Genomic DNA, 288,358 nt, shown 5'->3' on the forward strand with positions numbered 1-288,358 from the left:
ATTTTATATTAATATGAAACTGCGAACTTTCTCAGAGAATGTTCTTTTGCTCTGAAAATATTCTCTGGAGAATGTTCTCTTTTTTATTCATACTTCCTCAGGCGATGTGCAGTACCAGTAACTGAAAATTATTTCCTTTTTCAATATTTATATGCAAAAAATAAGAATTATTTGTAAGAGTTCTTGCTTTACTGCCAGATATGGCAATCGTCGATCCACTTGATAAAGTTGCCTTGTTGTTGTCTAGACTATTTACGTTTTAGTTTCTTTCGATCCTTTTAAGATCCGTTATATCACGACTCCTTTCAATATCTGTTGCTGTGTTAGCTGTAATGGAGGTGAATTGGGCATTAATGTTCCTAAGCTTTTTTGGTTCAGAACTGGCTTGTATTGAAATATTTGACGATTAACTAAGTCGCTAACACTTGTATATTTTATATTGTATGTTTTGCACATAAATTAAGCAAAATACTGTTCCTTTTTCTCATAGAAATCAACCAGTTCGTACAGCTCACAGCTGTTTCCTCAGAGCAGGAGAAGAGACCATCTCATAAAGGTATGTAGGAAAGCTTGTAAAGGTCCACTTTCTTCTATTCCTGTAATGCTTCTACGACGTTGTCAGTGATTCCACTGTGATTTTCATGTAAGATTGCAATTATGTTTTGCAAATAAATATGCGCTTCTTCTTACAAATTTTTAAAATGACCTTCTTTTCACAAAATTTTTTTCACCTACTAAGTAATATCATACAGGCTGTACATAAAGTCTGGGAACACTTTCAATTAGTTATTGCACAAGAACTAAATATTGTACAGATGTCACACATATTGCATTTTGAAGAGTAACTGTGAAAGATTTTTTTTTTACATACATCTGATATATGAACCATGAGTGACCCGGCAAACGTCAATACGGTAATCGAATTCTTGCCATAAATGTTCCAGCATGACATTGTCGACTGTGGGAGTTGCCTCGTATACTCTCTTCCGGAGCTCTGCTACATCACAAAGTAGAGGTGGTACATAGACCAGATCTTTAATGTGTCCCCACAGAAAAAAGTGAAACGGAGTGAGATCAAGTGATCGGGGAGGCCATTTCATGAAACAGCTGTCCCCTTCTGTAGGACGGATGATCCATCAATGCAGCAGCTTCGTGTTCAGGTACCCACGAACTTCACAATGAATATGGGGTGAGGCGCCATCCAGCTGAAAGATGAATGGAGAGAACGATTGCATTTGAGGCATCAGCCATTGCTGCAACATGTCCAAGTAGGAATATCTGGTGACAGTGCTCTGGGCAAAGAAAAATGACCCATACAGTTTTCGACGTGACAAGCCACAAAAAACATTTACCTTTGGGGAATCACGCCAAATTCAATGCATTCGTGTGGATGCTTTGTACCCCAGATTCGACAGTTATGCTTGTTCACTTTCCCATAAGTGTGAAAAGTGGCTTCATCGCCAAAAATTAAGCGATCAGCAATGCCATCCCCATCCTCACTCAGTTGTTGCAACTGTGAACAAAACTTGTCTTTGTCATCGTCATTGAGCTTCTGCACTAGCTCCAATTTGAATGGTTTCGTAGACAGCTTCTGTCGCAGGACATTCCACACTGTCATTGGAGCCATTTCAAGTTCACAGGATGCACGTTGCACCGATTTCTTTGGACTCCTTACGAACGTCTCTCGTACGTGCATCCACACTCACTTCACTCACACTGGGACATGCGCTTCTCTTTTCCCAACACAAGCAATCCTTCGAAACGAATTTGTTGTGCCAGTGGTAAATGGCATTCCTTGTTGGTGGCTTTTTACCGTACTTGGTTCTAAACATCCATTGAACAGGCGTAGCACACTTGTTTTTGTCCAACTCCAACACACAGAAAGTTCGCTCTGCACCTGATCTCGCCATGTTTGCGACTAGCGCTGACTATCAGCAAATTACCAAACTAGGCTATGGCGGTATACACGAAAAAAACTTTCAGAGTTTCTCTTCAAAATTACATATGTATGATATCTGTACAATGTTTGGTTCTTGTGCAATAAATAATTGAAAGCGTAGCGTTCCCAGACTTTATGTACACTCTGTATATTAAAAACGCACAATGTGTACCCACAGGATATATGGCTTTTATGTGAAAAAGTGTCACAATGATTTTTCCATTGGCAGAAGGAATGTCAGTAGTCTGGATGTCTTTGGGAAGCTAGAAAATCTGAAAAGCAAAATGCAAAGGCTAAAATTAGATATAGTGTGGATCAGTGAAGTGAAATGGAAAGAAAATAGAGATTTATATTTAGATGAATATAGGGTAACATCTACCACATCAGAAATTGGTATAATCGAATTAGGATTCATCACGAATGGGAATGTAGTGCAGAGAGCATATTCTTTTTGACAATTTAGTGACTGGATTATTCTCATAAAAATTGGTAGCAAACATACGCCATCAACATTTGTTCAAGAATACTTGCTCAAGTCACAGGCTGAAGATGAAGAGAGAGAGAAAGTATCTGAGGATATTGCAGCTGTAATTCAGGTCTTAATGGAGACAAACATCTAATAATCATGTATGAATGGAAATTGGAGGTGGGGGAAGGAACAGAGCCAAGGTTAAGGAGATCATGGTAGTAGGAATGAGAGAGGGGAAACACTACTAAAGTTCTGCAGTTAACTTCAGGTGGTAACAGCGAATACACTGTTCAAAATTCAGAAGTGGAGAAGGTCAGATAGAGAATCTGAAATCAGATATTAGACTGTAAGGTGTACCCAGGAGCAGATACAGTTTCAGACAGTGATTTAATAATGATGAAGAGTAGGATTAGGAGAATCATCAGGAAGAGTCAGCATAGTAGGAAATGGGATACTGAAGTCCTGAGGAATGATTATGTAAGTTTGAAGTTCTCTGCAGCAATAGTGAAAACCACAGTACGCAATAAAATTGAAGAGGGATGGATATACCAAAAATATCAATCACAAAAGTTGGAGAGACAACGTACAAGATACAAGGAAGGTGACAGCAAAGAAACTTGAGCAAAAATACTTTAGTTGATCAACAAAAGAAGTAAGTGCAAAATGCTCAGCAGTACTTTCAGGCTAGTGTCCAAATTATCGTGCCCGTACTGTAGCTAATCTACTGGGGGCCACTAATTTATGTGGGTTACCTACTGATAATATGATAGATACACATTTGTTCTGAGTTGCCACCACACAATATTAGTATTTAATCTTGAGCAAAAACGTTTGACAACCAGCATTCTAGACCATCCTTTCATTGCCTACAGAAATACGACATGGAACAACTGAAAAGTCTAGACTGAATCACACAACAGTAGGACTTATGGAGCTATACTATAAAGTGAGTTCACACAGCAGAAATGCACTAAAATTTACATAAACATTCACAATAGGCTAATCAATACAGTTAAATAAGCAGATACTATAGATTTCTTCGCAGAAGTGCCTGATAACAAAGACTGAACTAAACGTTGTGTATAAACAGAAACTGCTGCTGCCTCTGACACATCAGCTCAGTTCTGTGGTTGCAGTGCTAATGATAGTGATATAAGAGTTGTCATTTTAATAACATGCAAATAAATGGCACAAATATACTGACAAACAGATGCTTTTATGAGGATAGTACACGTAGTTGGCTGTGGCCTTGATGATAAAACATCCCACCATTTACTTGAACTGGTTTGGGAAAACTACAGAAAACCTAAATTAGGAGATCTGGCCAAAGCAAACTCCATCCTCTCTGGCATGGGATAAGCGTCTTAACAACTGCTGTGACTCATTCTGCTGGTCCCTACTGAACAATGTTCTTTTGTTCATTCATTAGCAAAAGATAATTTATAACATAAAATATAGTTTTGTACTCTTTCTGTGTTCCTTTGCATCTCTCTACGCTATTAATGTACACACTACAGTCACTGATGACTCCAGGACCACAGAAATACCACTATGCCTCTTGCACTCCTTGCAGTATGTTCAGAAAACTGACTCCAGGGCCAAAGACAGGATACTATGTCCCATGCACATTTCCATGTTTTTCTTTCAGAACACCTGATAAACTGAGTGAACATATTGAGCTCAGAACAATGACAAGACAATATTGTGCACTATAGATGTCAGGCTCATGATTTTCTCGCAAAAAACATTATGTAGTGTCCATGTATTTTGATGTGACAGCTTTCTCTAAGTTATCCTCAGTTGTTTAGTATGTAAAACTTTTGAAGTAAGTTTTAACATATGTATTTTAGTAATCTTTTCAATTTCCTTGGGCAGTTATTTGTGTAATTTTATACCCTGATAGAACACATTGTTTTGGGGTTCTTTGTTTTTTGTTTTTCCGTCAGAAAAAGTAAGTTAAGACTGGCTTTTTCTCCTTAATTATGTATACAACTATTAGCAAAATACTAATATTTACCCTAATATGTACAACAGTTTTGTAGATGTACTTACATAGTGCAGTAAGGATACCAAGTATTTAAATAATTATGTACAGTTGGCCTGAATATTAATTTTAGTTGTTATTTATAGAGCTCTTTACTGTAATTTGAAGTTTTGTGCTTTTGATCCACAGAAAAGATTACCATAGCCAATAATTGAGTCTACATAGCTTCTACCATAGATACTGGTTCATATGAATAATAATAATAATTTCATTGACATTAGGCCATTACAATATTAGACAACATCATACTCATAGTATAACATAATAATTAATAATTTAAAAGAATCAACAGGGTAACTGTAGGCAACTTCACACTGACCATCATATCACATCACATCCCATCCCATCAAAACGTTCTGCAATGCATTTCAAATAGCGGCATCCACATTGACTATCCCATCCCGTCACCTCACATCACAGCACCATCAAGGTTTCCTGGGAAGAAAGTTTTGATGGTTGACATCATCTGTCTGTTGTTTATCATGGGACCCACAAACTCATTTCCTACCAATAAAGGGCTATGCACAGATCTCCATATTTCATTTCATCGTTGTTTTCATGTTAGATATCAATTGTTTGTTGTTCTTATTTGTTATAAATAGTTTCATTCCGTTACTTATTTTTCTTAAAATTTATAATAAATCACAAAAGATTAATTGAAGCAGTGAGGCTGAAGTATGAACTGTACAGCATGAGTGCATTTAATTAATTTGCCTCTACTACATTTAAAAAGTAGATTTTTATACATACTGTTACTGTATTTAATGTATAAAAACCCACTTTTTAAACGTAGTAGAGGCAAATAATTAAATGCGCTCATGCTGTACAGTTACTGTTACTGTATTTAATCCCCCCCCCCCCCATGAACCATGGACCTTGCCGTTGGTGGGGAGCGGGCGCGGCTCGTGGTTTCTATACGGGGGAAGGCTGTGGCATTTATTGATCAGAGCCAACATAGACCTCGGGTTACGCTACAGATTAGTCTGACGTAAACAACTAAGAATTCAGGGGGAGGGGGTGGGCAGATCACGCTCTACCCATAATTTTACGTACTGTATCTTCTATAATCAGGTATTAAATATCATTAGAAGCTAACTTCGTGTTAAAATCTTTGGTTAGTGTTTTTATACGTCATTATTGCATTTTCTGACACTTTGCAGCAAATCATATGAAAAGACGCGTTTCGGAGAGATCTTTAATGCGGGTCTGGAAGCACCAAGTTCTTTCACTTTCATCCTATGGCCGTGTTCCAAGTTTTTACCTATTAATTTGCACACTGAATTCATATTGCGCTTGTTTCACACTCGCGGTATGTTGCAGGTATTCACCAGCAAGTAAAACTCACTAAAATCCTGCAAAATATACTCCGAAAAAGAAACTTGCTAATATCACACGGTATCAACAAAAGCAGTCAGCATCAGCAAGCAAGGAAGGTAAAGTAACGGGACAAATTTCGCGCGTTTTGTCCTCTAACCACTTATGAAACTCTCGCTAGATGGCAGTACTGGTACGTTACTGTAGTGTAGTGCACTCTGGCGGGATATTTGCAAACTTATTCTAAATGTGGATAAAATAGCCAATAGCAGAAACAAAACAACTATGTAAAACATTATCAAAACAATAATACTAAATGTCGATTAATGACGCATCGAAGCGTAGTAGAGATATGCAGAGACAGAGATTGGATAGCGAAGTTTCGGCCACTCTACATTCCTTTATTACATAGATAGTGGAACCTGAAAAATATGTGGTGGTTAGTACGACACCCTTAGGCTGCAAGCTCTGAGCCTTCGGGTCGCCCATAAAGAGCAGTACTTTGTAGAAGCCACGCCCCCAAACCGCTACTACATGCAGCTTACGGACGTTTCAAGGCGCAGCCTAAACACTACTAACCATTCGGAAAACATCTATCGATACAAACAGTTCCAAAAATGTTGACCGTCGTTATTTTAATCGGAACGGGAAATATGCGAAATTCGTCCTGATAATTTAAATTATGTAATACGTTCTTGCGAAATTTACTTTAACATATATTTTGGGGCGGCTCCGCCTCAGAGCCTTTAATTACGAGCCGCGCATGGTGGGGAGGCTTGCGTGGCTCAATGTCAAAGATAGCCGTACCGTAGCTGCAACCACAACGGAGGGGTATATGTTGAGAGGCCAGACAAACGTGTGGTTCCTGCTGAGGGGCAGCAGCCTTTTCAGTAGTTGCAGGGGCAACAGTCTGGATGATTGACTGATCTGGCGCTGTAACACTAACCAAAAGGGCCTTGCTGTTGTGGTACTGCGAATAGCTGAAAGCAAGGGGAAACTACAGCTGTAATTTTTCCCGAGGGCATGCAGCTTTACTGTATGATTAAATGATGATGGCGTCCTCTTAGGTAAAATATTCTGGAGGTAAAATTGTCCCCCGTTTGGATCTCTGGGCGGGGACTACTCAAGATGATATCGTTATCAGGAGAAAGAAAACTGGCGTTCTACGGATCAGACCGTGGAATGTCAGATCCCTTAATCGGGCAGGTAGGTTAGAAAATTTAAAAAGGGAAATGGATAGGTTAAAGTTAGATATAGTGGGAATTAGTGAAGTTCGGTGGCGGGAGGAGCAAGACTTTTGGTCAGGTGAATACAGGGTTATAAATACAAAAGCAAATAGGGGTAATGCAGGAGTAGGTTTAATAATGAAAAAAATAGGAGTGCAGGTGAGCTACTACAAACAGCATAGTGAATGCATTATTGTGGCCAAGATAGACCCGAAGCCCACGCCTACTACAGTAGTACCAGTTTATATGCCAACTAGCTCTATAGATGATGATGAAATTGATGAAATGTATGATTAGATAAAAGAAATTATTCAGGTAGTGAAGGGAGACGAAAATTTAATAGTCATGGGTGACTGGAATTCGACAGTAGGAAAAGGAAGACAAGGAAACATAGTAGGTGAATATGGATTGGGGCTAAGAAATGAAAGAGGAAGCCGCCTGGTAGAATTTTGCACAGAGCATAACTTAATCATAGCTAACACTTGGTTCAAGAATCATGAAAGAAGGTTGTATACATGGAAGAACCCTGGAGATACTAGAAGGTTTCAGATAGATCATATAATGGTAAGACAGAGATTTAGGAACCAGGTTTTAAATTGTAAGACATTTCCAGAGGCAGATGTTGACTCTGACCACAATCTATTGGTTATGAACTGTAGATTAAAACTGAAGAAACTGCAAAAAGGTGGGAATTTAAGGAGATGGGACCTGGATAAACTGAAAGAACCAGAGGTTGCACAGAGTTTCAGGGAGAGCATAAGGGAACAATTGACAGGAATAGGGGAAAGAAATACAATAGAAGAGGAATGGGTACCTTTGAGGAATGAAATAGTGAAGGCAGCAGAGGATCAAGTAGGTAAAAAGGCGAGGGCTAGTAGAAATCTTTGGGTAACAGAGGAGATACTGAATTTAATTGATGAAAGGAGAAAATACAAAAATGCAGTAAGTGAAGCAGGCAAAAAGGGATACAAACGTCTCAAAAATGAGATCGACAGGAAGTGCAAAATGGCTAAGCAGGGATGACTAGAGGACAAATGTAAGGATGTAGAGGCTTATTTTACGAGAGGTACAGGAAAATTAAAGAGACCTTTGGAGAAAAGAGAACCACTTGCATGAATATCAAGAGCTCCGATGGAAACACAGTTCTAAGCAAAGAAGGGAAGCAGAAAGGTGGAAGGAGTATATAGAGGGTCTATACAGGGGCGATATTCTTGAGGACAATATTATGGAAATGGAAGAGGATGTAGATGAAGATGAAATGGGAGATATGATACTGCGTGAAGAGTTTGACAGAGCACTGAGAGACCTGAGTCGAAACAAGGCCCCAGGAGTAGACAACATTCCATTAGAACTACTGCCAGCCTTGGGAGAGCCAGTTCTGACATAACTCTACCATCTGGTGAGCAAGACGTATGAGACAGGCGAAGTACCCTCAGACTTCAAGAAGAATATAATAATTCCAATCCCAAAGAAAGCAGGTGTTGACAAATGTGAAAATTACCGAACTATCAGTTTAATAAGTCACAGCTGCAAAATACTAACACGAATTCTTTACAGACGAATGGAGAAACTAGTAGAAGCCGACCTCGGGAAAGATCAGTTTGGATTCCGTAGAAATGTTGGAACACGTGAGGCAATACTGACCTTACGACTTATCTTAGAAGAAAGATTATGGAAAAGCAAACCTACGTTTGTAGCATTTGTAGACTTAGAGAAACCTTTTGTCAATGTTGACTGGAATACTCTCTTTCAAATTCTGAAGGTGGCAGGGGTAAAATACAGGGAGCAAAAGGCTATTTACAATTTGTACAGAAACCAGATGGCAGTTATAAGAGTCGAGGGGCATGAAAGGGAAGCAGTGGTTGGGAAGGGAGTGAGACAAGGTTGTAGCCTCTCCCCGATGTTATTCAATCTGTATATTGGGCAAGCAGTAAAGGAAACAAAAGAAAAATTTGGAGAAGGTATTAAAATCCAGGGAGAAGATAGAAAAACTTTGAGGTTCGCCGATGACATTGTAATTCTGTCAGAGACAGCAAAAGACATGGAAGAGCAGCTGAACGGAATGGACAGTGTCTTGAAAGGAGGGTATAAGATGAACATCAACAAAAGCAAAACGAGGATAATGGAATGTAGTCGAATTAAGTCAGGTGATGGTTAGGGAATTAGATTAGGAAATGAGACACTTACAGTAGTAAAGGGGTTTTGCTATTTGGGGAGCAAAATAACTGATGATCGTCGAAGTAGAGAGGATATAAAATGTAGACTGGCAATGGCAAGGAAAACGTTTCTGAAGAAGAGAAATTTGTTAACATCGAGTATAGAGAATAGAAGCTTTCGAAGTGTGGTGCTACAGAAGAATGCTGAAGGTTAGATGGGCAGATCACATAACTAATGAGGAGGTATTGAATAGAATAGGGGATAAGAGAAATTTGTGGCACAACTTGACTAGAGGAAGGGATCGGTTGGTAGGGCATATTCTGAGGCATCAAGGGATCACCAATTTAGTACTGGAGGGCAGCGTGGAGGTAAAAATCGTAGAGGGAGACCAAGAGATGAATTCACTAAGTAGATTCAGAAGGTTGTAGGCTGCAGTAGAGACTGGGAGATGAAGAAGCTTGCACAGGATAGAGTAGCATGGAGAGCTGCGTCAAACCAGTCTCAGGACTGAAGACCACAACAACAACAACTGTATTTAATATTTTAGAATGAAATGGATTGCAATATAACTGCAACTTGTGAAGTGAAAAAAGTATGCAGGTAGAATTAGACTGATTGACAGGAGGAATTTATAATGTTGTCAAGCATCTGTAGAGTCTTATGTGGAAATGTACTGAAATCTTCAGATACTACAGATTGTTTGTCTAAACATGTGTTTGTGGCAGGCTTATTTATTGTTTAGTAGCATTCTGGAATGTGTGTGAAACAGTTTTGCAAGTGTCAGTGACAACATTTATCTAACCCCAATACAAATGAGGCGTTTGATCTACAAAATGCCAAACACAAGATGTAAAGAAAACCTACAAACCTTGAAGGGAAAGGTTTTTAGGGATATACGGCTATTGCACAAAAAATTGCACTGGACTAGCAGCTAAATTTAAACTTAAGCCAATTTTCCACAGAATGTGATGGCAGCTTGTAACAGTGTTCCGTTTCATAATTTTTGGTGTAATTTGATGTAACAAATGGAAAAGCTGATGCTTCGACTTTCTAAAATATAGAATACAGATTTCTTTTCCTCCAGCTCCTGTGTAAAATTCCCCTTCTGTCCCATGTAATGAGATTTTTCGTACGCACACTCTTTTTTGTGTTGTTTTGCATTTCTGTGTTCCTATTCTAATTTACAAGCTATCCCTGAAAGATGCAAATCATTTGGGGCCAATAAATATAATTTCATACAAATGTGCACTCTAGCTTTCACATATATAAGATACAAAGTTGTGTTACTGCACTTTGTGGCTTAAGTCATATCTAGATGACAGAAGGCAAAAGGTAGTATTGAACAATTCTGAAATGGCACCTGCCTGCTCTGACTGGGGCATAGTAAAATGTGGAGTACCACAGGGCTCTGTGCTTGGTGCCTTACTTTTCCTCATCGTTATAAATGATCTGCCATGCCATACGACAAAAAGCTGATATCATAATGATAATAATTAACAAAACACTCAGCTGCAATCTAGAGAACACTGAACTACTGTATTCAAAGAATACAGAGACTGGTTCACCTCAAATGGTCTGTCACTCAATGTTAACAAGACTCAATTCATTCAGTTTCTAACAGAAAATGAAAGTAGGAAAATATTGAAATAAAATATATTCACAAAGAAATATTGAGAGTTGAGTTATCCAAATTCCTGGGATTACACATAAACAACAATCTAAACTGGTCAGTTCACATCAATGACTTATGTAAAAGACTGAATTCAGCAGTATTTGCCATTCGCTCAATTTCATCTCTTTGTGACTTGGAAACAATTAAAGCTGCATACCTAAGATATTGTCATTCACTTATGACATATAGCATCATATTTTGTCACATAAAAACTGTATTGTACAGAAAAGAGTCATCAGAATTATGGCTGGAGTGCACCACAGATGCTCTTGCAGAAACTTATTCAAACAGTTTGGGATCCTCACCTGTGATCTCAGTTAATTTTTTCACTAATGTACTTTGTGAGCAATAATCATACCATTACAAAACAAACAGTGAATATTGTGATCATGATACAAGAAGTAAACATAATATTCGCAAAGATATAAAAAAATCTCCGCATTGTACAGAAAGGAGTACGTTATTCAACCATAAAGGTATAAAGAGGGGACCAAAATCCACTTTTTAAAAGTCCATAACTGGCAAACTAACTGACGGAGTTGTCACATCTTTGGTAGTGTAATAGTTTGTAGTTCTGGCAGTCGCCACACAAGCATTGTATTGAGTTATTTTGTTTTGTCAGATGACAGTCGCCAGATAGTCCATGTTTTGTTCTTAGTTGCAGCTAGTAACTCTAGTAATAATGGCTGGCGCAAAGCTTACATTCTATGAAAGGAAGTCAGTTTTGAAGTGGTATTTCAAGTATGAAAACATTAATGAGGTTCAACGGCAATGGCGAAATGTGTATCAAACAGAGCCACCGACACGTTTAACGAGTCGTTGCATTCGTGACAAATTTGAAGCCAAAGGCTGTGTTAAAGATGTACACAACCAACGATCTGGACGACCTGTAACAGTAACAAGTCCAGCTAACTCTCATCGTGTGTTACAACAATTCACTCACTCACCACAGATGTCTGTGAGACAGTGTGCCCATGAAACTGGAGTGAGTCACTCAAGTGTTCAGCGAATTTTGAAGACAGCAAAGTGGAAGTGCTACATCCCACGATTGCTACACGCTATGAACGAGGACGAGCCAGATCATAGAATGAAGCACTGTGAGTGGTTTACTAACATGGTATGCAACGATGAAGAGTTTGCAGAGATGATTGTGTGGTCTGATGAGGCACAGTTCAAACTCAATGGTACAGTAAATCGCCACAATCGCATCTACTGGGCCGCCGAAAATCCGAACGTCCATATAGACAAAGCCGTAAATTTGCCAGGAGTAAATGTGTGGTGTGGGTTGTCTGACTGGGACTTGATTGGGCCATTCTTCTTTGACGGCACAGTTATCAGTGAGATGAACCTTCAGAAGCTTCAGACATCCATTTTACCTGCCATCCAAGACTTCTATGGAGACGAGAAAGTTTACTTTCAACAAGATGGTGCCCCAGCCTACTACCAAAATCGTGTTAGTGCGCATCTTGACGAAAATCTACCAGAAAGATGGATAGGCCGTAGAGGTGCTATGGAGTATCCACCACGTTCCCCAGGCCTAACTCCTCTGGACTTTTACCTGTGGGGAACACTAAAGGACGTCGTTTATCGACAAAAGCCACACACATTGGATGAACTTCGATAATCCATCGTACATTCATGTGCAAATATCCAACTGAACACGTTGCAGTCAGTAGTTCATGCCGCAGTTTGGTGACATCATTTGTGTGTGGATGTTAATGGTGACCATTTCGAACACCTACAGTGATATCTTTAGGTTGGGCTTTAAGCTACACTTTCAACAAAAATGAGACAACTCCGTCAATTAGTTTGCAAGTTATGGACTTTTAAACAGTGAATACTTTTTTTTTGAACCCCTCTGTACAATCAATTTCCGTTTCATGTTAAATAAGCCACAGGGGATAGGACTAAATTCAAAAAACAGCTGAAACTTTTTCTTTTGAACAGCTCTTTCTATTCTTTACACGAATTTTTTGTCAATGTGTGACAGTTAATACAATGTGTTTCATTTTAAGCCTATAGGAACTGATTATGTACCTCTGGCATATCAATTGATGACAGAATGCGATTTATATGTATTAGAATATAAGGCTTATAATATGTTTGTGTAATCATTATTACTACTATAATCTGTACTGCTGTTTAAACACTTGAAACTCATGTATCTGTTTATGATTTAGTTTGCAAGCCTCATCGCCATTTAGATATGGTTATTACTGTAATAATCTGATATGTTCTACATCCTAGCGATACACTCGTATCAAGGATCCATGAAACACGAAAATGAATAAATAAACGTGACGTGACGGGCAATGTCAATGCACCTTGACATTATAATGCCATGACATGACAGTGCCATGACGGCCAGTGTGAATTGTCCTCAATGTTACAGGAGTATATTACAGTTGATAAATTCGTTTATGTAGTAGAACGAGTGGGTAGCTAACCACAAAGATTTACAGTGTGCCTTATATGGAGAATCAGTAATTCCCCTAACAGCTTTATTCTGCAGCATTAAGGCATCATTCACACAACTATAGTTTTCTCATAAAATTATACCATATGATATTAAACTTGGGAAAAGTTAAAAATAGGACTTTCTAACATTTTTGGTACACAGTGAATAAGTCGACTTAACAAATAAATTACTCTTCATAATTTACTACTAATATGAGGGTGGTTTGAAAAGTTCTCAGAATGGAATAGAAAAAAAGTACTTACATCACTGAAACTTTTTTATTTATCAACGTTGTCTCCTTGTAGATTAATGCACTTGATCGAACAATGTTACAGTGCCTCGATCCCATATCGAAAATGAGTTTCCTCCAGGCCTGCAAAATAGTTGTCAACTCCGGCTATCAATTCTTCGTTTGAAGTGAATCTTCGTCCACCAAGAAAAATTTTCAGTTTTGGGAAGAGATGGAAGTCTGACAGGGCCATATCAGGTGATTAAGATGGGTGTGGCAACAACTCATACCTTAGTTCATGTATTTTTGCCATGGCGATGGTACATGTTTTTGATCCAGTGTCAAGAGTCGGGGCACCCATCTTGCAGATAATTTTTTCATTTCTAATTCTTCAGTTAAAATGTGATAATCCCGTTCAGATGACATCTGGCAAGCGTGAGAAATTTCACGCACTTTCAATCGGCGATCCTCCATGACCATTTTTTGCACTTTTGCAATGATTTCTGGAGTAGTGACACATCTTGGCCGACCACTGCGTGGATCATGATCTATGCTCTCCCGACCAAATTTAAATTCATTTGTCCATTAGGTAACAGTTGAATATGAAGGAGCAGAGTCCCCCAGTGTATTCTGGAACTAGACATGAATGTCCTTTGCTTGCATACCTTTCTTTATGAAGTACTTCATCATTGTTCGAATCTCGATTTTTACCATCTTCACTAATCACTACGCGGGAACAACAACAGAGCCACGTCACCGTCCCAGTTCTCTTCCAAGAGCACTGACGTGTCACGTGTTTACAGGTAACAGTCCAATGAATATCACATGAACAACTAGTTGCGCCAGCGCTGACCTCTCGTGGTGATTCCGAGAACTTTTCAAACCACCCTCGTATATTGTACACGTTTTGACCTCAAGACAATTGAATAGAATAACTTGGATCATCTGACAGTCTTTTATACTTAAGACCATGCGATATATTTTCATGCAGCAAGAATACATTTGCTTTAAACCAGTAGGATGCTCGAGCAATTGTCTTTGCAACACAAGGCAGTTTTATAGTTTATGATATCATTGAAGTTGTTTCGTCTGCATGTAGCAAAGGCTGGATTTTAGGAACAATAAAAAGATCAGTACAGATCTCTGCGTAACACCTATCATAAATTGTAACTTGTGGCATGCTGGATTATTTCTTGGTCAACACAGAAAACTTGCATACTGTTCTGTAGATACGATTGTAATAGTTCAGGGCGTATCTCTAAAACCGGGTTCACACGTACAACTAAATGTGACGCCACAGCTACCGTTCCCACAGGACGGCACAAATTTTACGTAGTCGCGCAGCTTTCAACATGGAGTCAACTGAAAACATGGATGGGTATTAACACAGTCTAATATGTGTTTAACTGTAGTATTGATGCTAGAATTCAGGTTATGGCATTATAGCTGTGGCAAGAGTTAAATGCAAAGAAAACGAAGCGCAAATGTTATACCCAAAAATATATTTCGCGCAGGGATAAATCAGGGGCCACAAAGACAATCACAAAAGAAATAATACTCAGAGGCGAAAATGCCGTCTACTGTTGCCATGGAGGTAAGAATACCTCCATGACTGTTGCTAACTAACCAACAGCTGGCATGTACATATCATCTGGAGACACGTCACTCTTCCAAGAAGCTTATTGTATTCGTTAATGTAGGCATTTCTGGTAAGTAGTTTTCAGTTTAACAGCTGACACATCACACTGCTCAGCTATTTCCCACACATAATCCACAATTTATACTGCACCTGATCTCACAAATCTTGAAGCTCATACGACTCGCTTTTTTTTAAAGATTGGGGAATAGGCACACACACACACACACACACACACACACAGCTACAGAAAACTAAATGTAGGCTGTTGCTCTTGTAGTTCCAAAAGCTGGGAAAGCAGTTAAATGAAAACACACCGGAATCGATTGGAGCACTCCACGATAACAGCGACAGAATGTGAGTGTTTCGAAATACAGCCACCCGGGAGCAAGTGGAAAGAACATTAGTACAACTAAGTTGAGCTTTTAGTGGCAGAGCAAAAGTTACGTCTGTTGCGCTAGAGCAAACGCAGGCGACAAGTTTGTTGCGTGTGTGAAGTCGGCTGTCAAAAAGTAACTTGAGAAGAACCTATGTCTCTAGTAAACATCGACTGTTACGCACTGATTTTTGAATGCAAACGCAACACCCTAATGACATTCGTTTGTGCTAGTGCCATTTAAAAGGCAAGTCAAGTGGATTTTACAGACGAATTTTACTAACTGTCGGGTCGGAACGCAGAGATATGTAAATATTATGTATAATATCTCAGATACACAGTACTAAGAGTTTGAAACCATATCGCGCGAAGTATTGAATTTGACGCCGTAAATTTGTATATGACAGAGCGTCGTTGACGTGAATTATGATCTGTGTATTAGTATGTTTTGTATTGATGTACTTGTCAATGTCATGAGATAAAGCGATGGAAGACGGTAACGATTCCGACGCGACTGTGTATGGTATGTTTTGCTATTGCTCAGTTTTGTGTAAAGTTTTCTACTTGTTGATTACTCATAAATGTTGTCTTATTCTGATTAACAGATGGAGATATGGAAACGGAAGAAGAGGATTCCGAGGTAGCTGTCGTGCATGAATCTGTTGCTTCAGGAACTGAGGTAAAATCATTTTGTCTTGTAAATTTACTTAAATGAATACCCTCGAAGAAACGTGAACATAGGAAGTGGAATATTTCTGCCAGTAGTTGAAGTACAGCAGGTGCCTACGTGGAATGTTTCCAAAATTGTATAAGTGTAACGTCTCTATACAGTTTGTTTTTTTTGTGTGGAGTGCTAAGCTCCATGTACTAAAAATGTACCCATTAAGAATGCTAGTGCTTATCAACTAAGGTGAAGATACAACAAAAGAGAAGTGGTAAACGACATGAAACATGTCAAAAATATTGTCAGTAAAGAAAAGAAATAGTCCCACAGAGCAGTTGCTTATCAACAACAACAACAACAACAATTGGTATGTGGAAGAAGAATTGTCATATTATAGAAATGATGCTCATGTTATTCAAAATTGCACGTAGTGTGAAAGCAGTGTGCAAAATTTTGGATCATTTGATTTATCAGATGTCATTGTACAGATCTTATGATTCAGGAGAATGTTTAAATTACGTAGACATGCCCATGTAAAATAAATGTCCAGTGGTATCTATAAAAACTGCTTCCCTTGAGGAACCACAGTGAATGTGTCATATCTCTCTTGCAGGTTGTTTCCCATGAAGGACCCCAATCAAGTGATACAGGCTCTCTTAAAGCTGATTGTCAGTCAAATGAAAATCAAGCATATGAACATAAAAGTAAGTATCTGTTATTACACATAGCTGGTACTTCTTTCTTGAGATGAATGTTTCATTTTTACGATTAATGAAGTATTTTCTTCTTTAGACCTAATTTTACATAATCATAATTGTAATGCCTTTCTAAACAATAAAATTGTGTAGCTGTCATTTGTATTGCCAGTACCTGCAAGGTGGACATTTTGTAAATTTAATTTACCAATTTAGTTAGTTGACAGAAAATTTTTAGTCTCCTTCTGCCTGAGTTCATAACATGCTAGCCAGTAGTGTCGAATTTTTCTTCACAAATATCTCACGCCAGGTAAAAGTTTACATACAGTAACATTTTTCTGTTTCATAATCATCTGCTAAATAACACCAAAAGCAAAAAACATGATAAGATTTATAGGTAGCATATTTATCTGCAGTCATCACATTTTCTGGCACTTTATCCCAACCAGTTGTACTAAAAGATGCATTCTGGATTGCTTCGTTGCATGCTTAAGTTTTTGTTTTCAAATCTAAACTTGAGACTCTGAATGTTTTGTGTGTGTTCAACCATGATGTTTGAGTGTGCAGGACGAAGCAGTGATTTTGTGAAGTTTCGGGTCTTGTGGCACAACTGGCTAATAGAATCGAACTGAGCTGCTTTCATGTTGATTTGTTTTTGAAGCTAGCATACCACATTTGTTGCTTTTCATATTTATATTTGTTTATTATGAAAATTTTGTAGTTGAAATGATAAACAACCTTAAAGACCTCTCCGAAACAAGTAATTTTTAATACAGTTTGTTGTGCCAGTGTCAGAAAATGTGCTGGTGTATGAATGTGTCACTACGAATTATATGAACATGTCACTACTAATTATTAAGTACTTCCTTTAGTAGACAAAACAAGTAGTTACAACAAATTAATTCCTTCTCATTTATTAATGTAAATTTTGCTTACCTTAATTCATTTGTTTATAGATGAAATCAGTCCATCTGCCCTACAAAATGGCCCAAGTCCATTTCATTTAAATTTGGAGGATTCAGTAGTTATTTTTCAAGCCCATTCTCCATATTTTTGCCTAATAATTTGCACACTGAATTCATGTTGTGCTGCTAACAGACTTGCGGTATGCTGCAGCTATTAGTAAGAAAATAAAAACTTACTAGAACATGGGCACGACACATACAAAAAGATACTTGGTAATAATGGTAACACGACATTTTTCACGTGTTTTTGTGCTGTTCATTTGTGAAACTGCCGCTAGGTAGTGAAACTTTGTAATCGTATTCTAATGTTCTCTGTGAAGAAACTCACAAAGTTATTCTTTCAGTGGATTGAATTTCCAATGATATGATCAAAGAACTATCTAAAACATCATCAAAACATTAATACTAAATGTCAATTAATGATGCACCAAAGCATAAAAGTGATATTTGGAGCCTGATTCCATAGAAGCTTCAGCCACTTCCTTCATTTATGTAAGCAGCAGAATGTGAAAATTGTGTGGAAATCTGTAGGTTACCATAAGGCTCTGCTAGTTGGGCATTTAAGGGGTACATAAGTTATATTCTGTAGAAGCAACACCTGTAAGGCTGTATTACATAGAGGTAATAGTCATTGCAGGGCACAGCCATAAGACTAGCTACTATGTGTTTGAGAAATATCAGTCGATATAAAGTGCCAAAAAGATTGACTTTCAGTATTCCCATGGGAAATATTCAAAATGTCGGATTATTTAAGTTATGTAATCATTTATTGAATAATTATTTTAATATATATTTTAGGGCAGCTCCACCTCAGGGCCTTTAGCTATGAGCTGCGCCTGATTATATGTTCTGCAGGGGAAACCACAATATCACCACCTGGAGATGTGATTTTGATAAGGAGCAACATATCTCAATATACATTGGTGAGAATGAAGCTGTCCTGAGAGACAGAAAACAATCTGCTCAAGAAAAATATCTGAGGCAGCTGATGGTGGAATAGTCATTTCTGAAAGAAAAGGTGGAAGAGATGGTACATGTGACAACTGAAATCTGTTTCTTATAAAATAAGTCATTATCAGTCGTAGAGTTTATACGCAACTGTACACTGTCGCTCTGATTTTGTCCAAAATTGGTAATCACATTCTTAAGAAAACAGGTGAAAATGCTGTCAGGAGGAGTCACAAAAACCTATCCCAAATGGTAAGAGTAATGAAAAAATGCTAAGTTTTTTCCCAGGCATTAATGCTTCATTCTGATAAGACAAAGTTGTGCAGATACTTTTGGGCTGTTTACTGAAAACAACCTGTGAAGGAGAAGGTGGAATGATATTTTATGCTATAAAAGCCCCATCCCTGTGGGAACATTAGAAACTACTACTCTAAAGATTGGAAGATAAAGAAAAATGTTGCCATGTTCTATCTAACTACAAGTATGTTTCTTTTCCAAAATTGCTATGCCTATTTTAAACTGTCTTTGCAAAATATAAAGGCGAATTTGGAAAACACAGTAGCAAGGTAACACAAAGATACAAAAAATTTTAGCAGGGGATAAATTTGAGGCTCTTTCGGTGCAAATATGGATGTTGCTAGTTGACTTACTAACTAAAACTACAAAATATTGTTACCTTCTTTCTTATACAAAAGTAATGACATTTTAAAACACTTATAATGAAAAGTGTGTATCCCAGTTAACACTATGAACTACAGATATATTCAACACTCGTAGAATTGTGTTAGATAACAATGTACAGATCCTCTTGTCCATTTTACGTAAAATAAGGAAAAGAAAACCACTTATCTATAGTGGATCAATGCGCGGAGCATAGAAACAGGCAACAGAAAACTGCACTTATGTTAGCTTTCAAGCACTAGCTTCTTCTTCTTTTTTTCCCTCAGCGCATGGCTCTCCCTCCCCCTACACGCACGCACGCGCGCGCGTGCACACACACACACACACACACCACACACACACCACACACACACACACACACACACACACACACACACACACACCTGTGTGTGTGCCACTTTAAGACAAATCAATGATAGACTATTGAAAGCAGTTGCTTGAGCTGATGGAGGCGAAGAACGGGTGGGAAAGGACACAAGGACAAAGTTGGGAAAGAGGCAGGTCTCTCTCTCTCTCTCTCTCTCTCTCTCTCTCTCTCTCTCTCTCTCTCTCTGTGTGTGTGTGTGTGTGTGTGTGTGTGTGTGTGTGTGTGTGTGTGTGTGGGCGCGCGCGCAAAGACCGTGGCTAGAAGGTCAGCATGTAATAGTCTTTTTCGTTGTACCTGTCTGCAACTGAATGTCGTATTTACAGTGAGTATCAAATTGTCCTTTTCATGATAAAGTTAATTTACAGAATTGGCAGTGGCATTAAAAAAGGGGCCTAATTAGCCTTCAGCCAAAAATCGCTGCCCATACACTCATACCAGGAGAGTTGCTCTCCATTGCCACATGTGGGAATTTGTAGAATCCTAGTAGACACAGTTGTCCTTTTCCTCTGCCATTCACCTTAACAGTCTCTTTGTCTCGCCAAAGGATGCTTTTGTAAAACTTGGGATCGGTTTCATGTCACATTATGTGTACCACGCTGAATTCCATATGCAATCTTTGTCCTTGAAGTAGGCCTGTACAGTCTTTATTGCAGCTTTTCCTGAACCTTTTGTAGGCTTGTTCTGCTGTTTGATACTCTTTGGATCCTTTTCTTTGAGATTTAGTCACTGACTGCATGAAACATTGTTCGATAACATTGAGATTCTCTTCTGTAGTAACTGATTTTGGCCTATCTGAACAAGGTAGCTCCGCTACTGATCCAGTCTCTACAGATCTTAAATTTAATTTGTGAATACCTTGTCGAGATAGTGGCTGGATATTTGGGAAAAACTCCACAAACACCACGTAAAATATGGTCATGTTTCACCATATTTGCAAATCAAATACTTGCTGTTCTGTAGTTAACTTCCTATTCACTGTTTCTCAGATAACTACAAACCTCAAACTGCTTGTGTCAACTGACTGATAGGTATGATTCACCAGTAGATATCACTGTTGACTACCACTATGCTGGGCAAGACAGTCTAAGGACTGCTAGTGACAACTGACTTATAGCCCATCCTGTATATCATTTAATAGTCAAAAAGCATAGATCTGATTCTTTATTTAACTGATTCCCATATAGAGTATTGTGTTAAACATATGTTGATTTCAAGCATGTTAAAATGTTTCTCGTTAATCTTTTTGCTTCATGTGATTAAATCGGCTGTCTTGGTTTCCACTAAGTTCATGAAACTCACCATCATGCTCCATCATGCTCCATAGTCTGAGTTTTCTTAAGAGCATAATTCTAACGTTGTCAATGCTTCTCATTCACGTTTACAATTGACATTTCTGTAGATGATGACTTGATAGACTAACTGTTGTATTTTCTGTGCAAAAATACTCAGTTTTGATTTGTGTTGCCACTGTAAGTGAATGGAAATAATACTCCAGGTATAACTATCTGGGGAATAGAATGGCATCATAAAAAGAATACCCTTAGTTGTATCTGGGGTGGCTGATTCTGTGAGTATATCAGTGAAAATAAACTTTTTTTAAAACTTCCTTCAACTACTGATAAAACTTATTGAAAAGTATATGGAATCCAGTTCTACCATTACGTTCATTATCAGCAGTTTCTAAACTTGTACATGCCATACATAAACATTGTGAAATATGCATACACATAATGGAAAGTCCAGGCTGGAGTAATAGTAATACGGTAAGGATAGATTGCTGCTCTCCACCTAAGGTGTTGAGCCGCAAACAGGCATAATGAAATATTTAAGCTTCTGGTCAAGGTTCTCCATCAAAAGTAGAACTCCCACACAACTCACACACGCAGGGGATACTTCATCTGGGCACTAAGGCTGATATTCTAGTATTCTTTTCCATTGTGCGACTTTCTCACCCTTTTTTCTCATGACAGTCTTATCTGTCTAGTATTGTGCAGTTTAAGTTATTAGATGTTCCTGCTTTTCCTAAAGGTGTTGCTTGTGTCTAACTTTCGTGTACATCCTGTCTCTAATTTGAACATGTTTTACATCTTTTGTTTATCTGTGTTCACTGTCATAGCAAGTCAGGCCATCTAGCTGTCCCCCTCCTGTGTCACTGGTGGCTCAGGTTTGCTATAAGCCTTCTTTCAGACTGCTGCAATATTTTGTGGAATCGGTCCCATATCATAGGAGTACTGGTTTCCTGGTGGCGCTCCTGGGTTGGGAAACCTATGGAGATGTGTGGAAAAGTCTTAATGCTCTACTCCGGAACCCATGAAGTTGATGAATATAGTGGTCAGCTATGTTTCTCCACACTATAGTCACATATTCTAGTTCTGCTCGGACCAGTGTGGAGGAAATGTAGACTCAGTATTTAGCGAGGGTGGAGATGCTTTCAGATGACCACATGCTTTACCCCAATCTTCACAGATGTATGATCCCCAGATGAGGTGCCTTTCAAGGGTTATCCTGAGGTATTTCAGTGTGTGATACCATGGGATGGGGCCTCCCATGATCCGCACAGGTTCAAAATCCAATGGCACTGTGCGCTGTAATTACAACAGCATAGTTCATTGTGACATTAAATTTCAAACACTACTTCGGCCCAGGCCCCTAAGATTCTGTCTGCAGGGGGGCCAAGGATGGACCCCTGTGGCACACCTGCTTGTATCAGTCTTTCTTTCAAAATGCTGTCTCTGAATGCGAACATTGGAATGCTGTCTTCCATTTGTGAATGGTATGTAGGAAAAATGATTCAGTAAAGCTCCACAAGGCTTAATTTCTGTAATCTTCTCATATGTGTGGAAAGAAGTACTACATGGCCTTAATTTTCTTTGGAAATTTCATCGGTAAATATCTGTGATGCACACCCCTTCTCTTGTAGTGCCTGCGACATACTCTCTTTGAGTAAATGCACTAGGCTTTGTGGGATTTCTCTCCCTCTCTCCTATTAATCACACTTCGTAAGAGTCTGACTGATAAACAATCAATTGAACAGGTGTTTTGTAATCATCTTTGTGGATGAATTAAATTGCCTTAAGAATCTTCCAGTGAACCTGTCCGGTATCTGCTCTTCCTACTACACAGGTGTCCAAAATTAAAGCAACAAAAGGAAATTTTGCAATTTTGTGTTATTGATTTTGCCACAAAATGGTATAAACTGGTGATAGTAAAGTAGAAACAATGTAAAGAATACAGAACATAAACAACTGCAACATGCATAATGCTAAACAAAAAGTTTTGTTTTTTCCAACTTAACAGGTTTGCCCACACGACAGCTGGTTAATGTGCTCCGTGTGGGATGTGACCACCTCTGGCAGCAATAAAGGCCTGATGATGTCAGTGCTTGCTGTGGATGATGTCATCAGTTTCATGTTGAGGCAGTAACATTCATTCTTCCTGCAGAGCTGCTCACAAGTTATGGATAGTGGTTGGTGAACGCTGACGTGATGGCATCTATCTCCCTAGTTCATCCCAGATATGCAGATATGCTCTGCGGGATTCAAATCAGGAGAGGGAGTAGGCTAGACCATGTGTGCAGTATCCTTAGTTTCCAAGAAAACCTCAACCACCCGTGCTCTGTGAGGTCAAGCGGTGTCATCCGTCGGTACAAAGTCCAGGCCCACAGCACCTCCCAACAACCACACATGATGTCCTAAGATCTCATCACGATACCTGACAGCAGTTAAACCTTGACGATTCACCCCACAGTTCCATAAATTGTTAGTGGTCAAAATAATCCCTGCCCACATCGTAGGGGATCTTTCTTGGTAATGGTCTCTTTCCACAAAGGTTGGGTCCTAAGATCATGTCCACATTTCCTCTAGATGCAAATCTGATGAGAGTAACTCTCTAAACTCTCTAAATCACATTAGGACTCGTCTGTAAAATGAACGCTTGCCCACTCTTCAGCTTTCCAGGTGGCACGTTGACGACTCCACTATACATGTTCCCTTCTGTGAAGACAAGTCAGAGGTACGCATACAGCTGGTCTCTGACAATAAAGGTCACTCTACTGAAGCCTTGTGCACACAGGTAGCCTCAATATAACACATTCGGTTGATGCTGAGAGGACAGAGGCCAGTTGCAGTGCAGTACTAAGGCAATACCGTCGTGCCCTTATAGCCAAATAATAGTGCTCTCTTTCTGTTTCACACTTGGTCATCCTGCTCTGATCTTCAGGATATGCTTTCGGTCTCTATAAACTGTCGTCACATCCAAGAAGCAACAGAATGATTCGCATTAAGTCATCGGGCCACATCAGTTAGCAACTGTCCTGCTTCCATTCTTCCTATGGTCCTCCACTCAGATTCTTCCTATGGCCCTCCACTCAGATTGACTGGTAGGTGTCTTCTCAGTGCTTTATGCGGTTATTCCACTTTTGATCATTCTGGATGGTTATTCATAATTATTTTGTGATAGTTACCGTTTCCGTTGACCTGCCAGGGTAGCTGAGAGCGCTAACGCGCTGCTTCCTGGACTTGGGTAGGCGCGCCGGCCCTGGATCGAATCCGCCTGGCGGATTAACGACAAGGGCCGGTGTGCCAGCCAGCCTGGATGTGGTTTTTCGGTGGTTTCCCTCATCCCGCTATGTGAATACTGGCCTGGTCCCCATGTTCCGCCTCAGTTACATGCGTCGCAGACATTTGAAACACGTTCGCACTATTTCACGATTGACACTAGATGCAGACAGCTGGGGTACACTGATTTCATCCCTGGAGGTACGGGGTGGCGGCAGGAAGGGCATCTGGCCACCCCTAAAACTAACCTTGCCAAATTCGTTCTAACCACGCCGACCCCGCAATCGCTGCAGGACTATGGCGTAAACGAAAGAAAGAAAGTAAGTTAACTGTTTCCGTTGATTCGTCACTTATAGCATAAATGAACAGAAGTGGCTCTCTTCATCTATTTATTTGTAATACTTTGCAGTTTTCTTGTGTTCATGGTCAACAGCTAGTACCTGCACCGGTTGTCGATTCTCTGTAGGTCTTCTTACTTTTCATTACAATGTTCTGACATTGCAGTCTTTCTACACACAACAATACAATCCAGAGTAGCCCCACAGTCTCTCCAGTTGATCATCATTAATGTAAATAGTAATGGCCCTGGAAGAGCCCCTTGGATAATTCCTGAAATTTCCTTCAAAGTCATCAGTTTTGTTCAGTTAAGGAAGTCCTTTGTACAGTCACAAATTTATCAATGATATTCACCAAAAGCCTTGTAACTTAAGATGTTATTTTATTTTGAAGGCTATAAGTTTCAGCATTTTGATATGCCATCTTTAGGACCCATATGCATCTCTCCAAGTAAATGAAAATGTCATATAGAGCCGTAAATTTCTGGATGTCATGAGCTCAGTTGTTACACTAGTGCCTTATTCAAAGACTTGCTATCAAGTCTTCGAATGAAGCACTAGTGTAACGATTGAATTCATGACACCCAGAGGTTTATGGCTCTGTATGACATTTTTGTTTACTTGGAGAGATGCATATGGGGACTGAAAATAGCATATTGAAATGCTGAAACTGGTAGCCTTCAAAATAGAATAATAAGTTACACAGCTGTTGGTGAATTTCATTGACAATTACTTAACCAGCCGATGTCCCCTGTCAATGATAGACCAACAGAGACAATCACAAATTTGGTTGAATTCTCTCTCTCTCTCTCTCTCTCTCTCTCTCTCTCTCTCTCTCTCTCTCTCTCTCACACACACACACACACACACACACACACACACACACACACACACTCACACACTCACACTCTGTAAGCTCTTATTTTGCTCACTAAACGACAGTGCAGAGCTGTATTGAATGCATTGCAGAATCAAGGAATATGGTGTCAACTGGAACACCTTAGTCTGTGGTGCTCTGGGTCTTGTCAATAAACAGAGCAAGCTGGTCTCCATTTTTGGTATCTGCTGATTTTTTATGGAGGAGATTTTCGTTTCCGATGAGATTTTCATTCTCAAAGAATGTCATAGTGCATGAGCGTAAAACATGTTCCTTAACTCTAAAACATACCGATGTCAGCAATAGAGGCCTATAATACACATTTGTGTGTCAGCATTTCTTAAAAATGGAAATTACCTGCACTTTTCTCCAATCGCTAGGTACTGTTTGTCGCTTTAGTGAATTGTGATTATAATAGTTAATCACTGTAGGTGATCTGCAGTTTGCGGATTTTCTGTTCTGCAATTTTTTATTTCAATACATTTTGGCATCTGTACAATGACTGAAAGGAGGTATCATTTTATGGTCTTCCAAGGTGAAACAACTATGGAAAACTAAATTCAGTATTTTGATCTTCTCTCTGTGATCTTCTTTGTCAGTGAAGGTATGATTGCTGAGTGGCTGAATAAATTATTTTAATCCACTTATTGTTCTTACTTAGGATTTTTAATCAAATTGTTTGGCAAAATATTTCTATGAAAGTCACTGGAAGCTTCGTGCAGCACTCAGCTTGTGCTTATTTTGGCTTCATTCACCTTCTGTTTGTCTACCAGGCTTTAACTCTGCTTAAATCTGAAATGCTTGCTTTGCTTTGACAACAACTTTCTAACACAGCTATTGAACCACAGTGAGTCTTCTCCATCCTTCACAGCTTTGCACAGCACATCCTTGTCTAAGATATATTGTAAAGAATGTTTTTGAATGTTACCCATTTGTATTCCACATCTTCGTCCTCAGAGCTGGATATTTTATGTTGACTGCTTGGATACTCCGCTGTTCGTCTCCTGTCACTCTTGATAACCAAAAATATTTTCTTATCTTTTGTAACATTTCTTGTGACACCTGTAGTCATTGATGTTGTCAGTGCCTTATGATCTTAGATTATCTCCCCGATGTCAACTGATTTGAAGAGTTCACATTTGTTAGTTACTGAGAGATCTAAGACATTGCCCTTACATGTGGACACTCTTAACTATCTGCTGGAAGACATTTGGAACAATCTCTCTCAAATCCTTTTATGTGCCATCACTTTAAATTGAATGAGTCTCCATAACTCCTTCAGAGTAGGGAACTGGGTTGAATGGTGGAGTAGGTAGCTGATCATGACTCTTTTGAGTAGGCTCTTTCCCTCACCTAATCATCTCGGGTCCTCATCGTTGGAGAGATAGCTTCAACGTTCTTCTATCTCACCATTTCTTGAAAGCTTGCAATCTTTTTACTACCTTCCTCAGAGGCAAAGTTTTTGCCCCATGCAAGCTTATGTTCACAGTGTAACGGTTCAAGAATTGCTTCCTACCCAAAACTGTCATTGCTGTGAGCAGGAATGTGATTAGCTACTACTCAGATACTGTTTGACTTCAGTGGCTTTTCCTTATTTTCACTTGGATAAGTAATTCTTTTGCCTGGGCTATTCTATGTTAACATCTGTCATACTTCTACATTTACAAGACAGCAGCTTAATTTTCAAATTTTTAAAAATCCTCATGCTTGGAGAATTCTATTTATCATGGTGAACAGTTTTCTGATTTTTTTTCTTTGTTCGGAATGTTACTATGACACGTGTGAGTTTCGTAGCCTAGAAATTTTCTGCCCCACAGTGAAGTACAGCCTAGGAGGCAACAGATGTATACTACCCTAGCTTCACATCATCCTTAAAGTCAGTGTCACTTAAAAAGGAAGAAAAATGGTGTAAACATCCTTTATACCTCCCCCTATAGTGATAAAGATTAGAAAAAAACTAGAAAAAGAAAAGCGAAATTTTTGTAGGGGAGTTTCGTCAGCTAACTTTTTTAGAACATCATGTTGGGTTGTCACCTTTTTAGCTTTTCTGTTGTGTTCATAGTTTAACTCTTAAATTCTTTGTGTATTTCCACAGTTTAATTCATAAATTAATTATGTTGTATCATATTTTATTGTGTACATTTGCACAGTCTGTAGTGGAGTAGTCGTTTGTTTGTTAGGGACTGTCAGGATCCATTGATAATAGAAGTCAGCTGTCAGCCTTCGTTGAAGCACAAGGAGACTACAGAGTCACATATTTAGCTTTTTCTGTTTGTTTCTAGTTTAATTTTTAAGCTAGTAGGATGGAAAGAGTGCGTGCATCCTGTGTCCAGCCACAGGAGCCGCTGGCTGCAGTTTGCAAGCTGCTGAAGGTGCTTACAGCCACAGTCAGCCATCTACAGGCTTCTGTCTCAGGGTGTAGCAGTGACGGAGCTTCTGGTGCGTTGTGTGGGACACGACCGGTGTTGCTCATTTCGCCCATGGGCTCTGCTGTTGGGGCATCTTGCAGTGTACCCGTCGCAGGGGATCCATTCTCACTGCAGGCTGAGTTGTGGGTTGTAATGTGTTCACGTTGCTTGAGGAAGCAGGAAGTGCATGTAGAGGCTGGCCGTCTGGTCTTGCCAATTCGTAGTAGATTAGTGGCTACACCTTCAGCAGGGTCCAAACAAGCACGGGCGGGAGGGGGGACTAGTTATCAGGATCTCTATTAGGTGCATTATGAAGCCCCTTAGGGAAATAGTGTCCAAGGCTGGAAAGAAAGCCAATGTGCACTCAGTGTCTGCTGGAGGCCTCATCAGAGATTTGGAGGAGCCGTGCCTGCAGCTATCAAGTGTGCAAGGTGCAGTCATTTGCAAGTTGTGGCTCACAATGACACAAGTGACGTTGCTTGCCTGGAATAAGCACTTCTGTGGATATTAAGCTACTAACGACGTAGTTGTAAAAGTTGTGCTTATCTGAAGAAAAAGAACAGAATTCTGAGAGAAAAGTTTTTCAGAAAGGCTGCATTTAAAGTTTTCAAATCCTGAACCATAAACTTGTACGTAACTTACTCACTAGCACTTTGGAGACGAGGACCTAGGTTGCCCTTTCTCAGCTTTCTAAATGTATTCCAATGTTTCTTACATCTCCTTGTATGAAGATACTCTATGATGGGTGTAATAACACAAAAGACGTAGATGGCAGCACCTGTCACTCATATTGGTGGGAAACAAATACAGACAACACAGGGTGTTACGTGCTTTGCAGCATTCATGTTCATCTTGTTGCCATGCATTGCATCTCACGAGGTCACACGCAGTACAAGGGCAGAAATTGTTGTGTGACAGACACATTGTATTCCTTTCCAAGATGACCTTACTGTACGATTACGAAAAGATCTAGTTGCCAAGTAGTGGGGAAAAATACTACTACTTTCATTTTGCAGATGAGACCACTTTCTGTTCGTGAAATGGAAAGACATGAGGAATGTGTTTCTTTTGATGACAAAACACAAAATGAGGCTATCCACTATCAGTGTCAGAACAAAATTAGGAGTGATAGATAAGATGAAACCTGACTGGTCCTAATACAAATTAGAATAAAAACAAGGCTACTGTGAGCGGATGCCCTTTAGACACGGAGCAAAATAATTTAGGGCAAGAAAGTTTTTTCCACGTTTTAGTGGGTATTTATTATTTATTTATCGTTTGATGATACAGAGCTTGGATCAAATACATAATTTTAAGAGTACACAGTGTAAGAAATGGCAAGCAAAATACAGGTGATGATTGTCTGTTAATATGTTTTGTATGAAAGTCGAGGCCTGCTAGCATCTTCTTGAATTTTTTACTGAATTTGGAGATACTTTGGTGAACGAAGGAGGCCTGTTGGAATCAACATTCACTCAAAATAGTTTACCGGACAACAGAATTCAGTTTAAGAAATTTTCCTAAATTGCTTCCAAATAGAGAAGTGCCAAAATGGTTTTAAAGGAGATGTGCCGGCTGGAGTGGCCGAGCGGTTCTAGGCGCTTCAGTCTGGAACCGTGGGACCGCTACGGTCGCAGGTTCGAATCCTGCCTCGGACATGGACGTGTGTGATGTCCTTAGGTTAGTTAGGTTTAAGTAGTTCTAAGTCCTAGGGGACTGATGACCTCAGATGTTAAGTCCCATAGTGCTCAGAGCCAATTGAACTTTTTTTTTTTTCAAAGGAGGTGTAATGTTTGCCCAAAACGAAGCAAGTTAATGGCTGGGAAAGTGGCAAGAAAAGATACCAGGTATCACTGTAGATAATGTGATGTAGTACTTAGTTTTCCAAAATGCTTCAAAAATTTTTCACACTAAGGCAAATGTAAATAAGCAATATCAGTTAAAATAATAAAATTTCTAACGGTTGTATTTTTAGTACCAACCACTTCCTCCAGTAGGAAATTAATTAGGAAAAATAATTTTTTTGGTTGTGAACAAACACTTCATTTTAATATTAAAAAATAGGGACTGCTGTAAATCTACACTATTTCAAAGAAAAACTGACCGCTCTTTCAAATGCAGTAAACTGACTTAAGTTCTGTACAGTAAAACCTGCTGCACAAAATTCAGAAAAACTCAAAAACACGGAATGAGCCAGTTGGATGACACTGTAGTTGCCAAATCCTCAGTGTTAAAGTCTATTTGTATTGCCAGTGCTTTAAGCTATCATTTCATTCCAAATTCTAAATTGCTTCATGCCTGTATAGCTATAGTGGATTTTGCTGCTTTCAGTGAGTGTGTGTATAAATGCTCAAATTGAAAAATGTGCAAAGTAGGTAACCTATTTTGTATGAATTGCAGCTTCTGTTTTGTGTCTATCATTATCCAAATAAATTCTATATATCTTCATTGGGGGATTAATCGAGCAATCCTTACAGTATGACATGTTTTATTACTGATGTAAAATACTTTAATTACTGCAATAATCACACATTCTTTCCAGATACAAAAGATGACCTGAATGCATCTGATGATGGGGATGATGGAAGTTTGTGCCCAATCTGCATGGATTTCTGGACCAATGCAGGAAGTCATCGACTGATTTCCCTAAGGTGTGGACATCTGTTTGGATATTCGTGTATTACACGCTGGCTTCAAGTTTCTTGCTCAGCTGGACAGAGGAGATGCCCTCAGTGCAATAAAAAAGCATCACCAAAAGACATAAGATTTTTATATGCTCGTAGAGTTCAAGCACTTGACACTGTAGAAAAAGAAAAATTGAAGTTGCAGGTAGAAAGCTTACAGCAAGAGAAAAATAGACTTGTTCTTGAATTAGCCCAATCTAAGTTGAACCAGGAACTCCACTTAAAGGAAATTTGGGAACTAAAGCGTAAGTGCGAACAATTGCTTTCATCTCAGTCACAGAATGCAGTGCACGGAAGAGAAATGTCAGCATCTCAGAGTAGCTCCCAGAGAAATATACGTATCCTACACGATCGCACCATAGAAGTTTGTAAAAGCGGAGGCTGCCGTGTTGCAGCATTCAGCCCGTGGCACAAGCTTCTAGTTGTTTCGCAAAGCTCTACAAATAATCTGTTTTCAGGTTTTGGTATCAAAAAGATAGATGCTGTAGATTTGCATCCAACACAATTTCTCTTCCTCCATCCAAAGCCAATCAGGGACATGGCATTTCATCATGAAAGAAATGAATTGCTTCTTACCGTTTCTCTGGATAAATGTGCTAAATTAGTGGATATCACAAGTAATTCTGTTGTACATACATATACAACAGACAGTTCTCTGTGGAGCTGTTGCTGGGATGTTAATGATCCAAATGTACTTTTTGTCGGAAGCCAGAATGGTGTAGTGTCCCAGTTTGATATGAGGCAAACGAGTAATGCAGTTGCACGTCATTCTGTACCTGGAGATACATCACCTGTTACGTCATTAGCTGCCTTTCCTGCCAAGGCAAATAGAACCTTGTCACGGGGAGGATTTTTAGCATGTAGGCTTAATTCGTGTTGTTCATACGAAAGAAATGCAGATAATTTTTCAGTGCAACATTTACCTCTTTCTGGACCTTTTACTTCTTTGTGCTATGATGAACACACAGATCATATTTTAGTCTCTACTAGGCCTAATGCAAGGGTTCCAAATTCTTGTCATATTTTGTGTCAGTTTGGGGCAGATGGCACAAGTGCAGTTTGTTGCCCTGTGCACACATTTATGGGAAGTACCACTCAGAGACTTTTGTCAAGACCCTGCACTGTCTCCGTGCAGGGAGATACACTGGTGGCAGCCCACATTGAGAGCTCAAAAATTGTTGCCGTGTGGAGTGTATCTTCAGGTCAGCGTCTTCTCAGTCTTCCGGCTTCAGAACCTATTATCGATATTTGCCCATTGAACGTGGATGGAATACTTTATTTGTCAGCGCTCTCAGAAAAGTCGTTGCGGTTATATAGTGTAAAGCATACGTGAAAAAATTTGTGCAAATTCTTACGGTAACTCATAATCTTGTAAATATAACAGTGTGTAAAAGCAGTAATTTTTGATACTTTTGTCAGTATGGTACTTTTTAAAGTATTCTGTGAGTGCTATAAATGTATATATGAATTTTGAAATAAATGTAAAAGTTCAGTTTTAATAATAAATTGTTTCCTAATAGTTAAATGAAATTGTTAAAATGGCACTATTGGATCAATGCCCTTTATGAAACAGTTTATTCATAAAGTTTGAAGTTTAAATGTGAAAAAAAACTGAAAAGTACATTATGAAAGAAGCTCGTATTTTTGCAGATTAATTAATTCCAAAACACAGTCTACAAATGTTGATGTACACATCAAAATATAATCTAGGACTATTTCATAAATTAAGGAGAAAAGTTCTATTTTTGTTGTCCAGGTAAGTTGACGATTTCATATTTGTGCAAAAAATTGAATACTTCATGCAAGTGATGCAGACACATGTAAACTGTTGTCAACTATACCTGGAGAACATCACAACTTGCAGACTAAAGTCAGCGTTCGGGGGTGGGGTGTAAGATTTTCTCAAAAGCTAAAATTTGTATGTTATTTCTTGGTAGTTCTGGCCTTAAAGTAGATTTTTGTGTGATGCCCATCATATCATTAACTGAAAGTAATTAAGGCAAGTGAGACAGACATAAGGCTTCTGTAGGAAACATGGATAGGTGGGATGTATAAATAAATTGTAATTTTTGGCAAAAGCTGACATCCCCAGTGGTTGTATGATTATAACTTTTAATAATCTGATGTACATTCAGAGTAACTGGCAATGTAAAAGATCTGTTTTAGATGTAATAAAACTGATATTGATAAGGAGTGGCCGTGTAGGTGGTGATGAATAGCTAAGGTTTCAGACAGTTGCTGGCAATTAGATGGCAAACTTGAGTTTTGTATCATTGCCGTGGGTGGTGGGCAGATGAATTGTCATTAACATCCTCTGACTTTTGAGGATAGTTAAGGTGGCTGAGAACTTATGAATGAGAGAATACTCAGTGGAAATGGCCAGTAAAGGTAGTAGACTATGTAAAAAGAGAGTAAGAGCTATTTGCAGAAAGCTGAGCTCTTCATGTATACTGACAGCAGCAAGGCAGAGTATAGTGTGCACTTCTGGTTGGTATTAGAATGACACTACTGCAGCTAGTAGTCATGTTTGCATTATATTTGGTTACTGTAGTCCTTGTGTGCTGGGAAATAGCCCCAGGTTATTTGAGAACAGCATAAAATGCAATTTGTTACTCGGATACAGAGTGCAATTATAAGAATGTTTTCAGACGAAGCAAGAAGTAGCCATTGCAGTAGATGCTGCCATTACTATGGATAGTAAGTAGTTAACACTGCAGGTTTGTCTTTGTGGGATGTAAGTGGAGCAACTGTACTTAATTCCTAGGTATCGCAAGCCGTCTGTCGCTATGTAAATATGTATTTCTTATCTCATGTTTGCCTTCCTCTTGTGCAAACAACAGACTGATTGACTGTCAATTAAAACATGGAGATTTTAATGTGTTTGTTTGCTGCTCTCCTCCTGTAAGTGGGTACAATGAAGTCTGATCTGATTTTGGACAGTAAGCCATGTCGCACAGAACTGATTTTTGCATTGGGACACTGCACCGAGGCAATTAAACATCCTGCAATTCCAATTGCTTTATTATGGTACCTCCCCGTAGCTCAGTACAAGAAGTGCCAACTTGACAGTTATCATTCATCGGACTTCTGCATGTTGTCGCCCCAGAGTGCTGACGGAGCGCAGCATCAGCTGGGCAGTGGCCCGTGATGCATCTGCTCCCGTCAGCAGTGACTTAAGTTCGAGGTGGCCTCAATTAGCTGCAACTGCGTGCATTGCGGGACAGCTTGCACAGCACACACTGTCCAGAGGTGCCAGGCTGGTGAAGTAATGGCAGTGACCCACAGCCCCTGAGTCATTGCCAGCAAGCTGCTTCCCAGGACTGGTGGCAGCAGCTGCTCTGACACAGTCGAACTGTGGCCATCAATGGTATTCCAATAGTGGCCAAGCAGCACAGCTCTCTGGTGACTGAGCTGCAATATAAAAGTGAGTTCAGTATAATAAGGCTAAATATTTACGTGCTTCTGAGCTGTGCTCATTTGGATTTTGCTATGCCTTGTGGCACATCTATTAAACATTTAGGCGACTGCCAGTGTGGAAAGGCCTTTGTGCCATCTACTGCTCTGGGCACTGCTGTGTCAACTATTTCCACAGCCTGCAAGGCTGGTTTGCGACACAACATAGCGTTAAGCATAACACACACACTTGCATGTGTCTGGCACTGCAGCAGTTCACTTCCAACTTCAGGCATTTACGACGAAACAAGCTCAGTACACTACATTGCCCTCTCCTTTAACAAGACCCAGTCCCTTGGGTCACCTTAAACTATATTGTTGTTGTGGTCTTCAGTCCAGAGACTGGTTTGATGCACCTCTCTAAACTATATTATACTTAATGCAAACTAGAATGACAAGTTCCTTGGCGACTGGCCAAGGTGGCTTAAGTTTGCTCTTTCACTCAAAATTCCTCTTACCACCACATTTTCTTATGCACTGCTTATCCTAAACTCTGACAGTCCCTTTCTAGCTGAACTAAACTTAACTTATAGTTCCCTCTGTTGCCTCTTTAAGTCCTGGGAATCCAGTGAACTGGGATTTTGAACAGTGGCTGGGATCAAACTTCGTCTCGTGTTCTGCTTCTTGTACATTTTTTTTACTGAGTATCCCTCACCTACCATGAGGATTTGCCCATCCTGTCTGTTAATAAGTTTGTCTGTGGACTGAATGAACTCCAGGGTTAAGTTGAGTTGAAAGATGTCAAATTCATTCCTGGTAACACTTTCAAAGTGTCTCTGGTCTTTACAACACAGGCTGTGAAATGCTAAGTCCTGAAATTGTGGCAGGTAGATAGAAAGTAGGTCCCACTATTTGCATGATATCCTGTTTATTAGTATTCCACTTCCATCCAGTTACACCCTTTTTGACGATGTGAGCTTACCCTGTTTGTAGTAACTGCCTGCTACAATCACTTTATTGAAGGTAGAGTACAGCCAGCACACTGGAACCTGCTTGAAGTGCAACTCAGCCTGTAATCCAATTAAAATTACTGCATGATTGACTGACTGCAGTGGCGAGGGGCAGTGTTGCCAGTGTGCAATCAGCCACGCTGCACAAGGTGCTCAGAACAGGCAACACAGCAAGCACATGATGCTCGAGAAAGAACTAAGATTGGCTAGAGGTTGGCTCTATCGCCTGACTCGCTGAAACGTCAGTCACAAAGTAATTTTAATCGAAGTGCAATCCTTTCCCAGTCTTTGACCCAGCAGTGACTTCACTGCACAAGAGTTCTCACTCTCTCACTACACTCTTTGAACAGTCAATCACATTATATCCCTGTAACACTTCTGTAACACCACTTCTATGTGCTTGCTCTTGTCATCTGCAATTAGCAACAACCACTATAACCTTACCCAGACAAACTTCAACACCCTCTGCTTGATGGGCGTAATGCCCCTCCCTTAATATAATAATTAGAAAACTGTTCTTTCTCGTTGCGACATTGCAAATTAATATCATTTTTACAACAGTGTACTTCCCATTTTAAAAAAGGTAACATCATACAGTTAACACTTGGTTTAAGAATCATGAAAGAAGGTTGTATACATGGAAGAACCCTGGAGATACTAGAAGGTTTCAGATAGATTATATAATGGTAAGACAGAGATTTAGGAACCAGGTTTTAAATTGTAAGACATTTGCAGGGGCAGATGTGGACTCTGACCACAATCTATTGGTTATGACCTGTAGATTAAAACTGAAGAAACTGCAAAAAGGTGGGAATTTAAGGAGATGGGACCAGAATAAACTGAAAGAACTAGAGGTTGTACAGAGTTTCAATGACAGGACTGGGGGAAAGAAATACAGTAGAAGAAGAATGGGTAGCTTTGAGGGATGAAGTAGTGAAGGCAGCAGAGGATCAAGTAGGTAAAAAGATGAGGGCTAGTAGAAATCCTTGGGTAACAGAAGAAATATTGAATTTAATTGATGAAAAGAGAAAATACAAAAACGCAGTAAGTGAAGCAGGCAAAAAGGAATACAAACGTCTCAAAAATGAGATCGACAGGAAGTGCAAAATGGCTAAGCAGGGATGGCTAGAGGACAAATGTAAGTATGTAGAGGCTTATCTCACGAGGGGTAAGATAGATACTGCCTACAGGAAAATTAAAGAGACCTTTGGAGATAAGAGAACGACTTGTATGAATATCAAGAGCTCAGATGGAAACCCAGTTCTAAGCAAAGAAGGGAAAGCAGAAAGGTGGAGGGAGTATATAGAGGGGTCTATACAAGGGCGATGTACTTGAGGACAATATTATGGAAATGGAAGAGGATGAAGATGAAGATGAAATGGGAGATACGATACCGTGTGAAGAGTTTGACAGAGCACTGAAAGACCTGAGTCGAAACAAGGCCCCCGGAGTAGACAACATTCCATTGGAACTACTTACAGCCTTGGGAGAGCCAGTCCTGACAAAACTCTACCATCTGGTGAGCAAGATGTATGAAACAGGCGAAATACCCTCAGACTTCAAGAAGAATATAATAATTCCAATCCCAAAGAAAGCAGGTGTTGACAGATGTGAAAATTACCGAACTATCAGTTTAATAAGCCACAGCTGCAAAATACTAACACGAATTCTTTACAGACGAATGGAAAAACTAGTAGAAAACGACCTCAGGGAAGATCAGTTCGGATTCCGTAGAAACACTGGAACACGTGAGGCAATACTGACCTTAAGACTTATCTTAGAAGAAAGATTAAGGAAAGGCAAACCTACGTTTCTAGCATTTGTAGACTTAGAGAAAGCTTTTGACAATGTTGACTGGAATACTCTCTTTCAAATTCTAAAGGTGGCAGGGGTAAAATACAGGGAGCGAAAGGCTATTTACAATTTGTACAGAAACCAGATGGCAGTTACGAGTCGAGGGGCATGAAAGGGAAGCAGTGGTTGGGAAGGGAGTGAGACAGGGTTGTAGCCTGTCCCCGATGTTATTCAATCTGTATATTGAGAAGCAGTGAAGGAAACAAAAGAAAAATTTGGAGTAGGTATTAAAATCCATGGAGAAGAAATAAAAACTGTGAGGTTTGCCGATGACATTGTAATTCTGTCAGAGACAGCAAAGGACTTGGAAGAGCAGTTGAACGGAATGGATAGCGTCTTGAAAGGAGGATATAAGATGAATATCAACAAAAGCAAAACAAGGATAATGGAATGTAGTCGAATTAAGTCGGGTGATGCTGAGGGAATTAGATTAGGAAATGAGACACTTAAAGTAGTAAAGGAGTTTTGCTATTTGGGGAGCAAAATAACTGATGATGGTCGAAGTAGAGAGGATATAAAATGTAGACTGGGAATGGCAAGGAAAGCGTTTCTGAAGAAGAGAAATTTGTTAACATGGAGTATAGATTTAAATGTCAGGAAGTTGTTTCTGAAAGTATTTGTATGGAGTGTAGCCATGTATGGAAGTGAAACATGGACAGTAAATAGTTTGGACAAGAAGAGTATAGAAGCTTTCAAAATGTGGTGCTACAGAAGAATGCTGAAGATTAGATGGGTAGATCACATAACTAATGAGGAGGTACTGAATAGGATTTGGGAGAAGTGAAGTTTGTGGCACAACTTGACTAGAAGAAGGGATCAGTTGGTTGGACATGTTCTGAGGCATCAAGGGATCACCAATTTAGTATTGGAGGGCAGCATGGAGGGTAAAACTCGTAGAGGGAGACCAAGAGATGAATACACTAAGCAGATTCATAAGGATGTAGGTTGCAGTAGGTACTGGGAGATGAAGAGGCTTGCACAGGATAGAGTACCATGGAGAGCTGCATCAAACCAGTCTCAGGACTGAAGACCACAACAACAACAACAACATCATACAGTATGTCAAAAGTTTTACTTAAGCTCAACATGGTGTCTGCATCCAGAGGCTTTTCTATAGTGTGTTGTTTCAGTATCCATTGTTAGAGCCAGAGTGTTTAGAGACTGGGCATGAAGCAAATACTTTCCTTTGCGCAGAAAATATGGCTTCATTAACAATTGAATAGACTTGATCCTTACTCGCTTTCTCAGATTCAAGACTCGAGATTAATACACACAACTTAAGACCATTTACATTCTTTCACATCGAAATGAGCTACATGCATCTTTAAGCCACCAGCTCTAAGATCGATCTGATGCAATTAGCTAAGGGAACAATAATATAAGAAATACTATTTTTTTTCTTGAACACTCCTTGACATTGAGTCAGTGTAATGCTGGTGTGACTTCAGATTTTATATTTTACATCAGATTTAATTTATTAAATATTTCTTGTGAATACATATTTCTTTAAAGATTTTTAAGAATGACTGCTGTTGATAATATTTATAAAATGTTGACAATAATCAACCAGTAACCTTCTTGTCATACATGGATTTCAGTTATATATCAGTATTATAAAAATAAAGATATAAATGGTAACATGTTTCGTTTGCATTTAAAATTGTATGGTAAAACAATAATAAAAAATGTAGGTTTGTTTTTTAGAGCATTTGCTGTTATTTGCAAATTAATCTTCATAGTGTATCCTCGCAATATGTGAACATATCCACACACAAAAAAAAAGAATATTTAAGGCAAAATTGCATCCAACGACTGGAAAACTCTGTGAACACCCACAGCTACGGATAATGTAATTTACCTATGGAAATGAATCCACACCTGATCAGAATTTAGATGGTATCACATTTTTTGTTACATGACCAAAAGCTCTGTCAGATCCTGATTTATTACAACATCCCTCTCACACAGAATTTGTATAGCACTGTGTGACTTCAGGTATCACACATGAAAATAAATTGTCCTAAGGAAGATTTTTATCTATAGTTGAATATTCTGGAAGTTGTTTATTGTGGAAACTCTTGTAGCAACAGTGTTACAAAATTTGAGAATATACCAAATGAAGTTATGAAGATATTTGCATAAAGTCATAAGAAAATTTACATCTGCAACATTTTTTTGTGAAAAATGTTAATATTAAAGAAAATAGTCAAATTTCTTGTATGTTTCATTAATAAGAAGTGTGAGGATACTTGACTTCCATGCTTTTTACTTAAATATTTCATGTACGATGAAAAAGTAATTTTTTGAGTACGAAGGAAAAATTATGTTTTAGAATATCATTTCATATTTTGGCGTACTTTTGTAATACACTTAAAAGAATTGAAATATTTGATTTTCTCTCTTTGTTTAAACATAGAATAACTTTTTGAAATACCTATAATTTATGTTCAAGATTGTTGGTGGTATTCGTTATACAGGGCGAGTCACTAAGTACTGCCTCCGAAAGTATGATAGGAGCTGAAAAGTTTGTAGGACAAAAGTTGAATGGGACAGCGGGGGCCATGATATGACGTTGGTTTTTTTTGTTGCTAGGTGGGGTCGCTTCAGAGATGGTCAACTTTGTTTTTTTAAATAGGATGCTATAGTTTGGTACTTATTTTCTGATAGCAGCTATCGAGACGAATCCAGTGATGTGTAACATTAAGGTCTTTGAAGGTAAACGGAGGTCAAAAAGGTGGCATTAATGCCCATTTACAGAAGGTGTTCGAAGTGATGACCACTGGCAGCAATGCAGTGCTCCAATCTTATCATGGATTGAGTGGTATTCCTTCTCACATTGGCATTTATTGAAGCACATGCTCTGATAATTCTCTCTCGCATATCTTCAGGTGTAGTTGGAGCGTCTTTATAAACAATGTCTTTTGCAAACCCCACAAGAAAAAATCCAGAGGCGTCAAGTCTGGCGAACGATTCAGCCACGACACATCTCCCCCGCATCCAATTCAACGATCTGGGAATTCTCTCTCCAGTTCATTTCTAGCCATCAGCGAAAAATGTGCCGGACACCAATCGTGTTGATACCACATTCTGTTCCTTGTTCCTAAAGGTATTTCTTGCAATAACAGACCTATGTTTCTTGCAGGAATGTGGTGTACTTCCTACCACTGAGATTTCCTTCAATGAAATAGGGGCCTATAATTCTGTCCTCCAGAATCCCACACCATACATTCACCGACCAGTTTTTGGTGTGCAACTTGCCACAGCCAACGTGGATTTTCAGTTGCCCAATAGTACATGTTATGCAAATTGACATTTCCATGGTTTGTGAATGTAGCCTCGTCAGTAAATAGAATCAAATTAATAAATGTGTCGCCCCTCTGAATCTGAAGTTGAGCACGTCGGCAGTATTCAATGCAACACATACAAACTGTACCAGTTAATTCTTGGTGTAGACTGATATGGTAAGGATGATACTTAAGGCGATGCAGAACACGAACAACATTACTCTGGCTCATGCCAGATTCCCTTGAGATTTGATGTGAAAGAACACAAAGACCTCAAACCATGGTGGCAAGAGTACAAATTTCCATTTCCTTGGAAGAAACTATCCTTTGCCGGATTTTTTTCTGATGCGTTAAAGATCCAGTTGTTCTCAATTTATCATACACATATTTAAATGTAAGACATGTAAGGTCAGCATGTTGAGGATATCTTTCAGCTCTCGCTGAATGTCGCTGTCATTCTCCGTAAACGAGAAGCTATCGACTTGTTCTTGATTCAACGATACTAGTCCTACCGTTCCTATAAGTGTTGTACTGTGAAACCATCAAATGGCGTTTGCATGTCAATGGCACGTTGGATGGATACGCCGTATTCGGCGAGTATTTAATCGTGATAAGATTGCAGCACTGCATTGATACCAATGGTCGTCACTTCGAACATCTTGTGTAAATGGACGTTCATTCCACCTTTTCGACCTTCAAAGGCCTTACAGTTATACATCATTGGATTCGTCTCAATAGCCGCTATCGGAAAATACACTACTGGCCATTAAAATTGCTACACCATGAAGATGACGTGCTACAGATGCGAAATTTAACTGACGGGAAGAAGATGCAAATTCTTAGCTTTTCAGAGCATTCACACAAGGTTGGCGCTGGTGGCGACACCTAGAACATGCTGACATGAGGAAAGTTTCCAACTGATTTCTCACACACAAACAGTAGTTGTCCGACGTTGCGTGGTGAAACGTTGTTGTGATGCCTCGTGTAAGGAGGAGAAATGCGTACCATCACGTTTCTGACTTTGATAAAGGTCAGATTGTAGCCTGTCGCGATTGCCGTTTATCGTATCGTGACATTGCTGCTCGCATTAGTCGAGATCCAACGACTATTAGCAGAATATGGAATCGGTGGGTTCAGCAGGGTAATATGGAACGCTGTGCTGGATCCCAACGGCCTCATATCCTTAGCAGTAGAGATGACAGGCATCTTATCCGCATGGATGTAACGGGTCGTGCAGCCACGTCTCTATCCCTGAGTCAACAGATGGGGACGTTTGCAAGACAACAACCATCTGCACAAACAGTTCGACGACGTTTGCAGCAGCATGGACTATCAGCTCGGAGACCGTGGCTGCGGTTACCCTTGACGCTGCATCACAGACAGGAGCACCTGCGATGGTGTACTCAATGACGAACCTGGGTGCACGAATGACGAAACGTCATTTTTTTTTTATGAATCCAGGTTCTGTTTACAGCATTGTGATGGTCGCATCGGTGTTTGGCGACATCGCGGTGACAGCACATTGGAAGCGTGTAGTCGTCATCGCCATACTGGCGTTTCACCCGGCGTGATGGTACGGGGTGCCATTGGTTACATGCCTCGGTCACCTCTTGTTCGGATTAACGACACTTTGAACAGTGGACGTTACATTTAAGATGTGTTACAACCCTTAGCTCTACCCTTCATTCGATACCTGCGAAACCCTACATTTCAGCAGGATAATGCACGATCGCATGTTGCAGGTCCTGTACGGGCCTTTCTGGATACAGAAAATGTTCGACTGCTGCCCTGGCCAGCACATTCTCCAGATATCTCACCAATTGAGAACGTCTGGTCAATGGTGGCCGAGCAACTGGCTCGTCACAATACGCCAGTCACTTCTCTTGATGAACTGTGGTATCGTGTTGAGGCTGCATGGGCAGCTGTACCTGTACACGCCACCCAAGCTCTGTTTGACTCAATGCCCAGGCGTATCAAGGCCGTTATTACGGCCAGAGGTAGTTGTTCTGGGTACTCATTTCTCAGGATCTATGCCCCCTAAATTGTGTGAACATGTAATTACATGTCTGTTCTAGTACAATATATGTGTCCAATGAATACCCGTTTATCACTGCATTTCTTCTTGGTGTAACAATTCTAATGGCCAGTAGTGTAAGTACCAAACCATAGCATCCCATTTTAAAAGAAATTTACCTTCATATCTGACGCGACCCACCTAGCAACAAAAAACCAACGTCATATTATGGCCCCCTTTGTCCCACACAACATTTGTCCCACAAACTTTCCAGCTACTATTGTAATTCCAGAGTTATTCTAGGTGGCAATAGTTAGTGACCTGGTATAACAGCATAGGTTTAATATGTCACACAAAAAATAAATTAGGCACTCATCTCTATCATTATTATATACTTTTTATGGCCTTCATTGGACCACTCTAGCCCACTTTATACAAAGAATTTTTCAGTTTCCTGTCAGCCCAGTACTTCTTCATTCTGTCGGATCTCATCCTTCTTTCTTCATCGGAAATCACCCTTGCTATTGTCTGTTTGTTGATTCTCATTTGCAGTCTGGTTTGTTTGTCTATGAGTTTCCTGATTTTTGTCAGTTTTGTTTCTTAGGTCTTCCAGTGTAATATGTAGCTCATCCATATCTTCCTTGATATTTGTAGTCCACTTAATGTTGCACTTAACTATTCCACAACTGTTCTATTATTCTCCTGATGATTCTGTTCTCTGATGTTCTGATTAGATGTCCAAAAAATGAAATGCATTTCTTCCTGATTGTACTCATTACCGGTTCTATTTCCTTGTAGACTGTTTCATTTGTAGCTGCTTTCCCATGTCCATCCTTCTGGTATGATTTGTTGATGCACATTCTGATGATTCTTCTCTCTATTTTGAGTATTTTGTCTATTTGTGCAGTGTTAGTTGTTTTGAAGATGGTTTCACTTGCGTATGTTATTTCTGGTTGAGTGGCTGTTTTGTAGTGTTTTAATTTTGTGGCTGTTGACACGCTCTTTTTTGTTGTAGGTGTTCTTGGTGATATATTGTGCTGTAGCCAATTCGTTTATTCTGTTATGCAATATTGGCTTTTCATTGAGGTTATATGTTATGATTTCTCCCAGATATTTAAAATTTCGATTTCTTGGTTTCCTATGGCAATTTTATTCATGAGTGATGGGTCAGTTAACATGATGTCTGTTTTTTTCAAAGGATATTCCAAGACCAATTTTCTGTGCTATTTCCTGTAGTGAGATAACTTGTTTGGTTTCCTGAATGCTGTTGGACAAGACAACAAGGTCATCAGCAAATCCTAGACAATTTAAACTTATGTTGTCTTTGGGTCTTCCAATTTGGATGTTCTGTGGGTTAGTCTCGTACCTTTCCCTCATTATGTATTCTAAAGCACAGTTGAACAGCAAGGGTACCAAGCAGTCTCCTTGTCTTAAACCTGTTTTTATGATGACTGGCTCAGAGAGTTCCCCCCCCCCCCCCCCCCCCCCCCCCGAACTTTACTTTTGATACAGTGTTGGTTGAGGTGAGTTCTATCAATTTAATTAATTTTGTATGGAGCCCGAAATTTCTTAAGATTTTTAACATTGTGGGTCTATGGATACAGTCATATGCTTTTTTAAAGTCCACAAAGGTTATTACAAGAGGTTTATTTCATTTCTTGTAATATGCTATGGCTAATTTTAAAGTGATGATCTGTTCTGCACAGCTTCTTCAAGGTCTGAAGCCTCCTTGGTATTCACCTAATTTTCCTCTAGTTGTTCTTTGATCCTTTTGTATAGGATTCTGGAGAAAATCTTGTATGTGCAGTTTAAGAGAGAGAGAGACCTCCATAATTATCTGGGATCTTTTGTCTCCTTTTTTGTGGAGTGGGTGGATTATTGCTGTGGTCCAATGTTCGAGGAACTTTTCTGTTATGCAGATTTTTGTTAGGGCTATGTGTAAGGATGTTCGAACTGTGGTATCACTGGCATATATCCACATTCCTGCAAATACTTTGTCTTCTCCACATGCTTTATAATTTTTCATTTCTCCAAGTGTCGTTTCCACCTCTTGGGTTGTTTGAGGATTTAAGGTCGGGACATACATGTCCTGACCGTGTCCGTGCCGAGACACGTCCGAGTATCGGCCGTCACCCGGACAACGAAATACAACATTAAAACAAATGTAGCGGGCGTCACTTGACCGGGCCGTGCACGGCGAACGTCAACGGGCCGGGCGGGATTCGCAGTGTTTAATTTTCCACGTGACGGTCACGGCCTGACGGTAGAATTGTCTTGTGAGCTGCGCAAGACTGTTCTGTGTACAAAACAAGGATGTGGAACGACTAATAGAAGAAGTTCGTAAGTTTCCTGTTCTTTACGATCAGGGAAGTGAAAACTACAGGAATATCGAGTACAATGATAGAGTTTGGAAGACAATTGCAACAGATCTAAAAGCCAAAGGTAAGATAAAAACTATACAAGGTTTAATACCCGAAAGACATTTATTTACTTTTTATTTTACAAACAGATGTTTGGTTTATGTCATCGTTATATCGCCTCGACGCGCAGGTCGCCGAAGTGGCGTCAAATTGAAAGACCTGCACCAGGCGAACGGTCTACCCGACGGGAGGCCCTAGCCACACGACATTTCCATTTTATCGTTATATCGCCAAGGCGACATGTTCTTGCCATTCCACAGTCCCTTGTGGTGAATTCAGTAATTTTTTGAGTTGTTCTCGCACAGCAAATGCAACATCTGTTGATCTCCCACGAATTCTAGGTAGGTTTCGAAGATTTGATGATCTTCCGGATCCTTCAGCAGTTTCCTTTTCATCCATTCTCTGTTGGGGCACCCTATAACATTCCATTTTTCGAATAAAGTTGTACAGTACACACGCAGCCGTCATTGTAAGGTTATTAGGTTCTCCCAGAAGGATTCTTCTAAATATTCGAAATTTCTGTTGCAATATACCGAATGCATTTTCGGATATTCTTCTTGCCCGACTCAAACGATAATTAAATATAGCCTTGTCATTTGTTAAGTTCCTGCCAGGATATGGTCGCATGAGGTATGTTTTGAGAGGAAAAGCTTCATCGCCTACAATTACCATTGGAAGTTCAACATCAGTTCCGGGACGCTAAGCGTATTGTTTTCCAATGACTTTCCAAGGTTTGAATTTACTAGAATGCCTCCATCAGAGTTTGTTTTCCGTACGCTCCCACGTCTATTGCAACAAAATTATAACATGAGTCAACCAGAGCAAGAAGCACAATGGAATATGTTTTTTTGTAATTCCAATAGAGACTTCCTGAGTTGTTTGGAGCCTGTATTGTTACGTGCTTTCCATCTAAAGATCCAATGCAGTTTAGAAACACCCATTTTGTCCAAAACTCCTCGGCTATAGCATTCCATTTTCTTCATTCGGCACAGGCATCACCTCTTCTAACAATAAATCGATAACAGCTCTAGAGGTGTCGTGGACGATGGCCCCAACTGTGGATTTTCCCAACCTGTAGCTGAAGAAAATAGTTTAAAAGGAATCTCCTGTAGCAAGGAACCTGAAAAAAATTGAACTGTATAAGATGAGAAATACTGTATAATCTATAAACTATAAACTATTTGCAGCACTTTAAACCTTGTAATATAAATACGCGGTTTAAAATATTTTTGCTACAGGTGGAACAGATGAATGCAAAAAAAAAAAAAAAAAAAAAAAAAAAATGGGCATCTGTTCGTGACCAACTAAGGAAGACCCTGCAGAAAAGGAAAACTGTTCCAGGACAAGCTGCTGTTCATCAACATAAATATAAGTATGAACATCTCTTAAAGTTCCAGCTACCTTACATGGTAGAACGAGAAACAGTTTCCAATGTCCCTTACACGCAAGACAATAATGAGCATAAACAAGAATCAAATACAGATTCCCAAGAGGAGCAGTCTGTTGTTGAAAACGAAAAAGAGTCTATACAAGACGACATTGCAGATGAAGAATCGATCATTAAAACCCAGGGTAGTGAAACAGAGAATTTGAGAGCGCACTCGGCGTTCCCAGACGTCCTCAGCTCATTCGTCCATCACTTCAGATAAGAACACGTTTATGAAACCACCACTGAAACGAAAATTTCAGCGTGAGGTTAAACCACAAGAATCTGCGTCAATCCAGCTCATGGCTTACATTTTGGCAGAAAAAAAGCTGAAAAACGGAGAGAAATACATAAACCAGTTGGTGGTTCTTTTGGCTGGTATAGCACCAGCCCTAAAATCGTTGCATCCACTACTTTTTCATCAAGATAAAAGTAGGATTTTTTTCAATTGTACAAGACTTTGAACTGAAGCAACTCATGAATGACGTATCAGTCCATCAGCTCACTCCATCATCCTCCAATTCCTCAGCAAAATCTGTTTCAACACCATATCCTTCACCTGTGGAAAGCAAATCAACAGAACGTACACTGCAGCGTTTGGATCTGCGAAGGGACTCCCAAAATTCGTATATAAATAACCAAAGCCATCATCCTCAAAGTTCCCCTGTATCCTCATCAGCTTCAGAAACTAATTCACTGAATAGTCCTCATTTGTTTTTCTTAGGTAGTAGAAATTTAACTGTATTATTTACTAACTTATGTATTTATCTTTCAATTTCTAAAGAAATAAAATAAAAATGCTGTCCTTAAAACTTCTTATTTATTTGTGTTCTGTGTACTTCTCTTTAACCTACCTTAAAAAAACAGCTAGTCGTTCTTTGGGTGAAACTGATACTCTCCATAAAGCGTCGTTTCTTTCTCAGTCTTGGTTCTAGTTTCTTTAAAAGATCACAGAAGGTGTACTGCGTCATCCTAAAATATTCATAAAACTTAGTCTCATAATCTATGAGATGAGAAAATAGTGTTCGAAACTCTCCCTGTACTGGTCTTGTTTTCCACGCACTGTAGATCCATAATTTTCTTCTTCTTGTTTGCCTTCGTTCTTTTTCCTCTTCGTCTAAAGCAAGTGCTGTAAGTCCTAATTCACTACTACGAAAATTAGTGAACATGTTTTACAGCTTTCACAAACAGAAAAACAGATCACCGCGACCGAGTCACTACGAGGAACAACAAAGACATGGACGTGCCGCGGTCATGTGTGGCTCCTGCAGGAACGGACCGGACCACGGCCATCACTCGTCGGATGCTCGGCCCTGACGCGGCCCGGACGTGTGTGTCCCGACCTTTATGAGATCAGGTGGAGTCCTGACGGGTGTGTCTGTATTAATTGCTAGAAGTTCCTGGGGTTTTTCACAGTTCAAAAGTTTACTAAATGCTTTTGCCATGATTTCGGCATTTTCCTTGTCATTATGTGACATTTTTTCCATCTTCCCTTTTCAGCATTAATGTGGGAGGGGCAAATTTTTGTAATGGTCTTCCAAACATTTTGTAAAAGTCTCTGGAATTGGTTTTGTGGTAATTTTCTTCTATTGAGCCGATTAGGTCTTTCTGTGACTGTCTCTTGGTTTGCCTGATAATTTGAGTGAACTTTTTCCTGATATTTCTGAGGTTGGTTACATTTTCTTCTGTTTCGTGTGTTTGAAATTTTAAACATGCATGATGTATTTCGTCATTAATTTTGTCACAATCTGAGTTCCACCAGACATGTCTTTTATGTGGGTTCAATGGGGCTAAATTTTCTGCTTGTTGCCTGAGAATTTGAACCAGTTCTTCTAAATTTTCTGTTCGTTTTATGTTTTGTGTAAATTCACTATATTTATCATTTCTAATTAATTGGTGAGGATCGAAGTTCCTCTTTCCTTTATTGCACTTTGGTTTCTTTTTTAGTGGTGTGAATTTAATTTTGATTTTGACAATGTATGATGTGAACTTGTACCTACCCCTCTTAATTTTTACCTTTTTCTCTTTTCCTGTTGAATGTATCTTACTTAATTTCTGACTCTTCATATGGTTTTACGCAAGGTGTATTCGACCCAGGAATTTTTAGAATTCCGGGAATTTTTCATTGTTTTAGTTTTTAGTTAATTTTGTCTGCTAAGAACTGATGTCTAACAAAGGATATACTGTATCCCGCTACTACAGAATAATACTGCAGCAATGAAACAAAAACAAAAGAAAAAACGAAAATAAAACTTAAGTTGCAAAGGGAATGGGCCATTTACAACAAAATACAGTGCTAATACGAGCTTCTGCGAAGAGCAAAAATGTCAAAGTGTCAAAGTGTAAGAAGACTATGCAATGCTTGATAACAAGTTTTCTACCGATGAGCGTGGCGTCACAACTGTTTACATTAATGGTGTGTTCCAACTTTGGTGATACAAGCTGCTTGAGTTTTGAGGTTGGGTGAGTTCATAGTGTAGCCAAACTTAAATATGAAGTGGGAAACGGAGAATAATGTTCGCTTTTTGGATATCTATGCTTTTCATAGGTGTTTGTGGGATTTCACTGATGCCGATTACAAAAATAAGCAACATACTGCTGCCACTGAGACTGTCTTGTGCGATCATAACATAGATGCTTTGACAATATCTGAGGTGCAGGGCAAAATGTATTGAGTTAGCAGCATATACACCACTGAATTAAGAAAAATACAACCAAGTGTAATTCTAGCTGTGGCAATGCTCTTGTCTACAAGACGGCCAAGTTGGTCAACTCCTTGTTAAGGAATATTGTTGACAGGAGGGAAGGCTGTACCAATTCAAGAAGCTGCATTCTTTATTCAGTATTCATCTACTTAAAATGTCACTGCAGTGCTCCCCATTCACATATCTTAGAATTTTGAAATATTGCCACTGTACAAATCTATCTTCAAGAGAGTAGTTTGCAAACCATTCTCTTCTTAATGCGGCTTGCTTCGAATAATGATTGTTGCTAATGTTGATAATTATCACTGTCAATGTTAATAACAATTGGTGTTAATGAAATAGCGTCATCACAGATTAAAACCGTATCTTACAGCATGCCTAGTGTTCTCGGTTGTAATGCATGTAATATGATATGTAATGTCAGTTGTGGCGCTAGTGCTTCATGGATCACAGTACCTTTATTCCTTATCGCATAATTAACTCTATTTAGAAGAAACATGAACAGCTCTGGTTAGGTTACATTCTAAGATAATTAAAAGAACTTCCTGGATCTTCCGTTATAAATTATTTCAGCAAGGGTGCTGAGCAACCGAGCTGACGTCTTTCCTTCATCCAGTCATGAATCGAAACAGGTTTCTTATTTTGTTTCTTATGCAGTGATTCCACGCAACAAGCTTTAACTCCATCACAACTTGTGCGAGGTGCAGATGCCAGAACTTTCATTTCAGACACGACTCTGGGACCCACAAAACGACGAATCTGAAGTGTGTACTGGTGTCGCCGTACCTACAGTCATATATGAAACCACTTGCGAGCAACACATTCCACGCAACGAGTGACGCAACCCAATGTCGTCGTGTGAACTAGGCTTTAAGCTAGTTTACACGACGACATTAGGTTGCGCTATTCGTTAGGTGGAATGAGTTGCACGCAAATGGCTTGATGTTTGACTGTAGAGACGGCGCCACCAGTATACGCTAAAGTTTAAGCTTAGTTTACATGACGACACTAGGTTGCAGGCAACTATGCTACCGGCTACTGCACATGCGTGCCGCACGTTTGCGCATCTCGTTGGTGAAACTAAACACTTTCGGCGTTTTCCTGCTTTGGCGACACTAGTTGCATGAGTTTTGAGGTTGTGTGTTCGTAGAATGTAGACGAACTGAAATGAAGTTGGGGAACAGAGACTAATGTTCGCTTTTTGGGTATTTATGCTTTGCATAGGTGTTCGTGAGATTTCAGTGATGCAGATTACAAAAATAAGTAACATATTGCTGCCGCTGAGACCGTCATGTGCGATTATAACGTAGATAGTTTGACAAAATCTGAGCTGCAGGGCAAAATTTTGAGTTAGGAACACATAGACAATTGAATTAAGAAAAATACAAGCAAGTGTATTTCTAGCTGTGGCAATGCCCTCGTCTACAATACTAAAATCCCATCGTTCGAGTTGGCCAACTCTGTTAAGGAATATTGTTGACAGGAGGGAAGGCGTGGCAGGCAGCGAAAGACGTCCCCTCAGGCTGATCAGAAAGCCTCCCCGGTGCGTCTGACAAACAGGTTTCAGGCACTGTCTCTGTCTGATCCAGATGCAGCTCCCTGCCCTGTTTCAGAGGATGATTCTCAGCCTTCAACGTCCGGGCAATCACAGAGGGTGGGTTTATTGGTAGTTGGGAGCTCCAATGTTAGACGCGTAATGGGGCCCCTTAGGGATATGGCGGCTAAGGAGGGGAATAAATCCAGTGTGCACTCCGTGTGCATTCCGGGTGGAGTCATTCCTGATGTGGAAAGGGTCCTTCCGGATGCCATGAAGAGCACAGGGTGCAGCCAGCTGCAGGTGGTGGCACATGTCGGCACTAATGACGTGTGTCGCTTTGGATCTGAGGAAATTCTCTCTGGATTCCAGCGGCTATCTGATTTGGTGAAGGCTGCCGGTCTTGCTTACGAGATGAAGGCAGAGCTCACCATCTGCAGCATCGTTGACAGAACTGACTGCGGACCTTTGGTGCAGAGCCGGGTGGAGGGTCTGAATCAGAGGCTCAGACGGTTTTGCGACCGTGTTGGCTGCCGATTCCTTGACTTGCGCCATAGGGTGGTGGGGTTTCGGGTCCTGCTGAATAGGTCAGGAGTTCACTACACTCAGCTGGCGGCTACACGGGTAGTGTGGACTGGGCGGTTTTTTAGGTTAGAAGGCCTCGGGAAAGTACGGGGTGGGCTGCAATCTCAAAGGGTTCATGGCAAATACAGGATGTGCTTGGATCATGGAACAGTCGGAATTGTAGTTGTAAATTGTTGTAGTTGTGCTGGGAAAGTCCCTGAGCTTCTAGCGCTAATAGAAAGCACAGAAGCTGAAATCGTTATAGGTACAGAAAGCTGGCTAAAGCCTGAAATAAGTTCTGCAGAAATTTTTACGAAGTCTCAGACGGTGTTCAGGAAAGATAGATTAGGCAGAATTGGTGGTGGAGTGTTTGTGTCTGTCAGTAGTGGTCTATCTTGTAGTGGAGTCGAAGTAGATACTCCGTGTGAATTGGTATGGGTGGAGGTTATACTTAACAGCCGAACTAAGTTAATAATTGGCTCCTTCTACCGACCCCCAGACTCCGATTATATAGTTGCTGAACAGTTCAGAGAAAATTTGAGCCTTGTAACAAATAAATACCCCACTCATACGGTTATAGTTGGTGGGGACTTCAAACTTCCCTCGATACGTTGGCAAAAATACTTGTTCAAAACTGGTGGTAGGCAGAAAACATCTTCCGAGATTGTCCTAAATGCTTTCTCCGAAAATTATTTAGAGAAGTTAGTCCACGAACCCACGCGAATTGTAAATGGTTGCGAAAACACACTTGACCTCTTAGCCACAAACAATCCAGAGCTGATAGAGGGCATCATGACTGATACAGGGATTAGTGATCACAAGGTCGTTGTAGCTAGGCTCAATACCTTTTCTTCCAAATCCACCAGAAACAAACGCAAAATAATTTTATTAAAAAAAGTGGATAAAGTGTCACTAGAAGCCTTCCTAAGAGACAATCTCCATTCCTTCCGAAATGACTATGCAAATGTAGACGAGATGTGGCTCAAATTCAAAGATATAGTAGCAACAGCAATTGAGAGATTCATACCTCATAAATTGGTGAGAGATGGAACTGTTCCCCCGTGGTACACAAAACAGGTCCGAAAGCTGTTGCAGAGGCAACGGAGAAAGAATGCGAAGTTCAGAAGAACGCGAAATCCCGAAGATTGGCTAAAATTTACAAACGCGCGAAATTTGGCACGGACTTCAATGCGAGATGCCTTTAATAGGTTCCACAACGAAACATTGTCTCGAAATTTGGTAGAAAATTTTATTTTTATTCGCACGAAGTAATGTCCGCTGTCGACAGGGGATCTCAAGCTGATTCCGTATTTCTAGATTTCTGGAAAGCTTTTGACACCGTTCCTCACAAGTGACTTCTAATCAAGCTGCGGGCCTATGGGGTATCGTCTCAGTTCTGCGACTGGATTCGTGATTTCCTGTCAGGAAGGTCGCAGTTCGTAGTAATAGACGGCAAATCATCAAGTAAAACTGAAGTGATATCAGGTGTTCCCCAGGGAAGCGTCCTGGGACCTCTGCTGTTCCTGATCTATATAAATGACCTGGGTGACAATCTGAGCAGTTCTCTTAGGTTGTTCGCAGATGATGCTGCAATTTACCGTCTAGTAAGGTCATCCGAAGACCAGTATCAGTTGCAAAGCGATTTAGAAAAGATTGCTGTATGGTGTGGCAGGTGGCAGTTGACGCTAAATAACGAAAAGTGTGAGGTGATCCACATGAGTTCCAAAAGAAATCCGTTGGAATTCGATTACTTGATAAATAGTACAATTCTCAAGGATGTCAATTCAACTAAGTACCTGGGTGTAAAAATTACGAACAACTTCAGTTGGAAAGACCACATAGATAATATTGTGGGGAAGGCGAGCCAAAGGTTGCGTTTCATTGGCAGGACACTTAGAAGATGCAACAAGTCCACTAAAGAGACCGCTTGCACTACACTAGTTCGTCCTCTGTTAGAATACTGCTGCGCGGCGTGGGATCCTTACCAGGTGGGATTGACGGAGGACATCGAAAGGGTGCAAAAAAGGGCAGCTCGTTTTGTATTATCACGTAATATGGGAGAGAGTGTGGCAGATATGATACGCGAATTGGGATGGAAGTCATTAAAGCAAAGACGTTTTTCGTCGCGGCGAGATCTATTTACGAAATTTCAGTCACCAACTTTCTCTTCCGAATGCGAAAATATTTTGTTGAGCCCAACCTACATAGGTAGGAATGATCATCAAAATAAAATAAGAGAAATCAGAGCTCGAACAGAAAGGTTTAGGTGTTCGCTTTTCCCGCGCGCTGTTCGGGAGTGGAATGGTAGAGATATAGTATGACTGTGGTTCGATGAACCCTCTGCCAAGCACTTTGCGAATTATCAGCGTTGTTATAATTACTAGCGAAATCCATAGATTCAGACTACCAGAGTGAAAATAAACAACGAATGGGAATAACAGGTAAGAAAGATAACGTATTATCTTCTCCATGAATCCAAAAAAATGAAATTGTAACAGAAAAGATTTGGCCAGATCGCTACACTAGTAAGCGCCAGTTGTACAGTCTCTGGCTAGCAACCGCTAAGTTCTATTCTGGGTCTGGTGCAAAAAACACATTGTACGAACACTTAATATCGCCTAACCGGAAAATAAACGCGGGATAGCTAAACCGGTAACTGTGGCAGGGTTAGTGAACTTAACCAGAGAAAAAGTTTTGACACTGGCATTAGTAGTTACAGAATTAGTGATGAGAAGGTTGGTTGTTAGAACGAGGCTGGAGAAAAACTGGGGACACACAAATTGTGGAAGAATATGACGATTCCAAATTTACATAAAAATTTCGTACTACTACTTTTCGATTTCACGCTTGAGAAACTGGAGCGTACGAATGAAATGTGAAACTGTTTCCTAACACAAAGCTTTTTGCTTGTAGTAGACCTAATAGGTATTCGATATTGGTACTTTGTGAATTATATTCTGTCGTGTTATCAAAATGACCATTTGTGCCGAAACATTCTCGTTTATTTGGCGTGCGTTACAATTTCTGCAATATTAGAAAGGCCTGTTTTGTTTTATCTGGCAGGCAGTGACAAAACAGAAATAATCAGATCGAGAAACAACACCAGTCTTGGGTACTATCTTTATTAACAGCTTTTTCAGTATTAGACGGCATTTCGATTTTTTATGTAGCACATCGTTTGACGACCTTTTGACGAGATAATTGATTCTTTTGGAGAAAGGAAAGCACGCCATGTAAAGCTGTAGTCAGAGAGAGAAAAATGCTAGGACATAAGGATTGAAGAAATGTGTACTGTGTTGCTTGTCTCTTGTCTTTACTGGTTTTATGTTTCCTATATTTAATTTTATGTCACACAAAAGAGAAAGTTATTAGCAAATAGGCTATAAAGAGTGCAGATCTTCTGAAGAGTTTTTGTTCTCCTGGTTACAAATACTCTCTTCCAGTATAGAGTGAGAATTTTATTTTATTGTCAAGAGCGATAGAATGTCAAACCGGCCGACTGGAAGCAGGGGAGGCACCACAGGACATCATAATTTCCACTGTCTTGGATATAATTTGATGGCATCAATTACAAAATATACTCGTTTGAATTCCACAGAGCGAAATACAGTGACGTACGATAGAAGAATGCTGTGTGAAGAGGCACTTTGGCACACTGAAGACCAAATAACATGCCTTACATTTCCTTGAACAAGTATCTCTTATTTATCAGACTCTACAGAAAGATATGCGCTACAAAATGATAATATTTTTGAAAAGTCGATTTTGTTTTTTAATTTTTGACGTCCTACCTGAAACGCTCGAGGAAGGATTGGAGGAGGGGGCGCCACTATCTTGTATTGCCCCGGTTAGGAAATGTGGATCTGGTGCTGGGGCGCGTGTTCACGTTTAGTGATTTTGCTGTTTCCTCTTCGTTTACTACTCTCACGTCAAATAAAAACAAAACGGATTTATGTGTCCGGTAGCTGTCAAGTTAATTAAAATACCTTTACATAATTATGGAAGGCAAAAATATGTTAATAGTTTCAGGTTTTATTTTATTTCCACCTTTCTGACAGTCAAGCATTAATCGCCTACAGAACAATGAAGTTATTCTTGTCGGTTTGCTGAATAAATTTGGCTTTTATTAATATTTTCCGCGGAGGCAGTCAATTTTATCTGAAACGACGTGTTTAATTCTACGCCATTGGTTCGTTTCAACTGTTCGCTGCATTTCAGGTGCACGACTTCATTTTCTAGCACATATGGCATTATGCCATGACAAAGACCCAAACATGAGATAATACAGCACTGGTACTCCAAGAAACTTTACATCCCTAAAACCACACTGAAAAGCTTAATATCAGGTTGAGGCCAACTTTCCTGGTAATCTGGACATGTTCACTTTAAGCCGAATTGTGCATTTTAGTATGGTTCACGAAATTCTAATGCTTCTGGGGTACCCTCTGACGTCTCTTTTTCTTTTATGACATAATGTAACATCTTTTAATGTTCTAAACGCACGAACATACGGACTTCCCACGTCATCGTAGGTGCACAAGCACGGTGACGCCTGTTATCTGGAACTCTCTGGCAACTGCTGGAACGAATCTATTTCTAACAGGTCAGAGGAAAATATTGCTTATGGTGATTTGAAAAGCGTTACTTTCAAAGTAAATTTCCCTTTATGCAGGATGAACTGTTTGCGAGAATGTACGATAAACTCTTAAATCACAGAGCGCTTGACTTTCATTTAAAGCTCAACTCTTTGAGGACGACCGTTTAGAAGAATTTCTAGCCCAGAAGATTAGACATTTATTTCGTTATTAATAATTATACTGGCACATTTGTGTGATTTATCTGAAAATGTAATGCGTGCAGAAAGGATTAACATTATATGTGAAAGCTTTTCTTTTCTTGGAGCAACACTATGTATGTTAATTTAAACCATTAACTTTTCGTATTTGTGTGTTCGCACTTCTTAACAGTGATGTTGCTATTGGCTGACTACATCACGTGTCCTATACTCTAAATATCGGCTGTCATCCACTGGCGAGATCACGTGACATGAACTATGCCTGGCTTACAAAAGCGCATCGCAATCTTGATTTCAGTGCTTCGGGAAGTAACATGCGGTGTTTGGTGGTATTCGAATTTATTCTTTCGTAATACAAAAATATGCAGCGTACTTGTTGCTACTACCAAAGATCTATCCAAAACGTGTTTTTTTTCCCCTTGGTTTCGTTTTCTAAAGATCTGGGAAATAATATGCATGTGTATAAAACCATAACTATTCAAAGGATTTATAAGTTATACAGTTCCTAGGGAAAGTATACTGTCACTTAACACGGGGAAAGTGTATTTTTAACCGGAAAAAAATCCGGATTTTTTTTCCCTTGTACACCTGTACACCCTGTAGCTGTTTCCATACATTGTGGTCTTCGCACAATTTGACTTACTAAGGAGGAATACAGTCATTCTTCCTTCACATACAAATGTTTTTATATCCTACCTCTCATTTGGTGTGGATGCTCAATTAAAAAGTAGACTAAGTCACATACAAAAGGATGACATAGTAAAGTTCTCATCAAATAGATGCATGGAAAGTGTACTAAAAGAAAATATTTTCGTAACTTACAGAGAAAGAAATCTCTTGTCTCACTTGTTCCCTAACAAACAGCATAAGTGAGGCGTCAAAAAACATGCAAATAAAAATTTCAATCCAGTGCTAAGATAATTGAATAAGATTTATTTATTCTCCCATTTTGCACAAGATGCAAACGCTGCACAAAGGGCAATACAAGGAAAGTTAGTTTCATACTTGGGAAATTATTATAAGAACTTTTATGTTTTGCTTTTCTTTTTACTGTTTACTTATTTATATATTTATTGTAAGTCTAGATGATGTGTCAGTTCTACGTTATCTGGAAAACAATATAATTGCTGCTGTAACCCTTTACAGAGTGTGCACATAATTAAACACCTTGTGCCTCCACAACCAGCTTACAGAGGCTGCGTCACAGACGGCTCAGCAAGTGTGCCTTAATGTACCCAGATTTCATGTGTTTGTACCTATTACTATGTTATTCAATATGTCTGTATTCTCCTTCACGTGGAAGTGAATTAAAAGTTGATTGGTGGGAATTCTAATGTAGTGTTTGTGCAACTTTAACATATTTTGGTGATGAGTGAGGTATTCTACTCAGAAAGTTTAGTTTCATGGTTCACTGTGGCCAGTGTCAGTGGAAGACATTCTTCAATCTCTTGTTGAACAACAGTGAGTTCTCACCAACCAGAAGCAGGCTCTCTCTGTGGCACTAAACAATTTGGCATCTTTGATGATGCACCACTGTTCACTGCCGTTGCCGCAACCACAGTTTCCTCTGTATGAAGATACTCTAGAAAATCGAGACGTGTACGAAAAACTCATTCAGCAACATTTCCAAGCTTTTGGTGTTTCCAATCCCAACGTGTGTAAAGCTTTCTTTCTGTCATAGATTTCTCCTAGTGTTTTATCACGTTGTGTGTCAGCTATCTCCTCTACAGAAACCTGGTAGTCTCTCTTTTGATGAGATGTGTCAGTTGCTCGCTAATTATTGTTGCAGATGTACTCATTATTGCTGCTTGCATTGAGTTCTATTATTGTCAAAAGCAGCCACAAGACTCCCCAGAGCTTGGGCAGTGGAACTTCATGAATGTAACCGTCGTTGCCATTTTGTTACCTACACTCACTGGGACTCGTATGCTGTTTGATCTGTGTCTACATACATACTACTGTACCGTGCATGGTTGAAGGTAGCTGTACCACCACTACTCATTTTTTTCTCTGCCTATATGCCTCTAAAAGAGCCCTAATTTTTCATGTCTTATCTTCGTGGTCCCTACGTGAAATGTATGTTGGTGACAGTAGGATCGTTCTGCAGTCAGCTTCAGATTCCGATTTTGTAAACTTCCTCTGCAGTGTTCTTCAAAATGGATACTGATCGAACCTACCAGTAACAAATCTAATAGCTCGCCTCTGAACTGCTTCAGTGTCTTCTTTCAATCGCTTTGCAACTTTACACCCAGGTATTTAAACAACTTGGCCATGTCAAGCAGGACACTACTAATGCAGTATCCAAACATGATGGGTTTGTTTTTCTTACTCATTTTCATTAACTTAAATTTTTCTACATTAAGAGCCAGCTGCCATTCATCATACCAACTAGAAATCTTGTTTAGGTCATTGTGTATCAACCTACAGTCCACGTATCTTTGACAACTTCCTCTACACCATGGCATTGTCAGCGAACAACCGCAAATTGCTGCCCACCCTGTCTGCTAGATCGTTTATGTATATAGAAAATAGCAATCGTTCTATCACGTTTCCCAGGGGACCCCTGATGTTACCCCTGTTTTTGATGGACACTTGCCGTTGAGGACAACATTTTGGGTTCTATTTAAGCAGTCATTGAGCCAGTCACATATCTGGAAGCCTATTCTGTATGCATGTATCTTCGTTAACATTCTGCAGTGGGGTACTATGTATAAAGCTTTTTGGAAACCTAGAAATATGGAATTGGACTGTTGCCCTTCATCCATAGTTCGCAGTATACCATGTGAGAGAAGGGAAATCTGGGTTTCGCATGAGCAATGCTTTCTAAAGCCGTGCTTGCTGTTTTGTGGACATGAGCTTTGCGTTCTCTAGGAAATTTATTATATTCGAACTCAGGATGTGCTCTAGAATTATGCAGCAAACTGAAGTTAAGAATAGTGGTGTGTAATTTTGGTGTGAGCTCGTTCTTTTACCCTTCTTGTATATAGGAGGTGCCTGTGCTTTTTTTCCAGTCGCTTGGCACTTTGCACTGGTTGAGAGATTCGTGATAAATGCAAACTAAGTAAGAATCAGTGACGTAGAGTAATCTTTGTAAAACCGAACTGGGATTCCGCATATACCTGGCGCGTATTTGTTTTCAGCTCCTTCTCTACGTCAGGGATGCATATTATTATGTCATCCACATGGGACTCTGTGCAATGGACAAGCGATGGTGCGTTTGTACGATTCTCCTATGTGAACGGTTTCTTAAACGCAGCCTTCCTTTTGCTACCTACTACTGCCAAACCAGACAGGTCAACGAGTGACAGGATGGAAGCCTTAGCCCCTCTTAGCGATTTTACACAGAACCAAAATTTTTTCGGGTTCTCAGCCAGATCTTTAGCAAAGGTAAGACAGTGGTAGCTGTATGTTTCGCGCATATATATTTTCACAGGCGCACGAATCTTTGCTAATCTTTGCGTGTCATCATTTGCGCGCCTCTTTTGAATCGAGAGTGCAATAGCCTTTGCTTCCTCAGCATTTTCTGAATTTTGTTATTAAACCAGGGTGGGTCTATTCCATCGTTATTCCACATACTAGGCACATACTTGTACAGAGCATGATTCTGGAACTAATCGATTGCAGTTCAGTATCTAAGTGAGATGCTAACAACTGCTTACCTGCTCTTTTTAGAAGAAAAACTCTCCTGGCCCTCTTGGCTGATCTATTAACTTTCGTAATCATAGTCACTATGATGACATCCTGATTAGTAATCGCTGTCTCTGTGTGGACACCATGGGTTTCCAAGCTAGCTGCTCAAGACATTTTCTTGAGAACGTCTACAAAAGTACTTCACAAGACTACCCTTCAATAAATCCAAACATGTCACAAAACGTAACTGCAACCTTTGGCTTTGTGATGATTTTAAAAAGTCTGTAAATTCACTGTCTATTATTGATACCTATTCCATATCCTGTCACGATGAACTGTTATCCCAGCTTTCTGGGGGGCCAACATTTTTCCGAAATAGACTTTTCTAAAGCCCACTTGCAACTGTGTCGTAGTGAATACGCCCTTTGGATTATACCAATACAAACACCTGCCATTTGGTGTAGCTAGCGCTCCTGTTATTTTCCATTGATTTTTGGTGCGACACACAGTCTTTGCACTGGGGTGCATTGACTATCTGGAGAATATTGTGGTCTCTGTTTCCTTCGGGCGCTGTACTCGGTGCTGCAGATGGCCGGGTTGAAATGTAACTTGGACAAATCACAGTTTTTTCAGCCATCTATCATTGATCTCGATTTAGAAGTATCGCTTGTTACCGTCAAGATGTTACACCAGCATTTGATGTCATTACGACTTTACCGCATCCTATAGATACCAAAAACTTGTTGGCCTTTCTTGGGAAGATCGCTTACTGCCATAAATTTCTTCCTAATACAGCTAAGCCCCTTCTTGCTCTCTTAAGTAAAAGCGTTTCTTTTCACTGTTTGCCCAGCTGTAATCATGCTTTTATGCTGTTGAAATCAAAATTACACTCGGCACCTTGCTTCGTTACCTTCCAACCGTGCCAATATCTTGTTTTGGCCACAGACGCCTTCCAGTATGGCCTTGTCGCTGTTCTTGTGCACAAGTATGCCGATGGTCCCCAGTGCCCCACTGCGTACACTTCCAAAACCTGGAATCAGGTTCAACATTTAATCCCAGATAGAAAAAGAAGCTCTTGTCATTGAGTACATGCTCAAAAAATGTTCGTGATTTCCTCTATACTTCTAAATTTCATTTGATTACTGATCAATATGCCTCTGTGTTCTCTTTTCTATAATTCAGTGTCTGACCCAGACAAAGTGGCCCATCTCCTGCAATGCAGGGCTTTGTTTTTGTTGCACTATAACTGTGAGTTTCACTTCCACCCCATAGCTCCTGCTACATGCAGTTGTTAGTTGTTGGTTGCCGATTGGCCCCAATCCAGCATTTGATTAGGATGAACTGTTGTTTGCATTTGTATGTCAACGTCCAAAACTATTTTTGTACATCTTGTAGGACATGGTCCACAGTACTGTGCAATGACTGCTACGTATCACTAACTATTATACTAGTATCATTAGCAAATAACATGATTCTAGCTTTTCTCTTTGACACCTGAATATCATCAACGTAAATGAGGAACAGCAAGGGGCCTAATACACTTCATTGGGGTACTCCTACTGAGACCTCCCTTGGATATGATCTTAGTTTAATTTTTTGGCTACTATTTGGTGCTGCAATTTCAACCACCTGCATCCTCTTTTCCAGATACGACTCAAACCACTTTTTTACCAGTCCTCTGATACCTATAGCTTCAAGCTTTTCCAAAAGTATGCTGTGGTCAACAGTGTCAAAGGCTTTTGACAGATCTAGATTTATCCCGACTACACTTTTTCCCTCTTCCAATTTACTGATTATTTCTTTTGTGTATTCCAGTACAGTTGTTTCGGTACTTCTCCCAGCTTGAAATCCATGCTGATTATTGTTTATCAGATTGTGGATATTAAGATAATGTGTGACTCTATATTTCATTAGTAAAACGTTAGAGAAAGTTGGGAGAAGTGAGACAGGTATGTAGTTTTCTATTTTAAGCTTATAATCCTTTTTCAACAGGGGAACGACTTTAGAAATTTTTAGTTTCTGTGCAAACACGCCCTCAGCCACTGACACGTTTGCTATGTGCGCCAATGGTTTCGCTATTTGATTATCTGTTTTCGTTACTAGTATTATTGGCACCTCATCTGCTCCAGCTGACGTCTTGGACTTCAGACTTTTAATCGCTTTTAAAACTTCCTATTCGTTTGTTGGGACTGCCATCATACTGCTGGCTGCCTTGGATGCTGCTCTCTTAATCTGCTCCCCAAAATTCCTGCTTAATGTCTGGGGCATATTTAAAAAGTAATTATTTATATAATTAGGCATGGCATATTTATCTACCATTTTATTCTCCTCATCTTTTAGAATAATTTCCTTATCTTTGATAGGTACTCCAGTTTCTTTTCTCACAATTTCCCATGCTATTTTAGTTTTATTTCTGGACTGTTTTATTTCCATGACATTACTTAGTAACTTTGCATTTGCAATTACTCTGCGATATATTTTCCTATACCTTTTTAAATATTCTATAAAATCAATATCTGCACACTCCCTCAACTCTGAATAGAGTTTTTTCATGTTTTCGCATGATTTCTTAATGCCAAGAGTCGTCCAAGAACTTGGTGTTATGTGTCCAGTAGACTTGATTCTGGTCAGTTTCTTTGGAAAACACATCTCAAAGTTCATCATATAATTCGATGTGAATACGCTATATGCCTCATCTGTACTTGTTTGTTTCATAACATCTAACCAATTTTCATTTTCTAAGATACTTATGAACTGATGACAGCTGTCCACAGAGAAGTTTATTTTGTAAATATTATTTACACCTTTATCTTCCTTTGACCGTAAAGGGATTTCAATGGTGAGAGCATTGTGGTCAGACAATCCTAAATCTATGTTTGTTATCTCTATGTCAGTTGTTGGGATATTTGAGAAAATGTTATCTATGAGGCTATTGGAGGTCCTTGTTATTCTAGTTGAATTGTTTATGTGTGGTGACATGTTGAAACTCTTTAATATGTCCAAAAATTGCCTTTTTTGTTGACTTTCAACTAGATGATTAATATTGAAATCACCGCAAAGAATAATCACAGTTTCTGTAAAAAATATTTAGCAACAATTCTAATTTATCAAAAAAGACTTCTATGTTCTCACATGGTGACCTATACACTGTTATGACTATGACTATTTTCATCAGGCTATATAGCTGGACAGTACCTGCTTCAAAGAACTTTTCAGTACTTAAGTTCTCTGCTTCACATCTCTTTTTAAATTCTAACTCTTGTCTAAGGTAAATACCGACTCCACCACCTTTTGCAATTTTCCTGTTATAATGATTTGCCAGTTTAAATGGATTAATATGAATAATACTAATCATGGTCCCTACATCAGTGTTCAGTAATACACAAGACATCAGGTTGGTTGGTTGGTTGTGCTTGGGAGGAGACCAGACAGCGAGGTCATCGGTCTCATCGGTTTAGGGAAGGATGGGGAAGGAAGTCGGCCGTGCCCTTTCAAAGGAACCATCCTGGCATTTGCCTGGAGTGATTTAGGGAAATCACGGAAAACCTAATCAGGATGGCCGGATGCGGGATTGAACCGTCATCCTCCCGAATGCGAGTCCTGTGTGCTAGCCACTGCGCTACCTCGCTCGGTCAAGACATCAGGTTATTTACTGCTATTTCGAGTTCACAATATTTGTTCTTGAGGCACTGCACTTTTAGAGTCATAATCTTTAAAACAGGGGAGTGAGCACCGATGGTATTTCTCCTTTCGTTTAACACTGTTAACTTGGAGTTTTCATTGAGGCCGGGTACCAAAAATCCTGTTGTACCACAGGTTTCTTGTTTCTGTTGCTTTTCCTACTTGAAATGGATGATGCTGATTGATTGTTTATACTAGCTGTGGCAGCTGATGACATTTTAATGTTAACTATAGCAGATGTTGATGTTTTTAGTGCTTCAGCAAACGTTGCTCTTGTCAAGGTTTTCATTTCTTCTGCTTCTGCCTTCATTTGGTGAGATTTTAGGAAACTTTTCTGTTGATATACGGCTTATTTCTTCCAGTATCTTTTCACCCATCATCTTTTTTCCATAATAGTTTCTGCACTGCCCATGCCTCGCGAAATGATTTCTGTCTGAGCTGTTTGCATCTACAAACGTTGCACACTTTAAAGCACAGCAAATATTCTTAAATTTATTATTTGTTGACTTTACTTCTTTGTTTACACATGATTCCTCGATTAGATCATGTCTATATGGCACACTTACAACAAGCCCCTTTAAATTTAGAACTGACAGTTTTTTTAGAGTTGTTTGAAGTGCCCTTGTCGCCAGTTGGCTTTCATTTTTGTATATGTCATTTGCTCCACGAATTAGCACACAGCATGTTCCAGTCTTAACTAAGTTTTCCCAATTATTTACTATTTCATTAAGGGATGCGCCAGGTTTGACAATGCCTGCTACTCTAAATTGGGACTGCCGATCATTTATTATTTGTGCCACACGCTTCACATGACTATCACCCAATACACAGACTTGATATTTGTTGTTCTCCAAGTGCCCTAGTTCCATTGGCTTTATAGTACACTTTCAAGAAACATTTCTCTCGTTAGAACACACAGATGATCTAGATTCACTTTCACTTGTCTTATTTTTTGAGTTCACATTTCGTCCTGGCGTGTCTTTATCGCCCGTTTTTCGTTGCACTCTATTTACTGACGATTTCATACCGTCAGAAATATTTCGTTCACTACGAGCAGAAATTTCGTTTGAAACGAAAATTGTCGGTATGTTTTCATTACATTCGTTTGTTAAATCGTTACTTTCTGTTGGTTTATCAGTTCCTCTAACTTATTTACGTAACGATTTATAAGCACAAGGTCTTGCTGAAGCGATGCAGTAACACTTTCTTCTATGCAGTTATCGCATCTTGACAAAGCTACCGTTAGTAGATCGCAGCATTCCATGCCAGTCACATTTCGCGTCCCATTCTTCCGTTCCCGTGAAACACTTTGAATGAATCCATTTTTGCGACCCTGCACATAACCTGATACCTTTGGTGATGTAGTTATTGCACTTTCTACAATTTATACTCGATATGTAGCCGTTTTCCGTGGAACTGTTTATACACACTTCTATACGCGACGCCATCCTTCTCTTCCTATTCGAATGAACCTAGTCACTCCCCTCAGCCATTACACCAAGTAGAGCTTGGTAGCAGCGGGAGATAAGGCATGAATTGTTCCAACTTTTATATGTTTACTGGTTCAAATCCACTACCCTGCTGTGAAGAAACTTAACCCCATAATATTTGTAAACACTACTGGATGGCCAACATCACGCCAGCATCATTTTTTTCTCCATGAACATTTTTTTCGTAATGCGGGAAAATCATAAATACGTTGGAACAAAATCGTGTGCAAATGAACATTATGGACATATGAAATTAGACAAGAACGATAAAAAATGTCGTAAACGGCGTGAAAATATTAATTCCAGGAACGTAAATGTAGGGTTATACTGACTTTTGGCCACTACATAACAACATGATTATTAGACTAGTAAAAAGAAGATGGATTGACAGTGAGAAATAGTTGCAAAAAGATATAAAATGAGAAGAAGAAGACATGCAACACAGAAATTTGAAATTTTTTAAGAAATACTTTAAGAGCATTGTGATCCTGGTTTAGTTAAGATTAGATTAGATTAAATTAGATTCAGTTTTCATTTCATGGACCCAAAATATGAGACTTAACTGCTACCATTCCTCAACATTATTCTCTTGGTCTCCATACAGTTCAGAAACTGTTTCTTCTTAGTCTCCATCCTGTTCAGAAAATGTTTCTTCTTGGTCTCCATCCAGTTCAGAAACTATTTCTATTTCAAAACCAAGCCCAATTTTACCACTACTCTGTTCAGTGCAAACACAACACACTGCTAATAAAAATATCTAAACTTTCTTTGCACTGTAACAAAATGTATCTGGTAGCACTAATTTTACGTAAATTTTTCCAGATTGCAGTTTGTAACTTTGTTGACCCATTGTTGAAGCTAACATTTGCACAAACTTCCTACTGATGAAGTTTTATTATTGTAATTCTCAGATAAAATGAAAGTACAGTAATTGTTTGTCATGCACGCTTTCAATGTATATTCTGCTCTGATTTCACATCTGCTCTTGAAAATTGTTTTCCTTACAGCTCTATACATGTATACAGCAATTTCTCTACTTTGTACAACAGGTAAGACAAAGTTCGGTGGGGTTGTGTTAAGACAAGCTTTTTGCACAAAAGCACTTCTCATTTCTGCAACTGCATGTTCTTTTTTACCAACTGGATTGGTTTCGCTGTCAGTTTGATTTACAATGCTATTCAATAAAATATTTGAGTCAGTAGTTTGCTTGCTTGTTTATTCATGGTTAGCTTTCATAGTAGATTCTAATTTCCTAACTTAGAACTTAAATGATCTCTATTTATTTTTACTATACATTGTAGTTAGGTTTATAAAAAGTCACTGTTGGTTTTCATATTGTCCCTATTAGCTTTCATTTCTGTTTGCCGCTCTCCCTGTTCCCCTAATATTACTCGTAGTATCAACAGTATTAGGAAAAGGGTAGGCTGCTGCTCACCGTAAAGGTGAGACGTTGAGTTGCAGACAGGCACAACGAAAAGCCTGTTACAGATATAGCTTTTGGTCAAAGACTGTCCATAAAGAAAATACAGATTCATACAAGTAAGCACACCTCACATACACATGGCCACCATCTGTAGCAGCTCAGAACAGAATGCAACCGTCACATGAACGGAAGTAGCAATCTGGAGTGGGGAAAGAAGATAGATAATAGATTACGAGTGGGGGGAGAGAAGAGCGCTGTCTGGCAGAGCATGTAGGGACTAGATGGAGGTATGACAAGACTGCTAGCCACAGTATTTGGAGGCTGTGAAGTAAAGAGGTGTGGGAGTGCAAAAGGAGAGGAGTAGGGGAGGGGAATGTGGGTGGTGTGTGCATTGACAGAGGGTGGCACACAATGAGGATGAGGGGACATGAATATGGAGGAGGTGATAGGGTGTAGAGGGGGCAGGAACTGCTGGATGTGTGGACAGTAGGTTACTTAAGATTGAGCCCAGGATAATATCAGGAGCAGAGAAAGTGTTGCAAGGACAACTCTCATCTGCATAGTTCAGAAAAGCTGGTGGTGGAGGGGAGGATTTGGATGGCCTGGGTTGTGACACAGCCATTGCAGTCAAGCATGTTTTGTTCAGGAGCTGCATATCGTGCCACAAGGTGGTCTGCCTTGCTCTTGGCCACAGTTTGGCAATGACTGTTCATCCTGGTGGACAGCTGGTTGATACTCATACCAAAATAGAAAGCTGTGCAATGATTGTAGTGGAGCTAATATATGATATTGCTGCTTTCGCAGGTGGCCCTGCATCTGATGGGGTAGGATAAGCCTTTGGCAGGACTAGAACAGGAAGTGCTGGGTGGATGAATTGGGCAGGCCTTGCAGCTTGGTCTTCCAGAGTGTTATGGTCCCTTTGGCAAGGGGTTGGGACTGGAGTGGCATAGGGATGGAATAGGATGTTGTCAAGGTTGGGTGGGTGATGAACTCCAATTTAGGAGATGTGGGAAGGAACTTGGCTAGGATGTCCCTCATGTCAGGGCATGATGATAGATAATCATGACCATGGCGAAGGATGTGGTTCAGTTCCAGTGCAGGATCGTACTGAGTGATGAAGAGGATATCCTTTGTAGCTGGTGCTTCAGCACGGTGGGAGCGTTGGGAATGTGTGAGCAAATGGTGAGGGAGATCTGTTTGTGAAGTAGGTCTGGGGCTAGTGCTGTCTGTGAAGGCCTTAGTGAGACCTTCAGCATACTGGGCAAAGAAGTTCTTGTCACTGCAGTTATGCCATCCCCAGGTGTCCAGGTTATATGGGAGGGATTTTTTGGTGTGGAAGCGATAGCAGCTGACGAAATGCAGGTACTGTTGATGGTTGGTGGGTTTGGACAGAGGTATGAACAGAGCCATCAGAAAGGAAGTGGACAACATCCAGGAAAGTGGCACACAGGCTTGAGGACGACCAGGTGAAATGGATGGGAGAGAATGTGTTGAGGCTGTGAAGGAATGAAGATAGGGCATATTCGCATTGAGCCCAGAACCTATGAAAGCAGCTATGTAATATACCAGCTCTGCTGTGATTATTGCACAGCTTATTATATTGGTGTGACTACCAACCAGCTGTCCTCCAGGATGAACAGCCACTGCCAAACATGAGTAATTTCAATGGATGCTTCACAAACTGGGCCATCTAGATCCTCCCCTCAATTACATGCTTTTCTGAACTGCATAAATGAGAGTATATTTACAACACATTCTCTGCTCCTAAAATTATCCCAGTCTCAACTTATGATAACCTGCTGCCCACAGACCCTCCACCCAACAGTTTATGCCCTCCCTCCCTCCTATCCTATAACCTCCTTCCTTTTCACATTCCCTCACCCTCTTTGTGCGACGCCTTCTGCCAACACACCCACCCCACTCATACCCTACAATCCCTCCCCCTCCCCTGCACCCCTCCAGCAACTTTTGCTCAATTGACAGGTGCATTCTGGTCCAAGCTGCTGGAGAAGGCGATCATGTGCATGTGAGGTGTGCCTGCTTGTATGAATGTGTCAGTACTACCTTTTCTGAAGAAGGCTTTGGCCAAAAGTCAAATACATAACAGTCCTTTCATTGTGCCTGTCTGCAACTCAGCTTGTCATCTTTATGGTGAGTAGTAATTTGTGCTGTTCCTAATATTATTGATATTCCAGTATTCTTAGTATGTCATTCTGATCAGTTTTTCTTTCAACACATCACATGAGTTGTCAAAAATATCCTGACTCACATCAAAATTCCTTCCTGGCCTTCACTTCTGGCTTCTTTATTTTCACTCATTTTAACATGATTATGAAATACTGTACTCCAAAGTACCACAAAGAGAGCTGAGTTCAGTAAATTTTGAGTGCTTATCTTGCTTTTTTCTTCCATAGTCTTGTGCACAAAGGTCCTCTGGTTTTTCTTGGTTTTCACTTACTCGTATTCCATCTACAAGTAAAATTCTTTTTTGATCTCCAATCAAAAATCCACGTCTTTTTAGAGCATTTTACTATGAGAATCATAGATGTATATGTTCTTGTGATGTTTATCTGTAATGTGTGCTTCAGTCATATATGATCATGGCAAGAGCACGGACCTGTAATGCCTCTCCCTTAATACAGCATTTAGAAAATTGTTCTTTTTTTCTTTTTCCTCCAGGACATTGCAAAATAATGCAGATCATTTTTATAGCAATGTATTTCCTGTTTTAAGGATGGCAATATTACACAGTATATTAAAAGCTTTCCTTTCAAATTTGTGGTGGCTTCAGCATCCAGAGTCTCTTCTGTAGTGCATACTTTTAATAGTAGTTATTATGTCCTGGATATGTAGTGGCAAGGTGTAAAGCAAATAGTTTCTGTTACACAAAAAATATGGCTTTATTCACAGTCACATAGAGCTGATCTCCATTCACTTCCACAGATCCAAGACACAAGAATAATACACACAACTTAAGATCATTTACATTGTTGCACACTGCAAAGAACTTCATGTACTTTCAAGCTACCAACTGCAAAATCAGTCCAGCACAGTTAGTGCTAGGGAACAATAACATGGCCTGATATTTTTTCTCGAAACTTCCAGAACATTTTAAGAGTCTACTCAATGCTAGTGGGATTTCAGATTTTATATTCTATCTCAGATTAAATTTATTAAATATTTGTTGTGAATACGTATTTCTTTAAATGTTTTTAGACTGACAGCTGTTGATAATATTTATGAAATGTTGCCAATAATCAGTTTATTATACAGGGATATCGGGTAGATTTCAGTATTATAAAAATATAAATAGCAGCATATGTTTTGCCTGCATTTAAATTTGTATGGTGAAAATAATAATAAATAATGAAGTTTTGTTGTTTAGTGCATTTGCTGTTAATTATTTGCAAACTAATCTTCATGGTTTGCAAACTAATCTTCATGGTGTATCCTCACTGTATCTGAACATGTTGATACATAAACAAAAAATATATATTTACGGCAAAAAGGCGACGAATGACTGGGACACTGTGAACATCCACAGTTAGGAATAATATAAATTATGAATGAAAATGTGTAGTATCACATATTTCGTAATCTGAGCAGAAGTTTTCAGATTCTGATTCATTTCAAGAGATACATATGGAACATGTAACATTGGCATCATACCTGCTTCTCTGCCACTGGAAAGGAGACTGAAATGTACACATTTGCTCCATCAGTCCTCACCTCCATCGTTGCTAGGTTGAAACAGAAAGGCAAGTTCTCATGGCTAAGTTCCACGACCAACATTAATTTGGGTAGTAATTCTTTTTGTGCTTTCTGTAACCCCTCCAGGTACTGATATAGTATCAATAAGTTCAGTCGGAGTCACCCTCACAAAGTCTGCTGCGTGGCGTTTCGCAATTACATTTCTTGCGTACTTTGTATACGCTGTTTTCCAAGGACTGGAACCACTTTGGTATTACTGATTACCAGTCCAATATCTCCACTTCGGCTTGCAACGTCTTTATACACTCCTGGAAATGGAAAAAAGAACACATTGACACCGGTGTGTCAGACCCCCCATACTTGCTCCGGACACTGCGAGAGGGCTGTACAAGCAATGATCACACGCACGGCACAGCGGACACACCAGGAACCGCGGTGTTGGCCGTCGAATGGCGCTAGCTGCGCAGCATTTGTGCACTGCCGCCGTCAGTGTCAGCCAGTTTGCCGTGGCATACGGAGCTCCATCGCAGTCTTTAACACTGGTAGCATGCCGCGACAGCGTGGACGTGAACCGTATGTGCAGTTGACGGACTTTGAGCGAGGGCGTATAGTGGGCATGCGGGAGGCCGGGTGGACGTACCGCCGAATTGCTCAACACGTGGGGCGTGAGGTCTCCACAGTACATCGATGTTGTCGCCAGTGGTCGGCGGAAGGTGCACGTGCCTGTCGACCTGGGACCGGACCGCAGCGATGCACGGATGCACGCCAAGACCGTAGGATCCTACGCAGTGCCGTAGGGGACCGCACCGCCACTTCCCAGCAAATTAGGGACACTGTTGCTCCTGGGGTATCGGCGAGGACCATTCGCAACCGTCTCCATGAAGCTGGGCTACGGTCCCGCACACCGTTAGGCCGTCTTCCGCTCACGCCCCAACATCGTGCAGCCCGCCTCCTGTGGTGTCGCGACAGGCGTGAATGGAGGGACGAATGGAGACGTGTCGTCTTCAGCGATGAGAGTCGCTTCTGCCTTGGTGCCAATGATGGTTGTATGCGTGTTTGGCGCCGTGCAGGTGAGCGCCACAATCAGGACTACATACGACCGAGGCACACAGGGCCAACACCCGGCATCATGGTGTGGGGAGCGATCTCCTACACTGGCCGTACACCACTGGTGATCGTCGAGGGGACACTGAATAGTGCATGGTACATCCAAACCGTCATCGAACCCATCGTTCTACCATTCCTAGACCGGCAAGGGAACTTGCTGTTCCAACAGGACAATGCACGTCCGCATGTATCCCGTGCCACCCAACGTGCTCTAGAAGGTGTAAGTCAACTACCCTGGCCAGCAAGATCTCTGGATCTGTCCCCCATTGAGCATGTTTGGGACTGGATGAAGCGTCGTCTCACGCGGTCTGCACGTCCAGCACGAACGCTGGTCCAACTGAGGCGCCAGGTGGAAATGGCATGGCAAGCCGTTCCACAGTACTACATCCAGCATCTCTACGATCGTCTCCATGGGAGAATAGCAGCCTGCATTGCTGCGAAAGGTGGATATACACTGTACTAGTGCTGACATTGTGCATGCTCTGTTGCCTGTGTCTATGTGCCTGTGGTTCTGTCAGTGTGATCATGTGATGTATCTGACCACAGGAATGTGTCAATAAAGTTTCCCCTTCCTGGGACAATGAATTCACGGTGTTCTTATTTCAATTTCCAGGAGTGTATTACAATTCACTGATTCTTCTACAGCTTTTGTGTAGCTTGTTACTTCCCCAGTATCTGAAATAATAACAGAGTAGTGTTTAAAACATATTCTCTAAATGTGCGACCTGTATTGTGTTCCACTCATTTGCTACCTTGTTTCCTGTTACCCTTTGTTTCGCCACTTCCACTGCGTCATTCATTCTACTGACGTGTTCCTCGTTAGCTCTCCTAAACACCATTTTCAGAAGTTGACTTACTGCATCAGTCCAACCTTCCCTCTTGTATACAGTGTAATCCCCAGACGCTATATCATATTGTCATTCAATTTCCATTAAGTCCCAGTGTAGTTGTCGACTGCTTCCTCTGGTCTTCTCAATTTGTTCTGCCTTCCCCACACATTAAGTATCAACTGTATTACCCAGCAGTGACTGGTTATTACCACACTTCTTGATTAACCCTTTCAGACCCTGTGGCTACAATTGTGTACATTAATTTTCACGACGTCTTAACTGCAATAGAAATATTTTTCCTCAATGGGGAGCTGATGTACACATTTGTTAATGTTCATTCTTTTCACCGTGCACAAGTGCTCCCATCTGTTGTGCAGCGCTATAAACATACCAACAGATTAATGCAGCAGTGCAGAGCAGTTTGCGACCTGGAAAGTACCTGGTAGTCTTTGGTAAGCTATAACCCACAGTATAGTTGTTTTGCATGAACATTGTAGAATGTTCGATTTATTTATTACAACAATCAATATTTCAAAATCAGTTCTTTTAGTCAACAAAAAGAAGCGATGTTTTTCTGTGTGCAGAATTGTAGCCATGAGGTCTCAAGAACAATGTTTTACATAATATTTAGTATCTTGTGTTTCCTTCACATGAAGTGCTTGTTGGAACAGTTTTTTTATCCTGATGATTGTATGAGTTTTGACTGGGATTTACTCAAAACATATTAAGCATGATATATTACTAGATATTGTTATGAGCAACAATTAGGAAAATAGACATAGCATTGAAGCTCCAGTTGATGACAATGTCGTTAGGTCTACTGTAAATTATTATTTTAGGGAAATACCTACCACTACTGGTATTATTATTTATGAATATTTCAGTCGAAGAAACAGTATTTCAACATTGAGCGAGATGCAGATGCCATTTTAGAGATGCTGCTGAATGGAGAGGTGTCAGATTTCGATTTATCATCAGATGAAGAATCAGTTCCTGATGTAGAATACTACTGTACTTCACGAGAGAAGGAAGTGAGAGTGGGGACTGACAAAATAAACAGGGGAGAAACCAATGATGAGTCAACTGCAAATAATGAGAGTGGTGTGTGCAGTGACAATGATAACAATGATAGTGATATTCAAGACAGTGATCCACTTACCAAAAATGAGCTCAGTGATGTAAAATACATTTTGTCAGAAAAAAAGGACATAAAGTGGCGTCATCGTCCTCTCTCTATACTGGATTCATATTACGAATGGGAACAATGTATTGAAGAACAGGAAATACTTTTTCCTTATTTCAGCAAGTACATTATCAATAATCTGTTCAGTACTACGGCAGATATGACAAACCTATATGCCTTGCAGAGTGGAACAATCAGCAATTTCAAACAAACTACACCAACGGAACTCTAAATCTTGTTTGGGCTTCATATAATTATGGGAACTCTAAAATGTCCTAGAGTCCGGATGTATTGGGACACAACATTGAAAACGCAATTATTATTGGACAGTATGCCCAGAAATAGATTCTTCCAACTCTGAACAAACGTACATCTTGTTAACAACATGGCTATACCAGCAGACAATAAAGACAAGTTCTATAAAGTTCGGCCTATCCATCCGTAACAGATGTCTGGAATTATCTGTGAAGGAAGAGCTTGCTGTTGATGAGGCAATGATCCAATTCACAGGGAAGCTGCCAGTAAAACAGTATGTGAAGGGAAAGCCTTCTCCGTGGGGTATCAAAATGCACATGTTATGTGGTAATATTGGACAAGCCTATGATTTTATTCTTTATCATGGAGCATCGACTGAATTTCATACATCTTTGTTGAAGGAATTTGGCCAAGGTCCAACAGTAGTTTTACAATTAGCCCAGAGAATAAAAAACCAAATAGAGCATAAGATATATTTTGACAATTTCCTTTCTTCATACAAGCTTTTCCAAGCATTCAAACAAGAAAAAATTTGTGCTGCTGGAACTGTCAGAGTTAATCGTTTTGCAAATCCTCCTCTAACACCAGATAAGGAGGCAATGAAGAAGGAAAGAGGATTTTCAGAAGAAATTTGTAGCGCAGATGACGTAACATTAGTAAAATGGGATGACAACAAAACAGTTGCTCTAGGCTCTAATTTTATTGGAAAAGGAGAAATTGACAAAGTTGAACGCTGGGACAAACAAGAAGTAAATATGTTACTATCGATCGACCAGAGATTGTAAAATGCTACAACCATGGCATGGGCGGAGTTGGTCTTTTTGATCAATTGATGCCAAACTACAGAATTTTTATAAAGTCAAAGAAATGGACACTCAGATCTATTTTCCATGCTGTAGATTTTGCTGTGGTACAGAGCTGGCTCGAATATAGGAAAAATGCCAATGCAGTTGGTCTACCAACAAAGAAAATAATGGATCTCCTACACTTCCATATGAAGCTGGCTGATGTCTAGTGTTAAGTGGGATGGATACCTTGAATAGAAAACGAGGCTGCCCATCTGCCACACCTCCAGATACACCTGTTTAAAGACAACGAGGAGAAACTAGGCCTCCTCAAGAGATTTAGTATGATGGAACACAACACTTGCCTCTTCATGAAAGTGGTGCACTGCCTACCAGGTACAAATTTCCGGGATGCAAGGGACGTTCACGAATAAAATGTGAAAAATGTAACGTACATATTTGTTTGTCAAATGAAAAAACTTTTTCCGTTCATTTCATGTCAATTAGAACCACATAATGAACATAACTCCTGACTCATTTCATTTTTAATTAAAACTATGGTGAATTTTGCCTTTTTTTGTATGTAAATGATTTCAAATAAATGTGTAATGTTTAAATAAATTAGTTATGTCTGCTATGTCTTCAGTGTTGATTGAGACCCAGTTTACACAAATGTGTACAAAATTTTTTTCGAAAATGGTAACATATTTCTTTTTATAAATGTTGCTTCTAAAATCATTAAAAAATCGTCCAAGTCCATTACAGTATTTAAAAAAATTTTTGGTCAGTTGTTCGAAGTAGCCACCTTTCAAGACCTTTTGTAATTGTTGGTGTTCTCAGATGAGCACTGGGAAGGACAAGGCTTTGTTAGAGTCAGGAACACCAGGAGTATCAGAGCCAGAGGCAGTCCATATACTGTTGGAAAGTGTAGCACAATTAATAGCAGTTAACAGGGGGCTGTCACTACAGTAAAATACGGATTTGTCAGCTGTGAGTTTAGTTGCTTCTTTCTCTGGTAAGTCAACTGAGGATGTTCAAGCATTTGTGAAGGATCTTAGGATTTTGGCAGAGGTGGATGAGTAGCTTGATGCGGAACTTTTGAGGTGAGCAAAATTACGAGGACTTGGAGGAGAAAAATTTATGCTAGTTATACAGAGGCTCTCAAGGGAGCTGAAACATTTGAAGAAGTTAGAAGGAGGTTAGTTCAAAGGTATAAGAAGCCAAACCATGCCAGACATTTTAGAGAACAACTAGGCTCAGTAACAGAGCAGCATGGGGAATCAGATGAACAATGTGCCAATTGCATGAGGAAGATCAATGGTTGTGTGTATGCATTTTTAAGTCATTTGTCTAGGAGATTGCAAATAGGGGTTCCGGTTGATCTGTGCATAGCTATTAGACTAGACCACCGAATGCGAGGAAATTAATGTGTCAGACAGGCAGTGCTTTCGGCCAATGTAAGGTGATATCGGTGTCGACAAACAGGGCATGTGTGGAAGCAATATCGCCAGCCACAAAACAGTGGGAATAGAGGCGGCGTCCAGCATGTTGGTAATAGTAGTTTTACATGTAGGGAACCAGAGAAGCACAGCAGGCATTAAGCACCAAAGGGAAGTAGCAGGTGTTAAACCTACGGGCATTCCCTGTAAAATTAAATTCTATGAAGTCGCGTGCAGAGGTGTATTGTGTGGTGGAAGTAATTGTGGGAAAGAAGAATTACAAGATGTTGTTGGGCACAGAGGCATATGAGTCACTTGCCAGTGGAGATCTGGTGGAACATAAGCAATGGGACACCCTACAATACAGATTGTATGGAGTGGGGAATGAATGTGTGACACTGTTGGAATTGATGGAGATAGGTATTTGTCTGGGTACACTTCAGTCCAGCCACTGTGTAGAAGTTGTGCCAGAGGTAAGTGAAGGCTATTTATTACTTGATTGTGGGATCAGATTTCTTGCATCAGCATTCTTCCAAAATCAACCTTCGGCAACACACAGAGAAGCTTGACAGAAAGAGATTTCAGTTGGACGAAACTGTTGCCATTGTAGCAATATTATGAGGGGAGTCTATTGAGTAAGACAAACCGCTTAAACAGCGAACAGTCACACTAAGGCACGTTTCAGACAACTGTGCATACATCTGACAGGTACTAGCCATTCACGTCCAGCATTATCTCTAAAATATGACTAATCCACCAGCTCCTTACTTTAAATATGAGGGTGGTGCCATAAGTACCCGGCCTGACTGAGAGAAGGCAGTCGTTGTTGAAATATATATATGGGTTAGAAAGTATACAATCTATGAAGCACATGTTTCAAGTCTGATGATACCACATTGTATAGCATTTGTTTGGCAGCTATCAATAGTGAACGTTGTGAGTGAACTTGTGAATATGGAGAAAATTGGTCATCATTATTATGTGATACAATTTTTTATTTTTTGAAAGGCCTCCGTGCAACCGACATTAAAACTGAGCTAGATTCTACTTTAGGAGAGTGTGCTCCCTCATTGACAACAGTAAAATAATGGGTAGCTGAGTTTAAATGAAGCCTTACGAGCTGGCTGCCAATATGATTATCGCAGTGGTCGACCAAATGAGGTGATGACTCCAGCAATGGTGAAGACAATCCACAAAGCTGTACTGGATGATCGTTGACTGAAAGTGCACAAGCTAGCAGACATAGTAGGCATTTCAAAAAGTGCGGTACATTGCATATTATCTGGAAATTTGGACATGAGAAACTGTGTGCAAGGTTTGTGCTGCGTTTGCTCACATTCGAGCAAAAACAGCATCGGGAAGATGTTTCAATTGAGGGTTTAGCAAAGTCTCGCAGCAACAAAGCTGATTTTTTGTACCGCTTCATAACCATGGATGAAACAAGGATCCACTACTTCACTCCCGAGACAAAAGAACGATCAGAACAATGGACACAAATTGGAGAACTGACTCCAAAAATGACGAAGACCGTTTCATCTGCAGACCAGTCATGGCTTCGGTTTTTGGATGCGCATGGAATAATTTCATTGACTACCTTGAAAAAGGAAAAACTATCAATGGCGAGTATTATGCAGACTTATTGCACCAGCTCTCAAGTCCGTTATTGCAATGGCCAAAATTAATGGATTAAAGTTTGAATTGCTACCTCACACACATTATTCGCCAAATTTAGCCCCCTTGGATTATTTTCTGTTCCCAAACGTGAAAAAAAGGCTCGGTGGTCGAAGATTTTCAACAAATGAAGACGTGATGTCGACAGTTAATAGCTATTTTGAGGAGTTAGACAGTTCGCATTACAAAAAGGGCATCGAACTTATTGAACCTCACTGGGAAAAGTGTATAGAGCTGGAAGGAGATTATGTTGAAAAATAAATACTTTTTTCCCATAATTTTTGTGTATTCTTTGTTGGGTTGGGGACTTATGGCACCACCCTCATACAGTGGTTAGCATACTGGACTTGCATTAGGGAGGATGACTGTTCAAACCCGCATCCAGCCATACAGATTTAGGTTTTCCGTGATTTACCTAAATCACTCCAGGCAAATGCTGAGATGATTCCATTGAAAGGGTACGGCCGATTTCCTTCCCGATCCTCGACACAATCTGAGCTTGGGCTCTGTCTCTAATGAACTCGATGTCAACGCGACATTAAACCTGATCTGCCTTCCTTCCCCAGGACGAACAATGACTGAAGAGAATCCTTAAGCGTGACAGTAGTGCAACCTTCCCACAAATTGCTGTAGATTTCAATTCTGCGCCATCAGCAAGTGACAGCGTGCGAACCATTCAACGAAACATCATCGACGTGGGCTTTCGGAGTTGAAGGCCCACTTGTGTATCCTTGATGACTGCATGACACAGAGCTTTACATCTCGCCCGGGCCCATCAACACCAACATTGGACTGTTGATGATTGGAAACATGTTGCCTGGTTGGATGAGTCTCGTTTCAAATTGTATTAAGTGGATGGACATGTACGTGGGTATGGAGACAACCTCATAAGTCCATCGACCATGCATGTCAGCAGAGGACTGTTCAAGCTAGTGGAGGCTCTGCAGTAGTGTGGGGCGTGTGTAGTTGGAGTGATATGGGACCCCTGATACGTTTACATACGGCTCTGAAAGGTGACATGTACATAAGCATCCTGCCTGATCACATGCATCCGTTCATGTCCATTGTGTATTCTGACAGACTTGGGCAATTACAGCACTATAATGCGACGCCCCACACGCCCCAAATTGCTACAGAGTGGCTCCAGGAACACCCTTCTGAGTTTAAACACTTCTGTTGGCCACCAAATTCCTCAGACATGAACATTATTGAGCATATCTGGGATGCCTTGCAACGTGCTGTTCACAAGAGACCTCCACTATCATACTCCTACGGATTTATGCGCAGCCCTGCAGAATTCATGGTGTCAGTTCCCTCCAGTACTACTTCAGACATTATTCGAATCCATACTACGTCGTGTTGCGGCACTTCTGCGTGCTTGAGGGGCCCTACACGATATTGGGCAGCTGTACCAGTATCTTTGGCTCGTCAGTGTAGTTTCGGGAGCCGGCTGGAGTGGCCTTGCGGTTCTAGGCGCTACAGTCTGGAACCGAGCGACCGCTACGGTGGCGGGTTCGAATCCTACCTCGGGCATGGATGTGTGTGATGTCCTTAGGTTAGTTAGGTTTAATTAGTTCTAAGTTCTAGGTGACTGATGACCTCAGAAGTTAAGTCGCATAGTGCTCAGAGCCATTTGAACCATTTTTTGTGGTTTTGGGTGGAATTATATTAACAGTCCTTTCGCCGTCCTAAAGACAGAGATGTCGTTATGTTTCTGCAAATGATAAGAACACTTCGACTACAAGGTTTTTTTTTGCAAGTGAACAGTCCTTTTTTTTAAATTTGTGGCCGTAATTTGTCTTGATGTTCCTGAAGACAGATATAAATCTGTGGAAACAGTAATCCACAGATACTTATTCCTGGAATTGTTGTATAAGACTGTGTCAAGGCATTCATTCACTGTACAAGCGACCCTGTCAACCAAGGATATGTGCCTGCCGTCTTGTGCATATGCTACATGCTACATCTACTGGAGGGGTATGCATTTCTCCACCAAACTGGTAAGCTATGAATCTGGCAAATTTCAACATTTATTTTTAAAATACTTGCAGTGTGTCTTAGCAACTACAATTCTGACACTGTGTTTTTTTTTCAGGGTATTTTTCCTGTATAAAAATTTCCAGGGCAAGTTTCAGCATGGATTGGGCAGTTCCCTTGTCAGAACCAACAAGTTGCAGTGATTTAGGTGTAAGACCAGTAATCATTGGACAGATGTTAGAAATGAAATATAGTGGCCATTTAGGTGCAGACCACAGAAGGAAGTTATTGTACAGCAGAATCATAAATAATGACTCGATCACACTCATTCGTTGCTCTGCATAAGCCAGAGATATTGTGACCTGGCCTAAGTTTGCAGATGCATTTAACAGAGCGATGGTTGTGGCCTGCTACATTGGCAGCCACAGCTGGCCCTCCAACTGTAACAACAGCAGCAAAGAAGGTTCCAACTGGACAAGAAAGGACAGAGGTGACAGACTAGTCCATCCAACACCAATGTGTCAGAGGGCACTACAAACTTCCAGCTTACTCCAGCATCTAGTGCCCCCATCAAGGAGGAGTTTGACAGCACTCATTGATGCAAGGAACTGACAGAATGGCAGACTGAGGAGTTTTTCTTCAGCAAACAATGTGAGAAAGAGTGCAGGATATTATTTGGTCTATAGTAGTACTAGAATGATTCGTTTAACATGTAGGGGGTGGATTGTAAATCTCCAAATTATTGGCTGTTAATATGTTCATCAGCTCAGATTTTGAATTGCTTCACTTATTAAATTCTACATTCAGGTGTCCACATGTAAGAACTGTTTTTCGATTTGTTACTAATTTATTTAGTAAAGTATCAAGCCGAGTGTTGAATTTTTTAGGTGGGTATCTGGAGATCTATATAAAGGTATTACAATTAACTTGAATGCTAGAATTTCTATGCCTGATATTTCAAAATCTTTCTCAGTGTTTGAGGATTCAACATTGTCTAAGTTATTGAACTTGATGTATATGCAGTTCCCTCCGTGTGTAAACTGATTTCTACAAGTTTGTTCTGCTAACACATAATCCGTTATTTTCACTGTCTTTAACTCATTTTCATCCAGCCAGTGATCAGTTAAGCAAAGTATATTAACATATCTGAGTTCACTTGATAGCAAGATTTCAGGCTCTCTTACTTTATTCCTAAGTGACTGTATATTCTGATGAAGAAGAGTGACCTGGTCAAATTGTAGGTTTTTTCTGATTGTACTTGGTTGACCACTTACCTTTATTCCTGAATTTACATTATGAGGGAAATCTTCATTCTCATCTAGAAGCGTGAGTTGTTTTTTTCCATTGGTCATAAGAAAATGTCCCGATGGTGAAAAGGGGGCAGTTCTCCATCTCTCTGATCATTTTACTTGTGTGGTTGATGTTGAGGTGGTTTCTGTTTTTCCTGCAGGAACTGCTAGTGGAGGTGGTGTTGATAGGTGCACTAGTTATCCTAATTTGGTCTTGAGGGTTTTTGGGAACAAAAAATATTGTAGATAACATGGTCGCCTTAAATTTCTTCTCACTGGAATTGCTGAACTTCCTCCTGTTGCTGGGGTGATGGTAGTTGATTGTTGGTGTTCACTGATACATGTAAAATTAGATGTCCTTGGTGATATTTTTGAGAGTGGATCTGCTGATGTTCTTAGTGGGTCTCCTGTGGGTACTGCTTCTGGTTTCCAGTGCCCAGTTCTTCTTGTTATATCTTGAATATCTTCAGGTGTGGAACTTGGTTCTGCTGCTTTTTTTGGGTTAGATGCTTTTGCCAGTATCACAGCCTGGTTTAGTCGATGATAGTTTTGCTTCACTGTGTCTTCTTTGAGTGATGAAGGTGTAGTACAGTTCTTTTGTGCAGCTCCTTGTTTATCTTTCATAACTATCGAGTTGGATAAGTCCGTTTTTGCTGCTGATTTTTCTAGTGTTTTCACTGTCATATTTGCTGAAAGGTCTTCACATTATATGTATGTTAGAGCTGGTATTTGCGGATTGGCACCTACTGCTAGCTGTAAATGTCTACATAATTTCTCTTTGCCTTCCATTCGCATGTGAAGTCCATGATTTGTATAATCACTTCTACTGACGAATATATTGATGTCAATTACCATTACATGCTCATAATTTTTTGCAGTCCTCATTGAGAATTCGTTTGCAGCATAGATTCTGTTGTTCAGTTTTGGTACATCGTATCTATACGGAATTGTGCACAAGATAACTTTTGTATGGATTGTCTTATGAAGAGAATCTGTTAAGGCTCATTTGAAATCCTGAAATTTATTTAGGATGTCGTTTGTCCCACCTAGAATGATGACACTGTCATTTTTCTTATATCCTTTCGTCTTCCCGTCTATGTTACAAACCACGCCCTTTAACTGTGCGTTAGGTTTTATTACAGAAGAGATGTAGTGTTTTTGATTTTTAGAACTGATCATAATGTTTGCACAGTGACGACCATGACTGTCAGAAAGAATTAATACGTTCTGTCTCTTGTTTTCAATGTGTATCATTTTTTGGGGCACCGGTCGATCGCTTTTTTTACAGTTTTCATTTGTATTAACGCTGTTCGTTTATCAGGGCACTTGATAAGACAAGCACTTGAGTCCTTCGCTGTAGTATTTTTGCTTCTGATCCACTCATTCTGTTTTTCTTTCTCACTGTTTACAGTTTTTGTAGGTTTTGTTTTGATTGGTGCACTCGATTTCAGATAACCTAACAGTTCAGTATTTTCATTTCGAAGTTTAGTTAGATCATTCTTTAAAGTGTTAATCGCTGCTTGCGTACTTATGATACACTCTTTTAAATGTTCAATATCTGTTACACATTTTTTACGTGGTATATTTTCACTTTCAACGCCTGTATTTCCGTGTGGTAGAACATTGCGCACATCACACTCGTGAGCCATTTCATTTGGGTTCATATACATACCAGTAGTTCACTATTTCTAGACCGAATTTCCGGACACTTGAGTTATAATATCACGCACAGTGCATTTACGATTGCAATATTCACTGATTTTTACGTATGTCGTACAGTTTTCGTTCAATTTACGTTTACATTTGTAGAGCTAACACACTCACAGTTTACACTTTGTGCCATCTTCAACTATCAACAGAAACTGAAAATTGTTTTACAAACTAATGATCACACTGTGCTGTTTTATCTGTTTACCAATGTGCCATCAACCAAGAATATGTGCCTGCCGTCTTGTGCATATGGTAGATGCTACACCTACTGGAGGGGTATGCATTTCTCCACCAAACTGGTAAGCTATGAATCTGGCAAATTACAACATGTATTTTTAAAATACTTGCAGTGTGTTTTAGCAGCTACAATTCTGACACTGTGTTTTTTCGGGGTATTTTTCCTGTATAAAAAATTCCAGGGCAGGTTTCAGCATGGATTGGACAGTTCCCTTGTCAGAACCAACAAGTTGCAGTGATTTAGGTGTCAAACCAGTAATCATTGGTCAGATGTTAGAAATGAAATATAGTGGCCATTTAGGTGCAGACCACAGAAGGAAGATATTGTACCGCAGAATCATAAATAATGACTCGATCGCGCTCATTCGTTGCTCTGCATAAGCCAGAGATATTGTGACTTGGCCTAAGTTTAGAGATGCATTTAATAGTGGCCTGCTACATTGGCAGCCATAGCTGGCCCTCCAACTGTGACAACAGCAGCAAAGAAGGTTCCAACTGTACAAGAAAGGACAGAGGTGACAGACTAGTCCATCTAACCCCAATGTGTCAGAGGGCACTACAAACTTCCAGCTTACTCCAGCATCTAGTGCTCCCATCAAGGTGGAGTTTGGCAGCACTCATTGATGCAAGGAACTGACAGAATGGCAGACTGAGGAGTTTTTCTTCAGCAAACAATGTGCGAAAGAGTGCAGGGTATGCCAGGAGTGTGCAGAGTCATCAGAAGGTGAGACTCTGCAAGAACACAGGGAGAAGCAGACCAAAGAGTTACGTCTCGACAATGGGCATCAATAACACCACAAATGACAGGCAAATGCACCACATGAAGACGGTGAACAGAAGAAATGTGCCAATAGGATTCTGTGTGTCAACAGTGAGTGTAAGACGGACGTTGTGATCGCTATCTACACCTGTAGCCAGCCAAGCAAGTCCAGATACACATTAAACACGAGGAGTCATGCCAAGTTGCAACGCAGCAGCTTTGATGGCATCTTCACAGTCCTAGATGAAAGTGACGATGCTGCCTTGCCAGCAGTCACTGCAGATGCAGATTTTGTCTACAACACTCTCAGCCCACAACATTCCAAGTGGGAGGATGTGAGATCATCACTACCATCATTCAAGGGACAGATGATTATCACCAATCTTGCAACTTGCCTCACAGTGAGTCAAGTCTGATTTCATTGTGAAATAAGAAGAAAAGAATATGGTGTCAGGTAATATCTGCAACTGCAAAGACTACCTCTGCAAGATAGGTGAAGCAACCCAGCGATCGTTTTACACACTTGCCACACTCCACACATCCAGGCAAATCATCAAGCCTGTTTTTCATAGCTTCCTGCAGATGATACAGCCTGATCACCTTAAAGAAGAACTGGAAAACCTAGGGTTCGTGGTATGCACAATTGTGCGTATAGAATTCCCGAATGCAGGCAAAGATGACCCTCCCCTGCTGGCCACTGCTGTGGACAATTCTGAAAATCTTAAGTTGTTGCAAGTCAAGCTGATGGTTAAGACAGTGGTCATTGTGGGAACCTTGAAATCAAGGTGAGTGTCGTGTCAATGCTTCAGAAGCCAGTACATTGGGCATGTGGCGTGCTACTGCTTCAAGCCTGACGTCTGTATGAAGTTTGCTGGTGGCCATCCGAGTCAGTGCTGCTCACTTCAAAGAGAAGTGAAGCCGAAGTGTGTGAACCATGGCAGGAAACATATGGCGAGTTATTGCAGCTGCGAAAAATTCAGTGCTGTGTGAACTATCCAATGTGGACTGCCTTACAGGATACCACAGAAGCAAAAGGCAGTCTACTCGTCACTGGCCACGCCCCAGCCAGTGGCGAGATGCCAGCAATACAGAGTGCTCCATCTACCATCTGTATCCACTTGCACCACAGAGTGTGAAGAGGGCAGACAACATCATCAGTGCAGAACTACCGCAGACACCGGCCACAGACACAGTAGCTGGGGCTACTGAATAACATCAAAGACAGTGTGCTTGTGCCAGAATGAAAAGGGCAAAACTGAAGGCAGTCAAAGGTGAATGTACAACCTGATTTACAGGGACAAGAAACGCAGGACCTACGTGTTGCAACATTCACCATAAGAAGCCTAAAGGGGATTTCTGCGAAGACTGACCCAGTAGATACACATTGTAGAGGAAAAGTACTGCTGTAGAATCATAAACAATTATTCGATCATATTGTTTAGAGAGAAATTGTGCGAATTGTACTGTGAAGAAATTTATAAAGCAGACATAGTAGATGGAAGTCTCAGCTATTTCTTATATGTTTCTACAGCACTTTGTCCAGTTTTTCCATAAAACCAACAAGTGCAAAAGTGAACAGAAGCAAAGATTTGGGATGGATAACTCCTAGGATTAAAGTATCTTGAAATTAAACATGCCCTATGTTCTTTTGCACAATTATGAAGCAATTTACAACTTTATGAAAACGACTTTGCAGAAATTAGCTTTGGTAGAAATGAAGACACACTGGAATCACTGGCACCAAATTCAATAATTACTTCTTCACAATAGCAATAAACATTGCACCCACTCACAAACAACCAGTTACAGATGCATTAGAATTACTATGGTAGACACTGTGTGGCAGGGCTCCTTCTGTTTCTCAAACACTTTCATCGAACGGTTCACCTACCTGTATATTTCTTCCTTCCGACGTCCCTTCACTCTGCAGTAGTAGATACACGCTAGGCAGTGCAAAGCAGGGTTGATGAAACCATTACCTAATACCTACTACACAGAGGCCGCGTAGCTCAAGTTGCAAATCAGTTCCTGTATGTTCATTTTCACAAATTTCGAGCAGTAGAAGAACGCAGTTTAATTGCAATAAGCATTTGAAAATTCTATGAACGTCTTTTCATCCACAAGGAAGCACATGAAATGGCTATCAAGTCCATATTTAATAAGGCAAATGCTCTATCATTCCAAGTTCACCGTCTATACAACATATTTCACACGAAAAAGCAGCCAGAATTTCTGCAAGCCCGACCCGATTAATTTTGCGATCTAACAGTCACTGACCCACCACTATTAGCGAGTTGAACATTCGGTCATTTCAGTCGTCTTGTATGTTAGAAGTACTCGCCAAAGCATTCCATAAAGAATACTGACTATGCCACGTGGAATTGACTCTACGACCAAAAGATCACACGCTTATGAAACTTCAACTAATTAGTTCCAAAACATCACACTTTCCTCAAAATGTTCCTAACATGAACTGCTTTAGTCATGACATATTCTATTTCTAATGATCTCACTAGCTCTTCATTTTACATACTATTATCGTGGAGACATCTATCACATTGTTACTTGGAAACAGGTTAGTAAGCGACTCTCTCGATGCTCCTCTACTCTCCACTCCTCTCTGCCTATCTAAGTATCTGTACACAGGAACCGCTTAATTCTGATTGGCTATTGACCAGAATCCATCCAGATCATTCTCGCCACAAAACTTTCTTAGCCAACCACTAATCAGATAGTCATTTATGTCATTACAATTTCAATTTCTTATATATTGTTTCATAAAATAGAACGAAATGCAAAATATTCTTTAAATTAATTTTGAAACTTATTCCGCTTCAGACTTCTATTCTGGCTGCTCTCTTACAAAAGCAAGCACACATCGACATATGTCGTAAGCATTGTGGTTGCAACACAATTTTCCCACAGTTCAATTTCACAAGGTTTTACATGAAATGACACTAAGTTTTAACGAATGTCCTGCATATACTCTCTCATTTATTCCCATGTATTCACACAACAAAATAATAAGCAAATAATATTTTTGAATGATTTGTATACTACACGATGTAGAGTAATTAAAGTTTTGAAAAGAAAATTCCAGTTAAGTGATTTTATATACTGTGAGCTTTGTTATGACTTCAGATGACACTAACAGACATTTGGTTATTGTTCCTAACTGAGTTTTGAAACATAAGTGTCCGTTCTAGGACATTTAAGTAATTTTCTCAGTCTTCAAAACTATAATAGATAAAACTCTGAAATTTTAAGGGGATCCCTTCCTTAATATGAAAAGATTGCGTACCAATTTTGAACAAAATTGGATTATAATTACTATGGTTTATTAAGATTCGTAGGGGGTATGAATTTCTGTACCAACTGAATGTTAGTTGAGACCGTTCTCACGGCTGGTAGCGTCAGCTGTGCTGTGAGTCAGAGAGAAGAAAAAATATAACCATCCTGAAGCCACCATGCTACACAGCCGTGTGCCTTACTGCATCGAATGTCATCTCGTAATAACTTGCTACGTTACAACTGCATGCAACAAAAGTTTAAAAATATGACCCATAAGAAGATTATATAATTCATCAGACTTTAAAAAAATAGTAAATATACTTCTAGTAGAAAACTAAAATCTCGTGTTGACTTCATAGGGCTACCCTGTAGTTACCTTTGTAATCATTCAATGACTTATAACATATTTCCAGACAAACTTAAATATGCTATAGTAATTCCTATCCATAAAACCAGGGTTAAGCTAACCAACTTCAATTTCTGACCCGTTTCACCCCTTCCAGTTATTCTATAAGTTTTTGAAAAAGTGGCACTTGACAGTTTATGAAATATTGAATTGAACATGACTTAATGCCTATCAGTTCAGTTTTTGTTAAGTATTACCCACAGAGGATCTCACAGAAGACGACTTGGTAGGGATACACAGGAGAAATTATCCTATTGATGTGTTTTATAATCTTGTCAAAGCCCTTGTGTGGATGACAAAATACTACCAACCAAACTGGCAGTTGCAGTGAGCTGGACTCGGTAGCTTCGTGCACCTTCTTCAACCAATCGTATAGCGCGATTTTGTAAACATAACACCGTTTCAGTGTTGTCATATCTATACAGATGACTGTTGTTCCGCAGCTGTTAGCATTACCCAGCTGAAAGCTGGCAACAGTTTAATTAATTGTCAGGGATCTTCTTATGCCAACTTAGCTGTAGTATTGTGGTATCTACATCTACATCCATATTCCGCAAGCCACCTGACGGTGTGTGGCGGAGTACCTCTATCGATTTTCCTTTCTATTCCAGTCTCGTATTGTTCGTGGAAAGAAAGATTGTCGGTATGCCTCTGTGTGGGCTCTAATTTCTCTGATTTTATCCTCATGGTCTCTTTGCGAGATATACGTAGGAGGGAGCAATATACTGCTTGACTCCTCCGTGAAGGTATGTTCTCGAAACTTCAACAAAAGCCCGTACCGAGCTACTGAGCGTCTCTGCTACAGAGTCTTCCACTGGAGTTTATCTATCATCTCCGTAACGCTTTCGCGATTACTAAATGATCCTGTAACGAAGCGCGCTGCTCTCCGTTGGATCTTCTCTCTCTCTTCTATCACCCCTATCTGGTACGGATCCCACACTGGTGAGCAATATCCAAGCAGGAGGCGAACAAATGTACTGTAACCTACTTCCTTTGTTTTCGGATTGCATTTCCTTAGGATTCTTCCAATGAATCTTAGTCTGGCATCCGCTTTACCGGCGATCAACTTTACATGATCATTCCATTTTAAATCCCTCCTAATGCCTACTCCCAGATAATTCACGGAATTAACTGCTTCCAGTTGCTGAACTGCTATATTGTAGCTAAATGATAAAGGATCTTTCTTTCTATGTATTTGTAGCACATTACACTTGTCTACATTGAGATTCAATTGCCATTCCCTGCACCATGCGTCAATTCGTTGCAGATCCTCCTGCATTTCAGTACACTTTTCCATCATTACAACCTCTCGATATACCACAGAATCATCAGTAAAAAGCCTCAGTGAATTTGTGATGACCTCAACCCACAGGAAAAATAATTATCAAAATCTGAACTGTGAAGTCATCCAAAATACTAGTTGGAAAACCACACTCTTTGTTATACTTCTCAATTGGTCACGATCCCACTTTTTTTATGAACTGAAAACTCTAATATTCACGAGAAACTGCTCTGAAATTAACCTGAACCGACAAAATTGCGTATATATTCTCTGAAACTTCAAAGACGTCTAAGACAATATCTGAAAGGAATTAGAAAAAGTGACAAAATTTCGTGAATCGCACACAATACTGTTAACAATCGCATGAACACTGGGGGGGGGGGTTTCACCATACATCTACCCACTTTTGAGTATAACCAGTGTCTCTTAATACTACGACTCATAGCAATACAATATCAAAAACTTTTATTATTGGGTAAAGAGTCACTACGTGATTTGACAGCTGACATTTATAATTCCCGCTCACGCCAGGAAAAGCACCAATACGGGAATAGCAGCTTTTACGTTATTGGTTAGAACGCAAGCAATTATGGCGGTCGCCGTGATTTTCGCGCGAAGCCATATTTCGCGACAAAATACTCTTATTAGTCACTGTCATATATCTAGTCTCATAACAATACATAAAATAACTACAATAATTTTGACATGCAATGTGAATTAGTCCTGATGAGAGGAAGAAGTTTATATTTATTGGTGTTTCAACAATGACTACCAGGCAACTTTTAATTCACTGATTGTAATTTTATTTTCGTTAGCAGAAAGCAAAGAATTTAATTAAATAGAGTCTGTAATTCTTATACTTTTAATAGAGAAAGAAAGTTTCTAGGTCAGGGAATAGCGTTCGGCGAAATCCCTTAACTTTTTGTTGCATACGAAGCGTTGCGTTAGGCAGCACGATGTCGGCGGGTTACGATGATGAGAGCAGGGTACAGACAGTTCCGATGGTTAATCTTCTCCGGCGAAACGCAAATAAAGTTCCGGCACAGCTGTATCATTAACCCCGTGGTGATTAACAAACCACTAGACGCCAGTATACTAACGTTGTTGACATGTCCTGTCTTTCAAAGTACATGACGTAAACATCGCTCGTTTTTATACTTTATACACTGTCCGTGACTCTATCGTCCATAAATACACGGTTCGTCACATTCATATAGTCTTAGCCACAAATACACAGTTCATAGAATTGTTCTTGTGTGTGAAGCACACCGTAAACAATGTCCACTCTGTTCTCGCATTTCAAACTTCGACAACGTCACTGAAAGCCATTTATATTGCACAGTTAATTAGTCTTCACTTTCACGGCTTGATAGAATGTGATGTACAACAGTTTCACCATCCAAAACCAATACCAGCAATGTTCATTCGCATAAAAGCACAGTTCGAGTCGGCCACAACAAAGTAATGTTAGCGGCACTTTCACAGTCCGGTTTATTTGCTCTAAAGTTTGCTGGCGATGGCATTACCTGCCGCATTGGTAAAGAGATTTAACAATCTGATAGTTCGGCGCCAAAAGTTGCGTCTTCAAAGATAATAATCGCAACGCTTACAACTGGGTGTGGTAACGTCTGTGAACTACGTCACTTCCCGCGTTTCGCTGTCGCTAGAGTCTAGTATCCACCATCCCCACTACTACGCAACAACCTTTCGACTCTCGACATCACTATGGCTGCCCTCTGTCTATAGACATTATATCTCTATCGTAAATTACATAAACCTTTATAAATGTTATTGACTGCATTTTTCACAATTAATAATATTCCAAAAGAGAACTTTACAGACTTTACCACAGGTACAAAGCAAGAAACATATTTATCCATTGGCAAACGAAATAATCACAATTACATCTTTACATTTAAAAACCACAGTAGAATGTTACATAACCACAATTATAAATGCCCATATGAACAAAAGAAAAAGAATAGAAATCTAAAGAAAATCACGAAAAAAAAATTATATGCGTCATTAGCAATGCCTTCATAAACTTACGATGTTATCCACAAGGTTATTTATGTATATTGTGAATAGCGACAGTCCTACGACACTCCCCTGTGGCACACCTGAAATCACTCTTCCTTCAGAAGACTTCTCTCCATGGAAAATGACATGCTGCGTTCTGTTATCTAGGAACTCTTCAATCCAATCTCACAATTTGTCTGATAGTCCATATGCTCTTACTTTGTTCATTAAACGACTGTGGGGAACTGTATCGAACGCCTTGTGGAAGTCAAGAAACACGGCATCTACCTGGGAACCCGTGTCTATGGCCCTCTGAGTCTCGTGGACGAATAGCGCGAGCTGGGTTTCACACGATCGTCTTTTTCGAAGCCCATGCTGATTCCTATAGAGTAGATTTATAGTCTATAGTTCTTCACATCTGTTCGACGTCCCTTCTTGAAAACGGGGATGACCTGTGCCCTTTTCCAGCCCTTTGGAACGCTACGCTCTTCTAGAGACCTACGGTACACCGCTGCAAGAAGGGGGACAAGTTCCTTCGCGTAAAATCGAACTGGTATCCCATCAGGTCCAGCGGCCTTTCCACTTTTGAGTTACTTTAATTGTTTCTCTATCCCTCTGTCGTCTATTTCGATATCTACCATTTTGTCATCTGTGCGACAATCTAGAGAAGGAACTACAGTGCAATCTTCCTCTGTGAAACACTCTTGGAAAAAGACATTTAGTATTTCGGCCTTTGGTCTGTCATCCTCTGTTTCATTACCATTTTGGTCACAGAGTGTCTGGACATTTTGTTTTGCTCCACCTACCGCTTTGACATAAGACCAAAATTTCTTAGGATTTTCTGCCAAGTCAGTACATAGAACTTTACTTTCGAATTCATTGAACGCCTCTCGCATAGCCCTCCTCACACTACATGTCGCTACCCATAATTTTTGTTTGTCTGCAAGTCTTTGGCTATGTTTATGTTTGCTGTGAAGTTCCATTTGCTTTCGCAGCAGTTTTCTAACTCGGTTGTTGTACCACGGTGGCTCTTTTCCATCTCTTATGATCTTGCTTGGCACATACTCATCTAATGCATATTGTGCAATGGTTTTGAACTTTGTCCACTGATCCTCAACACTATCTGTACTTGAGACAAAACTTTTGTGTTGAGCCGTCAAGTACTCTGAAATCTGCTTTTTGTCACTTTTGCTAAGCAGAAAAATCTTCCTACCTTTTTTTAATATTTCTATTTACGGCTGAAATCATAGATGCAGTAGCCGCTTTATGATCGCTGATTCCCTGTTCTGCGTTAACTGTTTCAAATAGTTCGGGTCTGTTTGTCACCAGAAGGTCTAATACGTTATCGCCACGAGTCGGTTCTCTGTTTAACTGCTCAAGGTAGTTTTCAGATAATGCACTTACAAAAATTTGACTGGATTCTTTGTCCCTGCCACCCGTTATAAACGTTTGAGTCTCCCAGTCTATATCCAGAAAATTAAAATCTCCACCCAGAACTATAACATGGTCGGGACATCTACTCGAAATATTTTCCAAATTTTTCTTCAGGTGCTCTGCCACAACAGCTGCTGAGCCAGGGGGCCTATAGAGACATCCAATTACCATGTTTGATCCTGCTTTAACCCTGACCTTCACCCAAATTATTCCACATTTCGGATCTCTGTCAATTTCCTTCGATACTATTGCACTTTTTACCACTATAAACACGCCTCCCCCATCACTGTCCAGCCGTCCCTGCGGTATACATTCCAATCTGAGTTTAGAATTTCATTACTGTTTACATCTGGTTTCAGCCAACTTCCCATCCCTCGTACTATGTGGACTTTGTGACCGTTTATTAATGAGAGCAGTTCTGAAACCTTTCTATAGACGCTCCTGCAGTTTACTATTACCACAATATTGTTATTCCCAGCATGGATGGAGTTTTTCACGTATAACAGAAAGCACAGGATATCATTCACCATCTGTCTCAAACTGGAAAACATACCACGTGGTGTCCTACAAGAATTGGTTCTTGGCCCACTCTTGTTCTTAAACTATGTAAAGGATGGTTCAATAACCATTTGCAGATGATGCAAGTATGTTAATAAAGGGCCAAAATCAATACTGAAAGACACAGTTAACTGAACTGGCCTAAAACTGATTTAGAGCAACCAGTTTTAAGTTTAATCCCACAAAGACCTCGATTATGCAACTTCAAAATGCAAGATAAGCTTGTTTGCATCTGAAGTACATATTAATGGTCATATATTAAATAAATCACTGCATCTAAAATTCCTTGAGGTCCCAGCATGGGCATCTGCAAAATTTTTCTATGAGAAGGTAAGATTCTAAAATTGCAATTTTTTTCTATATCCGATTTAGGTAGGTTGGAAAACGTGTCCTGCATCAAGAACTATTGCTTACATGACATACAAAAAACTTTTGTCCAACAATTTATTGTTATCCAATTAAGTAGATTACATTGATACCTAAACAGTAAGCATACTTCAATAGCACATGCAGAATAAATCTTTTATATTGTTAACATGAATATGGATTCCACCATTTTGATTCAGCAATCTTAAAGTTAAATTCTCATATGATTAAATTCAAGGTATCTAATGAGTTACAAATCTAGCTACAAAATATTCACAAAAAACTGTTTCTATTTCGATAGTGTTAGGTTGACAATGAAAATCTAAAATTTAAAGGAGTCAGAATAATGGAGAAAAATTATGCTGAATATCAACAAAATAGCCAACATCAAACGTCACATTAATACTCCTCAAGTGGAGAAAAAGGGAATAAACCTTAAAAATGTTTACTCAACTCTGACAACACTGCTTAAATACATAATTTCACAGCTCACCATGTTAATGGATTTATTGCATTACTTTCACGGTTTCTATTTTCCAATTCAAACTGATATATCTACAGCTGAAAAAATGTGTTTTGTAAGCTACATGCTTATGTTATTCAATCTGTATATTGAGCAAGCAGTAAAGGAAACAAAAGAAAAATTCGGAGTAGGTATTAAAATCTATGGAGAAGAAATAAAAACTTTGAGGTTCGCCGATGACATTGTAATACTGTCAGAGACAGCAAAGGACTTGGAAGAGCAGTTGAACGGAATGGATAGCGTCTTGAAAGGAGGATATAAGATGAACATCAACAAAAGCAAAACGAGGATAATGGAATGTAGTCGAATTAAGTTGGGTGATGCTGAGGGAATTAGATTAGGAAGTGAGACACTTAAAGTAGTAAAGGAGTTTTGCTATTTGGGGAGCAAAATAACTGATGATGGTCGAAGTAGAGAGGATATAAAATGTAGGCTGACAATGGGAAGGAAAGCGTTTCTGAAGATGAGAAATTTGTTAACATCAAGTATAGATTTAAGTGTCAGGAAGTCATTTCTGAAATTGTATGGAGTGTAGCCATGTATGGAAGTGAAACATGGACGATAAATAGTTTGGACGAGAAGAGAATAGAAGCTTTCGAAATGTGGTGCTACAGAAGAATGCTGAAGAATAGATGGGTAGATCACATAACTAATGAGGAAGTATTGAATAGGATTGGGGAGAAGAGAAGTTTGTGGCACAACTTGACCAGAAGAAGGGATCGGTTGGTAGGACATGTTCTGAGGCATCAAGGGATCACCAATTTAGTATTGGAGGGCAGCGTGGAGGGTAAAAATCGTAGAGGGAGACCAAGAGATGAATACACTAAGCAGATTCATAAGGATGTAGGTTGCAGTAGGTACTGGGAGATGAAGAAGCTTGCACAGGATAGAGTAGCATGGAGAGCTGCATCAAACCAGTCTCAGGACTGAAGACCACAACAACAACAACAACAAGCTACATGCTTTGGGTTGATTGGATAAAGTGTAGCATATTGCCAATACATGACTAAATTAACATGGGAAATCTCCCAACACCATCCTCAAATTAGCCTGTGTCGTTTCTTCAGTTTGCACATCACTGTGCAGCCATGCCATCTGAAATACAGAATTCGTAGTTCTGTCACTACATGTGCCACTGTGGTGCATATCATGGAGTTTGAGTAGGCCCTAATTCCAGGATGGTACATCCTGTCTAAGTTGAAATTTCAAACAGTTTTTGTCCCGATATAACATCAAGCTCTGGCACGTCGGCCTGGATCGTTACAGCTATGAGAGAACGATTAAGACGATCCCACGACAGGAGCAGCCCCGTCTAGCCGCGGCCACATTAGAAGACGAGCCATCATCCAAATGCTTTAGTCGTGACTTATGAACTGTTGTGTTTTATTTGCACTGAAATTGTCTATACCAAAGGACATTAATTATTCACATGTCACGAATTGCTTGCGACATGTCTTTGTGAAAATATGAAGTTAAGTATTGTCAATTTAACTTACTGTAATAAACGCTATTAATAAGTCGAGCTTTCTGAGAAAATAGATTCCTAGGCACCCTATATTAGACGAGTGGGCAGGATACGACATTTGGCGACGAGTGATAAGAAGAATCCAGTGCCTGGTGGCCACAGAATTTTCTTTTGTGTTTTGCTGGCACCTTAATTCTCTCTTATCTTTACTTTGCAGGGGTTTTTACTTGCTTTAACAAACTCTTATCGCGTTTTTGCTGCACAATGTTTTCAGGTGGGCTATGCAGAAATTTTCTTTGTTTTTGTACTTATTTTTCTTACTTGCCTTGTCTGTTTCTTGCATGTCTCTCTTCCAACATGCCACCCCACCTGTCCCTCCCCCTACTCCGGCGCCACAGCTGCCAGCGTTAGATGCAACACAGCCAATGCAGATGTTTCAGTTCCAGACTCCGCAAATATCTACACTGCTCCACCAACATGGTGCAGCAGCTACTGGCCAACACTGCGCCCCTGATGGAACAAGCAACATCTACAGCAGCTATACCGCCTTTTCGCCAGTTTCATGAGCAAGAAGAGGAATGGTTCGAGTGGTTGCAACAATGTCACGTAATTGCTCACAACGTTCCAGGCGCTGTGAAACTACCCTATTTCTTGTCCACATTAAGAAGTGCATTCTGACTTATCTGGAAGTTATATCCTTACACCACTTCCCAATTGAACTTTTGTATGATCAGGTTATAGATTCGCTAACTAACTATTATGACCAAGTGAATGTGGTAGCAGCTAGGTATCAATTATTCACTTGTAAAAATGGCCAGGACTAACTTATCCCAAGTGGGTATGACGAGGAAATGAAAATTCAAATGTGCTTGTGGTGCTTTATATTCGGAAGTTATGTTGCGTGATGCGATCGTGTACAGTGTACCTGATGTCAAACTCAGAGAACAGATTTTGAAACAGTCCGATCCATCATTTCAACAGGTAGTGCAAATACGAGGTCAGTACAATTCAGGTGCCCTGTCGGCCGATAAATTTGAGCAGCCAGCGATTTATCAGGTTGAGTCCCTTGTTTACGACCGGCCCATTTGGCAGCGGCAGCTTGCGCTCTCCATGACGAGTAGACAATGCTTCACACCGCGTAAACAACTCCCTAAATAAGGAGCTACGCTGGTGAACAGAATTAAGTCATGCCCTCTGTGTTATTCATGGCACAAACTCCAAGATTGCCCCTCCCGAGAAGCACAGTGTTATGCTTGTGGAAAGAAGGGTCACGTATAATCCGTATGTATGCAATAGAACAAAGATAAGAATTCAGCCCACTCACAAAAACCTAATCACAAGGCCCATGGCATTAATGCAGTATATTCAAAGTCTGCACAGGCATTCGCAAAACTGGCACACAAGCAGTTTCTTCAGTGAATCGCCAGTCCAACGAACTTTCTTTTTCAATTGCTTCTTTGTGGTAAATTTCAGTTGGACATGGGCGCCTCTGTTACATTGCTGAATCGTTCCACATATGAAATGTTAGGCTCCCCACGCCTGTCTAATAAAACTAGCACGCGACTGATGGCTTATAATGGACAAGATATTCCCGTTCTGGGAAAATATACTTTGGCTATCATGTATCGCTCACATACATGAACAGTGACTTTTACGGTGCTATAATCATGCAATTGTGAGAACATATTTGGTCTTGACTCATTTGATCTATTTGGCTTTAACATTCAGGACAATGTATTGTCTCTCCTGCATTCCATAAAAAAAAAAAAAAAAAAAAAAGTGTAGCTAGCTTGCTCAAATTTCCGAAACTCTTTTCTGAAGGTTTAGGCAACGCTAACAATTTTGCTGCACATATTACTCCGAAAGACAATGCTCAGCTAAAATTTTGATGGGCCAGAACTGTTCCCATTGCATTACGGGACAAGGTTGCTGCTGAACTTCAAAGAACTGCTATATAGTGGAGCTATTTCACTCGTATACAAGCTAGTCAATGGGCAAGTCCACTGGTTTTGCTCCCCAAAACTTCGGGTCACATTCGCCTCTGTGTTGACTTTAAGTCTACAGTCAACCCACAAACTGTATTTGACATTTATCTATTGTCACGCCCAGAGTATCTCATGGACAAATTATGTGCTGGACGCCACTTTTCAAAAATTGATTTGCGTGACGCATATCTTCAAATACCGCTTGATGATGAATCTCAAAAAGTGTGTGTCGTCAATACTCATTTGGGCTTGTTTAAATATTTGCGTTTGCCTTTTGGCAGTGCTTCGGCACATGCTATGTTCCAACGGTGTTTGGAATAGCAAGTGCCAAACTGTTCAAACTATTTGGACGACATTGTCGCAGCAGATCGTACACCTGAAGATCGTATTGCAAATTTGAGTGCTTTGTTTTGTGTGTTATCTGACGCGGGACTAACATGTAGACTGAACTAGTGTGATTTTTTTAAACCTGAGTTGCAGTATCTTGGTCATATCATAAACAGTCAAGGTGTAAATCCCCTTCAGACGCATTTGTTAGTCATACGAGATTTGCCAGTTCCTCACAGTGTCATAGAATTGCAGCCACTCTTAGGGAAAATGAACTATTATATACAATTCATACCCAATGCTGCACATTTTATAGCTCCATTGCATTTTCGTCACAAGAATGTCCCCTTTGTTTGGACAGATGAGTTCCAAGTAGCTTTTCAAAAACTTAAAGATGCATTGCTCAGTGATTGCTTATTTCACTTTGATCCTGACAAATCAGTTGTGTTTGAAGTTGACGCTTTCTCTTATGGAATCGGTGCAGTGCTTTCACACAGAATTGGTGATAAAGACAGACCTATTGCTTTCGCATCAAAAGTGTTGTCCAAAGCTCAGTGTAACTATTCACAAATTGAAAAAGAGACTTTGGCTATTGTGTATGGTGTCACCAGATTCCACCACTATTTGTATTGCAGAAAATTCTACTTAATAATGGATTACAAGCCTTTGCAATACTTGTTTCATCCGACAAAATTGGTTCCTGTACGAACTGCCCAAAAATTGCAAAGATGGGCTTTGTTGTTGTCTCAATGACAGTATGAGATTTTGTATCATCCGACAGCTAAACATGGTAATGTGGTTGCACTTTCACGTCTTCTGATTGGCCCTGATACAGACTTTGACGCTTCTGCTGTATCTTGCTGTTACATCAATGCTCAGGATTCTGAATTGCTTCAATCTTTTCTGCTGAACTATAGGAAAATTGCACAGGCCTTGGAAGCTGATTCAGATTTGAACACTTTGCTAACATACATTTGCACATCTTGGCCTCGTTCCTTGGATACCATAAAGAACTCTGCAGTGCACCGATACTTTGCACATCAGCATAGCCTTATTATACAGAAAGGAGTGATTCTTGTTCCACTGGGGGACTGTTTGTATGAAACAGCTAGCGCGTTGACAATGTACTTGGCACAGTATGGATGCACAAATAGAACAGCTGACATCACAGTGTCATGCTTGTGTGGAAAATCAATCTGCTCTGCCACAAAAATTCTCTGCTTGGCCTGAGTCACAATCACCATGGCAACGTGTGCACATAGACTTTGCGGGACCTTTTTGGAGCACTCATTAGTTGATTGTGGTTGACTTGTATCACAAGTTTCCTTTTGCTGTGCCAATGAACTCGACAACATCACATAGCACAATTCAGGTGTTGGCCTCGAAGGTTTACCTGAGGTTATAATGTCAGACAACAGCCCTCAGTTCATGTGAAATGAAATTGAAACATTCTGTGAATGCGTGGCATACAGCATCTAACTAGTGCACCATTCTGTCCACAGTCAAATGGCGGAGCGGAACATTTTGTCAGAACTTTCAAGCAGCAGACGGCCAAACTTCGTTTTGCATACACCAGGAATCAAGCATTGCAACTGTTTCTCGCCTCCTGTCTTTCGCACCCGCAATATGGATCATTGCCGGTGGAATTTATGGATCATTGCCGGTGGAATTGCTTCACAGCCACTGCCATCGGACACTGGCTCCACCGTCCTCAGCATCCGGTGCCAAAGAAAGGCCGCAAGTATCGCTTTGCACTGCATGATATTGTCTTTTACAGATGGTGGGCGAAAGGCGAGATCATCTGTCGACTTGGCACTTGCATGTATCTCCTTTCAGGTCCAAACAGGTTGCAGTGCCAACATCACAATCAACTTCGCCACTGTCATGTGCATGGTGATACTTCTGTGTCTCTTCCCCCAGATTCGCAGGTCCCGAGGACAGTGAGGCCACAGCAACCACCAGAGGGTGTCATCATGACACCACGGAGTGACCCCACGGAGGCAGAGCCTTCTCTACTCCACCTCCCCTCGTCCTACTGACAGAGCTGGACCCATCCACACCGCAACAGCCGACGCCTTCTTCATGTGGTTATTGGCCACCGGAGGGGGTCATGTATCCTTCTGGAGGTCGTTTCCCAGGGGACACTTCCAGCAGAACGAAGGCCGGATGGCGGGATCCAACCAGAAGCTTGACACCCCCTGCAGCTAAAGCTTCCGGTCCAGCACAGCATCCACCCTCTGGTCTCCCCACCATTGTCTCGCTCCCTACATGATGACAGTCTGTCACTTTGGGGGGGGGGGGGGGGAGGGGAGGAATGTTCCAGAACATCAAGCTCCAGCACGTTGGCCTGGAATGTTACAGAAGAGAGGGCTGTGAGACGACATCAGCCAACAACATGCTGACTAGGACGACATTACAACAGGAGTGGCCCCTATACGAAGAGAATATAAGTGCCGCTCCACCTAGCCAAGGCCACACTGGAAGACGAGCCGTCATCCAAACATTTTAGCCGTGACTTATGAACTTGTGTTTTGCTTGCATTGAAATTATGTATACCAAAGAACATTGATTATTTGCATGTCGCTTATTGCTTGTGACGCATCTTTGTGAAAACGCAAAGTTAACTTACTGTAATAAACTCCATTAATAAGATTTGCTTGAATTGTTGCTTAGCTATCCAAGGAAACAGCTTCCTAGGCACTCTATGTTAGACGAGTGGGCAGGATACAACAGTTTTCTCTCAGGAAGCAACAGACATAAGATTAAGGATTATTCATTAGGTTTAATTCTGCCACAAATGGGATTACGCAGTATGGTGATATTTCATCAATGTATACCTTGACTTATTCCATGTCCATGAAGATTGCTCTACACTACGCATTGTGATAAAATGGCTCAAAGAGTGTTGTATTCATCAAATAAGTTTGGTACCCAATTTAAAAGGTAGGAGGAAGCGAACCCCTCTGCGACGGTACCTAATGGTTACGGCTAATGTAGTTTCTCTTCCAAACAGCACCCAATACAAGCAAAGAAGTTGCGTCTTTCTCTTGATTACTCATACTTTAGGTACTTACACTATGTACGGCTCTGTTTAAACACAAATAGCTCTATGTAGTGACAGGGTTACCCACGCATGTCTGCTTTCACGTACCACAGCTAATTCACTGAAAATCATAACCAATAGCTTTGATCCTACAGTCAAATAGTCTATGCTTTGTCTAGAGTTGCGAGTTAATAAAATACACAAAAATACAAAATAAAAGTAAAATGAATAATTTAATAACAAGCGTTCTATTCTAACTTCTGTAATTGATATAGGTGACAGATAAGTACGTTGAATAATGTTTATTTAAGAAAGGACATCTCAAATAAACAGGAAGTGGTAATACGATATTCAGTTAAAATACAGAGAGGAAACACCCTTATTAAATGCAGTAAAGCTATGTTGAGAGCGTTTTGAGAATGGTAGCAAAAATCTCCAAACTAAATAGTCATCAAAGATATGTGAAAACAAAGTCCATTTTGTAATCAGAACACATGAAATATTCACCAGCTCAAAATAGTTCGGAGATCTACACGATGATTTACAAATTCACACTTGCGATACAAAGGATAGTTACTCATAGTCTGTCCTCAGTTCCTTAACCAAACAGTAAAAGTTAGTGTGTCCTACACTGGCGCACATTCAGACCTCTCCAAATATAAAGTCCCTTCAGTAGTGGTTGTTCACTACCCAGAATCAAACACATTCCTGATTGAATATTCCTTGTTACTACAGGCAGTTCTGCATCCTTCCAGCAGTTGACAAAGTGTCTGAATCGCTCCCCTAAGTTCTTTTGTCAAAAAGTCCCTGTCCCCACTTGACTCCTGAAGTGTTCCACTATTGTTTGCTTTTGCATTGGCTGAAGGCCATCCCCAACAAAATACATTGTTCTTACATCAGTTATTCTCAGATCATTTTCAATAAATAAAGGTAATAGCTAGTTAATAAATAAATAAGCCAGCATTCTTGCACAAGTGTGCACACAATAAATGACAAGTTTTTCATTAAATATTTTTTAAACAATTATTGATGCCTGCTTAGCAGATGTGGCTTTTTGGCACTCTTTACAATAGTGGTGTCAGCTACCACAAGCGAATGACCACTTTTAATTTACCATGGTTTTTTAACAGCACTTGCAATATACATTTACATAAAGTTACTAGCAAAATAGGAAATTATTAGGTAAATACACAACTATGACAAAATATGAGGTATTCAGGCTGAATTATTTTCATTGTGTTATTGTGGAGAATACAGTGTTCTGACAAACAATCATACAATGAGAAAGATATAAAAGATACATTAAACCAGTAAATAAATTAGATACAGATACATAGCTTTCAGGGATGATAGCTATAGTGCAATGCTATCATCTGAGATCATTTGTTGAAATCACAAAGCGATTAAAAGTTGTTAATTCACATGTCCATTGTGTAAATGTCTTTCACTGGGAAATATTCACTTCTGCAGTTTTAGAGATATTGAATTATTGTTGTGGCATTGGGACGCACCACATTATCTGAGATTGCCAATGTTTTCACATTTGTTTTAATACTTGAATGTGACTTATTATAGATTCCCAAAGAGCTGTACAAAGCCATCTTTCAGCTTGTCTGACACTCCACCATTGCTGAAGCATTATCTCCTGCACAAAGGCCATGCAAACGACAGCTGTCCAAAGTCCCAGCTTTGGGAGTTATGTATTTCCAGTGGCACTGTCCGTTTTTGTACCTGACTGGTCTGTACTGGTTGCTACGGCTTGCCCAGCTGTGGTGCTTTGGCTGAGGCTGCCATGTTGCGCCCAAGCCCCAGGCCCACACAAGCAAATTCACCTCACCTCCTTACCAACCCTAGGTGGCCAAATCGCCCACCTACATACGCGTAACATTACACCCCCACAACAGAAAAGTCGTTGCAGTACTTACGTTGTATGCTTGCAACTAGACTTGTCACAGGGCTATTAGCCAAAACATAAATTATGAATGGCAACATCATAAGTAACGATTATCAATCATTTATTAAAATAATGTACACACCTATTCATTTTTGGTTTGATGGTACAACACGATACTGCAATAATAATACGGAACACTGATATGTCCTAAAATAGTGAAGGTGGATAACTAATCTGATAGTTGTATATAAAAACAAAGATGAGGTGACTTACCGAACAAAAGCGCTGGCAGGTCGATAGACACACAAACAAACACAAACATACACACAAAATTCAAGCTTTCGCAACAAACTGTTGCCTCTTCAGGAAAGAGGGAAGGAGAGGGGAAGACGAAAGGAAGTGGGTTTTAAGGGAGAGGGTAAGGAGTCATTCCAATCCCGGGAGCGGAAAGACTTACCTTAGGGGGAAAAAAGGACAGGTATACACTCGCACACACGCACATATCCATCCACACATGCAGACACAAGCAGACAACAGTTTGTTGCGAAAGCTTGAATTTTGTGTGTATGTTTGTGTTTGTTTGTGTGTCTATCGACCTGCCAGCGCTTTTGTTCGGTAAGTCACCTCATCTTTGTTTTTATATATAATTTTTCCCACGTGGAATGTTTCCTTCCATTATATTGATATTATTAATCTGATAGTTGTTCAGTCTGGACTGTTAGTCTATTTGTTCAGGCTAGAATAATGATAAACACTTTGACACCCGGTGTTGGCCGTCCCGTTATCACTCACCAATAGCAACTGTAGATATGCAACAATTGGCGGAATGAAGCTCGGCAGCTACTGTTATCAAAAAATGGTTCAAATGGCTCTGAGCACTATGGGACTTAACAGCAGAGGTCATCGGTCCCCTAGAACTTAGAACTACTTAAATCTAACTAACCTAAGGACATCACACACATCCATGCCCGAGGCAGGATTCAAACCTGCGACCGTAGCGGTTGCGCGGTTCCAGACTGAAACACCTAGAACCACGCGGCCACTCAGCCGGCTACTTTCATCAGCTGCACCATTACATGTGGGCATTAATTATTATCATAATTGGCAAATAGGATAGGTATGTTGTTGATATCCTCATGGAGGTCATTAATGGACTCCAAGAAGAGCAGTGGTCCATGTACACTTCCCTATGCCAGAAAGAATTGCTTCTTCTCCCTGTCTAAGATGCAGTTATTGGTCCTTTCATCTGACGTTCCTGCTTTCTCTTACCTGTCTGTCAAGTAAGATACGTTTGTGTGCATTGCCTATAACCCCATAGAATTTTACGTGTTCTGTATCTCATGATTCACTAAATCAAAAACTTTGACAAATATCAAAATATCTCAATTGGTGACTCTTTACTGTTGAGTACCTCTAGTACATAATCAGCAAGTTCTTGTTTTGCTGAGATAGTGGATTTATTTATTTTTATCCCCAGTTGTTTGTGTACTGTGAGCTGGGGGAACTTTCAAGTTGATGACATTCTGTACTATCTGTTATTTGGTGTTACTTGCTTTTCTCATCATTATCTATATTAAAGTTCCTCTGTTTGGAAAACGAATTTAACAGAAGTTAATAAATAAGACTTTTATATCTCTAAAAGACAGTGTTTTGTAGTTTCAGAATCATAAATAGCTAGTATGATACAGACCTGACAAGCAGCTACAAAATGATACACTACTGGCCATTAAAATTGCTACACCATGAAGATGACATGCTACAGACGTGAAATTTAACCAACAGGAAGAAGATGCTGTGATATGCAAATGATTAGCTTTTCAGAGCATTCACACAAGGTTGGCGCCGGTGGCGACACCTACAATGTGCTGACATGAGGAAAGTTTCCAACCTATTTCTCATACACAAACAGCAGTTGACCGGCATTGCCTGGTGAAACGTTGTTGTGATGCCTCGTGTGAGGAGAAGAAATGTTTCCGACTTTGATAAAGGTCGGATTGTAGCGTATCGCGATTGCGGTTTATCATATCGCGACATTGCTGCTCGCGTTGGTTGAGATCCAATGACTGTTAGCAGAATATGGAATCGGTGGGTTCAGGAGGGTAATACGGAACGCCGTGGTGGATCCCAACAGCCTTGTATCAGTAGCAGTCGAGATGACAGGCATCTTATCTGTAACGGATCATGCAGCCAGGTCTCGATCCCTGAGTCAACAGATGGGGACGTTTGCAAGACAATGGCCATCTGCATGAACAGTTCGATGACGTTTGCAGCAGCACAGACTATCAGGTCGGAGACCGTGGCTGCGGTTACCCTTGACGCTGCATCACAGACGGGAACGCCTGTGATGGTGTACCCAACGACGAACCTGGTGCACGAATAGCAAAATGTCATTTTTTCGGATGAATCCAGGTTCTGTTTACAGCATCGTGATGGTCACATCCGTGTTTGGCGACATCGTGGTGAACGCACATTGGAAGCGTGTATTCGTCATCGCCATACTGGTGTATCACCTGGCGTGATGGTATGGGATGCCATTGGTTATACGTCTCAGTTATCTCTTGTTTGCATTGATGGCACTTTGAACATTGGACGTTACATTTCAGATGTGTTACGACCCGTGGCTCCACCATTAATTTGATCCCTGCGAAACCCTACGTTTCAGCAGGATAATGCACGACCCCATGTTGCAGGTCCTGTATGGGCCTTTCTGGATACAGAAAATGTTCGACTGCTGCCTTGGCCAGCACATTCTCCAGATCTCTCACCAATTGAAAACGTCTGGTCAATAGTGTCCGAGCAACTGGCTCGTCACAATACGCCAGTCACTACGCTGATGAACTGTGGTATCCTGTTGAAGCTGCATGGGCAGCTGTACCTGTACACGCCATCCAAGCTCTGTTTGACTCAATGCCCAGGTGTATCAAGGCCGTTATTACGGCCAGAGGTGGTTGTTCTGGGTACTGATTTCTCGGGATCTATGCACCCAAATTGCGTGAAAATGTAATCACATGTCAGTTCTAGTATAATATATTTGTCCAATGAATACCCGTTTATCGTCTGCATTTCTCCTTGGTGTAGCAATTTTAATGGCCAGTAGTTTATTATAGAAGACAGTAATACAAGGACTGGACGCAAAGTAGTGGTAACACTACTGTAACATCAAACCAGTGAGTCGACGAGCTGCCATCTCTGTTGAGACAACGAAGGCCTGTAAGATGAGTTCGTACAGTGAGCAGGGGCAGTACTCTGTCAATCTACTGCAATGTGTCAACTGTTGAATTTCATAGCAATAGTGCAACTGCCCTAACTTCATGTTTACAAAGACAGAGCGAAGTTGTTGGCCAGAGTATGCAAGGGACTGCACGAAACATGTGGCGCTGCAGCATTGCCATACAGCACAGTCACACGATGGGTTAAAGGGTTCAGATTAGACAGCGATGCATGAAGTATCAACCTCTGTATGGGGTGATTCCATGTGGAAGGCAATATAATCCAATTCCTAGATTCCTTGTTGGGCATTGATCACCATGGACTGCAAGTGAGTTAGCAGCAGAAGTCAGAGTATGCCACAAAATTGTGCTCCACATTCTGCATGACGTTGTAAGGTACCGGAAAATTGCAGCATGTTGGATACTCATAAAATGTCTGAGGTGCAACAATGGCACCGCTTTGCCACCAAACAGGATCTGTTGGGCTGGTACCAAAGGGAATGTAACGACTTTCTTCGACGCATTGCAACTATCGACGAAACCTGGATGTGCTGAACCAAACTTGAAATGCCAATCCAAAAAATGGAGGCATCCAGGTCCTGTACACAGCACATTCCAGCCCACCAACTTCAACCAGCGCTCAGGCTAAAGTGATGATATTTCATGGAGTAGCACCCAATCATTACACATGGCAATGCATGATGCCACGTGACTGCTGCTGTTCAGGACCTCTGGTGCCATTGGCAATGGGAGAGTATGGAACATCCACCATTCTTGTCTGTCATGAGTCCCTATGACTCCAGTCTCTTTGTCAAAGTGAAAGAACTACTGCGAGAGACCCAGTACGACACCAGAGATGACATTAAAATCCATGCCATAGTCTAGTCAGTACAGGATGTCAACAGAAACAGATGCCTACATGGTATGCAACGGCCTTCAGGACATTTGGCAATAGGTCATAAATAACAGGGGCAACTATATTGAAGGTGTGTAACTATAAGTACCTTTGCCAATAAAGTCATTTCAGAGAAATGTAATATTTCTCATTATTTTTTATCCAGCCTTGTAGTCTTTTATTCTTCTGATTACATAATTATTATTTGGAATCAAACCTGCTGTTAATATTAGATTTTTGAAGCAGTGGATTGTTGCAAAGTTTATCTATTGCCAAATATTAGTTAGCCATTGCACAACTAGGAGCAATTGCAATATTTTGGAACTTTAAATCAGGGGAAGAGTTGCCCATCAAATTGAGATTTGCCACATGGGGCAACCCTGCAACGCCTTTCATTGTACTTTGCTGACATTTCAGGTGGCAATAAAAGCCAACTTGTTTTAGCAATGTACTAGTTGCACCCGGCAGCTTATATGTGACATTCTGAGAAATTTAATATATAGTCAGACTGTTGTGTACTTGAATCAATTCTCTCTCATTTCCTGAGATTGCTTAAGGTCAGAGGACAGCACCAGCATGCAACACATTGGCTGAAGGATTCTTGTGTGACAGACAATGGCATTCCCTTAAGGAATAATACCCTGTGCAATATGCAGGTTGTGACTACTGATGAATAACAAAGGAAGGAACTATTTTAAGACAGTGAAAGTATAATAATTCAAGTACTTTACTGGTGATTTGGAATACTACAAATGTATGTTTTGTTTATTTGGTCTGTTTCGTGTTCACTGTGAGGATTGGAGAATGGACAAATCTTCATGTTGAGTGGCAGGTACCATCATCTGGTAACAGTGCTCCCAAGTCGTCAGTCACAGAAGATAGCCCGATGCAACAAACCAGCCTCTATGATGACAAAAATGAAACTATGATAAATGTGAAATCATATTCTGTATTAGGTTTTGATCTAGCCACGATTGCTTTTGCTTACATATGGATTCACTTGGTTTCATGATATGGCAACAGGTTGTATATAGTTCTGTGTAAGAAATGTTTCTGATATTCTGAAGAGTAGATAAAGGTGTTGGAGTCATGATTTCTTTTGAAATTACATGAAAGAAGATTTTGAAAAAATTACGTAACTAGAAGAGTTGTTAATATTGGTTTAGAACCGAAAACGGAATTATGGCAATAAAGTGAAAGTTTGTTATCTCTGGTTGTAAAAGCTTACAACTGCTGGAAATTAATACTGAATATTTTAATGTTTGTAAAAAAAATCAGAGGCAGAGATTGTCTGAAAGTGCGAAGTACTATAATTAACTATACAGAACATGAGGTGAGCACTAAAATGACTCTGAGCACTATGGGACTCAACTGCTGTGGTCATAAGTCCCCTAGAACTTAGAACTACTTAAACCTAACTAACCTAAGGACATCACACACATCCATGCCCGAGGCAGGAGTCGAACCTGCGACCGTAGCGGTCGTGCGGTTCCAGACTGTAGCGCCTTTAACCGCTCGGCCACTCCGGCCGGCTGAGCACTAAATTCAAATAACAATCTGCATCTGCTTGAAGGTAACAATTATGTCTGAGTCATTACCTAGTTAATTATGACATCATAGTTATTCATTACATCAGGATTACCAGAATGACAGATCAACAGCTAATTTAAAATTATTTGATATCTATTAAGCCATCAAAGATCCATCATTTAATAAAACAGGCACCCATTAAATAAATCACACTTCTTACAGTTGCAGCATTAAGTGTCTTGCATGCAATCTGATGTGTAACACACACACACACACACACACACACACACACACACACACACACACACGTCTCTGGCAACAAAGTTCGGTGTGGCAACAAAGTTCGGTGAATAGTCCTGTAACATTAATACAGATGAACTTCAGTTACCTTACTGTCCTTCACAATAACCCCCTCCCATAACTATACACTGCTGAGTTTTGTCATATATGTCCTGGAAACTTTGCACTAAGTCTTCCTCTGGGATGGTGTTCAAAAACCACATCATGTTTCGTTGGATGTCAGGAACATCGCCAAATCCCTTTCCCTTCAAAGCGAATCTGAGTCGAGGGGATAGAAAGAAATCTGGAGGATTGAGATCTGGCGAGTGTGGTGGATGTTCAAGTTGCACCACCCCCTTTGTTGCCAGGAACTATTTGACAATATTGGCTGTGTGTGGGTGAGCATTGTCGTGAACAAAAAACCAGGAACCTTGTTGTGTGTACTGGGGCCGAACCCTGCACAGACTTTGCATGAAATGGGTAAAAATTTCAACGTACCATGCAGCGTTCAACGTCGTTCCCAGAGGTAGAAATTCCTTGTGGATAATGCCTTGACTTTAAAAAAAGGTGATGAACATCGCATTGATGCACGATTTTTCGGCTCTGGCGTTTTCCCGATGAGGTGATGTCAGAGAATGCCATTCCATGCTTTGCCATTTCGTTTCGGGATAGTACCAGAGATACCAGGTTTCATCCTCCATGACAATATGGTTCAAGAAATTTGGTGCCACATCCACCATTCCGACAAAATCCTGCCCACCATTCCAAGAAACTCCTGCGATGCCTCTAAACATGTCTGCTTCTGATCATCAATCAAGTGATGTGGCACAAGACTACAACATATTTTCCTCTTCCCTAACTTCTTGGTAAGGATTTGTCACTCGGATTCACAGTTCATCTGCAGTTCATCCACTATCGTGCCCACAATTAATCAATGGTCGTTCATGATTAATGTCCTCACTTTCTGGATATTTTCGTCACTGATGCTGGTCGCCGTCGTCCGCTACAGGGATTATCAGAAACACTTTCGCGGCCTCCTTGAAAATGGGTTAACCACTCACTCACACACTTCACGGACAGTGCTTGATCCCCATAAACATGTACCAGCAATGCCTGGGTTTCTTTCCGTGTCCTGCCAAGCTTCAAACAAAACTTTAAATTGATCGTTTGCTCGTTCATTGTCCTGCTCTCACTTCAGAACCAATGCACTAAACAAGTACTTCATCCAACAGGTCTAACACTGAACATGCACGATGCTCAACTAAACTACCATGGGTGCACATTGTGAACACCAGCTGCTACGCAGGTGCAGTGTTGTGAGTCGCCAGTGTTGCTTGGTCGACTGTTCTGATTTCATTCACCGAACTTTATTGTCCGAGGTGTGTGTGTGTGTGTGTGTGTGTGTGTGTGTGTGTGTGTGTGTGTGTGTGTGTGCGCGCCCAGGATCTCCTCCCAAACCCCTCAACTGATGGTAACCAAATTTGGCACAACAGAAACAGCAGGTCTCATGAGCATCAGCGTGTGGGGTTTATAACCTCCTAGATCGATAAGGGAAAGAGAAGGAGATAAGGCAGAAAAAAAAGTGTTTTTTCCGCCCCTGGCATACAGACTGCCCTGAATGGCAGGCAAGTGTAGGAACAGTGTTGTCCTGCCATATCAACATGCTCTGCAGAGCAGCCCATGTCAGGGGCAAAAACCAGATTTCCGGGATCTGGCATGTAGGCTGCCCAGCTTGTTGTGTTGGAGTAGTATTGCCTGCTTTACTGACCTGCTTTGCATGGCGGTCTGTAGGTGAGGGGCAAATAAATGATTTAATGCGTAGCCTGCCCTGCATGACAGGTGTTCTGTAGTAGAAGTATTGACCTGCTTTATTGAACTGTATTGCAGGGGCTATATATGCCAATGAGTATGGCTAGAGACAAGTTTAGATAGACAGAGTGAAGAGGAGGAGGAGGAATGGGGGGGGGGGGGAGGGGGGGGGGAGGAGATGCATGTGCAGGTGGAGGGTGTAGAGGGGTAGTGAGCAGATGGAAAAAGAAGAGTGGCTGGAAAAAATGGACGAAGGGGGAGTGGGCGCAAAGGAGATGGGGGGGGGGGGGAGGGGAGGAGATACACAGATAGACATGGGAGGATGAGGGGTGGACACAGAGAGGGTAAAGTGGAGATGAGTTCAATATGTATGCTGAAAACATATGTGGGTGAAGCTAAGGGGAAAAGGGTAGTCAATAATCAATTAAAGGAAGTTGAAGTGCACATCTACCAGCCCAATGTAGTATACACACTACATCCTCAAGCCAGAATGTTAACTTTATAGTTCTGAAGTACTGTAGCCGATTCCACATGTCAAATAACACCAAATGCAGTGCTTGAAAAAATTGTTACCTGTGGCTGTAATCATATGTGTCACAGTGAACATAATAAGGGCAGTGACTAGAAACTAGCAGTGACTAGAAACTAGCTGTCATCCCAATACAGCCATCCAGATATAGGTTTCCCTCTGTTGCTCCTAAATTACTTCAGGCAAATAGTTAGAGTACATTTAACAATATGTTATATTTTGCCCATACTTCTATACTGCAAGCTTGTGGCTGTCTCTAATGACCTGATTATTCTGTTTTTTAACCATCCCTCAGATTACACGTTGATGTGGGCAAAGTACTATTATGCCCTAACCATTAACAGATAATTGAAGAATACCTGACCTAGCACCACGTGACTCATTTATTCTCCAAAGTCAAATCTGCATTAAAAGGAACAAGATTTCAATCCGCTGCAGCAGTGGAAGAAAAAAAGCGTCATGCGTCATCATAGAGCTCACAGAGGAAGACTTCCAGCACTGTTTCCATCAATGGAAAATTCACATGGAGCATTGTAGGGACAGAGGAGGGGAGTATATTGAGGGTGGCAATAATTAAATATATATGTTTTTGAAATAGACATTTTGCAGCATTTTGAACTGGAAATTTAATTATAATCACTTTGGATCTGGCTTAATCTTTAACCCTCAAGCAGGTGGGCTGATTTTTGTTATCACGAGCATATGCACAGTGTACGTTGTACACATGTAAACAATAACTGTATGTTACCAAGGTACCATGTATGAGAAAAATCACAGTTTAAAATTCTTTTACTTTAACAATGATAAAATAAACTTTATGAGCCAAATCTCTGTTTAATTAAACAATAAGAAAAGAAACTTTCATTATATCACTCTGTTACTGCATGCAACTGTTACCACATGATACTGAGTGATACTGAGCCACTTGAAGCGTTAAACCGCACAGCTGCATCAGATTCCAGCCAAAGGCTTATTCAATTACTAATTACCTCATAAACAACTGCCTCACTGTGGGATTGTGCTGTTAGCTCAGAATCTAGAGCATTTTGTTGCGTGGGCTGTAAATTTTTTCTCACCGAGCTCACTGTTTATTTTATATTACTGCAGCTTACTTATATGTATGACAACACAGCATATCACGTGTAAGCTGAAGCAATAATGAAGGAATAGGTATGGGCTCACAATTGTACAACAACAGTCGAGCTGAACAGTACAACTTTGTGTCTGGTTGGTGCACTGCTCAAGGTTTAAGTTAAATGATACCATGTCTCACTATAAGAGACAACACCGAATTTGAAAAGACTACAGACAACAGCAGGCATCATCAAAAACTAAGAACATTTTGTACACTGGAACAACGTTAACATTAGAAACCAAATTGAACCTTGTTAGTGATTCATAGATCATTGCAACAAGTTTTGTGGAGAAAAGGAAGAATAATGTAGAACAGTCTAGCTATGAAGGCCTATAAATGATGAAATTCTTGAATAAAAAGATATAATGATAGCCTACCAATAGTGCAAAAATTTTTTTTCCAGATGATTAACTGAAAGTTTTGGATTAAGTTTATAACAGAAGTGGCAGTGTAGTTTCAGCTCTGAGACTGCAGATGTGTGTGCAAGTTGCACTTGCATGAGTGTGTGTGTGCGCGCGTGTGTGACTACTGCTGGTGTTTGTGTGTCTACTGCTGACAAAGGCCTTAATGGCCGAAAGCTATGATTGTGTGAATCTTTTTACTGTGCTTATCGCGGCTCAGCATCTCCACTATATGGTGAGTAGCAACTTTCCTTCTCTTGTATTGTAGCAAAAGAATAATATCATATATAGAATCAAACTAACATATGTATTGTAATTAAAGTCAGAGGTATTGCCTCACAAAGCGCACTCAGATCCCAGCTATAGCAGGATTAACTTGATCCTGTGACAACTAGGTACTGCTACATTTTAGCTCACCTCTGCACAGCACGCATGGAAAATAGACGACAGACAATATTTCTTAGGCATGGTGGACAGTTGTTAATTTCACTGAATTTAGTGACAATAAGAAAGAGAAAAAGAGTAGAAAACACTTACAAAATGTTCAGTAAGTCAATGGTTTGCATCTAATGATCGGGAATTAACCCTTTTAGTGCCAAATACGATCTGATCGTGATCCAGATTTTTGGCGAAAAATGCCAGTAACGATCTGATCGTGATGCCTTTCTCATTCGCTAGGAAATACTGACAACTTTGCCTTCAAGCGCGGAAAAAATGAATGAGAAAGGCATCACGATCAGATCGTTACTGGCATTTTTCGCCGAAAATCTGGATCACGATCAGATCGTATTTGGCACTAAAAGGGTTAATACTGAGGGAAGTGGAATTCATGGATAAATGTGCTATTAGGCAGCACTTTCAGAATGCTACAAAGAAATATTAACTGTTGGGAAAACTACATGCCTTTTGTCAAGCAGGATTTGTGTTCCAGGTTAGCACAGAAGGACTAAGAAAGATTATTGCATCCAACAACTCTCGTTTTTAAAAAGTAACACATTAAATGAGCTACAACATGTGAATAACAAAACATAGTTGGAAAGAGAGCATATTCATGTGTGTTTTATGAGAAAGTGAAGCATCAAAACTCTAAAAGGATTTATTTAGAAAAGATACAAATTCATACACCGAAAACGAATGCTGGCACAGTGAAAGATCAATTGTTGAACACAAGTGCCAATCAGCATTAAACTGTTCTAAACATTTAGTGAGTGACAGTGCTCCACTTTTAATAAGACGAGTATATTCTCTCTCTCTCTCTCTAGGCATGTTTCAGATACCACTCTGGCTGTGATGCTAGTTTACCTTACTAGGTAAACTTTCCCCAACATCCTACTCAGTTTTGACACAATATCACTATTCAACAATACAATCAAGTTTTAATACAATTCTTATAGGTTGTTGAGTGCATCATATTGTAAAATTCTGAACTAACAACATTTCAGTCACTACTGTAAGTAGCCTTTATCAGGTTATGTAATACTAATGGAGTAATGCAAATTAAACCAATTTCTCTCCTTAACCAAAAAGGTGTAACAGTATGTAATAAAATTTTCCATATGACTGGATGTAAAGATAATGGTAGTTGATGCTTTTTATTGTTTTTCATTTGTGACAGGTTGTATTGGCTGACTGAGCATTTGCAAGTGAATTGCTTTTTGTGATGTGGTGGTGCTACTGCTACATCCAGTGGCTGTTATGATCGGTCACATAATTTTAAGCCTTCTGTGAGTTTACAGCCATAAATTCAGCGCAGCCTCACAAGCACTGTCTGTCCATACACTACCTACTTATAGCAGCCAAGAAGGCAGTGGAAGCTTGTTTGCTTTACCACGGTTTATGCTGGCAGGTTGCTCATCTATCTCAATCACCTCTTGTATCTTATTTAACTGACTGTCTAGCCAGCATGCAAGCCTCCTTGAACTATATATGTTTACCGCATTTGTTTTGCCACCACCAATTTTATTATGTAGCCAGAGACATTCGTGAAATTTGTGCTCTCCGCTGCACACCAACAGGCTGCACCGTCCCACTGATGTAGGCTAATTCACACACACAGCCGATATCACAAACTTTACATGTGTGCAGAAAAATCTATGGAAGAACAACCATGTCTCTATGTTCATTTCTACAATTAAAGAAAGTTTAATGCACTGTTGGCAAAAAAATGCTCCCCACACAATCGTTGACTTCCTGCATGTATAGAACAAGAATGAGGCACACCTGTTTAACTCATCTTTGTCGCTCATGTTCTTTATACACCACTAATACTTTCTTCACTGCCAACTATTAGATCTGAAACTGGTATGTAGTTTCTATCAGCCATCAAGTACATTAGTGAAAATGATAGACAGAGATGAGTGTGTGTTTGTCGGTGTGTCATCTTTGAAAGGCACTTAAAGCTTTATGTGCTATCAAATGCACAACTTCTTATGTCTGGGAATAACATAGTTAAGTGAACTGGACAAACAAACATTCTCAAAGATGGCAGTGTCTGTTCATAAGGAGCACATCGTATATGAAAGAACGTTGTCACACCTTAAGCTTACCAGGCACGAGAATAAAACAACTGTCATTGAGCTGTTTTTTACTTTTCATGTGTTTCAGAGCCTGTGCTCAATCTTCAGGGGATGGACAAATCGCATAATTTGTTCTTTCAGTTTAGTTTATTGCCACCATAGCCTATATGGTTTTTGATACGAGAGAAAAAATGAGTACTCATGTTTTTCTCCTGTATTATTAATTAAAAGTTAAGTAACAGGTACAACCTACAACCAATATACAAGCATGTGGAATGGGAAGCTCTCAGTCCACCCTTGGCTATAGTTCTACTTTTTATGAACACTAAAAAGTTACAAAATACTCTCAAAAAACAATAGATGCGTGTATCATAGTCAAGTTGGTTCATACTCTCAATTACAGGTAGCAGCACAATTGTGACGATGGCTTAAAGTTTCAAGCAACAATATTCCTTTTCAGAGTAAGATTTCCTCATTCTGTAGCTTACACGTTTCCTTACTATTTTCATTGTTACATTTTATTTTGATATTCATTAGACTTCTGTTTTCACACCTGATTAATTTCCGACAATGTGAGAACTCTCATTTGTTACTGTTTATGCAACCAGGTGGGCAACATTAGAAATACTGTTTAGTGTTATGTTAAGAAACTGGTTATCGGATATGGGAAAGCATTCAGGGCTGTGAGAAAAAAGGTAAATAAAATGTGCTGTATACAAAAAGACAGGAAACAGAGTTTTATATAATAAACAAGAACAGCAGCCAAGAACAGCAGACGTTATATGTTTAACTTAACAAATAAACTTAAACTGTGTAATCACTGGTATGGAATGTTCTTGTTACAATAAAATGAGGCAGAAATAGCAAATTAGAGTTGCGTGTGTGTATGTACAGTAAAACAATACAATCATTTTAATATTTGTGAATCTTATCATTTTCTGACTCTTTAAAAAAATGAGAATATTCATGGCTATTGCTTACAGCATAAACATCTTTACTTTTTTACGTGTAGCACTATCATCGGCAGTAACAACAGTTTCGTAACAAATTTCCACGAGATTTTTTCCTTATGGAAGAAAATTATAATAATTTCTGAGACTATGGTCTTCCAAGGTTTAATCTCTTACTCAACAACTACATGTGCTGCAACTGGAAATACCTATTTTATTCTTTACATTACAGCAAAATAAAAACTTCAGTGTGTGTGTGTGTGTGTGTGTGTGTGTGTGTGTGTGTGTGTGTGTGTGTGCGTGCGTGTGTGTGTGTGCGCGCACGCATGTGCACCACAACTGACATTAGCTAACAGATTGTTGTTATAGTGTTACTTAATTCAGTTTATTTAGTGTACAAATTCCAAAACAAAAAGAAAACTTAAAAATGACAACTTGCATACATGTAAGGTATTATATTCGTATTTACATTTCACATACCCTCCATCCATTTTCACAGTATACATACATTAGTAAACTACTTGACTGCCATGTGACAATGTTCCGTTTCATAACATGACTCGCATAACTGCACTTAAGGATGGATTCCAAAGAGGTGACAATATGAATATAACTATTTCACATCAGTTAATTCTCGTCATTTCACAGCTGACACTGTTAACTAACTGAAGAGCTGTTCTGTGGCTCTCTCCAGATCCCAGTTGTATGACGATAAGGCTACTCGTGCTTGATGATCTTCTATTCCCATATCCGTAAGCCGTCGTATTTTCAAGTCAAAATCTGAATTCCTGTGAGGACCTAGCAAAACAATAGATTAAAAATCAAAAGTTGTACAAAATGAAAATTTTCATAGACATATTTTGCACTGCATCTACCACCGCACCCAATTTTCAACTCTTCTTGAGTTTATGACTTCCTATTTAGCTATATGATCTTGCCAAACAGGATTAATTATTACATCAAACTTTAGAATTAAATTTTTAATAACTGTCCTAAATTATTCTCCTTGATCTTATCGAACAATATGTGCACTGGCTACACTTCACTTCAGATACTTAATTTGACTAATTTAACACAGTTTTTATAAAGCTCGGCACTTTGTGGAAACTGATATCATATTCAGAATATTTTTTATTCGTAGACACTGCACTTCCTGTACTACAATGACAATTAAGTTTGGATAATAAAACAAAAATACTGAATACCATAATCACGCATAGTAACTTGGCCATAATATTTAGTTAAACATGACATGAAGAAAAGTGAGACAAGATTTATGAAGCAGACAATATGAATATTAGATTTCCATAATTTTTGTGATATTGAAATATCTGCTGATATTCCACTAGTCCTTTCATTTTCTGTATTTATATCACTATTTCAATATTTGCATTTATAAGCCTAACAACATTTTGGTATAAATTATTAAATGCAACTTTTTCCAAAACCTTGGCCCTGTTCAAGCTGCAGTATTTTGCTTTGATACCATCTCTCTTTCAACCTGAACTACATTTCTTTTAGAGCTCTGGCTTTCAGCAGCATAGAGGTAGTGAAAATATGGGAAAATAATGGGATCTGCTGGATATTGCTTTAAGCAAATGAGTGTGTGTCGTAATATGCCACAAAAGCACCACTAATCATGTGCTGACCATGGTACACATGATGTAACCAGGTCAGTGGCAACACATCAGTCGCATCCCTTCCCAAATGATTACCCAAACATTACTTTAACACATTCCACAGCATGCTTCATCCAGGCAAGGGCTATTTGTATGGTTCAAAAACTAGCATCTTCACATCAGTGTTAGTAGCAGTCTCAAATGTTTACCTAATGTTCATGCCAATTTACTTTCCCAAATCACAAATGGCAAGGCTGAGCAAGGCACTTAGCCAAAAAACAACCTACCGAGCTTTGTATTAGTTCTGGTAATTCACTCCTATGACATAACTGTCAAAAAATATTTTGAAAATATAATTTAATTGGGCAAATAAAAGAAATCTACTCACCAAGTGATGGCAGGGAAAAAACACATAACTTTTAAGAAAATGTGCAAGCTTTTTGAGCCAGTCCTCCTCCTGGCAGAAGGGTTGAAGGCAAAGGAAGAGGAATGAAGTAAAAGGACTGGTGAGAATTGGGAAAATGGGGGAGAGCTACGGAAAAGTTATCCAGAACACCGGGTCATGGATACTTAACGGATGGAATGAGGAGGTAAGAACAATTGTTGGTGATTGCACTGGATGAGATTTAAAAACCTGAGAATTTAAAAGTTGAAAATAGGAGAATAAGCAAGACAGAGATCACTGACAAAACAGCATGCAAGAGCTGACACAAGCAGAAAGCTATGTGCATTATACATGGTAGAGGTGGGTGGGGGGGAATAGATCACAAAATAAAGATATGTAGAAAGCAAAAAGGGAGTGAAGAAAGTAATAGTTGCGGAGAAGAAATCCTGAGACCACAGAAATTAACGTAAATGAAGGCTAGTTGGGTGGCGAGAACCAAGCACATGTTGCAATGCCAGTTCCCACATGTGGAGTTCTGAGAGACTCTTGTCAGAGGGAAGAATCCAGATGGCAAGTATTATGAAACAGGCAGCATGGTCTCACCTGCCATTTTGTAGAGCAACAAGATAATGGGTGTTGGCAGTATACACCTTCTGTCTATGCCCATTCATCCTAACTGATAACTTGGTGATAGTCACAACATAGAACGCCAAACAGTGTTTATGTAACAGCTGGCACACAATGTGTCATTCCACAAGTGGCTCTCCCTTTGACAGTACATGTTTTTACCAGTTACAGTGCTGGTGCAGGTAGTGGTAGGAGGGTGCATAGTCAAGTCTTACAGTGGAGACAGACACACATGTAGGAGCCACAGGGTAGGGAAATGGATGCAGAAGGAACATAGGGTCTGACCAGGATATTGCAGATATTGGGGAGACAAAAACAGCTATTCTAGGCATTAAGTCCTTCTTCATACAGGATGGTTACGGGACCTTGGCTGTTCAGTATACAGTGTCAAATCAAAAACACCTTCAGCAGTCTATACTTCCAATTTTATTTTAGTTTTGCTACCAGTTTCCACACTATACAATCTTCAAGTCCCCTGAGTGACATGTAGGAAGAATCACACCTTTTGTACAATTATTTTTGAAAATGCCATTCCTTCGTTCATCAATTGCACAATCTGCAGTTGATGAACACAGGGACAGTGTTGTTAAAAAGAAATCTACAGATACCAGTGACTATATGCTGGCCCGTATTTTGATTGTAAAGAGGTGGGATTCTTCCCACACACCAATCAAGGGCCTCAAGATGGCATAGTGTAATGCTGAAACTGGCAACAAAAATAAAATAAAATTGGAAAAACAGACAGCTGAAAGTGTTTTTGATTTGACATTTTATTCTAGGTGTGGTGGGCAAAATGTCAGACAGAATGGACCTCATTTCAGGGCATGATTTTAGGAAGTCAAAGTAGCTGATAAATACGTTCCAGAATAGGATAGCACTGAACGACAAGAGGTATACTCCTCCTAAGTTGTTCTTTGGAAGGATCAGCAGTACCAGGATTGGATGTGATGGCCCGGGAAATCTGTTTTTAAACTAGACCGGTGGGTAAGTATGTCAATGAAGGCTGAAGTGGGAAGGTGATGTACCACTGTAGAGAGAATGCATCTAAACAAATACTTTTGTCTTGAATGCCAAGGCTGTATAAAAAGGAACGTCAGAGGTGTGTAGCTGACCCTGTATAGAGTCCATAAATTTTTCACATTTTAGCCTCACCATGAGTCCATATGGCAAGGATGTCATCAACGTGTGTAATCCAACATAGGGGCTGAACATTCTTCGATCCCAGACAAGCTATCTTCAAGCAATCTATGAAAAGGTTATTCAGAAGTATAAAATGGTTTAAGGTGAGCAGAAAAGATGTCATAGATTTGGAATCAGTCGGATGCTGCAGCAGACAGACAATGTACATGGGGGACGTTGGTATAGAGGGATATAGTGTCAATGGTGACAAGCAAGGTGAGAGGCAGGAGCAGGGGGCACACACAGAGTTCAGATGATTTAGGAAATGATCGGTATGTGTAATATAGGATGGGAGTCTCTGTACTATAGGATCCAGGTGTTGACCAAATAAGGCAGATATACATTCAGTGGGTGCTTTGAAGCCAGCAACAATGGGAAGACCAGGGCAATCGGGTTAAGATGTGAGTGTGTGGTATGCGTGGGGTAGGAAGTTCTATGGATTGAGGTGTTAGTCCTTATGAGGGAGCTGAGGTTTTAAAGATGGACCATAGGTCTTTTGTTTTCTGACCAGTCTATTGCCCCCACCCTCCCTCTCCTCAACACGTATAATGCACTTCTAATTTGGTTTCCACTCTTATGAAGTTGATTTTGTTCTTATGAATGATTCATTTTGTCATAGTGTTAACCCTTCCCTTTTGAAATGAAAGTGTCCCTTTTGAAATGAAAGAAAGAGTACCAGAATACTTGAAAACAATGCCACCTTAATTAAGCTTCTTTACAGGACTAAGGATGTATCTATTACTGAAATCATCTTCAGAACCATACAAACACTCATTCACACAGTCATCTGGATCTTAATTCTCATTAGGAACATCTGAATAATCATCATCAAAAACTTCTGAAAGTATTTCAGATTACATGTTGTTTTGTCAGTAATCTCTCCCTTAATTATTACGCTAACTTTCAGCTTTAAGTTCCCAGATTTTCAAATCTCACCTGGTGCAGTCCCCAGCAATTAGTCTTTCCTTTCCTTCTCGCCCCATCCATTGAGTCTCCCCTGACTCAGGGTCTTGGGTGACTTTCCCATAACTGTCCCCATTTCCTAACCTCACTAGTCCTTTTCCTTCTTCACATCTCTTCCTTCCCCTTCAATCCTTCTGCCTGGAGAAAGAGCCACTGGCTCCGAAAGCTCATACATTTTCTTAAAATTTGTGTGTTTTCTCCTGTTGCTGCTAGGTGAGTGGATTTTTTATCTACCCAGTTACATTACAATAAAATATTTTGGTCTTCTTAACAGTTTCCTTTCTAGCCTTAGATTGCACCTTAAGCCATCTCCAAAGCAATAGGACTATTTGGTATATCTAGACTCAAGTTGTAACACTTGCAAAATCTGAATATTTTTTTCCCCGCTGACTTTGAAAGCTTTCATGGAATCCAAGAAAGGATTTTGTGTCATGATCATTAGAGATGAAACACAAGCTCAGATTTGGGATAGGATGTGCATGGAAATCGCCCCAGTCCTTTTTGGAAGGAATCATCACAGCATTTGTCTTGACACATTCGAGATGGTGCTCAAGTCTCACTCGTGCACTTGCACAGTCAGTGTCTGAGGAAGACTCTGATGCTATTTCAAACGAATCATTCACAAGGAATCACCTTCATTGGTATTGCCAGAATCAGTTGAAAACACTGCCCCCTTATGCTTCTTTATAAGACTAATGATCATGGAATCATCTTCAGAACCATACAAGCATTCATTCACACAGTCATCTGGATCTTTATTCTCACTACAAACTTCTGAATAATCAAGTCAAAAACTTCTGAAAGTAATTCAGATTCATTCATTCAATCATATTTGATGCATTGACTATTGGTGTAAACACCTAAACAGACAAAGTAGTTAAAACACCTCACAGTAGAAAACATGAGTTACTTCAAGATCTGTCTGTAACGGATGGCCTGCAAAACATGAGTAAACTCAAGATCTATCTGCAGTGTGTTAAACAATTTAGGAAAACCACAGGAAACCTAAATCTGGATGGTTGGTCAGGGATTTGAACCACAGTCTTCCTGTATACAATTTCATTCTCTTACCATTACACCGCCTCACTCATTTATCATAATCCAGGCACCTGATCTAGCCCTAATACTGTTGCTCTTGTACCCATTCTCCTGTGCAATTGGCAAACTAGCTGGAAGTTTCAAAATTAAATTTCCAATATTGCTTAGTGATAGCTATCACTGCACTGTCAATTGACAAAACTGACCTGCATCAATTTTCATGTTAATTGTAGCACAACTGACCCCACCCCTGCCCCTCCCATACAAGAAGACACTGGAATCTCTGCTATGTTCAATTTTTGACAACTCCACACTTGACTATTTTAGCAGTATAAATTTTTAGTCAGATATCATGATAGACATATGTGGTCTGCCATAAGCACTATGGAACTTTATAGATACTTTAAGTGTTGATGGACAGAACAATTATACTGTTCCAAGGGCTGTTTCCAGTCATTCCTTAAATTAATAAGAACACACTTGCACTGATATTGACTGCAAACTGTATCTTTTAATCAAATAGAATGTGGGATCACACAATCCCTGACATGTAACATTTGCTTGTAATTTACAATAAAAAGCAGTACAGGTCACAATTTCAGCAACTGTTTTTGCTCTATACAACCATCATCAGACCACAGGCTCTGAGAAGTACATTTATGGTAACATTTTTCCTACCAGAAACCAACATAAATGTAACATAATTATGATATAAAACAGAACAACGTGTTTTCCACATTACATGAGGAACTAGTTAATGGAGCTGCTGTGTAGCATCTACTGTTGCCAGTCACACACTGTTAACTAGCTAGCAAAGGCGAGGTGTTATAAAGGAGAAGCCCTACCCACCATATCTCAAATGATATGTAGTACTAATGTTTAACATTAACAAATATTGTGTTTTTAAACAGAAAAAAGTCATAATGTACACAAAAACATGATGTAAAACTGCTTATAATCTACTATTACATTTAAAGACTTTAAAAGTTAAAAAGATTAAAAGATTAGATTAAAAACTGCCTTCTGGTGTGTACATGAATAAGCTACTCAAACAATGGAAACTCCACGTAACAATATCAACAATGTAGGAGAAAGACAGATTGCTACTTACCATAAAGAAGACATGTTAAGTTGCAGACAGGCACAATTAAAAGACACTTACATAAAGCTTCCACCCACAGCCTTCATCAGCAAAAGAGACACACACGTCATTCATATACACCAAGCACACCTCATGCACACAAGACCACCAACTCCAAGCACCTTGGGCTGGAATGAACTATTCAGAGATGGAGACACTGCCCATGTGTCTAGCACTGCAGCCAAGCACAGTGCAGTTCCTGATCTAAGTTCAAGGTTTGTAGAAAATAAACTAATACTAAATCACAGTAAGACTCGGTTTTCAGAGTTTCTAACACACAATGCAGCAAAACCTGATGTTTTAATTTAACATTAATGGGCCTATGATTAGTGAAACTGAACAGTTCAGATTTCTAGGTGTTCAGATAGATAGTAAACTGTCACGGAAAGCCAACATTCAGGATCTTGTTCAGAGACTTAATGCTGCCATTTTTACTATTCGAACGGTATCTGAAGTGAGTGCTCGTTCAACAAGAAAATTAGTCTACTTTGCTTATTTTCATTCGCTTATGTCGTATGGTATTATATTTTGGGGTACCTCTTTCCATTCTGAAAGGATATATTTGGTTCAGAAATGGGCGGTTCGGGCAATAAGTGGTGTAAGTTCATGAACCTCTTGTTGACCCCTGTTCACGAGCCTGGGTATTTTGACACTGGCCTTTCAAAATTATATATATACACACAAAATTCAAGCTTTCGCAACCAACGGTTGCTTCATCAGGAAAGAGGGACGGAGAGGGAAAGACGAAAGAATGTGGGTTTTAAGGGAGAGGGTAAGGAGTCATTCCAATCCCGGGAGCGGAAAGACTTACCTTAGGGGGAAAAAAGGACAGACACACACACACACACAAACACACACACACACACAATCACACACACACACACACACACACAATCACACACACACAATCACACACATCCATCCGCACATACACAGACACAAGCAGACATTTGTAAAGGCAAAGAGTTTGGGCAGAGATGTCAGTCGAAGCGGAAGTACAGAGGCAAAGATGTTGTTGAAAGACAGGTGAGGTATGAGCGGCGGCAACTTGAAATTAGCGGAGGTTGAGGCCTGGCGGGTAACGAGAAGAGAGGATATACTGAAGGGCAAGTTCCCATCTCCGGAGTTCTGACAGGTTGGTGTTAGTGGGAAGTATCCAGATAACCCGGATGGTGTAACACTGTGCCAAGATGTGCTGGCCGTGCACCAAGGCATGTTTAGCCACAGGGTGATCCTCATTACCAACAAACACTGTCTGCCTGTGTCCATTCATGCGAATGGACAGTTTGTTGCTGGTCATTCCCACATAGAAAGCTTCACAGTGTAGGCAGGTCAGCTGGTAAATCACGTGGGTGCTTTCACACGTGGCTCTGCCTTTGATCGTGTACACCTTCCGGGTTATAAGACAGGAGTAGGTGGTGGTGGGAGGGTGCATGGGACAGGTTTTACACCGGGGGCAGTTACAAGGGTAGGAGCCAGAAGGTAGGGAAGGTGGTTTGGGGATTTCATAGGGATGAACTAAGAGGTTACGAAGGTTAGGTGGACGGCGGAAAGACACTCTTGGTGGAGTGGGGAGGATTTCATGAAGGATGGATCTCATTTCACGGCAGGATTTGAGGAAGACGTATCCCTGCTGGAGAGCCACATTCAGAGAGTGAGCCAGTCCCGGAAAGTATCCTGTCACAAGTGGGGCACTTTTGGGGTTCTTCTGTGGGAGGTTCTGGGTTTGAGGGGATGATGAAGTGGCTCTGGTTATTTGCTTCTGTACCAGGTCGGGAGGGTAGTTGCGGGATCCGAAAGCTGTTTTCAGGTTGTTGGTGTAATGGTTCAGGGATTCCGGACTGGAGCAGATTCGTTTGCCACGAAGACCTAGGCTGTAGGGAACAGACCGTTTGATGTGGAATGGGTGGCAGCTGTCATAATGGAGGTACTGTTGCTTGTTGGTGGGTTTGATGTGGACGGTCGTGTGAAGCTGGCCATTGGACAGATGGAGGTCAACGTCAAGGAAAGTGGCATGGGATTTGGAGTAGGACCAGGTGAATCTGATGGAACCAAAGGAGTTGAGGTTGGAGAGGAAATTCTGGAGTTCTTCTTCACTGTGAGTCCAGATCATGAAGATGTCATCAATAGATCTGTACCAAACTTTGGGTTGGCAGGCCTGGGTAACCAAGAAAGCTTCCTCTAAGCGACCCATGAATAGGTTGGCGTACAAGAGGGCCATCCTGGTACCCATGGCTGTTCCCTTTAATTGTTGGTATGTCTGGCCTTCAAAAGTGAAGAGATTGTGGGTCAGGATGAAGCTGGCTAAGGTAATAAGGAAAGAGGTTTTAGGTAGGGTGGCAGGTGATCGGCGTGAAAGGAAGTGCTCTATCGCAGCGAGGCCCTGGACGTGCGGAATATTTGTGTGTAAGGAAGTGGCCTCAATGGTTACAAGGATGGTTTCCGGGGGTAACAGATTGGGTAAGGATTCCAGGCGTTTGAGAAAGTGGTTGGTGTCTTCGATGAAGGATGGGAGACTGCATGTAATGGGTCGAAGGTGTTGATCTATGTAGGCAGAGATACGTTCTGTGGGGGCTTGGTAACCAGCTACAATGGGGCGGCCGGGATGATTGGGTTTGTGAATTTTAGGAAGAAGGTAGAAGGTAGGGGTGCGGGGTGTCAGTGGGGTCAGGAGGTTGATGGAGTCAGGTGAAAGGTTTTGTAGGGGGCCTAAGGTTCTGAGGATTCCTTGAAGCTCTGCCTAGACATCAGGAATGGGGTTACCTTGGCAAACTTTGTATGTGGTGTTGTCTGAAAGCTGACGCAGTCCCTCAGCCACATACTCCCGACGATCAAGTACCAAGGTCGTGGAACCCTTGTCCGCCGGAAGAATGACGACGGATCGGTCAGCCTTCAGATCACGGATAGCCTGGGCTTCAGCAGTGGTGATGTTTGGAGTAGGATTAAGGTTTTTTAAGATGGATTGAGAAGCAAGGCTGGAAATCAGAAATTCCTGGAAGGTTTGGAGAGGGTGATTTTGAGGAAGAGGACGTGGGTCCCACTGTGACGGAGGACGGAACTGTTCCAGGTAGTGTTCAATTTGGATAGTGTCATGTGCAATGCAGTACGCGTCTCCCTTTAAATTCAGTATAATGAAGTTGACTAGACATATCCTGCATACTTGCATAGACAGACACTCTACTAATTAAAACATGTCAAACAATTTAATAACATCTTACAATAAAACCTGATAACAATTCAAACAAAATGTTGCCATCTGTCATGTATTTAAAAGAACTATTAGGTAGTGTTGCAATTGGTGTAGTACTAGCATGAAAAGCCCAGTTCTCTTGAGCAATAATTATGTTAAACAGGACCCACATGGTCAGACAAGATAGCCTTTATGAAGATACACATAAGCTCATGTTGTCACCACAGTAGTAGCTTCTCTTGCTGGCGAGCCAGTGTAACCATGTACAAAGCCCAGTACTTGGCATTGGAGAAGACTGCCACTGCATTGTCTAATCACAGCCTGTTTTACAGGAAGTACCTACCCACTGACATACCAACTTGAAGATAACATGTTTTGGTGTGTGAAGAAGTCTGTAACTGTCTGCCGTACATCATCAACTAACAGGAATCATTGCCCCTTCAAGGGGTTTTTTATTTTATTTTATTTTAATGTAAGAGAGAGAGAGAGAGAGAGAGAGAGAGAGAGAGAGAGAGAGAGAGAGATGAATGTCTACCGGTATTTGACTTTCGAAAGCCAAGAAAAGGACAACACATAGGTCTTGTTTAGACCCATTTGGTAATAACTTCATCATAGTTCACATTTTAGCACATATTGCATATATGTTTGACAGACAGAATGCCACACTAATCCCTTGCCTACATGCCAGTGCTTCTGTACCCACAACAGAGTCATGCTGTGTTGCATATACACTGCAGCAAATCCCTCAATGGAAACTTTTTGATCCCCCCCCCCCCCCTTATATGATAAAAGAAAAGTGATTATAATGAATCATACCATACAAATATAATAGTTTCATAACAATTCCAAAAGTTATACTATTTGCTCTAATCTATTCCTTATAAATTTAATAAAATAGCATCTCATTATAAAACCACATTATTATGTGCACACATTGACACAAAAAATTGGTTAAAACTATGTTGCTTTCAGTGTGTCATACTATTTACATTAAAAAATTTTCAAAACGTAAAATACACATGATATTTGTTAATTTTAATCATTTATATTACTGATCACATGAGGAACAGTGGGCAGATCTTCCCCTTTGTAACGTCTAGCCTTTGTTAGCTAGTTAGCAGTGTGCAACAGGCAGAAGTAGGTGCAACACACCAGCTCCATGAACTGGCTCCTCATGTCATTCGGGTAACACATCATTCTATTTTCTATCATAATTATGTTGTTTTTATGTTGATTTTTAGGTGGAAAAGTTTTGTTATACACGAGTCATTATACAAGGTGTCCCATTTATCTTGTCCATCCCAAAAATCTGTTTGACCAGATGCAAATTACAAAATGTTTCAAGCAAATGTTCTTTAGCTGTCAGGGGGACATCAATCAGCATGATTGCCTTCACTGTAGCTTTGTTTTTTTACAAAGATATGAACACTGGTAAGACTTTTTTAAATGGCACCCTGTATTTTTTATTTGGTAATTCATTTCCTCTTCTAAAGACCTATTCAAAAATGTATCACAGTGTACCATTCACTGAAACACAACATTATTAATTACATAACACAACACTGACTTTGAGCCCGGGATCACAAACTCGTCCACTTGCTGGAGTTGTCAGAAAACAAATGAAATCCAAGTAAAAACATAACAGAAAATTGACTTTGACTCTCCTGCACCATTGTCCAGGAGTAGAACATTCAACAGTGTTTAAAGTGGTGACCCTGGACACCAATACACTGGTGCACTCGTTGAATGAAAGAATTATTTACTGCTTCCAGTGCCGCCTGCTGATGAGAATTACAAGCAAGCATGATACATTCCTGCATGTCCTCTGGAGTTGTTGGAATATCATGATAGACCATGTCTTTAATGCATTCCCAAAGAAAGAAGTCCACAGGATTTAAATCCGGAGACCTAGCAGGCCAAGTAACTGTTCCTCCTCTAACAATCATCTGGTAGGATACCTTCGATTCAGAACATGACGTGCACGCAAGGCATTATATGCTGGACATCCACTGTGTTGAAACCACATAAGCAGTCTGGTTCTTCACAGCACTTCATTAAGAGGAGGAGGAAGAATTCATCCATGCCGTTTAGACTACCATTGACGAAATAAGGGCCAATAATTGTGGTACCAAGCATCCCACACCAGACGTTAACTCTCCATTGACACTGTTGTTTCACCTGTCTAAGCCATTGTGGGTTGTTGCTGGACTAATAATGCATGTTCCTTGTATTTACCTGTCCTTTATTTGAGAAGGAACATTCATCGGCAAATAGAACATTGGAGAAGTAGTTTGGGTTGGTGAGGATTTGCTGCTGTGTTCACTGACAGAACTGTACATGATTCTGGAAATCATTCCCATGGTATTATTGATGTACGTGTACATGGTAAGGATGGAACTGGTGATGTGTAACAATAAATGTACATTGGTCTTAGGAATGCCAATCTCGTGTTCAAGCTGTCATGTGTTCACATGTAGATTCATAGCAACGGAAGCGAGAACAGTAATTTTGGCAGCTTCATCTGTGCGAGTGCTATGACAATTGCGCTGTCGTGGGTTGAAACTTCCCGTTTCCTGAGACGTCGCAGCAAGACGAGAAAACAACCGTCGGGAAGGTGGCTTCTTGTCAGGATATAGCTGTCTGTACAATTCTGGTGCCTGCGTAGCATTTCGTCTACCTTCAACAACAACAATTAAAGAAACGTTATGTCAATGCAATTTGTAGGAAGGGCAGCCTTTACTGTATGCCTACTCTACACAACAGTATTTAAAAGGATTAAACTACTGTACTAAATGTACCCGTATGTAAGAAAACAGTACTGCAATTACTGTTCTGATAAATTACATTCCCCATAGATGAGTAGCATTTCTACCTTCTCTTCGTTGGTGTACATTCTACTCACACAACTCTTCAACTGACGATGGTTGACAGAATGACGGATGTGCATTCTACTTACGTTTACATTTGTCCTCTGTCAGCATCAGCATGTGGATGTGTTCCATTACCCCAAGTATCTGCACTTAGCGCTGGGAGCATTAATGTCAGTGTTGTGTTATGCAATTAATAACGTTGTGTTTCAGTGAATGGTACACTGTGATACATTTTCGAATAGGTCTTTAAGAGAGGAAATGAATTACCAACAAAAAAATACAGGGTGCCATTTAAAAAAGGCATACCATTGTTCATATCTCTGTAAAAAAACAAAGCTACAACGAAGGCAATCATGCTGATTGATGTCCCCCTGATGGTTAAAGAACATTTGCTTGAAACATTTTGTAATCTGCATGTGGACAAACAGTTATTTAGGGTGATGAAGATAAATGGGTCACCCTGTATATGTTGTACATTTCAGAGTCTCTGGAATGAAGGTCATACAGATCAAAGCCAGTTCTGAAATTAAAAATAATTAATTTATTGGGAACTGGACTGCTTTTTATTATACATATTAAGCATGATAGCGTGTTCCTAAATAAGAGAAAAAATATATTAACTTACTTATACGTACAAGAAATTCGCAGTAATGTACCAACGAAATGAAGCAGTATGTGTAAAATTCCCTCAAGTACAAGCTACAAGAGATTATTGTGTAAACAATATATTGCCAAGCTAATAAAGAAAGCCAGTTTCACTGCCTTTACACTCAGAAGGATCTGTCCTTTTGTTGAACTGCAGCTTAAAATGTTAGACTAATTTGTAAGCTTCCACATAGTAGTGCCTCAGCAATAATTCCTGGTATACTGTACGTAAAAATCAATTAGTATACATAATTTTAAATGTGAACATTGATAACACAGTGAAAGGTTCGTAGCCTACCTCTCAGTGGCCCCTCTCAGAACTCATAAAATCTTACTGTTGATTTCCAATATGTACACTTTTTAGTGGCACATAGGGCTAAAATTTAGGTCCATCTAGGCTGTACTATAGCACAACACTAAATATAAAAATCAGCAAGCCAAACTGGCCATGGTAGCAGCATAGTTTCATTTACACCCGAAAAGCAGGGGTTGGGGGGGGGGGGGGGGTAGCAATAAAGGATATAATCCAGTACTCTTACAAGTGGAGTCCTGGAACACACTACACACCTTTAAATGTCCCTGAATGAAGTGCTCATTAAGAACAAGAACAGAAACAGAAAGTATAAGGGGCATTCAAAAAGAAACGAGCCAGAGGCATAATTACAGAAACAAGTACCTGTATGTTAGATGTATTGACCCTGGCTGTTGAGACACTTGTCCCACTGTGACACAAGGCAGTGAATGGCTGTCTCATAAAATTCCTGGGGCTACAGTGTGAAGCAGTTCCGCATGTACAGCTGGACATCATTGTCCAGAGGAGATCAGGAAAGGTTATGCTGACATTGTTCTTTGACCAAGATAGCCTCCTTCTGATTCACTTCCTGCAGCTAGGGACAACAGCGAATGCCTAGCATTACTCACAAACCTTGACCACCCTTCACCAAGCGATCATGTCAAAACGACTAGGCAATCTCGCCGGTGGGGTCATTCTGTTCCACGACAATGCAAAGCCTCATATGGCCAACACAGTTGTGGCAGTCCTGCAAAAATTCAAATGGGAGGTTCTCTGCCACCCTCCATACAGTTCAGATCTCTCTCCCCATGATTATGCCATTTTTGGTCCCCTTAAAAAGGCTCTGAGGGGGCAAACAATTCACCTCAGACAATGACATCCAGCTGTAAGTGCGGAACTGGTTCACATCGCAGCCCCGGGACTTTTATGAGACAGCCATTCACCACTTTGTGTCACAGAGGGACAAGTGTCTCAAGAGCCAGGGTCAATACTTATAACATACAGGTACTGGTTTCTGTAACTATGACTCCGGCTCGTTTCTTTTTGAACACCCCTTATACAATATTTCCCACATTAGCTGCTAATGACATTTTGCTGACAGTATCCATCAAGCTATCTTCCCTGGTGATACTGTTATTTCCACAGCTGAGACTGTTGGTTCATTGTCTGCTGTTTCAGTAACGGATGATGAAGCAGACTCTTTGTTTGAATATGTGTAGACTGATTTTGTTGTATTTTGAGTTTCCTCAGTCATCTAAGTCACGGCCAGTAGTCATCACACATATTTTTGGCATAATGAACAGCCTTTCAAGTCTTTTACTGTCACAACATTAAATACTAATGTCATGGCAGTAAGTGTAAACTGAACATGTGGGTTAGTCATTAGTGTTGTTGGCTAGCAACACTGAGGTCCTGGTTTTAATCCACACTGACATCTACAATTTTTTCCAATGGAAAGGTCTGGATGGAGGTCCATTCAGTCTTATGAGGCCAAGTGAAAAGCTACCTGAATAAAAGCTGTGAAATGGGTGTGCAAGTCACCAAAGTAATGTTATATCAAAACACTTGCACCAGGTAATGTGACACAAAAAGTTTATTTATGAGCAGCACCATCAACAGCTGTTAATTTTTTGCATTAAGAGAGTGAGCAGCTGTCTGTTTACAACTACGGAATTCATTCTTTGAATGACTTCAGACTAATTCTATAGTATTTAGGATTTGATAGTGTGGTGGCATTAGGCAGGGAACAATTCTGTTGCAAGATTTTGCCGGTGGAATAAAGAAGAGGGTGGTACCCCTTACTTAATGCCAAAAGTTCCCCTTTCCTTCTCTCTATGCATTTTTAACTTTTTTCCTGTTGATTTCTACATGACAGTCACAGTAAAGAGCATGAAACGGAAGTCTGTGCTGCAAATAACGAAATGTTTCCTTGGCACTGACATTTGACAATAACTGTTGGACAATGTCACTTTTCAACATTTATTCACAGTATAGTGTATTTGAAAAATAAAAGACTCATTTATTCAGCAATCTTTCAAAATCAAACCCCACAGATGGAACACTTTTTTCTCATATTTTCTTTGCTAGCCTGTTAGCCCAGATCTACTCAACAAAAGGTGTGAAATTTTTGTAAAGACAGTTTTCTTTGTATTGTTCATAACATAACCGAAATTGCTGTCTAATAATTTACGTATCTATATCATCAATGGAATATTTATTGAGTACATTTTACTTGTTCTGATTTGGACCAGATACCTGAATCCTGCTACACTCAGCTGACACTTTCACTCTTAATAAACAAACATAGTTTGTTACCTTGCCTGGTATAAGCCTTTTGACATAATGCTACTTTGGTGACTTGCATGTCCATTTGGCTGCATTTATAGTCAAGTAGCTTTTCAGTTGGGCTCATAAAGCTGAGTGGATCTCCTTTCACACCTCTCCCCCAGGAAAAAACGGAAATAGTCAATGGGAATCGATTCTGGAACCTTGGCATTACTAGGCAAAAAAGTTAACCGCTAGATCACATAGTCAACTTGCCTTTACTCCTGTGATATTAGCTTTTACTGTTGTGGTATTAGAAGATATGAAAGACTATGTACCACGGCAAAAATGTGGGTGACTACAGGAAAAGACATACTTTGACAGTCATAGAAACAGAATATAAAAATATAAATCAGCATAGTCTCTCTCCTTCCATAATTTGCACACAAATGACTAACTTACCTTTTGTTTGCCAACATTTGCTTGCACTTTCTCTTGCCTAGCATGCCTCTCTCGTTTTCAACATTATTATGACGTTAACAGCAATTTGTTGCGGCTTCCCAGGAGGTATTTTCCGCAATCACTTTTCACACTTCCATTGCAAGCTAACAACGCACACTACTTTGAATTGGAACTTGACTGTACCTTGTCATGTGACCAAATTAGGTCCTCCTACAGCCGGGTAATAGTTTGAATCATGCTATAAAGTTCGTATTGTATTCTGTGTACCGGTGAACAAGTTCCTTACCTACACATGGCAGGAAACTGGAAATTATTAGTAATTAAAAATAGCACAATAATTTATCAGCTGTTCTAAAACCAACATGTTTTCTTGGAATGTAAATTTACCCTAGTATTGATGAGAATAGGGAACTAAGCCCCTATTCCTATATTCATGTGAAGTACAGAGTGGTAGACAAACAAAATTTACAAGTAGAATCAGAAAAACAATTATTACTGTTCCACCAGAGTGCCATTTTTGTTTACAGCACATCTGCTAACGTATTTCTTTGATGTATTGTAGAGCTCAATTCATCGAGAAAACCATGGAACAACAACATGTGAGAGAATCAACTATGGAACTAACCATCAACACTAAACAATGGCAACCTGAAACATATTCAGCTTGGCTCAGAAATGGTATTGATATTTTTTAGTGAAATTTTATTTTTTGTTAACTTGGTACATATTCAGCAATATCTTGAGTATCTGCAGAATAGTTTTATTTATATGGCTCATAAATGTGTGTTGTTAAAAATCAATAAATTGGAATACAATGTAATTGCAAAATTATTTGTTATCATCATTTATAAACTACATAAATTTGCCCATATTTTTAAAAGTTTACAGCCAAGACCGGAAAAAATAATTTTACTTTTTGGAAAATTTTTGTGTTTTTTTTTCCCCAATTTCAATGTTATTATCTGATGGCTTATTTTTCAATTATATTCTTTATGTTGGTTGTGTTCCATTACTTTTCGTTATTATAATTCGTAGAGTTAGAAATCTGGAGAAAATGCTGTCTATGTGTTTACATAAGGCTTAACATGATATCCTCAAAAACAGCTTTCAAATACAATAACTACTACATCCTCTTTCCTTATACACAGAATGTGGATGGCATCTGCTACCTACTTTATGTGGTTGCACTGAAATTGTGAATAATACACTGAAAAACGCAACACCAAAAAATTATTAATGTAGAGTAATGACATTTCAGGAAACATTTGTCTAGGTAACATACTTAAGTAATTAACATTGGAAAATCACAGGTTAATGTAAGCACGAGATAAATCATTACAAATGTGAAATGCTGGTGTAACTGCCACAATATTGAATGCAAGAATATAAATGTGCATAAACTGTGCTGTACAGGTACCAGATGTCAGATGTCAGTTGTCAGATCTTGGGATGGAGTTTCATGCCTGGTGCAGTTGGTTAGTCAGTGAAGGGATGATGAATGCTGTTTGAGAATGACGCTGTAGTTGTCATCTGTTGATGTCCCATATGTCCTCGATTGGTGACAAATCTACTGATCAAACAGGTTACGGCAACATGTCGGCACTCTCAGAACGTGTCGGATTACAATTGCGGTATGTGGGCAAGTATTATTCTGTTGGAAAACACACCCTGGAATGCTGTTCATGAATAGCAGCACAACAGGTCGAATTACCAGACTGTACAAATTTGCAGTCAGGGTGTGTGGGATAACCACAAAGTGCTCCAGCTGTTATAAGAAATTGGACCCCAGACCATAACCCCAGGTGTAGGTTGAGTGTGTTGTACAGGATGGCAGCCAGTCAAGAAATGTTTTAGGGAATTGGTTTAAGAAATTTATTTCAAAGTTTTCTCCCAGAGTAATTCACACCGTGTCTACGTGACACAAGTCGTTTGTCTTTCAAAACTGAGGCAGTTCTGTACAGTTAAAGCTGCCGAAAGGAGACACCCCGAGCCCTCTGCTGAAACTGCTAGCGAATTCACGCCAATAGCGTGCGCGGGATACCAATCACACGTGCGGACGCCGGAGCGTCCTGCGGTGCAGAACACACTCGCTTCTCTCTCTCGGAATCCAGACATCGAGGAGCACAGACGTCTTCTCGGAAGGCAGAGCCTCTGGCTCTGCTATTCGCAACTGGCCACCGACATAAGTCAAAATGAACCGTTTCCCATTTCATTTAATTGTTCAACCTCCTAGACTGGCCTAAACCTGCTAACTTCCGACCACAGGTGTGCCTTTTGTACTCCATATATTGAAATACATCCTCTCTATTGTACTTAATTCCCCGTTTCAACATTTAACGGCAGCCCCGGATGCCCACTCTCTAATCCTAACTGCTCGACCTACTGCATCCTGTCGTCACGAGGCGTACGTAACAACCGCCTCCCCCCCCCCCTTTCCCCAACCTCGCATACATTTACAATTGGTGTCAGAAGTGCCCGTACATTCTACAGTGCGTACCACGCAGACAGGTCGGTTGCAGGCCTCCAACTAGTCTCCTCCTAACGGCCATCAATGGCGCTGAGGCAGAACCGGCTTTCATCAGAAAACACAACAGTCCTCCAATAAGCTCTCACTTGACACAACTGAAGTCACAAGTAGCAGTGGTTTGGGGGTCAGTGGAATGCAAACTACAGGACATCTGGCTCGGAGCTGTCCTTGAAGTAACTGATTTGCAACAGTTTGCTGTGTCACTATTATACCAACGACTGCTCAGATTGGTGATGCAAATGCAGTACAATGTGCCAGAGCCACACGACAACCACGACGGTCTTCACTCTCTGTAGTGCTACACGGTCATCCCGAGCCCGGTCTTCTGATGTCTGTACATTCTCGTGACCACTGCTGCCAGCAATCACACGTGGTGGCTACATTCCTGCCACGTCTTTATACAATATCTCAGAAGGAACACCCGGCTTCTCGTAGCCGTATTGTGCAACCTCATTTGAACTCAGTGAGGTGTTGAAAGTGGCATCTTTGTTGCCCTAATAGCATTCTTGGCTGACATCAACTCACCACGTCCTATCTCAAAGGTGTCTAACACTCACAACAGTTGCAGTGTGAATTTGAAGTAAATCTGATTTGCATTCTCATAGTGGTGCTACTAGCACCATTCTCATCCAACTGGTATGAAATTTTAATGGACATCATCTTTCAAATGTAGAAATAAGCTTACCAACTTTCATTTATGTAGCATCCTTCTCAGTGACGGGATTTTTCCCCCCGTCAATGTTTGTGTATATTAGCAAGTAATACACTTCAGGCCAGACTGACATTTGTTCCGTGCTACCTTCGAGTTGGAGCAATTTTAACGGTCAGAAGTGTAATTTATTTTCATTATTGGAAAAGAGAACCTTAAACCTTATTAAATTTACTAAATTAAAGAACAAATAATGCACCAATCACACACTGTTTAAAGTCATATACAGTGGATGTTCCTGAGACATACTGGGTCTCACCTTTATTTATTCAAATGATGTAGGCTGAAGCAATGAATTAAAATTTGGACCAGCACCAAGATTTGAACCCAAGTCTCCTGCTTACTAGGCAGAGGCGATAACTGATGCACCACACTGGCACTTTGGCTACCACAGCTGCACAGATTATGCTAGTATATCTCCTTCCCCGAAACAAAGTCGAATTCGTGCCTCGGCCCATAGCTATTCCCCTTTTTAAACTTGCATCAGTATTGCAGAGGTTCTCCAATATTGAAATAGCACCTTAGCAATGAGAAAAATGGAGTTATCCTGTCTGTACCTCAGGCGTAGCTGGTATACACAGTGCTAGCGTGACTCAGCGGTTAGCACATCAGTCTAATAAACAGGAGATCTGGATTTGAATCCCGGCACCGGTGCTAATTTTAATTCTTTTCTTTGGCCTATATAACTGATGTTTAAAGTATTTCAAAAGAAAATATTGTCACAGATCCCAAGTTTCAGTCTAAAACATAATGCCGTCTAATTGTCAACACTGTGTTACCATATAAAAATGCTGCTCGGACTCTAAACTTTGCCTGTCATTAAATTTGGAACGGATTTGTATACCTTCAGAATATCTAGATTGCAGAGACCTGCCATACTAGAGATACCGCAAGTTCTTTGCCGTGTCATCATTAAAAGAGCTCATCATTATCATCATAAGGGTGAAATGACAACCTTGGTCTGTGAACACGGACTAGTATCAATCTGTGGTCATTAGAGTTGGCAACATTCTTTCACCTCTGCCTGAAGTCTTTGTCTTAAAGTTTCTGAAAAGTTTGCTAGTTTCTAGCTGGTGTGCCATATGTGAGCTTTTTCATATTCATACCTGCATGCTACAAAATTATCGAGTTTTACTGGTGCATCACATTAAAGATCTCTCCAAAAGATGCCATTTTTGCTATGATTTGTTGTACAAAAGCACTGGGAAATATGATGACAGACAAAACTGTTACCAACTGACACCATACTATGTACTAATTTTTTTTTAACTGGAAATGAACAGTCATTTTAAGGTTATAATTGGGTCTCAAGCCTTTAGGAAAAATTCAAGATCCGACTCCAACATTAATTAATCATCAGTTACTAAAATTAGTAAACTGCTGCCTTCACATTTACAAAATTTCTACACAGCAATGGGTAAAATGACAAACTTCATGACATTTTGTAAAAACTGCTGATTTCATGTTATTTGCCACATTACCATTTATTTAGAATTTTCCTGTCCCTATTTTTAAGACGTCTGCTCCTTCATTTTCAACAGTTACGAAGTGGCCAGCAAAATTCAAACATTATCATACTTCTCTTGAAGATGAACCACACAAAGAGAGTTCCAAAAACTGCAATCAGTCGTGAAAATATTGAGCAATTTCATTAAGTGGCATTAAATGGGCACCAAGTAATTTGCCCAAAATCACCAATACAACTGCCATATATAAAGAAAGTGTACCATAAACTTTGTAAGTATTATTAACAACAATTAAGCTTTGAGCAACATTGTGGGTACAACATTTGCTTAACGCTGACCACAAAAGCAAATACAAAAATAAATTTTGCAGCAATGTTTGGACTGTTTAAATAAAAGAACCTGCAGATTTAGTGTGCCAATTCATTACTATGGACAAGACATGATGTCAACAGAGAGAGGAACTGATGCAGTGGTGAAGTAAGAGACCCTCTACAATTAAGGGTGAAGTTTATTTCATCTGCCAGAAAGTTATGGCAAGCGTTTTCTGGAATGTAAAACAAATTCTTTTTACTGACTAACTTACAAAGGATGAAGCAATAACTAGCTAGTATTACACAAGTCTTTTGACACAACTATATTTTTAAAAAGTATGCAAGAAGAGACCTAGATTTAGAAAAGGGGGAAAAATAAGCATCCTTCAGGAGTATGCAACTGCCCACAAATGTGCTTCGGCAATTGGAAAATTTACAAGGATACGGCCCAAAAACAACTCAGGTCATAAGCGCCCATGTCATACAAGGTTAACATCATACGCTATAGACACAGCGGAGACCCAGAACCAAAGATTAAATGTCCTCCACCATACTGCTACTACGGATCAAAAATAAAATGGGGTCAACAACCTGCACATCATTCACTAAAACGGCCAATAACTCATAGAGTAAACATACATTAGAACGTAAGTTGTTAAAACAAGGGCATTCGGCCAGGAAATGGTGAACCGTCAAAGGCTGAGGACAATGAGCACAAAGTGGTGAGAGATCACCACTTAACAAATAATGATGGCTAAAAACACAATGCCCAATACACAACTTAGCTAAAATGATCTCACAGCGAGAGGACCGAGAGGAGGTCGGCCAAGCCGCTGGGAGAGGTTTAATTCCCTGGAGAGAAGACCAGTGGTGATGCTGAAGTGACACCACCTGCCAACAAGAAGGCAACATGGAGATGATCAGAAAGGATGGAAGAGCTAGCAGACTGAGGTAGGAGGACTGCAGCCTTCGCAGCAGCCTCATTTCCCATCAGACCCGTGTGACCAGGAACCCACGTGAACATCACAGCGGCTCCCTAAATGGAAGCTTTCTTGAGACCGTTTCACTAAGATATACACTATGTACAACACACAGCGGCTCTGACGGACACAGAGAGAGCTGGAGCATGTGACACTTAAAAAGCCTGTGTCACCACATACACTGAGTGACCTGATAGAGGGCAAAGTGCTCTGCTGTAAATATTAAGCAGTGTTCTGGAAGCTGATGCCAAAATTGGTCGATGTCAAAATTGGTCGATGCCAATAATGAAGGCATGCCTGACACCAGTCAGTCTTAGAGCCATCAGGGTATATGAAGGTGCTATCGTTAAGTTGGATGTGAAGTTTGAGAAACTTACTGCGATAGATCGAATCCGGAGCAGCTTCCATAGGAAGCAAATGAAGTTCAAGATGAACAATAGCTGCTTAGCTGCTGCATGAAGCCAAGGTGGTGGAGGGTTCACACCCATTGGGAACATGGCAGGTAGGGTGAAGTTAAGCTGCCGGAGTAGGAGCCGAAAATGAGCTCTGGGAGGTAACAGAGAACAGGTATGCACCCCATACTGGTGGTCAAGGGAGTCATCAAAACAGGAGGCATAGGATGGGTAACCAGGCATGGCGGAAAAATGGAATGCGTATCTGCTGAGAAGAACATGATACTGGTATGGCAGCAGTAGTTCAGTAATGTCTGTATAGAGGCTCTCAACCAGGCTAGTGTAAAAGGCGCCAGTGGCAAAACGGATTCCATGATGGTGGATTGTGTTTAGAGGCTGTTAAGACGGATGGACATGCACATGCACATGAATAAACAAAACATCCATAGTCCAGTTTCAAACGGACAAGGGATCAGTGTAAATGGAGGTGGGTGGTCCAATCCGCTCCCCGGGAAGTACCGCTAAGGGCACATAGGACACTGAGAGACCAGGTACAGCAAGTGGCCAGGCCAGACATGTGGGATGACCAAGAAAGTTTCCCATCAAGTGTGAGCCCCAAGAATTTTGTAGTTTCAGGAAATGGCAGAGCAACAGGCCCAAGATTTAAAGATGGTGGAAGAAACCCACTGTGCTGCCAGAAATTCAAACAAATGGTTTTGTCAGTGGAAAATCAAAAGCCACTGTTGACGCTCCACAAGTAAAGACAATCGAGACATCGCTGAAGACGCTGCTTAAATGGACATGTCCTTGGAAAACTGCAATAGGTCCCAAAGGTGTTGACAAAAAGAGAGCCGGAGATGCCTGGTGGGAGTCAGGCCGTAATAGGGTTAACGGCTATAGCTAAGAGGACACACCAAGGACAGAGCCTTGAGGCACCCTATTCTACTGGATAAAGGTGTCCAAACAAGGCCAAACCAACACATATCTTGAAAACTATGTCTTTTAAAAATTCCAGAAGGAAACAGGGCAGGCAGCACTAGAAGACCCACGTGTATAATGTATGGAGGATACCAGTCCTCCAGCAGGTACTGTAGGCTCTCTCCAAATCAAAAACATGGCCACAGTCTGGTATTTCTGCAGAGAACCATTCACAACACGGGCTAACAAAGTGACGAGATTGTCAACTGCAGAATGGCACACTCAAAATTCACATTGAACAGCGGTTAGTGGTTAGCGAGACGTGAGCCACTAGACCAGCCAGCCATGATTCATATATTCAATCAACTTGCAAACACAGCTGGTGAGATAAATTTGGTGCTAGCTAGAAGGATGGTGTTTGTCATTGCCAGGCTTAGGCATGGGTATGATAGTGGCTTCATGCCAGCGTCTGGGAAACAAGCTATCTGCTCAAATTAGACTGTACATATGAAGGAAAAAGTGCTTGCCTGCAAGAGAAAGTTGCTGCAACATCTGAATGTGAACACTGTCTGGCTCTAGGATTGGGACAAAGTGAGAGCATGATCTAGCTCCCTCATAGTAAAGGCTGCACTGCAGCATTCATGATTCTAAGAAGAACTGACTCCTTTCCAATGGAGGAAGGTGGGGTGATACGGATGGAACTTGAAATCTCCGCACAATAGAGGCCCAAGGGGTTTTAGATAGCAACAGAGTCCACAATGGAATCATCTGCTATCTACATCTATATCTAACTCGATACTCTGCAAGCCACCATACGGTACTTGGCAGGGGGTACCTTGTACCACTACTACTTGTCATTTCCTTTCCTGTTACATTCGCAAATAGAGCGAGGGAAAAAGTGACTATTTTTATGCCTCGATACGAGCTCTAATTTCTTGTATCCTATCTTCGTGGTCCTTACGCAATATTTGTTGGTGACAGTAGAATTGTTCGGCAGTCAGCTTCAAATGCTAGTTTTCTAAATTTTCTCAGTAGTGTTTCTTGAGAAGAATGTCACCTTCCTTCCAAGGACTCCCATTTGAGTTTCCAAAGCATCTTCCTAACACTTACGTGTTGTTTGAACCTACCGGTAACAAATCTAGCAGCCTGCCTCTGAATTGCTTCTATGTCTTCCTTCAATCGGACCTGGTACAGATCCCAAACACTTGAGCAGTACTCAAGAACAGGTTGCACCAGCATCCTACTATATGCAGTCTCCTCCACAAGTGAACCACTCTTTCCTATAAGTCTCCCAATAAACTGACGTCGAACACTCACCTTCCTTACCGCAGTTCTCACATGCTCGTTCCATTTCATATCGTTACATTTAAGTGACTTGACTGTGTCAAGCAGAACACTAGTAATACTGTATCCAAACATTACAGGTTTGATCTTTCTAGTCATTTGCATTGACTTCCTTTTTCCACATTTAAGGCTAGCCGCCATTCATCACACCAAATGGAAATTTTGTCTAAAGCTTTGACACCTTGCCATACACCATGGCATTCAGCAAACAACCGCAGATTGCTGCCCACACTGTCAGCCAAGTCATTTACAGATACAGACAGCACACCTCACATCACAGCATGCCTGTGGATACAAGGGTAGAAAAATGGTAGACGGTGTGCACCAGCAAAATGGAGTCGATCATGTGAGGGTATCATGAGACAACACGGTTGAAAAGGATCCTCGAGTCGAGGATGGAGAAGACCACTTACCTTCGTTTGATTTCTTTGAGCCTTTGTGTTGGTAGATGAAGACTCCGAGGTTTGTTGGCTGGAAGGATGTAAAAAGTTGTCACAGGAGTATTCCTTTTGTCCTTTCCGGCCTGCCAGTTGTGTAGCAGGTGATTTTGTTGCCTGAGACTAAGATTTGGTGGCTTGTTGCACTGCTGGAGGAAAAGAAGATGGGGCGCTACTGTGATACTGTATGATTTTACAATGCAGTACCGAATAGGAGGTTTCAGGTCTGTTTGGCTACGTACTTTGTGGAGCAAGGTGTAGCAAGAACCGTACTATAAGTACCGGATGGTAAAATGCAGTGGCAGTGTAAGATACTTTTTCCTTCACCTGGATCTCAAGGATGGCCCGCTCATTGATATAGATGGGACACTCACAGGATGAGGCAGCATAATCTCCATTACAACTGATACAGTGGGGAGAAGGAGGTGTGTAATCACCCTCATGAGCATCCCACAAGTAACACACATGAAAGTGTTTTCACAGGAAATGCGAGTGTGGTTGTAACGTTGACACTGGTAACAACGCATTGGATTTGGAACGTACGGTCGAATTGTGATGATTTTGTGGCATCGACAGGTCATATCGACCATGAACAACATAATGTTTGGGACTCAGATCGATCAGCAGAGCCGCCATGTTAATTCAGTCTGTTCTTGTACCTTGTACCGTGTGCACGTGTATGATCATTGTCAAAATATACACTACTGGCCATTAAAATTGCTACACCATGAAGATGACGTGCTACAGATGCGAAATTTAACCAACAGGAAGAAGATGCTATGATATGCAAATAATTAGCTTTCCACAGCATTCACACAAGGTTGGCGCTGGTGGCGACACCTGCAATGTGCTGACATGAGGGAAGTTTCCAACCGATTTCCCATACACAAACAGCAGTTGACCGGCGTTGTCTGGTGAAACGTTGTTGTGGTGCCTCGTGTAAGGAGGAGAAATGCGTACCATCACATTTCCGACTTTGATAAAGGTCAGATTGTAGCCTATCACGATTGCGGTTTACTGTATTGCGACATTGCTGCTCGCGTTGCTTGAGATCCAATGACTGTTAGCAGAATATGGAATTGGTGAGTTCAGGAGGGTAATACGGAACGCCGTGCTGGATCCCAATGGCCTCGTATCACTAGCAGTCAAGATGACGGGCATCTTATCCGCATGGCTGTAACGGGCACGAACAGTTCGACGACATTTGCAGCAGCATGGACTATCAGCTCGGTGACGGTGGCTGCGGTTACCCTTGACGCTGCATCACAGACAGGAGTGACTGCGATGGTGTACTCAACGGTGAACCTGGGTGCACGAATGGCAAAATGTCATTTTTTCAGATGAATCCAGGTTCTGTTTACAGCATCATGATGGTCGCATCCGTGTTTGGCAACATCGCGGTGAACGCACATTGGAAGCGAGTAACTGTCACCGCCATACTGGCGTATCACCCGGAGTGATGGTATGGGGTGCCATTGGTTACATGTCTCGGTCACCTCTTATTTGCATTGACAGCACTTTGAACAGTGGACGTTACATTTCAGATGTGCTACGACCCGTGGCTGTACCCTTCATTTGATCCGTACGAAACCCTACATTTCAGCAGGATAATGCACGACCGCATATTGCAGGTCCTGTACAGGCCTTTCTGGATACAGATTATGTTCAACTGCTGGCCTGGCCAGGACATTGTCCAGATCTCCCACCAATTGAAACGTCTCGTCAATGGTGGCCGAGCAACTGGCTCGTCACAATACACCAGTCACTACTCTTGATGAACTGTGCTATTGTGTTGAAGCTGCATGGGCAGCTGTACCTGTACACACCATCGAAGCTGTTTGACTCAATGCACAGGCATATCAAGGCCGTTATTACGGCCAGAGGTGGTTGTTCTGGGTACTGATTTCTCAGGATCTATGCACCCATACTGCGTGAAAATGTAATCACATGTCAATTCTAGTATAATATATTTGTCCAATGAATACCCGTATATCATCTGCATTTCTTCTTGGTGTAGCAATTTTAATGGCCAGTAGTGTATGTATGTATAGATGTAAATGGGGACTGTTTATTCTGTATACTGCGACTCGTATCCTGTTCCCTTACTGGTGACCCCGAAGTTTCTACGTCTTCTGCAACTGGTATTGTAAATCAACAGGTTATGCGCACGCCAGCATGGCCACCTCACCCAATGCTTTGTTCGAAGATTTGGAAGTACAACAACGATTTTTGAAATTTTTGAAAACATATTCAGTGATCTTAAAAATGGTTAAAATTAAAACACTGTTGATCACAATCTTGTTAAAATATTTTTTTTTTTTGGAGTGAGTGACCGGTTTCGACTCTATGAAAGAGTCATCTTCAGATTCCGGAGCGGTGGATAGACACTGCTAGATGAGTTCCGTCGACCCTCGATGCTCGTGTAACTACAGTCGACGGAACTCATCTAGCAGTATCCATCCACCGCTTCGGAGTCTGAAGATGACTCTTTCATAGAGTCGAAACCGGTCACTCACTCCAATAAAAAAATATTTTAACAAGATTGTGATCAAGACTGTTTTAAATTTTAACTTTAAGCACAACAATGATCGCCGGACCTCTTCAGTCCTTTGCCAACGACCAGTTCTACATTACTTCACTGTGTTTCACGATCTCCAGCCATGTTAACCTCAAACTTTGTCGCTCTACAATGGTCGAGTGCTACATCGCTAACACAAACAATGGACTCATCCAGAATGAGATTTTCACTCTGCAGCGGAGTGTGCGCTGATGTGAAACTTCCTGGCAGATTAAAACTGTGTGCCCGACCGAGACTCGAACTCGGGACCTTTGCCTTTCGCGGGCAAGTGCTCTACCATCTGAGCTACCGAAGCACGACTCACGCCCGGTACTCACAGCCTTACTTCTGCCAGTACCTCGTCTCCTACCTTCCAAACTTTACAGAAGCTCTCCTGCGAACCTTGCAGAACTAGCACTCCTGAAAGAAAGGATATTGCGGAGACATGGCTTAGCCACAGCCTGGGGGATGTTTCCAGAATGAGATTTTCACTCTGCAGCGGAGTGTGCGCTGATATGAAACTTCCTGGCAGATTAAAACTGTGTGCCCGACCGAGACTCGAACTCGGGACCTTTGCCTTTCGCGGGCAAGTGCTCTACCATCTGAGCTACCGAAGCACGACTCACGCCCGGTACTCACAGCCTTACTTCTGCCAGTACCTCGTCTCCTACCTTCCAAACTTTACAGAAGCTCTCCTGTGAACCTTGCAGAACTAGCACTCCTGAAAGAGTGCAAACCCCATCACAACTCTGGCGCTGCCTTCAGCTACTTGTGAATGAGCATACCACGCCAGACATCACATTGTGTGAGGTATGGTCTGCCAAGCTGCCTACTGACTTACAGATCCACCTGCTACCACACTCCTTCGAGTCAATTGGCTCTCGTCTCCACATCGCAGACCAACTGTATTCCATGCTATGACAATGCCAGCTGGCACAACTGCTCCCATTTACCGGCCGTCTGCTAGCAAAGGCAGGGCTCGCTCCATCTCCACGCCTTCTACACCGCCTGACAGCATCCGCTCGCTCTCTCCACCATCCGAGCACTCCAGGATCGCCCAAGCACCATATGTGCTGGTATGCATGCCAGAACAAATCAACGAGGACAAGCCTCCTCTGCTGCCGCTGTCACGACCACCAGCACATGCGGCTCATCTGTACTGCTGGTACCACAACGTTTACGGCGATAATGCTAAGAAGGGCCGGTACCTTGCCAGAAGCCAAAACGCTGACCTCAGCACCTAAAAGAGGCCGAGTCCTGGGACAAACATCACGGGCGTCCTCATACATTGCACTCCGTCCACTTGTCTGCCTGGCCGAGAGGTTGTTTGTACGTGACTGACATTTTGTCACGGCTCATTTTCGTAGTTGACAAGGGCACTGATGTGTCTATCATACCTACATCGATGACTCCCCCCATCTTTTCACCAATGAGGTCACTTCTACGAGATGTCAACGCATCAACATTACAAATCTCAGGCTCTGCCAAAGTTATGGTGCACCTATCTCCTCCTCTGGGTTTTCCGTGGACATTCTACATTGCTGACATCGATGAACCAATTCTCGATATGGATTTTTTGTCCCATTACTAACTCTCTCCGAACGTAGTTCAGGGCTCAGTGCTACACCATCCCACTAACACTGTGATCCCGCACTTACGTTCCATGCTCTGTTTCCCTCGCGACATGTGAGTTAGTACGCGAGTGCTCCGCCCTCGCAGGCGACATTATGACGTGTGTCACTAACCTACTGTCAGAATATGACTCGGCGGCACAACTCTGCCGGGAAAACGAAGAGCTGAAACAACGCATAGCACACGCTTACAACAAGCTCATCACAACTAGTACCTCGCTGCGAAACTGCAGTCCACAGTTCCGCCACCTAATCGAGCTTCTCCAGCAGACACAAGCTTGGACATTCATAAGGTTAGTCCAAAAACATTAATTGCATGTAACAATTCATGTTTGGTAGACTCTGCACCCCCGACGCACTTGCCATATTAAGACAATGCGCCTAATGACAGTCGTGTGCGCGATACAACCACGCCCACTGCGCAGGCAGCCGCCCCGTGTGTTGACAAACATTTCCCCCTCTCTCGCGCGACAGCCAAGTGACTCTGCGGTCATCAATGTTCCACGTGCGACGTCATTGCCACTCTCGCCAGCGCTGGTTACCAAGTACAAGATTGACAAGAGACAGTCGCCGAGCATTCTGACCCGCTCCGCACTGCGAGCACAGCCGCCCTCTCCAAACAAGCGCACGCCGCGCTCACATACTAGGCATGTGACTTTCAGGCAGCCCTTTCCCAATTGCACTAACAGCTACGCCCCTCATCCAAAAACTTCGCATCAGGACAATGACCAGTTTGGTGTGCAGTTCTTGGTTTCTTCCGTCACTAACGGAATGACACACACAATAGTTACCACTGCCAGCTCTCCTATTAGGCAGAAGGTTAGACACCTCAACCCTATTAAGTTGTGCGTGGCCCAGCAGCAAATTAACGAACTTTTGGAGGCAGGTGTTCTGCAACCGTCAGACAGCAACTGGTCTTCACCAATTCACCTCGTCCCCAAACATGACGGTTCTTACTGAATGTGCAGCGATTACAGACGTTTAAACACTTGTACCGTCATGGACAACTATCCCATGCCTAACATAAATGATTTCACTCATATGTTATCAGGCGCTACAATCTTCAGTGTTACTGACTGTAAACGTGCCCACCACCAGATTCCAATAGCGCCAGAAGACATCCCTAAAACAGCTATTATCACGCCGCTTGGTTTGTTCCAATACAACTTCATGCCATTCGGCCTAAAAATCGCGGCGCAAACGTGGCAGCATTTCACTGACTCCACCTTACGACAGTTCGAGTTTTGCTTCACATATCTGGACGACATACTCATTTTCAGCAAGTCAGCTGAGGAACATGAAAATCACTTAACCATGGCCCTCCTGATCTTGAACTCCATTGGTGTCGAGGTCAAAAAAGACAAATTCCAGTAGTGTCAGCCTTTTGTCACTTTCTTGGTTTAAATCATCTCCACTGACGGAATACAGCCTCCCAAATCTCGCATGCAGGCCATCACTTCACTGCCGCCCCCAGCTAGTTACAAAGAACTCTGACTTCTCTGGGCACAATAAATTACCACTGTCATCACCTGCCCTCTGCTGCCGCCCTGCAGGCCCCGCTGACAGACTTGCTGTCGGGTAAACAGACTTCAGGACTCAAACCCATTCACTGGACTGCACCTATGCTGGAGGCTTTCAATGCATTAAAGACTTCTTTAGCTCACACTGTGACACTCGCCCACCCCCACTCCACGGCTGAGTTGTTCATCACTATGGATGCCAGTGACATCGCACTGGGAGCGGTACTACAGCAATGCAAGGCAGACATGGTTACCCCTCTTCATTTCTTCTCTAAAAAACTATCAATAGCTCAGAAGAAACACTAAACTTTCAACAGAGAACTCCTTGTCGTCTATGAGGCCATCAAACACTTCTGCCCTGACGTGGAGGGTCACTCATTCTTCATCCTTACAGATCACAAACCCCTCACAGATGCTTTCTGCAACCACCCCCCCCCTCTCCCTCCCCTACCCCCCCCCCCCCCCCCCCCCGGCATTTCCGCCACTTTGATTATTTGTGGTATTGTACACAATTTTGCTAGCACATAATGTCAGACAAACTAGCCAACGTCTAGTGTATGTTAATTGGAATGGAAAAGTTTAGTATCAAATGAAACAGAAACATCATAATTGTAAATATCTGAAACTAGCACACATAGCTGAAAAATAAACAATCTTATAAACATAACACATTTAAAGATATTTCAAATAACGAGTTATGTATGTGAGGCTACTAAAAAAAGATTGGAGGAATACTATCTTAGAATATGGTTTGTTGCTGTTTCTGAATAATTCATGTTTGTTACCTCCAGCATAAATGAATGTCCAATGTCGAGCTGTTTGTCTAAACATGTCCTGATTTTCTTTGAACTGCTTTGCTACAACAGCATCTTGAGGATCATCTGGCTCAGCTGCAGCCAGAAGTGCCTGAAGGGACAGCAGAACTGTTCTCAGTGTCATTGCAGCAGCCCTGAAACACAAATGTAGGATACCACAAAGAAAAATAAATGTGTGAAGTACAGTGAACTAGCAAATACCATGGACTTGCAATGACTACTGTAGATATGGTGTCACCTATAATTACGTTGGTGCATAAGTTCACAGCATTTTTGTTTTGCACATTGGTATTTTGGTTGCTCTGGGTTTATTTATTGATTTACATTTTTTATTTGTAGTTCACTGTTGCATGGGTTTACATATTGTCATTCTGTCATTAGGAAATAGTGAGTGGAGTTGTGGCTGCCAGAAAATGGAGTGCCAACTGGAGAAATTGGAACATTTTGGACACACTCTTCTATTTAAGTTCCAAAGAGATGAGACAGCAGCTGAGGTAGCCAGAAACATTTGCACTGTGTATGGAGGTAATGCAATTGGACAGAGCACGGCAAGAAAATGGTTTTCATGTTTTAAGGAGGTTCGTTTTGACATTAATGACTCTTCAGTTCATGAAGATCTTGATTATTATTATTATTATTATTTGGGTTGAGGAGGGCACTCAACATCATGGTCATCAGCACCCTGACAAAACAAGTCAGCGTGCAAATCTCATGGGTGGGTTCAAAGCATGCTGTGGAGATGGTTCAAAAAGCAAGTGTATGGGTACTGCATGCTCTAAGCTAAAATCACAAAAATCAGCAGGTGGCCAATGTGCTTGCTCGTCATTAATTGTCTCATGAACAACACTGAACATTCCTTTCGTGTATCATTTCTGGTGATGAGAAATGCTGTCTTTACACTAATATAAGGAAAATAAAGGAATGGTTGAGCCCAAACAAAGAAGCAACTCCCCATAAAAAGACCTACATGCACCCGCACAAAAGGTAACATCATGCATCTGCTGCAGAAGCGATGGTGTGGTGTACAAACTGCTTCCCTGAGATGTAACCATCTGCTGAAATTTATTGCTAAATACAGACGCCTCACAGGTGCAACCCAGAAACAATAACCAGGAAGACAGCATGAGGTGATGCTACTCCACAATAATGGTTGCCACATTCCACTAGACTGACAAAAAACACTACACAGGAGTTGGGCTGGGAAGTCATTCCCCACCCACCTTATTCACCTGATCTTGTGACCTCAGATTTTCATGTTTTCTATTGAAAAACCTTCAAGGAACTTCATTTCCGGATGAAAATGTGCTCCAAACTTGGCTCGACGAGTTCTTTGCCTCAAAACCTTGTGACTTCTTGAGTCGCATAATCTAAAAGTTAGCCCAGCATTGGCAGATTGTTGTAAACGGTGGAAAAGAGTATATCAAACAATGGAAAACCCATTATATTGATGACCAATGTTTCTTATGTTTATCTGTTGTGCTTATTAAACTTATGCAAAAATGCTACAACCTTATGCATCTACCCAATAGTATGTTTTTATGCCATTATATGCTTCAGAGACCACTGCAAGTTCTATACAATTTGTCTTCTTTCTTTTTTGCCCATGAAGCTGTTGGCAACACTGCATTCATCACAAGCTACTGAGTAACCTCACTGTTTGAAATTGTTGATATTAATTTCCAAGCTGTTATTACTTGAGTGAAAGATGGGACAAGTGTTCAAAGCAGTTTTGTGTAAAAGTAGGGAAAACTTGTCTAGAATTATTTGAAGTTCTGACGCAGGCTCACACAGATGATGCTCTAGGTTAATTGCAATGTTACCAATTTTTTTCCAGTTTGAAAGTAGCTGTCACAAAACTGAAGGTGACTTAACCAGGAATACATTCAACTCCCAACTAGTGATGCTTAATAGTGTGCTTCCGGGTATTCTGCAGAGTTGCTATTTCTAGTTTCTGTACAATATTTAAACGACGGGCCCAGTCGCCTTTGTCACAAACTGTGAGTTTTGCTGTTATGTGTACCCACTGCCTGGACTCCAACCATACTGTGAACTGATGATTTGCTCTTTGTTTTTCAGAGGTCACAGCAGTATTCCACGAAACACAAATTCTTCCAGCATTTTCCTACTCTGGTGGGCATGGTGGCCAATGAGATTTCAATAAATTGAGTGCCAGACCCCAAACGTTATTTGAACTGAAACCCTTTATCCCTGCTAATTAGGTTTTCCAATGTCTATATTTTGATACTCCCCTTAATTATGCTGTCCCACAAACTTTGTGTTTGTACCGTAATACTAGTCAATTCATTCCACAATTATATTTGAGGTAGTGCTTGGTGGCAGTTGATTTGCATCATTGTCTTAGTCGCTAATGTCCCTAGCATCTTTGTTTGATTATTCGGATAGTCTGCCACACTTAAGACATGCCACATTCGTTGGGAAGTGGTACACATCCAGCTTTCAGAGGCCTAGATTGTTTTTAACATTACAAACAATGCTTTTTATTTTAGCTGAAGAAAGCAAAATACACCGTATGTCACGTTTCACTCGATGCTGGGCTGGGTCGGTCATCAAAATACTGTGCAAAAAAGGGAAACAACAAGTCGGCAAAACATCCGGACACACACTATTAATCAGTCATGCCAAGAAAACCTGAGAGGTCATAGCAGTGCTTAGTGTGCCAAGAATCTGGAGCACACTAACACTTGTCTGTCAGGTTGCATGCAGAAATTGTTGAAATCTCAACTGGTTCTTGTCATAAGTTTTAACTGAAAAAATGAACATGCATCAAGTTCTAGCAAAGTTGTTCTTTGTTTGATGACGTAAGAGCAGAAGGAATTTTGAGTTAATGCTTGCAAGGCTCATTCTCCTTCTCCTTTCTATTCTTTTGTGACTCTACAGCTCAATGTGTGATCATTGCCCTCTTCAACAATTTTCCAGTCATTTGCTAGAGCTCCCCCCCCCCCCCCCCCCCAATTCCATTTTTCAGAGATTCTGACTGCATTCTCCCATCTAATTCTCAGCTGACTGTACTCTGAATTTCCTTGTAATACCTTTCAGGATACTTCTGCATCACTCATCAAAGGTATAGTTTCCCACTGTTGTTGAAGCCAGCACGTTCTCCTTCCATGTCTTCCTGGCAGGCACATTTTTTGTTTTCTGTTAGTTGATGTTTAATCTTATATTTATGCTAGCCTGTTAAAGGGTGACTCTTGCACTGCCTTTCGGGTTCTTGCCACTATACCCATGTCATCTGCATAAGCAAGCATCTGCACTTATTTATGGAAGATCGTCCCCGTTAAAAATGTTTGCATCTCTCCCCACCTTTTCCAGAGCAGCATTAAAAAGGAGACAGGCCAATGCGTCTCCGTGCCATATTCCATTTTCAATGTTTAGTGTATCAAACATCATTCTTCTCATTCTTATGCTCCTTTGTTTCTCACTCATTGTCATTCACACTTGCCGTACCAATTTTCTATGGATTCCCAATTCAGGCAGGGCATGATATAACTACTCTATTATCTATACTATCATATGCTGCTTTAAAGTCTGACCCCAGCAGCATGAGATGGTGGTTGTGTGTGTGTGTGTGTGTGTGTGTGTGTGTGTGTGTGTGTGTGTTTACTTCAGAAGATCTTTTGGCCGAGTGCTTACTTGTTTAGCAGTGTTTTTGTTGTGTGTGTCTGCAACTCAAGATCTCCACTATATGATGAGTAGCAATGTATTCTTTTCATAATACTGTCATTATTCCATGTTGGATTTTCCATTATTTGACATGCTGCTTTAAAGTCAGTAAAGAGGTGTCTCCTCTAGAATTTGCCTTAGGGTACACATATGCTCTACAGCTGACTTTCTTGGAGAAATCCATACTGATATGGCACCGTCTCTCTCTGAATTACTGGGAGGACATGGTTGAATAGCATGCTGAAAAAATACTTTATACTCCAAGTTAAGTAAAGAGATCCCCCTACAGTTATCACATTGTAACTTATCTCCCTTCTTATATATGGGGCTTATTATTCCTTCCCCCCCCCCCCCCCCCCATGAACCATGGACCTTGCCGTTGGTGGGGAGGCTTGCGTGCCTCAGCGATACAGATAGCCGTACCGTAGGTGCAACCACAACGGAGGGGTATCTGTTGAGAGGCCAGACAAACGTGTGGTTCCTGAAGAGGGGCAGCAGCCTTTTCAGTAGTTGCAAGGGCAACAGTCTGGATGATTGACTGATCTGGCCTTGTAACAATAACCAAAACGGCCTTGCTGTGCTGGTACTGCGAACGGCTGAAAGCAAGGGGAAACTACAGCCGTAATTTTTCCCGAGGGCATGCAGCTTTACTGTATGATTAAATGATGATGGCGTCCTCTTGGGTAAAATATTCCGGAGGTAAAATAGTCCCCCATTCGGATCTCCGGGCGGGGACTACTCAAGAGGATGTCGTTATCAGGAGAAAGAAAACTGGCGTTCTACGGATCGGAGCGTGGAATGTCAGATCCCTTAATCGGGCAGGTAGGTTAGAAAATTTAAAAAGGGAAATGGATAGGTTGAAGTTAGATATAGTGGGAATTAGTGAAGTTCGGTGGCAGGAGGAACGAGACTTTTGGTCAGGTGACTACAGGGTTATAAACACAAAATCAAATAGGGGTAATGCAGGAGTAGGTTTAATAATGAATAGGAAAATAGGAATGCGGGTAAGCTACTACAAACAGCATAGTGAACGCATTATTGTGGCCAAGATAGATACAAAGCCCACACCTACTACAGTAGTACAAGTTTATATGCCAACTAGCTCTGCAGATGACGAAGAAATTGAAGAAATGTATGATGAAATAAAAGAAATCATTCAGATTGTGAAGGGAGACGAAAATTTAATAGTCATGGGTGACTGGAATTCGAGTGTAGGAAAAGGGAGAGAAGGAAACGTAGTAGGTGAATATGGATTGGGGGACAGAAATGAAAGAGGAAGCCGCCTTGTAGAATTTTGCACAGAGCACAACATAATCATAACTAACACTTGGTTTAAGAATCATGAAAGAAGGTTGTATACATGGAAGAACCCTGGAGATACTAAAAGGTATCAGATAGATTATATAATGGTAAGACAGAGATTTAGGAACCAGGTTTTAAATTGTAAGACATTTCCAGGGGCAGATGTGGACTCTGACCACAATCTATTGGTTATGACCTGTAGATTAAAACTGAAGAAACTGCAAAAAGGTGGGAATTTAAGGAGATGGGACCTGGATAAACTAAAAGAACCAGAGGTTGTACAGAGATTCAGGGAGAGCATAAGGGAGCAATTGACAGGAATGGGGGAAAGAAATACAGTAGAAGAAGAATGGGTAGCTTTGAGGGATGAAGTAGTGAAGGCAGCAGAGGATATAGTAGGTAAAAAGACGAGGGCTAGTAGAAATCCTTGGGTAACAGAAGAAATATTGAATTTAATTGATGAAAGGAGAACATATAAAAATGCAGTAAGTGAAACAGGCAAAAAGGAATACAAACGTCTCAAAAATGAGATCGACAGGAAGTGCAAAATGGCTAAGCAGGGATGGCTAGAGGACAAATGTAAGGATGTAGAGGCCTATCTCACTAGGGGTAAGATAGATACCGCCTACAGGAAAATTAAAGAGACCTTTGGAGAGAAGAGAACCACTTGTATGAATATCAAGAGCTCAGATGGAAACCCAGTTCTAAGCAAAGAAGGGAAAGCAGAAAGGTGGAAGGAGTATATAGAGGGTCTATACAAGGGTGATGTACTTGAGGACAGTGTTATGGAAATGGAAGAGGATGTAGATGAAGATGAAATGGGAGATACGATATTGCGTAAAGAGTTTGACAGAGCACTGAAAGACCTGAGTCAAAAAAAGGCCCCCGGAGTAGACAATATTCCATTGGAACTACTGACGGCCGTGGGAGAGCCAGTCCTGACAAAACTCTACCATCTGGTGAGCAAGATGTATGAAACAGGCGAAATACCCTCAGACTTCAAGAAGAATATAATAATTCCAATCCCAAAGAAAGCAGGTGTTGACAGATGTGAAAATTGCCGAACTATCAGTTTAATAAGTCACAGCTGCAAAATACTAACACGAATTCTTTACAGACGAATGGAAAAACTAGTAGAAGCCAACCTCGGGGAAGATCAGTTTGGATTCCGTAGAAACACTGGAACACGTGAGGCAATACTGACCTTAAGACTTATCTTAGAAGAAAGATTAAGGAAAGGCAAACCTACGTTTCTAGCATTTGTAGACTTAGAGAAAGCTTTTGACAATGTTGACTGGACTACTCTCTTTCAAATTCTAAAGGTGGCAGGGGTAAAATACAGGGAGCGAAAGGCTATTTACAATTTGTACAGAAACCAGATGGCAGTTATAAGAGTCGAGGGACATGAACGGGAAGCAGTGGTTGGGAAGGGAGTAAGACAGGGTTGTAGCCTCTCCCCGATGTTGTTCAATCTGTATATTGAGCAAGCAGTAAAGGAAACAAAAGAAAAATTCGGAGTTGGTATTAAAATTCATGGAGAAGAAATAAAAAGTTTGAGGTTCGCCGATGACATTGTAATTCTGTCAGAGACAGCAAAGGACTTGGAAGAGCAGTTGAATGGAATGGACAGTGTCTTGAAAGGAGGATATAAGATGAACATCAACAAAAGCAAAACAAGGATAATGGAATGTAGTCTAATTAAGTCGGGTGATGCTGAGGGAATTAGATTAGGAAATGAGGCACTTAAAGTAGTAAAGGAGTTTTGCTATTTGGGGAGCAAAATAACTGATGATGGTCGAAGTAAAGAGGATATAAAATGTAGGCTGGCAATGGCAAGGAAAGCGTTTCTGAAGAAGAGAAATTTGTTAACATCCAGTATTGATTTAAGTGTCAGGAAGTCATTTCTGAAAGTATTCGTATGGAGTGTAGCCATGTATGGAAGTGAAACGTGGACGATAAATAGTTTGGACAAGAAGAGAATAGAAGCTTTCGAAATGTGGTGCTACAGAAGAATGCTGAAGATTAGATGGGTAGATCACATAACTAATGAGGAAGTATTGAATAGGATTGGGGAGAAGAGACGTTTGTGGCACAACTTGACCAGAAGAAGGGATCGGTTGGTAGGACATGTTCTGAGACATCAAGGGATCACCAATTTAGTATTGGAGGGCAGCGTGGAGGGTAAAAATCGTAGAGGGAGACCAAGAGATGAATACACTAAGCAGATTCAGAAGGATGTAGGTTGCAGTAGGTACTGGGAGATGAAAAAGCTTGCACAGGATAGAGTAGCATGGAGAGCTGCATCAAACCAGTCTCAGGACTGAAGACCACAACAACAACAACATTATTCCTTCTTTCTAAAGCTGGGGCATTTTCTCCTCTTACATTACTAAAACAGCAATCTTTGAGAAGACCCATCCCAATTTGCTACAGCCTTGCTTAAGCAGCTCTGCTGGCATACAGTCTGTTCCTGCTGCATTGATGTTTTCTAGATTCTTCATGGCAGTTCAAATTTCTTCTAGCTTTGGTGGATCTATGCTATCAGAGTAATTGTCTCTGTGTATCTCTGTCTCTTGATGTCATTATTCTGAAGTTGAAGAATTTTTTTGAAGTGTTGGCGCCCTCTTTCACGTCTCTCTTTCCCCTCAGTTAAAAATTTTCGTTTCATCTTTTTTCAGGTTTGTTTTACCACCAAAGGTTTTCCATGACGCATTTACTCCTCTGCACAATTGCCTTGCCTCACCCTTATTCCTCAGAAGCCCCGTTTCTTCAGTCTTTGTTTCATCCACTCTCTCTCCTTGTTGTTTGGTGGGTCCTCTATTCAATCTTTCATTTTTCTTTATAATCTTCAACCATACTTCTTGTACACCGTGACTGTAGCATCCTTTTATATGCCATGTTCTTTTCTTCAATTACTATTTCGCATTCGAGACGAAACCATCTTATATGGCTTACTTCACTTCCCCACATTTCATTTTATGATATCTCCACTGTGCTTTTAATTATTCCCTATATTTGATGTTATTGCATTCTCCAGATTTTTCAAATATCCATGATTTCCTCTGCTGGTACTGCTCTCTAATTCAGCCAATTCTTGAAGTGCTATATTATATTTAGGCGTACCGAGTCGTGTTCCTTGCACTGCATTGGAGATCCTAGCACTCACTCATGGCTATACTGGGAAATGATGCAACTCTTTATTTGAGCCTCTTAAGGCTCCTCACATCCAATAGAGCTGATCTGTGCCCCAAACCTATAAGCACATGGTCAATTTGACTTATTACGTTTCCATCTGATGATATCAGATGGAGTAGTGTGTTTACATTTTGCGGCATGCACTGCAGCTGTAGCGGTTATAAGCTAAGTACTGACAAACTTATTTGTGTTCTGTAATACAGTTATTAAATTTAATAGATTTCAGCGGTGTTGCGTGTCGTTTGTGGCGAAATAACGACTTAATAAACTTTTGTAATCGTTCGCTCGCTGTGTTTTAGAGTGTTTTCAGTGTGTTGAAGTCGTTAGTAATTTTCGTGCTTTAGTTTTCAACTGACGTTTATTAATCTTTCTAGTGAAATATTTCAGTAAAATTTTCATATAGTGTTTTAACTTCACTTAGTGTTACAGTGGTAGTTTTAATTTTTTGGTTGTAGCTAATAATTTTGTGAAGTTTTGCTGGTATTGGTATCGGCTGTGTTGTAGTAGTATTAATACAAGTAGCTGCTTTCTTAGTAGGCAGAGAATTTCGAGACCATTATTGTTAGTTCTTAAATAGTCCTACTTGTGTAACTGAACTTTGGTAATGTAGACGTATAGTAGTTTTTTTTTTTTTTTTTTTTTTTTTTTTTCAGTAACTGTAAAATTTACGAGTGAAAAGTGTGGGCTCTGTCGTAGGTTTGCGAGTAGTGGATTACGGTGTGGGATTTGTTCAAAGTATTTTCATTGGGGGGAATGCAGTGGGGAAGCCAGTGATCATTTTAGGGAGATCCTCTCCTGGGAATGTAGAATCTGTAGTAGAAACAAGTTAATAGAGGAGCAGGAGCGTAAGATCTGTGCCCTTCAGGTGCAGTTACAATGCGCAAAATAGGAACTAGATAAGTTGAGGAGGGTGAAGAGTGGTGAGGAATGGGAACTGGCAGTTGGCAAGAAGATAGCTAGGAAGAGGAGGTACTCAGACAGTTTTACTTTGCATACATGCAATAGATACAACCAACTGTCAGAGTTGAGTGGAGAGGAGCCTCGTGTAGCCGTAGATGTAGGTAGCTTGCAGCAGTCCTCAGCAATTAGGAGGCCTAGGTTAGTTGCAAAGTCTAGCAGAAAGAAGGTTCTGCTGCTAGGTAGTTCCCACGGTAGAGGTGTGGGCCAGCAGCTGCAGGAAGTGTTGGGGAGTGAGTACCAGGTCACCAGCATTGTGAAGCCTAGTGCAGGGTTGGCTCAGGTGACTGAAAGCATAGGAGAGTTATGTAAGAATTTTACAAAAGAGGATCAGGTAGTGATAGTGGGTGGAGCAGGGAACAGTCTCGATAGGGACGGGGAATATGTTGTCTGTGGTGACTTGGTTAAGATAGCTACTCAAACTGGTGGTACTAATGTGCATTTCGTACAACTGTTTCAGCGTCATGATCAGCCTCACCTTACTGTGGCTGTTAGGCGCGTTAATGTGGGGCTGGGGAGGGCACTGATGGCGGAGGGCATGGATCACATCTCAGTGGTGCCAGTTGGGTCTATCAGTAGATGGGGTTTCACTAGGCATGGCCTGCACCTCAATAGGTATGGGAAGGGAGGCTGGCTAAGCTTATAGGTGACAGTGTAGTGGGTGGTGGTGGTGGTGGTGGTGGTGGTGGTGGTGGTATCACTCTTGGAAAAATTCCTATAGTAGTTGGTGTTAGGTCTGCACCTTTTTTAGACTGAAGTCAGCTGATAGGTATACCTGCTTAAAGGAAGTGCCTCTAACTAAGGGCTCACCTCCAGAGGATGTAATACTCCCAAGTAGAGAAGGAATTAGCATATTTCATCAAAATATAAGAGGTATTAGAGATAAAGTTAGTGAACTGCTAATAGATGTTAACTCTGATATTATTGGTATACCAGAGCACCACTTAAATAATTTGATAATTCAGAGGCTTCCTTTACCAGGCTACAGATTAGCTGGCTGTTTCTCAAGGAGTTCCTTGCGGGATGGGGGAGTGGCTCTGTACGTAAAAAACAGTATTTCATTTGAGTCCATAGACGTATCATGACACTGCACTGAACAGATATTTGAAAGTTGTGCAGCATTAGTTGAATTTAGTGAACCTAAACTTCTAATTGCTGTTGTTTATAGGTCCCCTAACTCGGACTTCAGAGCATTTTTGCTTAAGCTAGAGAAGGTTCTTGATTCACTTTGTAGGAAGTACCAGAAAGTAGTTCTATGTGGTGACTTCAATATTAATTTTGTACATGATTGTGCAAGAAACAGGATGTTAGTAGATCTCCTAAATTCATATGATCTGATGCAAACTGTGTTTTTTCCAACTAGGGTGCAGGGGAACAGTAGCACAGTCATAGACAATATTTTTATTCATTCTTCATTACTAGATGGGCATTCTGTTAGTAAAAGGGTGAATGGCCTTTCAGACCATGATGCACAAATTTTAACACTAAAAGGTTTTTGTACTCTTAACCAATGTCATATTTAATTACAAACTACGTAGGAAAGTTAATCCAACAGCAATAGAGAGTTTTTAAAAACTTGTCAAGGAACAAGAGTGGCAAGATGTTTATAGTGCCGATAATTTAGATGATAAATACAATGCTTTCCATAACACATTTCTCATGCTCTTTGAGAGTTGCTTTCCATTAGAACATTCTAAATGGGGTACTAGCAGTAATGGACAGCCCAGTTGGCTGACTAGTGGGATAAGGATATCATGTAGAACAAAGCAGGAATTATATCAAAATGTTAGAAGTAGTCACAATCAAGCTACCGTAGCCCATTACAAACAGTATTGTAAGGTGCTTAAAAATGTTATTAGCAAGGCAAAAAGTATGTGGTATGCAAATAGAATAGCTAATTCACAGGATAAAATTAAAGCCATATGGTCAGTTGTGAAGGAAGTGTCTGGTCAGCAGCACAAGGTTGACAATATAAAGTCAGTTTGCAGTAATAATATTTCTGTTACTGATAAATCAGATATATGCACAGTATTTAACAACCATTTTCTGAGCATTGCTAGTGAATTAAATAAAAATTTAGTATCTACAGGAAATCATATAAATTTCTTAGCAAATGCCTTTCCGAGATTGACGTCTGAAATACTCCTCTGTGATACAGACAAGAGGGAGATTGAGACAATAATCAAATCACTGAAGACTAAGGACTCTCATGGTTATGATGGAGTGTCTAGTAGAACATTAAAGCACTGTGCTGCACATGTTAGCCCTTTATTTAGCCATATTTGTAATTTTTCCTTTAGGAATGGTCAGTTTCCTGAGTGATTTAAGTACTCAGTAGTAAAGCCGCTTTATAAAAAGGGAGAAAAGGACAATGTAGATAATTTTAGACCTATTTCTATGCCATCAGTGTTTGCAAAAGTTATCGAAAAGGCTGTGTATGTAAGGTTAATTGATCATTTTATATCACACGATTTGCTATCAAATGTACAGTTCGGCTTTAGAAGTCGTTTGACAACTGAAAATGCTATATTCTCTTTTCTCTGTGAGGTACTGGATGGGCTAAACAAAAAGTTTCGAACGCTTGGTGTATTTTTTGATTTAACAAAGGCATTTGACTGTGTTGATCTCACAATATTGCTCCAGAAGTTGGACCATTACGGAATAAGGGGAGTAGCTCACAATTGGTTCACCTCTTACTTTAGCAACAGGCAGCAAAAGGTCATTATTCACAATGTTGATAATGGCTGTGATGTGGGATCTGAGTGGGGTACTGTCAAGTGGGGGGTGCCCCAGGGATCAGTGTTGGGGCCGCTCCTGTTCCTTATTTATATAAATGATATGCCATCTAGTATTATGGGTAAATCTAAAATATTTCTGTTTGCTGATGACACTAGCTTGGTAGTAAAGGATGTTGCGTGCAACATTGACTCAGTTTCAAGTAGAGCAGTACATGCCCTCAGTTCATGGCTTGTAGAAAATAAACTAACGTTAAATCACAGTAAGACTCAGTTTTTACAGTTTCTAACATACAATTCAACAAAACCTGATGTTTTAATCTCACAGAACGGGCATATGATTAGTGAAACTGAACAGTTCAAATTCCTAGGTGTTCAGATAGATAGTAAGCTGTCGTGGAAAGCCCACGTTCAGGATCTTGATCAAAAACTTAATACTGCTATTTTCACTATTCGAATGGTATCGAAAGTGAGTGATATTTCGACACGTAAATTAGTCTACTTTGCTTATTTTCATTCACTTATGTCGTATGGTATTATGTTTTGGGGTAACTCTTCCCATTCTAGAAGGATATTTTTGGCTCAGAAATGGGCGGTTCGGGCAATAAGTGGTGTGAATTCACGAACCTCTTGTCGACCTCTTTTCACGAGTCTGGCCATTTTGACATTGGCCTCTCAATATGTATATTCCTTATTGTCGTTTCTTGTTACCAATATTAGTTTATTTCCAACAATAAGTAGCTTTCACTCAGTTAATACTCGACAGAAATCAAACCTCCATTTGGATCGGACTTCCTTAACTCTTGTGCAAAAAGGTGTGCAGTATACTGCTGCATCTATTTTCAATAAGCTGCCACTCGAATTCAAAAATCTTAGCAGTAATCCACGCACTTTCAAATCAAAACTCAAGTGTTTCCTCATGGGTCACTCCTTCTATTCTGTCGAGGAGATCCTTGAAAAATTAAGATGATTCTCATTGTATTGCTGATAGCGTTTGCTTAAACTTATGGACTGATTTTCTTTCAGGTTCATGAACATTTATTTTTATCTGTTATTACTTTTTATGTTCATGTACTGACATGTTCCATGACCCTGGAGATTTGCTCCGCAATTTGGTCCTACTGACCTTTACATTTAAATAAATAAAATCAGTGCTTCTTTGTGTATATCTTTTTGTGGGAACAGTATTGAACCCACAACCACATTTTTAGATGCTGCAGATAATATAAATCTTGTTCTGCTTGAATGTTTGATGTGAAATCTCATTGTTGCCATAAAGATCTGTTCTTACCCCACTTGAGCATTTAGATCACCAGCTACTATTTTAATGTCATGGCCTTGATGGCCATCAAATGTTCTTTTCAAAAGTTCAAAGAATACTTTTTGCTCTTCCTCCTCAGATTCTTTGGGTGTTAATTATAAGCACAGAATTTGCCCTTTATCTTGAGTATTGATAACTTTGGCTAATACATGTAAACACAATTACCAAATGTTTTAGTTGGTTATGTACCACAAACCTTGTGACAAACTCTTGCTTCCTCTTGCTGCTGCCTTAAAATATATGATTACCTTCCTCTTTTATAGAATCCTGCTTCCAGTCTACCTTACTTCTTGCACCACTATGATTATCTGTTTCAGTTTCGTTATTTGATCCAACAACACTCTCAAGGCTTCTGGGCAATACGTAGAACCCACATTTCATTTTCTCTCCCCAAAATTATTTGCCCATTATAGTCAATACTTTCCATGCCAAGTCCATCATCATTACTCTGTTCACCTTTCCTTCCCTGAAATTTCACAACATGCTCCCCCCCCCCCCCCCCCCCCACAAGCACGGGTTGTCAGTCCCATGTCCAACTTCTGTCAGAGGATGGTTGATTTTTTAATCAGGGTTTCCTTCCCTTAGCCTTTGGAGAACTAAAACCATCAGCTCTTTATTAACCTCAAGGAAGAGGATGCCTCTTCTGCTGGCCATGTCATTTCAAAGGATTCCTTTTCCACCATAGCTGCCATTGGGGTCTTCGCTGTATCACTGGCTAGGAGCTCTTATTAGGTACTGTCATCTGGGTTTGCAAGGGTCTTTGTGAATAATCTGACAGTGGTAATGCATTCATATACAGTTTCATCATAGGAGAGAGAAGTTTTGGGTTTACAGCTGCAACACAGAGAGAGAAGTCTTACCATCACAGTGAGATTGCAAAATATCTCATGAGGGCATAATCAGCATAAGTTTTAATTTAATGTCAAAGTGATGCTCACTCTCATATTCCCCCACAAGGAGAAATGATCATCATAATAAAATAAGAGAAATCAGAACTCACACAGAAAGATTTAAGTGTTTTGTTTTTGCTGCAGACTTTTCGGGAGTGGAAAGTAGAGAAATAGTATGAAAGTCGTTCAATGAACCCTCCGCCAGCCACTTATGTGTGAACTGATGAGTAGTTGTGTAGATGCTGACATAGAACTCCGTCACTTCAACAGTTCTGTGCAGAAGATCAGGCGACTGTCCTGCCCAGCCCATACAACGATCCATGAAATTTTTTTTTTGTTTTAAAAATAACTGCTGAAAGGACGCCCTTTGAAACCATTGATGACATTAAGGAGAATTCATTGGCAGTGAAGAGAGTTCCAAAAAATGCTGGTCAGAACAGAAAGGCAAAATGAAGAAACGGCTTCCAATCTACTTTTAATATATTATAATGGCATCATGAGCCTGCACAACCAATGCAATTATAAACATTCCTAACACCACATTTTAAAAATATTTATCTATTCAAAAGGTTCTATACTAAATATTCTGGATGCACAGTGCTCTGCAGCTTGCGTAAATTTCATGAATGATAATTTTTGTACATTCAGATTACAGCTGGCAATTTATCTTTTTATATTATCACTGTATCACTAATCTTACCTATCATATTCACATATGTTGAGTCTCAATAAAACAAACTAACCAGTTACCACTCATCAAAATCTACTTACAAACACCTGGTTTCTTTACACATTCTATAGATCATATTCACAATCAAAATTATGACTTGGAATTTCATTACTTACTGTTATACAAGAGGTTTTTGTGAGACGAGATATAACTTCAAATTGTTTTTAGCGAATTTGTGTCATTTGTCAGAAATTTTTAGTTTTACCTTATGAAATTCAGCTACAAGGCATATACTCTTACAGCTTTTGTCATATTATTTATAATGCAAAAGTGTTCTTGTGTCATTGATAGTTCTGGATATCTTACTAATTTTTCTTTCCTGAAAATGCTCTTCTGCCAGTAGTGACAAGTTTTCTCTGGTAATTTTTTAATTTAGTACTTAATAACTTTTTGTCAACTAATTTTCAAAACAGATCTACTTGTATGACGAAATCTGAAAGTACTACCGACATTTCCAACATTATTAATTCAATGTTAATTGAAATGTAAGAGTTGAACATTCTGCCAACATTGAGGTCATTACAGGTTGTGCACCAGCATAAGAGGACTAATTTTGGAGGGCAGGAATTTGCTCAATGCCCCTCATCTTCTGCCCCCCCCCTCCTCCTCCTTCCTCCCCCTCTCCTTGTCCATCTCCTCTTTCTCCCTTTCTCAGTCCATCTCCTCCTCCCTCCCTTCGCCTCCTCCTCTCCCCTCTCTATTGTGCTGTGAGTGTATGTACTTAAACTAGAAAAATGAGCAGTAGTATGAAAGCTAACAAAGTTTCTATGCTTCTGTGTCTATGCACAACACATTAATCAGTTATGTGTGAGAAATTGCCTTTCCTCACATTTATGTATTTCTGAATTTGCTACGTGCTGCACTGTGCTTCAGACGTCACAGAACAGTGTGTTTTAAGTAATATAATTGAACACTGTGAATCACATAAAGGAAAGGAAGTATAATTTTGAAAGATATAATCTGAGGAGTGACTGGCACTTAGTTGGCATCTGCTGGTAGATTAAGATAAAAATTGATACATTAGCCAAAAATGGTGTAATTTCATTGGTAATTTTCACCACAGCCATCTGAACAAACTCTGATGACAGCATCTGGGAATATTCAAATTTAGAATGATAAAACTTTTAAATACAGACGTATCCCTCTCATGCTGTTTTACAAAGTTGAAATTAGTTATTTTTAAAACATCCGTCTACAAACACACACACAAAAAAGAAAAAGAGTCAAGTTCATGATTGGGCGGTAATGGAAAAATTTAAAAAATTTACGATATATTATCTGCAAAATATAGTTTTGCAATCTTATAGGTGACTGGCCACGTCATATGCAAGAAAGCTGAACAAAAGGGTGGTATAAGAAATGAAGTAGAATATCTTTTCAGTTCACAGATTTATTCAGTCTGTACACAAATTTTCTTTTAAGAATATACCTATGACACTCTAAAGGAGGTCAGTGTTAGGAACCCAAACAAGATACGGCAACTCACTGAAAATCCTCCTTTGATGTGAATTCCGTGCCAATCACAAACTCTTTCAACAGTCGAAGCAGATGGAAATCACTGGATATAGCACCAGGGCTGTTGTCAGGGTGGCTTTGTATCTCCAAACAGTGGCACTGTAACAAGCCACATGTGCTGTTGACCAAGCATGCCTGGGCATTATCGTGTGATAACACAATGATTTGTTTGTAGCAAACTAAATCCATCTTCAAGAGCTGCCTCATTGCAACTGCCTCAATCTGTTGTAATGGTGGACAGTTACTGCTCTATCTTGGTGAGTAAACCAATGAGAAACATATACTTATGATCCCCGAAGAGCATCAGCATTATCTCCATTGCAGTGAGAGAGGATCCTGAACTTCTTGAAAGATGGAGATGATGTATGTTGCCATCACAGAAGCTTGCTGCATCATTGGTATCATATGCTGCACTAACATTTCATCCCCTGCAACAATACAGTGCACAAACTGCACTTCCTCCTCATGGTATAGTATCAAGTACATGACAGAGAATCCCATCGTAGTAACTCTTACCTCATGCAAGTTACCTTGGAGCTCTGGATGAATATTTTTCTCTTTTATCAGCAACTTATGACAGAAGTCTTATTCTGCTCCCAGCAAGATGTTCATTGTCTTACCAATAATAGTAATATTTTTTTTTAGCAAAATGAAGAGGAACATTACCTTAGTATCAGATTTCATATAATGTCTTCTCTGGACTAAAAGTTTTGAAATTCTAACAATTTAAAACCTCTCACTGTGTTTCTGGATGCAATATCTGATGGTACATAAGTGTCTATAATAAAGATGTAGCCAATCTGTCCTATTGGTTATGACACTCTTATAGTACAGAAAATGGGAGTGATGTGTTTACTATCATAACTGCATTCAGTGTAGCATTGACTAAATGACACACATTTCAAGAAAATACAATAAAATGATTTTTTTTCCAAGTTTGTAAAACCAGTTCTCCTAATAACAGCACAAGACAAGTGATATACTGGAAAGAGTTACCCTACATTTCAAAATTAAGATGAGAGAAATAACAGCAGGAAAGGGATGAAATAAATTAGTACAGTTCAGACAATACGATGAAATCCTGTTATGGCCAAGACATTTTCAGAAATAAATATTTACAAAAGATATCAACACAAGGAGTCCTTCACTGGCAGAAAAATTCAAATATTTAAAAGAAAATTACGAAGGAAGGCCGTAAACAAAATAAGGAATCCTCGAAAGTACACACAATAAATATAGAGAAGAAAGAATGGGATATACCACTAAGGTTAGAAATCATAGGGCACGAAACTGTTTGTTAAATCAGTTCACTGCTTAAAGGAAAATCCAGGATGAAGTGTAACAATATTACGAAAAGGAGAGATGCCACTCACCATACAGCAGAGATGCTGAGTCGCAGGTAAGTACAACAAAAAGACTGTCACAAATAAAGGTTTCGGCCAGTAAGGTCTTCATCAAAAAAAGACGACACACACACACACACACACACACACACACACACACACACACACACACACACACACACAAAAAAAAAAAAAAAAAAAAAAAAAAAAGACGACTGCAGTCAACTTTCCTTTTCATAATATTGTCACTGCTTAAAGGTTGTGATATAAATACAATATACTGACTAGCATTTTATTTCTTAATTTTTAACCTTGTATGAAGTAAAACAAAAAGTACATAATTAGGACAACACACTTTTGTTTACAGCTTCCAATTTTTTACCTTTAAATTGCTTTTCAGCACACCATTGAGAGAAACAATAAATGAGTCTGCACACAAACAACAAACAAAATTCAAAAAAATCATAAGACTGATTCTATACTATCTGAACTGATAGACAATGGGCAGAAAAATTGGGCAGTCACAACTCATTTGATTTTTATGGAATTGGAAGCAAAGGTAGTGAAATGCATCCATCAAACCCAACAAATGGATAGTAATGGTCTCTATACTACGATGAGTGTACTTGACTGTGGAAAAAAAATCATAGTTTCTCTAGAATTGCGTGTTGCAACACCAAATTTTAAATTCACATGTGCTATAGTGGTGTAAATAGTTATGTAATAGATTCATACGACTGCAACGTAACCTCCTCAAAAGGCATGCTTACTCCAGCATTACATCCATTGAAACTGTGTTGTGCAGAGGTATTATCTTTCCCACAGAAATCATGAACTGCAGTGTTTGAGTTTTGAATTGTATTACGACACTGTGTTCCACCTGAACTGATGGATGGAGAGAAGGCTCAAAAGAGCCATTTCATCTTTTTTTCCCCTAATATCTATTCTGAATACTTTCAATTTTTATCGGCATGGCGTATGTAAAAAGGACAAAGTAAATGCAGTGTGAATACAACTTAATAATGGTATGGGTTTGTTAGTTTTTGTTGAGACTATATTTGGTGATGGAAAGACAAGGATTCACAACAGAATTTACAAAATGTTTTTATGCTAATAATTGTGCATATTATTTTCTGTGATAAGACATATGCCATTTAGTGTCTTTAACTGTCAAATCTACATTAATTCTACAGCTTTGGGGCAACTGCTAAACATCTGGCATGAAAAAAACTTCTCAGATAAGACAGAATTAATTATAAAGAAGTATTTGTGAAGAATCTGCACTGATACCAATAATCACTGTTACTATGTGTCCTTTTTGACATCATACAGTATCAATCAAATGTATGGCAAGACAGAGGACTTTTTTTACAAGTATTGGCTATATCATCCTCAATGGTGGAATCATCAAAGCTGAAAGTAACATCGAGCATAATTAAGGAAGTGTGGTAGGGCAATTACTATTCATTATATAAATGATTCACTATACAGCACCAATTATCATCTCTGACTATTCATGAAAGAACACTACAAAACTAATGATGATACAGCTTATTAGCACATGGTGCAAAGAGTGGCAAGTGAGTTTCAACACAAACAAATGAAACATGATGAACGTAAACAAACAAAAACCTGTTCTCCGATATAGATTATATGATAATTGTCTAGAGCCTGTGAATACTGTGAGGAAAGCAGATGCCATGGCAAAGTTAATTGGAATAAGCCTTAAATAACATAATTACGAAAGTGGACTCATACGAAACATTCGCCACACAAAATCTTGAATGTTGCCCTTTCATCTCTGATTCTTACCCAAAATGAATAATAGATGAGGTGAAAAAAAGTTCTTAAAGGAATCATTTGATTCATTTAAGGGTTGAATAATGGAAGGAGTAAAGGTAACAGCTCACCATATACATAAGGTGTAGAGTGACTGAGAGCCAAGAGTGAAAATGTTGCTAAACTTTTAGACAATGTCCTTCTCCAGATACAATCTCTACAGAACACACATACATCTGCATGGTTACATTTTACTGGCTGACTATTGGGAGACTAAGACATGCAGGTATGCAAATTCTGTATTAGCTCTCAAAGAGAAAACTGCCCAAAGCTTTAGCAACAAGCTCAATTTTGTTTATGTATCTACAGATCACTCAATGCCTCAACTATACACCTTCCAATATTTATATTCCACTGATGGTTTTCATTTACTATCATTATAGGTCTGATTAATCAAAATTGGGGTAGGAGACTGCTGTTAACCACGAAGCCACCCCCAAAGCAAATAAATACATAAATAAATAAAAAATACTAAGATCTGCACAAATATCACCAAATAATGTCAATGTTACACTTAGAGAAATTCAGAGACTTTCAAAGGCATACTGTTAGTTGTTGTTCTTACACCTAACCTATTCACTAGTAAAATAGGAGTGGACAGAAAGGAAGAGAGGTATAAAATTCATACACTTTGCACCGTTTTACTCACTTCTTTGCGGAATATAAACGTGGATGTAAATGCAGTCTCAAATTTCAAAAAGGTGGGAAAAATATCCTCCAATTCACTCAAGTTACCTATTGAATCATAAGTTAAAAAAGTCCCTGTGATACAATTTGTACAATGTTATTACATTTTATATAAAATTATTGCACATTTTATTTTAATGTTATTTGAATCAACTACGTTAATGAAAGTGATAAAGAAATACATACCACTGATCTTTTAATATGTCCAAACATATTGCACCTGTTACAGACGATATATTTGGGTGCCAGATTTTTGTTATAAACCGTACCTGGAATAAGATAAAAATTTATAATTACATTTTCAAAACAAGAAAGTCAAATTCAATGTAAAGAAAGCTTCAAATATAAAGTTTTTATTGTGCGATCGTGTGTAGGTTTTACTAGTTTCGACAGTATTGAGCTGCCACCTTCAGATATACAGTGTACAGGTTAAGAAATCATGCTGTCCAATAAACCTCATGTTTGTTTTTGTGCCATCATAATGGACTAAAAAAAAAAAGGGCCAGTAGAACATTAAGAAATATAACTGTGTTCACATGGCAAGACAAGAGTCATTTAAGTGTGGCACGTCAAGAAGTATTGCATGTGCCTGGGTTGGCTGCAGGCTGGGTATGTAGCGGCAGCCGACTCAGGCACATGCGACACATCTTTGTGTATCACATTTTTATAACTCTTGTTTTGCCGTGTGGACTCAGTTATATTTTATATGCTCTACTTTCTTTGTATTATGAGTCCATTATGATGGAACGAAAACAAATGTGCAGTTCACTGCATGGCATGATTTCTTAACCTGTAAACCGTTCATCTGAAGATAGTAGCCCAGTCCTGTCGCAACTAGTAACCCAGTGTACCTATACACGATCAAGATGATAAAAACTTCATATTTAAAGTTTTCTTCACAATGAATCATTGATCACTCTCCAGCCATCGATGTCAGTTATTTATTGAAGTGAAATTCATATGCTTACCAGTAACGAAACTAGATATACAGGGGTTGTTTGATAAGTCTGGTAAATTTCGATGAAAGAATGTAACATTTTTCTTTGCACCTTCAATGCTGGTTAGCTTGTTTATTCCAAAGATCGTATAAAGAATTTCAACAATGTACAGTTCATTGTTGACAGCCATCTGAATTGGTCAGTATGTCAACTGCGATTGAAATGAAGCAAATCAAGTTTCATGTTGTTATTAAAAATTTTCATTTGAAGGTTTGGACTGCCACACAAATCAGAACAGAACTGAATGAAATTCATGCAGACTTTGCACCATCATTGAACACTATTTACCTATGGATTACTGAATTTAAACGTGATTGGACAAGCACCCAAGATGAAGTGCACTCTGACCGTCCCACTGAGTCACCATCTACACCTACATCGACATTTATACTTCGCAAGCCACCCAACGGTGTGTGGCGGAGGGCACTTTATGTGCCACTGTCATTACCTCCCTTTCCTGCTTCAGTCGCGTATGGTTCGCGGGAAGAACGACTGCCGGAAAGCCTCCGTGTGCGCTCGAATCTCTCTAATTTTACATTCGTGATCTCCTCAGGAGGTATAAGTAGGGGGGGAGCAATATATTCAATACCTCATCCAGAAACGCACCCTACCGAAACCTGGACAGCAAGCTAAACTGCGATGCAGAGCGCCTCTCTTGCAGAGTCTGCCACTTGAGTTTGCTGAATATCTCCGTAACACCCTCACGCTTACCAAATAACCCTGTGACGGAACGCGCCGCTCTTCTTTGGATCTTCTCTATCTCCTCTGTCAACCCAACCTGGTACGGATCCCACACTGATGAGCAATACTCAAGTATAGGTTGAACGAGTGTTTTGCAAGCCCAACTCCTTTGCTGATGGACTAGATTTTCTAAGGACTCTCCCAATGAATCTCAACCTGGCACCTGCCTTACCAACAATTAATTTTATATGATCATTCCATTTCAAATCATTCCGTACACATACTCCCAGATATTTTACAGAAGTAACTGCTACCAGTGTTTGTTCCGCTATCATATAATCATACAATAAAGGATCCATCTTTCTATGTATTTGCAATACATTACATTTGTCTATTTTAAGGGTCACTTGCCACTCCCTGCACCAAGTGCCTATCCGCTGCAGATCTTCCTGCATTTCGCTGCAATTTTCTAAAGCTGCAACTTCTCTGTATACTACAGCATCATCCGCGAAAATTCGCATGGAACTTCCGACACTATCTACTAGGTCATTTATATATATTGTGAAAAGCAATGGTCCCATAACACTCCCCTGTGGCATAACACTCCCCTGTGGCATGCCAGAGGTTACTTTAACGTCTGTAGATGTCTCTCCATTGAGAACAACATGCTGTGTTCTGTTTGCTAAAAACTCTTCAATCCAGCCACACAGCTGGTCTGATATTCTGTAGGCTCTTACTTTGTTTATCAGGCGACAGCGCGGAACTGTATCGAACGCCTTCCAGAAGTCAAGGAAAATGGCAACTACCTGGGAGCCTGTATTTAATATTTTCTGGGTTTCATGAACAAAATAAAGTGAGTTGGGTCTCACACGATCACTGTTCCCGGAATCCATGTTGATTCCTACAGATTAGATTCTGGGTTTCCAGAAATGACATGATATGTGAGCAAAAAACATGTTCTAAAATTCTACAACAGATCAATGTCAGAGATATAGGCCTATAGTTTTGCGCATCTGCTCGACGACCCTTCTTGAAAACCGGAACTACCTGTGCTCTTTTCCAATCATTTGGAACCTTCCATTCCTCTACAGACTTGCTGTACATGGCTGTTAGAAGGGGGCAAGTTCTTTCGCGTACTCTGTGTAGAATCGAATTGGTATCTCGTCAGGTCCAGTGTACTTGACTCTGTTGGGTGATTTCAGTTGCTTTTCTATTCCTTGGACACTTATTTCATGTCATCCATTTTTTCGTTTGTGCGAGGATTTAGAGAAGGAACTGCAGTGCGGTCTTCCTCTGTGAAACAGCTTTGGAAAAAGGTGTGTAGTATTTCAGCTTTACGCGTGTCATACTCTGTTTCAATGCAATCATCATCCCAGAGTGTCTGGATATGCTGTTTCGAGCCACTTACTGATTTAACGTAAGACCAGAACTTCCTATGATTTTCTGTCAAGTCGGTACATAGAATTTTACTTTCGAATTCACTGAACGCTTCACGCATAGCCCTCCTTACGCTAACTTTGACATCATTTAGCTTCTGTTTGTCTGAGAGGTTTTGGCTGCGTTTAAATTTGCAGTGAAGCTCTCTTTAATTTCACAGTAGTTTCCTAACTTTGTTGTTGAACCATGGTGGGTTTTTCTTGTCCCTCACAGTTTTACTCGGCGTGTACCTGTCTAAAACGCATTTTACAATTGCCTTGAACTTTTTCCGTAAACACTCAACATTGTCAGTGTCAGAACAGGAATTTTCATTTTGATCTGTTAGGTAGTCTGAAATCTGCCTCCTATTACTCTTGCTAAACAGATAAACCTTCCTCCCTTTTTTTATATTCCTATTTACTTCCATATTCAGTGATGCTGCAACAGCCTTATGATCACTGATTCCCTGTTCTGCGCTTACAGAGTCGAAAAGTTCGGGTCTGTTTGTTATCAGTAAGTCCAAGATGTTATTTCCACGAGTCAGTTCTCTGTTTAATTGCTCGAGGTAATATTCGGATTGTTCACTCAGTATAATGTCACTCGATGCTCTGTCCTTACCCCTCATCCTAAACGTCTGAGTGTTCCAGTCTATATCTGGTAAATTGAAATCTCCACCATGCTGAGGAAATTTGTGTGAAATGTATTCCAGATTTTCTCTCAGTTGTTCTGCCACTAATGCTGCTGAGTCGGGAGGTCGGTAAAAGGAGCCAATTATTAACCTAGCTTGGTTGTTGAGTATAACCTCCACCCATAATAATTCACACGAACTATCCATTTCTATTTCACTACAGGATAAACTACTACTAACAGTGACAAACACGTCACCACCGGTTGCATGCAATCTATCCTTTCTAAACACTGTCTGTGCCTTTGTAAAAATTTCGGCAGAATTTCTCTCTGGCTTCAGCCAGCTTTCCGTACCTAAAACGATTTCAGCTTCGGTGCTTTCTTTCAGCGCTTGAAGTTCTGGTGCTTTACCAACGCAGCTTCAACAGTTTACAATTACAATAACGATTGCTACTTGGTCCCCACATGTCCTGACTTTGCCCCGCACCCTTTGAGGCTGTTGCTCTTTCTGTACTTGTCCGAGGCCATCTAACCTAAAAAAAACTGCCCAGTCCACGCCAAACAACCCCTGCTACCCATGTAGCTGCTGTGTGTAGTGGACTCCTGACCTATCCAGCGGAACCCGAAACCCGACCACCCTATGGTGCAAGTCGAGGAATCTGCAGCCCACATAGTCGCAGAACCGCCTCAGCCTCTGATCCACTCGGCTCTGTACCAAAGGTCCGCAGTCAGTTCTGTTGACAATTCTGCAGATGGTGAGCTCTGCTAGCGAGACTGGCAGTCTTCCCCAAATCAGATAGCTGCCGGAACCCAGAGAGGATTTCCTCCGATCCATAGTGACACACATCATTGGTGCCGACATGAGCGACCACCTGCAGATGGGTGCACCCTGTACCCTTCTTGGCATCCGGAAGGACCCTTTCCACATCTGGAATGACTCCCCCTGGTAGTCACACGGAGTGCACATTGGTTTTCTTCCCCTCCCTTACAGCCATTACGCACCTGACGTTGGAGCTTCCAACTACCAGTAAGCCCACCCTCTGCGACCGCCCGGATCTTGCAGACTGAGGGGCAACCTCTGGAAGAGGACAAGCAGCCATGTCCGGTCGAAGATCAGTATCAGCCAGAAACAGAGCCTGAAACCGGTTCGTCACACAAACTGGAGAGGCATTCTGTTCAACCCTCCAGAATGTCTTTTGCCCCCTGCCACACCTCAAGACGACCTTCCACTCTACCACGGGTGAGGGGCCAGCCTCAATGTGGGCAGTATCCCGGGCAGCCACAGGGGATGCGTGGGACAAGCTGGCCATCCCAGACAAACCCCCGTCCGGACCCCCACAGTGTTGCCCATTGGCAACAGCCTCAAGCTGTGTGACTGAAGCCAACACTGCCTGAAGCTGGGAGCGAAGGGATGCCAACTCAGCCCGCATCTGAACACAGCAGTCGTAGTCCCCATACCACAAAGGAAACCACTGAAATATCCATGATATGGTAATTCAAGCCACCAAATAGAAATTTGTACGATTGCCAAGACTGTAGGCATCTCAACTGAGCCATAAAGAACTGGCTAGGAAGAAGGTATGTGCAAGATAGGTGACACAATTGCTCACACTCAACCAAAAGTGCATACAGGACAACATTTCAACATAACATCTGGCAATGTTTAATCGCATCTGCAAGACTTTTTGCACCTATTTGTGACTGTTAATGAAACCTGGGTCCAGAGACTGGTGAAAATGCACCAAAGAAGGAAAATACTATTTTGTCAGATAAGGTGATGGCCCCTGTGTTTTGGGATTCCCAAGGAATAATCCTCATAGATTACTTGGAAAAAAAAACAGAACCATAACTGAACCCTATTAAGCTCCATTGTTGGATCATTTGAAACTTGTGTTGGCTGATAAAAAAAACCAAGGTTGGTACGCGAGAAAGTACTCTTTCACCAGGATAATTCACCATCCATCAGTGCGCTCCCTGCCGCCGTTGGATAAGCAGCTGAGCAGCAAGTCGTATACTCCTAGCTCACTCATTTGTTACATAGTTTAATTCTTAATTTCTTTGCGTGTTTTTGGTACTTGCATTGTTTAATTCATAAATTTCGAGCGTATTATAGTATTTGAGAGTTGTAGCATCGCGTTTTAGTACCTGAATAGTGTACATTCGCGTAGTCGTTTGTCTACTGTTTTGTTTTGAACGGCCAGTGTCGGTTGGTCGCAGTCAGTGCGCTCCCTGCCGCCGTTGGATAAGCAGCAAGTCGTATACTCCTAGCTCACTCATTTGTTACATAGTTTAATTCTTAATTTCTTTGCGTGTTTTTGGTACTTGCATTGTTTAATTCATAAATTTCGAGCGTATTATAGTATTTGAGAGTTGTAGCATCGCGTTTTAGTACCTGAATAGTGTAAATTCGCGTAGTCGTTTGTCTACTGTTTTGTTTTGAACGGCCAGTGTCGGTTGGTCGCAGTCAGTGCGCTCCCTGCCGCCGTTGGATAAGCAGCTGAGCAGCAAGTCGTATACTCCTAGCTCACTCATTTGTTACATAGTTTAATTCTTAATTTCTTTGCGTGTTTTTGGTACTTGCATTGTTTAATTCATAAATTTCGAGCGTATTATAGTATTTGAGAGTTGTAGCATCGCGTTTTAGTACCTGAATAGTGTAAATTCGCGTAGTCGTTTGTCTACTGTTTTGTTTTGAACGGCCAGTGTCGGTTGGTCGCAGTCAGTGCGCTCCCTGCCGCCGTTGGATAAGCAGCTGAGCAGCAAGTCGTATACTCCTAGCTCACTCATTTGTTACATAGTTTAATTCTTAATTTCTTTGCGTGTTTTTGGTACTTGCATTGTTTAATTCATAAATTTCGAGCGTATTATAGTATTTGAGAGTTGTAGCATCGCGTTTTAGTACCTGAATAGTGTAAATTCGCGTAGTCGTTTGTCTACTGTTTTGTTTTGAATGGCCAGTGTCGGTTGGTCGCAGTCACTGTGCTCCCTGCCGCCGTTGGATAAGCAGCTGAGCAGCAAGTCGTATACTCCTAGCTCACTCATTTGTTACATAGTTTAATTCTTAATTTCTTTGCGTGTTTTTGGTTCTTGCATTGTTTAATTCATAAATTTCGGGCGTATTATAGTATTTGAGAGTCTAGCATCGTGTTTTAGTACCTGAATAGTGTAATTTCGCTTAGTCTCCTTCCGCCGCCGAGCAGTGTCAGCAGTGCGCAAGTAACAGCATTACTGCATTTACTAGGCAATCTTGTATTTTAATAACCGTTTAAATTTTGTCGATTTGTTTGCGCTCTCTGTAGATTAGTTCAGACGTTCTTAGCAAAACAGTTTTTAGCATGGATAGGGACTGCAACTGCTGTGTTCGGATGCAGGCTGAGTTGGCATCCCTTCGCTCCCAGCTTCAGGCAGTGTTGGCTTCGGTCACACAGCTTGAGGCTGTTGCCAATGGGCATCACTGTGGGGGTCGGGATGGGGGTTTGTCGGGGACGGCCAGCTCGTCCCACGCATCCCCTGATCGGACTAAGACTGTGGTTGCCCGGGATACTGCCCGCATTGAGGCTGATCCCTCACCTGTGGTAGAGTGGGAGGTCGTTTCAAGGTGTGGCAGGGGGCGAAAGACATTCCGGAGGGCTGAACGGAAAGCCTCTCCAGTTTGTCTGACGAACCGGTTTCAGGCTCTGTCTCAGGCTGATACTGATCTTCGGCCTGACATGGCTGCTTGTCCTGTTCCAGAGGTTGCCCCTCAGTCTGCAGGATCCGGGCAGTCGCAGAGGGTGGGCTTACTGGTAGTTGGGAGCTCCAACGTCAGGCGCGTAATGGGGCCCCTTAGGGAAATGGCAGCAAGAGAGGGGAAGAAAACCAATGTGCACTCCGTGTGCATACCGGGGGGAGTCATTCCAGATGTGGAAAGGGTCCTTCCGGATGCCATGAAGGGTACAGGGTGCACCCATCTGCAGGTGGTCGCTCATGTCGGCACCAATGATGTGTGTCGCTATGGATCGGAGGAAATCCTCTCTGGCTTCCGGCGGCTATCTGATTTGGTGAAGACTGCCAGTCTCGCTAGCGGGATGAAAGCAGAGCTCACCATCTGCAGCATCGTCGACAGGACTGACTGCGGACCTTTGGTACAGAGCCGAGTGGAGGGTCTGAATCAGAGGCTGAGACGGTTCTGCGACCGTGTGGGCTGCAGATTCCTTGACTTGCGCCATAGGGTGGTGGGGTTTCGGGTTCCGCTGGATAGGTCAGGAGTCCACTACACGCAACAAGCGGCTACACGGGTAGCAGGGGTTGTGTGGCGTGGGCTGGGCGGTTTTTTAGGTTAGATGGCCTTGGGCAAGTACAGAAAGGGCAACAGCCTCAACGGGTGCGGGGCAAAGTCAGGGCATGCGGGGACCAAGCAGCAATCGGTGTTGTAATTGTCAACTGTCGAAGCTGCGTTGGTAAAGTACCGGAACTTCAAGCGCTGATAGAAAGCACCGAAGCTGAAATCGTTATAGGTACAGAAAGCTGGCTTAAGCCAGAGATTAATTCTGCCGAAATTTTTACAAAGGTACAGACGGTGTTTAGAAAGGATAGATTGCATGCAACCGGTGGTGGGGTGTTCATCGCTGTTAGTAGTAGTTTATCCTGTAGTGAAGTAGAAGTGGATAGTTCCTGTGAATTATTATGGGTGGAGGTTACACTCAACAACCGAACTAGGTTAATAATTAGCTCCTTTTACCGACCTCCCGACTCAGCAGCATTAGTGGCAGAACAACTGAGAGAAAATTTGGAATACATTTCACATAAATTTTCTCAGCATGTTATAGTCTTAGGTGGAGATTTCAATTTACCAGATATAGACTGGGACACTCAGATGTTTAGGACGGGTGGTAGGGACAGAGCATCGAGTGACATTATACTGAGTGCACTATCCGAAAATTACCTCGAGCAATTAAACAGAGAACCGACTCGTGGAGATAACATATTGGACCTACTGATAACAAACAGACCCGAACTTTTCGAATCTGTATGTACAGAACAGGGAATCAGTGATCATAAGGCCGTTGCAGCATCCCTGAATATGGAAGTTAATAGGAATATAAAAAAAGGGAGGAAGGTTTATCTGTTTAGCAAGAGTAATAGAAGGCAGATTTCAGACTACCTAACAGATCAAAACGAAAATTTCTGTTCCGACACTGACAATGTTGAGTGTTTATGGAAAAAGTTCAAGGCAATCGTAAAATGCGTTTTAGACAGGTACGTGCCGAGTAAAACTGTGAGGGACGGGAAAAACCCACCGTGGTACAACAACAAAGTTAGGAAACTACTGCGAAAGCAAAGAGAGCTCCACTCCAAGTTTAAACGCAGCCAAAACCTCTCAGACAAACAGAAGCTAAACAATGTCAAAGTTAGCGTCAGGAGGGCTATGCGTGAAGCGTTCATTGAATTCGAAAGTAAAATTCTATGTACCGACTTGACAGAAAATCCTAGGAAGTTCTGGTCTTACGTTAAATCAGTAAGTGGCTCGAAACAGCATATCCAGACACTACGGGATGATGATGGCATTGAAACAGAGGATGACACGCGTAAAGCTGAAATACTAAACACCTTTTTCCAAAGCTGTTTCACAGAGGAAGACCGCACTGCAGTTCCTTCTCTAAATCCTCGCACAAACGAAAAAATGGCTGACATCGAAATAAGTGTCCAAGGAATAGAAAAGCAACTGGAATCACTCAATAGAGGAAAGTCCACTGGACCTGACGGGATACCAGTTCGATTCTACACAGAGTACGCGAAAGAACTTGCCCCCCTTCTAACAGCCATGTACCACAAGTCTCTAGAGGAACGGAGGGTTCCAAATGATTGGAAAAGAGCACAGATAGTCCCAGTCTTCAAGAAGGGTCGTCGAGCAGATGCGCAAAACTATAGACCCATATCTCTTACGTCGATCTCTTGTAGAATTTTAGAACATGTTTTTTGCTCGCGTATCATGTCATTTCTGGAAACCCAGAATCTACTATGTAGGAATCAACATGGATTCCGGAAACAGCGATCGTGTGAGACCCAACTCGCCTTATTTGTTCATGAGACCCAGAAAATATTAGATACAGGCTCCCAGGTAGATGCTATTTTTATTGACTTCCGGAAGGCGTTCGATACAGTTCCGCACTGTCGCCTGATAAGCAAAGTAAGAGCCTACGGAATATCAGACCAGATGTGTGGCTGGATTGAGGAGTTTTTGGCAAACAGAACACAGCATGTTGTTATCAATGGAGAGACGTCTACAGACGTTAAAGTAACCTCTGGCGTGCCACAGGGGAGTGTTATGGGACCATTGCTTTTCACAATATATATAAATGACTTAGTAGATAGTGTCGGAAGTTCCATGCGGCTTTTCGCGGATGATGCTGTAGTGTACAGAGAAGTTGCTGCATTAGAAAATTGTAGCGAAATACAGGAAGATCTGCAGCGGATAGGCACTTGGTGCAGGGAGTGGCAACTGACCCTTAACATAGACAAATGTAATGTATTGCGAATACATAGAAAGAAGGATCCTTTATTGTATGATTATATGATAGCGGAACAAACACTGGTAGCAGTTACTTCTGTAAAATATCTGGGAGTATGCGTACGGAACGATTTGAAGTGGAATGATCATATAAAACTAATTGTTGGTAAGGCGGGTACCAGGTTGAGATTCATTGGGAGAGTGCTTAGAAAATGTAGTCCATCAACAAAGGAGGTGGCTTACAAAACACTCGTTCGACCTATACTTGAGTATTGCTCATCAGTGTGGGATCCGTACCAGGTCGGGTTGACGGAGGAGATAGAGAAGATCCAAAGAAGAGCGGCGCGTTTCGTCACTGGGTTATTTGGTAACCGTGATAGCGTTACGGAGATGTTTGATAAACTCAAGTGGCAGACTCTGCAAGAGAGGCGCTCTGCATCGCGGTGTAGCTTGCTCGCCAGGTTTCGAGAGGGTGCGTTTCTGGATGAGGTATCGAATATATTGCTTCCCCCTACTTATACTTCCCGAGGAGATCACGAATGTAAAATTAGAGAGATTAGAGCGCGCACGGAGGCTTTCAGACAGTCGTTCTTCCCGCGAACCATACGCGACTGGAACAGGAAAGGGAGGTAATGACAGTGGCACGTAAAGTGCCCTCCGCCACACACCGTTGGGTGGCTTGCGGAGTATCAATGTAGATGTAGATGTAGATGTAGATTAGTGATAAAAATGGCGAAAGTGCATGAACTGGGTTTTGAATTAGATCCTCTATCATCATATTCACCAGACTTTTCCCCCAAGTGACTTCCTTCCATTCCCTAGATTGATACTTTGACCTGCTGGAAAGAAATTTTCATCAAATGAGAAAGTGACAGTTGCAGTCAACAAGCTTTTTGCAGAGTTCGACAGAACCTGATTTTCCAGTGGGATGTATATACCACAAATGCTGAGAAGTAAGGTGAGTTGTTTATGAAAAAAACATTTTTTTCTTATAGCAACAAAAATCATCAATTTTTGACAATATAATGTAATTGGATAGATAAAAGATCTACTCACCAAACAACGGCAGGACAACACTTATATACATAAAGGTTTTATGTACGCAAGCTATTGGAGCCACTGCCTCCTCCTTCCAGCGAACAAGTTGAAGGGTAAGGAAGAGGGGTTGTGAGGTAAGAGGGGAGTTGTGGCGCCCTGAATACATTCTAAGTTCGGAGTTGGCGTGGCCGCACAGGCCGCTCGGCAGGCCGACTGCATGGTGCCTGACAAGAGGGGTAGCCCCAGCGCGTGGTCCAGGGAGCGCGTGGCTGGGAATTCCATGGTGACACTGTGTTGATGAAGGAGAAATGCCAGGAGTGTCAAAGATGGTAGACTTTGTGAAACCCTAATGGCAGACATTTCACAGTTTGTATACAAATTAATAGTAGCCAGATGAATCATGATACCTCAAAAAAGAAACATGTACATTACCATTATTTTCATGGCGATTCTGACAGTGTAATCAGATTTTCAATATCTTTATTAGTTTAAAGTTTAGTATCTGATGATAAATTATACAAGTAACATCCAGCAACGAATTTCTAAAATCTAAACAGTTCATCCGATTTTGTCAATCGATGTGTCTTTAGAAAGCTATTAGTGTAAACCTAAATTGGTATAAATTACAGGCATGTAACTTGAATAGTACATGAGTTATTGGAGGTTCAAGTGGCCAATTACTATCTATCGTGTCAGGCCATAAGTACTCCACAGTTACACGAAAAAACGGTAGCAGCATGCTTGTAAATATATTTATTTATCTGTGTCTTTGTTTACATCCAATATATACTATTCCTGAAGAAATTGGTCAATTATTTACTGTGCTTTAGAAAGCAGAGAGACATTACGTTACTGGCTTACTTCTGTTCTATTCCTATGATATATGTTTATTTAATTTGTTTATGTATTTAACAATGTGTGTTAGAGCGTGTTTATGGTCCAGCCATAGGAATATTTATTTAGTTTGATGATATTTAAATGTAAATCCAGTATTTCAATTTTGTTTCATTATGTTTGTGAGTGTGCGTTGGCTTGGAGACAGGGCGGGAGCACTCTAGCCAATCACAGCGATCATTTCCAAAAAGGACACGTGGAGAGACTGTATGGAAGTGGGGGAGGGTGCAGTTCTGAAGAGTGCGGCACGATGGACAGTACGGGAGAGGACACAAGAGAGTCCTGGATGGTACGGCGCGATGGACGCACGGTCGTAGGAAAGACTTGGAGAGTGGAGCAGTTTGCGGAAGATAGAAATATTTTGTAGTGCAGACTTTTGCACTTGAGGGACTTCCGTGGCTTCTGCAGTGAAGACGTAGTATGCGTTTGGAAGTGAATATCTCGTGAGCTACGTTGTTGTTCATAACTAATTATGTGAAGTAGGAATCTATTGTTTCCCTGTTATTCAACTTATATTTTATTTAATTACTGGGCCATCGACACAGTAACAAATGGCGTTCCTTAAAGGTACTTCTGCTATGGTACTCATCATTTAAGTCATTAAAACAGTACCTGCAGGTTTTATTTAATTGCAATCTTTCATTTCTAAATTTATATATGACATTCATAATTATGGAATGGAAGTTTGTGGTGACTGTTTGGGGAACAGAAGAGTGGGGATTTCTTAGATATACGACTAAATTTCACAATTGCCAAGTGATAGGAACCTTCAACAATTTGATTCATGTGCATATTCATATTGTATACTGTAGACTCAGTAGTATTTGGCTTGTAATGCAGCAACTATGTATCCTAGCCCCTAGACAACAAAACCAGCCAAAACTTTTAATACTTCAACTCTGAGTCAGAAAGTACATAGTTGAGGGCCACACATTTCAATTTTTTTTAAGCCCACAGGGTGAAGGGAAAATAACTACATAAGTTTGGGAAAATGGGTAGAGTTCAGAAACGTCCTCCAAGAACTCCAGGTCAGGGGACACTTACCAGACAGGATGAGAAGGAACAATCAGTATTTTCTTCTCATCCCATCTGGTATGTCTCCCCTGACCGTGGGTTTTCCGAACTCTACTCCTTTTCCTAAACTTCTCCAGTTCCTCTCCCTACAGCCCCCTTCGTTCCCCTTCAACCCTTCTGCCAGAAAAAGGGGCCAATGGCTCCGAAAGCTTGCATACGTAAAACATTTTTCAATATATATGTGTATGTGTTCTTGCTGCCACCTGATGAGTAGAGTTTTTTTATCTATACAGTTACATTGTCAAAAACGTTTTCTCTTGCTTTTTTACCCGACATATCAAACCACCCTCATATAGGCATTATCCAGCAATTATGTTTTTGTTCATGTTTAATAATTTTCAAACACAAAGAAGTTTCAGGCTGCATTACATCTCAGTAGATGTGGAAACACTGCAAATACCAGGAGGCTATATAAAAAAAAACCAACTCTCAAATTCAATTGTGGGGCTTGTCACCATGCCAAGGAGGAAATAAATTATCTACTGAAATTTATTCATTTAGGTTTAAACTATATTAATTAATGAGTTAGAATTATGATAATAATACTAATATGTAAGAATGCAGAGACTGATGGCGCTAATATTGAATAAAATGTTTTTGGGTTTCCAGCTGTGTCCAGTGATTAAAATTACATGAGTTTTAGGCCAAGTTATCCTTGGACACTGTCAAGTGGGCTGCTGATACTCTCTTATAAGCACTAGCTGCCAGCTTTGAAGTCACTGCTGCTTGCAGCATCATCATATGTGGGCACATGTTGGCTCAGTGATCTATGTGCCTGCTTCAATCACACGATCACTGGATCCTACGCTGCACTGAGCTGCAGCCACTGTCTCTATTTATGGTGTTATTGGTGATTATTTTTTCAATGGCTTCTTTAATTGCACAGTCCCAGAAGCCATTAGTGTGAGCCATGATGGAGGTTTCGTAAAGTTTTGTTTGGTGAATGTTTTCTAACGCAAGCTCAGCTAATGTGGATTTCTCGGGGGTAGCATAGACTATAAAACCTCTCATGTTCCTTCCTGAATTGTTCCACAGTGCTTACTGTTTGCCCTATGTAAAACTGGCTGCAGTGGCGAAGTATCCTGTAGACACCAGGTGTTCTGATAACTGTTGTGTCTTTAACCAGTCTCAGTAACAGACAAATTTTTGTCAGAGGCCTGAAGATATTTGATCTTGTATCTTTTCAGCACCGGATTTCTTGCCAGACACCGACACACAGAATGGCAAGAAAGCTCATTTCCAATCCTGATTCTCGACAGTTGTCTTATTGTGATTCTCGTTTGATATCATTTCATTTCTTTAGCAAACACTGTTGTCGTCGTTCCTGAAGATCTTATCTCAGCTCGTGGGGCAGGTTGTTGGTGTCTGATCTTGTTCTTCCTTGATGTATCAGTGTTACTGCTGTACCAGGTGGTGATGGCTGATGGAGTGCAAGTTCACATCAGTGAGGTAAGTTTTCTATACATGCTGTGGCAAAGCCATCCATTTCGTCTGTAACAGATGAGGATGAAACGGAAAGGTAGTGCATTGTCTTTTTCTATCTACATGGTGAACCCAATATTACTGTAAATGCCACTAAGGCATTCCAAGAACACATCAAGTTTCTCACATCCATGGGGCCAAATGATGAATGTGTCGTCAACATATCTTAAGACACAACTAGGCTTTACAGTGTTGTTTCTAAGACAATATGGTCAAAATTCTGCATGAACAGGTTTGCAACAGCATGAGCTAACAGGCTATCTGTTGCAACACCTCCCATCTGATCGTAATACAGGCAATTTACTAATGTGCTTATCAAAGACTCTTTGGACCTAGCATCCCAGTTCTTTGTATTTGAAGTGGTTGAGCTATTTAGGCACACTCTTCGGTCGTCTTATTTTTTGTGCTACAGCCAATATTACGATCAGATGGACAATGTTGCAATGGGTAACTTGTTGGCGCCACCTGTTGCAAACCTCTCCATGGAAAATTTTGAAGATATTGCCTTAAAAATGTCACCATTAACGCCCAGTTGTTTCTTTCAGTATGTTGATATATTTGGCCTCATGGACGTGAGAAACTTGATGAGTCCTTGGAACAGGTCAATGCCATGGAGGTAGAAAAAGACAATGCATTGCCCTTACTAAACATCTTTGTCTGTCACAAATGAAATGGATGGTTTTGCCACAGTGTCCACAGAAAATTTACTTCACTGATATGTACTTGCATGACATTGGCCATCATCATCCAGTACAGAGGCATACTGTGTTATAAACATTGATGCATCGGGGAAGAATTATATCAGGTGTCAATAACCTGCACAACAAATTGAGCCAAATACATAAGATCTTCACAAACAATTGCATATCGCAAACAAAAATCACAATAAGGCGCACTGGAGAGTAGCAGGAAAGGAAATGCACTTTTATGCCATTCTGTGTCTCCGTGTCAAGCAAGAAAGCAACCAGCTGAAAAGACACAAATCAAATGATTAGGCCTCTGACAAAAATCCGTCAGTTACTGAGACCAGTTAAAGAGACAGCATTTCTCAGAGCACCTGGAGCCTGCAAGATACTTTGCAAGTGTGGCCAGTCTTACATTGGACGGCAAACAGAAAGCACTGTGGAACAACACAGAAAGGAGCATGAGAGGTTACATACCCTACACTATCCTGAGAAATCTGCTTTAGCTGAGCGTGCTCTAGAAACATTTTCACTGGATAAAATTTTACAAAACTTCCATCTTGTTTCGCACTAACGACTTCTGGGACTGTGCAGCTAAAGAAGCCATTGAAATAATAATAATAATCAATAACACTCACAATAGTGATGGTAGCCTGCAGTTCAGCACTGCATGCGATCAGCGATTGCTCAGTTGAAGCTGGTACGTCGAACGCCGAGTCAATATAGGCACACCTATGGTGATGCCACATGCACTAGTGACTTCACAGCCAGAAGATAGTATACAGGGTGTCCCATTTATTTTGACCACCCTAAATACCTGTTTGTCCAGATGCAATTACAAAATGTTTCAAGCAAGTGTTCTTTAGCCATCAGGAGGACATCAATCAGCATGCTTGCCTTCGGTGTAGCTTTGTTTTTTACAAAGATATAAACAGCAATGTGACTTTTTTAAACGGCATCCTGTATTTTTTATTCAGTAATTCATTTCCTCCCCTAAAGACCTATTCAAAAATGTATCACAGTGTACCACTCACTGAAACACAACATTATTAATTACATAACACAACACTGGCTTTGAGCTGGGGATCACAAACTCATCCACTTGCTGAAGTTGTCAGAAAACAACTGAAAGCCAAGTAAAAACATAACAGAAAATTGACTTTGACTCTCCTGTACCACTGCCCAGGACTAGAACATTCAAAGGTGCTCAAAGTGGTGACCCTGGACACCGGTACACTGGTGCACTCGTTGAATGAAAGAATTATTTACTGCGTCCGGTGTTGCCTGCAGAAGAGAATTACAAGCAAGCATGATACGTTCCTGCATGTCCTCTGGAGTTGTTCGAATATCATGATAGACAACATCTTTAATGCATCCCCAAAGAAAGAAGTCCAGAGAACTTAAATTTGGAGACCTAGCAGGCCAAGTAACTGTTCCTCCTCTAACAATCCATCTGGTAGGACACCTTTGATTCAGAACACGATGTGCACGCAAGGCATTATGTGCTGGACATCCCCATCGTGTTAATATCACATAAGCAATCTGGTTCTTAGCAGCACTTCATTCAGAAGAGGAGGAATAATTCATCTGAGGAAGTTGGCATACTCTGTGCCATTTAGACTACCATTGATGAAATGAGGGCCAATAATTTTGGTACCAAGCATCCCACACCAGACGTTAACTCTCCATTGATGCTGATGTTCCACCTGTCTAAGCCATTGTGGGTTGTCGCTGGACCAATAATGCATGTTCCTTGTATTTACCTGCTCTTTGTTTGAGAAGGAGCATTCATCGGTAAATAGAACATTGGAGAAGATGTTTGGGTTAGCGAGGATTTACTGCTGTCCCCACTGACAGAACTGTACACGATTCTGGAAATCATTCGCATGGAATTATTGATGTAGGTGTACATGGTAAGGGTGGAACCGGTGACATATAAGAATAAGATGTACACTGGTTTCAGGAATGCCAATCTCGTGTTCAAGCTGTCATGTGCTCACATGTGGATTCATAGCAACAGAGGCGAGAACAGTAACTTTGGCTGTTTCATCTGTACGAGTGCTACGACGATTGCGTTGTTGCGGGTTGAAACTTCCTGTTTCCTGAAGCGTCGCAATAAGACGAAAAAACATCCATCGGGGAGATGGGTTCTTGTCTGGATATCGCTCTGTACAGTTCCACTGCCTGCGTAGCAATTTTACTACCTTCAACAACAACAATAAAAGAAACGTTATATCGATGCGTTTTTATAGGAAGGACAGCCTTTATTGTGTGTCTACTCTACACAACAGTATTTAAAAAGACAAAACTTCTGTACTAAGTGTAAAAAAGAAAAGAGCTCCAACGAAGGCAATCCTGCTGATTGATGTCCCCCTGATGGCTGAAGAACATTTGCTTGAAACATTTTGTAATTTGCATCTGGACAAACAGTTATTTAGGTTGGTCAAGATAAATGGGACACCCTGTATATGAGAATATACCAGCAGCCCACTGGCAGTCATAGCACTTGACAATGGGCAAGGAGTACCTTGCCGAAAGCTTGTGCAATTCTAATCACTTGATGCACCTGGAAACCCAAACAATTTTTATTCATAATACTAATATAGTTACAAAATAGACAATAATACTGTACAGCTTGGTATCTTTGTAACATCATCAGGGTTCTGCACTGGAAATTTTCCTGTGGCTATGGTGACAAGTCTTCAAGATAAAATATTGTTTTGGAAACATGGATGTTGTCAAACACACTAAAATCATGCATTACATCAAGAGAACAAGAACTGCTTGGATTAAAATTGATGTTGTAGCATACTAAGCCACTATGAAAAAAAGTGTCCAGGCTGAATGTGGATGCCAGACTTTACACTCTACTGTGAGAAAATAGAACTTGGTGATCCATCAGAGATGCTCATAATAACCAAAAGGTGTGACAGCTTTGCAGTGTTGGCACAGACAATGTCTAATGTGTTGCATTCTGAAGTACAACACTCCCTACTGGAAAAGTTCAGAATACCAATTCTGAATACTTTTGGCTGCAATCTCTCTATACATGCGGTGATTTTTTTTTTACACTAATGCCGCAGGATATGCCTGCAGAATGGATAGAATATGTATTTTTCCCAGATAATGTTGTTAAATTACAAGTAATGAAATTTTTCTTAATCTAAGTAGCTATCACTCATAGTAAATCATTAAATGCCTTCTTGTTATTACGCTACATACTAACTTTTATATTTTTTATCAATGTACAGTGGCACTTTGCTTAACAAACACCTCCCATAATGCGCAATTCACATAACAAGCAAAACAAATTCTAAAAAAATGACTCACTTAACGAGCGATGTTTCGCATAATGAGTGACAACAATTTAATGCAACATAACCAGCTGTTCACGCGCAGCAGGGGAGATGTTCAATGACACGAACACCTTTCATTGTCGGCAGCGGCATATGAACAATGTCGTAAGTACGTACTGCAATCTGGATTTAGTGCTCTTTCTGCTACCATCTTAGTGCAGCTTGTGATCACACATTTTTCTAGACTTGTGTTCACACAGAGTTTTTTGTATGCAAATTTTAATAACCTTCGTAGATATGTCACTGAAGATAAAGTCACAAGAAGATGAATATAAGAGAAAGAAAATTACCTTAGAAGTGAAATGTAAAATCATTAAAAAAATGAGAATGTGGTGAGAGGGTTGCTGATTTAGCACGCACATACAATCAGTCTACACCAACTATTTGCACCACCCTCAAGAACACGGACAAGATTAAAGAGACAGCTGCTTCAAATGGGGTGACAAGAGTATCTAAACAACAGTTTCGTACTCTGGACAAAGTTGACAGGTTGCTCCTTATACGGATAAATGAAAAGCAATTGCAAGGTGACACTATTAACGAGAACGTCATCTGCGAGAAGGTGAGAATGATTTTCAATGACCTCATTAAGAAGACGCCAGGCCCATCAGTGGCTGAAGAAGTGTTTAAGGGAATCTGTGGGTGATTCGAAAAGTTTAAGAGAAGAAACATCATCTACAGCTTTTGAGGCAAGGTGAAGCACCCAGTTCTGACACAAAGGCAGCAGAGAACTTCATCAGCAACTTCAAGAGGCTCGTAGATTCTGAGGGTTATTTGCCGCAACAGGATTTTAATTGTGATGAGATGTGTCTATTCTGGAAAAAGATGCTGAAGCACACCTTTATAAGAGCGGAGGAGAATGCATTGCCAAGCCAATGAAGGACTGTCTCACACGACTATTTGGTGCCAATACAAGCAGCAATTTGAAAATCAAACCACTACTTAGAATGAAATTTTTACTCTACAGCGGAGTGTGTGCCGATATGAAACTTCCTGGCAGATTAAAACTGTGTGCCGGACCGAGACTCGAACTCGAGACCTCTGCCTTTCGCGGGCAAGTGCTTTACCGACTGAGCTACCCAAGCACGACTCACGCCCCATCCTCACAGCTTTAATTCCGCCAGTACCTCGTCTCCTACCTTCCAAACTTCACAGAAGCTCTCCTGTGAACCTTGCAGATTTAGCACTCCTGGAAGAAAGGATATTGTGGAGACATGGCTTAGCCACAGCCCGGGGGATGTTTCTAGAATGAAATTTTCACTATACAGCGGAGTGTGCGCTGATATGAAACTTCCTGGCAGATTAAAACTGTGTGCCCGACTGAGACTCGAACTCAGGACCTTTGCCTTTCGCAGGCAAATGCTCTACCATCTGAGCTACCGAAGCATGACTCACGGCCGGCCCTCACAGCTGTCTTGTTTGGGATCATAATATTAGAGAATTTAAATACTATCTGTAACCTTTTTCCTCAATTTGTTGTCACTCACTTCTAGCACATACATATCAAGTTGTCTCCCTCCTCTTTCTAGGTGACTGCTGATAATCACATCGTATCTACACACAAAATACTAACTGAATCATAGCTTTCTAATGCAAGGAAAAACTACTGTCACAAGGTGTTTCTTTTGCTGTTTGTTCTCCTTATAAAGAAAAGAATTTACAGACACTTCATACTATTTCAACACTAAACTCAACTTATGATACTCAGATAATTATCATCAGATTTTATCTGCAAATACACAGAAACTGCAGTAGTCAGACTACCAATACATTTAATTCAGTTGGTAATAGGAGATTTCATGCCCAAGTGGGACGAGAAGATTAGTACTGTCCAACAACTGGTCCTGATAGTAGCCATGAAACAAGCAGAGATACTTGTGTCAGGCTGATTACCTTTGCCAAAACAAGGTGAATGACCATTAGAAGCATGTACTTCCCCCAAAAATTAGCACATAATGTTACCTGGATATCTCCAGACGGAAGTATGATGAACCAGATCGACCATGTTCTGGTTGAGGACATCATAGCAGTATCGAACATGCATAAACTTTCTGTGGGGCAGATATGAAATCAGAAATTTTCTGGTGGTAGTTGAACTACGTCTGAAACTGTCTTATAAAGTAACAAAGTAATGCTGAAAGGATGGTCCACTTTGATAAGGATAAATTGGAAGATGTAGAAGTGAGACAGCACTGTCAATATAAAACTACAGAACAACATACAACATCATAGTATCCTAAAACATGGAAGGTGTATGGCTAGCATCACTGAATGCAGTGCTAACGAGTGCAATTGAAAAGCTCATTTGCCATCTAAAATGCAGGGAATCTGTAGAGACCAGATCAGTGAAGACACTAAAATAGCTAGAGCAACTTTTGTAAGATGCAATGATGGCTTATAATAAGGCGAGGCATTAACACCCATCAGTCCATAAGGGAGAAGAAAAAGGAACACCATGAAAGTCAGTTCATAGCAGTCAAAGAATCAAAGCCATCACACTTCTTTTTCTGGGTCCCAAGATTTGCCAGGAGTATCTACCAACAACATACACTGGGTCTGATGAATGTGACAGGTGAAGTCGTACCACCATTGGAGCTGCCAAGACTATTTTAAAAACATTTTGAGAACTTACTGAATCATGGCACTCCAACAGTGGTGGAAACACAGATGCAGGCCCAGTTTGATAGAGTGGAAATGCCTGAAATCAGTGTTGTGCTAAAGGCCCTCAAGAACAAGGAGGTAGTGGTATCACAGCTGAGGTGCACCGCCTGGGAGATGAAACATTGCTGGATGCTCTGAGTACATTATGGACAGCAGGAATAATTCCTGTGGAATGGAAGGGAGCAATTACATGTCCCATCTTCAAGAAGGGTGATGCTGCACAAGTATCCAAGTATCAACGGATTTCATTACTTGAAATTGGTTATAAAGTCTTTACAATGCTGTTGTTAAACTGCATGAAACATTGGCTGAAGGAATTTTAGACCTCTATCAATGTGATTTTGTCCCTGGACAGTCAACTACTAACCACATATCTACCTTGAAGTAGTTGATACAAAAATTTTATATGTCTGATTGGGAATTACATGTCATCTTCCATTTCCAGCAAGCTTATGATAGGATTGAATGCTCATGTTGAGGAAAATGTTTGAGGAATTTCACATCCCACAGAAAAACTCCAACCAACTCCAGTTTGCTACTCTCAATCAACTTGTCAAGTACAGGTGGACAATTAACTACCACCACCATTAAGTAACTGAAATGAAATGAGACAAGGAGATACATTGGCACCAACACTACTCAATTTGAGCTTGAAAAAAGTAAGCTGTTATAATGCTTGAAGCAGCGAAATGGAGATGAAGGGAGCACACACAATCCTGGGATTTGCTGCCGCTGATGAGATTCTTGGTGATACCCTGGAGTAAGAACGTGCTGATACTTCCCAATTTCTCCACAATATGTGGAAACTGGGCTTGTGGTGAATGACAATAAAACCACATATCTTGTTGTGTCACAATGTCAAGCTCTCTTTCCTTACATTGTTGTTGATGGGCATACCTTTGAACAAGTTAAAGACTTCAAGTACCTGGGGGTTCCATACTGACTAATAAGCGAAGTGACAAAAAAACTGCATCAATAAATAATCAACATTAATAAAATTTTCTTTAGTCTGAAAAATTAATTGAAGTCACAACTGAGGTCACAGAAGAATAAGATTCGGCCATACATAACACTAGTACGGCTGGTACGTTTACATGTTCTGAAACCTGGGTGACATCAGCAACATTTGAAGAAGCAATCTGTAACTTTGAGAAGAAAGTAACTCAAAAGATCTATGGACCCTTCCAAAATACCACGGAAGGTAAGTGCGAATGAAGAATGAAAGATGATTTGCACCAGCATTTTGGAAAACCACACATTGGCCAACTATTAGAACGAAAGATGCTACAGCAGTTTGGCCACATCCTGTGAGCCAATAACTTCCTCCCATAGAAAGTCCTCGATTCTAAAGCTGCTAAACGGATGTCTAAGGACGCAATGGAAGTATTGAATATTAACAATTCTTAAAGAAGTGAAGCTGACAGCAGTGGAAGATGAAGTTACAGACCAGCAATGATGGACTGCCATCTGCAGTAGATATCTACTCTGCTGTAACTGTTTGACCTCCTTTCTAGGGTTCCATCCATCAATCTGTAAAAACAGAACTCTTATAGGACAACTTTGTTGTCCCTCTGTCTGCCTGACTGACTGTTGCCAGCCCGTTTCTCACGGGTATGGATAGATGATTCAAGTTGAAATTTATGTCACAAACTGAGGTTCATGGTTCCTTCGCAGTCTAAAAGATTGAAATTTATAAGTCAATACAATCAAAAGATACAGCCATTTATGTCACATATTCTGATACTCATAAACTCACTCATCAAAACATACAAGGTATTTCCCGTTGACCTAGAATCAATGGTATTTGGCAAGAAGCAGAGTTTCACAGTACTAGTGATGGAAACAATCAGAAAATTGTTAATCGGAAATTATATCATATGAAAAAAATATTTCTTCTGACACTTGTTATCTGACATCAAACTTAAAATTAAAACAACCAGTAGTTCTGCATTTAAGAAGACTGTGTTGCAATGGTAAAAATCAAGCATCAGGCAAGGAATGACTTTATTGCTCACATAATATGTTTTGCAATTTATCCATTATCAGATATCCACACATACAACTTTCAATTCTATATAACAATATTATGAAAATGATAGTTGCTATATTATGCCGAGTCACAGATAGGCACAACAGAAAGACTGTCGGAAACATGACCACAGTCTCTGGCAGGTGAAGCCAGACTGCGAGCAGCAGCAATTGATGAGAGAGGCAACTGGGTGGTGGGGGTAAGGAGGTGGCTCGGGAGGGGAGGGTGAGAGAGAGCAGGGTGGGGGCGGGGGATGGAAAAGTACTGCTTGTGGGAGCGTACAGGGACAAGATAGAGAGCTGGTAGGGAAACTAGGTGAGGTTGAGAGACTAGACAGAGGGCAGGGGGGGAAGGGGGGCGTAGCGGGAAAGTAAAGAAGTAAAAAGATTGAGGGTGTGTTGGTGGAATAGAGGGCTGTATGGTGCTGGAATGGGATCACAGAAGGGGCTAGATGGGTGAGTATAATGACTAAAGAAGGTTCAGGCCAGGACAGTTATAGGAATGTAGGATATATTGCAGGAAGAGTTCCCACCTGCATAATTTGGAAAAGCTGGTGTTGTTGGGAAGATCCAGATGGCACAGGGTGTGACAGTCGCTGAAATGAAGAATGTCATGTTGAGTGGCGTGCTCAGCAAAGGGTTTTCCAGCATCTATCCATACCCGTGAAAAAGGGGTTTTGAGAAAAAGAGGTTTTGAACAGTCAGACAAGCAGACAGTTTTCTTGGCTGACGAACTGTGGCCAAGAAATAGATGGAACAGCTCCACTGCTGAGCACGCCGCCCAACACAATGTTCTTTATTTCAATGACTGTTTCACACCCTGTGCCATATGGATTCTTCCCAAAAACACCAGCTTTTCTGAATTACGCAGGTCAGAGCTCTCTCTGCAATATATTCTACATTCCCCTTAACACTCCTGGCCTCAACTTTCGTTAATCATTGTCCTTACCTATCTACTCCTTTCCCTATTCCCATTCCAGCACTACCCAAGCCCTCTATTCCACCAATGTACCCCAAGTCTTTTTACTTCTCTCCTTTTAAGCTAACTCACCAACCCCGCCAAACCTCCTGACTGCACCTAGCTGAACTGCCCTACCCACTCTCCACCTCATTCCTGTATGCTCCCACAAGCAGCACTTTTCTGTCCCCCACTCTTAGCCTGCAACCCTCACCCCGCCCTAGCCTCCTCCTTACCCAAAAACACGGTTGTCTCTCTCATCAAGCACTGCTGCTCACAAGACTGGCTTCAGCTGTCAAGAGACTGAGGTCGTGTGTGTGTGTGTGTGTGTGTGTGTGTGTGTGTGTGTGTGTGTGTGTGTGTGTGTGTGTGGTGTCTATTTTTGATGAAGGCCTTGGTGGCTGAAAGTTCACTTTCCAACAATCTTTCAGCTGTGCCTCTCTGTGACTTAGCATCTCCGCTATTTGATGAGCAGCAAATATCCTTTTCATAATCCTGTTACATTCCATCCTGGATTTCCCATTTTTTAAATGCTATATATTACATAACTATGAAAGAACAGTTCAATCTTGTCAGCAACAAATCCTGTACTATCAGAAGAAGGGATACTTTTGAAAATAACCATATTATATATCAACACTGCTGCCCTGCCATAGTGCAGCTTCTGTACTGCCACTATACCCCTTATTATATTGTATAGTTTGTTTACTATCACTTTAATATTAAAGCAGGGACAACTTTTACAAAAGATATTATTAAAGCACTCAGTACACTATCAAGAATTTTAGAAATAGTTATTTTATTATTTATTTATTAATTTATTTTATAAATAGTGTTTTCCAAAAGATCTTTGGCAACGATCTTTTACAAAATCATATGAGTCAAACCAACTGAATACGGTTAAGAACCGTAACTGCCACACTATGGCATGAGGCAGCTTGACAATAGCTGCTTCACATGTAACATGTGGATCATACCAACCAGCTTCTCTGAAAAAAGCATATAGAAACTGTAGTTTTATGCTTATATCACACTATTTTCTGTGTTGTTTCCTATAACATCCCCTACCATTCCTGAGTGAGAACCTGTCACTGGGGTGTCACAATCTCCATTCTTCTGCTCCTATCCACCTTCATGCCATCCTATCTTTCCTTATGTCTTTTTTTCTCTCCCAACCCACTTGCCACCAGACCTGTCCATGCTGAGGCCCTTATAATCACAAGCATGTAAACTAAGCATCAACTGAAAACATAACACCTTAGCCTGCTTTTGTATTGAACTACTGCATATCATTCCAGGTAAAAATACAGTTTTTTAGTACACAAAAATACCTTTGGGGGATTAAATGGATAAGTTTCTGGTACTTTTATTTCCAAAACAAAGGTTCCACCTTCATATGGTGTTTCTGGAGGACCTGCAATTTCTCCTTTCAGTTCAGTGTAATTGTCATTCACTAGTTCCACCTTTATCGCACATTTTGCAACCTGGAACAACAAAAATTCACATGTTAATTCACATCAATGAACATAGCTTTCCCTCCACTGCATTCAGTAGTATATATTACACACACATATGTAAGGATGATGATGTGTTTAAAGCTATTAAACTACTGGACCATCAGTCCATTCATTAAATAAGGGAAACATGTAAAAAGGTAAAAACAGTGGGAGCTTGGTAGTTCCAACTATACAAGCAAGTCAAAGAGTTTAAAAAAGAGTGGGACAGCAGTTGTAACATGATAGGTAAAACAAAACAGGGATAATCCAGTCACCATCTTTCACAAGAGGGTCTAAAGGCATGTCAAAGTAAGGGAGGAAGAAATTAACCTGCAGTCTCATGGGGGTACACGCCACAGAAGGAGGCACACTCCCCCCGCCCCTCCCCCCACAACCAATCTTAACACTGAAAGTGGGGGAGTATTATATCTTCCTAAGGAAATGCAACATTTTGGTAGTGGCAGTCTTGTCATCTGCAAGCATCTGAGGTAGTGAGGTAGGCAAGCTGAAAGAATGTCGCAGATTGGTCAGCAGGGCACACGCAACAAGAACATGTGCTATCATCAGCAGACTACCGCAACTGCTGTGAGGAGGATCCTCCGGATGCAGAAGGAACTCATGGGTGAATCTCATGTGGCCGATGTACAGTCAGCAAAATGGCATCTTTCTGGGAGGCCCGGAAAGATGTACGCCACATGTTAGTGGACCCCTTCATCACTCTTAACTTGGTTTGGGTCATAATAGTCTGCTTTTCCAATTCCCGGTGCCTCAAAATATTGCACCAAAGTTGTAATAGCAAGTCGGTCCCTGGTATTCCAGGGATTTGATGTACCGGAAAGCCTGAGATATGCCAAATAATTCTGCAGCTTACACACTGCAGGCACTTGGCCAAGTGGGCTTCCCATGTCCCATTGCATGTCCAAAAGAGTAACCATTCCTTTCATTGAATTTTTATGTGTCAGTGTAGATGCACACCAAATTAGAATAATTGTACAGATCACGGAGGGGTGTCAAGAGGGAGACCTAGGAAAACAGACTAGAGGAGGCTGTTGGAGATCATTCAGTAGAGTATTTAGTTGGATCTCAGCTGGTCTACCCAATTTTGGGCAGTGTGAAAACAGTCTGAACTGTTGGCTGTAGAACAGAGTTGAGTGACATGGACGAGTACCGTATTTACTCGAATCTAAGAAAAAAAAAAAAAAAAAAAAAAAAAAAAAAAAAAAAAAAAAGGGTGGAAGACGAGCTTTTTTTTCTCCGCCTCGAGTTTCGACCACTGCATTTTCATACGTTATCCAACGAAGTAAATACAAATTCCGTATTATTCATCTTGGAGTGTAGCAGAATTTCAATGTACTACGAAAATCCTACTGGCAAGACTGTTTGGGATGTTTATCAATACGGCCAACTTTACGTTCTGAATTTTTTCCTACCTTTGAGAAGAGATGGCTGCTAATAAGAACCTGATGAAATGTGAATCACAAGCAGTATTCTCTTCACCATAAGAATAATAGGAATATAAACATTTTGCCATGTATTCTTTCGTGTTTGCTGCTATCTCATTTAAATCCTGTCTGCCTAATAAACTATGAAACTAGAGTGAGACAACAGCAAACGCGGAAGAATATACGTATCGTGTCATGTTTATATTCGTATTATTCTTATGCCTAATAGTGATACAGTCAGAAATGAAGCACGGTGACTGACTAGATTCTTAAATCTAAGATGACTCTAATTTCTGTGCAGAATTTGATGTACTAAAGAAGCGGCCACAATGATTTTCAAACGGAGAATAATTTTCGCCTAACTCTCGTTCAGAACATGTTCTATCATACACAGTGTATTATTTGGTTCTTGTTGATCATTATCAAAGAAAGCAGCAGTGTAAGTAACAACAAATAGCAGTCTCTTGCCATTGTTTCGCTAATGAGATGATTCTCTCTTTTTTTTATATTGTAAGCGGCGGTAGCGCGCACAAAAGCAAGCCATGCCACGAGCGGCGATAGGCCATAAACACGCACTATCAGAATGTGACAAACAATGCATGACACAGTACAGTAATGCATTTTCAGCTTAGAGTGACGTAAACACCTATAACAGAGAAAACAGCACTTATCAGATCAAAGCAAAATAAGCAATTGAATCAAACCAGACGAAGCACGTGAAAAAGGAAGGGTACCCGTATAAATATGGACGGAGCGCCTGACGCATAGCAATGGCTAACTGGTAAAGCTTAACTGCTAAGCTTACGACTCGAACCAAACTACTGTAGCTGTATCGTCATTCATTTGACCTAAATTGTGTCTCATATTACAATGGACCAACTTTGTTTCAATTTGGAGGTGCGGCCTAAAACTTTTCTCTCCCCTTGAATTTCGAGTCTCAAATTTCAGGTGCGGCTTAGATTCGGGAATTTTTTTTTTCCTTTATTTCGAGACTCATTTTTCAGGTGCAGCTTAGACTCGAGTGCGGCTTAGATTCGAGTAAATACGGTAGGCATCTGACAGGTTGTGACTATAATCGGCCAGATGCTGCTGTCGTCTAACCCGCAGTGGTGGGACACTGGTTTCCACCAGAAAGCTGTCAACAGGGTTGCCAATCGCACGCCAGAGTGGTGAACAGGGTTCAGCAAGCTAAGTACGGATGGTGCAGCCAATCCATAGGCAACACATCCACTATCTAAGTGGGATAAAATCAATGCTTTGTATAATCTCAGAAGAACTATGCAATCCGCACTCGACAAGGAGTCACAAAGAAAATGGAGAGCTTTAGCTCCTTCACGCAAGTTGCCTTGAGCCAGCGGACAAGTGACAGCCCAGTTAGCTTGTTGTTACATAAATTACCTGAGAATTGAAAAGATTCAATGACTTCAAGAAACTGATCACCAAGATAAATTTCTGGGTGCGTGGTGTACAGTCCGGAGTTTGCAAAAATGCTCAACTCATGATTTTGCAGGAGAAAATTGAAAGGTGTGATTCAGGGCCCAGTCATGTACTCTCCAGACAGCCCCCTGAAGTTGGTGCTCAGTGGTGTGCTTTGATGCAGTGGCATAGTGTGGGCAAAGAGCACCTACATAGAGTCACACACAGACTGTGGGGCCTAATGCATTTACAATACCATTTATGGTGATAGAGAACAGCGTTATATTCAGAACCGTTCCCTGAGGGACTCCAGTTTCGTGTACATATTTGTTACTACAAGTCGAACCTATCAGGAACCTAAAAAGTTAGAGGGATAGGGAATTCTGGATAAAAATGGGTAAACTGCCCCGTAAATCCCACTCATGCAGTGTAGATAGGATGTGACGTCACAAAGTGGTACCGTATGCCTTCTGTAGGTTAAAGAGCATAACAATCAGATGTTGGCAATGTGCAAAAGCACTGCACACTGTAGTTTCCAGGTGAAGCAGATGATCTATGTTGGACCAGAAATTTGGAATTGTGATATATACCCTACAGCTTCAAGGACCATGGACCTTGCCGTTGGTGGGGAGGCTTGCGTGCCTCAGCGATACAGATAGCCGTACCGTAGGTGCAACCACAACGGAGGGGTATCTGTTGAGAGGCCAGACAAACGTATGGTTCCTGAAGAGGGGCAGCAGCCTTTTCAGTAGTTGCAAGGGCAACAGTCTGGATGATTCACTGATCTGGCCCTGTAACACTAACCAAAACGGCCTTGCTGTGCTGGTACTGCGGTTGAAAGCAAGGGGAAACTACAGCCGTAATTTTTCCCGAGGGCATGCAGCTTTACTGTATGATTAAATGATGATGGTGTCCTCTTGGGTAAAATATTCCGGAGGTAAAATAGTCCCCCATTCGGATTTCCGGGCGGGGAATACTTAGGAGGATGTCGTTATCAGGAGAAAGAGGTACTGGGAGATGAAGAAGCTTGCACAGGATAGAGTAGCATGGGGAGCTGCATCAAACCAGTCTCAGGACTGAAGACCACAGCAGCAGCAGCTTCAAAGTGCCAACAATAACAGTGGTTGACCACTCATTCGAATAGCTTATACAAAGCCCATTCGTCAGAGGGATTGGCTGGTAGTTAGTTAAAATATGTGGATCCTTTCCCAGTTTCAAGACAGGAATAGAAATACTTTTCCGTCATAGAGAGGGAAATTCTCCTTCCTGCAAAATACGGTTAAAAAGCCTGAGGAAATGTTTCATGCTGTTGGCATAAAGATGCATGAGCAATTGGTTGTGGATTTTGTCGAGTCCAGGGGCCTATCTCAAGACTCTGCCAAAGTGCTGCAAAACTATAATTCACTAAAGGAGATGCTTTGCATGGAAGGATAGCGGGAAGTGCTCAGTTAGGTGTCAAGAAAGGAGGTTGGCAATTACTGCAAGCAGACAATCCAGCAAAGTGTGCCACAAAACTTTCGGCAAGTACTATGGTACCAGTGCAGATGTTACCATTGACAAGGCTGCCAAGACCGTCGTGGGTGGTGGATGGCCGAAAATGCAGTGGAGTTTAGTGCATACTTTTGATGATGGAGTGTCAGATCGGATAGATGAGACATATTGCTCCCAACACTCCTGCTTCCTTTTCTTTATTAAAAACAGCTTTTCGCCAGGACACTCTTGAATGCTATTAAATTACCCACTTAGAGATGGTGTTTGTGCCATTGAAGCGGCCTGTGGTGTTCCTCGACAGCTGTGGCTATATCTTAGGACCACCATGGCAATGGCGGTTATCAAGATCAGCTGGAGAAGTATGCTATTGTCACTGCTGCAGCCTGACTAATATGAGGTTTATTCAAATGAAACCTGGTCAGTGCGTCTACCTTTCCCTTACACACAAGGTGGAACCACCTAACTGTGGTTATGGTGGCACCATCTACTGGTAGAGTCTGACGTGTGCACACCTTTTGATGTTGCATAGTGCCAGTGTGGTGTCACGCCGAAGAGAAGATGGTTACACAAGTTATCATCCACTACTGAGCATGCAGGAAAATAAGCAGGAAAAATGAGGAGTAATTCAATTTTTGGCAGCGGAGGAAGTTGGAGGCCGTGTCATGTATCAATGGATGAAGGCTGTGTACAGTGAGTACAGTCTGATTCATTCACGTGTTGTGGAACGGCACAAACAATTCCTTGAGGGGCACCAGTCACAAGAAGACTATGTTTGTCCTGGACAGGCTCATCGTGTCATATCGCCGGAAATGGTTACAGAAGTGAATGCTTAAGAGCTTTGGACAACTGCAAAATCACAGTGGATGAGATCCATCGGTTACTGGGTATTAGTGTGGGCACTGTCCACACCATAATGCATCAGCACTTGAACTTACGAAATATCTGTGCACAGTGGTTTCCCCACCAGCTGACCACTGAAGATCGCAATACCTGAATGGCGCCAACAGTTTTGGCAACTATTTTTCAATATGTGTACTGTGTATAACTACATTTTTGAACAATGGAAAGTCCAGGATGGAATGTAACAATCCCAGAGAAGGAAAGTTGCTACTCACCACATAGTGAAGATGCTGAGTTGCGATAGGCACAATAGAAAGATTCACAGAATCGTAGCTTTCGGCCATTAAGGCCTTTGTCAGCAGTAGGCGCGCGCGTGCGCACGCACACGCACACGCACGCGCGCGCAATTGCAACTTCCACATACGTCTGCAGTGTCGGGGAGCTAAAACTACATTGCGAGCAGCAGCACCAGTGCATGATGGGAGTGGCGACTGGGTGAAGGTAAGGAGGAGGCTGGTGCAGGGAAGGGGAGGGACAGTATGGTGGGAGTGGCGGACAGTGAAGTGTTGCAGTTTAGACGGAGGGCAGGAGAGAAGGTGCGGAAGGGGGAAGCATTAAGTAGCGAAAAGGAGAGAAACAAAAATAAATTAAAAGACTGGGTGTGGCGATGAAATGACGGTTGTGTAGTGCTGAAATGGGAACAGGGAGGGGGCTGGATGGGTGAGGACAGTGACTAACGAAGGTTGAGGCCAGGAGGGTTACGGGAACGTAGGATGTACTGCAGGGAAAGTTCCCACCTGCGCAATTCAGAAAAGCTGGTGTTGGTAAGAAGGATCCATATGGCACAGGCTGTGAAGCAGTCACTGAGATGAGGGATCATTGAGTAGGACCTACTCAACCCAACAAGCCACCTTCCTAGATGTTGACCTCCACCTCAGAGATGGCTACATCAGTACCTCCGTCCATATCAAACCTACTAACCACCAGCAATACCTCCACTTTGACAGCTGCCACCCATTCCGTACCTTCCATACAGCCTAGCTACCCGTGGTCGTCACATCTATAGTGATGAGCAGTTCTCCTCTATATATACCGAGGGTCGCACTGAAGCCTTCACTGACCGTAATTATCCTCCCATCCTTGTACAAAAACAAATCTCCTGTGCCTCATCTTTCCAGTCTCCCACCACTTCCCAAAGTCCCATAGTCCAGCCTCAGAGGAGCATTCCCCTCGTAGCTCAGTACCATCCAGGACTGGAGCAACTGAATGACATTCTCCACCAGGGCTTTGATTACCTGTCGTTGTGCCCTGAAATGAGAAATGTTTTTGTTTTGGTTTTAGGGCGCAAAACTGCTATGGTCATTAGTGCCCGGTCTGTGACTTAGGAAAAGGTAAAAAACGAAAATGGAAACCAGCAGCAATGGGAACGAAACTAAAAAAATTGGAGAAACTAAAAGCAGAAGGAAAGCTTAAAAAACCACTACAGAAAGGGGTTGGTTGTCCCCAAAAAGAGCTCCAAATGACTGACGTCATCTCACTGACACTAATAAACTCGAGAACGCGATTGGCTGAGCGCGTGTCATCTGCTAAAATGGATGATATTTCAGGCGACAGCTGTAGACGGGCGCGTAACGGAGTAAAATAGGGGCACTCAAGTAAAAGGTGTCTTACCGTCCACAGCAAAGAGCAGTGGGGACACAGTGGGGGAGGATCGCCGCTTAAAAGATATCGATGACTAAAAAGACAGTGCCCTATCCGGAGCCTAGTTAAAATTACCTCCTCCCGACAACGAGTTCGGGAGGAAGAGGTCCAAGCACAGGGAAGAGCTTTCACGTCCCACAATTTATTATGTGGAAGTGTCGACCAATGTGCGTGCCATAAAAGAACAACACGACGACATAAAACACTCCGTAGATTGGCGAAGGGAATCGTGCGAATAGCTGGCCGAAGAAGAGATACTGCAGCCTTGGCCGCTATATCGGCCGCCTCATTTCCACAGATACCAACGTGTCCTGGGATCCAGAGGAATGCCACCGAGACGCACTCCCCCCCCCCCCCCAAGTGGAGCAAGCATAGGCAGTCCTGAATCTGGTGGACCAGAGGGTGGACAGGGTAGAGAGCTTGGAGACTGAGGAGAGAGCTGAGAGAATCTGAACAGATAATATACTGTATCCGCTGATGGCGACGGATGTATTGGACAGCCTGGAGAACAGCGTAAAGCTCTGCAGTATAAACCGAACACTGGTCGGGAAGCCAAATCGATTTGGGGTGTCGCCAACAATATAGGCACTCCCTACACCAGACGATGTTTTTGAGCCATCAGTGTAAATAAATGTGGCTTCCTTAATTTGTGCACATAGAGCAGAAAATGCCCGACGATAAACAAGTGACGGGGTACCATCCTTGGGAAACTGACAAAGGTCACGGAGCAGGCAGGTCCGAGGACGGAGCCAAGGCGGTGCTGCATGCCAAGTTGTCAAGAAAGTTTTAGGAAAGCGGAAGGAAAGAGAATGGAGCAGTTGACGGAAGCGGACTCCCGGTGTTAGTAGGGAGGAAGGGCGGCCTCCATACCCTAAATCCAAGGAGGCGTCGAAGAAAATGTCATGGGCCGGATTAGCAGGCATGGAAGACAAATGGCTAGAATAATGACTCAGAAGGACAGCTCGCTGATTGGACAGCGGAGGTTCAGCAGTCTCAGCATAAAGGCTTTCCACAGGGCTGGTGTAAAGAGCTCCAGACGCTAAACGTAATCCACGGTGGTGGATAGAGTCGAGACGCCGAAGAATAGACGGCCGAGCAGAGGAGTAAACTATGCTTCCATAGTCCAATTTTGAGCGCACTAAGGCGCGATAGAGGCGGAGAAGGACCACTCGGTCCGCTCCTCAGGAGGTACCATTCAGGACACGGAGGGTGTTGAGGGATCGCAGACAGCGAGCCAAAAGATAGGCAACGAGGGAGGACCAGCACAGTTTTCTGTCAAACACAAGACCCAAGAATTTAGCGACGTCCGAAAACGGAAGGTTGACAGGTCCTAGATATAAGGAAGGTGGAAGAAACTCCATACGACGCCAAAAATTAACACTAACGGTCTTACTGGGAGAAAAGTGGAAGCCTGTTTCGATGCTCCAAGAGTGGAGGCGATCGAGACAGCCTTGAAGACGTCGTTCAAGAAGGCTGGTCCGTTGAGAGCTGTAGTAGATCGCAAAATCGTCCACAAAGAGGGAGCCCGAGACATCAGGAAGGAGACAATCCATAATTGGATTTATGGCAATGGCAAACAGTACAACACTTAGCACGGAGCCCTGGGGTACCCCGTTTTCTTGGGAGAAAGTACGGGAGAGAGTAGTGTCCACCCGCACTTTAAACGTGCGTTTTGCCATAAATTCGCGAAGAAAAAGGGGCAACCGACCGCAAAAGCCCCAAGAGAACAGTGTGCGGAGGATGCCTGTCCTCCAACAGGTATCGTATGCTCTCTCCAGATCAAATAATATTGCTACTGTTTGGAGTTTCCGGAGAAAATTGTTCATGTGGAGAGAGCAACAAGATGGTCAACTGCAGAACGATGCTTTCAGAAACCGCATTGGGCAGGTGTTAAAAGACTGCAGGACTCCAGCCACCAAGCTAAACGGCAATTCACCATACGCTCCAAAACCTTACATACACTACTCGTGAGAGAAATGGGGCGATAGCTAGAGGGGAGATCTTTGTCCTTTCCAGGTTTCGGAACAGGAACGATGATAGCTTCCCGCCATCGTCTGGGAAAAGTACTGTCAGTCCAAATTCGATTATAAAGGTGAAGGAGGTAACGCAGACTATGGTAAGATTAATGCATCAACATTTGGATGTGGATACCATCCGGTCCTGGGGCGGAGGAGCGAGAAGAAGAGAGTGCATGTTGGAGTTCCCGCATGGAGAAAACAGTATTGTAGCTTTCGCGATTTTGAGAGGAGAAAGCATGATGTCGCACTTCTGCTGCACGTTTCTTCGGGAGAAACGCTGGCGGGTGATTTGAAGAGCTCGAAATCTCAGCAAAGTGTTGACCCAATGAGTTAGAAATTGCGACGGGGTCCACTAATGTATCATGCGCGACAGTGAGCCCAGAGACCGGGGAGAAACTAGGCGTGCCTGATAACCGTCAAACCCGACTCCAAACTTCCGAGGAGGGAGTGAAGGTGTTAAATGAGCTAGTAGAGAAGTCCCAGTTTGCCTTCTTGCTATCGCGGATGACGCGACGGCATCGCGCACAGAACTGCTTATAGCGGATAGAGTTGGCCAAAGTAGGATGGTGTCTGAAAACGCGAAGAGCACGTCGCCGCTCACGTATTGCGTCATGGCATGCCTCGTTCCACCAAGGAACTGGGGGGCGCCGGGGCAATTCGGAGGTGCGAGGTACTGAACATTCCGCAGCTGTAAGAATAACATCTGTAATATGAGTGACCTCATCGTCGACACTAGGAAAGTGACGGGCTTCGAATGTCGCTAGAGACGAAAAAAGTGTCCAATCGAGAGACGAAAAAAGTGTCCAATCGGCTTGGGCAAACTTCCAGTGTCGCGGGCGCATATATGGCAGTTGTGGCTGCAATCGAAGGACACATGGAAAGTGGTCACTCGAGTGTGTACCAGCAAGGGCGAACCATTCGAAGTGCCGAGCTAGCGGAACAGTACCGACCGAAAGGTCCAAATGAGAGAAAGTTGTCGTGGAGGCAGACAAAAATGTAGGGTCCCCAGAGTTGAGGCAAACAAGATCCGCTTGGTGGAAGACGTCTAGCAATAGTGAGCCATGCGGACAAGGATGTGGAGATCCCCAAATCAGGTGGTGGGCATTGAAGTCCCCAACCAGCAAATAGGGGGGGTGGAAGCTGACCAAGAAGATGAAGGCGATCAGCTCGTGCCATTGGTGTGGACGATGGAATGTATACAGTACAAAGAGAGATGGTGTATCCAGAAAGGGAAAGACGGACAGCGACAGCTTGGAAGGAAGTGTTTAAGGGGATTGGGTGATAATGGGGCGTATCATGGAGAAGAATCATGAGTCCATGTGCTGGAGTGCCTTCAACAGAGGGGAGAACAAATCGGACTGACTGAAAATGGGGAAAAACAAAGCGGTCGTGGGGCCGCAGCTTTGTTTCCTGAAGACAGAAGACGACAGGCGAGTAGGATCATAAGAGGATCGTCAATTCATCCTGATTGGCTCGCATGCCGCGGACATTCCAATGGATAATGGACATAGGGTGGACAGAAAATGGAAGAATGTGACCAAGGTTGCCGTCAACTCAACGACTGCTCAGAGCTTGCGACCAACAGCGTGGAATGGCACTCAGCCGAAGGCAGAAGATCCTGATCCATAGGTTGTTCAGGAGCAGCTCCTGCCACCAGCGATCGGCCGGTTGATTGGCCGCCAGCAGTGCGCCTCAGCGACACAGAAGACGGCCGAGGGCGGTTACCGCTAGGTGGTGCTGTAGATGAGACACGCCCTGGTGGAGAAGGAGAGGAACTGGGTTTCTTGTTAGCCTTCTTGGAAACATGATGTTTAGATGAAGGAGGAACCGATGGTTGTGAAGTTGGGGTACGTAAAAAATCTTCACGAGTATACTCTTTTTTGGAAGTCCGGATGTCTGACTTTTGGGAACGAGATTTAGCAGAACCCGATGAAGGGTGAGCCATAGAGTGAGCAGGTGAAAGTGGGGAGGCTGAACGGGTGATCTTTGCGCTGGCCAATCTGACGACCGTGTCACTAAATGTGAGATCACTAGTCTGCGCGGCCGCCTCCTTTGTTGGCCAAGGAGAGGCAAGGACAGTGCTATATTTTCCTGTCTGAGGCACAGTGGGCTTTCGACTGGCGAATAATTTTAGAGCAGCAAAGGTCGACACCTTTTCCTTCACTCTGATTTCCTGAATGAGCTTTTCATCTTTAAAAATGGGGCAATCTCGAGAGGAAGCAGCGTGGTCACCCATACAGTTGATGTAACGAGGGGATGGAGGTGGACAAGCACCCCCATGGGCATCCTTGCCACATGTAACACATTTGGCCGGGTTGGAACAGGACTGGCTGGTATGATTGAACCGTTGACACCGATAGCAACGCGTAGGGTTTGGGACGTAGGGGCGAACGGAAATTATCTCATAGCCTGCTTTTATGTTTGCTGGGACTTGAACTCTGTCAAATGTCAAGAAGACAGTACGGGTTGGAACGATGTTCGTGTCAACCCTTTTCATGACTCTATGAACACCCGTTACGCCCTGGTCAGACAGGTAGTGTTGAATTTCCTCGTCGGACAATCCGTCGAGGGAGCGTGTATAAAAGACTCCATGTGAGGAATTTAAAGTGCGGTGCGCTTCCACCCGGACAGGGAAGGTGTTGAGCAGTGAAGTACGCAGCAATTTTTGTGCCTGGAAGGCACTGATTGTTTCTAACAACAAGGTGCCATTCCGTAATCTGGAACAAGACTTTACAGGACCTGCAATTGCGTAGACACCTTCCTGAATAATGAAAGGGTTGACCGTGGAGAAGTCGTGACCTTCATCAGACCGAGAAACAACAAGGAACTGTGGCAACGATGGAAGAACTGTCTGTGGCTGAGACTCGTGGAACTTATGCTTGAGAGCAGACATAGTAGAAGATGAGGAAACCATTGCGGAAGAATCCCCCACGAATACCGGCACCGCCAATGGCGCGCTCCTCCCTTGTGGGGGCCCTCTCTGAGGGCACTCCCGCCTTAGGTGATTGTTCACACCTCAGGTCACACTCCCCGAGAAATGGACGGAGGGACCAATCGGCACTTTCAGAAGGTATCAGCTCATGTAATCACCCCTCCCTGGGCCTGGCCGTTACCAGGGGGTACGTACGTGTCCTACCGGTCTACCCGGGGCGGGGAATTACACATTACCCCGTCACCGGCTACGCATGGAAATGCGTGGGTCGGCCTTCAGACACGCACAGGGAGGAAAAAAGAGAAAGGGAGAAACAAAGAAAGGGAAAGGAAAGAAGAGAGGTCTCAAACACCGCAGCAGAGAAAAGGGTAAAAAGAAGAGGTAAGGAAAAGAGAAGGACAAAGGGAGGATGAAGACGTGCAAGCAGAGAAAGCAAAGAATGTGTTACATTTTGGAGCGTCCGTCTCCGGACGTAGGCACAAAACATACTCCGAGAGGGGGAGAAAGGGAAGGAAAGAGCCGGTGGTGAGGGGAGGGGGGGGGCGAAGATGGGGGATACGGAAGGATGCGGAAAAGGAAGGTATGCAGCCCGGAAAGGGAGGAGGGCCACACTAGCTCGGGGTCCCGTGCTTGCTACGCACGTATCCACCAAAGAGTTGTGGACCCCCTGGGGGGTATGAGAAATGTCCGACCCACTATCCTTCCCACCCCTCCTACCGTGGCATTCCGCCGTCCACCGAACCTACACAATATACTTGTCCATCCTTACACAACCCCTGTTCCCAATCCCTTACCTCATGGCTGATACCCCTGTAATAGACCTAGATGCAAGACCTGTCCCATACATCCTCCTACCACCACCTACTCCAGTCCAGTCACTAACATCACCTATCCCATCAAAGGCAGGGCTACCTGTGAAACCAGTCATGTGATTTACAAGCTAAGCTGCAACCACTGTTTTGCATTCTATGTAGGCATGACAACCAACAAGCTGTCTGTCTGCATGAACGGCAACTGACAAACTGTGGCCAAAAAACATGTGGACCACCCTGTTGCTGAACACGCTGCCAAACATGATACCCCTCATCTCAATGACTGCTTCACATCCTGTGCCATACGGATCCTTCCCACCAACACCAGCTTTTCTGAATTACGCAGGTGGGAACTTTCCCTGCAATACATCCTACATTCCCGTAACCTTCCTGGCCTCAACCTTCGTTAGTCACTGTCCTCACCCATCCAGTCCCCTAGTCCCCTCCCTGTTCCCATTCCAGCACTACACAGCCGTCATTTCATCGCCACACCCAGTCTTTTAATTTCTCTCCTTTTCGCTACATAACCCTTCCCCCCACCGCACGTTCTCTCCTGCCCTCCGTCTAAACTGCAACGCTTCACTGTACGCCACTCCCACCATATTGTCCCCCCCCACCCCCCCAACCCCCCCCCCCCCGTCCCTGCCCCAGGCCCCAGCCTCCTCCTTCCCTTCACCCAGTCGCCACTCCCATCATGCACTGGTGCTGCTGCTTGCAGTGTAGTTTCAGCTCCCTGAGACTGCAGACATGTGTGCAAGTTGCGTTTGCATGAGAGAAAGTGTGTGTGTGTGTGTGTGTGTGTGTGTGTGTGTGTGTGTGTGTGTGCGCCTACTGCTGACAAAGGACTTAATGGCTGAAAGCTACGATTGTGTGAATCTTTTTTATTGTGCCTACCACGACTCAGCATCTCCGCTATATGGTGAGTAGCAACTTTCCTTCTCTGGTATTGTTACATAACTACATTTCTGAGTTAATAAAATCACTACCGTTACTATACACTAGTGACTAGGTTTCATTTGACTGCCCCTTATAGTAGTACTAATAATATCCTTAGCACTTTGTCGATATCCGTTGCACGACTGGCTACAAAAGTGGCTGTACAGGAGAAGGCCTCCCAGTCAGCTTTTTAAAGTGACCAATGTGGAGCATCTTCCAGATGTCTGTGAGTGGAGAGCGAGAGGTTGGTTGGTTGGTTGGATTGGAGAAAGGGACTAAACTACGCAGTCATCAGTCCCTCCGACCTTGGAATAACTAAAACTGACAAAACCTCACACTATAAGTGGGAACTACAATGGCCATAAAATTACAAATTATTGACAGAGATGGGCGGAAGAAGAGAGGAGGGAAAGAAAGTGACTAATGAAAGGGGCATGAAGGAAGAAGCACAGGTAAACAAGGTAGACACTCAAGATAAAACAGACCCCATAAAGAAAGGAATGGGAGGGCAGGGGGGGGGGGGGGGGGGGGTGAACCAACAAGCCCAGTCGATGCCAGTCCAATCGAGGCAGAGGGAGGAGCAAGATGGCCTGCCATCCCCTCCACCCACTGATAAGGTTGAATGTCCCACCCCTAAATAAAGTGATACAAACCCCCATCATGAAGAAATCTTAAAACTACATCAGCTGCTGAGGTATTGTCAGCTAACACCAGGAGTAGCGAGTCAGCAAAGCTAAAAGTCTGTCGCAGGGCGGCGAAGTCCAGCAAGAGGTGGACCACAGTCAACATTGATCCACAATGACAGAGAGGGGGTCCTCACGACGCAGGAGATACCCGTGAGTCCGCCAAGTACGGCTGATGCAGAGCCGGCAAAGGACTACAGAGGCTTTACGAGAGGCCCATAAGGAGGACTGCCACATAGTTGTAGAATCCTTTATCACCCTGAGCTTGTTTGGTGGCGAAGAAAGAGTGTGCCATTCTGCTTTCCAAAGTCCCAAAACCTGACGACGTAATGCCGAGCGAAGGTCTATTTCCGGAATGCCAACAGCAAGAAATGGTTCTTTAGTAGCCAATTTAGCCAGTCGATTGGCAAGTTCATTGCCAGGGATCCCAACATGGCCTGGGGTCCAAATGAAAACCACTGAGCATCCACGTTGATCAAGTAGAGAAAGGGAGTCCTGGATAGCTATGAACAACAGGTGGTTAGGGAAGCAATGGCCGATAGCTTGCAAACTGCTCTAGGAGTCACTACAGATAGTGAAGGACAGTCCTGAGCAGAAGCGGACATTGTCCAGTGCGCGCAAGATGGCTACCAATTCTGCAGTAAAAACACTACAGCCATCTGGCAAGGAATGAAGTTCTGCGTGTCTCGCATAGGTGTAAGCATAACCAGTGTGACCAGCAACCATGGAGCCATCAGAATAAATAACTTCAGAACCCTGGAATGAACTGCGGAGACAGTAGAACTGGTGGTGAAGGGCCTCCAGAGGGACAGAATACTTTGAAGTGATGGAGAGATGATCAAGACAGAGCTGTGGCCGAGAGATGCACCATGGAGGGGTATGTGCGTGAGCGGAGAAAAGAGGCGGTAAAGGGAAGTGCTGCAGCTCATAAAAGAGCGACCGAATGCGGGCAGCCATGGTAAGCCCACATCGTGGCAGCTGCCGCGGAAGGTTGATCTCCGTGTCTGGATAAAGGAGACCATTATTAGGGTGCTCTGGGGTGCAGCGAATGCGGAACGCATAAGATATCAGCTGTTGTGGCGCAAAACTCACAGCGGTAGATTCCCCGCCTCTGCAAGAAGGCTAATCACGGGGCTAGTAAGGAAGGCACCAGTCGCAAGGCGTATCCCACAATGGTGGATGGGGTCTAGGATCTGCAATGTCGAAGGTGACGCAGAACCATAGACAGGACTCCCGTAGTCTAAACGTGAGTGGACCATTGCTTTGCACAATCGCAGGAGAATAGAGCGGTCGGCGCCCCAGGTGGTATTGCACTGAAATCTAAGAACATTGAGACGTAACCAGCACATCTTCTTCAGCTAGCAAAGATAAGGGAGCCATGACAACCGGGCATCAAAGACCAGACCCAAGAAGTGCTGGGTGTCCACCACCTTGAGGGATTGGCCACCAAGGAACAGGTCCGGATGGGGGTGGACGGTACGGCAACGGCAGAAATGCATGACACACGACTTGGCCACCAAAAACTGAAAGCCATGGGAGAGAGCCCAAGATTGCACCCAGTAGACAGCGTCCTGCTTAACCCATGATGGAGGAAGCGATGTAGATACAAAAATCGTCAGCATTCAAAGAGGTAGACACTGTCGGCCCAGCAGCTGCCACAAGTCCATTAATGGCGACGAGAAAGAGAGGGATGCTCAGCACGGAACCATGTGGAACCCCATTTTCTTGCCAATGGGAAGTGCTGTAGGAGGAACCAACTTGGACCTGGAAAGAGCGACAAGAAAGAAAGTTACAGATAAAAACGGGTAGGGCACCAAGAAAGCCCCATTCATGAAGAGTGGTGAGAATGTGGTGGCGCCAGGTGATGATATAGGCTTTATGCAGGTCAAATAAGACTGTAATGAGCTGTTGCCGATGGGCAAAATCCGACTGGATAGCAGACTCCAGGTGGATTAAGTTATCCACCATGGAGCGGCCACAACGAAAATCACCTTGAGTCAATGACAAAAGGTCGCGGAATTCAAGGATCCAGAACAGCCGCCGAGTCGCCAGGTGTTCAAGGAGCTTGCAGAGGGTGTTGGTAAGGTTAATTGGACGGTAGATATCCAACTGAAGAGGTGTCTTCCCCAGCTTCAACACTGGAATAACAATGCTTTCCTGCCCCTCACTCCACAGACGGTTGAAAAGGGTCAGTATAAAACAGTGGCCAGCCACTGATAAGTGTTAGAGCATTTGGTTATGTATCCGTTCCAGTCCAGGAGCTGTGTTGGGACAAAGAGCGAGGGCCCTGGCGAATTCCCACTCGCTAAATAGGCTCCAACCAGTGAGAAATAAAAGACAAAGGCAGTCGTTCCGAGCGCTCTTTCAGGAGGAGGAACGTGGGCGGATACTGAGTCAATGCAGAGGCTTTGGCAAAGTGTTGAGCAAAATGATCTGTTATAAAGTTGGTATGGGTAAGGACAACACCACGCACAGAAATTCCTGCAGCACCAGTGGGAGGACAATGGCCAAAAATTCGCCTGAGTTTCACCCAGACTTGTGAAGAGGGGGGTGTGCGGTCCTATGGCAGCCACGTATCATTCCCAGCAAATCCGTTTCTGGAATTTGATTACGCAACAGGCCCAGGTGCGGAATCATTTCAAGACCAGAAGGAGAGGAGTAGAAAGGTGCCACTTGAAGCGTTGAAGAGCACAGTGGCAGTCTTTCAAGACCGCAGCAATTTCCAGAGTCCACCAAGGAACCATCTTCTGACGAGGGAAACTTCTGACGAGGGAAACCCAAGGAAGAAGGGATGGCTGAAACAGCTGCAGAAAGAATGGCGGCAGTCAAAGTCTGTGTAAACTCATCAATGCTACTGTGTGGTAGTACAGGAGGGATGGTAGCAGTGGAGAAGGCACCCCAATCAGCTTTAGAGAAAGCCCACCTGGGAGGGTGACAGAGCGCGATATACCGTCACCGCAGAGGGGATCATTGGTGCAGCGGGAAGACATGTGTCCAAACTGTAAGCATTTAAAGCATCTTATCAGTGGTGGAATGTAAGGTTTTAAATCACACCAATACACCATCACCTTTAGTTTCTCTGGAAAGGTATCCCCCTCGAAGGCCAGGACAAAGGCGCCTGTATCAGTGCAATTCGTTTTAGGGCCTCGCTGTACACGGTGGATAAATCGGACTCCACGCACTCGAGGTTTGCACGGAGCTCCTTGTCAGTTTTGGGAAGAAGATCCCAGTGGGAAATGATGCCCTGTACTGAGTTCAAAGATTGGTGGGGTGCTAAAGAGACTGGGATGTCACCATTTTTTTATTTTTTTTATTTTTTTTTTAGGGCGCACAACTACAATGGTCATTAGTGGTGGTGGTTGTTGGGGTGTTTAAGGGGGACTAAACAGCTAAGGTCATCAGTCCCCCATTCCAAAAAAAAAGGCGAGACAGAAATGCACGAAACAGGGAAAACCCCAAGGGAAAGGAGACTCCCCCCCAGGCCCTAAAAGAACACAAATGCGGTAACGAACACTACAGACATGAAGACACCAGACAAAAGGAAACAGAACAAAAGAAGATGACCGGAGACTGGTCATTAGTGCCCAGGGCTTCAGATTGGGCAGCAGAAGATGTCTTTATGAGCAAAGAATCGGGCCACATTTTACTCATGGATTCCATTTTGCCAAACTTATCTTCAATTGTCTCTTTGAAAAACAAAGCCTTGGTCGTGGCAAAACTTTAGCCATCTGTCCTGGTATAAACCAGGTACCGAGGGAAAAGTTTCAACCCAAGCCGGTGAGCTTGAACCCCCTCTCAGGGGGTGGCCAGGGAGGGGAAGGCTGAAGGCTCAGAAGAAGGAGTGTCACGTCTTCTATCACTCTTAGAGACGGCCACAGAATGGCCAGGATGTTGAAGATTTTGTTGCTTCATGTGCAAGGCATCCGCCCTAGTACCACCCACTCCGACCAGGGGCTCACCCCGTGGGCGCCACCTAGCCACAGCAAGGGCCATCTGGCGCGGCGGCCATTGCCAGGAGTTCTGATGCCCCAAAGTGGCGAGCACTGACCCCTTGGCATACAGGAGTCATTAACAGCTCAGGTACTAGCAGTGTGATCCCTGTGCTGTCAGGGGGCTCAGCCAAGTGGGTACTTAACAGCCCCACCACATGGACTGGCTACCATGCTGGTGACGTAGCAGGTAGGGCACCGAGTTGCAACGGGAAAAGGGAGGGGAGGGGGAGAGGAGCCTGGACCATGGAAATTAGGTTGCGAGTTCATCCCCAAATGGCTCACACTGAACCAAAAATGTTGTAAATGGATGTCAAACCCCAAGGGGACCAAGAACGCTGAAAAGGAGATGGAAACAGCAAACTAAACAACAGCACAAACTAAAACCAAGCCGGGAGGGTAGCCAGGTCGATATAAACAAGTCCACCAAGAGGGAAAGGAGGAGGCAGGGAGAAAGGAACAAGGACAGGGAAGGAGAGGAACAGGGACGGTAATGCAGTCTGGAAAACTGGAAAAAGGAAGGAGACTGCAATAGCTTGGGCCCCGTGCACGCCACACACATACCCTGTGGGGGAGGGGGGGAGGGAGGCGAATAGGAAAATTGTTGCTGTCCCTAAGATTGCCCTGGATGCAAGACTGAATCAGAGGTAAGATACTTGGGCTGCGAACTGCGAGATCGATAGCTGAGTATGTCCAATGGGCCACTCTGAAATGTGTTGTAGTTTCAGTGTTGAGTAGGCAGATGTCCACATCTGAAAGTAGGTGTTCGAATATTCAGCCTATATGAGACATAGTGCCACCACCCCACAGAGGATTATGGAAGTCCCCAAGTAAGAAGAATGAGGGACGCAGCTGTTCCACTAACTTTAACAGCTCATGATATTAGAACGGTCCATCTGAGGGTAAATACCCATTACCTACTAACAGGAAGACACTAATGGCCACAGCCTCTAGTGCAGTGGTAAGTGGCATCTGCACACTGAAAATACCAGAGCGTTTGAGAGTACAGACCAGATCGGATACTCTCTTGACATTAACATGATTGGTTAAGTAGGGTTTGTAGTTTTTTCAGAGCTGGGAGGTGTGCTGTCACAATGAGTGTTCCTGAAGTACTACACCATTACAGAATAATTAGCCAGTAAATAATGGTGTTCGGTCAGATGGCGATAGTAGCTGTTGCATTTCCATTGAAGGAGTGTTGGAGTTAGGTCTGAGAAAGTGGCGAATGGAACAAATGGGTGTGATTACTTCGTTACCAAGTGGCAGTCTACCTGATTGTGTGATCTGTGGTCATGGAGTATAGGCTCAACCTTTGCAGGCGTGGGGAGCAAAACACCCAAAGCCTCAGAAAGTAGTTTATCTTTGTGCTTATCCTTTTTATCCTTGTGACACTTCAATTTCTGTGAGAATTTAACCATTTTATCTTCCAGGAGTGAAGAGGACATATTGTACTTCGGGCCACAGTCTGTGGCTGCTGGTCCTCATCCAGAAAGGGGGCCATCAGTCACAGAATTTGAGACCATAGCAGTTGGACGAAGTCTTTCAAAATTTTTCTTTGTATCTTGATGAAAAAGGCAGTCAAGTGTTTTATACTCTTGAATTTTTTCTCCCTCTTTAACAATGAGCATTGTGGTGAATGAGGAGGGTGCAGTTCTGGACAACTGACACACTGAGGGGACTGGTCACAAGGGCTGCCCTCAAGGGATGCCTGTCCACACGTCCAATGGATAGCCCCACTAGAACAGTGGGAAGACACATCTCAAAACTTCGGCACCTAAAACATACCATCGAAAGAGGAGAATAAGGCCTGACCTCACACTTATAAATCATGATGTTAACCTGCTCAAGTAAGATATTGCCATTAAAGCATACAATAAAAGCTACAGTGTACACTCTATTATCCTTGGGTCCATTCTGGATGCGGCAATCAAAATTGATTCCATGCCACACCAAATTAGTACGGAGCTCCTCATCAGTTTGTAGGTAGAAGATAACACCTTGAATCCTATTGATCTGGGTATGAGGAGAAATGTGATTGGTTTATCTCCTATCTTGACACACGCCTGAAGTGCCCGTGATTGGATGGTGGGCAATGTTTTGATCAGCAAAGATCCATTTCCCATCTTCTCTTCTGCTGCAACCTCCGCAAACTCATCTTCTATATTCTCATAGAAAACAGTGGCTTCATTGTAGCGAAAGAGCCACCATCTGTTGGGAACAAGCCAAGACCTCTGCAAACTGTCCACTTCCATTTCACCTTACTTGGCTTTTATCTTGAGGCATGGCCAAAGACTGTAAACCTCTGATTTAAAATCACTGTTCCTGACTGCTGAGATGGCTGAGTTTGATCCATGTCATTGCGGGTCATCCGCCCTGATGTCACTCACTCTGATGTGAGGATCTCGCCATGGCAAAGGCCACCTGGCACAGTAGCTGTTGCCCGGAGTCCCAGTAACCCGAAGTGGATAGGCACCCACTTCTTGGTTGACATGTGAAGGTTACAGCTCAGGTATAGGCAGCGCAATCCCTGCATTGTCAGGGGGCTAGCACCGAAAGAATACATGACAACCCCACCACAACAGACTGGCTACTGAACTGTATTTCGGGTGCAGAGGTAGATTCACTTGACTGGTAGTTACGTCATTCCATCTCAAGAGATCATGGGTCTCCCCACTCCTTGAGCTTCAATTTTCGTGAAATTTGCTGTGGGTGTACAGCTATCCCAGAAATGAGTCTGTGTAAAATTTTATATCATAAGATTAAGTATATGAGAAACAGTGGCCTCCTATAAGGCTAGCTTTTTGATGAATGTGTGTGGAAATGAACAAAAATGATTGATTGAAGCTCTTTTATTACAAGTCAGAAGCAAGTAGGAAACACTTACTTTCAGGGCTTGGATAACTTTTGGCTGTGAATCAGAAAAATACATGTGACAAAATGTAAACAGATTAAAGTGATTAAAAAAGAAAACCTGAAGAGAAAATGCACAGGTTTTTGACCCTCTTCGGCATCATATATCTCAGGAAGAAAAAATATAAAAGAACTGCAACTTGGCACACTTGTTTTCAATGGCAGGGACTTGGTTCTATAAGCATATTTTCCTGCTTAGTCATTTATTTCTGATTATACTCAATCACAAACTGGTGTTGCATTTAAAATTACAATAAATGAGCGAAATTCAGATGAAAATATTGCAAAAGGGCCATTTCTGAAATTCTTCTTTCCGAAGCAAGAATGACAACTGGTAGATTAATGCTGGTGTCCCAACTAACAATGAAAACAATGGAAATTTGATGACTCAACCAGTTCAAAACCATTAATTGAGTCTGTTTCTATCCCTATCCTGGAAGTAACCATGTATGGTTGGCACATTGTCAAACATTGCTTATCATGTTACATGCAGTTGGTTGTGTTTGCTTGTTTCTTCATCGAGGTTCCAAAGCCTCAATTGGGTTTCTTTCCATGGTTCCTAAGCCGATATGTGGGTCTCTTCATGTGGATTCCCAAGCATGTGCTATTTAAAATTACTACTTCATGGAATTCAATTTTTCTTCAGTACTGTTCAATATGGCTTCTGGAAAATTTCCTGAACTCCTGGTCTAGTTGCTGAAGGCACTGCAATATTAATGACCATATGTTGTTTAGAAATCCAGCATTTATCTTCTCTTTCACGTCCACAAAATGAGCAAGCTGGAGCAAAAGGGTGCATGAATTTGATCAGAGCATTGTGTTCTTCAATATCAATTTCACACATTATCAATCCACCAGCGATTGTCATCAATGCAGGTGATGTACTGGCCAGGAATACGGCTTAAATCTGACATGAAAGCCAAACTAGCATCAGTTGATCGGTAAACAGAGGCCACAAAAGAAGTTGTACCACCGGCAACCTGGCTAACTTGACTGTGGTTCAAATCCATTGGCAAAAATTGGTGATTTTCGTGAGTTCCAGCTAAAGTATGGCCATTTGCAAATTGTTGTAGCTTTGTTTTGTCTTCTATTTTTTGACATCAGTTTGCCAATCACTACTGTTGCCTCACCTGAAACTGTACATTTAGCAAACTGTCCCATCTTGTGATGATAACATGTTGCACATGATTTTTGTTGAAGTTCAACCTTACTTTTCATCCCTTCACTGAATCGACTCGAAGATATAGCAAGGTGTCCTTGTGGAGAAACATGTACTCTTTCCAGTGGTGCTAGAAAGAAGAACATCTGAAATGACCCTTTTGCAATATTTGTTCCTGAACTTGGCTCACTTTCTGCAGTTTTATATTCGGCACCATGGTTATAGTTGAGTTATGTTCCACAGTGCTTAGGCAGGAAGATGTACAGACAGAATATCGTCCCAGGCACTGTTAATGGATGTGCTAAGTTGTAGTACTTTTGTGTTTTTTCTTCCAGAGATATCTGACTCCAAAGTTGACCACAAAATTTAAATGTTTTCTCTGCAGGTTTTTTGGAGTAATTTGATGCATTATACTGGCTCGCAAAGACTTTTACACACTGCCAAACTGTGTTTTTCTGATTCAAGGTCAAAAGTTGTATAGGATCAGAAAACAAGAGGCTCCTGGTTGCTGTTACCTCGTATTAAGAAAGGTTCAAAGATTGGTGTTTGCTCACTTTCGCAGCACCCTTGTCGAAGAGCTTCAACATATTGGGTATTATGAGATGGAATTTTGCACAAGTTCATTTCTACAGCACATATGTATACACAATAAGATTGAACAAAGCCGTAAGTGGAAGATTGGGAATTATTTGAAAAATGTGATTACTTGGGATGGAACCACCCAGAAGCAAAAGATAACAGCGCACAGTGGAGAGTTAATGCACCACAGTAAGGCGTCCTTCCCCAAATGATGTGCACTTCTGTAAAATTTTTGGAGGTGAAATCCAAAACGGGGACCAGCAAGGAGCAAAAACCTTCAGAAGCCCAGACAATAGTCAAAATACCAAGGTAAAAACATGAACAAATAAACAGACTCTGATTAGTCACCTCTTACCACCAGCAAGGAAGGGCCGCGGGGTCTATGGGAGGGGGGGTAAAATAAAAGTCACTTCATCTGACATAACATGAAAATACTGGTGAACACACCTACAATATAATTTTTTAATGGAAATGTGCACCAGAGACACAATTGTTTAAGTAGTGCTCGTATAATTTGTGAGAGTGTAGTTTGGTAAATGAGTAGACAAGTGCCAGACAGCAAATTCAAATGTCTGGGAAGTAATGGCTTCTCTGGCCAAAAGTTTGGTGTTTTCATTCCTGTGTGACCCACATGACTTGTGACCCAGAGAAAGAGCACCGAGCAGACAGTATGATTAAGTTCTGAGAGTGGATCCTGAGTAGCACATATTGCAGTTTACATGAGAAATACTAGTCAGTGGCCTGGAGACTGCTGATTTCGAGTCATTACATATTAAAACATAATCGAGTGAGGCCTGTAAAATAAATTGGGGGTCTCTGTTAATATCCATCACCTCCATCGTAAAAACATTACATGTTTCCGGCGATGAACGGTGTTTCTGACCAGAGGAAGATGAAAAAGCATAACCTGTTCTATCAATAGTTTTAGAGCCATCAGTGTAAAAGACAATAGCACCCTGTTACTCCCAAAGAACTGACAGAAACAGATGCTGAAAAGTCACAGTGAGACAGACTTCAGGTCCTTAAAATAGATCAGTCCTAATTTGTAGCCTGGGCACCAATCAGGAGGGTGCACGAGAAAACATGGGGGGCACACAATCCCACCCAAGGGCAGGTGTCAGTGGTCGATGACACTCGGATGCAAAAAGAATATGAGGAAATTGTCATTGGTGAGTGCATAGGAAAGTAAGAACTGAAGAGGAATGATCCGCACTTCAGCAAGAAGACTGTCTATGTGACTTGTCCAGAGGGTGCCGGTGGCCAGTCAAACTCCACAATGCTTAATGGGTCTAATAATTTCAAAGCCGAAGGCATCATTGAGCCATAACCCTGGCAACCAAAGTCCAAGTGGAACTGGACCAGAGCCCACTAGACACATGGAGAGTAGTACCACACGCACACCAAGTAGTGTGGGCAAGGAATCAGAGAGCGTTAAGCTTTCACATGCAGATAATCTTTTATCTGATCAGTATGGGCCAGCCAAGTAAGCTTCTTGTTAAAGAGTAGTCCCAAAAATCTGAACTGTGCCACAGCATTCAAGCACTGCGAACCCAAGTACAGTTCTCGGTCAGGATGGACTGTGGTACTGCGAAAAATGCATGACACTCTTTCTGCAGGAGAGAACTGGAAACAATGGGAAAGGGTCATAAGAGAGCCCCATCAGATGGTGCCTTGAAGTTGGCATTCAGACACAGCTACAGAGTGGGTGCTGTACCAAATGCAGAAAAGTGTCAACACACAGTGTGGGGATGGCAGTGGCCTGGGAGAGATGACTAGCCCAATGATGGTGATGAGGCAAAGTGTGACACTCAGCACAGAGTCCTGCAGGATGCCATTCTCTTGGATCTGTAGAGAGCAAGGTGAAGTACCAACTCTAAGCTGAAACAACCACTGGGATAAAAACTGAAATTGGTAGGGAGTTCTGGAAGCCCAAGTCATGGACGGTAAGTAAAATATGATGCTGGTAGGCACTGACTTACATCTTATGTATGTCCCTTGAAAAATGAATGATAACAGGATACTGGAGTTATAAGGAAACATTTGCAAGGACATGTGGAACAGAAATAACAAATAAACCATTGAAAGAAACACATTTTAATTTCCACATGAGAGGACTGTACTGCGTCCCATGCTTATACTCAAGGTTACAAATGTTGCTGAATGTGATGGCCATCTACATTCATGATGGCTTGAAAGTTTGTATGGGTACCACTTCACAATTGTTCATAGCACTTCCGGAAAGGTGGACTAAGGAATGTTCAACTGTTGTGACACAGCTTATGCACTGCTTAAGACCACACAGTGAAACCAGCATTCTCACCCATGGTAACAGTTAGCTTCCTCAATAATTTGTGGCACAATTAGCCGTTAGCCTCTTCCATGAGCAATTCCCAAATCTCCAGTTAATTAGAACTTCCAAATCACGTTCTTCAAACCCAGTGTGGTAAGAGGACTTCTCCATATTCCTTTACCACATCAATACTTGTGAAGAGCTATTGCTGTTGTTTTCATAAAATAGCTTTAGAAGTAAAGCCCTGATCCCCCTCTCCAGACCTGTGTTGGTTGGTTGGTTGGTTTAAAAGAGGGGGGGGGGGGGGGGGGGGGGGGGCACCAAACTGCTAGGTCATCAGTCCCTCGTTCCGATTAAAATAATTCCACAAGGGTGGGCGTAAAATAATCGAGACATACAAAACACAGCTGCAAGAAAGAAGAAAACCACAAGAATGACAGAAGAGCAACAAACACTAAAATGGACAAAATCGGACAAGAAAACCACAGAGAGATGCAAGAAACATGTAGAAGAGATCAAAACAAGAGAGCAAATTACCATGGCTGGCTGACAATGAGAATAAAAAGGGGAAGCCAGCCACTGTGCAACACGTTAAAACCTCCACCCTAAAAGCACTAGGGTGTAGGACAAATAGGGATACCACCCTCACGAATAAAATGTAAAGCTAAAGCTGCTGTTGAGGCATTGTCACCCAACACCGAAGGTAGGGTGCTGGTAAAGTTAAAAGTCCGTCGCAGAGCAGCTACAAGTGGGCAGTCCAGCAAGAGGTTGACGACCATCATTTGTGAGCCACAGCTGACACCGAGGTGGGTCCTCACGACAGTGGAGGTAATCATGCTTAACCACGTATGGCCAATGCGGAGCCAGCAGAGGACAACTGATTTCCTGCGAGATGGCTGGGCTCCAGTACATGTCGAGAATCGAGGAAGTGATTGTGGAGAGCTGCAGGGTTAATGGAGTTGTTAGGGCCATGCAAAAGGTCCTAAAGAATCTGCGGCCTAGGTGTACACCATGGAGGTGTACATGAATGGACCTCGAGGAGAAGTGGTAACGGGAAGGACTCCAATTCATACAGAATGGAGCAGACATGAACCGCAATCATAAACCCTGACCTGGGCTGCCGATGCGGGAGATGAACCGCTGTGGTTGGGAAAAGGAGAAGGTAATTCAGATGCGCAGAAGAACTACGAACATCTGCAATTTAACTGGCCAGCAGCTGTGTACGCGTAACCTTCAATGGAAAACTCCAGCCTCCACCAGGATACTGGTCACCAGACTCGTTCTAAAAGCACCCTTCACTAGGCAAATGCCACAGTGGTGCAATGGGTCAAGTAAACACAATGCTGAGGGCACCACAGAACCGCACTCCCATAGTCAAAGTGGGACTGAACTGTTGGTGTTGCTCAGGCAGCGGAGGGCATCGAGATGCCGCCAGCACTTCTGCTTAAGTTGAGGAAGGTGAGGTAGCCAAGTCAGTCGGGCGTCGAAAACCAGTCCTAAGAATCGATATGTCTCCACTACAGTAAGGGGATCATCATTACGGTAGAGTTCTGGTTCTGAATGAACGGAGTGACACCGACAGAAATGCATGACACACAAATTTGCGGCTGAAAAATGGAAGCGGTGGGGTAGAGCCCATGACTGCGCCTTGTGAATGGCTCCCTGTAGGCACCGCTCAGTGACACCAGTACTGGAGGAGCAGTACGAAATGGACAAGGCATCTGCATACAGAGAAGGTAAAACTGATGACCCTACAGCTGCTGCTAGACCGTTAATAGCCACTATAAATAGAGAGAGACACAATAAGGAGCCCTGCGGAACGCCATTCTACCGAATACGAGGAGAACTATGGGAGGCACCAACATGAACACGGAAAGTATGGGACACAGAAAGTTTTGGATAAAAATCGGGAGCAGTCCCCGAAGACCCCACTCATACAATGTGGTAAGGATATGATGTCGCCAGGTATTGTCGTATGCTTTACATAAGTCCAAAAAGACGGCAACAGGATGTTGGCGTCTGGAAGAGGCTGTTCCGATTGCAGACTCGAAGGAGACAAGATTATCAGTGGTAGAGTAACCCTGGCGGAAGCCGCCCTGACATGGAGTCAGCAGGCCACGTGACTCCAGGACCCAACCCAACCGCCGAAACACCATACGCTCCAGCAGCTTACAAAGAAACATGGTGAGGCTGAAGCCCCAGTACAGTGTGTAAACTTTTAGATGGCACACCTCTCCCTACTCCTGAATCTGTAGAAGTCGGTAAACGTCGGGAGGCTTCGGTAGGCATGCAGTTTCGACTGCTGCCAACATTAAGTAGGTGACTGTTGTACAAGGTAGCCATTGTCGTCTGCTTCATTATTGTTTTGGGCTGTACTGTTCTGCGTGTTTTTATTGTACAGTTGTGCTAAACATTATCAAAATGAGTGAAGAGGCAGTTGCTGGCCCATCTCGGAAGTCGTCAACAACCCCTACCGGTAGGCCTACAGTTAGAAGGAAATCAGTATTACGTAGCGATGCTCGCAATATTATATTGCGTGTGATTGAATGCTGCGAAAGGGAAAGGGAGCAGAAAAAATTGCTTCACCCCATTTACAAATCTTCAGTGAGAGCTGCTACATACACAGGACAAAGCATGCGTAGCATTGGAAGATTCAAACAGTTTTTCAAGAATCATCCTGGCGTATCACCACAAACGCCTGGCTAGAAAAGGTGAGTTTCCATTTCAGATATTTTGTTTGCAATCACTTTGAAGGAGCCCCCTATTTCGTCCGAATTACCTTATATTTAATTTTTCCTTGCTACTGTATTGCTTTGTTTGGAAACACCACTGGTTACTGTATTATTTCGAAACACATTCATATTACAGTACATTTCCAAATTCAAAAAAATACGTGCAGTCCAGAAGGCATTTTCTTATAAATCTTTTTCTCTCTTTTAACTTAGGAAAAGAAGTGGAGAAATCGAAGTAATGATCGATGATTTCAACCAGTGTGTCATTCGCGACATGATAGCGGAATTTTATTCAGTGCGGAAGATTGTGCCGAGCCTGCGAACACTGCTTCCAGATTTGCACGACAAAATAGGCTGGAAGTGGAGTATTGTTTCGCTGAGAAAAGTACTTTTGTCTATGGGATTCATATGGCGTAAGGTGGAAAACAAGAGGAATGTGTTGTTAGAACGTCCAGACATTGTGCACTGGCAATCTCGTTTCATTGTTGACATGAAGAACTTCAGGAAAGCAGGCAGAGAAATATTTTATCTCGATGAATCGTGGACCGATAATAACTTAACGTTTCATAAATGTTGGCAGAGGAAGGGTGACTTACGTGAAGAGTGTGTCGGTGTCACTACATGGGGGAGCGTATAGTAGACAAACATACATACATTGTGCCTTGTCCCCTCCCCAACGGCTCCTCTCCCCTCACCAGCCAGTGCTTGCTTCCTCCTCTCCCCGCACTCCCCTCACAACTCTGCCGTATTACAGTTAACACACTGTAGCTATCCACGTCGAGTGGGTTTTGACTGTGTTTGAGCACTGGAATGATGGTACCCTCCCACCACTGCGATGGAAAGACACCATCACACCAGATCCAGTTGAAGATGACAAGGAGATATCACTTGCAGTCAGATGAGAGATGTTTAATCATCTGACTGTATATCTGATCCGGCCCAGGAGCAGTGTCGGGGCAATGTGCAAGGGCACTGAGGAGCTCACACTCTGTAAATGGGAAGTTATAGGGTTCACTGTGGTGTGTAGTGAATGTGATGACTTTCCTTTCCATCCGCTGTTTGAGGATGCGAAAGGCTGGAGGGTAGTTCTCTGACGCAGAGGCTCGAACATAGTGCTCAGCAAAGTGCTCAATAATCGTGTTTGAGTCGGTAGATAACCTGCCATTGATGTTAATGCCAGGGACATCTGTTGGGATCTGGTACCCAAAAGGCGCCTGACCTTTGTCCAGACTTGGGAAGGTGATGTATAGCACCGAATGGTCGATATGTATCTCTCCCAACACTCCTGTTTCTGTCGTTTTATAAGCAGGCGAACGTGGGCACGGAGCCGCTTAAATCCTATTAGGTGCTTTAGGGAAGGGTGCCACTTATGTCGCTGTAGATCTCGCCGATGCTCTTTCATTGCCTCAGCGACTTCCAGCGACCACCAAGAGACTGTCTTCCACCAGGGGCACCCTAAAGAGCGGGAGATCGCATTTTCCGCTGTAGTGCATTACAGCTGTAGTGATCTGCTCCAACGACAACATTGATGGCACCATGTGGGGGAGATTCAGCGGTGACAGCAGAGATGAGGGCTTCCCAGTCTGTATTGTTAAAAGCCCATCTGGGTAGGCGTCCGTGAGCATGGTGCCGGGGGAGTGACAGGAAGATGGGGAAGTGGTCACTATTACACAGGTCATCATGTGCTCTCCAGTGGATAGATGGGAGAACGCCAGGGCTGCAAACCAAGAGATCAATGGCCAAATATGTGTCATGTGCCACACTGGAATGTGTAGTGGCCCCAGTATTTAAGAGGTAGACGTCAAGTTGTGACAGTAAATTTTTGACTTCCCTACCACGGCCAGTAAGCATGGCACCACCCCACAAGGGGTTATGTACATTAAAATCTCCCAAAAGTAGGAAATGTTTAGGGAGTTGATCAATCAGTGCAGTTAATACATTCATGGGTACTGCACCATCCGGAGGAAGATATACATTGCAGGCAGTTATTTCTTGCATTGTCCTTATCCTGACAGCCACAGATTCAAGAGGGGTTTGAAGGGGCACTGTTTCACTACAGACTGAGTTTAGGACATAACACAAACTCCACCTGATACTCTATTACAGTCATTACAGTTCGTGTAATATCCCTTATAGCCGCAGAGGGCAGGGATCCGCATTGCCGGGAACCAGTTTTCCTGGAGGGCAACGCAGGAACCAGGTGTAAAGCTTAACAGTTGCCATATCTCAGCCAGGACGTGCAAAAAACTGCCACTAATCCACTGGATGACTATGTGATCAAGAGACTGGAAAGGCATAAAACACTCTATGAAGCTGGCTACGCCTCAGGGTCACCTGCTGCCACTATATGGGTACCTGTGTGATCGACATCCATTGTGTCTGAGGGCCCAGGGAGATCTAGGTCCTCAGCTGACGGCAGAATCTCCAGCTCATCCTCAGACACAGAGCTTGTAGGTAGTGATGGTGTGTCACCGCAGTGCCTGGGTTCTTGGGGGTCTTTTTCTTTTTAGGTTTCTGTCGCTGCTCCCCACATTGGTACCGCTGGGAGGGCTTCACCGATTCAGTCTCAGGAACTGAGGATGACTGCAAAGCCCTACGACCAGCTACCTGTGGTTGCTGCAGCCACTGGCGGGTGTCAGCTTTGCCCCTGGTAGGAATCTGGGAAAGGAGTAACCCAAGGGATCCATTCCTGGCAAGAGGAGCTGAAGAAGACTTATGCTTTTCCGGCTGAAAAGTGGGGACTGACATCTACGATGGTTGATGGAAAGAGGGGGGGGGGGGGGGGGTGTTGCTCCTGAAGTAGGTTGTGCAGGAGCAACAGGGAGGGTAGTGCCCCCCACTGTCAAGGGGGCAGGTGGAGTCTGATGGCTCCGAGCGCCAACTGTACGCAGCGGAACAGAAGATGGTAGAAACACTGTCGTAGCGGCGGCATAGGATGATGTCATATGCACAGGATGTAGCCTTCTGTTGTGTACATAGTTCCGCATAGTCAGCGCGTACACAACTTTCCAAATAGAGTGCGTCCCGCTAAGCACAACAGCACAGGCGCAGCGATCGTCTGTCTCCATACTACGAGATGGCGCTGTCTAAGAGACGGACCAAATTCTGCTTCCGCCGATCCGCGTATTAATATGAAACGCAGCCAATGAGATTGCTGCTACGTAGAACCTTTTCTCCTCGCGGATCACACTCGCGCAGTGATACCTGAACGCGCGAGGTATTATAACGAGTGTACAGACCTCCGATCAGTTAGTCTGCATTTGTCTGTACCAGTCTATAGTCAAGTTTCAGTCTGCGCCTAATAAGATTATCATATTCCTGTACATAACCATGAAGAGAAATGTATAGACACTTTGTCAAGTATCAGAGATAAGTGAGAATAAGATTAACGTACCAAGACCAAAGGAACTTCAGATTGTCGATTGTAAACAGCATCCAGAATCAAGTTAAGTAATTTCTATGCTTTTTATTATTTTAATAAATGTGTGTAAAAATTAATCAAGCTCTGTTTAAAGTTGGTCACCGTCAATCTGCTACTCTAAGCGTGCGAGTGGCATTTCTATCGTCTGACCTAACGGCAGAAGATAAACACGCCTCGATAAGACCACGAGACATATTGCTGACACTCGCCTACTTCGTTAGAGCGACAAGTCAAATAATATGATGGTGTGTGTACCAAAGGTCTTACAGTACGCACATCACACCTTCTCTCTGGAGAATCCTGCAGTCTGACAAGCAAGGCGAATGGTGCTCTCCGTAGTTGACACAGATGGTACGTGGGGTACAGGGAGTATTGAGATGTAAAGACGATCCACAGTCCCAACGAATGACGCTGGAAGTACAGTGGGAAGACATGGCCGAACTTCCAGCACTTAAAGCACCACATCGGGTGAGGGTTATATGGCTTCACATCACAGCGGTAGACCATCACCTTGACCCTCAAAGGACAAGATGAAGGCACTGGAGCCAACCTGATTATCCCTCGGACACCAGTGGACGCGCCGGATGAAACGGACACCTCGCCGCTCTAAATTGGTGCACAGCACATCGTCAGACTGCAAAAGAAGGTCCCTTTGAAATATGATACCCTGGACCATATTTAAGCTCTTATGGGGCATGATGGAAACAGAAACATCCCCAGCTTGTCACGGGCAAGTAGTGCCCATGACTGGGCAGAGAATGCTGTTTTGATGAAGACCGACCCTGACCGCATTTTGGACAAGCCCTCCATCTCCCCAAACTTGTCCCCTAAATGCTCCACAAAAATCAGAGGTTTCATTGACAAGAAAGATTCCCCATTAACTCTCCTTCATTCAAGGTACCAGGATGAATAAGCTTCGCTGCCATCCTTAGCCTGGTGTTCCTCCAATGGTGTGGCCGGCGGGAGGGGGACGATTTGGGTTCGTATTTCTTAGCATTGAAGTTAGACCTTGACCACTTGGAGACTGCTGATGTTTGTTGACTACCAGCAAGAGATGACGTACTACACTTCACGGCATGTCATCCACCCTGATGCCACCCACTCTGACGAGGGGCCCTCCCCACAGGCACCACCCAGCCGCAGCAAAGGTCACTTGGCAGGATGGCCACTGCCGGGAGTCCCAATGCCCCAGGGTGAGGGGCATCTACTCCTTGGCAAACATGGGGAGTTAATGGTGCAGGCCATAGAAGAGTGATCCGTGTGGTCAGGGGGCTACAACCAACAGGGTACAGGGCAGCCCTACCATAATGAGCTGGCTACCGTGCTGGATACCAGGCGCAAAAGAGCTAAGAAGTCCATTATCAAGAAATTTTGAAAAATGGAGGTCAAACCCTACAGGGGACCATCAAATAAAGGCCAAAATGTTTGAGACTCCTTTTAGTCGCCTCTTATGACAGGCAGGAATACCTTGGGCCTATTAATAAACACCCAGACCCGCATGGGGGAGTTTACTGATGGCTATAACAGAGAGTGTAGGCTCAATACTGTGCTCTGAGGATCACCATCTCTTGGACCTATGGGGAACTGAGAGATGCACTGACTACCACACATGAACAGTAGAGGAAACAAAAAGTTGTGGTAAAAAAAATGGGTAAAACATTCCAGAAATCCCAACCGTGAAGAAAGGTTAAGATGTGGTTGATGCCAGGCAGTATCACACTCCTTATGCAAAATGAAACAGACAGCAATAAGATGATGATGTTGGAGGCATGCAGTATGTCATTCCCAACTATATTAGGTGTTCAGTTATGGGCCAGTCCTCCAGGAAGTCACACTAATGGGTGGACAATGGGATGTGTGATTAAAGGGTACAGCACAACTGATGTTCCAATTTATTGAACAATTTGTGTAAAATTTTTGTAAGACTGATTGGTATGTTGCTGTCAATGGTAACAAGTGTTTGCCTGGCCTTGGGACTGGGATGATGGTACTGCCCCATCACTTAGAGGAGAATTCCTCTCTAACCAGATACGACTGGTAACCATAATTAGGTAGCATTTATGATCCATTTTGAAGTGCAAAATCATTTGACTGTGAATTGAATCACGGTGTTGGGCCTTGTTGAGGATTCTACACAATCCTCATTCATTCCACAGCTCAAGGCAGTTTACAGTAAAAGAAACTCATCACTCACCCACTATTTACACACTTGTGAAGTTGTGTAATAGGAAGTAGAGGCTGATGTAACTGCCAAGTGGTATGCAAAGATTTCGGTAAGGACAGATGAGTCGGTAGATACTGTCATTAAGTAAGAGGCCGGGGGCAATCATTTGCCATCAGCGGACAAATAGATCATGTAGCTTGGCCAATACCTGGGAGGAAGACAATAATTCCTGATGAGGCTGCATAAAAGACTTCAGCAAAGTCATCTGTGATGACATTGCCGATTATACCTGAACTAAAGTTATCTCACAAATGCCCAGCACGGTGGCTGGCTAGTTTAGTTAGTTACATGTTCCATAGATAGTCTGAATGATTCTTTTATCGAACTGCTGTGGAATGAGTCAGTTTACAGAATATGTACCCAAGTAGTATTAATATTACTAAACACATCATTTTTTAATCCTACTCGTGCGACTCCATTTCTCAAATCGAAATTTATCCATGGAATAGAATGAGTTGTCCAGGAGAAATGATTTTAGGTTAGATTTAAAACCTACCTGTCAGACATTTTATGTTACTGGGCAATGATCAAACATTTTAATTGCTGCAACTGAATTCCTTTGTGAGCCATGGGCAACTTAATAACGGGTAATAAAGGTAATTTTTTCCTGTAGTGAAAAAGTATGGACATCACTGTTGTTCTCAAACTGTGATGGATTATTTATTCAGAGTTTCATTACCAAATATATGTATTATGACAGTGCAGTTAAAATGCCCAACTCCTTGATGAGTTACCTATATGACAACTGTGAGCGAATACTGTATATTCCTCTTACTACCCGTTTTTGTGCAATTAATACTTTCTAATAGGTTAGTTAACACAGAAAATAGTTGCATAATATGTTACTGAACAGAAATATGCAAAACATGTCAGGAAGTTTATTTGTTTGTTTCCAAGACTAGCAATTATATGAAGAGCATACACAGCCGAACTTAACTGTTTGTGAAGCTCAGCAATATCATTCTTCCTGTACAAGTTTTCATCAATTCATCAATGTGTAAGTGTCCACCAAAAAATTTGGAGCATTCTACCCTATTTGCCGACTCCAATTCATGTGCTACATCAATTGTTGGTATGACTAGCTGTTGTACACAACTGAATATACTGTGTTTCTTCAAAATTTAGAATGCCCATTTTCAGAGTACTACTTATATCTGAAAAAGATCATTAACAATCTCTTTTGTGACTTGCTCTCTTCTGGCATTTATTATAACACTAGTACTGTCTGGGGAAGTGGGGGGGAGGGAGGCTTGATTAATAGTGGCATGGAAGTGACAAGTACATCAAAAGTGATCACCTTCACAGAGATTTTTGCGCATGAGTAGTGCCATGATCTGCACTAAAACAAAGTGGCAAGTGGTTTCATCATTGAGATTAGCGGTAGAAATTAGAGAGTAGCTGCTCCATCGGGAGACCGCTTCCAGACTGCCTGATGCTCCCTCGCACTGAAATCCCCAAGTGGGTGGAAGACTGGAGGGAGTTGTTGCCCTCTAGCTGATCACCTCAGGATATTATTTCTCTATCAAAAGGTGCATTAATATTGCGGAAGGTGAAAGTAGTGGTTATCTGAACCACCACAGCGAATACTACTACAGATACAAAAAAGGCACCTTCTCGCTATGAACATCAGTGAGAAGGAGCATACAGAGTCCTCCTGATGGCCCTCTGTGTGTGGCACAGTTTATACCCACTGTAGGAACAGTAATTTATGAGGGTAGGCTAGGGATTAGTAGAGAGCAGTTTTTCTTATAGGGCTATGCCGACTGTCAACAGTAGGAACAGTAATGTATGAAGGTATAGGGCTATGCTGAATGCTGACTGTCAAGTAGGATGGCAATAACTGTTGCAGTTCAGAGAGATGTCAATAATACAAATTAAAATTTCACTGAATGATCACTCTGCGGGTGGGTTTGTTGAGGATGGGGGAGGACCAAAATGGTGGGCCATGACCCAGAATAGCAGTTTGCACTGATTGAGATGGTAAATATGTACGAGCATGGTGTGCAAATCAGGTGAGATAGAGGCTCCAGTGCCACACAGGTCATCGGAATCGCCATCGGCTTGAACTTCTAAAAATATTCTCAGAGCTGACAAGTGTGGGTGCAAATCTGCAACCAATGAAGAATGTGGCACTCCGTGGTCCACTGGCTCTTTGAAATTGACTTCACACTCCACCTGGTCTTAAATGTTGTCTTGCTGAGTCTCAGGAAACACTGAAAGAGAAACGTGATCAGTTTTGGAGCTCACTTTAAACTTGTTCCTGTTTTTGATTGGCTGTTTAGCATTTGGGACAGGTGATGATGCTGCATTTTGAATTACAGAATTTTTCTTTACTTTTCCTTCTGGTCAAGTATGAACAGTGATCTTCATAGACACAGTTCTCTGGTTGTATCCACAAGTATTTTTTACAGTCTGATTACCTACAGATGTCTTAGGAGTGCACTAATTTGTTGTCGAGATGAATGATTTTATATGTCTAGGTTATGTAGGGAGGCAACAATTTCGTTGAGACATCAAAAAACCAATGAATGGGAATATAAAATATTGTGATAACAGATTCATCTGTAGCATACACAGGGGTTTACAGTCACTCCACTGTGAAGGAGGCATTCAATATAAAGAAGAGATTATTATGTGGCACACTAGACGAAAGTCTGAGGTAAAGACTTGGCAGGTGCTTTACCTGGAGCGTGGCACTCTACAGGGCACAAACATGGACAGTGAGATGAGATAATGAGAAACGGCTGGAAGCATTTGATATGTGGGTGCAGTGGAGAATGAAGAGGATAAGCTGGATGGAAAAGTACGTTTTGGAAATTGTTGGTGAGAGAAGAAGACTGATACATGTTATAAGAGAAAGGAAGAAGAACTGGATGGGACATTCAATGAGGTGGGAATGCCTACTAACAGACACTTTGGAAGGTCTAGTTCATGAGAGGAGACTGAAATCAAGGAGGAGATACAAGACGATAGATGACATAAAGGCAAGTAGAAATTACGCAATCTGAAGAGGGTGGCAGAAGACGGAGTAACTTCATTTGAAAATCTGCCTCTTCTTGGTGAAAAGTCTGCATTTTATAACAGGGATGCCTCCAACGAATATTTCTATGCACAATGTTTGCAAGTATCATACATATGCAATGATAAATGAAGGGGCTCCGCTCCAGTCTTTATTTTTTTTATCAAAGGGGAAGAAACCTCACACTAAAGGTCCTACTGGACCTTACAGCCTTAAACATTCATGGGAGAATATGTACACAAACTGGGATATGTTACTTTTCATACAATGAATAAACAATACAATCTATTAAAATACAGAGCACAACTGTATAAGATTAGAATCAATGCATGTAAGTGAATATTACTGCAGCAATCACAAATGATTTGTGATGAGTAACAAAGCTACTTAAAGTGGCTAATGTTACAACACACAGTGCCCAACGAGTGAAAGGGTTAGCATTATTTCCGATATGTAAGATCAAGAAACTTGCACGTCTGCCAAGTACACGACTGCCTTGATTAAAAAATGACAATGACCTTCAAATCTTCACAGCGTTGTAGCTCCAAGAGTCAATGAACGTCTGCCTGCAATACCATAAATAACAGTTCCCGACTTAGTGTGTGAGTTTATAAATAAAATGATCACGTGGCTACATCATTTCATCCCCTAAGGATCAAGTCTTCTCTACAGTAATTCACTTTACATAAGCAACATGAAAAGCTATATATACGACTAATACTATATGGACAAAGAGGTTCCAACGCACCAAAACACATGATTGTAGCCAATGTTAGTTCACTAAACAATATAAATTTCATCTCTTGCATCTGTTTACACGGCGACTGAACTATCAGGAGCACTTCTAGCGATACGTACGAAAGCGCGTTAACAGTGGATTTCCTCAGTGTCATATGCCGTTCTATATTTCCATATGTTTCCACAACTATGCACTGTGATCTATTAACACAATTAGGCATGTTGCTCGCCACCCTTTCACAAATAACTCATGATAGAATAACTCCTTTAAATCCATTGCGTTCCTGCGCGTGGAAGTAGGTCAGCATACAAAAACAAACTAGGTGGAAGTTTATGACACTATAATATCCACAGACTGTAAACACAAATTGGCAAACTTCAGTTCTGATAAACACATCTCAAACAATATTCGTCATATATTAAACATAACTAGAATTTACCTCTTCACTTTTAATGACTTCTTTGAATTCTCGCTTGATTCTCTGTGCAGCAATGTTCGCCATTTCAGAAAATTAAAATATACATTAACCTGGTCGTTAATCACACAGTTTAAGATACACCAAATAATTTAAACACGCAACATCACCCAACGAACAACTTCCACTACACATAATATTTTCTGCAAGCACAGATACACGCTTAGCCAAAGATGTATGCAAAGATGATGTATCGGAACACCAAACAAATGCGTAATCGAAACAATATTCCTCAACATTTCTAGAAACAACCAAAATTAACACATATCTTTGTTGATAGAGGCAACGGAATAAACAACGATATTCTGAAAAGCAAATGTGTTGCTATAGAAATGTATCTATGAAATAGGGCCTTATCAATGCAAATAAGCCAATTGTTAAATGAATTAAAGGTAATTCCCACTAGACGTCAAAAGAATGAACGTAAGGCGACGTCATCCTAAACTAAAGACAATGTTATTTCACTTAGCCCAGAACCAAATGATGAGAGGGTTGTTCTGAGATATCACCCACGATTCAAAGTGTTGAAATACTGTATCAGAATTGAGGTACTAGCATCATAGCGGATGTCCTCAACAAAGTTTCCATGGTACACTGCTTGGAAATGAAACTTCAGAGAAAGTGCCTTCCAGACATTTTAAAACATTGACGTTTATCTGTTAGAGAAAATATGGACATACAAACACACCAAACAACTTTTAGAAGAAAATATATAGAGTCTTTCTATCTTATCCAGTGTATTCGCCGTTAAAAAAGGTTATATACGGCCAGTTCCCAGTTCACACGGGCCATCGCTTCCCGTCGCACTACATCATGGCACCGTTTCCTCACAATGTATTCACACTGTCCGTCACATCATGTCACGTCAATTCGATTAACCCAGTACCAAACAATGGAAGTTAGGTTATAGGTTACTATCATCTATACAAAAAGTCGGAATACAGTATCGGTATTGAGAAACTAGTAACGATGAAGCTTATTAATGTCCAAAGCAAACTTCATAAAGTTAGTTCCTGAGCAGTTTTCCGTGGTAAAGTGCTGAAACTGAAGCAACATTTCAAAACATTGACATTTATTTTCTAGCGAAAACATATACATACAAACACATCTAACAATATTTATACGAGAACAAATAGAGACTGTTTACCTTGGTTATTGTATTTTTTCATTACATAATTGTAACATAATAAAACAGCTACATATTTCACCTTCATTAGAGATGACTTAAAACGTTATTTAATAAAAAAACTTTCACAAATGTATGTTCTTACTTGTATAAAGTGTGGGAATAAGCTCTGTTGAGTTATTGTAAAACCTAAACAATTTTCACTTTCGGATATCTGAGCTTATGGAAGAACACTCTATGGAAAAATTGATCAATTCGTCATAGGATATTTGTAGTTTGTAACGAAAACAAAGCACAAAAAGAAAATAAATATTAAGAAGACACAAAAGCACTACTACAACATGAATGAGTGTGCCGAAAATAGGTTAACTTCCGATGTTAGCAGTTTCTTCTGGAAAACACCTGACAAGATGTGACGGTCGGTTAACGGCTTTTGTGAATGCTGCCACTTGAAACGCATTGTGAAATGCTTTAGCGTGACGTGTCGACCAGTGTAGATTGGTCTTTAAAGAAAGCTATTCGTCAATTTATGTTCTTATTGATGCACGGTGCAGGCTTTTCGTTATTAAAGATGTAATAAAACCTAAACATTTTTTCGCTCCCAGGTACTATTAGTATATCTAGCGACTTCTGTGGAAGAACATTCATGGAAAAAGTATCCAAGTCGTCATGGGACAACTCACATTCCACCTCAATCCACTTAGTCAAGTGTGACTCGAACTTAAATTACTTTTTCAAAGTACTTTATTTAATTTATGCACATGTCACTTCTCCGAATTTTATATGACCACCTCTAGGAAAAATACTGCCCTATATATGACAAATTCAGTTGAGGTATGATGATATTTGCCTCATCCAAGGACAGCATTCAGTGGCATTTGTGGAGTCCTCGGTAATGCACCTTGAAGACCATATACCAAAATTATTATACTCTTTATGAGAACAGTTGGCAACTAGAGGACCCAGTCAAGTCCAGTCAGCAGAAGGTCAAAAACTGGACAGCTGAAAATATTTTGAAACTATAGTAAAGAAAATTATTTAAAAAGTACTTTTCTGTATAAAACAATACCTTTGAGTGCCATCCTTACCACTTTTAATAGCACTGTACAAGTAACTGCATAACTCATTTAAGTTCTTAATGATTAGTATGTAGATTAAGTACATAGTTCCTACACTGTGTATGCAGGAGGGTGCACTGGAGAGAGGGAGCAGAGGGGAACAAGCTGGCCGGCCAGCACAGAGAGTTGTGTTGATCTACACAAAAGCTCTGTACACCTAAAGGCAAGCCGGCCGCGGTGGTCTAGCGGTTCTGGCGCTGCAGTCCGGACCCGCGGCACTGCTACGGTCGCAGGTTCGAATCCTGCCTCGGGCATGGGTGTGTGTGATGTCCTTAGGTTAGTTAGGTTTAAGTAGTTCTAAGTTCTAGGGGACTGATGACCTAAGATGTTGAGTCCCATAGTGCTCAGAGCCATTTTGAACCTAAAGGCAATAAATAATTTTATTTAATGAAATAGGAAATTTACAAATCGATCTTTGGCAACCTATGAAGCCTATTTTAATCAGAGCAGGAATATTCAATTCGACACAGTTTTTTGTCCGTAACTCGAATGAAAGTGTAACGCCGCTTTATGAAACTGTGATGTGAAATGTCAATTTTACCTTTCAGGCAGGTGTACACAGCAGCGGCGGCCTGTGTCGTGGAAAGCAGTTGCCTTACAGAGCATCAGCACGTGCTTTGTACTGCACAGTGGTATTTTTATAAAGGAGGAATCCAAATAAATGAACAAATATTTATCTTCACTTCGTCAAGAGTTGTTGCAATACTGCACAGAGCTTTGTTAATTGTTATTGTAATGAAAAGAAGCTTATAACGTTTCTCTGCATCTAATTGGATCCCAAAAATCGTAAAAAGATAGTAAAAACAGGAAGTTTTTGATTGAGTTGATGGAACAAAATTTTTTTATGCTGTGTGATAGGCTTGGAGCTGTTCCATTTAGCCTTATATGCAACAAAAGTGTCGCTTGAGTTAAATGTGCCAATTTAAAGTGACAGCACCGAATATCTCATCAACAGTTCATGTAGTGAAGCTCGTCAATAAAATCTCTAGGCATATCTACATTCTTTCAAAAATAAAGCATGGTCTTACAAAATCACTCTATGACCAGGCAAGTAAAATCTTCCGAAAAAGTGTTGCGCGTTTGTTGGGCTCTTAATGAACACCAGAAGCCATTTTCAGATTCTGAGATAGTAAAAAAAAATCTTATTGAACATCATTGCAGCACTTTTTGAAGAGAAAAGGGATGTTGTTGTAGTTCATGGTATTCATTGTCAGCAACAGGCAATACAAGAAGAACTGAAATTTTCTACACTACATCTACATCAACATATACGTAGATACTCCATAAGCCACTGTACTGTACATGGTGGAGGTTACCCTGTACCACTACTTGCCATTTCCCCTCCTATTCCACTTGCAAATAGAGCGAGGGTAAAACGACTATCTGTATGCCACCATAAAAGTCCTAATTTCTCATATCTTGTCTTCGTGGTCCTTATGCACAATGATGTTGCCGGTTCTCTAAATTTTCTCAACAGTGTTTCTCAGAAAGAACATCGCCTTCCCTCCAAGGATTCCCATTTGAGTTCCTGAACCACCTCCATAACGCTTGTACCTACTGGTAACGAATTAAGCAGCCCACATCTGAATTGCTTCAATGTCTTCCTTCAATCCGACCTGGTATGGATCCCAAACACTCGAGCAGTACTCAAGAATAGGTCGCACCAGCATTCTATATGCAGTCTCCTTTAAAGGTGAATCACTCTTTCCTAAAATTCTCGCAATAAACTGACATCGTCCGTTTGCGTTCCCTACCACAGTTTTCACATGCTTGTTCCACCTCATATCACTTTGCAGCATTATGAACAGATACTTAAATGACTTGAATATGTCAAGCACGACACAAGTAATACTTTATCCGTACATTATAGGTTTGATCTTCCTACTCAGCCGCATTAACTTATATTTCTCAACATTTAGGGCTAGCTGCCATTCATCATACCAATTGGAAATTTTGTCTAACTCATCTTGTATCTTCCTACAGTCACTCAACTTCGACATCTTACCGTACACCATGGCATCATCAGCAAACAACTGTAGATTGGTGCCCATCCTGTCTGCCAAATCATTTATGTATATAGAGAGCAACAGCGGTCCTGTCTCACCTCCGTGGGGCAGTCCTGACGATACCCTTGTCTTTGGTGAACTCTCACTGTCAGGGATAAGATATTGGGTTCTATTATTTAATAAGTCTTCGAGCCACTCACATATCTGTGAACTTATTCCATATACTAGTACCTTCGTTAACAGCCTGCAATGGGGCATTGTGCCAAATGCTTTTCAGAAATCTAGAAATATGGAATCTGCCTGTTGCACTTCAGCCATAGTTCTAAGTATATGGTGCGAGAAAAGGACAAGCTAAGTTTTGCATGAGCGATGTTTTCTAAAACCATGCTGATTTGTGGATATAAGATTCTCAGTCTCAAAAATGTTTATTATATTCGAACTGAGAATATGTTCAAGGATTCTCCAGCAAACGGAAGTTAGGGATACTGGTCTGTAATTTTGTGAGTCCATTCTTTTACCTTTTTTATGTACTTGAGTCACCTGCGTGACTTTGTGCTGGGCGAGAGATTCAAGATAAATGCAAGCTAGGTAATGGGCCAATGCTGTAGAGGACTCTTTGTGAAATCGAATTGGGGTTCCATCCTGACCTGGTGATTTATTTGTTTTCAAATCTTTCAGTTATTTCTCTATGCCAAGTATGCTTATTGCTATGTCGTCCATACAGCAGTCTGTGCGATGGTCAAACGACAGTATGATTTTACTACGATTTTCCTGTGTGAACGATTTCTTGAATGTGGAATTTAAAACTTCGGCTTTCGTTTTGCTATCTTCAATGCCACACCAGACTGATCAACAAGGAAATTCTCTGCCACATCTTTTGCGAAAGTGTGATGGTGGTAGTTGTCGTAAGCTTCGCGCAGAGATCTTTTCACAGATGCATGAATCTCTACTAACCTTCACTTGTTGTCATTGTTGCGTTCCCTTTTGAACTGAGAGTGCAACAGCCTATACTTCCTCAGCATCCACCAAATTCCTCTATTAAACCATAGTGGGTCTTTTCCGTCATTTAACCACTTCCTAGGTACATAACTCTCCAGACCAAGATTTACGATCTGCTTAAACTTTGACCATAATTCCTCTAGACCCATTTTACTGGAACTAAGTGAGGCCAGTTTACCAGTTTACTGTCTAAGTGAAATGTTAATAACTGCTTATCTGCTCTATCTAGCAGAAACACTCTCGTAGCCGTTTTGTAATCTTAGTTGCTATAATGACATCATGATCCCTAATCCCCATTTCTATAGGTTTGGCCTATTTGTAGCTACTAGGTCTAAGATATCTCCACTGCATGTGGGCTGCTGGGCTAATTGCTCAAGACAGTTTTCAGAAAACATATTCAAAAGTATTTCACATGACTGTCTGTCTGTATCCCCTGCAAGGAATCCATAGACATCCCAGTCTGTACGAGACAGGTTAAAGTCGCCTCCAAATAGTATTGCATGAGCTGGGTATTTACGCACTACTGACCATAGACTCTCCCTGAACGGCAGTAGAACTGTCACAGCAGAATCGGTAACCAGTAACAACATCCAGTAATTAACTTAGCTTCCCCTACACCTGTTATACACGACCAGATAACTTCACTGCTATTGTCAACTTCGCCCTTAGTAGAGACAATATTTTTGTCAATTGCAATGAACACTCCCCCACATATGGCCTCTAACACGTCTTTCTGATATACACTACTGGCCATTAAAATTGCTACACCACGAAGATGACGTGTTAAAGACGCAAAATTTAACCGACAGGAAGAAGATGCTGTGATATGCAAATGATTAGCTTTTCAGAGTATTCACACTAGGTTGGCGCCGCTGGCGATACCTACAACGTACTGACACGAAGAGAGTTTCCAACTGATTTCTCATACACAAACAGCAGTTGACCGGCGTTGCCTGGTGAAACGTTGTTGTGATGCCTCGTGTAAGGAGGAGAAATGCGTACTATCACGTTTCCGACTTTGATAAAGGTCGGATTGTAGCCTATCGCGATTGCGGTTTATCGTATCGCGATATTGCTGCTCGTGTTGGTCGAGATCCAATGACTGTAAGCAGAATATGGAATCGGTGGGTTCAGGAGGGTAATACGGAACGCCGTGCTGGATCCCAATGGCCTCGTATCACTAGCAGTCGAGATGACAGGCATCTTATCCGCATGGCTGTAACGGATCGTGCAGCCACGTCTCGATCCCTGAGTCAACAGATGGGGACGTTCGCAAGGCAACAACCATCTGCACAAACAGTTCGACGATGTTTGCAGCAGCATGGACTATCAGCTCGGAGACTATGGCTGCGGTTACCCTTGACGCTGCATCACAGACAGGAGCGCCTTCGATGATGTACTCAACGACGAACCTGAGTGCACGAATGGCAAAACGTCATTTTTTTGGATGAATCCAGGTTCTGTTTACAGCATCATGATGCTCGCATCCGTGTTTGGCGACATCGCGGTGAACGCACATTGGAAGTGTGTATTCGTCATCGCCATACTGGCGTATCACCCAGCGTGATGGTATGGGCCGCCATTGGTTACACGTCTCGGTCACCTCTTGTTCGCATAAATCATTTAGGGAAGAGTTGCTAGCACTATTGCCGTTTAAAGACAAGACTGGAGGAGGAGAATTATACAAGGCCTTTGGTGGCCACATGACAATACCAGTCACTAGTTATGATAAAATGATGTCTGTTTCAACTAACTGGGCCCCAGCAATGACAGGCAAAAAAAAAAAAAAAAAAAAAAAAAAAAAAAGGAAAAGGAACTAGTAAAGAGAAACAAGGATTGGACTGCCTGTACAAACAGAGGATCGCCTCAAGCATTAAAATTAGTTTGCGCGAACTTCTGGAGAAGACGACTGGCCACACCATAGCACCTGAAGAATCATGTGACTTTTAAAGGAAGAACAAATGTTAGCTTTCGTGCGATTTTTCGATGTTGGACATAAAGCATTTAGTGAAGAATTCCTAGCAATATTGGCATTTAAAGACAAGACTGGCGGAAGAGATTTATGCAGGACTTTAGATGACCTCATCACAAAATCACCAATTAGTTATGATAAAATGATATCTCTTTCAACTGATGGGGACACAGCAATGATAAGTAAAAAAAGGAACTAGTAAAGAGAAACAAGGACAAGGATTCTGTGCTTCAATCTTATCAGTGCATAATTCAGCAAGCAACTCTTTGCAAAAAAACTTGGTGCAACTCTGAATGAAATAATCGACAGCTTGATCAAGTTGATTAATTTTATGAGATCCTGGGGTTTCTGCTCTTCCGTACAGACAGTTTAAACAGTGATTCAGCGCATACTCACTCACCACAGGACAACAATGTTCTTCCTCTAAGTGAAGGTCAAGTGATTGAACGTTTTTAGCAAACAAAAAAAGAAGTAACCTCTTTCATAGACAAGAAGAAGGAGGTATCAATATTCTATCTGTGGCTTTGCTGAAAGACATTATGAAATGTTCAAATGCGCCCAATACTGAGCAACAAGGAAATGAGAAATCAATATGTGATCTGACGCAAAGTGAGTCTCCTTGAAAAAGACAGTGCAAGTCAAGAATTTATTCACTTTCCATCAATTCTTGAATATAAAACAATTTCTGAAATAGATATTGAAGTATTTTCAGATTTTATGTCAGGTCTTGGGAACGCATTTGCAGCAGGATTCTAAGATTTCACAGAGGTAGAGAAGTTGTCGCGATTCTTAAAATTGCCTTTTGAAGTTTTTTCTTTTGAAGTTTCGTCCTTAAAAGCCTTTCCTTGAAGTGGAGAATTGGACTTGAAGAAAGAAGATTTCGCAGAGGTAGAGAAGTTGTCGCGATCTTTAAAATCGCTTTTTGAAGTTTCTTCTTTTGAAGTTTCGTCTTTAAAACCCTCTCCTTGAGGTAGAGAAGAGGACTTGAAGAAAGAAATTTCCTTGAGTACATATAAAACTGCAGCCAGCGAAAAGTTTTGGAGTAAGCTTAATCTACAAATATTAAAGTTGCAAAAAATTTGCCATTTATCTGGCTTTGTTTGGTTCCACATATGGTTGTGAAACTTTATTTTCAAAAATGATGGTTTTGAAGAAATAGCTTCGCTCAAGATAAACAGCTGCCTACCATGAATACACTCTTCGCATGAGATGCTCACCACATGAGCCCAACTTTAAGAAAGTGGCTCATAACCACAAAGGTAATTTCTCCCATTGGGTTTAGAATACAATTGTGCCTACCTATTGCATCTCATATTATTTTGTGAATGAAAATTAAAATAAAAATTATTAAGGAATACGAACTGCTTGTTTTTGTACCTCAATAAAAATTTTCAAAAGAATCCAGACCACCTAAAATTACTTGCTGACCCTGCTCTATAAGGCTGATTCACACTACAAGTCAACAGAATAGAGTGGATCTTCATATTAAGTAATGTCATTGTCAAATGGTGGAAGGTACTCACTAGACCAAATGTCAACACGGCATCATTTTCCTCAGCTCAGTACCAAATGGGGAAAGTGAGGTAATGAGATAGCATCCACAATAAAAAAAAGCTGGAGTACAATATCAGAACCAGAAATAACAATGATAAATTTTATTTGTGAGCAATGCAAATATCATAATGGATTTGTTGAACAGTTTTACATGGCAAATTTCTAGAAAGTGAAATAAGATTTTAAAATGTCAACATTTACTTCCTTGCGAAAATTTATGCATATAAACACATCAAGCAATGTTTAAAAGTCCACTTTCCTTATGCATTATGATTTTTTTCTGCCCAGCGATTAACATTAACTGTATTTTCCTCTTTGAATTGAGCTGAATTTAACTTGATAAAAAGTCATTTAATTAATGTTATTTCATCAGTTCACATTCATATTTATACAGTGTATGTTTTGGCTCTGTTTGTTATTGCTGTTGTGGTTTTCAGTCCTGAGACTGGTTTGATGCAGCTCTCCATGCTACTCTATCCTGTGCAAGCTTCTTCATCTCCCAGTACTTACTGCAGCTTACATCCTTCTGAATCTGCTTACTGTATTCATCTCTTGGTCTCCCTCTACGATTTTTGCCCTCCACGCTGCCCTCCAATACTAAATTGGTGATCCCTTGATGCCTCAGAACATGCCCTGCCAACCGATCCCTTCTTCTAGTCAAGTTGTGGCACAAACTCCTCTTCTCCCCAATCCTATTCAATACCTCTTCATTAGTTATATGATCTACCCATCTAACCTTCAGCATTCTTCTGTAGCAGACTGATGACCACAGCAGTTGAGTCCCATAGTGCTCAGAGCCAATTGAATTGAAAATCTTCTGTAGCACCACATTTCGAAAGCTTCTATTCTCTTCCTGTCCAAACTATTTATCGTCCATGTTTTACTTCCATACATGGCTACACTCCATACAAATACTTTCAGAAACGACTTCCTGACACTTAAATCTAAACTCGACGTTAACAAATTTCTCTTCTTCAGAAACGCTTTCCTCGCCATTGCCAGTCTACATTTTATATCTTCTCTACTTCGACAATCATAAGTTATTTTGCTCCCTAAATAGCAAAACTCCTTTACTACTTTTAAGTGTCTCATTACCTAATCGAATTCCCTCAGCATCATCCGACTTAATTCGACTACATTCCATTATCTTCGTTTTGCTTTTGTTGATGTTCATCTTATATCCTCAATTCAAGACACTATCCATTCCGTTCAACTACTCTTCCAAGTCCTTTGCTGACTCTGACAGAATTACAATGTCATCGGCGAACGTTAAAGTTTTTATTTCCTATCCATGGATTTTAATACCTACTCCAAATTTTTCTTTTCTTTCCTTTACTGCTCGCTCAATATACAGATTGAATAACATCGGGGATAAGCTGCAAACCTGTCTCACTCCCTTCCCAACCACTACTTCCCTTTCATGCCCCTTGACTCTTATAACTGCCATCTGGTTTCTGTACAAATTGTAAATAGCCTTTTGCTCCCTGTATTTTACCCCTGCCACCTTCAGAACTTGAAAGAGAGTATTTCAGTCAACATTGTCAAAAGCTTTCTCTAAATCTACAAATGCTAGAAACGTAGGTTTGCATTTTCTTAATCTAGCTTCTAAGGTAAGTTGTAGGGTCAGTATTACCTCACGTGTTCCAATATTTCTATGGAATCCAAACTGATCTTCCCCAAGGTCGGCTTCTACTAGTTTCTCCATTCGTCTGTAAAGAATTCGCGTTAGTATTTTGCAGCTGTGACTTATTAAACTGATAGTTCGATAATTTTCACACCTGTCAACACCTGCTTTCTTTGGGATTGGAATTATTATATTCTTCTTGAAGTTTGAGGGTATTTCGCCTGTCACATACATTTTGCTCAACAGATGGTAGAGTTTTGTCAGGACTGGCTCTCCCAAGTCTGTCAGTAGTTCTAATGGAATGTTATCTACTACCAGGACCTTGTTTCGACTTAGGTCTTTCAGTGCTCTGTCAAACTCATCATGCAGTATCATATCTCCCATTTCATCTTCATCTACATCCTCTTCCATTTCCATAATATTGCCCTCAAGTACATCACCCTTGTATAGAGCTTCTATATACTCCTTCCATCTTTCAGCTTTCCCTTCTTTGTTTAGAACTGGGTTTCCACCTGAGCTCTTGATATTCATACAAGTGGTTCTCTTTTCTCCAAAGGCCTCTTTAATTTTCCTGTAGGCAATATCTATCTTACCCCTAGTGAGATAAGCCTCTACATCGTTACATTTGTCCTCTAGCCATCCCTGCTTAGCCATTTTGCACTTCCTGTCGATCTCATTTTTGAGACGTTTGTTTTCCTTTTTGCCTGCTTCATTTACTGCGTTTTTATATTTTCTTCTTTCGTCAATTAAATTCAATAACTCTTCTGTTACCCAAGGGTTTCTACTAGCCCTCGTCTTTTTACCTACTTGATCCTCTGCTGCCTTCACTATTTCATCTCTCAAAGCTACCCATTCTTCTTCTACTGTATTTCCTTCCCCCATTCCCCTCAATCGTTCCCTAAAATTCTCCCTGAAGCTCTCTACAGCCTCTGGTTCTGTCAGTTTATCCAGATCCCATCTCCTCAAATTGTCACCTTTTGGCAGTTTCTTTAGTTTTAATCTTCAGTTCATAGCCTATAGATTGTGGTCAGTCAGAGTCCACATCTGCCCCTGGAAATGTTTTACAATTTAAAACCTGGTTCCTAAATCTCTGTCTTACCATTATATAATCTATCTGATAGCTTCTAGTAACTCCAGGCTTCTTGCATGTGTAGAACCTTCTGTTATGATTCTTGAACCAAGTGTTACCTACGATTAAGTTATGTTCTGTGCAGAATTCTACCAGACAGCTTCCTCTTTCATTTCTTACCCCAAATCCATATTCACCTACTACTTTTCCGTCTCTTCCTTTTCCTACTGTCGAATTCCAGTCACCCTTCACTATCTGAATAATTTCTTTTATCTCATCATACATTTCTTCAATTTCTTCATTATCTGCAGAGCTAGTTGGCATATAAAATTGTACTACTGTCGTAGGCGAGAGCTTCATGTCTATCTGTTTGTTATTGTAAAAACTAAATCTTATTCTCCGTCAGATATCTGTCCTCGTTTATAAAAGAACAATCGATGGAAAAAAATCAAGTCGTCATGGAATATTTGCCATTTGTCACGAAAATAAAGCCAAATGACAAAATAAGAAGAAACAGAGGCACATAATTCACTACTATAACACGAATGAGCATGGCGAAAATACATTAATTTTCGATGTACATCCCACCAACGTCAAAATCGAAAGCTTATTCCACAGAAATTTTAAGAGGGTCATGACATGATGTGATGTAAGGCTCTGTGCCGTTGTTGGGAAGTAGAAATGTCATCATCTGAAATGAATTGTGGAATGTTCTGATGTGATGTGATTCATAATTGGTCAAGTGGAAATCAGTCTTTATCCTGAGTTACTTACTAGACATAAAAAATCAGAGTAACTATGAACTGTGAGAACTAAGTCAAGGCAGAAGGTACTTCACCTCTTGGGAAACTTGCTTTGTCCATCATCAAGAGAAGGCAGACGCATAAGGGAGGGTCTATTAATGGTCCACAGTTCAAACATACAGTGATGTAAAGGAATTAAGCTATAAACGATTATTGGAACCAGCAAATTAGAACCATGTCTGAACTAGGCCACCGACAAGTCAGTTGCAGCTGGTGAAGGGACTGCATGGGCAGAAGCTTCGCGATGCTTTTGTGGAGACAGACTGCAGTTGATGCTGACATGTGGCGCAGGAATATTGCAATCCAATTACGACAACCAGAAGGTCACTGACGCGTCCCAGACAATTTGGCGCTACACGTTAGCTTATTTAACCGCACAAATCAGCAAGGAGAATCAGTATTTAAATACATGTGAACCAGCCTGTCGTCGTCAAACAGCTGGGCGGTGATGCAACATTGAGCCTTTGCTACTCAATGCCGCGCTTCTGCATCAGCCAGGACATGAACCACTGCCTGACGCCAAAGCCTCTGGGAGTCAGGGGTAACCTACAGTCGGCCACCACCCTGGGAGTGCCACGAGAGGATCCAGCCATTACTGCTCTCGCTGGGATACTAGGCATGTTCTGTGGCATGACGTCCCAGTAGCCGCTGCCTCCAGCCACACTTAATACAGCCAGGAACCATGGGAATCTGAAGGTACGGCAGCAACAGCACAGCAGCAGGACACGCTGTCAGTAGTCGGAGGCCATTGCTACTGGGGGACACTCCCTCATATGCTCCAAGCTGCCTATTAATGATTGAAGACAAGCCTCAGTAAAGATGTCATTGTAACTATCGTCATTCCTTTGGTGGAACGAAATCCTTTCCGAAAAGAGTATGCTAGCCTACACTAAGCTGTCAGAGCTGTCCTGTTGTAACTGATATCAGACCTCCTGAGAATGAAAGTAAAGAAGGAGATGGACAGCCAGAAGACTGTAGCCAGGATTTTGGATCTTCTGGAACAGAGATACCCTGTACAACAAAATGAGTAAGTGCTGAACTCAAAGTTTTGTTTAAGCATTTATGGTTGTTTTCCTATCATATCTTCATGCTTTCGTTTTGGGTATGCTGATACTTGGGTCTGTAGTAAGTAGGCAATATAGAGAAACAAGTTTTGGCTCAGGACACTGTTCAGCAGTCATTAAATCTGGTAGCTCAGTTATGTTCAGAATAAGGGAAAGTAAGGGAGAAAAGGAGAGAAGGAATGCTTCCTAGTACCAACATCGTTGCATTGTTTACAACATTTTCAGGTAAATCATAGGAAAATCTATTTGTATTTTTTGATAATTTGGACAGAACTGTAACATTGGGAAATTATAGTAATGACCAAATGTTGAGCGTAGTCAAGGTAAAACTAGCAGGATACACTAGGACATATGTGATGTGCCACGAAAAGTTAACGGAAGTACAGCCATTCGATATTTTCAGGGAAGGGTCGGTAGACACATGTAAGAGGAAGAATAAACAGAGATACTACCGTTAGCAACTAAACAGTATGTTTCAAAATCATGGGGAGTCACTAGGGAGTACTGTAGACAGTGTTCACAAAATTCAAAAAATCACAGATTTAATATGAGCTCACAGAAGTTGCTAATGCCAACAAACCCATCTTGCAGAAAGCGTTTCTAAGGGCTTACAGCCAGAAATACCTCCGAGGAGTTCGGATGAAACCACCAAAGACAATAAACGAAGCGGCAGAAACAGAATTAGTGCTAGCCAAAATTGATATGGTCACCAAGCCACGAGAAAGGAAGGTTGTATTTAACACAGATGGTAAATGTTCTAGATGTGCCAAAAAATGGCTCTGAGCACTATGGGACTTAACATCTAAGGTCATCAGTCCCCTAGAACTTAGAACTACCTAAACCTAACTAACCTAAGGACATCACACACATCCATGCCCAAGGCAGGATTCGAACCTGCGACTGTAGCGGCGACGAGGTTCCAGACTGTAGCACGTAGAACTGCTCGGCCACTCCGGCCAGCTCTAGATGTGCACATATGGTGAATATGAAAGTTTATTGCAGAGAACTGCAATGCTGTATATATGGATGGTTTGGACATGCTGAGCAGAACTGTAGTGACATAAATTTGCAGATGCATCGAAGACAGTCACAGGACAGACCTGGCAGCTCGCAGTTAAATGGGGTGTCCATTGCACAGTGCTTCCAGTAAAAGCGTAAGTGCGAAATCAATAGCACACATTTTTCTTGACCATCTATTAGATACTGGATCTCATGTATGTGTGGTATGTAATGGTACATTCGGTTAAGTGAAATTAAATCTGCCGGATTGGACAATTATGTGGCTTAGCTGGGAATCACATAGCTTAACTCGGTACAACGGTAATAGGTTTCTGAGTGGGGGAAGGTAACGTCCGGGTTGATGTAGAAGTTCTTCCCATGGTAGACAGTGGCTGCTAAGTTGAGGTTATCATGTATAGCAGGACGGTAATAACACATTTTAGATGTCCTTTATACGTTTATTTAGCAATGAAGTAAGCGAGAACAACATGGAAGTACAAAAGTTGCACGCTGAGAGAGCATAGAACAAAGGCAGTCAAAGATGCTCAAGTCCAAAGACATGGCGCTTTACGCCCATGGAGGTAAGAATAAGGGGAGATGGCGCTACGTATCCCAGCCGTACTACGTTTTGAAGCCATGGGGGCGTGGCTCGTTGCCATGACATTCTGACCAAAACATTGCCAGTGTGCTATAGCGCTGCGTGTATTACGGTCGCTAATTGCACCATATACGCATGTAACGTCATCAGATTGGTTGTTTCAAAGTTTTTGTTTAAAATAAAATCTCGTAAAGGCGAAATTCCGCTTTTCTTCTGATTAAAAATAGTTTTTAATGTAATATTACGAATAGCTAGCCTTCAATGTAAACGATACAATTTTGTTAATTCAGTAATAAACGTGTATCACAAACTAAATAATAGAAACTGAAAACTAAGTTAGCTATACCCTCCCTCCAAAGCCCCATAAATACATCTTGTTTGTAATACGTACTGGGCCATTTCAGTTACGTTACACTACTGGGAAACACTGTTCATTACCACCAATATTCACTGAAATACGGTACATAGAATGGCAAATCTGCACAGTGTCCTGTTTAGGCCTATACTTTACGCCAGTTAATGTAGTGTTAGCTTTTAATTTGGTACATGATGAAGACAAAGTGAGTTACTCAACACTTCGATTATCGACGATACGTACGTATTATACTGAAACGTGAACTTGAAAACTAAGAATTTAATTCTTTGAATTAACATACCTTTTGCAAATGTTTTGGGTGTGTAGGGAAAACTGATGGTACAGCATTTTCTCGGAGCCTTACAGTTGAAAGGGAAGTTCGGTCTATGTCCTCTTCTCGGAAATGCTGAGAACATATAGTGCTCCATTTAGACGCACGCCAATTCTTCCTCCTCACGGCATTCTCCCACAGAGCTTTCCGAGTTTTATTTTTAGGAAATCTAAAATCATACAGGAGAAAAACACGCTATAGTACAAGTACCGATGTAGCACACGTTCATTCACAATGAAGTTGTAAAATCACACTTAACGAGACAACTTACACATGAAATGTTACTCCCTTCGATTTCGCATCACAATCAGAACGATTCGTACACCCGAACACCACACAAGTCACCATAATAGCGCAAAATCCTTCCAAAAGCGAGCGACAAGCCTATTCACACAAGCTTACAGCAGCAATGTTTTGGTCGGACGAGATGGCTACCCTCGGCTCCACATAGCTTCGCAGCTGTGACGTCACGGCGTCTCCCTCTATTCTTACCTCCATGTTTACGCCAAAGGCGCCACAGCCCCCCCCCCCCCCCCATCAATGTGGAGTACGGCGGAGGGAAGCTTCCTCGCTCGAACTCGTAATCATCGTGCCAGCACGCTGGTTGAACAGTTGGAGATGGCGCCCAGCGTGAAAAGTGGGCGTGTCAGAAACCGAGCTGCCAAAGCTTCATGCATCGAACAGCTGTGTAGGAGGCGGAATGTCGCTCGAAGCGTCTGTAGCGTCGGGAGGCGGAGCGGCAGCAACAGCATGCAGATCGGAATCGTCGGAAAGTAGGTCGGAGAGGGACCACGCTGGTTTTAAGCGGTTAACGGAAACTGTTTGAGTTTGCCCATTTAGATGAATTAAGAACGTATTCACTCCACGATGTAAAACGTGGTGTGGGCCCAAATAAAGTGGTTGCAAGGCCGCTCACACAGAGTCGTCGCGCAGCATCACGAATTTACATGATGCAAGGTCCTTGTGGATGAACACCGGCAGCTTGGACTGTGGGCAAGGCAAGGGGGTGCATGTGAACGACGTGTACACATACCCGTTCCACAAGGGCCGGAATATCGATGGCCGCAGCCAGCGGTGTGTCCTCCACGTACTCTGCTGGAAGGAGGAGGGGCTCTCTGTATAGAATCTCCTCCGGCGATGCATTCAGGTCTTCCTTATGGGCAGAGCAGATGCAGAGTAAGACCCAAGGGAGGGCCTCAGATCATAACCCACCATAGCACATGAGTGCAGCTTTGAGAGTTCGGTGCCACCATTCGACCAGGCAGTTTGACTACAGGTGATAGGACGTGGTGTGTAATTTGGCTACACTGCACAGCTCGCACAGTTGAGCAAAAAGTGTGGATTCGAACTATCCTCCCTTATCAGTAGTGAGGGAAAAATGGCAGCCGAACTTCGCGACCCACGAGGATATGAAAAGAGCGAGTGATGGTCTCTACAGTTATGTCAACAAGAGGGACTGCCTCGACCCAACGAGTTACACAGTCGATCATAATAACATGTATTTTTGCCCCTCGGAGGTAGGGGGTGAACCAACCACTTCAATGTGGACATGTCGAAGGCGACCCCTTTGGATATCGAACTTGCCCTGTGGAGGCTGTGCATGTCTGCCGACTTTACTAAGCTGGCATGGCACACACATGCGGGACCACATGCAGCAATTGTGCAGCATGCTGGTCCAGACTAAGCGTTCACCACTGCGGTTATCATGTATAGTAGGGTGGTAATAACTCGCTTTAGATGTCGTTTATACATTTATTTAGCACTGAAGTAAGCGAGAACAAGATGGCAGTACAAAAGTGAGCGCTGAGAGGGCATAGAACAAAGGTAGACAAAGATGCTAGAGTTCAAAGATATGGCGCTTTACTCCAGAGGCGCCACAAGGTCATTCTCGATTTAGATTTTCTGGTTGTACGTCACGCCAAAAATTGACTCAGAACGTCATGTAGTGAACTAGATGGGGTATCATTTCATCTTGGCTGTGTGGCCGGAATACCATTGCTGTCAGAAGTTTTACCCCTAGAGCAGGGGCAGCCACCTAAACTGCATAGAAGGTACTTTAAAGTCAACTCACAAGATATCATACCAGAAGGTACTGGAAAGATAACTGGGGTTGATGTAGGTGCTGACATGCCAGTGAATTCTTTGTGCATTGTTTGAATCTTTATCTGGAAATGGAAGCTGGACAAGATGAAGCGTTTTTCACGACTTAGTTTGCCTTAAATATGAGAAACTGAAGGAAGCAAAGTAGTTCCTGTGAGTATTGATAACTTTAGTCTAGAGGAGGAACAGCTATCATGTGGTACCCTGATAGCTAGTTCAGAAGTACTAGATGAAAATATACTGGAAAGGATTTCATGTTAAATAGCCAATACCATGACAATCTGTCAGTTTGACCACATTGAGAAATAAAGTAGTACATCTATCAGGATAGGAGAAACAAGACATGGAAAGACTTTTCGAAGAATACAGTGGGTTGTTTGATTTTCTGGCCCACTACATGTTATGCCAATAGCCCAACAGTATATTCCCGCTGAAAGTGAAGCACCTATTTATAAGTAACCATATCGTGTTCCTCAAACCCTACAGCATGTCACAGAATACTTTATAAGTCAACAGCTTGAAGATATGATCACAGAAAGATGTAATAGCCCTGGTCATCACCTGCCGTAATTGCACAGAAAAAATTGCCAGATGGCATCAAAGCATATCGGTTCTGTTCTGACAACCTCTGTATAAATAAAAAAAACTGTGTCAGATACCTACCTGATGTGAAATGTATCAGAAACATTCCATAATTTTGGTCAGTGTCGATATTTTACAACTATGAACCTATGAAGTGAATGTCAATTAGAGGAAGTCCAGAAGATCGTCCAAAGGCAACATTCTCAAGCCCCTCTTGTCATGTCTTATAGGCTGAGAAACACACCACACACTTCCCTGCGATTATTAGATAGTGTGTTACAGGGACTAAAACTGAAGCAATGTATGGCCTATTTAGATAATGTAATGGTACACTTGAAAGATATCCAGGAACATATAGTGCATTTAGCCAAAGTTTTTGGTCGTCCATGTGCAGCATGGTAAACCATTTCATTTTACAAGAAGTTCGCTTCTTCGACTGTATTATCAGTCAGAATGGGACTCACACTGATCCATGGCTTGTTGAGGCCATAAAAAATTTTCCAATACCTACTACATCTACATCTACATCTATACTCCGCGAGCCACCTTACGGTGTGTGGCGGAGGGTACTTATTGTACCACTATCTGATCCCCCCTTCCCTGTTCCATTCACGAATTGTGCGTGGGAAGAACGACTGCCTGTAAGTCTCCGTATTTGCTCTAATTTCTCGGATCTTTTCGTTGTGATCATTACGCGAGATATATGTGGGCGGTAGTAATATGTTGCCCATCTCTTCCCGGAATGTGCTCTCTCGTAATTTCGATAATAAACCTCTCCGTATTGCGTAACGCCTTTCTTGAAGTGTCCGTCACTGGAGCTTGTTCAGCATCTCCGTAACGCTCTCGCGCTGACTAAATGTCCCCATGACGAATCGCGCTTCTTTTCGCTGGATCATGTCTATCTCTTCTATTAATCCAACCTGGTAAGGGTCCCATACTGATGAGCAATACTCAAGAATCGGACGAACAAGCGTTTTGTAAGCTACTTCTTTCGTCGATGAGTCACATTTTCTTAGAATTCTTCCTATGAATTGTAATAATATTGAGCTCTTGCTAACTTTTATGGCAAAAGTTACAAAATTCGCCGAAATTGGAAGACCCATCACACAAAGAAAGGGATGAGATTGTGAAGCAGCTTTTCTAATACTAAGCGATTTATTGACATCTTGTCCAATTCCTGTCTTTCCAGATTTCCAGAAACATTTCATACTGTCCTGTGACTTGTATTCTTACCCTCCCACACACCACTACTAAATTTTTCTTAGTGTCTTCATTACTTTCAAAAGCTTCGAGAGGTATTAGATATACAAAAGAGTCGTAGACTCACCTCAGATGATGTTGCCCGCAGCTGGCAATGAAACGTCAGGGAGAAGTATTTCTACTATTGGACCATGGCCTCTTAGCCCAGAAGTTTTAATTACTGAAGACGCCGGCCGTGAAAGCCTACACGCTATGAAAAGAGAAACTATTTTATTTATCTTCAGTTTCTTCTAATATTCTTACAGCAGAAATTTTGATTTAACATTGTGGGTTTCTGATGACTAAATAACTGATGAAAATTTGTCTGTATATTTTTTTGAGTTTTATTCTGTGTCACATTATTAAATGTCACACTGCCTTTACAATTTCCAAATTTAAAAAAATAATAATTACATTGTTGTTGACAAACTTAGAAAAATGTCTACTTCCATCAGAGCCATGCCCACTACTCTTTACATTCTGCTGAACTCACAATACTCCAAAGAGTTTGCAAAACAAAAGAATTTACAAACTTTCTTGACAAAAGTAGTATCTTTACCACATTATATCATTATCTTATAAATGAATCTAGAAATAAATTTAATAATTCGTACTAGACTGTGCAATTAATAAGATAAGTTTCAAGTATGCCAGATATTTCAGAAAGAAAAATAATTTTAGCTGTATCGATTGTAACAACTTAATTTCCTTTCATACATTTTAGCCTGAAATATAATACATCGTATGCAAAATCGAATGAAATTCTTTCAGTGAAACAGCAGTGAATGTTCACCTATACAAGAATCGACAGTATACATGGTGTCAGTTATTTCTATAAAAAAGGTAGTGTTACAGGAGGGTGTTCCTTTACAGACTCTAGCAGTTTAGCCTTATGTTGCGTCTTGAGTCGGAAATAAATGGACAGGAACACCACGTAGAGTGTTCAACAACGGAAAAGAAATACTGGTATATATATATAGTATATTAACTATATATATATATATATATATATATATATATATATATATATATATTTAATATACTACTTGGATCTTTAAGTCATAATAACCATATGCATAACATCAAAAATAAGAATGTTCTTATTCATTCTGAAGTAAAAACCAATCTAGCACCACTCAAATGGTTATTAGTACTTAAACATCCAAGTAGTAGGTTAACTAAATGGGTATTGCATCTCAGTGAGTTTGGTTTCAAATCAATACAGCGTCCTGGAAAGTCACACACAAAAGCATATCAGCTGAGTCGCAAAGTATGTGTCGTGGAAGGAGCTGGCATACACAAGGGTTGTTGTATATTGACGACTTAATGACTTGTACGTTGTTAAACTTAAGGCTGCCGGAAGTCATCGAGGGCGCTCCAAGATAGGAAATCAGAGACACAATGCGGAGAGCAGGCAAAAGTGGCAGCATATAGGTTACTGAGTTAAATATGAACACTAGAGCCCTGCGTTTCAGATGTGCTGGCAGCTGCCCCAGAGGAGAAGTTTCAGCTCAGAAAATTAACTGGTGGCTCTGTCCACTGCCTAGACCCTGTTGTAAGGCGCCACAGTAGAAAATGGCCACTGAAGTGCACGTCTCAAGAGAGGTAGCAATTTTGATGCTCTTGAGAGCTGCAACGTCAGTGAGTTGACACAGGTTGGAATGCTATTACGGCTGCCCCACTACCAAAACGACGGAGGGCGGAGCCAAGTGGCGTAACACACTGTTATTGCTGGCCATAATAGGAGTTGTAGCGACGTATAGCTTTCAACTAAACGCTTTTGATACCGAAATTTGAGTTTGTTAATGAAAAATCTAGGTGCATCACTAACTTCCGAGTAGGAGTAGGGGAGGAATCTAAATGTGTTTGGTCGGGTTGGTCCATTGTTTCTTAAGTGCCTATAGATAGGTGGGTCGACTACAGGAAGGGATAAATAGTGCACCGCCACGATTACTTAAAAACCCGTGTTTTTGTACTAAGAGAGAGTTCTCAGTCAGTTAACTGGGAAACTGACTCCGTGTCGGTCGTGGCTAGTCTCAGTAAGCCCCACCATGTCTGTTTTTATCGCTTGGAGTGCTGCTCTCAAGTTTGTACTTGTACGTGCTGCTAGTGTTCGCTACTTCTGTTAGCTTCAGATACTGACTTCTGTTATGCAACTAATTGCCTCCTTTTCGTTTCTGCTTTTTAGAGTTAGCTTTCAGTGTAGTAGTTAGTCTGATCGCAAATAAAGAGCGTTAATTAGAGCCCTGAATTCCATGAGTCTCCTGCTGCAAGAGTCCCCTCTCACAGGTGCACCGCGACAGTGTTTGGCGTTGATCCAAGTCATCAACCCGCGCTCACTGGGAATTTATCTTTTTGCATTTGCTCCTCATCGCTGGGAAACTGCAGATTGACCTCAAACCCCCTGTCTACCCTCTATCCTGTGTTAGGACACGTCATGATGGATGGATCAAAGAGCAAAGCAAAGACCCTGATTATCTGTGGTTTCACCAGGCAGTCGCAATTCAGCATGGGAGATGGAGTTTTGGACAGGAAGACAAGATGGGAACTACGCGTCGTAATGCCAGAAATATTATGAAACAAGATGCTGGGCAGGTCCAAGATTTCATTTTAGCAGGTCATGCTGGTCACAGGGCAACAGAACACAGAGTAGCAGAAAATTACTGGTCGGTCACATGCAGATAGAACTTTGATCTTTACATTACGATTTGTATACCATGCAAGCAACCGACAGGGCTCTCACCAAAGGATTGCGTTACAAAGGCTACCCAAGGTAGATAATCTATTTCAAATGATACGGTTGGAAGCCCTCATATCATCTGTGCCATACACCAGGAGAAAATCGATATGTTTTGACAATAATATATCATTTTTTAGGTTTCATTTCCACAATAGCCATACCAAAATAGCAAGCCAAAACAGTCGCACATACAGTGGTAAACCACTGGGTTCAGAATGCCTGAGACAGTAATAACTGACTAAGGGGCAGACTCTATGTCTGATTTAATCAAGCAGTTATTCCAGTTACTATACATTAACACACTTTGCACTAATGTTTTACATCCACTGACAAACAGTCGAAGAGAAAGCATTCGTCAGACGATTGTGAAGGTACATTAACTCACGGCATAACAACTGGCATGTTCTACTTGTGTACGTTGTAACCTTCCCACAAAAATTTACAAGAATGGACAATATTATTTAGGGATGCTAATGGACATTGCGATAAGCGTAACCTGCCCACAATGAAATGTACTGACAATGGCAACAAAAATGTGAAATTCGCAATCTGACTCAAATATAAATTCTTCACCAAAAAATTAAAGTCCATTCAGTGATAAGAAAATTCAATTAAACCGAAATATCGGTCTTTGGCCCTGTGTAAAACAATCGGAATTAAAGTCTTACCTCAGAATAACTGGATGTCAAATCTCTGCTCTTATCTTTCTGCACGGCTTGGAGGAACTGCATTGCAAATGATAATATTCCTTTTTTCTGTGATTTTACCGAAAATTTTCTTTAAAAGAAGTGGAATGAAATGGGAAGTGCAACGAAATCTTAGGTTCCATAAAAAATAAAATTTTTGGAAAAATGCTTTTGAAATAAAAATTATTATTGGGGCATTTTTTGGAAATTAATTACAATAAACAAATTTTTTCATTATCTAATGATTATATTAATTAACAGTATACCTCATTCAGCGTCTTGACCAGTGTTGTCGCCAGACCACATCACGCAATCCCACTGGACTGCCACCACTGACCGACTGCTCTGCATGACGACTATTAGCCTACTGCACTGCACGACTACTACTAGAGTACTGCTCTCAACTAGACAGAGCTACAGACTCGCAACGACTGACCGACAGACTGAGAACCGCTCGCAACACTCGCGCGGTCAAGCGCAAACTCTCTGGTCACAGATGCTACAATGCCTCGCCATCGCTGCCATGTTACATACGTGTTTCATAACCCTCCACTGGGGGGGCAAAAATTTGGCAGCGATAGTGAGTCATTTGGACTTGCCAATCGCGGCAAAATTTTTAATTAATTAATAAACTTCTACAATTTACAGAATATTTAGATGTAGTACATGAATTAAACGTTGTGCACACGCACTAAGTACAAAACATATAAGACAAAGACAAGATGTGAGTACAAAACATAGTAGCAAATCAGAAAAATGTATATACAAATTATTTGACAGATAACAAAGTGCACACGCACTGAAAAAAAATTCTTTAGCATATTCAGAACAAATAAACAGACTGGCAAAATATTATGTTGACAAGTGACATGAGTGCACATGCACTGCAGTTGAGAACATATCAGTAATTGATGAAATGTATGTACAATTAGTAACAAATGACATAAGTGCATTCGCATTAAAGTATTGAATATACAGAATAGTAGAAATCATATTGAAAAATGAGAAAAGTGTACAGGGACTGAAGTTCAGTAGAAAACATATTAACACCTAACAGAAGTGCTCATGCACTGTAGTTCAGAACATATCATTAAAAATAAAAAATGTATACACAGTATAAAAGACAAGAGTGCACATACTGTACTTGAGAACAAATCGAAAAAATAAATGTCTTTAGCATTTTCGCAATAAATAAACATAATGGCAAAAAAAAAAAAAATCATGTCCAAAGTGCACACGCACTGAAAAAATGTCTTTAGCATTTTCAGAACAAATAAACATAATGGCAAAACATCATGTCGACCAGTGCCATAAGTGTACTCGCACTGGAGTTCAACAAATCGAAAAATGTATAACCTATGAACATAAATGATGTTAGCCAAAAAATTTTTTTTCCTTATGTGACAAGAATCAGGATAGGAAAGGGAAGGATTGCATCATGGTTGTAGCACTTTAGATTGCACATAGCTGTTCTGAAAGTCCATATCTTTCCACAGTAGTACAACACCAAGTGACACAACTTGAAGTTCTTTTCCCATCAGAATTTATCAGTGTAGCCAAGACACTGAACTGTCGTAGTAATGTTCCATGTTTTCATTTTGGCAGTACATTACGTACACCAAACAGTGGGACCATAATAATGTCTTCATCGCTCACGGTGGTGGACAGCATGTCGTGTCAACACCACGCTCTTACAAGGCACACCCACGTAGAATTAGTGCAAAACCAAAGATAGTGCTCCATGATCACTAGGATAAACAGGACAAATGGACATTGCAGTAATTCAGGGTAGTCAGCTTATGAGGTGAAGGACATCAAGTCACATAATATTGACAATTACAGTCTTCATGAGTAGTTTGTGGCATTCATAGCCTAGTTATTGAACATTTCTGTACCAAGTATGTAGTATTACAGAAAAATGTTCATTAATTGTTTTACATAGAATCAGTAGCCTTCTTTTCCTGGTTACAAAGCATTATGAAATAATCGCATTCTTTTCAGTTACAGAGTATAATTAAGAATCATTAACCTTCTCCTAATTACAGTTAATTAATCATTTGTCATTCCAATATAGTAAGAATTATTAGTCTTCTCCTAATTACAAAGCATTATTAAACAGTCACATTCTTTTCTGGTTACAAAGTATGAACATTGAAAACAAGAGCTAATTAATGGCATAATTAATAATAATTCATCGAGTGACATTAATTATTGGCACTCAGTGGCCAGCAAGTATTGAACAGAATAAAACATAGTTCATCATTCAGTATTATTCAGATCATTACGAAGTCATTATTAAAAATCAGTTAATTACAGTCATAGCATTAATAATCATGGGCATTATAAGTAGTCTCATTACAATAAACAGTGTTTCTCCTTCAGTAGTATTCAGATCATTACAAAGTCATTATTAAAATCAGTTAATTACAGTCATAGCATTAATAATCATGGGCATTATAAGTAGTCTCATTACAATAAACAGTGTTTTTCCTTCAGTAGTATTCAGATCATTACAAAGTCATTATTAAAATCAGTTAATTACAGTCATAGCATTAATAATCATGGGCATTATAAGTAGTCTCATTACAATAAACAGTGGCAGTTATTAGCCAGTGACAAAGCATTATTTTATATATATATATTTTTTTGTCTCATTAAGAAGTCATTACTGAAGTGACATACTATTCAGAGCTAATCAGCATTACTCAGAACTTTCTCAAACTGGTATCACTACTTGGGACTGGTAATACATTTTTTTTGTTAGCAATGCATTGCGTTGGGATCGATAATTAATTGCTGAGACATAACACTATTTGCTTTTGACCTATTGCTGCAAATGACGATAGGTAACGTCATTCGTCATGAGTCAGCTGTACCAAGGTTATGTAACAAGGCAGTATATGTGATCACATTTATAAATGATAGACACAAATGGGTAAAAATAAAAATGCAAGTACTAGAACAGGTATAATAAGTAACAGGTTTAGTAAGTATCATGAAAAGCTTCTCCTGAAAAAATATACAAAATGGATTATTGACCTGAAAGAAGAAACGCACACTATGCTGAAAAGTAGTGAACTTCGAATTAACAGGTAGTGAAATGTGTATAAAATGTGTTCCATAGCTGTCCTTTCCAAAACTTTCCGTCATCCTACTATGCAATATAACACCTGCTGTCAAAGCAAACTGCAACAAATACTTAAATAACTACGTAGCATAAATACATAACTTCAACACTATCCTCATCTGTAAAGAAAAAAAAAAAACTTCATTATCCATCACTTCATTATCCATATTATCATAACTTCATTATCGTCATCACCTGTAAAGAAAAACTTCATTATTCATAATACCATTTCCTTCATCATGATTCATCAGTATTCATTATCATCTGCAAAATCACTTCATTACTCATTATACAACTATTCCTTATCTCTAGCATATTTCATCACTAAAACTAAGATGTGTAGTTCTCTCTGACAGCCTGTATCAATCACCTTGTATTCTGAAAGAAAAAATTAGTTAAGACTTCTATTCTACGATGAGTATAATATATTCTTGTTAATGCTTGTTAATCCTGATCCATTTACTCTTCCCCATAAAGTTATTGCATCTTCTTTCGTTTATTCCGTAGGTGAAATTCCCATTTCTGTTGAATTTATTTCTTACACGCATCATTTCTTTCTGAAATTCATGAACAAAGATTAATGTCTTTCGTTTAAATCATATACCCACTAAATAATGACTGGTTTATGGTGACACAATTAACCATACAGCATAACATGACAGAAAACGTAATATGTTAAAGACGTTGACAGTGTTCAGATGCAAAAATGTACACAGAATAATACAATGCAGCAGCAAAAAATGTAAAACAGTCACGATGTTGAGATGTCATAGGGCAAAAAAAATGTCAAAGTCGACTGGTGTGTGTTATATCTTAATTATTTCACAGTGCATATAAACAAAACTGGAATACAATCGTACATAAAAAGACAAATGTGACGTTCGTTGTGTTCAGCTTGTATGTAGTGTAATTAATCAAGGCGAGAATTAAAGACTTTAATAAAAAAAATGTAATGAAATTAACATGTCATTAGCTAACGTTGCATAATTAGTCATAAAATACGTAAGTTCGTCTGGAAAAGTATGCACGGTCTGATGTGTAACGACAAGAAAAGCGACCTGCTAACCTTACCTTGCCGGGCACTTGCCAAAAAAAAAAAAAAAAGAAATACGATAATCATCAGTAATTAGTCAGGTGAAATAATTGCATTAATAAATGGCATCATAGTGTGTTGAATCATACAGTGGTTTCACTCAATAAACGGTTTAATGTTTGATATATGGTGATTGCCTTTCGATTTTCTAGTTCTCAAAGTTTCGACATGTACAACATTGGGGTGAGGGATGCTGCGAATCCGATATGGACCTGCGTATAGAAGTTCAAATTTACTGCACTTACCTTTTAATTTGCTGGATAAATAGTGTGTACGTACTAGTATCTTCTGTCCAACGTGAAAGTCGCGGCGTGTACAAACCTGTTTTTGCTGTCTTCTCCGGCGCTCTGCGGCACGTTTGATGTTGTTCAGCGCAATGTCAATTATTTCGTGGTGTCGTAATCGACGAGATGTAGGAAATGTTATTAATTCTTTAATTTTGTTAGGTGGTTCAGCATTTTTCAGTATAACAGACGGAGATAGCATAGTGGATTCATTTGGAATGGAATTAATTACATCTTGGAATGAGAGTATGTGTGTATCCCAATCAATATGTCTTTTGTGGCAGTATATTCGGCACAGCTTACCAATTTCTTTCATTAATCTTTCACAGGGGTTCGAAGAAGCGTGGTACTTGGATATATAGATCGGAGAAATGTTTCTGGCTCGTAACATGCGTGTCCATACGCTACTACGAAATTGAGATCCATTGTCAGAAATTACTTTCATTACATGCCCTACATGAGATATAAAATGTCTTACAAATGCTTTCGAAACAGTTTTAGCAGTAGCTTTGCGTAATGGAGTGAAAGTAACAAATTTTGAAGTAAGCTCAACAGCGACAAATATGTAGCAAAAACCTCTGTTAGTTCTGGGAATCGGACCAAAAATATCTACAGCGGCCATATGTCTTAATTTAACAGGTATAATGGGATATAATGGAGGAATATGTGAAGTGGTGTCTGATTTAGCTTTCTGGCAAATTTTACAAGACGCTAAAACTCGTCGTATACGTTTCTCCATGTTGGCAAAATAACAGTTCTGTCTCAGTATAAGAAAACATTTTCGTGCTCCGTAATGTGCGTAGCTTAAATGATTGTACCAAATTAATTTGTTAACCAGTTCGTCAGGAATGCATAATAACCAGCTGTTGCTGTCAGGATGAGAGCGGCGAAACAGAATGTCATTGCGTACAGTGTAATGGTTTCTAATCGTAACATTATTCCTATCTTGCCAAAGGTGTTTAATTTCTTTCCACACGTTGTCTTTATTTTGCTCCTTTGCTATGTCCTGTAATGACGATGAAATAAAGTTTTCAAATGCAACTTGCTGAATGTACATGACACTGAAATTTGTTTGCAGAAGTTGGTTGCTACGTCTTGCTGATTGTTGCCGAGAGAACGCGATAGTGCATCTGCTATAACATTTTGCGTACCGGGAATGTGAACTATTGTAAAATTAAATTCTTGTAAATAAAGTTTCCATCTACTTAATCTGTCGTGAGTGAATTTAGCCGAAAGTAAAAATTGTATAGCTCTATGGTCTGTGTAAACAGTGGTATGTCTGCCATAAAGAAAGTGCCTAAATCTCGTAAAAGCCCATACAACACATAATGTTTCCAATTCTGTAACGGAATAATTTCGCTCAGCAGGTGACAAAATGCGGCTTGCAAATGCGATGTTTTTAATTACTATTGAACCATCTTCTTCAATTTCCTGGAAAATATGTACGCCTAAAGCGGTATTGGAACTGTCGGTGGCAATGGAAAAATTGCTGGTAAGATCTGGGTGCGATAAAAGTGGTGCATTCAACAGAGCATGTTTCAGGTTCATGAATTCAGAATGAGCTTGCTTATCCCAAGACCAAATAGTGTTTTTACCTGTTAATTGGCATAATCTAGGCGTGTCTAAAGCGGAGTGATGAATAAATTTGCGAAAAAAGTTAATTAAGCCCAAAAAACTGCGTAATTGCTTTTTTGTTGTAGGAACAGTAATGTCACGTAGAGCCTGAAGTTTTTCCGGATCAGGTGCAATGCCTTCTGCTGAAATCACGTGTCCAAGAAATTTTATAGAAGTTTTGCCAAAGTGCGATTTACTAAGATTAACTGTAAGTCCTTGTGCATGAAAAGTTTGTAACAGTTGTTCAAGAATCAGATTGTGTTCGGACCAGTTAGCTTCTGCGATAAGAATGTCGTCTACATACGTCGTAATTCTGTCTTTAAGTTCTGTCGGAAGTATTGTGTTCAAACCGCGAATAAAAGCTGCAGAAGAAATAGTTAAGCCGAACGGTAATTTGCAAAATTGATAACAGTCGCCGAAACAGAGAAAAGCTGTATATTTTCTGCAATTCGGATGAAGTTGAATTTGCCAAAATCCCGATTTCAAATCTAGTGTAGAATAAATAGCTGTACCATGAAATTTCTGTAAAAGTTCCTCTAGTGTCTGTGGTCGATCTGTTTCATTAATAATAATGTCATTAATGTGACGTGAATCAAGTACAAGGCGAAGTGAGCCATCTTTTTTCTTAACAATATGTAGCGGGTTTATGTACGGACTAACTGCTGGTTCAATAATTCCTTGATCAAGCATATCCTGCAATTCTTTTTTAACTTGTTCTCTGTGAATATACGGAATGGGATAATGCTTAGCTTTAAATGTATCGTGCTGTTTGACTTGAAATTCATACATAAATCCGGACATAGTACCAGGAATGTTGTCAAAAACTGGAGCTTGCTGTAAAAGAATTTTATGTAATTGCGTTCGTTCGTCGTCTGTAGTTGCACTGCTTTGTCTAACTTTATCAGAAATCAATTGCATTACGTCGTAGTCAGCTTCGTCTGGAGTATTATAGTTATGTACGTACGTATCCGTGAACAATGTGGGATTACAGTCTATGTTACGTCTTGCGGAAATGACCTCTGTGCGGTTAATTGTTTGTTCTTCCGCAGATAAAGAGTGCTGAAATTCTAAACCCAATTGTACATTTTCATCCTTTAACATTAAATAAGAATTCTGAAAATCAATGACTGCGTCGTGTTGTACCAGAAAATTCGTACCTAAAATAACATCTGTTGTCAATAAAGGAACAATCCAAAAATTAGAGTGGAAAGTATGACCTCCAATACAAAATGATAAATGCGTCTGTAATTTAACGTCTACTCCTTTACTCGATACTGCTCCTTTCACTTTTGTTTTGCCTAAAGGTAATGTCGGATAGGTATTCTCTTTGTTACACTCGTTAAAAGTCTCCTCATTTATTACTGATATAGGTGATCCGGAATCAATTACTGCTGAGAATTTCGATGAACCAATTTTAATTTCGATGACAGGATGTGAAATAGTTTTCTGAACAACTGGTCTTTCCTGTAAAAGAGTGTCTCGTATGTCGTCAAAAGTAATTACATTTTCGTGAACTACATCTTGCGTGTCTGAAGTACTGCTTGTATTATTGGAAGATGCGTCCTGTACATTATCTAGTCAGATTCTATCTGACGTGTTATTATTATTAGGAGGATTCTGTGGCATTTCGACTATTTGAACTGTCCTATTACTTCTTCCAGACGTGTTACGCTCTGGATGGTACCTACTGTCGGTTCATTCATAAGAATATGTTCTTGCGTATGATTTTGCTGTTAGTGAGACCGACTGTTATTATATGTACGCTGGTAATTGTGCTCATCGTTTTTACGTCTGTCGTAATAGTCATTCCTATACGGTGTATTGCGATAGGAATTGAAATACTGTCTTCTCTGTACATAGTTGTTTCTCTGCTCCCGTGCGTTACTATTTGTTGGACCAGGGACTATACGTCCACGCGGCGAAACATTAAAGCCTGGTTGACCTTGTGCATTCCATTGTTGGTTAGGTATGCTAACCGGCTGGTTTTGATGTTGTTGTTGTGAAATACCTCTATTGTTACTAAAGTGCGGTTCCTGTTGTTGAAAAGTTTGACGATATTGATAATTAGAATTTTGGCTGTTATTAGAATTTTGGTAGTTGTCGTTCCTAAAGCGTCTGTTATATTTCCTATTAAAATTACGTGTCTGATCATAATTGCTGTACTTTTGTTGACCTTGGTTATTATAAGAAAAGTTTTTGTTTACAAAAGAATAATCAGATTGCTGTACTTCCAAGAGCTGTAAAAGATCTCTAAACGCTGAAATATTTTCTTTTTGCTGACCTGTTAGAAGTGACACTCGTAATGACCGTGGTAATTTGGAAATGCATAATTGTATAAGTGCGGATTCACTGTACGGCTCACTTAGGTACTGGTTTTGTTGGACCATATGCTCAAAAAATTGCGTGACACTGGGAAAATTTGAGTTCTCGTAATTCGGCAAACTAATTAACTGATCTTTAATTCCGCGCTGTGTCGTCTTCGACCAATACGCAGATAGAAAAGCATTCTGAAACTCTTCTACTGAATAGCATTGCCTCGCGATCGGTCTCATACGAGTTGCCGGTTCGCCTTCCAAAAAACTGCAAATAAATTCAAGTTTATGCTTTACAGGCCAAGTCGGTGGAAGAGCAAAGCTAAACTGTTGAATCCAATCCAGTGGGTGAATCTGCGTTCTATCGTTTTTAAATATTTTGAACTTTCTTACTGACAGAAAATGTTTGTAATCGAAATTATCATCTCTGTGTGATGCAACAGGTTCAGGATCGTAAGAGTATCTATTGAACTGTGGTTGTTCGGAATCTAAGTCCCGTACTCTCTGCAGATTACCCAAATTATACGCGCTGCGTGAGTCTGACACATGTTCATAAAGTGGCGTCTGGTGTGGTATGTTATTAACTGAAATGTTTTTCATCTCTGTTACTTCTTGTTGTAAATTTGATAACTTCCTACGTAACGTGTTGTTAGATGAATCGATCTCACTAATTGTCTGCTGTAAATTTGAAATTCAGGTGTTTGGATAAATGAAACCGGTGCAGTATCGTCTGATTTATTGTCATTAGTATTTTCGATAATATCAATACGACTGCCCAATTCATCACATTTTTCAGTCAGTATCTTAACCTGATCATCGGTTTTAGAATCAGACGCATTAATCTGTTTTTGCAACTTACGCGTAGTTTCGCTCAGTTTTTTAACATCAGCTTTGATGACATCGCAATCCTGTGTTAGATCTAATTGTTCGAATCTGTCTGTCACCGTTTGAATATTTACTGTGTGTGTATCTGTTTTTAATTTAAGATCAGAAATTTCATCCCGTAATTCCGCGTTCAATTGTTCTATGGTATTAATTTTGTCGGACACTGTAGTAATATTATTGTCTACATACGTCTTCGCTTTCGCGAACATTTTACGTTTGTCCTCTTGTCTTTGTGCAGTGATTGTTTCCATAACCTGACGTTTGACTTTGTTTTGATCCTGAATAAATTTACGGAAACGCGTATCACTGTTTTGTATGTGCAGATTAAAGCGCTCGTTTATCTGAGTATTCTGTTGTTCGAATTTCGCGTCTGTCTTTGCGTCCATAGTGCGCGAAAGTTCTACCGTCATTGCTTTAAACTCATCCCGTAATTGTGTAGCTTTTTCTGAGCATTGTTTAGCGACCCCGCTAATTTCGTCTCTGAGTGTTTCTGTTGCGGCTGTTTGCATTTCCCTTAATTCTTGCGCAACAGACTTAATTTCTTCGCTATTTTTTCGTGAACAAGCCTCAATTTCCACGCGCAACTGTTCCTTAGTGTCATGGCACTGCACAGCAACGGCTCTAATTTGTTCACTAAGCTGTCTCGAATTGTCGTCTAATTTTTCATTTAAGTATTGTTTGAGTTTTTCGTTATCTTGTTTGTTATCTTCCCTAAGTTGTTTGAGATCTTCGGCATTATTGTCAAGTTTTTCGTTCTGTTGTTTGTTATCTTCCCTAAGTTGTCTAAAATTTTCATCATTATTTTCTAGTCTTTTACTATTTTGTAGCAATATTGCCATAATTTGACCCAATGTAACATTATCTACTCCATTCTCTGTACTATTTGACGATGTATTTGCAATTATCGCGTTTTGTGTGACCATTTGGTCATTCTTTGGTTCACAAAAGGCTTTCCCTGTCAAATGTACACTCTCATTCACTATTTCGGAATTAAAGAACTCCGGCGTACTTTGTGTACCTTGTTCATTTTCATTAAAAAAATTTGTCTGTACGTTACTTGAATTTTCCAAATCGGGTGTGTTAAGCTCGGCAGCGCTCATTACAATAGAGCGTCCCGCGTCATCGATTGTCGTCAAATTAACAGACGAGACAATTGAGTTCGTTTGTTCATCATTAATGTAAAAGTCATCATTAGTGGTTGGAATGCACTGATTGTTAGTGAACGCAGGATTGTCATCATTACACTGTGTGTCACATGTCCTATCGGTAAAGTTGTTTGAATCGGTAGTTTCGTTCGTAATACCTCGCGATACACTATTCACAGTCTTTCGCGGCATTTTTACAGTAGTCACAATATTCACAAAACAATAAGCACAATGCAAAAACAACACACAAATACAACAGAGCAAAGAATTGCCGTTGACCTGTAGAAAGAAAGTCACAAAATTAGTAAAAGCGTAGCGCCAAATCCTAATTATATCTAAGCAAATAAGAGCAGATATCTGACTGTTGTTCAAAAGACTCTCAACGAAATTCGATCCTGGACTGGGTGTCGCCAAGTGTAACCTTCCCACAAAAATTTACAAGAATGGACAATATTATTTAGGGATGCTAATGGACATTGCGCTAAGCGTAACCTGCCCACAATGAAATGTACTGACAATGGCAACACTAATGTGAAATTCGCAATCTGACTCAAATATAAATTCTTCACCAAAAAATTAAAGTCCATTCAGTGATAAGAAAATTCAATTAAACCGAAATATCGGTCTTTGGCCCTGTGTAAAACAATCGGAATTAAAGTCTTACCTCAGAATAACTGGATGTCAAATCTCTGCTCTTATCTTTCTGCACGGCTTGGAGGAACTGCATTGCAAATGATAATATTCCTTTTTTCTGTGATTTTACCGAAAATTTTCTTTAAAAGAAGTGGAATGAAATGGGAAGTGCAACGAAATCTTTAGTTCCATAAAAAATAAAATTTTTGGAAAAATGCTTTTGAAATAAAAATTATTATTGGGGCATTTGTTGGAAATTAATTACAATAAACAAATTTTTTCATTATCTAATGATTATATTAATTAACAGTATACCTCATTCAGCATCTTGACCAGTGTTGTCGCCAGACCACATCACGCAATCCCACTGGACTGCCACCACTGACCGACCGCTCTGCATGACGACTATTAGCCTACTGCACTGCACGACTACTACTAGAGTACTGCTCTCAACTAGACAGAGCTACAGACTCGCAACGACTGACCGACAGACTGAGAACCGCTCGCAACACTCGCGCGGTCAAGCGCAAACTCTCTGGTCACAGATGCTACAATGCCTCGCCATCGCTGCCATGTTACATACGTGTTTCAACGTTATGGGAGTGTACAACTAAAAAAATCTGCAAGAGCACATGATTGTCCCTATATGAGTTTTTTTTTTGGTCAGATGATGCCATCTTTTGAGTTAATAACCCTCCCCCAGGAAAAGGTGGTTTGGCAATCAATGAAAATTTTTTTTCTAAAAGAGTAAAAAGCACTGGGTGACAGGTGAGAGAGGTGAACACCAAAGCTTTTTAATGACAGGACATAACCAACTCGTATGTACCAAAAGGAAAAACTAAGAAGTTAGTGACACACTATCAGGATCTTTTTCAGGTTACAAAAATGATGGTTTCTGTTAACGTTAATCTCCAACTTCCAATTTGCCCTATGAGAGTCCATATCAGTCAAATTAGTCCTTTTAAGGACACCATAGAGTTGCTGTCTCCACTGTCAGCAGAATCATCGAAAGAGGGGAGGGGAAAATCTCGGAAAAAGCGAAAGGTTAGACAAGAAAAACAAGACAGCTATCCCAACACCTCAATACACACTTAGGTCACTAGCAGGAATAATAAAGTAACTATGAAATTGCAAGATAACTATGGATGCAGTGCATTTATGAAAGTTTTCTTACTAATTATTTGGACTATTTATATATTTTATGATTATATTGATTTTTTAGCAAAGAATAAATTGTAGAGGATGTTATTTTCGTGAAGGAGGCTCATGAGTGAAAAAAAGAAAATGTTTGGTATAAGTTCTAGGCTGAAGGAATTTGGATGAAACTTGCGTGCAGTGTTACTAATGGCAGTTCAACTTTAGCGCTTAAGCTGACAGGAAAAAAGGCGATATACATTTGTGATAATTTATTTATTTAGTGAAGAGTGGATCTACACTGGTTATAAAATGGTTCATATGGCTTTGAGCACTTTGGGACTTAACTTCTGAGGTCATCAGTCCCCTAGAACTTAGAACTACTTAAACCTGACTAACCTAAGGACACCACACACATCCATACCCAAGGCAGGATTCGAACCTGCGACCATAGCGGTGTCGCGGTTCCAGACTGTAGTGCCTAGAACCGCAAGGCCACTACAGCCGTCCCACACTGGTTATATTCTAGGGCAAGTCAAACATCAATTGACAGCACTTGTTACGAGCAAGGTCGACAGTGTGGCACACAGCGTATAGAACTGCACCGTCAGGGGCTGTTCAACAATGGCAGCGAATATGACACATTCGGACCGATCCTCTAATTACCCACCTCCATAACAGGGACCACCATCCTAAATATAACCCATACATCAATTCATATACCCAATCCACCCCTTGAGATTTTGCCCATAGAAGGCCTCACCGCGCCAAATAACACGTTACACCTGGCCCTGCTCGCCTCCCTAGATCGAATGTTATCCTCGCAGCAAGACCGCACGTCAGTGGAACACCTGTTGGAGCATGTAACAAAGTACCACAGCCTGTACAATTTTCACAGTAATTGGAATCACATACTATTAGTTCCAGCAGGAATTAGGGCAAATGCCATCCCTGTCAACCTCTAACCTACAGGTTCAAAATAGTCACAATGGTACGAACCACAAGAAAATTGACTGGGGACAAAGTGCACCATGTAAAGATAAGTGCTAGTGAAGTCGTACGAATAACGTAGAAAGTGATATCGTGAATGGAGGAGCAAATATGAAGTGTAAATAGATGCAAATAAATTAGTGCTTTCATTTCAGTAAAATTCGAGGGAGGATTTTCTTTGTAGCAGAGGAGAATGTAAAAGGATAAAATTATAAACAAGTTTTGGAACGAGCAGGGGAAAACCATGTCGAAACTAGGCCATCACCAAGTCGTTCACAACTAGCGAGGGGACTGCGTGGACAATGGTTTCACAATGCTTCTGTGACAACAGGCCACACTTGTCGCCATTGCGTAATGGAGCCTGCAGGAGTGTTACAGTGTTACAAACCAATTACGACAGCTGGGATATGGAGGGGGGGGGGGGGGGTGCGCGACACGCTAGCCAATGCAAATAGCAAAAACAGCACGGAGAAGCAGTATTTAACGACGCGTTATCCAGCCCATCATCGTTAAACAGCTGACCAGTGATGCGACATCGAGGCAGTACTACCCCACACTGTGCTGATGGTGCAGACGCTTCTGCCTCAGGCAGGACATGAGTCAGTGTCTGGGCTCCAGGGGCTGCCACACACTTGGCCGCAAACCCAGGAGTACGATGGGAGGATCCAGCCATCAATTCTCTCGCCAGGATACCAACAGAAGCCCACTACACTCCACACCCAGGAGTCTGCTGCATCCGACGTCCCCATGGTCGCCACCACCAGCTACACACAGTACAGCCAGGAAACATGGGAACCCTGTGATGCAGCATTACAACAGAGCAGCAGCACACACAGTCAGCAGCCAGAGGCCGTCACCAGTGGGGGAGACACTGTTCTATTTTCCACACTGCCAATTAATGATTGTAAACAATAAAGAAACCATTGCATCCATCGTTAGTCCTTCTTCAGCAGAGAATCCTAGTCCACATTAAGATATCAGAGGCGTTTCGTTATAGTGAAAAATGACACCCCTTAGGGAAATGGCAGCAAGGGACAGAGCAGAGCACTAGGTGCACTCAGTTTGTATGACTGGCAGACTCGTTCAACATGTTGGTGAAGCTATTCCACCATCCTTTGAGGGAACAGGGCGCATCCAGCTTCAGGTTGTGGTGCACATTCAAACAAATGATGCCTCCCACCTGGAAAATGATGTCATACTTGGAACATTCAAGTGACTGTCAGAGAAGATTGAGAAGACCAGCTTTATGCATGGAGTTTCAACGAAACATGCAGTTTCCTGTATTGTCTGCAGAACTAATCATGGCCCCCTGTTTCTGAGTCGACTGGAAGGACTGAACCATTTGCTTTGAAGGTTCTGTGTCAAGCTGATCTGTGACTTTCTGTACTTGTGGCGTAGGGTTGTGCACTGCAGGATCCTCCTAGATGGGTCAGGTGTGCACTACATATCAGGTGCTGCTACCAAGGTCCCTAACCATGTGTGGGCTGTACACAAGAGTTTTTTAAATTAGGAACTCTCCATCTAGCCCAGATAACCACAGTTGCAGAGAACGCAAGTATTAATGCAAGATACAAAGGAATACCCCTTGCAACTAAGTACCAAAGTCTGAAATATTCCTGATAACCAGTGAAATTCAGGTAATATATTTTCAGAAAGCTGGTTACAAACAGAAGTTGGTAGCAGTAACAGTTTTGGGGAAAATTCAAGAGTGTACCAAAAGTATACACTAATGCTAAATGGAGGTGGTTTATGTATTGTAGTAGACAAGACACTCAAATCCATCGAAATAGAAACTGAAGATGCATGCTAGATTTTTTGAGCAAGACTTACAAGGGAACCTCCCCATCACACCCCCCTCAGATTTAGTTATAAGTTAGCACAGTGGATAGGCCTTGAAAAACTGAACACAGATCAATGGAGAAAACAGGAAGAAGTTGTGTGGAACTAGGAAAAAAATAAGCATAATATACAAACTGAGTAGTCCATGAGCAAGATAAGCAGCATCAGGGGCAGTGCGAGCGCAGGACTGCCGTGGTCCCGTAGTTAGCGTGAGCAGCTGTGAAACGAGAGGTCCTTGGTTCAAGTCTCCCCTAGAGTGAAAATTTTAATTTTTTATTTTCAGACAATTATCAAAGTTCAGGCACTCACACAAAATCAACTGCGCTCTCCAAAATTCCAGCACATGTTCAGATTTGTTTGGACATATGCAGGATTTGACGGTCTACACACGGAAAAATTTGAAAACGTTAAAAACATATGTTTTGACAGAGTACAGGGAAAACTGAGCGATTGTGAAACTGTTGCATTCATTTGTTGCAGTTTACGTAACAAACTCTTATGTTTTGATCACTTTTTTGGGAGTGATTATCACATCCACAAGAAAACCTAAATCGGGCAAGGTTTTTACCCATTCGCCAAGTGTACAAGTTAGGTGGGTCGACAACATATTCCTGTCATGTGAAGCATATGCCGTCACCAGTGTCGTATAGAATATATCAGACGTGTTTTCCTGAGGAGGAATCGGTTGACCTATGACCTTGCGATCAAATGTTTTCGGTTCCCATTGGAGTGGCACGTCCTCTCGTCTACTAATCGCACGGTTTTGCGGTGCGGTCGCAAAACACAGACACTAAACTTATTATAGTGAACAGAAACGTCAATGAACGAACGGACAGATCATAACTTTGCGAAAATAAAGAAAGTAAGATTTTCACGCGAGGAAAGACTTGAACCAATAACCTTTTGTTCCGCAGCTGCCCGCGCTAACCACGGGACCACGGCGAGCCTGAGCTCACATTAACCTTGATGTTGCCTATCTTGCGGATGGACTAGTCAGTTTGTATATTTTGCTTATTTTTTTCATAGTTCCATACAACTTCTTCCTGTTTTCTCGAGTGATCTGTGTTCAGTGTTTCGAGGCCTATCCACTGTGCCAACTTATAACTAAATCTGAGGGGGGTGCGATGGGGAGGTTCCCTTGTTAGTGCTAGAGGGTGGGCGTAAAATTGTAATTTGACCATTCTATCAATCAGCAGACTCACCTCCTCGTGCAACAGAAAATTTTAAAGGGAAACTTCAGTTAACCAATTACTGTAATTATTGATGGAGACTTTAATTTTCCAACAATTAATTGGGGAAATTACAGTTTTGGTAGTGGTTGGCATGACAAGACATTCTCTGAAAAATTACTAAATGCCTTCTCTGAAAACTTAGAACAGATGGCCCGAAACCCCACTCATGATGGAAATACAGGATGATTACATGCTGTTCCATGTCAGACATGCTGACTGTGCGGGGTCTCCCACAGTCAGTCTTCTGAGGAGCAGGGGTACCTGTGTCTGTCAGAAGCTGGAGAAGTCTGCTGAACAGCTTGTCAGAGGGCACTTTGCGCTGTAGATATTTTTCAGAGGGCATGAGCTCACAGGCTGCGTCCATTTGCTAAATCATAGCAGAATATCATATCTGCCATTTCACGTAGGCTTCCATTGCTAACAAGTGGTGGAAGAGAGAAAACGTAAATGTACTGCATTATTTGTACCTACAAACAGCGGTATAACAGTTAACACATAAGTGAATCCACGTTTGGTGGAAGGTAAAACACCATGGTACATATCCAGGGTTGACAAGACTGTACAAAAAGGCACACAAACATGACGAAAACTAATGTTGCCTACAACGTGACTCGAACCACAACAGCTGACTGAATAAAACCTAACGGTAGGTATAGTACTATGAGTGGGAGATCATAATACCCTGCAGACATATTTGACGGAGCGCCATTGCAACGACTGTGCTAATATCTGTAAGCATCTCGCTGTCCTTCCTATAAACACTTGTTTATTTCGGAAAGCATGAATTTCCGGACCCATGTTCATTGCACTTTTTTCCTTGTTTCGATGATTACTAATATCTCTCAAACCGTTCGATATTTCTTTTGAATACCCCATATACAGCATCCCTTATGGGTGTGGGCGACAGTACTTGGGGCAAAAATAGCACTGCATTTCAAGACGCTGCATTTAACATATTAGACATGTACGTTTGGGGCATAAAGATAAATCATCAGTGATAGAACACAGCCCCAACGAAGGACAAACGTTCGAATCAGAGGAAACAAAAATGTTGCGTTGAGCTAGAGGCTTTTGGAAGTGAGATAAGACTCCATGACAGTCCTGTCAACAGAGATGAGAGCTATCAGTTAAGCTGGGTGTGGAACCATCACTAGCAGCTATAGTCACAGACATACCCAACAATTGACACTTCATGACTGTGGGTCTGACTGAAAGCATCAAGAGTGAGACAGCGGTCTACCCCCCCCCCCCCCCCAAAAAAAAAAAATCACAGGTCCACGAACTCCGCTCCTGAGGGTAAAAGGTGGGGAGAGACGACCACTGTTTAGCTGTACATATATGGGATGCCCCCACAATCTCGACACTTCGCCCAAGGATTACGAGTGTGATAGTCATCGAAATATTGTTGAATTTCTATGCAACCATACAGATGTATGCTCAAGATGCTTTCATCGTCAATAGAAGCATTTACAGACAACATAGTAATTAAAGTTCTTAAGGGTTCATACAGATGGAAACTTAAACTTGAAAAATCATATAGCAGTCCTTCCAAAACCTTTCAGTTCCAGCTACTTTTACCATAAGAATAATTGCCAACTTTGAGGGTACAAAAGTCAACAATTTAACATATTTGTATGTGATCATTCAGTGATGGCTTACAGGATTGGCTAATATTCTGGGGCCGGCCGATGTGGCCGAGCGGTTCTAGGCGCTTCAGTCCAGAACCACGCTGCTGCTACAGTCACAGGTTCGAATCCTGCTTCCGGCATGGATGTGTGTGATGTCCTTAGGTTAGTTAGGTTTAAGTAGTTCTAAGTATATGGAACTGATGACCTCAGATGTTGCGTCCCATTGTGCTTAGAGCCATTTGAACTATTTTAATATTCTGGAACAACTGCTCACTTATATGGAAATTCTACATTGCATGAAAGAAAGTAATTAAAATTATGTATGGAGTTTACACTTGTACATCTTGTAGCCATCTCTTTAAGTAGCTGAGAATATTTACCACACACACACACGTTACGTCCAAAAACTTCAGAGGCTGAGTTTATTCCTGGCGTATAAGTGACATCAATACAGTAACTATGGTGGTAGCTTGAACTAAAAACAGTGAACAACAGCTGGCAGTGTTAAGTAGTCGATGTGTGGTCATAGTGTGTCATAAATTACAACGGAGCAAAAATCGAGTTTTGAAGACATTCTCCATAACGTTTTGAAGCAGAGAAACGTACGTGCAAAATTTGTATCGCACATCTTTGCTTCTCAACTAAAACAATGTTGGACACATGTTGCGACTTGGCTGAAGCGTGGACAGTTCTTTTCTGGAAAAATTGTTACGAGACTTGATGTTGTCAATGTGAAACTACCACAACATGACAAAGTGAAGGAAGCCACACAAAGGGTTAACGTCTTGATGACATAACTGACATTTAAACCTTGTGACTGTTTCACTTAAGTATATGAACATTCAGTCCATTGTACTCAAGTGGAGGAAAAGTATGTACAACACCTGAAGCACAAAAACCACCATCTAAACTTTTCTCTGCTTTTTATTTTTCCAATCCTAATATATACATCAGTCCAAAAAGTTTTATATATATATATATATGTGTGTGTGTGTGTGTGTGTGTGTGTGTGTATTATTCATCATGTTTCAAAATACTGCTTTGTTACAAAGCAGAAATGAATTTTCTCAAAGGCCTTTCAGCCAGCACCAACACAAGGATAGGCAGGTCAACACCCCATGTTGTAGTGAAAACGACAAACAGGCAGAATACTTACATTGTGGAAAGCAGAAAAAACCAGGGAGATATTACTTCACCACGTTTGAGTGAGAAGCTTGAATCATAAATTCACCAAAACGACCTCAGCAAGGAGAAGACATCACTTCATTCTATCAGCAAAGTTTGATTTCATAATAGAGTATAGCTTTCATGACAACATCTATCAGCCAGAAAAGGAATAAGCTGAAGCTATGAAAGCCATTCTTTCAAAATAGGGGGATGGTGAAGATCACTGACGCATCTGGAGAACTAGGCCACATTTGGTCATAGCTGGCCAAACATAATATCATTGCCTCAGACAAAGCAGTAATACTGTAAATACTCAGGCTTCCGAGCCTCAATCTCCATCTTTACGTTGCAGTACACCAGCTACAAGGCTGAACCTTTGATGTACTGGTACCACTCGCTGAGACGACTTCCATCTTCGAGACTGTCACCTGCATGGGCTGCCATACTCGCTCACTGTCAGTTGCTGACCTGTTATAACCACTGACGAGAAGACTCGGAGACTTCTGTTTCCAACTTGCTGAGTCAAACTGGTAGTGTTTGGTGCACTGTCCATCTGCCCAATATACAGGAGGCATGCTAACAACTGCTGGCCCTGACTAGTACCTGAAACAATCATTGACATCGTCACCCTTCCTTAATGAAAGGCTAAGGTGTTGCTCATCTCCACACGGTGCAGAGACGCTGAGAGATCAACTGAGCAAAGCTCTTCAATGACTATGAGACTGCTCTGACAAACACACAGTCTCTCTCCTGGGCATCAAGTCCTGTTGTATGCAGTACACTAATCTCCAACACACCTGACACCATGATTATGTGAGCCAGACGCCAAAGGGCGGCGTCTTCCACGTTTTGTTAAGAAAGCATCAACAAGTTCTGATGACATGCGCTGCACTACCACCAACCTGAGCGCCAACACAGGGAATTACATATAATTGTAAATTTTGATGTAACAAGTTCTTGTTCAGCTAACGTTGTAGCATTAGCGCCAATACACCGGTCGGTGTGCTCCACCACACTCCACATTCTGTTATCCCAACTGTCATCTCAACCCAGGTCCCTACAAAATTGGCGTCGGAAGTGTTTACGTCTGCCGCCGCCGCCGCCGCCGCCATAGGAGGACCATGTCTGCAGCAGCATCGGCGTCAGCAGGTGGGATTCCATCTCAGTGCCATACAGAGTGGCGAGTGAGCGTTTTTCTGTTGGGTTTTCTAATCGTGTTCTTGTTTGTGGTCATGTCAGGTAGCAGGGACGTTTATTCCAATCACATAGTGCTTTCATTGAAATAGAAGGAAATTGCAGGCTTATCATAGATTAGAGGAAATAACAGGGAACTATGTTTAACACCAGTGAGGCGCAAACTTTGTAAGCCATGAGTTTCCATGAATTAAGTTACTATCAGTTATGGTGAAGATTTAGGCACATAGCGCAGGACTGTTGTAATATAAGTGAACACTGATAAGCCAGAACATTATGATCACGGTCCACAGCAACGTTGGATGCTGACTGGTGGCGTATCGGGCACTTGAGTCAGTAACAAAAACATGTAAGTGGAGTAGACACGGACAGTGGATCATCCTAGGGAAGATATGGGCTGCAAATGTAGAAATACATTGAGTTAAACGACTTTGACAAATGGTAGATTATTATTCAAATGGTTCAAATGGCTCTGAGCACTATGGGACTTAACTTCTGTGGTCATCAGTCCCCTAGAACTTAGAATTACTTAAACATAACCAACCTAAGGACATCACACACATCAATGCCTGAGGCAGGATTCGAACCTGCGACCGTAGCGGTCGCGCGGTTCCAGACTGAAGCGCCTAGAACCGCTCGGCCACTCCGGCCGGCGATTATTATTAAGCAGAGCCTTTGGGCGAGTATCTCTAAAACGGTGAAGCCAGTCGAATGTTCACTTGCTACTGTCGTGAGCATTGCAGGAAGAGGCAGAAAAACGCTGAAACTATCACTAAGCGCTAAATTGTTGGACGCTCACGACTCTTCACGGAATATGAAACTCGGAGGCTTCTCTGCTCTGTAAAGTGGGATGGATGGTGGTCTGTGGCATCTCTGCTGTAAGAGCACAAAGTTGGTGCAGGCACATGTGTTCGGAGCACACCAGTTATCGTACATTATTGAACATAGAGCTTCACAGTAGACTACCCTTTTGTGTTCACATGACGACCCAACGACATCTTCATTTAAGATTGCAGTGGGCATGGGATCATGGCAACGTGTCGGCTCTTCGGGTGAATCGCATTATTGCTACACTAGATCGATGGTCGTCACCACAGACGCTGTCATCGAGACGAATGGCGACTCGAAACGGGCAGCGCGCTATGTATGCAGGCTGATGGGAGCAGTATTATGCTACAGGAGAGTTTTCTCCTGCGCTTGCAAGAGACATGTAGTAATCGAAGACACGCTGACAGCTGTGAACCACCTGCATCCCTTCATACTTGATGTCCTCCCCGAAGACGATGTCGTCCTTCAGTACTATAATTGTCTCGGAGCCAGAACCGTGCTACAGCGGTCTGAGGAGCAGTATAATGAATTCACGTTGATGTCTCGACAACCAAATTCGCCAAATATACGAGGCGTGTTTTTTAAGTAAGTACCGTTTTGAAATTTAAAAAAAGACGTGCTAAGATATCTCAATAATTTTATTTTTACATGAAAGCCTGTACCTTAATCTACTTTTCTACATAATTTCCGTGAATATTGAGGCACTTGTCATAACGTTGTGCCAGTTTTTGAATAACCTCCTCGTAGAAGTCTTCCGCCTGACTGCATCACCACTGTTTTGACTTCGCCCAGGTGTTTCTTCAAGTGCAGGAACAGATGGTAGTCACTGGGCACAAGATCGGGGCTGTACGGAGGATGATCTAGTTTCCCATCGAAAAGATGTGATGAGATCTTTGGTCTGATTCGCCACATGCGGACGGGCACTTTCTTGCAGCAAAACGAAGCCTTTGCTAAACTTGCCACGTCTTTTGTTCTGAATTGAACGGCGCAGATTGTGCAATGTCTTACAGTAAGCTGCTGCATTGATTGTCTCATTGCGCGGCAGAAGTTCCACAAGCAATACTCCTTTTCTGTCCCAAAAAACTGTGCACATGATTTTCTGGGCAGAAATTGTTTGCTTAAAATTCACTTTTCTGGATGAATCTCAATGCCACCATTCCATGGACTGTTGCTTTGATTCTGGTGTGACGTAGGCCACCCATGTTTCATCGCCCATAACAATTTGGCGTAAGAAGTCACCACCGTCATCGTACGGTTCAGGGAAAGTCAATGCACTGTCTAAACGTTTGGTTTTGTGGACATCCATCAACATTTTCGGTACCCAACGTGAGCACAATTTACGGTAATTCAAGTGCTCGGTCACAGTGCCATACAAAACACTACGAGAAACCTTAGGAAAATCATCCCGCAAGGAGGAAATCGTAAAGCGTCTGTTTTCTCTCACCTTATTGTCCACTTCCTGCATTAACAACCGAAGGGTGCCCACTCCGTTGTTCATCATGCACATTTGTGCGGCCATCTTTAAATGCTCTCACCCACTTTCTTACCATTCCATCACTCGTAAAGTTTTCTACATAAACAGCACAGATCTCACGATGCATATCGATCGCTTTTAGGCCTTTAGCACTAAGAAATCTTATAACAGCCCGTACTTCACAGCCGGTGGGACTCACGACTATCGGAGGCATCTTAAAAACTCAGTACACAACATAAACAAGGAAGAATCAGACTGTAATGGCATCAGTGTGTAGACAACAGATGTAGGTGCCCAGTGCACATGCGCAGAACGCCGGCCTCTGCGTTGCAGCCGCGGTGTGGTAAAATGGTACTTACTTAAAAAACACGCCTCGTAAATCTTATGGAACCCATCTGGGTTGTTATCGGACGCCATCACCACGTACGTAAATCAGCGGCATGTTATTTACGCGAATTACGTGACCTGCGCGTAGACGTCTAATGCCACATACCACCACAAACCTACCAACAAACTGTCACTTCCTTGTGTCAGTGATGTATTTCGTTCCAAAGTCAGACAATGAAGTCATTAAGCAAGTGGTCATAACATTTTGGCTTATCACTTTAGGTTTCCCCTATTTTTCTTTTGTAATGGCAGTAGCGGAATGCGAAAACTGTGGAAACATGTGCTGTTACTACGTTTGAAACTATCACTGTTTTAAGAGTAACTAAAAACGTATGAACAGCAAAAAGAGGACGTGCATAAGCAAATTGAAACCTTACATGCTGCTTTACAGTAACTACATTCAGTGTGAGGAGAAACAAAAATCAGGTTAAGTGCATCCTGCCCTCTTGTCGATCTATCAGTAGCAGAATTAACAAAGCCTTTTTCCGGAAAAACAGCGTAGAATGCCACTGTTTTCATTAGAGATTAATTAGCCACATGTTTTGCACATGGCTTACTTATGGCTAATGGGCGAAGTTAAAGCATGCAGTACTTAGAACACAGGAAAGTTCCAAATGATGGTTTGCACCATGGAGATGGAGAGAGAAACTGAGTCTTTTAGAAGACGAATGAGCCAGTGGAATATTTTTCGGACAGAATAAGGGAGATTAATCAACAAACGTACAAGCTGATACAAAGAGTGGAAACTGAAAATAGCGTTCTCGGTGTTTTCTTGTGGGATATTTCAGTCGACATGTCATCCTGAGTCAGGCCGGAGGATTCATCTGACCTGGCCAAAGCTATCAGAATCGACATACGATTGGAGGAAATATGTATTGCTATGAAAGGGTGTAATGACTGTTGGGACTTGGCCTTTGAATTCATGGTTACAGACGTGAATGTAAGGGTAATCTGCAAAAGAAATGATTCCAACCAGATTGTTATAAGTGTGGTAAAGTCGATCATAAGGTGCAAGAGTCCAAGAATAAGAAACAAGGAAAACAGAGAGAAAGCACCTCTTAAACACAAAGGGAAAAGAATGACCCATTGCAAGACATTCCCAGTAGAACGGAAAAGTGCACACACATATCCACAGACAGAATGAAGTATAGGGCAAGGACCGTAAGTATTTAGTAGACAAAGTTGTGGATGTGTCAGTCATTAGTCTGGACTTCTTGAGGAGGAAGAGACTTACGTTTCCATGATATAGGTTGCATGGAGTAGGGAGCAATGACATAAAGTCTTCAGCAACAACACAACTTGACTTTAACGTTGGACCTAAGACTTTTCGAGAATATGTGGAAGTGTTTCCAAATGTTGCTGAAGGTTATTCTGTGAGTCTCAGACTAGACTTTCTCGATAAACGTCAAAATCTATCTTTCGTGGTATAAAATTGAACTCAGTGGAACTTTGTTTATGCTGGGAACAACAACTGCAGGTGAGGCAATGTTGCAAGATACACCAGTGATGGAAGTGTCACCAACTGATCTGCTAAAATGTGTGCTAAAGGTTGGTTCCCATGATAATATGGAAAGCTTGTTTGCATTCCCGTAGATGCTGATGTACCCCCAAGAAGTGGTGTGTGTTCGTGTGTGTGTGTGTGTGTGTGTGTGTGTGCGTTGGTAGAACCAATTAGAAACAGACTCAAACAAAATGCATTGTTTTGCATGCAGAAGGGTAGCATGCATTAGTAAATAAATGGAGAATTTATGGTTACTTTGAGCCTAGATAATTTTATCATCAGTCGCCCAAAGGGCTTAATGATTGCCAATTTAGATGCTCTGTATGAAGAAGACATTGATAGGTCATTTGATGACCAGATCCACCGGCAAGCTGTTAATGCATCAGCATTACATAAGAAAGAGAATCACTTGCAAAGAAGTGATAAACAAGCGATGAAAGCTTTGTTACTATGATTTTCATATTTATGTAACTCAAATAGTCCTCTGACTGTGATTCCTGTTACGCAATATCATATAACCATATACAACAACACTTTTGTCCATAGAAAATCATACCATCTTTGTAGTGCCTCGAGAATTTCGGGGTAAATTCTAGAGACCCTCGTATTTCCACCGTCTCGAACACGCGTTATTTTAGAGATGAGTGTGGTAAAGTAGAACTGTGTCTACTGCAACACAATTATGTGGGTGCAGGACGGACGTGTACCGTACGGATGATCGATGCGGTCCGGTAGTCGCCGAGCCCGCCTAAGAAGTCACACGTCCGGCTCAAGGAATAAACGCGCAGTAATCCGTGCGACGTCCAACATTATTGTGTGAACATTTGAAAGCTGTTGAAAGAAGAGAAGAGACAATTACTTATTCATTCATTCTCTTACTTTCGTAAGGTCCGGACAGTTGTCTTGTTAAACTTGGAGAGATTTGTAGCCTGCATTTATGGAAAAATGAATGTGATAGTTTCTGACGAACTGGAAGGTGTCGAGCTTAAGAAAAGTGTTTTAGCTGTACGAAAACTGTTATGTGTGATGAAAATACAGTGAGAGTGAATTAAAAGTATTCTAGAGTGTATGGAGTTATTTTAAAAGTATAAAAAATTTCTCCAAAGAAGCATCTTATCTTTGTAGAAGAAATTGCGCAGGACATCGCAGCCGGCTATCATGAAAAGAAGATCGGCGAAGCAACTCCAAGTAAGTTCGATAACAAAGGGGGAGTGTGAGTCTTCCACACCAGTACCACACTGCCACCCTTAATCACTGGGAACTGCTAGATCTTCCGAAGCATTTGCAACTGTTGAGGGAAGAATTTATTGACCAGTAAGTGGTAGAGGGAATAACATAACACATAGTGATAGTCCCTGGAGCGCAAGTATCGTCATCATCCCAAAAAAGTCACAGGATGGTGCTAAGAAAAACAGATTCTTTTGCAATTAAAGATAAGTGCATGCCAAAAAAATTACTGACACATCTGGTGTCCCGAATATTACAGATACATTACATAACCTGGCTCAGTGCAAATTCTTTCATTAAGAAGTGAGTACCCCAACAAGAAGTATTTCTAGAAAACAGACCAAAAACTACTGTCACGACACCATCAGGATATTACCAGTGCCAAAAAATGCTATTTGGACATAAAATGCACTGGCTACATTGCAGAGACTGTTAAATGGCGAATTTCACGTATCGAAACCTAATGCACACTGAAGCACCAAAGAAACTGGTATAGGCATGCGTATTCAAACACAGAGATACATAAATAGGCAACATACGGCGCTGCGGTCGGCAACGCCTATATAAGACAACAAGTCTGGCGCAGCTATTACATCGTTTACTGCTACTAGAATGGCAGGTTATCAAGATTTCATTTAGTTTGAATGTTGTGTTATAGTCGGCGCACAAGTGATAGGACACAGCATCTTAGAGGTAACGACGAAGTCAGGACTTTTCCATACGATCATTTCACTGCGAATATCATAAATCTGGTAAAACGGCAAATCTTCGACATCGCTGCAGCTGGAAAAAGATCCTGCAAAAATTGGACTAACGATACCTGAAGACAGTCGTTCCACGTGACAGAAGTGCAACTGTTCTGCAAATTGCTGCAGATTTCAATGCTGGGTCGTCAACAACTGTCAACGTATGGAACATTCAACGAAACATCATCGATATGGACTTTCAGAGTGGAAGGCCCACTCGTGTACCTTTGATGACTGAATGACACAAGGTTTAACGCCTTGCCTGGGCCCACCAACACCGACATTGGACTGTAGATGACTGGGAAAATGTTACATGGTCGGATGAGTCTCGTTTCAAATTGTATTGAGTGGATGGAATTCGTGAAACGTTTAGTTGAAGTGTGACAAAGAATAAAAGGAGCCAAAAAAAAGCTTTAGAACATCAGGAACAGATAGGTCAACATATAGAGAAGCTGCCACTACACTGAGTTGGTCAGTGCTTGCTATTAATCAACCCATATCCACCAAAATCAAAACTAAAAAGTTTCCCACTATGTCCCATAGCCTGTACCAAGTCAGTGAAATGACTTCACTGTTAAATGTTAAATAGCAGTTGCCAAAGAAAACATCTGGTATTCAGATAAGCCAGGTGCAATCATTTAAAGGAGTTGTCGAGACTTTATCACAAATTCCTTTAGTAGTACTACCCATGTTGTATTAGAGTTCGCTATACATTCGTTATTTTTAAGTATTGCTGTGTACTTATTGTATTTATTGATGTATCATATATGATAGGGTTCAGAAGTTTGTACTGAGTAGAGTAGAGGAATTAATGAAACAATCCTTCTTCTTAGGTGATACACCAGTGTGGACATCCAGGAAGGTTGTAGCAGTCCTGATAATGATTCACTTTATTAACGAAGCAGTGCTTAATACAGTTCAGAACCAGCTGCACATTTCTGGTATATTGTTCTCCAGGCAAATGGAAGTACCATTAAGTAGTCATTAGTGAACATTAAAACTAACTTTTGACATATGACACTGGGTTATTTTCTGGGGTAACTTAACAAGCGAAGGTAAAGTTTTCCTAGCGCAAAAACGTGCAATACGAATTATTATAGATGTGACCTCGAGAACATCCTGCAGAGGGCTGTTTAAGGAACTGAGGATATTAACTGCTGCTTCCCAACATATTTATTCCCTAATCAAATTTGTCATTAAATATATGTCTTTTTTCAGACTAGGAGCTCAGTTCATGGAATGAATACTAGAAATAAGAATAACTTTCAGATAGATTTAAAGACTCTTACTTTAATTCAGAAAGGCACCAACCATTCAACAACACACATTTTCAGTAACATGGCAGCAGCCTAAAAAGTTTAAGTAATAATAAAGTCCAGTTTGAGAAGAGTGTAAAGGATTTATTGGTGGCCAACTCCTTCTGCACCATTGATGCATTTCTTAGCAGAACTGACTGATATGCGCATATTATTAATAATATTACATAATGTAAACATTGTGTACAATCTGACTTCTGTACAAATTTGGTGCAGTAATGCAAACATTATAAATATGTGCTGCAAAATGTTTTTTGTTTTATTTTTTTCTATGATGATGTGTGGCTACAATAGTGTAAGAATTATCACATGCACCCAAAAGTACTGAACATTGAATACAAGATGACAAGTTTTATATCCTTTTAAATTTAAATATTGCCTAAAAGGGCAATTTAATTTGGGATACGTCGAAGGTACATTAGCATATCTGTTCTTATTTCTTAAATATTTATTGTGTATTCTTGGTGCAGTAATGCAAACATTATAAATATGTGCTGCAAAATTTTTTTTGTTTTATTTTTTTCTTTGGTGATGTGTGGCAACAATAGTGTAAGAATTATCACATGCACCTAAAAGTACTGAACATTGAATACAAGGTGACAAGTTTTATATCCTTTTAAATTCAAATTTCTGGCACAACTTGACTAGAAGAAGGGATCGGTTGGTAGGACATGTCCTGAGGCATCAAGGGATCACAAAATTAGCATTGGAGGGCAGCGTGGAGGGTAAAAATCGTAGAGGGAGACCAAGAGATGAATACACTAAGCAGATTCAGGAGGATGAAGGTTGCAGTAGGTACTAGGAGATGAAGGAGCTTGCACAGGATAGATTAGCATGGAGAGCTGCATCAAACCAGTCTCAGGACTGAAGGCCACAACAAAACATTGTTCTCCAACGTGTTCCCAAAGGATCTCCTCATTATTGATAATTTCGAAAGAAAAGTAGATGGAACACAATCTACGAAATGAAGTGTATTTGCAAGTTACAGAAGTTAGTTACGGATTTACATAAGGGAGGACAGAACGAAAATGTTTATGAGGAAATAGACAAAAATTACAAGCTAAGACAGTTTTAGGTGATAGATTAACAGCACAACTAAACTAACTGACAGAAACAGTACCACAGACATCAGTCAGGAGAAGAAAAGGATATTGTATGCGGGACAGAAGTTGTTAAAAACCGTAATTTGCATGGCAGACAATGAGGAAATACAAAATTAAATGGCACACTAGAACAAATGTAGGATAGGCCAAATTCCTCTAGAATTACAGTTAGATAGTTAATTAGTTAATCTCATGTTCCAAGGATTATTTCCACAATGAATTGTAATTATGTGGAATGAGGCATGTTACATATACATGGCAAATTAATTTTTAAACATGGCTTCATGCTGAACATTTACCTAGTTTTTTCCTTCCTTTTCCATTATTATCTAAAGATATGAGTTAGCATATCTTACCCACCACCATTTGCACATTATAGTAACAGAAATCCATCTACAGAACAGAAGTTGTCAAGGAGAAACTTTTTTAGTTTGTTTTCAAATTTTACTTTGGTGTCTCACAGACATTTTATATCGTTGGGTAAGTTATACAAATTTTTGTTGTAGAATTATGCACGAATTTTTGTGCTAAGGACAACTCTAATATAGAGTAATGAATGTAATTTTCCCTTCTGGTATTGTAATTATACACTGAAGAGCCAACGATACTGGTGCATCTCCCCTATATTGTGTAGAGTCCCCACAAGCACGCAGAAGTGCCGCAACATGGGGTGGCATGGGTTTCACTAATGTCTGATGTAGTGCTGGAGGGAATTGACATCATAAATCCTCCAGGGCTGTCCATAAATCTGTAAGAGTGGTGGAGGGGTAGGGGGGAAGGAGACCTCTTCTGAACAGCACATGGCAAAGCAACCCAGATATGAATTATATTCACGTCTGGGAAGATTGGTGGTCAGCGGAAGTGTTTAAACTCAGAAGAGTGTACATGGAGCCATTCTGTAGCAATTCTAGCCGTGTGGCATGTGGCACAGTCCTGCTGGAATTGCCCAAGTAAGTCGGAATGCATAATGGACACGAATGGATTCAGGTGATCAGTCAGGATGCTTATGTACGGGTCACCCGTCAGGGTCGTGTCTAGACGTATCAGGGGTCCCTTATCACTCCAACTGCACAAGCCCAACACCATTACAGAGAGTCCACCAGCTTGAACAGTCTCCTGCTAAAATGCAGGGTCCTTGGATTCATGAGGTTGTCTCCATACCAATACTAGCCCATCCGCTTGATACAATTTGAAACGAGACTCATTCGACCAGGCAACATGTTTCCAGTCATCTAGAGTCCCATGTCGGTGTTGGTGGGCCCAGGCGAGGTGTAAAACCTTGTGTCATGCAGTAATCAAAGGCACACGAGTGGGCGTTCCACTCTGAAAGCCCATATCGATGATGTTTCGTTGAATGTTTCACACGTTGACGGTTGTTGATGACCCAGGATAGAAATCTGCAGCAATTTGGAGAAAGGTTGCACTTCTGTCTGTCTTCAGTCGTCATTGGTCTCGTTCTTCCAGGATCTTTTTCCAGCTGCAATGATGTCAGAGAGTTGATGTTTTACCGGATTCCAGATATTCATGGTACACTCGTGAAATAGTTGCACGGGAAAATCCTCACTTCATCACTATCTCGGAGATTCTATGTCCCATTACTTTTCCGTTGACTGTAACACCACATTAAAACTCACTTAAATCTTCATACCCTGCCATTGTAGCAGTAGTAAAGGATCTAACAACGGCGCCATATATAGGTGTTGCCGACCGTCTTCTACATACCAGTTTCTTTGGCATTTCAGTGTAGATATAATTATTGATACAGATACAGATAGCCATACCATAGGTGTAACCTCAATGGAGGGGTATCTGTTGAGAGACCAGACAAACATGTGATTCCTGAAGAGGGGCAGCAGCCCTTTCAGTAGTTGCAGGGGCAACAGCCTGGATGACTGACTGATCTGGCCTTGTAACACTAACCAAAACAGCCTTGCTGTTCTGGTACTGCGAATGGCACAAAGCAAGGGGAAACTACAGCCGTAATTTTTCCTGAGGGCATGCAGCTTTACTGTATGATTAAATGATTATGGCGTCCTCTTGGGTAAAATATTCCGGGGACTACTCAAGAGTATGTCGTTATCAGGAGAAAGAAAGCTGGTGTTCTACAGATCGGAGCATGGAATGTCAGACCCCTCAATCGGGCAGGTAGGTTAGAAAATTTAAAAATGGAAATGGATAAGTTAAAGTTAGATATAGTAGGAATTAGTGAAGATCTGTGGCAGGAGGAACAAGATTTTAGGTCAGGTGAATACAGGGTTAAAAATACAAAATCAAATAGGGATAATTTCCAGGGGCATATGTGGACTCTGACCACAATCTGTTGTTTATGAACTGTAGGATTAAGCTGATAAAACTGCAAAAGGGTGGGAATTTAAGGAGATGGGACCTGGATAAACTGAAAGAACCAGAGGTTGTACAGAGTTTCAGGGAGAGCATAAGGGAACAATTGACAGGAATGGGGGACAGAAATACACAATAAGAAAAATGGGTAGCTTTGAGGGATGAAATAGTGAAGGCAGCAGAGGATCAAGTAGGTAAAAAGACGAGGGCTGGTAGAAATCCTTGGGTAACAGAAGAGATAATGAATCTAATTGTGAAAGTATCTAACCAAAATTGTTGCCTTTTATTCTGTGAAAGTATCAGTGATAAGATTGTTCTGAATTAATCATTCAGCAAACCTGCATCTGACTGCATCTGTGAACTTGTTTCTTGCACTCCTCCGTTTTGCCAGAAATGCAACATGTATTTGACTCAGCAATAAAATTTAAGAGAGTAATGGCATTGATGGTACTGGAAAATTAACTTTTGGCCCTGGTGTTTACTTGGTTCTTTCATCGGTGGGTAACTGTACTCTACTACTCATTTTCATATTCAATTTAAGCAAAGGATTTGTATTATGATTCAGGCTCTTAGACTGAAAGACATTGTTGATCTCAATATATATATTGTTGAAATTTTAAGTCATACACAAAACCTACATTTCCAACATTTTTTGTAGCACGAAACAATCTTACAAAAAATTATACCAATTTCTTACTGTGTCAAACCTTCGGCTTACAAATCCTAACTCTGAATACATCTACATCTACATCTATACTCCGCGAGCCACCTTACGGTGTGTGGCGGAGGGTACTTATTGTACCACTATCTGATCCCCCCTTCCCCGTTCCATTCACGAATTGTGCGTGGGAAGAACGACTGCTTGTAAGTCTCCGTATTTGCTCTAATTTCTCGGATCTTTTCGTTGTGATCATTACGCGAGATATATGTGGGCGGTAGTAATATGTTGCCCATCTCTTCCCGGAATGTGCTCTCTCGTAATTTCGATAATAAACCTCTCCGTATTGCGTAACGCCTTTCTTGAAGTGTCCGCCACTGGAGCTTGTTCAGCATCTCCGTAACGCTCTCGCGCTGACTAAATGTCCCCATGACGAATCGCGCTGCTTTTCGCTGGATCATGTCTATCTCTTCTATTAATCCAACCTGGTAAGGGTCCCATAATGATGAGCAATACTCAAGAATCGGACGAACAAGCGTTTTGTAAGCTACTTCTTTCGTCGATGAGTCACATTTTCTTAGAATTCTTCCTATGAATCTCAACCTGGCGCCTGCTTTTCCCACTATTTGTTTTATGTGATCATTCCACTTCAGATCGCTCCGGATAGTAACTCCTAAGTATTTTACGGTCGTTACCGCTTCCAATGATTTACCACCTATGGCATAATCGTACTGGAATGGATTTCTGCCCCTATGTATGCGCATTATATTACATTTATCTACGTTTAGGGAAAGCTGCCAGCTGTCGCACCATGCAATAATCCTCTGCAGGTCCTCCTGGAGTACGTACGAGTCTTCTGATGTTGCTACTTTCTTGTAGATAACCGTGTCATCTGCAAATAGCCTCACGGAGCTACCGATGTTGTCAACTAAGTCATTTATGTATATTGTAAACAATAAAGGTCCTATCACGCTTCCCTGCGGTACTCCAGAAATTACCTCTACATCTGCAGATTTTGAACCGTTAAGAATGACATGTTGTGTTCTTTCTTCTAGGAAATCCTGAATCCAATCACAAACCTGGTCCGATATTCCGTAAGCTCGTATTTTTTTCACAAAACCAATTTGAAATCATTATATACCTTCTCTCATTTACGTGCTAAGGTTTGGTCTGGGGCAGCGAGTGCGACCTACCTCACAGCTGTCACCACACCTCTGCTTCCTCCAGGCATCTACCTGTGACTTCTCGGTTTTTTACTGCACATGCCCAGCTTTCTTAACCATCAAAGAACCTTACGCTCAAAGATATTATACTCGTTCAACCTTGCAGTTGGCAACTACCGACTACTTTCTGTAGCTACCCTGATCAGACCTTAGCACATACCTTTCAATTGATGAAAAGAGGAAATACACAAATTCAGTAAATGAAGCAGGCAAAAAGGAATACAAACGTCTCAAAAATGAGATCGACAGGAAGTGCAAAATGGCTAAGCAGGGATGGCTAGAGGACAAATGTAAGGATGTAGAGGCTTATCTTACTAGGGGTAAAATAGATACTGCCTACAGGAAAATTAAAGAGACCTTTGGAGAAAAGAGAACCTCTTGTATGAATATCAAGAGCTCAGATGGAAACCCAGTTCTAAGCAAAGAAAGGAAAGCAGGAAGGTGGAAGGAGTATATAGAGGGTCTATACGAGGGCGATTAACTTGAGGACAATATTATGGAAATGGAAGAGAATGTAGATGAAGATGAAATGGGAGATATGATACTGTGTGAAGAGTTTGACAGAGCACTGAAAGACCTGAGTCGAAACAAGGCCCTGGGAATAGACAACATTCCATTAGAATTACTGACGGCCTTGGGAGAGCCAGTCCTGGAATACTCTCTTTCAAATTTTGAAGGTGGCAGGGGTAAAATACAGGGAGCAAAAGGCTATTTACAATTTGTACAGAAACCAGATGACAGTTATAAGAGTCGAGGGGCATGAAAGGGAAGCAGTGGTTGGGAAGGGAGTGAGACAGGGTTGTAGCCTCTCCCCCGATGTTATTCAATCTGTATATTGAGAAAGCAGTAAAGGAAACAAAAGAAAAATTCAGAGTATGTATTAAAATCCATGGAGAAGAAATAAAAACTTTGAGGTTCGCCGATGATATTAGATTAGGAAATGAGACACTTAAAGTAGTAAAGGAGTTTTGCTATTTGGGGAGCAAAATAACTGATGATGGTTTAACTAGAGAGGACATAAAATGTGGACTGGCAATTGCAAGGAAAGCATTTCTGAAGAAGAGAAATTTGTTAACATCAAGTATAGATTTAAGTATCAGGAAGTCGTTTCTGAAAGTATTTGTACTGAGTGTAGCCATGTATGGGAGTGAAACATGGACGAAAAATAGTTTGGACAATAAGAGAATAGAAGCTTACGAAATGTGATGCTACAGAAGAATGCTGAAGATTAGATGGGTAGATCACATAACTAATGAGGAGATATTGATTAGAATTGGGGAGAAGAGGAGTTTGTGGCACAACTTGACAAGAAGAAGGGATCGGTTGGTAGGACATGTTCTGAGGCATCAAGGGATCACCCATTTAGTATTGGAAGGCAGTGTGAAGGGTAAAAATCGTAGAGGGAGACCAAGAGATGAATAC

The 288,358-nt window shown here is 41.2% G+C and overlaps 2 protein-coding genes across 3 annotated transcripts; one reads left to right on the forward strand and one right to left on the reverse strand.

Moving 5' to 3' along the window:
- The first annotated feature begins 15,692 nt into the window (after window positions 1-15,692).
- On the forward strand, window positions 15,693-32,145 carry LOC126480887 (E3 ubiquitin-protein ligase RFWD3-like). Its single transcript, XM_050104276.1, has 4 exons — window positions 15,693-16,043; window positions 16,126-16,199; window positions 16,798-16,888; window positions 30,559-32,145. Exons 1-4 carry the CDS (start codon window positions 16,007-16,009, stop codon window positions 32,031-32,033), a joined length of 1,677 nt encoding a protein of 558 aa, XP_049960233.1. The 5' UTR covers window positions 15,693-16,006; the 3' UTR covers window positions 32,034-32,145.
- An 82,844-nt stretch (window positions 32,146-114,989) lies between these two features.
- LOC126481028 (ubiquitin-conjugating enzyme E2-22 kDa) lies at window positions 114,990-231,057 on the reverse strand. Of its 2 annotated transcripts, XM_050104494.1 has the most exons (5): window positions 230,856-231,057; window positions 192,919-193,071; window positions 167,388-167,470; window positions 146,977-147,140; window positions 114,990-115,521 (listed from the first exon to the last, which is right to left on the reverse strand). In XM_050104494.1, the coding sequence occupies exons 1-5, from the start codon at window positions 230,916-230,918 to the stop codon at window positions 115,385-115,387; spliced, it is 600 nt and encodes a 199-aa protein (XP_049960451.1). In that variant the 5' UTR covers window positions 230,919-231,057; the 3' UTR covers window positions 114,990-115,384. The 2 variants fall into 2 exon arrangements, with proteins under 2 accessions (XP_049960451.1, XP_049960452.1); XM_050104495.1 differs by lacking the exons at window positions 192,919-193,071; window positions 230,856-231,057 and adding an exon at window positions 163,304-163,760.
- Window positions 231,058-288,358: the final 57,301 nt, after the last annotated feature.

Source organism: Schistocerca serialis, chromosome 5, assembly GCF_023864345.2.
Source record: "Schistocerca serialis cubense isolate TAMUIC-IGC-003099 chromosome 5, iqSchSeri2.2, whole genome shotgun sequence".
NCBI lineage: Eukaryota > Metazoa > Arthropoda > Insecta > Orthoptera > Acrididae > Schistocerca > Schistocerca serialis.

Coding starts and splice junctions, on each gene's coding strand:
- LOC126480887 (XM_050104276.1), top strand. CDS start 16,007: ATGGAAGACGGTAACGATTCCGACGCGACTGTGTATG. Junction 16,044..16,125: donor TTCCGACGCGACTGTGTATG/GTATGTTTTGCT, acceptor TCTGATTAACAG/ATGGAGATATGGAAACGGAA. Junction 16,200..16,797: donor CTGTTGCTTCAGGAACTGAG/GTAAAATCATTT, acceptor TCTCTCTTGCAG/GTTGTTTCCCATGAAGGACC.
- LOC126481028 (XM_050104494.1), bottom strand. CDS start 230,918: ATGGCGAACATTGCTGCACAGAGAATCAAGCGAGAATTCAAAGAAGTC. Junction 167,471..192,918: donor ATCCATTTAATCCCCCAAAG/GTATTTTTGTGT, acceptor ATCTTATTCCAG/GTACGGTTTATAACAAAAAT. Junction 115,522..146,976: donor GACATTCATTTATGCTGGAG/GTAACAAACATG, acceptor TTGTTTTGCTAG/GTCCTCACAGGAATTCAGAT.